Below are 288,358 nucleotides of genomic sequence, written 5' to 3'. Positions count from 1 at the left end.
ATATCCATTTTTATTATGTAGTAAATGGTAATTCCCACCCTAACTTCTCGAACAACGTTTCCAAAACAGTGTATTTCTTTTTCAACTTTTTAAACTCAATATCAGTATATATACACCATGTTTTCTTAATAGCCAATACAAAACATACTTACCAAAATAAAGTTCACAAAAAAGAGAAAAAAACAGAATTTAAGTCTTGTATACGATTATCATTATAAAATAGATTTTTAATTCCAAGATATTATATTAATGGTTCTGGTGGTATACCTCGCAAGAATCAAACACATATAACATCTTTATCTTTCCAATAACATACCCAGTGCGTTCCATTATTTTCAGAATTATCTAAAGTTACAACACCACACTCTCTATCTTTAGGTATTTTAAGCAATTCATCAGAATCATCACTCATAAACACGCCTCCAAAATGCTTTATCATTAGTTCTATATAGAAGTGGGTTAATGGATTTTTTTTTTTTTTACCTCTGACTTTTCTACCATGGTTTGCTTCCATTACTAAGTTGTGTCTTTTTTGTTCTAATTTTTGTTCATTCTTGTTCACTTCATTTACAGCTTTCGTAACACCTGCTGCTCCTCCTACTAAAGAACCAAGAGCTCCTACTGCTGCAAGAATAGCTGATATCAAAATTATAAAACCACCAATATATTATTTTGGAGAATTTTTAATCTTTTTCATTTGTGTTCTATTTAGATTCATTCCTTTACCTTCTTTGATTTTATTGGCATTATCGTTGTTTCTTTGTTAAAATATGATCAATTTTTTAAAGTAATTAATTCGTTATGAGGAATAAAAAACGTGGCTCTTTTAATCGAACACCTTCTAAACTTCCTTCTGCCATGCCTGAATGCAGATTTTAAACCCATGCCTAAATTTACTTTAGTTTCCATCGCTAACGCAGTTTTTAAAGGTAGTAATTTCTCAGTAATTCATGATGCATCTGTAGCAAAAGCTGTTTCCCATGCTTTATTTTCTAATTTTTTGTTTGCAATGTGTCTGGAAGCTGTATCTTTTAGTATCTCCGCAATATATAACTTTTTTTTTTTTTTTTAATTTTATTTTTACAGGCCTCATTCAATGAATTTATACCTTTACTTCCTCTTTCTAATCTTTTTTGTAGCTTACTTTACGGACCGCCGTACGAAAATCCAGCAGTATGGAGCCGAAACGAAAGTGTGTTAATTAAATCATTTACTATTTCGTTTCCATATTTCAGGTTATACCAAAATCTTGGTAGTAAAATGTGTTCAATATCTTTATCACATTACCTATATCTTTTGAATCATTAGGAATAAATTGTAAGAGTTTAGAATTGTTGATGTTCATTATACCTACTTTGTCTTTGTAAAAATTATTACCATATGTATTCTTTAGGTAATTTATTTTCTATACATCTTTATTCTCTCTCCAGACTTTGGTGTTTTCTTTTTTGTGGTGTTGGTGTAAGATTTCGTTTTATAAGCTGATCCCAAAGAGGTTTGATGATTTCATTGTATTTTTTACTTCTACTGGATTTTGGTTTTCTTTCATTTGGATTATTGTTTTGAAATATAGTATAAGAATCGGTCACTATTTGTGTATCTTTTTTTTAGATAATCATCATCATAGTTTGTTGGATTACTTTTTGTTAACAATTCCCATAAGCTTTCTGTTGCTGTATAATGTCTATTGTTAATTATCAAATCATTACCAGTTATAACTTCTGCATCCCTATCATGTCTATTGTTTTTCCTTCCTCTTTATATGCTTGAATTCAGAAAAACTTATCTCTCATTATGTAATATTTCGTCGCAATCTTAACAAAATGTTTTCTTTAGCAATTTGATCTATTCCTTCTACTTTATGTTTAATTTGTGTTCTCCTATTTTATCTCTTGTCTGAATCACGTTCCTCTATAAAACTGTCACAACTTATCTTTTTATACTATGAAGTTCAAGATTTCTTGATAAATTCAGATCCATTGGGGCAATATTATTTAGAGCTGAAACAAGTCCGCCTATTATATTCTTCTTTTGTTCTGCTACTTCTTTAATCTCACTTCCTAAAGTGTGAATAGCATTTATTACAGTTTGTTCTTGCTTCTTGTATTTATCATATATTCCTACTCTTTCTTTTTTTCAGTTTTTAAAACCTTTAAGAAAAAACTCGTTCATCTTACAGTTCCTCTCAATTTCTTTCTCATTCATTTATTATAAAGAAAATCTTTAAACACTAGTGATTGGTGTTAATGCTGAGTATTATGTATGTGCGTTTGATGTTGATGTTTGTATGCTAGACGTCCTTATTTTTTATCCGGTAAGTTGCCGGGTAAAATTCAAGCCCAGTAAAGTCGCAGAGTCTGTTTCTTTTGTTAAATATTTGTGCAGACCTATTAAATTGCCAGGGTTTGTTAAATTGTTATAAGTCTTAACCTTGTTCCTGTACTTTCCATTTATTCCTCTTATGATATGAATAACTCTAAAATCATAATCATCTTTCCAGCAAGTAAAGCATACTTCCTTAAACATATCATGAGACATACCTCCTCCTACAAACTCATTATACACATGTTTAAGATTAGTATCATTTTGACAAAATATGCATAAGAAATTAACATTATCTCTTACTAATTGTTCTGGTAGTTTTGATTGTGCTAGATAAAAACAGTCTAAATGCTTATGCCTTTCTCTTGTGAAATAATCTCTAATGTTCTTCTGATTCTATAAGATAAAATCATTAAACACAGCAATAGAATAATCTTTACATTCATCAATTGGAATAATAGAATCGTTACTGGATAAAAATGTTGCTATTTCATCTTTAAATTTTAATTCTGCTTCTTCAAAGTCTTTCTGCAGTTGTTAGTATTTAGGTTGATTCGTGCTTTTTGAATTTATATAAAAGTAATTATTAGCTAATCAACCTGGCTGCAAAAGGAAATTAAATAAGAGAGTCAGATGGTCCTATAATAAGACATCGCATATCATCAGATAACACTGCTCTGCATTTTGGAAGAAAAAGAAAGTTACGATGATTTTTGATTGAATGGCGCTTTCTTATAATTTTGGGGCGCTGATTACGAATATAACATCAATTTCCCCCATCACGTCACGTTTTCCTGGAAATGGGGAGGTATGTTTATATCAATGCGTACAAACTACATTATAATATAGAATACATAATATATATTTTTCATGTACATACAGTGGTTTCAAAATGACAAAAGTAAGTAAATACACACAAATGCAAACAAATACCATAGTTTACTCAAATACGTACAGTCAGAAACAATATAAGTATAGATTGCAGGTACAAGAAATAATAGCTGCAACCTATATTTAATATTGTTTCTGACAGTAGAATTGATCATACAAAAGCATACTACGTATGGAACAATTTCCGTCGTTTTGCTATTTTTTTTCAGGGATTACAACGCCTGTATTCTCCCTTTTAAGTAACCAGCAGTAGTCAGCCATCATATGAATGGTCCAACCACCTCAATACCTCTTTCCAATATACTTTAAATCCTGGTGAAAGCGTTGAACATGTTCTTCAGTATGGACACCAAGATTATGTGGGAAATTTTCTAAATGTGAATGTAAAAAAGTGTAGTGTGACACTCATTACACCCAAGATTTCTTAGACCTTGCAGCAACTCTTCTACAATATGTTCGTAATCAGAACTTCTTATATTACCCAGGAAGTTCTTCACAACATTCCTGAAGCTTTGCCATTCATCCTTCTCCATTGGGGTCATGGTATTCTCAAAAAGTGGGTCGTTGAGAAGTTTTCTTATCTGTGGACCAGTAAATATACCAGCTGAGAGTTTTTCGGTGCTCATAAATGAAATGAAATGAAATCTTTGAGTTTTACGCCCCACGGTTATGCCAGTTAGGCTAAAGGAGACGGTGATTATGAGAAATGAATGATATGGTGGAATGAAGAAAGTGGGAGGAAACGGGAGAACCCGAGAAAACCCACGAGCACGGTGTTTGTCCATCACAAAGCCCACACAGCGCGAGCTGGGATCGAAGCAGGGACCCCAAGCACCGGATGTGAACGCTCTACCACTGAGCCACCGCGCCCCCAATTCGATGCTCATAGTACTAAATACCTTGCATATGTACTTAAAACATTTACCGTCCTTATTTAGAGCACAAACTGTCATTATGGGGGGCCGCGGTAGCTCAGTAGTAGAGCGTTCACCTCTGGTGTATGGTGTACCGGGTTCAAACCCTGCTTCCAAGTGAACCTTGTGGTGGACAAACACTGTGTGCGTGGGTTTCCTCGGGGTTCTCCCGTTTCCTCCCACTTTCTTCATTCCACCATTTCATTTATTTCTCATCATCATCGTCTCCTTTAGCCTGGCCGACATAGCCTTGTGACCGTTAAGAAAAAGTGTCATGATGCCTAACTTTATATGCAGGGAAGTAAAATTTTAGAACGCTCCACGAGTCGTTCATGTTCAACATTCTTGACTCCAGGTGATAAGAGATTTTCGGCATGGCCATTCTTTCCTAACCCAATGTTCGCTGCATGGCCCTGCATGACTGTTCCATTTGCAGAAATAACAAGGATGTGTGATGTAGCCTGATAGAAGTCCCAGCAGGAGGCCTATAATTTTAAAATTGCCACGCAGAAGCATTGGCAAACACTTAACACATGAATAGAATGAGCAACAGGAATAGATCCAAGGATATTGCCATTGTAAAGGAAGACGTCTTTCAAACTTAAATCCGATAAATTGATAAAAGATTTCCAGTCAGAAGCATTGTAAGTTACACCAAACCATTCTGTATATCCTAGTATGTCACGGTAATAAAGCATAGATCCATGTTCAGCAAAAAATAAATAAATAAAATAAAATAAAATTAAAAATTAAAAAAATAAAATAAAATACAAATAAATGATCACATGTTCTCTTTGTCTATACCAAGAAAAAGTAGTCCCGGGTAAAAGTAGTTTTTCGCTTTGCGACTTGAGCCTAGAAGTTCAGCACTTTCTTCCCATAGATACAAATCACGGGTCAAGTAATTTAGTTCTTGCTGGTTAAATATTTGTGGTTTATCACTGTCACTTTGTATAAAATCATAACTTTCTAAATGTGTCATCCGGTTTTTCTTCAGTGTCAAATAATTTATCAGCTCTACTAAAAGAGCATGGGAAAGTTCTGCGGCAGTAACTCACTTTACACAAAAAAACATTACTACTGCGAATACTTTTATCATCCCGTTACCTCATCTAATTGTAAAAATATCAAGACGTCGTAAAACTCTCCCATAGTAAAATTAATGTCAATCTTCTAGCAATTACTAGAATATATTAATGTTTTCTAGTAGTTTTTCCCATAGACATAAGCAATTTTTCCATTAAACCTTGATTTTTAAATATGTCGAATTCTCAAAAAAAAAAAAAAAAAAAAAAAAGACATGATAGAAAGAAAAAGTCTATTTACATATTTGAAATCAGTGCAGTTATACAATATTATTCATTTAAAAACATCAGAATGCATGCAAAGCAGTGTAACAATTCCCCATTTCTCTTTTTAACTGATTTTTTAAAATCATTTCTTCTACATTCCAATTAATCATTGTAGGCTTACATATTATTATATAGAAAATGTTTTAAGTGTTTCTTTAATTTTGTTCACAGTTCACAGTACTACTCATCCATATTTCCATTTAATGTTATTATCATCTCCAATTGTTGTTTAAAGAAGTTAATACAATTAATACTTATACATTCATCTTTATTCTTGCTGATGTTAAATTTTGCTGATAAATCTGTTATTACTGCACTTCCTGTGGCTAAAGACATGCTATAATTTAATAGACTGTGACAGGTATAAATACCTTCTCAGCATTAGTAATGAGCTATTATATACAATAAGTATATTGTTGTATCAGACAAGGGAAAGCATACAACGAATTTTTCTTTTCATTTATACAAGTGAAAGATGCAAAAATAATAGAGAGAATTTTATGTTGTTTTTACATATAAAATCATTTTTCAAAAAGAGATAATGTGTAAAAGTACAGGGTGCGGCACGTAAAACCGGCCCGTCGTAATATTCTGGTATATTGTGTTTTTGGCAACACTTAAATAATCGACCTTCCTACCAAGAGATGGCGTGTCGAGGTCGGGTCGACTTACGTGACCTGCAGCAGTCACGTGCAGCCGCAGCCAGTAAAACTTGTCGAAAGCAGTTGAGAAAAAGGCCTCGTTGTGTTAAGCCGGGTGAGTGTCAGTGTGTGATAATGCCGTATTCGATACCCGAGCGTGTTGCCATTATTGAAGGGTTCATTCTCACTGGATCTTTTGTGAAAACAAAGAATTTGTTTCGGGAGAAATTTCCAGGACGTTCTGTGCCAGCAAAAAGCACCATTCAGGAATTGATTGAAAAATGGCGGCGTACAGGATCGGTTCAAAATGCTCCCAGGAACAGACGACCATCTGTCTGCACACCTGAATTAAAGATGCAGGTGGAGGAGATAATGACAAGAAGTCCTCGAAAGTCAACCAGGAGATTGAGTCAACAGGTTCATGCGAGTGAGAGAAGTTGCAGACGTGTTTTAAGGGGACTGAAGTTAAAACCGTACCGGATAAGTGTTGTGCAAGAACTGAAGGAGCCTGACCTGCAGAAGAGGGTGCATTTCTGTTCATGGCTGTTGAGCAATGTTGCCAGTGGTTTCTTGGGTCCACTAATGCTCATCATGAGTGACGAGGCGTGGTTCCACCTGTCTGGGTACGTAAATTCCCAAAACAACCGGTATTGGTCGACAGAAAATCCACACGCAATTTACCAGGTACCCTTGCATGATGAGAAGATTGGTGTTTGGTGTGCCATTTCCGCCACACGCGTTATTGGGCCCATATTCTTTGAGACGACAGTGAACAGTGACGTGTATATGGGAATCCTGGAGGAGTTTTATACACACTTGACCGAAGAGGAGCGTCAGTTATGTTACTTTCAGCAGGACGGTACAACATGCCACACATCAGCTGCATCATTGTCCCTTGTGCATGAGATGTTTACACCAGAGAGGACAATCAGCAAAGGCTTGTGGCCTCCTCGGTCACCAGACTTGTCCACGTGTGACTTTTACTTATGGGGACTGTTAAAGGGAAGAGTATACGAAACAAATCCACACACAATTGAAGAACTCAAGACCAGGATCCAGGATGTCACCAATAGCATTATAACACAAGAACTGACAAGGGTATATATGAATCTCCTCAATCGTGCTCACATGTGTGTTGAAGTGGGCGGAGGACACTTTCAGCACCTGCTGTGAAGGCTGCTGTGAAGGTGAGTAGTCATATTCAATACATTACATTTCATTTATGTGTTGTAGTTAATCATATTCAATACATTACATTTCATTTTATGTGTTCACTTTACGGGCCGGTTTTACGTGCCGCACCCTGTATATGTATAAAGATATTAATGTAAAAACGTTATTGCAAATAATACTACAACTATCCTTTCAGTCGATATTTCAAGGACAACCGTTAAAAAAATCACTTGTCCCCAAAACATTACTTTCTCAAGTTTAAGCTATATAGCAAAGAAGATCTTCCCATTTCAGCAATATCATACATGTTGTCTCTCACTAGACAAATTTGTTGTACCTTGCTCCAGAGTCATTGATGCTTGTTCTTACAATTATGTCATAGTTTTACAAAATGAAAACTTTAGGTAATGTAAGATATTTGAAGGGAAGGAAAGTAAAATTCAGTATTGCCTTCGCAATATAATATCAGAGCGTTTACAGGAAGAACTAACACTACTTCGCGAGCAATCCCGTACGCATATCTCACCGTAGGATCAGCATAAAGACAACGTGGCCAAGGGAAATGGGAAATATATCAAAATACCATTTCCGTCAACACCAGACACCGGAAGATGAAGAGGACAAACGAAAACTAATCCGAATTAACAAAAAGATAACTCTAACCAACCCATAAGAAATAAAACTAAATGTGGTGCAGATATTATAAGACTTTAATATTATTATTGTTATTTTAGGTAACACACTGAACATGCGTAATCAGATTGTAATTTCCAAACAACTGATTATTATCAACGCTTTAGCTCAAACAAAATGGAACCCAAAGCACAAGAAACTTGACTTTGGTGATTAAGAATGCGCAATATGGTGCAATGAACCTTCTTTTACCTAACTCCAAACATTCGATTTTAGATATGGCGGATACCAGAAGAAGCTTATGCTCCGCGCTATCTCCACTAAACCGTGAAATATGGCTGTGGTTCTGTGATGCTGTGACTAGGAATTTCCTGGGTTTTCCGAGTGCTTTGCTATTGCGCTCACAAAATGTTATTGCCAATGATTAGTAAACATCTTAGGTGGCAAGATGCATCCTATCATTTAGATGCTATCTCCGGAGCAATGGCCGAATTTCCCAAAGTGATAATGCGCAATTTCTCACATTTAGAGTTGTTGAGGCGTACTTACGTGACAAACGGTATGAACTATAAAGCTTCCCTTGGCCAGCCCAATTTTCAGACCTCAACACTGCCGGTTACATGTGATTGGTTCTGGAGTTCATATTCCGAAGGAGATATTCTCCATTTTTGCTGACGGAACTGACCTTTCTGCTGAATGAAAAATGGTATATTTCCCGGAAACCATGTGTTTCTTATGCATTCATCCCACGACAAATCAAAGCTGTTCTGCGGCTAACGGTAATCTATGTTCTATTCGTGTAAATTGCATTTTCTTCAGGCGATTCCATTATCTTCAAACGTTTTATGAATGATTACAATATTTTCCTTTCTGTACGTTTCATTCATTCCGGAGAAAATATATAGTGAGACTTCATATTAAACTAATTTTCTCCGAAATTTTAATGAAATGTATATAAAAGAAAATACTGTAATTTCATTCATTCATGAAAATCAGCTGGTTAGATAATTAATTAAAATATCATGTGAACTTCTTGCCTTCCAAAAACGTGTTGCTATATTAACATTTCTCTTAAGTAAAATGCCTTTAAATCCAAACAATGATCTTATGTATTCAGTTCATGTAAAGACCTGTCAGGTGACTTGCAATTTTAATGTTAAGTCAACAGCAGTAGCAGACTTTGACATGACATACGCTGGACCGAATAATGGCTCGTTTCTACTTCTCCCGCGTGAAGTGGATCATTTCCTGACACTGGAGCAGATGTGTCAAATCAACTAATTCGATCACCTCCTACTACAATGGTGAGTCAAGTCTTGCAATATTCTGGTACTTAATATGCTTGTATTTGTTCAAAGCATAATTAAAGCAAGTTATCAGTCAGAGTATAGGATATCGTGTTGTACTGAATGCACTACCTTCCTGCTTGTTCCCCTATTGCACATTGATACCACGTCTTGTCCTTAGAAGCAAAGAATTCACTGTTCGTTTCCATCTCCTGGTAGTTAGTGAAGCATGGTGATTTGAAGAAGTGGACCTTGGACCGAAACATCTAATAATCCAAAGGAATAAGATGAGGACTATGAGGACGATATACCAGGTGTAGCATCAACTCAATGCCATTAAATTCCTGCATTTTTGTTTCGTGTTTCGAAGGTGAAGGGTTTTGCGTTATCCTGTTGCAGCATGGCGCACTTTCGAATAACCAGTCTAGAACGTTTTTAGTGTAGTGCAGCATATATGCACTCGACTGTTATCAGCAATGCTCGGCATTGATAGTGCGACCATTAGGAACGAACTTCAAGCGAATTACTCCCTCATAGTTCCACTATACACAGAGCAGGATTTATGCTCGAAACAGCTCAGTTTGACGATCGGTTCTGGAAGTTAGCTTTTGTTCAGTCACTTTTTGTACTGTCACAAAAACACCCACTATTCAGTCGCATGTGACAATCCATTTCAGAAAACACATATCACGTTGATTTCGGCACACGTCCACTCCGCTCTGGGTCAGAGCTGGGCTCAACTTATGTGTCATAATGCTGCATCTTTTGATGGTTTTCCCGAGAGTGTGAAGGTTGCGCACTATATCGGACTTGGACATGCTGAGTTGGTTTGACAGTGGTAGTTTGCTGGTGGCTGGATTTTTCGTTAAAGGCGTGTTGTATTACCTCAGAATCTGTTACCCTGGGGCAGCTGCAACTTTGCTGGTCTTCGACAGTTTTGCAACTTGCACGATTTTCTGGAACTAACGAGTTGCCATGCTATGGTTCAGTAGACATTCCCATTTCGCAAGACAAATGTTTTGTTTTGCTGCCAGATTATTGTGTCCGAGTTCGAACTCATTCAATGACAGTTCGTGTATCTGACATAGTTGAGAACTCATAGGTACTGCCACTAAAAACTGACTAAAGGTACTGACGGAGTGGCGGCCTTCGTGTTAAATAGTCCGCTTGCCACAGTACATTTTGGGCCAGTTTAATCTTGTTCGTGCGGTAGACCATAGTGCATGCACGTACTTATTATTTTGATTGTGAAAATAGTGCAAGACTTTTGACTATCCCTTGTAGGTGACTGGAGGTACAGAATTAACGTTGCATACAAAGAAAATGTTGTGACAAGAATTGCAGAGTGAGTAAAAGACTAGAGATTGACATGATGTGGCTTATGGATAGGCAAAGCATTTGATTGTAACCATAAAATTAAACATGTTATACTCTACATAAATCGCCATCCTCTATAGAAAGAAATGTTAGAATTATTTTACATTAGAATAAAAAATAACTGTATTAGACGTGTAACTATTTAAAGAAAGTAGTTCGGGAGTATTGGCAAAGTTTCTAGTAGCTCTTAAGATGGCTGACATGTATTTGTGCGTACATTACAAACTAATGTGAGGTTTTGTGTTTTAATGTATATCTTTCAAGTGTGATATTTATTGTTTTAGTCGGTAAAGTACAAAACTAAAATATTTATTTTATATTCAATCTATGAATAATTTAGTGCAAATGTATGCCAGCAGATTGGAATACAAACAGTTCAGGTTTAAATAATGAATTGTTGTGTACAACTTCTTACGCCATTTTTAATGCGAAGTAATTGAATTATCACTAGAACGTTTTAGGACATCTCTAAGTACATTTTATCGACCTCCGAAATGGATAGGATAGCCTTTTATTGTCATATAACTTATCTACAGTAGCACTATTGGGAGTAAACTTCAAATTTTGAATTCTTACGCGAGAAATGTTGTCAATACTGTACATTGTTTTACTAGTTTTTTTATGTGAGTATTGTACTGGGTTCGAAAATCATCTCTTTCTTCCGAAATACACAAGAGAAATTCCACATTTTTTAACATTACGTATACGTATACAACATTACTGAAGAAAAGCTTTATCTGTTACGTGCCAACAAAGCTTTTATTGCTCTCTACTGAGGTCCTAGAAAAGAGCTGTTACTGAGTAGATATTAAATATGATAATGTGCAACTGTAGGTGAAACCTGATACTGGTGTAAATAACATTGAATCTAGTAAACTAAGATTCGCATTGCGCGCATACTTTAATGAATTAAAATTTTAAATTCTTTATCTTAATGAGTTTAACTGATCTCCCAGGCTGTATTTCGACTGTCTTGGTACAGCCTTCTGCCAGTCTATATTGTAAAGTTTTGTTCCCCTATAGGTATAGGTAGAGCGTTAATAAAAGGTGTGTCCGGAATCGATCTCCCACTACCAATTTTATTATAAAATTTCTCTATAAAGTATTTTCACAAAATACTGTACAAATTAATCTCTGAAATATCAAAGGTTAGTTATAGGTAGTCTTTGACCGTAAGGTCGAAAACTGGATCTCTGTAGAGCCCCGTGCAGGCTAAGCAGAGTGGAATTAGGTGCCCAAAGCTCCGAAGCAAGTGAGTGGGTAGGTTAGTTGGCCAACAGAGCCCCGAAGTAGGCTAAGCGGCTGAGGTTGGGATTCCCAGTCAGAGCCTCGTAGGAGGCTAAGCCAGGACATAGGATAGGTGTAGTCCCGTAGCAGACTAGAGGCCTGGCCTTAGGTTACTCCTAAAGTCCCGTAGCCGACTAGAGGAGGGTCACCAGAAATCTGGTAGTGAATTGCCTTTGCCCATCCAATTTATAGGGTTCCTTGGGTGGCAGTGGCGCTGTTGCTCCGATATCGTCTTCTGCTCCGTGGGAGGAGCTAGAATCCGTCCTCTGCAAGTGATTGTAAATCCATCTGGTGACATAATGGACTGGTCAATTTGAAAGGTATGCTCCAATGAGCGGGAAGCAAAGACTTTAGCATCCTCTGTATCGGAAAAGTTATCAACTTCTTGATTTTCGTCACGTCGTGTATCTTGCTTGTCTTCTAAGCGGCTAAAAATGTCTGCAGGAAGTTGCTGACTTTTAATGTCTTGCATTTGAAAATTGTAATCCGCCAAGAATATTTTATAGCGGCTAAATTTCCCTACTTTGTCCGACTGGATGTTGAGTGATGCTAAGCATTTAGCATCTATAAGTAATTTAAATTTTCTATTGAATAAGAAATATCGGAATTTTCGCAGGACATATATCAGTGCATATAGCTCCTCTTGCCATGTTGAGGCCTTTCCCTCGGTTTTGGTAAAACAACGACTACAATAGGAAACAACACGCTCCTGATTAGTTTTATTATCATAACATGCCAATATGCCGCCTGCGGAGGTTAATGATGCATGTGAATATGCTCGGATTTCCAACGATGGATCAAAATGGAACAAAGATGGAGCTTGTATAATATCCGTCTTAAGTTTTTCAAATAGTTCAATAGTTTCGTCATGCTGAGTTGCCCATTTAAATTTTGAATTCTTGTCCAAAAGAATTTGAAAGGGTTCCACCTTTTCCGTAAAATTTTTGATATGGGCCCTCAAATAAGAACAGAGTCCTTGGAAACTTTTCAAGGTTCTTTTAGAAGTTGGTCTCTTAAAATTTGGTATTTTATTGGCAATTTTGGGTTCAATTTTGATCTCATTGCCGCTAACTGTAAATCCTAAAACATCCAATTCCGAGTATAATAGATGGGTCTTATTCGGGTTCGCTCTAAAATCATGTTTTCTTAGTCTTTTAAAGAGCAATTCCAAGTCTGATAATTGTTTCCAATTTTTTCTCCCTATTTCAAGGTCATCTGCAAAAACAGTCATGCGAGGTTCCAAAAGCTTGTGTACTGCTATAATCAGGACTGCCGCCGACGTGGTGTGCCCCATTACTCAGCGTTGGAATTTATATGCCTTCCTAGTATGATTAAGTTCAAAAGTCATGTAGTTTTTACTTTTAGGATGCAATAATAGTTGAAAATAACTAGACTTTATGTCGATAGTTGAGATGTAAAATTTGCCTCTAAGTACATGTAAAATGTCTTCTGTGGACTGGAATGGAATGCTCAAATACTGTGTAAATTTATTGCAAGCCTGTAGATTCAGAACTAGGCGGAACTCTGAACTATTTGGTTTCTTCACTATCAGAAGTGGCGAGGAATAGGAACTGTCACTAGTCTCTTTAATAATATTGGCCTCTAAAAGTTGTTTAATTTGCAAATCAATTTGCGGTCTTACTGCCAATGGAATAGGTGGTGGTCTCTGGTGGAAAGAGGCTCCTTTATCTATCCTTATCTTATGTACATAACAGCGAAAGTAGTCAATGTCAGTGGTGTATAAGAAAAGACACCCCTGTATCTAAAAAGTAGATCGTGTACAGCCTTTTTCTGTTGATTCGTTAAATTTGGATTGATGTCGAAATAAGTTAATATCGAAAAGCGATTTAGTCTCGTCCAGCCTATTTTGAATTTCCTGTTCAGTTGTGTAGAATGTTTCATCATTTTGCTCGTCAGTTTGGTAATCATGCTGTATATCTACTTCTTGAATATTTTCTTCACCATGCGCAATGGGTGTTTTTTTCTAAGGTTACCGGTCTGTTAGTCGGATTTGATATTAATAGCGTGAAATTATTCTTAGGTACTTTGGTAGGCAACGTTTATAGTCCATACTTGTCCAATAAGTTTTCTAATGGAGAAATAAAAAAATATCCGCTATCCGCTTGCCGATTCTTGACATTAATTGGTAGAAAGAAATGTGACCTGTCTGGTATGGTAACCTTTCGAGTAGTAAATACGTCAGCCGATTTATGCTGCTTTATTGTATGCATAGCGCTAGCAGACAATTTTTCTTGAGTGTCAACTTCAATTGAATACGGCGGAGACCGTGGTTTCCTGTATATCGATAACATGTTATTTTGCAAGTCAATTCTGACCTTAAACGATTTAGAATATCTTTACCAAATAAAGGCAAAAAATCTCCATGCTCTAAAATTCGAAAATAATGAGAAAAATCGTTGAGCCAATCCTGAACTTAATTAAAGATATATAACGTAAATTTACAATGGAATTCTCAATTCCTCGTAGATTAGTGCTAAAAGGAATCAACTTTGTGTTTGGAGGAAGCCAATTTTTGGGCCATAAACTCAATGAGCTGCCTGTATCAATGATAACAGAATACTTTTCTTTGTTAATTGTTACATTAATTAATAATTTATGTTCCTGTTATTTTAATGTTCTCTCTTCTATCTGATAACGGAGCCACCGTATAATGTGATGTACTTCCAAGTTTTTGTTGTTCATTAAGTTCCTGACTTTCGGCCCTCAGAACATGTTCTTGAGTGGGTTTGTCCTGGGGCCCCTCTAGGCGTTTCCCTGCTGGTTGTTCTTATAGCAGGTACGGAAAGAATGACCTTTTTTATAGCATGTGCCGCATACTGTAATTGTTTCCGGCCTAGGATTACTAGTATTATTTTTATTATTATTATTAGAATTGTTTTTCTTTCCGTTTTTCTGCTGTTTTTGATTATCATTATTTGTATTTTTCGATCTGTAATTGTTACGGCCACCTCTCCTAAATTGTGAGTTCTTTATAGCATTTTGAGCTACCAGAAGAGAGTTCAGCCATTTGATTTACTAATTTAGTGAACTCTAATGAATTATTTGTACTAGACAAGTACTAGACGTGCTAGGCGCGAGAGGTTCGGGAGGGGATTTGGATTGGTAGTTTGGGAGGGGGGATTTGAAGGTAACTGATTTTGTGGTGCATCCTGTAGCTGTGGTGCTGTAGGTGTAGGAAAGATTGGGTTCGGATGTTGGTAGTGATTCCAATTAGGCATTGGGTTACATAATGGATAAGTCAGTTGTTGTTGATGCACAGGGAAGGAAGCGCCAGCGACTGCTGATGTGTTTAAATTGCTGACTGGTGAATTATGATCACAGAGTGAATATATTGCCTGTTGTAATTCCACGTAATCACGCTTCTTCATTAGGTCATTTGCTTTCTCCAGATCATGTAAATGTGTTTGTAAGGCCTGAACAGTTGTAAATGTTTCTAATGCAATCTTTTGTAAAAAGTTTTTCTTTAGCCCTAGTGATAAATAATTTGTTTTCTGTTCTTCAGTGGCTTGAGGCAAAACTTGCCGAATAACTCTCAGTTTCCTAAGAAAATTGCATCTATTGGCTCATTTTCGCCCTGTTGGACATGAAAAATTTCAAATTCCGCCCGATATGCCGGTAATTTTGGTATACTCAAGTCAACTAATTTATCCTTTAATTGTTCGTAATTAAGTGCATCTAACCGGTTCTGGGCCTTTAACTGTAGTACTAAATCCAGCGCCATGTCTTGTAAATACATTGGTAACAGTTCTTTCTTTTTCTCAGCATTCTAAGAATGCAATAACGCAAGATGGTCATAAAGCGTAAAAAATCTATCTGGTCCTCCGTAACGTGTCCCGAATATTTAGTGAAGTGTGGTATATTGAAAGAAGGGCGCGAACTCTGATCCATATTTGCACCGTCCTCCGGAAAAGTGTTCTTTCCTAATCTAGTATGAGGCATGCACCAAGTAAAGTCAAGTACGATTTAGTAATTTCACTAATTGTACACTGAAGAAAATCACATACATTAAAAAAAGAGTTCACTTTCAAGTTAATAAAAATACTGTCCGGTAAGGGAGTATCCAGATCAATGCTGAGCTGGTCAGAGCCTCTAGCATGTAAAGTTTTGTTCCCTATAGGTATAGGTAGAGTATTAATAAAAAGAGTGTCCGGAATCGATCTCCCACTACCAATTTTATTATAAAATTTCTCTATAAAGTATTTCCACAAAATACTGTACAAATTAATCTCTCTAATATCAGAGGTTAGTTATAGGTGGTCTTTGACCGTAAGGTCGCAAACAGGATCTCTGCAGAGCCCTGTGCAGGCTAAGCGGAGTGGAATTAGGTGCCCAAAGCTCCGAAGCGAGCAGTGGGTAGGTTAGTTGGCCAACAGAGCCCCGAAGTAGGCTAAGCGGCTGAGGTTGGGATTCCTCAGCCTCGCAGCAGGCTAAGCCAGGACATAGGATAGGCGTAGTCCCATAGCAGACTAGAGGCCTGGGGTTAGGTTACTCCGAAAGTCCCGTAGCTGACTAGAGGAGGGTCATCAGAAAACTGGTACTGAATTTCCTTTGTCCATCCAATTTATAGGGTTCTTTGGGTGGCGGTGGCGCTCTGTTCCGATGTCGTCTTCTGCTCCGTGGGACGAGCTAGAAGCCGTCGTCTGCAAGCGATTGTAGATCCATCTGGTGTGAAGTCTTCTTGCCGAACCACGTGTTGTTTGTTTACAACATACAGATGTACATTATACATGTTTTTTTTTTTTAAAAAAAAAAAGCTTTTTCACATGCTGAAATAAAGCTCCTTCTTGAACAGAATAGCGTGGTTTAAACACCGATCAGTAAATTTTTACAGATCATCGAAGAATGAAGAGAAACTCTACACTCTAATAAAACTTTACAAAAATGTGAAAAAGAAATAAATTACACTATGAACCTATTGACTAATGTATTGTTGCCAACTTTGTTCATGCTTTATAGAGGTACCAATGTTGACATTTCGTAATTCTGGCATGTTGCATGAAGTTGTTCTGACATGTATAATTGCATCATGATAGAGTGTTGCTAAATTCTTATTGTAAACTGTTCCAATTCTTTAGAAGTGATTCTATTACTAGACTTTAAAAAGTTAGTGAGTTACAGTTTAAGGTAGTAAAAAAATAAATCAAATTTTTCAAAGAAATATTTAGAAAGCATTGATGGAAAACTTTTGAATTAAAATTATCAGACTCTTTTGAAAAACTGTTAAATAAATTTTTAAAAAGCTTTTTAATGAGTGGAGAACATATTTAAACTAAAAAAAATAATCAAAAAATTTCAAACGCAAACTTTTAAACGAAGGTGTTCAAAAAATTAAAACAGTGATCAACGGAATTTAGAAAAAATAAAATGATCAGCTAATCAAGTTGTACCAAGGATAACTTTCCTCTAAGCTTAGACTATGATTTGTCCTTAAAGTTCAAAAGTGTCAAATTGTTAATTGCATATCAATCGCTTCTAGAACTAACTATCTTTTATCAAGTTATAAAATCTTCTATCAGTGATAGACTATGAGTTCTAACCACATCCCAAAGGGTTTACAAATTTTCAAACTAAGAAATTTTAAAACAGTGGTAAAAAATTAAAACATACGAAAAAATTTCGAATAATTTAAATTGCAATTTGAAAGTGATTACCCAATGAAATTGCACCAAGGATAGCTTTCTACTAATGACCTTAGATTACGAATTTTGACAAGTTGAAAATATGAAATAGTTGTTCTTGCATATCAATCTGTGTTAAAAATTAATTATCAAGCTTTCACAAATGAGGTTAGACTATGAGTCGTAACAACAATCCCAAGGCTCCGGATTTCAAACTATTAAAAAAAACTGTAGTTGAGAAATTTTCCTAACTACAATAAAACTTTTTAATAGATTTGAAAGGGATAACCAATTAGATTGCACTGAGAATCACTTTTCACTAATGACCTTGGACTGCAAGTTTTAACTAAGTTTCAAAGTGTGAAATTACTATTGTTGCACATCAATTAACTTTAGTAATTACCTATCATATTTCAAGTCCTAAATTTTACACGAATGGCCTTCAACTGCAAACCTGAGATTCAAAGTATGAAATTATTGATGTTACTGTAATTAACTATTAAGTTTCAAGTACAAAATTTGGAGTTAGATGTAGGAAGCAAGTAATCAGATTTCACCCATGACAGATATATCCTGTACTCATCCATATTATCGTATGATATAATAAAGTTTCTCATCTTTTATGTCAAAATTCTCCAAATTTAAAATTTGGCAATATTTTATCCATGCAAAGAATCAGCATGATCATCCAAGTTTGTTTATATATATATATATATTCTGGAGAATATTTGTCAAATTTTGTTTCTTGACAATCCCTCAATTTAAGGGTGTCAATGTTCCCCTTTCAAAGTTTAGAAAGAGTGTTTCAAGATACTCATATCCATTGAAACAATATAAGACCCTATATACATTCATATAATCGTACGTTACAATAAAACTACACGATAGAAAATAAATTAGATCACAGACCTCCCAAATGTCAATATTTAACAATTTAACTCATAGAGGGAAACAGCAAGGATCATCAAAATGTACACAATTATATAACCATATTAATAGAGACCATTTACGAACTTTTAGTTTTGACAGTTTCAAGAATAAGGGTTTACCATGTACACCTCCCAAAATTTAAAAAGGGAACATCATCATACCCTTGTCGTATGAAAGAAAATTGACCCCTATACTCATTTATATAAATATATAACGTATCAAAGCCTCATCAAAGAGGATAAAATAGGTCGAAAACCTACGAAATATGAATTTTTGACGTTTACCCATAAAAGGGAACGACATGGACAAGTCAGACTTATAGATGTACATATCGTGGTAGTTTACTTCTAAAATTTAAGGAATAGTCTTATATACCCCTTCCAAAATTTTGTGGATGTGCCAAAGTGCCTGTGCTAAAATTTAATGTACCTCTGGATTATTGGCTATGGACCAGGGAGCATGGATTTTGGGGCAAAGGTCACCAAAATTGTTTGCTCATTCCGCTAACAGTACGCAGCGGAATACTACAGCATAATATATATAATTATCGCTTTTTATATTTTAATCTTCAAATTTTTCGACAGAATGTCTGGTAATGTTGATTCTAGGTATTTGGAAGTGTTCACTTTATCGAAAATATTACTTGATATTTTAACATATCCATAATTCCTATATTACGATCACGAGAAATCATGTATTTTTAGTGTCCTTTGATTTTATTTCTTAACCCGTGTCTTTGCGGGCATCTAAGAAAACCTCTGCATTTCTGCATATTATGTTGTAAGATTGACATCATAAGCTTAAGCCATAACCAGGTGAGAGCCATACAGCTTTCAACTCTGGTTCTTATCTTTAATCTTCCATATAGCCTATTCCGTAACAAAATTGAATAATAATACTTTTCGTTATAGATCGGGAGCAACTCTGTTCTCTTTGTTATTTCCATGGTATTTTCGGCGCAAAAGGAATTCTAAGAGAAATCTATCATTTTTAGTGTATATGGATTGAATAGTTTATTATGAAATTCCATTGTGTCTTCCAGATTTTCTACATCTAAGTTCAATTTAGGATCCTTCATTCTGATATGAAAAGGTAGAAATGCGGATTTGACCAATATAAAAGAGATTTTATGATTTTTTTAACGGTTTTAATAAAATGTTTATACTTATAGGAGCATTTAAATAGACTAAAATTCTATCAAGAAAGATAGCGACTATGTAAGTGAATAAGTTAATAGGTATATTTTACTTTTTTCTGATATTTGTAAAGTTTTTAATTTAAGTGATTCATTTTATTCCTCAAATTAATAAATAGACTCTATGATGTTTAACCATATTACTCTGTTTAAGAGAAATAGATATTTCAGCGTGTGAAAGAGCTTTTGGTTTCAACACTCAGTATGTAGACTGTAGCTGAACGAGTGAAATATCGTTTATAAAATCAATTCAAGTGCATTCAAGTAAGCAATAAATTTAAGTGTATATAATAATATATGATACAACCCGCATTGAAGTTTAAATTAGTTTCAATGTTATTTATTTTCAGAAAGCAGGGTTAACGTAAGGAGGTGCTTAGTAGGACTGTTCTGCTATGTTTTAGTCTACGTCCATTTTGCCAATTTTTCTTAAAGCTTTGTTCTCATTACATTTTAAATTTTGTAAATGACATCTGATATCGAATTGTTCCATTGTCTTTTTTCTGCTCTTTTGACACCTTCCTATTAGTTGTGTCTATTATACTGTACAAGGTGTACGGAAACAACACTAAAACCTCTCTAATAGGAGATTGAGAAAAGTTAGGAAGCATATGTTGTGTCAAAAGTGCTCACTTTCCAACACTACTTTCAAACATATGAGTTCCTTTCTAATTTGAAGAACTACGTGCGTATGACTTTACTCTATAGAATACTGTATTTGATTATTTTTCTTCATTGAACTTTTGGTAGAATACAACCACGGTGGTGAACTTCGTGCCATATCTGTCTACCAACTGGGTGACTCAGACTCGATTTCAGGAGGGAAAGAATACAGAACAATACACACAAAACAGAACATTTCTCGTTCCCATACAGAACAGCTCACTCAGCTGGGGAAAGCCGGGAGACTGGAGGAGCGTGATGCTGACTATATCACATCTTAAGAAAGAATTGAATTTTTCCTGATGACGTGGTTGTACTAAGACTTCTTGGGCTATCAGCCAAGTATAGGTATTGACATCCGATGTTTCGAATGCATACATTGCATTCGTTTTTAGGGATTGTAATGAAGAAATCGAAGATGTGGACATGTACATATTGTGAGTATGTAGGGATGGAGTTAATAAATGGTGGCGTGTGATTGTCTAAGTGATGCTGCCTCTTTATTGGCTGTAGTTGCGGCTACGAGAAGTGGCTTTGTTGAATGTTTTTGTTCCTGAAAAGGGCCAACCAAATGAAGTGGTTTGAACATGAAGCTTTCGATGCGGCGGTTCTTAAGCACGGTACGTTGATGATACTTTTGCTATCTGGCCACATGGTCCTGGATTTTCTGGAATTTCTCAACTGTCGTCGCTCTCAAATCAAATTCACCAAATTCGCAGAATGGATGCCTCGCCTTTCTTGATATTCTTGTTCGCCGTAAACCTGACGAACATTAGGACACAACCTATGTAGGAAGCCGACATATACGGATATTTATCGTAACGCAGGCAGCTTCTTTCGTAAGTCACGTCTTATAGTGCTACACCTTGTCCCATAGAACAGTCTCCGTAAATGACCAGGAAAGTTTACAAGAGGAATTCAACCATTTTCGTTCGACGCTACAAGAAAATGGCTACAGTGTTACAGATATCAGCATGGCCATAAAAAGGGCCGTTACTACCCAATACAAAGGGATAAAAAAAAAGTTAAGAGTGAGGATTATCTCTCTTCTGTCGTATTGCCTTTCATTCGCAGCACCTGTGGCAAACTCAACAGCATACTTGCCAGGCATGGTGTAAGAGTTATTCATAAACCTCCAGCGAATATCAGATCATTACTCAAAACAGTGAAACCCGTGGTGTATACCGTATACCATCTGAATGTGGCAGATCATATATAGGACAAACTGGACTTACAATAGAATAACCATGCAAGCAACACAACAGCTACATAAGTAACCCAAAAAGTCAGGAATAGCGGAGCATAGCCTGAGCTTGGAGAATTTATTTTACAAATACCACCATAATAACCGTGTAGCAATTTTTTGGGACAGAATAGTAAAGGAAGCCATAGGTGTCTCACGGGAAAGGAATAGTCTCAAAAGAGACAATGGATTTTAACTCTACCCTATCTGGTTGATTCTTTCCAGGGATAAAAAACAGACATTCAACAAAGCCATTTCTCGTAACCACAAACATGCCCACATCACCGGTCTCTTCATTACAATCCCTGAAAATGAATGCAATGTCTGCATTCGACACGTTGGATGTCAATACATTCAATATGTCTCATCTTATATGTGCTGATCTTGTATATGGAAACTTACCTCCATCCAGCAGTTGGGTCTCATATGACTAATCAGGGGTGGGCGCCCATTATCTTTTGCCTTCACTTTTGGCAAAATACCAAAGGGTTGCGTAATTTTAGAGGGACTGCCCTTGCGCCGTTTATGCACCACTTCAAATTTTGCATGAATGAAATCTGCGACAAATAATAATGAGTGATTCGTTTTTATCCTACTTCGATCCGAAATTTAAGTGGCAATTTCCGAAATTTTCCGATAAATTTCCGGCTGGTCATAGCGCCGAAAGGATCCATTTCTACACCCAAGTAGATATTTACTTTTTGTCTTATGTTGGTATCAGTAATCACAACCCGTATGTTTTTGATGTTGTTTCCGAACACCCTATATATTTAATTTAATTCAGGTTTATTAACAACTCTCTTTGAATTGTTTATGTTATTCTTTTTTAAGGAATTTGTCATAAACTTTTATCATTCTAGATCCCAGAAAAAAGCCTAGTATGGATACTGCACACTCGTTAAATAGAATCATTGGAACATTAGATCCGAGGTTTGCCCTTAGCCAGGAAGACTTTACATCTCAGGGAAAGAAAAGTTCAGCAAATGACATGCACGATATCTGTGGTGAAGGAGCTAATAAGCATGAGGGTGGAGATGGTATTCACTATGAAGGATTCATGAGCGAGACATGTGACCATCCACAACAAACTGATAACTTAGTCACTATTGTACTAAATGCTGTAGGTATGAGTGATGCGAAGCTGAAAAAGTTGGACAGTGCTTTGCAAAGTTTTAGTGACTACAGTGGCACTTTAACTGTTGTTATAGCTTCTAGTAGCAATCAAACTGAACAAATAGCCAAAAAATATAAGAACATTCAATTGGTAACATTTGGGAAAGAAAAAGTACACTCTGGAAAGGTATTAAATAAAATTATAAGAAATGTAAAAACACCTTATACATTGATTTCAAGGGAGATAATTTATTTCAATTCGTACTCAAATCTAGGCAGACAAATTGAAATAATTAATTCTATGCCATTGGTTGGAATAGTAGGAGGAGCATTTAGAAATCTTAGTGGCTACTGGAAAGTAGGTTGTTTTCAGACTGAAATAAAAAACTATTTTCTTAAATATTTTGAAGGCTATCGCTATTCAGTACACGGATGTATGTTTTGTGATTATTTAGAGGGACCATTCGTTGCAAAGACATCGGTGTTGTATGATATTCCTTTCAGTGAAGAACTACCGTCAGAAGTAGTTTTAGATGATTGGTTTCTTCAAGTGAAGCAAGCCGACGTTTTAACTCTGAATTGTCCAGATATTATGTATTTTACGTGGGGCGTACCACAGTCAGTACGAACTCGAAGAGAAGCATGGGTGGTGTTGGCTCGCCAGTGGGAAATTAGTCGAATATATCTTCCTCCAAATACGTTGCATTTTTTCTCATGCAAGGAATTAGGACTTACATGTAAACCAAGTTCGTGGGCCAAAGCGTATTTGTTACCTTCTTGTTGTTTGGTACAAATTGCCAGAGCTTTCAAAGCGCTTGACATGTTTGCTAAAGAGAAATACCTCCGCTACGAGATAGAAGCAGGATCTGTGCTTGGTGCTGTGAAACTTAGAAATTTCATGCCGTGGGATCTAGACGGTGACATCACTTTCGAGAGTAAAGATTATGTTACATTTTACAAAGCACAAAATCGATTCCGAAACAAAGGATTTAAGCTAGATTCTTTCGAAGAACCTAATAATAAAAGTTTCGGATATTTTTTGTTTCATACACCAGATGTATATTTTGAAATGTGGGGTTTCGACAAGTTTAGTACGATGTTCCTACCTGATGAGCTCCATCGAAATCCAACCAAAGTTAATATTCATGGTGTATGGGTAAATGCACAAAGTAATCCTGGTCTTTATGCTCGTAATCGGTATGGTCCTAACTATTTAAAACATGCACAATCTTGGATACATCTTGGTATGAAAACTAGCTGGGAGCAATATAAATCAGGCAGGTGGTTACCTTGCCCTAAGAAATATCACCATGCTTGCCTTGACCATTATTCTACAGATGGAAATACTGACTTTATACAGCAGTTTTTGCATTAAGGTAGTGATTGTAATGTCAGGATAATGTGAAAAGTGGATATTGATACAATGTCATCCTTATGTTTGTAAAGGCTAATTCAATATTCTGTTTAGTACAATATAAGATCTTCCTCTTATTTGTGTATGCGTTATTTGTATATATGTATACTTACATTCTATTTTCTATTGTATGTGTAAAAACAGTGTTTATCTATTGAATATAAGGTGGATTGTGATATGTATGTGTGTATATATAAATATACCAAAACAACTTTGTATCTTTTTAATGAGATACCACTTATCTTTCTCTGTTCATTTTTGCTTAAAATAATCCAAAAGGTTGTCAATAACTAGTTTAATATACTACTATTGTACTAATTCAGTTTTTCTATGATAATCATAATCTCTATTTCCACCATATTTAAAGCGTATTGCTTCAGTTATCTTCCTTTCTTGTGAATGTGATGTTGACGTTATCCGTTTATTTTAATTTTGAGCTATTACTCCTAGGATTATTCATTACTCATAAGCAAACACCTAATTATTTATAATGTATTTACGAAGTTCAAATTGGTCGTACTTTCCTTCAACAATGACGAAGATGCAGACCCACAATTGATAGCAAGCAAGGTATGAACACGTCTGGAGACGTAGTAGATTTTGCAAAAGAGAGAAAGAGTCTTAAATTACGAGACAGCAAAATCTAGCTTTGTCACTGCTGTTATCCACCAATTGTTGCATTATTCACAATCCAAATCTTGCAGGTACATTAGCCATAACTTTGTTGTCTGAAATTCACTAACTAATAAAAGTTTCTAAGTTTTAGAAATGTATTCCTAATTAGAGAAGATCATCTTCTATATTAAAAAAAAGTCATAGATCGTGCAATATTTCCACAACTCAAACACTAGGCGCGGGTATACGCCGTGATCGGACGTTACGTAGAAGGCCAAACTGGCTCAAGAGGTAGTGTGGCAAGCGGACCATTTAACATGCAGGCTGCCATTCTCGTCAGTATCTTCTGACAGCTTTTAGTGGCAGTGACGATGAGTACTCAGCAACGTTTGAGACGTGAACTGTTACTGTATGAGTACAAAACTCAGGCATGACTTTGCGGAAAGGGGAAAACCCAAAACATTTGTCATGGGAATGGGGAAAATGCAATAAATCACAGCACAGCAAATCGTTGTTTCCAAAAATGTCGTGCATGTTGCAAATATGTCTATCAACAAAGTTGCAGCCGCCCTGGTATAACCTATCAGGAGCTGCCGCACTATGTCTGTCCTGAAACTGATTGTCATATGCAACAAAGAGGGCTTTTCTTTTTCTTCTTTCTTTTGAAATCCGAATTTGCAAAAACAGTGGTTGAGCAAGAGCCAACTTCCATCTCCGGTCGTCAGGAAGAGTCATTTCGCACATAAAGTTCTGCTTTATGTGTGGTGGAACTACAATGGAGTAATTTATTTCGAATTCGTTCCTAATGGTCATACCATCCATGCCAACCTTATTGCGAACAGTCGGAGCGGATGTATTCTGCACTACGCCAAAAATATCCTTTGTTGGCGGAACAAGATAGTACACAAATACACTCGGCTCGAAAAGCACAACAAAAATTCAAGAACTTGATGGCATCGAACTGATGCCACATGCGGCATATAATCCTGACCAAGTCCCTTCAGATTACTACCTGTTTCGGTCCATGGAACACTTTCTGAAGTTACGATGCAACAGCAACCAGCAGAAAGTAGAAACAGCACTGACTGACTTCTTTGCCTATAAAGACGAGACGTTGTATCGACGTGGATTCGAGGAACTGGCAGAAAAGTGGCCGCAGACAGTCCAACACGAAAGGCTATACTTTGAATGTTAATTTGTGTTCATTGTACTCTAACTAGGGATGTACTAGAACCTGAACTCACAAAGTGGGGGTGATGTATATATATTTCCTGAAAGCTTGAGTCAAGGTAAGATCAAAACCGGTTACCAAAATTGGGGAGGTCTCAAGCATTTCGCTTGAGGGCAGAACCGTACTCATTTTTATTAAAATCTTTAAGCGAGACCATAAAGTCTCGAAAAATCTGAAACGGTGAGATAAATAAGAAAACAGAAAAACATGTCTTTCTTGATTTCAAAAGTACAACAAGATAAATCAGTCTCGACTGTACGATAAGCCTGTGTAAAATAGCGGTGGGTCAAAATATCAACACAATCGTCATTGCAAAGTCTATGGCCACTCATATGAATCTGAAACAGTGAGATAGGTGTAGAAACAAAACCACGAATATGTCTTTATTTCAAAAGTATAATGATTCAAAGTTAAAAAAAAAAAGAAAAAAAAACTTTTCAGTCTCTCTCGCAGGGTCAGGGTCCCAGACGGGGTCCAACTCAAAATGTTGAAACGGGTTCAAGTTGAGTCTCGTATGAAAGCTTATGTTAAGTGAAAGAAGAGAAAACAAGTCTCGACTCTTGATGATAGGCCTGTGCAAAATGACGGTGGGTCAAAATGTCAACACAAGCGTCATTAAAAAGTCTATGGCCACTCCTATTAGGCCTACAATGTACCAAAGGAAAAAATAAATGTCCCAGTTTCAACCGCAGGATCCCAGACGGAGTCCAACTTAAAGTTTCAAATGCCAATGGGGGTAAATAAGCACATCATGCAAAAGCTCGTGTTAAATGATACAGAATTGGACATTGGACTAGTCTCGACTGTCGATAAGCATTGTAAAATGGCAGCGAGACATTTCATTTGACACATTCTAGTTTTTTTTTTTTTTTTTTTTTGGTTTGTTTTGTTTTAACACATGTCTCATCGTTTCAGATTAATTGGAATGGCTATAGACTTTTTCATCAAGAGTTGAGACTTGTTTACTCTTCTTTCACTTAACATAAGCTTTCATACTATTGATTAATAAAAATGAAAGAATGTTATAGTATCGGTAGTGTTGAGTATCCACCGCTGTCAATTCAAAAATACTGGTTCTTATCTCTTCTCTGTGGAAGTAAGTAAAAGAACCGGGAGGAATACTTAAGTAAGCAAACTTTATTAACACTGAGAGAGATTATTTGAAAATGCAAAACCACAATAAAATTACATTGAAATAAAGTAAATTTCGTAATCACAAAATATTATACACAAGAGACCTTACTTAGCCCAGATTCTTTTCCAACTAAGATTTTACAAACAGAAAAGGTCTTACATGAATATAAGGTGTCCTCTCACCCACATGACTGAATTTTCCTCTCGTCTTTGGCTGCTTCCGTCCTTCCTTTTTGCCAGCCTGTATCCTCCTTATATCCTCCGTCTTTATCACACTTTAATTATATTTCTAATAATTACGAAGTCTCTCTTGTCCCTTAGGCAAGGTTGTTTTCTCAAAAAAAAAATTAATAGTTCTTCTTCTTAGCACATATTAAATTTTCTTATCCATTTTTTTCTTGTAAAATCTGTTTCCCAACACATTCCCCCCACTGTATCAGTACATAACTCGAACAACACATTTTTGTGTGTGTCGGTCTTATCCTTTTTCTTGCAAAAATCTGTCCTGGCAGTGAGCCACTTAACACTGTCACAGAATGTATTAGATTCAAAATAATGTGAATCATGTTTTTTAAAAAAAATAATAAAAAAAGGAAGTCGTAAATGAATAAACAAGAATAGGAATCACAAATCACAGTCACAGCATCTCACTGTATCACAGTATATCGATGTTCTACAGTACAACGCAAATTCCATGAACACAAGAATATGGCATGACCCAATCCTCCAGTCCGCTGAAGGAAGGGGGATAGACTGTCGCCCATTGGGTGTGAAAATTTCCGGGTGCTCGTCACCTGGACTTCCTCATCTGTAATACAATCCGCCGGCACTATACTTAACTTGAACCCCTTTCCCATTTCAACATTTTGAATTGGACCCCGTCTGGGACCCTGGAACATTTTTTTTTACTTTGAATCATTATACTTTTGAAATAATGGCATATCCGTGATTTTGTTTCTACACCAACCTCACCATTTCAGATTCATATGAGTGGCCATAGACTTTGCAATGACGATTGTGTTGATATTTTGACCCACCGCTATTTTTCACAGGCTTATCGTAGAGAGTCGCGACTTGATTTATCTTCTTTTATTTAACATCAACTTTCATACGATATGCAGGTTGAGCCCCCTTTCCATTTAAAAATTTTGAGTTGGGTCCCGTCTGGGACCCTGAGGGTGACCTTGGGAAAATTTATTTTACTTTGATACGTTGTACTTTTGAAATGATGAAAGACATGTTTTTCTGTTTTCATATTTATCTCACCGTTTCAGATTTTTCGGGGCTTTATGGACACGCTTAAAGATTTTAATAAAAAGGAGTAAGGTGCTACCTTCAAGCGAAATGCTTGAGACCTCCCCAATTTTGGTAACCGGTTTTTATCTTACCTTGACCCAAGCTTTCAGCAAATGTATACATCACCCCCACTTTGTGGGTTCAGGTTCAAGTATCCCTATGCTCAAAGAAAAAAAAAGTGCGTATACTGTAACGCGATTTTTCGCAATTATTCCATCTTCCTTACGTTTATGGGTAAATTTCAGTTATTAGTAAGAGGAGATAATAGAAAGCAATCCATCTAAGGAGATATTTCAAAAAAATATAATAATAAAATAATAAGTGAATAGAAGGAAACATGTAAAATAAATAATTAGATTATTACATAAAAATGAAAAAAATAATAATAAAATTATAAGAAAAGAATTATGTTCGTTTTTGTGTATACTGGCAAAAATGTTTTCGAGGAATTTTTGCAGTAGCAGAGCACGATTGCAGGGGAATAACACTATTGGTAGGGGGAGAGTTGAATCAAGGAACTGGAAAGTGGAGTAAAATATTGCATTTATTATCTTAAATCTAGGGTGTAAATTGTCTGCCGAATATAAATTAGCTTCTGTAACCAAGATGTTGTACGGAAATATAGAAACAAAGAGGAAAACTGTTGTCTTAAGTTTGGAAGTGACATGCTCTATAGCCATGAGCATTTACTTGTTAAGAAAGAGACAGGCAACAAAAGGCAGTCTCTGTTGTCAAAGGGGTAGAGTGGCGGACTGGTAGTTCTTATACTGTTTTGAGACCAGATCGAATTCCATCCCATCCTGTTTTTTTAAACATTATAGAAAGTGTATAATTTTTATGTTAATAAGTACCAAAACAATATAATAAGGATATAACTTTTTTGTTTCCTCTGATGACGTATTTATTCACAATTAGTGTACTATTAGTAATAGCGATTGTTTTCAGCTTATGCTGTTGTATAGCTTCTTCTGTCATCCTCTTTTCTTAGAAAAAGAACAATTTTGTCTCCAATAAAGTGTAAAAATATATATATAGACAGAAACAGACATCTTAGTACCAAACGTGATTTATCGTGATGAAATGAACAAGTTTCTCGTTATTAAAAAAAGCTATAGAAAATCATTGGTCTTTCTTCAGGTTTTCAGCATGCTAAATATATATATTCTTTACGAGAATATATATATTCTCGTATAACACTATACTTTATAAGGCAAGATGTGCGATCATATCCACAAATTTAGCTAGTGAGTGAAAGATGTTTTGTGCACAAATATTTTACAGATTTAGGTGCAAGAAACACCAATACGCCATGGTCTCGCTTATCTGACTTTCTTCATCCCACATCCGTATTATCCGACATATCATTCCAGGTAAAAAATAGCATCAATCAGCAAGAAGAACTGCAACTTGTGGTCTTACAAGGTACATTCACCAAGTGTCCCCTCGGGATTCGTCTAAAATTGATTTAAATGCAAAGTTCTCGGCGGCCGAAAGTGTATTGTACTAATTATAGTGGCCCACACGGGTAATTTGCATATTTATGGGCCTTCATATATCCGGAATTCATACACTACTATAACACTTGGTCACAAAATTGCTTTTAGTTTCTTTAGATGTACCTGAACATGAATGTTGACATATGCAAAACAAATTGGATCAAGCACTGCTTCTCTGACACGTGTTATCCGCAGCAGCCACAATCTTGGATCCGCGATATTGGATTCAACTTTCGGTTTTTCAAATGGAAATAGGTGTATGTGATACATCAAATTCATACAAAATTTTCTCGAAAATTCATTGGTGTAATGAGTTTTATGGTAGCTTGTACCATTTGCAAGATATTGCATGTTAAATGTGAAGCACTTCACAAATTCAACCATTAAAAAGTTGTGCAAGGCACCATATGTATATGTGACCTTTTACGTGATTTATTGTTGACGGAATGTTTTCTAAACGTACATACATACAGACACACAGACGTAAATAGGATATGGTATATCTTCAAAATCTGGTCGTATCTAGATTTACATTAGGCATTTTGTTCGTAATACAATATTCCTTGTTATAGTATAATATGGAAGTAATAACAATCACTCACAGAAGTGTAAAATTATGACACCAATGTTGTAGAGAGTTCGTTTATACCTACAGTACTTTTCCAGTTAGAAATTGTTTTGATTTGTCAACATCAAAACCGTAAGCGTAACTAATATTACTCTGCCATGTCTATTCAGGAAGTGCCTAGAGGGATTTAACATGTAATATCTCGCAAATGGTACAAGCTACCGTAAAACTCACTACACCAATGAATTTCATAGAAAATTTTATATGAATTTGATGTATCACATGCACCTATTTCCATTTGAAAAACCGAAAGTTAAATCCAATATAGCGGATACAAGATGGCGGCCGGTGTGGATAACACGCGTCAGAGAAGCAGCACTTGATCCAATTTGTCTTTGCATATGTCAACATTCATGTTCAGTTACATCTAAAAAAGAAACTAAAAGAAATTTTGTGACCGATCGTTATAGTAGTGTATGATTGAAGGGCAGGCACGTATCTAGGTTTTCTTTCCGGAGGGGCCCAACACGAATCCTCGTAAGCACGTAATTCTAATCAATCGCTCTTTCAGAAAAAGTGTTGGTACAGTTAGTATTCCGGGGTCACTGCTGGCACTAAAATGTAGCAATGAACTTATTATATTATAGGCTTCAGACCTATGCTAAATTTTTTCCGCTCGTTACGCTCGCGGTATCGCTAGATTTGTCTTTCTATCAGCAGCATTTAACTGTTAATAATGAATGTAATTATTTAACTGTTAATAACGAATGTAACGAAACTAATTATTGTAAACTTGGAGCACATTAAAATATTACAGTATAGTTCTTGGTGGTTCGATAAGCCTATTGATACCTCCAAACATGGAGTTATCATGGTAAGGAAGTTTCGTACACCCTGTATAATGTAGTATAACAATGTCAGATAAGATGTAGAAGTTATAGTGGTATAATATTGAGATTTATTTCGCTTACACAATATTAAAGGTAGGATTAGGTTAAGGGAGTGTTTAGAATAGGTTAGGATTTATTTTGCATTTATTATATATATTTTGTTTATTTCTGCCTTCATTTCTTACATTTCTTAAAAATTTTAAGATATTTCTCTTCATTTTCATCAGTAGAACGCCTTTCCTATCTCAGATCATCTTAAAAGCTCTCCCAGAAATTTTCTTCAAATTTTAATTTAAAATATCATTCATAAAAGTTCTTTAAATTTCAGCCATCTTGATAGAAAGTAGTCCAAATTACTCGATTTTAAGTTCATCATCTTCAATCTTGTCTAGTGTGACGTCAGTAGCACAGATTTACGAAATTATCTATAATTGGTCGCTTTCCTTTGAAGTATGTTGTCATTTGCTATTCGTATTATTAAGTCACATTGTTATTGTGTTGAATGGTGTCAGTTCCAGAAGAGCAGTAAGTATATACTGCCCGTCGATTCTTCAAAGAACATAAAGTGGTAAAAACATTGTTACAAAATAGAGTTATGCTAAATTAGTTTGGAAGTTATTTAAATATAAATTTTGCGGTATACAATTTTGCAATCTGGACGGAACGGAACGAACAGTAAAATTTTGATGAGGCAGCTTCTCTTTTGATTTTGCCAGCATGGCGAATGCTGATAGAAATTGGAGTGTTGAAGTTAAGAAATTTAATTATTTTTTAGAACGATCACGTTTATCAGTAGATAAACCGTTCAAATCGTATAATATAATTTATGCTGCGTTTTGTGAAGTCTTTCTTGGAATGATTGAAAGCTAAATCTGCAAATATGAAGATGAAAGTTCAGACCAGTGTGCAAAATGTCATATGCTGATTCCGGACAGTACGTCAAATTTCAAGGAGTGTAATTTCTTCCATCTGGATAACTGTAAGTAGTGTTTTGATTTTTGGATTTCAAGTGAAACAGAGTGTCAGGAAACTCGAAACCTGTTGTGGAAATATTTATTTTTTTAACCTTTAAATTCATCGAGTAGACACAGTGTCACAATGGTATGTCTCATGAAATACAGCAGTGTAAAAACATGCATTCGTAATCCTTTTGTTCCTAAAGGATCTACCTACTTACTTAGACAATATGTGACGGCTTGAGTTTATTTAGAAAAGAGGGAAATAGAATAAATTATGGATATAACGTAAGGATCGATTCCTTTTAACGTAATTTCGTTCAAGAACGACCATCCTGTAACATAACAAAATTAAAAATCGGCCAAATCTAAGATATGCAGTCGTAATTGTTTTCCTATTTTTTATGATTTAATTGTTTGGCTACTTACAAGTAAACCTTACATTTGGGTGAATCGAGTTGCTGACTGAGACACATATGAGAAAGTAGTACTAAATGTGGTCAGTATTTCAGTGAAGTTGTAGGTGCGAAGCTCCAGGGGTTTAGGAGATACAGCTACCAGAACATCACATGGAAGTACAGAATAGTCTTCATACAGTTGGAGGTAAAAGCTCTGTAGAACCTCTTGTAACGACAAAAGGTGAATAACAAATATATGGGTACATATTAGGACTAGGGGGAAGTCATATAGTAAGGGTATACCTGACGGCGGCCATCTTGAAATCCGCCATTTTGAATTAAGGTTAAGTTTTTAAAATAGGAATAGGGTCATGTGATATATGATTTAAGGCGCAAATTTAATCAGAAGAACAATGGTGACGTTAATTTTGATTTACGCGCAATTGGTAAAAAGTTACAGGGAAATTAAATATTGTTGCAGCATATGTATTAGTCCTTTACCCCACCTTGTAAATTTTGTGTTAATGATAATAATTAAATAAAAAGCAGGTGGATAAATATTAGGTCTATGGTAAGAGTTGTCTTGATGGCGGCCATGTTCAAATCCACCATTTTGAATCAGACAAACGTTTTAAACAAAACACATAACATTGACACCTTATAAATAGCAAATTTTTACCATAAATCCAACGGTATAACCATTTTTGCGTTATCATTAACCAGAATTTGTTATTGCATAAACAAGTTGCTAATTTAAGGAAAAATGACCAAAGTGGAATTGAGTCATAATTGAACTTGGGTCTTTCTTCTAGAAATGTCCTCAATTAGTATAATCAATATGTAGTTCAGAAAAGAGTGCATGACTTGCACAAATGCTCTGCTCACAGTGAGCACATCTGACAAAGGCAATCGAGCTACACTTGACACATTTGTCGTTAACAATTCCGTCAAAGCAGTAGTCGTAAGGAGCGATCCATTTAAGTTTGTGCTGGTTAATGATAAAGCAAAAATGGTTATACCGTTGGAGTTATGGTAAAATTTTGCTATTTATAAGGTGTCACTGTTATGCGTTTTGTTTAAAACGTTTGTCTCATTCAAAATGGTGAATTTGAACATGGCCGCCATCAAGGCAACTCTTACCATAGACCTAATATTTATCCACCTGCTTTTTATTTTCCTTTTTAGATCATGAAATCTTATCATAAAATAATTGGATAGCATTCATTCCGAACCATCTTATCTACTCAATGGGAGTAGTACACGGTATAGAAACAGACATAGAAATGTCAGACATATTAAATAATATTAAATGTGACTTGACAGTTACGTCTGCTAGACGAATATTCAAAAGAACTTCAACAGGTGAATTAGAACCCACTTCCACAGTTATATTGACATTCGACTCACAGCAACTCCCGAATGATATCAAGTTATATTACATCAAGCGTTCGTTTCACACATATATACCGGCTATTAGACAATGTATCTCAGGTTGTAATAAATTCGGGCATCGTAAGAGTAATTGTATATCAAATAAAAGTTTATGTATTAAATGTGGTGCTCCACATTCGTCAGAAACTTGTAACAACCCTCCTCACTGACCAAAAATTTTATACTTGCGTTTCCCCACCACCAAAATATGTAAGGGAGGACACTTTAATATGAAAATATAAGTAGGTCTATAATGAAAATTTTCAAACAAACAATAAATCTGAATGCATGCCTGTTTTTCAAAAACGTAGTTTAGTTGTAAAGGTATCAGGTGTTTAACTTTGTCGGCTGTTTCTTTGTGACGAGATGGAGACCTTTATTCTCTAGGTACCAGTTGCGTGCAAAATTGGTAAAATTTCTTAAACAGTTGACGAATCTACAAACAGGTTTGCGGATAAGCACTTGCTTTTATATGTAACATATGTGGACGAAGAAAATAACCATTGTTGTTGTTTTTATAAATTAGTGCCTGTAGAAAATGCCAATGCAAAATTCGTTGAAGAGAAAATTATTCAAGCGTTTTCCGAAGATGGCATATTTTTAATCTTAAAGAAAAGCTTGTTAGATTTGGTTCGGACGGGGATGTAGTGTTTACTGGGAGAAACAAGTTGTTGCTGCCCAAATTAGAAGAAATGTCGACCAGTGTCTAATTAGTGTACACTACATGGCACATCGAATGGATCTTGTATCTGAAAGAGTTTTTGATGATGTGAATGCTGTTCACAACTTTGAATATTTGTTAGGCGAACTTCATACAGCTGCAAAACTCAAAAGTATCGCGACAGTCACAGATGCCGCAGGACTGCTAAAAATCAAAAGATTGTTTCACATACGTTGGATTTCAAATGAGGAGCATGTATTATTTGCAGTCTTTACATATTTTTCTTGTATAATGCTATTCCTACTTTTGGAGTATGAAAATGCTGACCATTTCAACAGAGATAGTTTTAAACTGTGGTATTTAACCCCCCCCCCCGTAAAACTGTTGGAGAAAAAGAACATTCTATTGCTAGGTTTTCTTCTGGATATTGCGTCCATTCTGTCTAATATTAGTAAAACGATGCAAAAGGAACCAGTTTCGTACAATGAAATAGAGCAAGAATTGAATGTTTAATCCAAGCTCTGAGAGAAATGCATATGAAAGATGATGTCTACCAAAGTCTTTGTATTAGTGCACTGCAGACAAGCGTCTGATACAGGGAGTGATGATAGTGAGTTTGATCAAATAAGGGGACAGGTAATCCAGGGTTTAGTAGAAGAAGTGGAAAGAAGGTTTCCTTCTAATGATGTCCTAAAGTGCTTTTCAGTGTTCGTAATAACATGAGTAAGATCGTTTATACGGTAACGTAGACGTATATAAAGAAGCTCAATTGTTTGGATTAAATCCTGATACTGCAGTGTTAGAATGGCTTGGTTTGATTTAGTTTAACGTCCCACGGTTATGCCTGCTAGGCTAAAGGAGACGTGGACCTACTGATTATAATTGAATCCGACCAATTTGGTCGTTCCATTGTACACCACCGGGAATCGAACCAGGGACCACGTTAACCGAAGTCAAGCGTGCTAGCCACTAGACCAAACGGGGGTTCTACAGTGTCAGAATGGAGAGAGTACAAGTCAAGTTCTAAGTCGGTAAATGATTTTCAAGTTCTTAAAGACTTAACGCGGAAAGTTCGTTCTGTGCCATTATCAACTGCTGCCTGTGAACGTGGAGTCAGTGTTGTTTATATTAAAAGTTTCGAAAGAACCCGTATGTTGGCGAGTACCTTTCAATCTTTATTAACAATTAAACTCAGTGAATCTCCTTTAAAATTATGGGATGCTGTTACTGCTGTTATACGTGGACTTCTTCTGGCCATCACATGTTCACCTCTCGTTACAAACGGAAAGAAAATGAAGTTTAATCTTAATTTTTTTTTCTCTAAGGTAAGATACTTTATTGCAAACTATATTTTAGGTCTATAAATACAGTAACACAATCATTCATTACTCGTATTATTGTGGCTCTCTCCGCTGGTCTACTGGCTAGCATTCGCGCACCATCTTCGGTGCACGGGGTCCCGGGTTCGATTCCCAGAGAAAGTGCCTTACAAAATTTGAACGATTACCGTGGTTCGGATTCCACCTTAAACTGTAAGTCCACATCTCATAGCTTCGCTGCTGAAAAGGGACACTAAATTTAAATAAGCAAATCAATCGTATTGTTGTATTTGTGCTTTCATTTTATAAGGTTTAACGTCCTACGAATATTCAGTAAAACTAAGGAAGACGGTCATGATGAGATAGATAATAATGGTGGATTAAGATAGTGGAAGGAGGCGGGAGGACCCCGAGAAAACCCACACACAATTGTTTGTATACCACAAGCAGAATTTGGCGCGAGCTAGGATCCAGCCAGGGATTCCACGCACGTGAGGTGAGCGCTCAACCACTGAAGTAGCACGGCTTTTTGTTGTCTATCAAGTATTTGTATTAAAATCATATCTGTTATTTATAATAATATATTCTTGCTAATAATACAATATAAATACATAGTATTATTTAGACTTACATAAGTGACCGGATATCTGAGCGACCAAACTGAAATACTAAATACTTCGCGAAGAAACAGGAATTTCATAAATAATAAAAACTATGCTCTGACTACTGCTCGTGGGGATCTATGGCTGGCCAGGTGAAGCGCTTCAAGTTAGTAGTTCTAATGCTTGGTTACGACATCGGTTTTCAGGGACTATTATTTCTGGCTTATAGATCTCTACCGCATTTTCGTGAATGCAGTCTTCAATATGATGGTAAACACAAGGGTACTGTGGTCCCACGGGACTCTAACCTTGGACCATACGCACCGAAGTGTATATTAAATGTAGTAGATATGTTATCAATTTTGGTTAAATGAATAAATAACATTAAAGTATTTTTAAATAATAATGTTCACTAGTTTGGACATTAATTATTATTATTATTATTAGTAATAATAATAATAATAATAATAATAATAATAATAATAATAATAATAATAATAATCCATTAAAATTTCAACCTTTTGGAGTTTCCACGAAGCATTAGTGTGGATCGCTGAACTTCTTCCCCCCACCATTTTCAAATGATTTCGCACCCTGGTATCAATTGTAATGGAAATCATTCAGCAGATTTTAAAGAGTGTCCGAAGAGAATAAGACAAGGGAAACTTATGGAAATAATGGCGAAAGAAAAGATTTCTTTTAATAAAGCGAATGCAATTTTAAAAAAAAAGAATTCTAACAATATGAACTCCAACTCAGTTCATACTATTGCCAATCTCCGTACAACAGAGGGGCATCACTTGAATACGAATCACTCTACTTATGCATCCTTGTTTAATATAGAACATATGCCTCCGTTGGTAACTCCTGTGTCGAATAAAATAACCTCAAGAGCTCATGTTAATAGTGACCTTCCTAGCTCACCACCGGAGAAGAGGCGTAAAAGTCAAGGAGATTTGTATACACGGAATTCTTCTCAATCGACTTCTCAACTAGTAAACCACTAGGGTAAACCACATAATAAAAATATTAAATTTAACTCTATCTCTTCAACAATTGACGAGTTTATCATGAATAAAATACCCTCAAATGAAAAAGACAAGACATACAAAAAAGTTGATTACTCTCTTCCTTATAAAGATAATTCATTCACGTTTCGGAGAAAAGTGGCTTCTCAGACTCCTGAATGTTCTGGAATACAAAACTTCTCCTTGGATGATTCAAAGGGGACAGATAGAATAAATCCTCATAAATTAGAACATCCGGAGACAACTCTTCAATTCTCCGGAAAGGATATAGAGTTTACATTAGCATCAATATTACCTCCTCATATCATACATAAGTTAAAAGAAGGGATGAGAAAGATAATTCTTTCATCAATGAAACTAAACGAGGGAGACAGTACACATATTCCTCCTGATACTGTTCTCAATAACCTATATTCTTTACTACAGATTCAAAAATAAATAAATAAATAAATAAATGGATATAAGAAGGAAAGATAGACTCATCTTTATTCAATGGAACTCCCAAAGTATTTACGGTAAATTATATCATTTAATAAATTTAATAAGTATTTTCTCTCCTGATGTTATATTATTACAGGAAACACGGTGTACTCCTAAAATACCTTTACGAATTAAAGGCTATCAATGTATAAATCAAATACGTCATGACTCACATGGAGGAATTGCTATATGAGTTAAAAATAACTTAAATTTTTAAACTATTAATGTGCAATTTCAAAATTTACACTCGCATATTCAATATCTTAGTATCAAAATTTGCAATTTAAAAATTCCTAATCTTTACATTCCACCAAAAATTTATGTTGATATGTCTTTCTGGAAGCAATTGCTTGCTTACAATTTTGATTATATAGGTGGCGATTTCAACATCCATTCAGTAGTTTGGGAATCTAATAAAACCACTACAGGAGGTAGAGAATTTCTTTCTCAATTGTTGAATTCATCATATATTTTTCTCAACAATGGATCACCCACTAGATTACAATTTAATACGTTTTCAGCACCAGATCTTACATTAACGAAAAATGTTTATTATATGGAAACTAAATGGCAAACTTATTATCATACATGCTCTAGCGATCATTTTCCTATTGTTTTCTATTCTCATTTCATCTCAGATGGAGTAGTTAAGGGAAATTTTGATCAAGCATATACCACTGGTTTCAAATCTAAATTACAAAAAATATCTATAAATGTATCTTGGACAGATTATCAAAACAAAATACAAATGCATTTTCACAAAATAATAACCCAGATAATATATTTAAAATTATAAAGAAAACAGTATCTGATTTACGTAAGGAGAATCATAATGAATCTTTTGGAAAGAATAACGCTAAGGAAAAATATAGACCTCGTCCTATCTGGTGGAATAACATTTGTCAAAAGTATGTAAATAAGACAATAATATTATTCAAACAATTCGTATCAACACGTACTCCCGAATCATTTTTTGAATATCAAAGACAAAAAGCTCAAACCAAAAAATCATATATAATACGAAAAGATCTAGTTGGCAAGAATTTTGCAATAACATATCGGACCGTACTTCACCTTATAAAATATGGCATTTTTGGAAAAAATTTCAACTATATCAAGGACGACAGGACACTCAAATCCATTTGAAAAATTTAGATTGGATACCATCTTTTCACAATAAATTAATTCCATGCACTGGTAATAATGATCGTAGCCTGTTTACTCAATATTTAATATCGAACAACAATGAAGTTCTTGATAAAAATTTTACCATAGCAGAATTAGAAGTGGTACTAAAAACATCCACAAAAATACCATGCCTGGTATAGACGGAATCGCATACTCGCACTATAAAAATCTTCCTCACTTAGGATTACAAAATATATTAGAGTACTATAATTATATATGGAATACTGGATATATCCCTTCAAGCTGGAAAAAAATTTTGATTCTACCTATACTAAAGAATTCTAAAGATCCAGTTTCTTCTAATAATTTTCGACCAATTGCACTACTATCGTGCGCTTATAAAATTTTTGAGAATCTAATTCTTAATAGATTGAATTGGTTCCTAGAACATGCACAAATTTTTTCTCCACTAATCACAGGTTTCAGAAAGAACTTCTCTACGTATGATGCATTAACGAATTTAATACTAGATATTTATAAAATCTTTTTAACAAGAGGAGCGCTTCTGACTATTTCTTTTGATATTACTGGTGCATATCATCATGTGAATTTAGATATTTTAATAGAAAAGATGCATAAATTGAAAATTCCTAGTAAAATCATCAGAATTATTCATAATACTCTAATAAATAGACAGGTGTTCATCAAAGTCAGAAATACCTATTCAGAGTCAAGAAATACCTCATTAGGTCTCCTTCAAGGGAGTAAATTAAGCCCACTACTATTTAATATTTATATATAGGATCTAATAAATAAAAACTGGCAGAATAGTAAAATTACTAGTTATGCTGATGACATATTGTTAACTTCATTTTCTAAAAACATCGAAAGTTCTATTCCACAGGTGGAAAATCATTTACAAGAAATAAATAACTGGATGATCAAAATGGACTGGAATTAAATTAAAAAAAAAAAACTAAGTTTATCATATTCTCTAGAAAAAAAACATTAAGAATTATCAATTAACATTTCAACATAATAAACTATATTGTGAACAATATGTTCCTTATTTAGGAATTAGAATGGATCAAAAATTAAATTGGAAAATTCAATTTCAATATTTAGTACAAGAGCAATTCAAATATCAAAATCTACTTAAGTGTCTTTCATCGAAAAGGTGGGGAATTAATCCTTTTACCTTATTGAAAATTCTACAACATGGTTATAGATCTAAGATCTCTTACGGTAGTTTATTGTATAATAGATCTGGTACATATTATCAGGAATTAGATCAAGCTATATATAATATCATTAAAATTATTTTTTCTCAGCCATCATTCTGCCCTAAACTAGCTATTTTAAAGGAAGTAGAATGTATTCCTTTACCAATACTATTCTCCAAATCAGCTTCAATGTTTTTAATAAAAATCTTTGGTAAGTCTAATTCTCCTATTCCAAAACAGCTACAACAGATTGAATTACTATTACAAAAAAGGAATACACCATATACCAAGAATTTCCCTTGGATAGTACAAGCTTATCTCAATTTTAAAAAAAAATTCACAATGATATATAAAGTACCTTCATTACCCTGCTTTGTTTGGAGTTTTAATACAAATACGACACAAATAACAGTTTTAAATCCTCCCTATATGCCAATTTCTAACAAGGATTTAAAGGAAAAAATATACCAAAATATTTGGAAAGATTTCAAACAACGTTTTGATGAAGAAACAGTTTTCATCTATACAGACGCTTCGAAGTATAAAGATATTAATGTTGGAGCTGCAGTTTACATCCCTAAGAAAAAAGTCTCCCTTCAATATAAACTACCTAAAGAAGTCTTTATTTTTGAAGGAGAAGCATTCGCTATTAGACAGGCCTTACTATATATTAAAAAACATGAAATCAAAAAATCTGTGATATGTTCTGATTCCTTGAGTGTGCTTATGAAGTTACAACATATCAATTGGGATAAAACAATGACATGGATACTTTTAAATATTAAACATCTATATCTAAATATGACTGAAAATAATTATCGAATCCATTTCTCTTTTATAAAGGCACATGTAAATATAGAAGAAAACAGTAATATGATTGATAATTTGGCTAAACAATCATGTATATCAGGAACACCAACAAATATCAAAATTTCTCCATGTAACCTTTTTCTCAAAGTTAAAGAATTTCATGATAAAGAATTACTTAAATGGTATGATGCTGAAAAAACCCTACCAGGAAAATTTTATTGGTCTATATCTTCATCATTACAAGAACAACTCAAGACTCATAAAATCTTGGACCCGTCAAGATATCATCTTTTATTATCGACTTCTTTTAGGAACTACTTTAACTCCTTTAAAATTATTCCAAATTAAGAAAAAACCAACCTATCACTGCTGGTGTGACAGAGGCATTGGAACTATGAATCATATTCTCTTCGAATGTGAACTTTTTGAATCGTTTAGAACTCAATTTTTAAATCAACTTTATAATCATTTAGGATGTGCTCCTTTTTCATATAAATATATCTTAGCAACAAATCAACGAATACCAATCAAGGCTTTAATACAATTTCTTAAAAAAAAACCGGAATTTTAATTTAAAAAAAAAGTGTAGATATATTCAAGAATAATGATTACTGCAATTTTTACTGAAGAAATTATCTAACTCATTACAATAGTCTTTGTAGCATTTATGGCACAAACTGGTTATTTCCTGGTGCCTTTCTTTTTCAACACTATTAAGAGTGAAGAAGACAAGACAAGACAAGACATTTCAGTCACACCTACCTAACAACGTTTCTTTGATAATTTCGTAACATTGTAATATTTCTTTGTATTATTGATTAGCATAATGAGGTTATTTAAACATTTTTCTTTGCACCGACGTGTCATCTACACCTTAAGGTTGAATGAAAATACATTAGCTCTCACCGGGAATGAAATACAGGACGAATGCACTTGAACTATTTGGTTACAACAAGGCACATTTAAAAAGAAGTTTCAGTTTTGTTAGGACAGTTGTAATTAGGTGTAACATTTAAAGATATATTTAAGAAAGGGTACGGACCAAACGCACCGAACATTCTCGCTCGAATTTCTTACACTAACTCATGTTAGGGTGCAGCAATTATTGAAACATTTATTTAGGAAATTGCGAATAAAATAATGTGCTTTGAGAAACCTTGCTAGAAGAAACTTTAGACCCAAAAGTAAAGTACTCATTGGTCATATTTCTGTTAGAAATAATTTAAGCCATATATTAGATTTATTAAGGATATAATTGTTTGTGAACTAGAAGCAAAAGCGTCTGAGTAATTTCTGAAAAAATCATGAAAAAAGTCACCCCACAAGAATAAAGTATCCCTTGTGGATCTTTTCAGACCAAACGAGCTATGCTATATTATTAGTGTTTTCTTAAAACATTTATTTATGAAATACGGACACAATCGCCTGAGTCGTTCTTGAAAAAATCGCAGGGTAAAACTTAATGTCAAAACTAATATACTACGTCTAGATTTTCAGGATGAGGGAATAATACCATATAGCTAGGTTATTTATGTAACATTTATTTATGAAATATGAATAACAAAACATCTCCTCAGTTGTTTTGGGGAAGGTCATCGGGAAAACCCTACCCCCAAAGGTAAACTATTCTACCTGTAAGTTTGAGGATAAACGATTTATGCCATATTGTACATTATTTATAAAATCTGGACCAAGTAGCTCGAGTAATTTTTAAGCAAATCGTCGGGAAAAAATTCACTGTCAAAATAAACTCTCTCTCTCTCTCTCTCTCTTTTTTTTTTCCAGAACAAGCTAGTTATACCATATTGTAGGATTACTACAAAAAATATTTTTACTGATATTAGAACAAATTTGTCTCAGTTATTAGTGAGAAAATTGTCAAAAAAATTCATCCCTTGAGAAAACCACTCCTTCTGTATGTTATCTGGATTAACGATTTATGCTGTATGTTAGTTTATTAATGAACATTTCTTTACGTAATATGAACAGAGTTGCTTGAGGCATTAATGGGAAAATCATCGGGGGAAAGCTCACCCTAAGAGTAAACTACTCCTCCTGAATGTTTAATGATGAACGAGTTGTCATATTGTTAGGTTATTAATGATACGTTTATTTATGAAATGTGGTTGAGAAAATTGTGCAAAAAGAACGAATACCATACAGCAAATTACACCATATGTATTTTTTTTTCAGAAAAATGATTCATACTACGGTGAAGAGTTGTCAATAAAATATATGTTTATAAAAATAAATAAAATCGTCACAGTTTTTTTATTTAGAAAATCGAATTATTTTAAATTTTCATCCTTCAGAAAACTACCTATACTTTTAGGTGTCCAAGGATATAAAATTCGAAACGATAGTATGTTATTAAATCGTTATGTCTGGCTTCCACTTGAGTGCCTGTAAAAGTGTGACGAACTGACAACGAATAGATGGGCAGACACTGAAACATCATTTCTTCGATATGTAGGGCCATGTAACTTGAATTCATTGAAATCTCGTATTCGATTTTTATAACTATCACCACACTTTCTTCTTTCGTCGCTCGAATGTGAAAACGAATAGGCCTACACCGACACGTAAAGTGATAATTTGTAATCCGAAAAGTGTCTGTTACATCATTTTATTAGGTTTTCACGCTACTGTGTAATTTTTTTTTTTAAAAAACGATGTAATTATAATTAATATCCACAGTGGCGAAGGGTCGTAAGAGGCACTGAGGCCCAGCCTACCCATTTGCTTTCAAAAATTATAATTTATAATTAATTCATTTTCCTTGCACAGAATGTATGATTGTTTTCTAAGTTAATATATATATATATATATATATATATATATATTGTTCAATAAAGAAATCGTTGTTAGCCACACTGCTGGGAGGCTCACCGAGCAGTGTCTCAGGTGGCAATACAACTACCGCCATTCTACTCAGAAAATCAGGTCCGTCAACTTGGAGTGCGGAATCGGCAAATCACATATTAAACATGTTCATAATTTTGTACACATTTTGTACAATTTTGTATATCTTTTAGAAAAAATGTATACACCCCTGTGTTTCCAGGAATTTGCGATCAAAATTCCGCTCTCGAAGTTGACGTTTGAGTATGTAATCACCAGATGCAAGATTTACGTAGCTAAAAATAATCTAGATATTTTGTACAATTTTGTACACCATTCAAATCATTTTATACACCCCTGTGTTACCAGAAAATTAGCTCCGAAATTTCGAACTGAGCCATCAACTTGGAGTGCTTAATCATCATATCGAAGATTTAAGTACACAAAAATAATTTACGAATTTTGTACACGTTTGTACAGCTTTTAAAATTTTTTCTACACCCTTGTATTTCGAGAAAATTTTACTTAAAATCACAGATTCTACCATAAGCAAACCATTAAGTTGGAGTACCGATTAGCAATATATGACATTTAATTAGCGGATATGATTGTATATGTGGTGCAAAATTTTGTATACCTTCCGTAGAATTTTCTACTTTCAAATAATTTTCTAATTTCCCTGTGTTTTAAGAAAAATAGCTCCAAAATTTCGAACTGAACCATCAACTTGGAGTGCGGAATCATCATATAGAAGATTTAAGTAGACAAAAATAATTTACGAATTTGATGCAATTTTGTACACTTTTTTTAATGTGTACAAACCTATATCTCCAGAAATTTGCTCTTAAACTCTCAGATTCTACCATAAGCAAACCATCAAGTCAGATTGCCGATTAACAATATGACATATAATTACCGAATATGCCGAGGTAAAATTTAGTACATCTTCCGCAGAATTTTGTACACATTCAAATAATTTTGTATACCCCTGCGTTTCCAGAAAATTAGGTCTAAAGTTTCGAACTGAACCATCAACTTGGAGTGTGGAATCATCATATCGAAGATCTAAGTACACAAGAATAATCTACGAATTTTGTACACTTTTGTACACATTTTTAGAAAATTTGTACACCGCTTTCTTCGAGAAAATTGCCCATAAACGTACGAATTCTACCATAAGCAAACCATTAAGTTGGAGTGCCGATTGCCAATATCAGACATATAATTAGAGGATATGATAATGTATGTGCCGTAAAATTTTGTACACCATACAAACCATTTTGTACACCCTGTCTCTTCAGAAAATAAGCTCCAACATTTCGTACTCCACCATTAACTTGGAGTGCAGAATCATCATATCGAAGATTTAAGTACAAAAAAATAATCTATTAATTTTGTACACCTTTGTACACCTTTAAAAATTTTTCTACACCCTTGTATTTCGAGAAAATTTTACTTAAAATTACAGATTCTACCATAAGCAAACCATTAAGTTGGAGTGCCGATTAGCAAAATATGACATATAATTAGCGGATATGATTGTATATGTGCTGCAAAATTTTGTATACCTTCCTTGGATTTTTGTACACTTTCAAATAATTTTCTACATCCCTGTTTTTTAAGAAAAATAGCACCAAAATTTCAAACTCAACCATCAACTTGGAGTGCGGAATCATCATATCGAAGATTTAAGTACACAAAAATAATTTACGAATTTTATACAATTTTGTACACCTTTTTTTTTTTTTTTTTTTTTTTTTTTAAGTGTGCAATCTTATATTTTCAGAAATTTGCTCTTAAACTCTCAGATTCTACCAGAAGCAAACCATCAAGTCAGATTGCCGATTAGCAATATATGACATATAATTACCGAATATGCCGAGGTAAAATTTAGTACACCTTCCGTAGAATTTTGTACACATTCAAATAATTTTGTATACCCCTGCGTTTCCAGAAAATTAGGTCTAAAGTTTCGAACTCAACTATCAACTTGGAGTGCGGAATCATCATATCGAAGATCTAAGCACACAAGAATAATCTACGAATTTTGTACACTTTTGTACACCTTTTTAAAAATTTTGTACACCGCTTTCTTCGAGAAAATTGCCCATAAACGTACGGATTCTACCATAAGCAAAACATCAACTTGGAGTGCCGAATGCCAATATCAGACATATAATTATTGTTGTAAAAAAACGTTTTTTTTCTGTGAAGTTTTTTTTCAATAAAAAAACGTTCTTTTTCATGTTTTTTTTCAAATATCTGTTTTTTGTGTCAACTATTATTTATTGATTTATGTTGCAGATTATTGAAATAATCAATAGAACTTGAGTCGAAGCCCTCGTAACTTACACATCTTTTGTTTCTTTGTATCTATACGAGCAAAATTGTGTGATTATTCCTTTCGGCCCCAGGCCATTTTTGGCGTTTTCCTTCCAGTTAGTGACTTATTGCTCAAAAACTATTCATTCGATTGATATGGTTAAGGCCTTCTTTTTAGAAAATAGAAGTGGCTATTTTTTGGTGTAAGTTGCATTGCATTGTTGCCAACGGGTGGGAAATTACTGAGGGAAATGTAGGGGTGAACATTTACAAAAAATTCCCTAACCGAATTTCAAAATTTTTTGTATCTAGCACCACTGCTGCTAGATGGGTTCAAGTCACCTAAAGAAATCTTTGGTGTGTTGACAAGGTAGTGGGAAATCCTGAAGTCGCTGGCTTCCATTCAAAGAGGGAAAGAAAAAGTTCTGTCATACACATTAAATTTTGACACTTTTTACACCTCAGAAGCAAAAATCAAATATGCCGGGGCTACAGCTTCTCTAATTATCCTATTGAAACATTTTATGGTGAGTTTGTAGGGCAAAGAGGAAGCTTTCAGGTAGTGATACGTTTGTTTCAATGTAGCCAGTAAGAGGCTAATAATAGAGGGGAAAAGGAAATTTTCCGAATTTTTCACTTAATAGCGAGAATTAATTGTTTTGGCTGAAAACGCTGCCATTAGACAGACGAAAACTATCTGAAAATAAACCGTAGTACTCCCAAGAATATATCCTACAAGTATCATGGCGATATATAACAAAGTAAGCATGAAATTTTAAAAAAAATCTCATTCTATCTCAGAAATTCACCCTTTTCTTACCATTTCCTGAAAATGGTTTATTATAAACCTCAACGTAGTTCCCCTAATTATCCTAGTGAAACTTTTTGTGGTGCGCTGTGTAGGTTAAGGACGAGGCTGTTAGACACTGCAGGCACGTAGCCAGGATTTCGCAATAGGGGGGGTCCGTGACGAAATACTGTGGTTATCACACCAGGGGTTAGATCATTCTACACTATTTTATTGGTAACATACATTCGTTCATTTAGCCAGGATTTCGTAATGGAAGGGGGGGGGGGGTGCGTGACATGAAAAACTGGTTACAACACCAGAGGATCGATCAACCTAAACTATTTTACTGACAACATATCCATATTGGTTTGTTAGGACAATAAAATGAGGATATGTTAGTAAGTATTTTAATTAAGAAACTATGAAGAAATCTTGCGTAAAAGAATAGAAAAAAGTATTGAAAAAAGACATAGTCTTCCGAGGTCATTCGAACTCGGTTCTTCTCGTCTTCTTCTTATTTCTTTTATCTTAGTTTAATACCGTCAAGGATAGCAACAGAATCTCTTTCGGGAGTAAAGACATCCTATAAAATGGATTAGTGGTGCCGCGAAATTCAAAATGGTTCATATTATTGGTAATTTTGGACATTGCTTAATTTCTACCTGAGAGGCTATCTGACCGAACCGGTTTATCAATCGTCATTCGTAGTCCATAGGGTCACTGGCGCAAATCTCGGGGGGATGAGGGGAACATGTCCCCTCCAATCTTAGAACTGGGGAGGACTTTTCCCCCTAACAATCCGATGTGAAATGCGTTTTTTGGCGCAGAAATGTGATGATTTGTGTCCGATTGCCACAAAGGAAGGTAAGATGAAATTGATGCCCCCACTCCAGAATAAGCCTCAAATCTTTCCGCCTCACAATTTTGAAGACAACTCTGCTCCCCTGATCCTCCACAGCATTGTTTTTCAACTTCATAAATATTTTGAACATCCTTAAGAAAAATTATGATAACTGTTCTACCCGTCCCTCCCAGTGTTGAAGACAGATTTGCGACGCTGCATAGAGTTAACATGGAGCTAGATGGAATTCGGAATGTTCCGTTACAATAATATCCAGTTTCAACTTGACCCCCCCCCCCCCGTTTCCTCCACACAAAGCTCCTCAGAAGAAAGGGTAACTAAACGCTTATTGTAGCTTTATATTTTTGAGGCTGATTTATCTCTTTCTCGTTTCTTTCTGTTTCATCTTTCCTTAATATTTTTCATTTCTAGATCCGAAGGGGGGGGTCCGGACCCCCCGGACCCACCCCTTGGCTACGTGCTTGGACACTGGTACGTTTGTTCGAATGTAGCCAACACGAAGGAAATAATAGAAATAAAAAGGGATTTTTTTCAAAATTTGCCCCTAAAATCTGGAATTAAAATTTTCTGTAGCTGGCAACACTACTATCATACACACACAAACTATCTTAAATTAAACATTGGTACACCACTAATATATCCTACAGGTATTATGGCGATATTTAAGGAATAAAGTTTCTAATTACCAAAAATATATTACGGTAAACAGAAAAGTAGGGAAAAACTAGAAAAATCAAGGGTAAGAACCTAAATACGAATTTTACGTGCGCCCCTTAATTACCCCATTGTAACGATCTGTACTTGCGTTTGACAATTAAGGACAAATGTTCGATTGGCGTAAGTTGACTTGCATTCGGACGTATAGGTACGGATTTATAAACAAAAATTTCTAATTTTTTGCCCAAATATAGGAGAATTTTAATTTCCCTAATTGGCAGCACTGCGCGCAGGCCCATCCAATTGATGTCAACAGTTAGGTATCCATCCGAGGTATCTACCTGGTAAGTCTTAAAGATGTCTTTCTACAACGAAGGAAGCTACAGGGAGAAAAGAAATAAAGGAAATTCGAAATTAGAAAATTCTCGATTTTTTGACTGGGGTGAAATTTGAGAAGGAAATTCGACACCAGAAGAAAGAGAAATTAATATGATAAACTATAGTCCAGCCATATTTTGCAAGAAAAACATCCCGATATCTTAGTGTCTACACAGGAGCGGATTAAAGAAGTGACACACCCGTGTGTGCCACTTTGGCCACCTGGGCCACCGAGTATACATCTGATTACATTTTTTTTTTACTACTAACTCGTGTTGTTGTTGTAGTTATAGTCTCGACTAATAATAATATCGTTGTTGTAAACAATAACTTTATAAGGAAAATTTTCTCTCCTTTTTACATCTTAGTTCCGACACTGTTGGTGAGAAATATATGGGTGTTTCAAAATAAATTTTGGGGTTTTAAGTCTTCGTAGTACTTATTACATTTTACGTACAGTTATAAGCAATGCATCAAGTAAAAACACCTGAAACATTCTTTGCTATAAGTGTTCAATGTGAGATTCATTCGTCACACGGTACACATCTAGTCGATAGGCGAGAAAGGCCCATAAACTTTCCGCCATATGGCACAAAACACATTCAATTTAGGGGAGTCTCGTTTCAAGTGTACCATCTCCTGAGGATTTGCTGACGGCCAGATGCAAACATTATGAGTGCTCACATTAGCTCTTAGGTGAAACGTCGATTTATCACTGAAGACGACACGATCCAGAAAATCTTCATTGTTATGCAGGAATATTTCACTTGCGAAATTGGCACGTAAACCGTAGTCTGTAGGCTTTAGACCTGTAGCAACTGCAAACGATAAAAACGTAGTTGCAATCGTCTCCTTAATATTCTTCACACAGACGGTTGCACTGTACAGATTCAGTCTTTATTAAAACATCTTTGCTACTTTCTGTTTCTAACGGCAAACAGAAGAAACAATGCATGTACATGCGTGCGTACGAAACTGTTTGAGTTGCTCTTTCATTTGATATAATATTTATAATTGTAAGTTAATTGTAATAGATACTACCAAGTTTCAAAACCCTAATATTAATTTTGAAACACCCTGCATTACTTCAAATTGAGTCACTCTATATTCATGTCTTTTATATACATATCATCAGGGCGGGTTCTAGTCAATTTGTCGCCTCGTGCAATGGCATAATTTGCCGCCTACCCCTTTCTCTAGAATGAACAAATCTTAAAAGTCATGATTTTAAGTAGCCCCTATGCTACTCCAGCATGAATAACAAAGGTGAGGGTAAGTACAGTCGCACTCAGAAAGGCTTAAATACTTACTAAAAATGCAATCCTGTTGTGTCTGTTTTTTTCTTTAAATATTAATCTAGCAAACACACCTGCAGAGGAAAGATGGTAATCCATTTTATAGAATTCACTATCGAGCTTCAATATCAATGTATCAGTTTGCAATTCCAGTGCAACTAGCTCTTTTATCTTTATTTCTTGATTTTTCTTCTACATCTTCTAACATTTAAAAAAAAAATTGTTCCTACCTTCAATGATAAGAGACTTGTTTCTGACGAAAACAAGACTAGTTTCATATCAAAACTGTGATAACTTACTAAATGGAACAGATATTCACTACTATTCGAGAATTGAATTCTCGCATTTGACAATAATCAAGCAATTTGTGCTCGGATCTATTCGACCATTTGCTTTAGTATTGTCCATGTGGTCTTAAACTAATGCAACTTAAACATAATTTATGAATGTAGTATTCAAATAGAAGGTCAACTTAGTAAATGTAACTACCATCATCATGAATAGGGATGCATTCGAGTCGAGTCGAGTCGAGATTTAAGCCTGTCTCGACTCGTCTCGAGAAAATGATGTCTCGACTCGTGTCTCGACTCGAAAATATGTTTCTGTCTCGACTCGTGTCTCGACTCGACAGTCTCTGTCTCGACTCGACTCGAATTCGAGTCGAGACGTCTCGAAATTCGAGTCGAGACAAAATGTACGAGTTAAAATATACGCACACATCAGCCAGATCATCATGACTACCTACCTAATTGTCAGTATGTCGACTTTTGGCATGGATAAAAACGGCGACACGTCTTGGCATACACGCAATGATCCTTGATAGGTCGCTGGAGAGAGCTGGCACCACATGTGCTCACTCAGGTCACCTAATTCCCGTAAATTCCGGGAAGGGGGGCGATGTGTTCTGACGTCACGTTCAATCACATCCCACAAGGGACATCACTCAAATGTCCGGCTCCAATTTCAATGAAACTTTTTTTGCTGATAGAAGGCATGTATGCATCATTACTTGTGATGACAAATTTTTGCCATGGTGCATGTTTTCTATTTTTTTAAAAATAACTTTTAAGAGTTGTTATGTGGTTATTAGCGATTACTACAGAAGTCCCTTACTACCCTTTGTAAACGGAGCGTTAATGAAGAAAAGTGAAGAAAACACGCATGTGGATACATATAAGTCCTGGGGGGAAGTCGTATGGTAGATATGACCTTGATGGCAGCCATCTTGAAACCCGCCATTTTGAATTAATGTCAAGTTTTCAAAATGGGAATAGGGTAATATGATACATAATTTCGGGCTAGACTTTAATTAGAAAAATAATGGTAAGGTTAGTTTTAAGATACACTCATTTGGGGGAAAGTTACAGGCATATTAATTGTTTTTACTTACTGTGTGCGTAAGTCCCTTCTTACTTTCGTCTCAAGACCTGTAAATCGATCGCAACGGCAGAGCCCGGTTTCGCACTAGTGTTTAGAAATCTTTAAACTCACTTGAGGCAATATTTGTGGATTATTGTATTGTATTTTGCCTTTAATTAAATTTGAACCCACTTCATGATCTTGTGTAAAGTATCACTAAAAGAGAATTTCTGTTTTTATGGAGAACGTAAGCATGGCAATTATAAAAGGTGAGTAAGGTGCGTATGTATTTATAAGAAAGTTTATTTTACGAGTCTTTTGTGGTTCCGCCAACCTATTCTTTAGTTTTTTTTTTTTCAAAATACTCATATCTTATAAATAAAAGAGCTATTATAAAATCTCTTACCACTATTCTTTAATACTTATAAAATTTTATTTATTGTAAAAGCACTGGCGAGATATTTCTTATCGCCCACTAAAATTATGGTGGAGCTCCTTCGTGGCTAACGGTTAGCATACTTGCCTTTGGCGTGGGAAACCTGGGCTTGATTCCCGGTGGGAGTTCATGTGGTTCGAATTCCACGTTAATCAGTAGGTCCACGTCTCACATAGCCTCGCTGCTGAACGGGACGTTAAACTCAGAATCAATTCAACTCAAAATTATGGTTTTGACTTGATTATGATGTCATTAGTTTAAACGCCCAACTGCCCAGTAATTATAAATATTGACTACATTATAAAATTGTAATTTGTGATGACTAAAATATCAGAAATTAAAGATTATTCTTTGGGTTTGGAACATTTTGAAAAACGTGAAAAACTGGTACTGCACCGATACAACACACCTTTTGGATTTGTCATAACATGTCTTACATAGCTTTGGTTCGATTCTCAACACGGACTGCAACTTCCCGTTAAATTGTGCATCCGAAAGGCACTCTTTGTTAAACCTCGCTTATCACCGCTCATCTTAATAATATATATAACTTCACCGCGAAGCAAATGTTGCATTTCTCTCTTTCATCCTAACACAAAACAAAACTAACCACAGCTGTGACACGAAGGAGCTATTTTGAAAAGAAACAAGCTGTGCTTCATAGAGATGTGTACCAAATGATAGAAGTATAAAGTATTGTTTTCTTTCCTGTTTATTGATATCAGTTGGTGTTCTTAATGAGTTTACTCATTAGTTTAGAAAGAGTATATATGGAATTTGGACATATGTTGTACGTATTCTCCTGAGAAATTGATGAGACCAGAAAAGTTATAAGGACAGATGGAATAGGTTTAAGCGCATCTACGTGACTTTATCAAATATTTATTCTCCATAATGGTACCACGCGGAAAACTTGGTATAGGCCTACTTTTATCTTTGCCTCCCTCTGTTAGCTGTTTCGTATCATATATATCGGATGGTTTTGATATTTCTTCTGATCATTAAAACAACAATGGTACCTGTGTGCGTGCAGAAATGCAAAAGCACAAGGTAACTTCCTATTTGTTTTGGAAACAACAAACCCATTTCATGTGTGCGAGAGAAATTGAGCACAGCGAGATCGGGTGTTACTCACGGTCAGTTCGCAGCAGGAGTCCATGGTAAAAGATTTGGCTATCTCGAAAACACTCGCAAAACCTTACAAATACAAAAGACTGCGCTTTAAAGAAAGTTTAGACACAGATGTTTCAATTTTCTTTTAGCATCTTTCTTCAGCAAAAGAGTCGGTTCATTGTATTCGAAAAAGGGAAGGGAGAAAGGGTGATTTTACTATTGAACTAGTGATCTAGTACGTACTTTGGGTAAATAGGCACATTCTAGTGATTTTTTTGCATTTTTTTTCTGATGCAGACAAATGAGAAGGAAATGGTTCTTAAAATAAAAGGAAGAAGTATATTGCAGTTCAAAACAAATGTAGAAACCTTAAATTATTTTTTCTTTTCCCTCTGACTGAATGAAACCCCTGCTGTGTAACGACCTTAGGTAAACAACGGCTATCTTTGGTCCGCTACCTCCTTTTGTTACCCGACATGAGATGGGTTACTTTTTTTTTCTGGAAGAAAGTGAAGAAATAATTATCCAGTACATTTACGTTTTGTCAGGCACACAGGCGCAGTCTGTACTTGTTTCCTAACGAATTTTAGCAACATAACATAAATGAAACATATGTACCAAAAAATAGAGGCAGTACAAACGGAAATTTTCATCTGTGACACATTTGATGAGAAATATAGTTAGATGTCACGTGCAAGCACTCTAAACATGTCCTATCCTGTAATTCTATTCGTATGTTTATGTAGGTGAGACTGAGAAATCAAGAAACAATAATAACTGGTTTTCTTCCAGGGGAAAAATCTAAATGTGAAGGGGTGTTACACTGGGACTTTAATTGCGTCCTTTGTACAAGATTAACAAGTAATAGGATTTTTTTAATTTATTTTAGTTCTTGGGGAGAGGAAGATGGAAGCGAACCCTCGTAAGGACCTCTGCAAGGAAACATAAATACTATCCGCCTCTGTTTGTTACATTACACAAAATAGTTTTTTTTATATATATATATTGAGTTTTAGTCAGGGTTTTCATTCTGCAGGAGAGGGGGGGATAGTAATACCTGACGAACATTTTCTATTCTCAGAGTGTTGCAATGATAGCATTTCCTCCATTATAACTTGGCCAAGCTAGTTGCATTATATGTAAGGATTAAGTTAGCCTAAAAAGCTTAAATTTCTATGGCTGTTTTACTCTGTACCCCTGTTTCTCATTTTCGGTCTACGGGACTCTGTGTCCGGAAATTTTCGATGGCTTCCAAGTCGGAAAATAAGTGTATCAAAGGCATATATATTATATCTATGGTTATATGAGGCATGGATCTACAGTTTAAAGTGGGATACCGGTAACAACTTCATGAGCTTCCACCGTAAATCGAACCAGAGTCTCCCGCGATCAAGGCGTATGTGTTAACCATACAGCCACGAGGAAATTCACATAAGCACACACACATATATATTGTTGAGTTGATTTTGACTTTACCGTCTCTTTCAGCAGCGAATATATATGAAATGTAGACCTACTGATTAACGTGGAATCCGAACTACATGAGCTCGCGCCGGGAATTGAACCCGAGTCTTCCACGGCAAAGACGCGTACACTAGCCGCGGAGTTCACACACACACACAGAATCAGAGTCCTCACACATCAAGGGTGAGAGCTGTGCCACTGAGTCACAGCGGCCACGGGGCTAGGTCGAGTCCACTTTACGTTCATAGTTTCTCAGTACATAAATGTTACGATTATGAAATAGATTTTCCTTAATGAGCTGCATAAAAACAAAAGCTTTCGAAATGCATTAAACAATTAGCTCGATTTGAGTGTGAACTTAAAGTTATATCAGAGTGTAAATACGGATACGCACCAAAGCTCGAAAACTTAATACACTATTTCTCCTATATAGTCAGCATGTATCAAGCAATCGTTCAGCTTTCATTTGAGAGGATGGAAATCGAAGGCCCCTGAACAACTATGTTACTAATGTGCGGAATGTATTTATCTTACAGTGAACTGCTTTGATGCCAAGTGGCCTAACTCCAAAATTGAAATTTTCCAGGAGTGAAAGTTGAAGTTCAATATCTCATGAACAATCCATATTTCTTTTATGTTGGGAACCAAAACCATAACTACTGTATGTAGTTCATTGTTTTATAACTTAGTGTTTACAAAAATCCTTTAAAAAAAATACCTATTCATAGAAGTGAATGGTACTTATCTGTACTAGTTCTTGGCATCCAAGCAGTCCATTTATTGTAATACTAGCTTAATATACCCATTTTTCGCATGGGGGCTGTATTTGGAAGTCAACACCTGTGGAAGTATCACCATTCATTTCAGTGACCGCGAAAACTATGGATTTGACACTAGTATCAATCAATATGGGCTATTTATACATGTCTCGGTATTCCTCACCCGCTGACACCCGGCCCGCATACAATAGTAGCTGAATTTGCAAGTCATCGCTGATGGAAGTGTCACCATTGATCTCAGCGACCGTGAAAACTATGGATTTGACACTAATGTCGATCAATTTGGATTACTTTTACTACATGTCTCGCTAAACGCCCCCCTGAGACCCCCTGGTTCCAATTTTGACAAAAACGCTTCGCCTTAGACTGGGACCTGGACCAAGGTATCCGTGACCAAAATTTGGTAACTCTCGGTCAACTTGTCTGGTCCCCAGGTCGGTCCCAGTAAACGTCCCCCCCGAGACCCCCTGGTTCGAAATTTAAAAAAAAATGCTTCGTCTTGATCTGGGGCCTGGACTAAGGTACCCGTGACCAAATTTTGGGAACTCTCGGTCCACTCGTCTGGTCCCCAGGTCGCACACAGACAGACAGACAAACACACAAACAAACTCTTTATTTTATTTATATTAGATAAGATATACTATGTAAAATAGTCTCGTATCATAATATGTGATGTACAACAAATGTTACATTATATATTATCCGTAGCTGGTGATATGCTGCAACATATTAAAGCCTCAGAATAGTTGGGCAAGCGAATAATCCAGAAGTTACGTAACCCTATTGCGTTCATGGGAACGAAAACACAATAATTATAACTATGCTAAATTACTATAGACTACCAACTGCTCATTCAGAGAATTTATTTAGTTCACTTTATCGCAATAGTTTTATACAAACTAGATAATCAATTATTATTATTATTATTATTATTATTATTATTATTATTATTATTATTATATTTGCAGTACAACCAAATAAAACGACATTAACTATTAGTTCTATTAACTGAATTAAGCTGAAAATTAAATCTTGATCTTTAAAGATTAACTATTAATTTTATGCGTTCTGTACCTTTCTGAAGGAATAAAAGCTGGAATTGGTTTCAAGGTTGTTTCTGAGTGAATACTTTCTTCAAAATAATATTAAAAATTATAGAAAGATTTTCGAGACATTCGAGTCGAGTCGAGATTTTTAAGAGCCGTCTCGACTCGACTCGTGTCTCGACTCGAAAATTCGAGTCGAGAAATACGTTTGTCTCGACTCGTCTCGAATTTTACAAAGTGTGTCTCGACTCGAATCTCGACTCGAATTCGAGTCGAGTCGAGTCGAGATTCGAGACATGTCTCGACTCGAGAGCATCCCTAATCATGAAGTCTGTTTGCAACAAGAAATATTTAATTTAAATAATATACTTATGACAGATTTTGCCGGACCATCCAAGCTTGCCGCTCCACGCAAATGCACGTGTTGTATATATGGTTGAGCCGGCTCTGCATATCATATATATCTAGTCGACACATTATTTATATATGACATTTAGAAAAATACTATTAGGCAAATTAGTATTCGCTTTTACATTTAGACAAGTTATTGGATACTGTTCGTGACATTATTTTTGTACTTATTGAAGGCCTGTTTTCACGAAAAAAACAAAATTTCATTTCTACTTTTATTTCTTAGTTGATATTGATGAAAACTGCTGAACCCGAATTGTTAATAGGTATGGTATTCATGTAAATTGTAAAATATTTGTAGCGTATCAGTATCTAGCGTATGATTTATGTTGCATTTTACGGTAATTACACCTACATAGAAATATTTCATACTTACATAGACGTAAGATGCATTACAAATATCTATTTGAAAAAAAATTAGAAAAAAAAACGAGAGGCAATGTTTTTTTTTTCTAGAAAAACGTAAATTTCTGAAAAAATACGAACCGTTTTTTTCTATTTACAACACTACATATAATTAGAGGATATGATAATATATGTGCCGTAAAATTTTGTACACCTTCCGTAGAATTTTGTACACCATACAACCCATTTTGTACACCCTGTGTTTTCAGAAAATAAGCTCCAACATCTCGAACTCTATCATTAACTTGAGTGCGGAATCATCATATCGAAGATTTAAGTAGACAAAAATAATCTACAAATTTTGTAAACTTTTGTACATCTTTTAAAAGAATTTGTATACCCCTGTATTTTGAGAAAATTGAACTTAAACTTACAGATTCTACCATAAGCAAACCGTTAAGTTGGAGTGCCGATTAGCAATATATGACATACAACTAACGGATATGATTGTATATGTGCAGTAAAATTTTGTACACCTTCCGTAGAATATTGTTCACCATTCAAACTATTTTGTACACCCCTATGTTTCCAGAAAATTAGCTCCAAAATTTCAAACTCAACCATCAACCTGGAGTGCGGAATCATCATGTCGAATACTTAAGTAGACGAAAATAATGTAGGAATTTTGTACACTTGTGTATACTTTTTAAAATTTTTTGTACATCTCTGTATTTCGAAAAAATTGCGCTTTAAACTTACGGTTTCTGCCATAAGCAAACCATCATCTTGGGTGCGAACTATCAATATCAGACATATAATTAGTGGATATGATTGCACATATTCTCTAGAATTTTGTTCACCATTCAAATAATTTGTACACCCTGTGTTTCCAGAAAATTAACTTCAGCATTTCGAACTCAACCATCAAATTTCAGTGCGGAATCTTCATGTCGAAGATTTAAGTAGACGAAAATAATCTACATTTTTGTACACTTTTGTACAACTTTTAAAAAAATGTTGTTCCTAGGAAATTGGCCTACGTTCCATAAACAAACCATCAATTTACGTGTGTAAAGTTAGGCCCCACCTCTCCCAAATTACACCAAATTTCGCACATCGTTAGTGCTCTTAATTGCACGTTAGTGCACTAAGATAACGTTAGTGCTATGAGAGTTTACGAGTTATTGAAGATTTTTGGTGGGAGACAACTTCATTTGAAGTTAGCTCCCACCCATCTTTAAGCAGACAAATTTTCACCAAAGTTATCACATCGTTAGTACATTATTAGTAAACTAAAACTCAAAAAGCACTAACGTTAGTGTTACCATATTTTGAGATTTATTAACGATTATTGGTGGGGGTCCAACTTGAGAAATATCAAATTCCATACAAATTGACGTAGAAACATGGGATTAACTTCAGTCGTTAGTGTAATTAAACGCACTAAACACTGACGTTAGTGATATAATTTGGGGTTTATTCAAGATTTTTGGTGGAGGCCGATTTCAGAAATATCAAATTCCATATAAACTGTTGGTGTTGTCTAGAAGCTCTTGTTATGCAATAACAAGTGGCACTAATTTTTCGTTCATGCTTGAAGCGGAGAGGCAAGGTCACTCTGACCCCCAAAGATATGTTAGTCGTTGCAACTAAAATGACGAAGCACTAAAGTTAGGGTTTGCTGCACTAAGAAGCACTAGCGATGCAGTAACGATTGCACTAGAAGAGACCATTAGTGCTTTTGAATTTTGCGGAAATATGACGCAATGAAAATTTAACCATACATTTTCTTATGAGAGTTTCGTGACATGTAATTGGCTATAACTACACTAATAATGAAGCACTAACGAAACTGTTAGTATTTTGTAGAAGCAATAAAGAATGGCACCAATTTTTCGTTAGTGCTTGAAGTGGGGAAGCAAGTTCACGCTGGTGCCGAAAGGTTTTTACGTGTAGTACCTACATTAATCAAACTAAGGTTAGGTGTCGGTGCACTAAGAAGCACTAAAAATGCACTAACGAATGACACTGTTTTCGTTAGTTTCTTGGTGTTTCTCGGGCAGCGTGATCTTGGCCCTCCGTAAGGTTTTTCTTTGTAGCACCTACACTCATGGAGCACTAACGCCAATCGTTGATGCACTAAGAATCACTAGTGATGCACTAACGATTGACACTAAATATATCGTTAGTGCTTCAGGTGTAGGGTCAAGTTCATGGATGTCCTTAGTGTTTCGTTAGTGTAGGTAGCCACTTCAAGCTAACGAAAAAATTAGTGCATTGCTACTGCTTCTTAGTGCACCAACAACTAATGTTAGGGCTTCATTAGTGTAGATGCTACAATTAAGAACCCTTTCGGGGCCAGGGTGAACTAGAAGCCCCCACTTCAACCACTAACAAAAATACTGTCATTCGTTAGTGCATCGTTAGTGCTTCTTAGTGCACAACCCCTAAATTTAGTGCTTCATTAGTGTAGGTGCTACAAGTAAGAAATCTTTGGGGACCTGCGTGAGCATGCCCCCACTTCAAGCGCTAAAGGAAAAGATAATGCCGTTCGTTAGGGTATCATTAGTGCTTCTAGAAAATATTCATAGTTTCGTGAATGTTTCACTATTAATATAGTAATGGCCAATTACGTCACTAAACTCCCATAAGAAATTCATGAGGAATTATTCGTTGCGTGAAAGCACAAACGGTGTACTCTAGTGCAATAATTAGTGCATCGTTACTACTTCTTAGTGCAACAATCTCTAATGTTAGTGCTTCATTACTTTAGGTGCTATAAGTAAAATATTTTGGGGGTCAGTGTGAACTTGCCTCCACTTCAAGCACTAATGAAAAAATAGCGCCATTCGTTAGTGCATAGATAGAGCTTCTAGAAGAAACCAACAGTTTGTATGGAATTTGAAATTTTTGAAATTGTCCCCTCTCTAAAAATCTTGAATTAATCACAAAATATGGTAACAAACTTTAGTGTTCAATGCGTTTAAGTGAACTAACAATGCACTTACGATTGCCGTTAACCCCATGTATCTACGTCAATTAGTATGAAATTTGATATTTCTGAAGTTGGACCCCAACCAAAAATCTTGAATAAGTCACAAAATATGGCAATACTAACGTTAGTGCTTCGCGTATATTAGTGCACTAAGAATGCACTGATGGTCTGGTAAGTTTGGTGAAAATCTGTCTGCATAAAGACGGGCGGCGAGCAAACTTCATATGGAATTAGACCACCACCAAAAATGTTCAATAACTCGTAACCTCTGATAGCACTAACATTAGTTCTTAGTGCACTAATGTGCACTAACGACGCACTTCCAATTGGGCGAAGTTTGAAGTAATTTGGGAGAGATGGAGAGCCAACATCAGACACGTAATTTGATGGTTTGTTCATGGTAGATTGCGTAAGTTTAAGGCCAATTTTCTCGAAATATAGGGAGGTACAATTTATTTTAAAAGTTGTGCAAAACAGTACAAAACTCATAAATTACTTTTGTCTACTTAAGTCTTCGAAATGATGATTCTGCACTCCAAATTGATGGCTGAGTTCGAAATTTTGGAGCTAATATTCTCGAAGCACAAGAGTGTACAAAATTGTTTGAAGGGTAAACAAAATTATTTAAATGGTGCACAAAATTCTACGGGACATGTACAGTAAGGGGCACTTCTGGATGGTACAGCCATATGGAGATTTACGGCAAAAGTGCTCCTCCAAATGAGTCCGAAGCATTTGCCGGGAAGTTTTGTAACCAAATTAGCCTTAAAGGAAGGCGGATGGCATAATCGCCAGGCACTGAAAATTCCTGTACACTTGGGCGAAATTCCCACTACCGTCTAAAGCATCATTTCTTCAAAATGATATGAATCTCAGACATGTAGTTCTTATGTCAAACATATTACTTGAAGATAAAATGCAACAAAAATTAAAATCTAATCCCGTTGCTGTTGGAATGAACACTCTTTCAGTCGTTTGATCTGAAATGACTTTGCAGAGCCTGAATAAATATTCTGTCACTTCAGGAGGGTAGGTTCATTGGTATAGCTGTTTTATGATTTGAAGTTTTGCTCTCAAGCCATCTTATGTTATAGAGAACGAGAGATGCAAATATGATGAAAGAGAGAGACAGTCACATGTGCAAATTTAGAATTTGAGACAAAATGATCGGATAGCATCCATATTTTGTCGAAAATTATGATTTTGTAAGAAGACATGTAAAAGCTAACCCGAACCTGAGAGCATGCCACTACCAATTGTTGAATTTAATTAGAGAACTCAGTTGAGAGCATCAGATGATTACGGAGGATGAAAAACATCTTCAGATATGGGAAACAAAGAATGAAAAATTTTCAATCGCCCTGAATGGGATTCGATCCATGAACGCAAGGTTACCAACCAACGACTGTACTCACACAACCACGGAACCACACAGAACGATAGGCAATCATACGCCAGAGGAAACGTTTGTTACTTACAAAATTTTTATTTGTAAGAGTAAAAGCTAGGGAAATTCCACGTCCCCAGTTTTTCTTTCCCTGGTTTTAACTTAATTACTGCTGTCCCAGCCTGGGAAGAATATTTTCCATCTGTCTAGAAACTTTCCTAATATTTTTCATACATTTTTAGCAACACCAAACATTTATCCATGGCTGTTCTGCATAATTATACTTACTCAAAACAATTACTTCCCATTCTATTAATTCCAGTGCCAAGTAAACACAAATACTGGATATGAAATTCTATATCTTCCGAATAGTCTTGTAGAAAATATCCAAATTCAAGTTTTCCATTTGGAAGAGCGGGGAGCATACACGCGGCGTTTAAAGAACCAGGTTGCGCCCATGAGATTTTTGGGAGGAAGGGACATAAATCGCACGTTTAATTATACCATAATTTTACTTTTAAAAACGCCAAATGCGAAGGAGAACGAATTGTTTCTCTTTTGCTTGAAAGAATAAAATTATGGCTCATGTGGAAGTGAACAAAGACTGATGATGTTTAGGAAAAATGAATACTACCAAGCAGTGGCACAGCCAGGAGGTCTGCAACCTCCGGCATTTGTATAAGTTTTTAAAAATAAGGCCTAAGAGTAGAAACATACAAAGAGACCTTGCGATCGTGGTCGAGATTTCAGTTGCGGTCGCACCCTCGATACTGGCACAAACACATGTATTCAAGTGGGTATGCGCATGCAGAAGATATACGGTACATTGCGACGTAGAGGTCGATCGCGGGGGTGAATTAGTGGTCGCGATGATAAACAACCGAGTTCGTTTTTACATCGATGTTCAGCGGAAGCGTAGCTGTGGCTCGTGTTCTCTTTTGTTCTCCCTGAAGCACTGCACAGAATAAACTCTTCATTTTTTTAGAATTTCATCTGCAGAGGATTCCGTATGTCTATGCTCGAGAAGTTTTGCTGCACTATTAAATTTGATTATGAAAGACATATTAATAGAACTAGTAAGGTATGTTCCAGCAATATGGGATAAGAAACACAAACATCCTAATAGACACGTTTTAAATAGAGAATGGAAGAGAAATAGCAACTGAAATGTGAATATCAGATAAGTTATTCATATTTGTTTGAAAATTATACTGTAGCTTATTATTATATAAGGCAGCGGCTGTTACAGGATGGGAGCTTTTGGGCTGAAGTCCGTAAATTGTGGAATTTCTAAAGAAAAAAGAAGATATGCTAATCATATCTATGCTTAAAAGCTCCACTCTCCTCTCCAATTCCGAGATTATTAAAAAAAGGGTTTCTTCTAAATTCGTTACTGATATAATGTAAAAAATACCTGTAAAGACAGGCACATATCCACAGGGATGAAATGTCGGATAATGGAATTGTAGTGACGAAACTTCATTTGCTGAAGTTAATAACGCCTCCAAATCGAAACCTGAAAACATATCTGTTTCTCTTATTTATTTTACTGGGAAATGATTTCTCGCCTGAGTGCTGTATGAGGTCATTTCTTCACAGAAAATTGAAAAAATGTGAAAGTTTTTGATTTGTTGGTAGAGATGGGACTCAAATATTTTTTCGAAACAAGAGACAATTCTTTAGCATTTCTCATGTCTCGTCTCGCATCCATCCTTCTTTATAAACTGCTTGGTCCTTTCAATTTCAAAATGTTGTTTTGCAGTGATTTTTGTGCAATAATTTCAGACGCATTACACAATTGTTTCTCCTGAAACTGAGGACCTACAGCGAGGGAGTGGCCTCCGCGCTATGCACGCCCTTAATCTATCTAGACCTATACATCGAGGTAGCGACCAGTACTTAAACCTTGACCTCGATCGCGAGGTCTCTTAGGTATGTCTTTACCCTAAGATTGCGGTTTTATTCAAAATTTTTCCGGTGGTACACACCCGGACTCCTGCCAAATGAAAGTTTAGCCAGTGACCCCCCGAAATCAGACCCTGGTTACGCCTTTGCTACCAAGTGATGTACTCTCCTATGTAGGGTAACATGCAAATCAGTGTGGAATTAATTAGAGGAGAGGAGAAATCTCGCTAACAATTCAGGCACTCTTTCTAATGGGGAGAGGGGAAAATGATAAATGTGGGAGAAATTTCGCACAAGCGCCTGGAGGGATAGTCATCCCTGGCCCAGAAGGGGTTGCAATTCTTAAGTTGCCAAGAGGTAGCGAAGAGTCTATGTTGTTCCCCCTCTAAAAAATCAGCAAACAAAACATTGATTACTACTGTGTTAGTGTAGTTTTATTTGGAAGGACCGGCTGCTAAAAACAACTGCCAAATAATCAAAAATAAAGCATAGCTAATATTACAATAATGTCCAAAACATGTGATATTTGTGAAACATAAGAAAGAGAGAATTAGACCTGCACATAATAGTGTCCCTCGGTTAAAAATTTAAACAAAAAAATGCTTTCCGTTAGGTTTCTTAATGTGTGGTTAGTGTATTGGATTTCTATGTATAGGGTCTCGGGTTCGAGTCCATGCAAACATTGTTTTTTTTAGCAACATTTATGCTAAGCATTCCGCAAGTTCTCTTGAGACTTATATGTAGACCCTGGCAGTTTGAGCCGAATTTATTTTCAAATGTGAGACTTCTTATTACATGTTTTTCTTTTCCTTGCAATATTGCAAATTTGATTTCAAATCTTATTACGTTAATTCTACTCATTGCTCTACGCCAGATTATGATGAAATTTTGCACAGCGACGACAGTCGAGTGGAACTATAATATTCCATTCTTACTGTGATACGTTTAAATATAGTGCAAATATAAATATAGTGTACTAAGAAAAAAGTTTGTTAGCTCGTACGATACACCACAGACCCCTGGAGGAATTTCATACAAATTTAGCCTACGTATATATTACCAACAAAAATTTACTGTAGGAGTAAGACAATAAAAGCTTCACTGGGAGCAGGGAATATCCAGCGGAAGGTTGTGGGGTGTGTGGACCTCAAACTTCGTAAAAACATTTATAAGATTTGAGGTAAGGTTTTGTTGCACTTTCTGTCCTGAGAATAGTTCCGATACAAATGGATTAAAAATCCACACATACCGAGGGAGAACGTTTATAACTAACACCTCAAAAAGTCAAATTGGCATTGAATTAATATTATAATTAATAGTAAGAATCTGTGAAGCAACGACATTTGAGTAGCTTAGGCCTGCCTGCGGAATTAGCATAAATATAGGAGTAAAGTGGGACCATGGTTTCCCACAGCGGTAGCAACGGGCGAAGTTGTATCCACTCTGGATTTTCAAAACAATTTCGTTTCTTTCTAGATACGTGTCAGAATACATTAGATTTACTTACATACTATAGTATTGAACGTATTTACTGTAGTTATGCAATGTACGTAAATTCGTTTCTTTCTAGATACGTGTCAGAATACATTAGATTTACTTACATAGTATAGTATTGAACGTATTTACTGTAGTTATGCAATGTACGTAAATAATAGCTGTTTTACATTAAGTATTGCGGGGCCGCTATGACACAATGATAGAGCGATCACCTCTTATAAGTGGGGTCCCTAGTTGGATCGCATCTCGTGCCAAATGGTTTCTGTAGTAGACAAACAGGATGAAGTGGGTTTTCTTAGGGTTATTCTATTTCCTCGTACAATTTGATTCCACCATTTCATTATTTTGATCATCACTGTCTCCCTTAGCCTACTCGGCAAACTCCTGGGATGTAAACCTGCGAGATTTCATTTTACATTATGTATTATGTGATTCAAGGTCTGTGTATTCGCAACGTCACGTTTCTCAAAAATCACTTTCAGTGACCATACTTCCTAATTCATGCCTCCATTGAGTTTCATATGACAAAAATGTGCATCACAGTAAAACCAAGTGAAATTTAACCACTCAATTGCAAAAAAGGATAAAATAATAGAAAGAAACTTGAACGCGGGACTGCTGCGTGCAAAACAAGGAGTTTCCTAACATCCATTACGACACTCCGCGACACATTTAATTTATATTCGTTATAATTTGATAAAAATAGCGCAAATTTTCCCACAAACATCACACGACTTGTTGCCTTCAAATCGCAATTCACGTGGAAACGTATAATATTTTTCTCACGAACATGAACAATCTCAGGAACGTCTGACGATTAGAAAAAAACAGAAAATTTCAAACTCAGAATACAACCTAGAACCTTCGGAACTTGAGACAGCCACTCTAACCACACGACTACGAAACAACTACTTCGTAGCGTCCTTATTCAATTATTTCCAGTAATTATTTCCAACCACAAAATTACCATTACACGTAACAAACAGTGACAGATCATTTTGTTTATTGGGCACTTACATTCATAACATTTAATACAATTACCTTGTTAGGAATTTTGTTAGCTATTTTATAATACTATGCACGCGTTCTGTTAAACACTGAATTCTGCTGCAAGAGGAAAAAACTAAACAGTAGTAAAGAAACAGAATTGTCATCAATCACAATATACAAATCACAATGAAAAAGCTTCGTAAGTTCATAATGTAGCAACGAAGTCTCTCGCAACTCAACACGTGTATAGGTAGTAGTTAAACCACATTACTCTTGTTCGGCAAACTCGGGTTCGAATCCAGAGTAGTCTAACTTGATTTTTTTCCTCAACAAAAATACAACATTCTTGAAATAGCTACAACGTGATACAGAAATCCGTCAGTTCCATGCAGAAAAATAACAATGCAGGATTCAAAAGTGTCCTTTTCAACAACGATAGTGCGCAAGCCGAGTTCAATTATTAAGCATTTCAGACATCTCATCAACATATCTAAGCGAGCTATTACTGGCCTCCCGTGATCTCACCAATAAAGTGAATATGTCATAAAATGAGCAGAGGCAAACAGTACCTTCACGTCATTTATTTGTCCATATTTTCTTTGCAGAAAAGTTGTTGGACAGTTGGCTGTAAGCAATATTACTCTTATAGTTTAAAATAATTTGATCAGTCCATCATTGTAGTAAATTTGCGTTGCGATCGTGTAAAGGGTGGTGGTGCATTTTGTATTAACAAATTGGTTTCCAACATTCGTCAATGTTCGCATTAAGCAAATATGTAACTACAGTAAATGAAATATACTGTATATTGGCTGAACTTTGACAGGTACTCATGGTTAGATATACCGCTCTGCCACAAACCATCATGTTCTATTGGACCCCTAGCATCGTGGACTATCGCAAGACATGTCCGTTTTCACTGCAAGTACCTCCGACGCAGTACAAGCATGGGAATTCTGTCCCACTCCTTCCCACAGGAATTCCATAGATCATCCACGGTGCGCAGACGGCTACGTTGAAGACGTCGTTTCAACAGCCCAAATGTGCATAAAATCCACTGGGCTTGTCATAGAAATGTCTCCAAACTGAATGACACAAATTCCTGAGTTCTCTGCTATTTTGTGATAAAATGTAATAATGTTCTGGTGGTATGACTCGAAGTCTTGTTTATATGGCTCATCACCTGGTTCGCGTCCATTCCATACAATTGTGGGATGACCCTCCGGTAGATAAATGTCCGAATGGAGTCTTGGAAGTATCTGGCATTCACTTCACGTGTTTGTTCACCTTTCATATCAACTTATCCTCACATTCGAATCCCGTAACGACCGCAAAGAAAAGAAGAAAACTTTCCCTGCGCGGACGAACAATTCCAATGCACCCTTTGCCGTCCTTATCACAGCATGTGATCGCCCAAGTGTGGCCATCAGCAGTGAGATGGACAAAAGACTCATCCATTGTGATGCCTTTCTTCCATTTGGAATCCGTCAGGTTCTTGTTCATACAGTTTCATGCAGTTCGCCATCTGTTCGGCAATGTAACGCGGTAGAAGGTGGTATATATGGGCCTTCCGCACACACTTCAACCGGAGTGGCTTGGGAATTGTTTTGTTCACAGTTGACGGTGCGAGGTGAAATTCTTGACACATATCACGTTGAGTTAGGGAAATCTCTTGGCACGCTAATCGACTGATCCCGCTTAACACTATGGGTGTCACTCTGCTTGCAGCCCTTCTCTTGGTGCTTTTCAGTGGTGAATGGCTCTCAAAGAATTCCTGTTGTGTGTAACGAGCCACAATAGCTTTCGCAGTAGTCTCCCCGAGTGTTAACCCCATTCTTCCGACTCATACAATACGTATGCTTGAAATAATGGAAAAGGGCAATAACATAACCCTCCCAATATCGCTTGCTTTTCGTCGGAATTTGGTGACACTCATCACCAACAATCACGCACCTACAAAGTCAAACACAGCAATGCTCTCACCAGGAGACATATCGTTCCAGTATAAAACGCCAGGTGGCAGCACCACATCACAAATTGTTGGATGTAAAGTAAACAATTTTCTGTATATAAAATAAGAGTAATGTTATGCATTCACAACGATGTCATTAGACTTGCAGTGCTTTGTGAATTTGTGTATCCTATATATTTCCATGGATTCCACAAAGAAAAGTGTAAGCTAACGTGAAATGCTTTGGGTTCCATCTCATTTTGCTCCACAATAAAACTACTAATTGGTTTAGTGGATGCCGGTGGCAACAGCCGAGTGGTGTTGGGCGTATAATAATAATAATAATAATAATAATAATAATAATAATAATAATAATAATAATAATAATAATAATAATAATACCTTAACAGATTTTAGTGTATAATAATTGATAATATATAGTGTATACCATACCATACTGTATAATAATTGAATAATTGTCTATTCAAGACATTAAATAGTTCATTGGAGCAGTAGAGAAATATGACAAGGAAATAATTTGTTGTGGTTGTTACTTTTATTATTATACATTCCGATATCAATATAGTTATTTCCATCAGTCATCTTTATTCTCTGAACAACCTAACTGGCACTATTTAACAAATGCGACGTGAAATAAAAAAAAAGAACTTTATTAAAAATAGAAACTGGGACGTTCCATGTAAAATCAACCAATGAAATGGCAATTTTCTAACCTGACGATCTTAGATTTTTGTAAAAATTGATGCACAGCTTTATTGCAGTGCGAGGTGAAAAAATCCCAAATATTACCTCTCTCCTAAAACTGTCCCCATACAGTGTGTTTAAAAATGACGAAAAACGGCATTTTTCAGTTAACAGTGATTATTAAAAATTGTCACAAGAGACGTGGAACAAACACCATTGGAAACCTTACAGGTTACTCTACAAGTTGTACTATATTTTAAAAAAACTGTAAAATAAAAATAACACTTCAAAAATTCAAATTAAGATTTGAATTTTAAATTTGGCAATAAAATGTCCCTCTGGATTGGTTCAAAATTGTCCAGATTGTAGTCTCATATGTTTATTAAAACACCACAAAGTTACATTTTCAGCACTCAATGGGATCCGATTCAAAATTCAACATAAACCAAGCATTGCACAATATTGACCATGTGAATATCTGGGTTCAGATCGATAGCCATTTGCCTCGAGCTATTTACCTGCAACATCAAAGGAATTTATATTCAATTTCATTTTTTTCTTGATGTATTCATTTAAATTTACACAATTATCCACCTTTTGAGTTATTTAGAGAGGTATTACGTTTCCAAACAGTACTTAATACAGATCATTATTCTTGTTAGTCAGTATGGATGTTTCTAAATTTATGTTGGCTACATTGCGACATGTACAAAATATACAGTGCCCAAAATACAACTTTGCGGATGATTAGTACACATATGAGACTACAATCTGAACAATTTTGAACAAATTCAGAGGGACATTTCTATGCCAAATTCAAATATTAATTGAATTTTTGAAGTGTTATTTTTTAATTTACAGGTTTTTCAATATAGTACAACTTGTAGAGTAATCTTCAAACTTTCCAAAGGTGTTTGTTTCCCGTCTCTAGTGCACAAATTAACCATTTTATAACAATGTTAATAATCACTGTAACTGAAAAAATGCAATTTTTCGACATTTTTGAATACCCTGTATAGAGATGTCCATGAAGTTAGCAGGCCACCTATGGCAGGCCAGAACTTCGACTTCACACATCGTTAGTGCTCGTTAGTGCCGCAAACCCCATCGTTAGTGCTACAAAAATAAAGTCTCAATTTTAATAGTTACTATTGGCTTGCTAACTTCATACCAGCAGGCCAACATATCAAAATCACACCATAAGTGAAACTACCGGTTAGAGCAGCGTTAGTGCTCGTTAGTGCTATAAACATTAACGTTAATGCTTCTATGTATACAGTTTTTAGGATAACAAAATGTCCGTTTTATGAAGCTGGCATGAACATAGCAGGCCACCTATAGCAGGCCAGAATATCGAATTCACACATCGTTAGTGCTTCGCTACTGCTCGTTAGTGGCACAAACCCTATCGTTAGTGCTACAAAAATAAGGTCTCAATTTTTACAGTCACTATTGGCTTGCTAACTTCATGCCACTGAACCTGGTTAGCCAGAATTTCGACTTCACATATCGTAACTGCTTCGTTAGCGCTCGTTAGTGCCGCTAACCCCATCGTTAGTGCTACGAAAGTAACGTCTCAATTTTAATAGTTACTATTGACCTGCTAACTTCATGCCAATGAACTTGGCAGGCCACCTATGGCAGGCCAGAACTTCGATTTCACACATCGTCAGTACGTCGTTAGTGCTCGTTAGTGCCGCAAACCCATCGTTAGTGCTATGTAAATAATGTCTCAATTTTAATAGTTACTATTGGTCTGCTAACTTCATGGCAATGAACTTGGCAGGCCACGTATGGCAAGTAATAATTTCGATTTCACACATTCTTAGTGTTTCGTTAGTGCCTGTTGGTGCCGCAAACCCCATCGTTAAGCAGCATAGACCGCATATATGTCCTAAATGTGTTGCAAAACCCCTAAAATTAAATTATTTGTTGTTATATTATTTTATTAAATTTTTACTAATTTTATCCTATTTTATGGTAAAATTTATGGTGATTTTATACAATTTATGATTTTATGACAATTTTATACTGTTTTTGGTTATTTTTCTCAAATTTTTGCCATTTTTATAGTGATTTCCAGTGTTGTCATGCAACAAAAAATCATTGTAAAATATTTTTGATAATATACTTTGATATCTAACTTGGTAACCCTTGATAAAACACACACACACAAATACTTGAGAATACAAAGTTAACTTATCATCCTTCCTAAGCCTATAAAGAAACTTGTTCCTTCCTTTTTGTCCTTCCCTCAAGCGGTGAAGAGCAGGTGAATGAACTTGTATAAACTACCTGGAAAGGGTGAGAGGAAGGTGACACAGGTGCATGAAAGAATGCTAGGAATTCCTTTGTTCAAGCAGTAGAGGATGGACGTACATAGCGTTCTGCAACTAGGTCCAAATTGAGACATCTGGCGCCAAGACAAGGTCATTTGGTAATAGGTCTTTGTTTACAGGAATGTTGTTTATTCTTGAGTACACATGTACATATGTGCGAACAATGGATGGCGCAAATAATTGTATAGTAATAAATTAGGGTCATTGACCTGCCTACTTCCTTTATCCTTTGTTGACACAGAAGTGGTTGGAGAGACTATGCGACTGGATGCATGTATGCAAGAGAAACTTGTTTAGGAAGCTCAGCTTTATGTTAATTTTTTCTATTCAGGACAGGAAAGTGGTTGGAATGACTATGTGACTGGATGCATGTACACAAGGGTTGAATGTTATAAATTCAAAAAAGTAGGTGGAATTTCTGATAATAGGGTGGAAAGGTAAAATATTTAAATCATTGTAGGGAGTGTGGGATTGCCTCTTAACAGCTAGTTGGAAGAACAAAGTAACCTTGTGTGGTAGCATTGGTTATTGATATTTTTATTAATAGGTAGATAAATTATTCATATTATGTCTAGAGAAAATATTAGTAGAATAGAGAAAGAAAATGTAATCAATTATCTTAATTTGTGTTAATTTTTGATTAAATTTGCATGAATTATAAGCAGTTTTTGGATCTTAGGAGATAGGGGAATATAGCCGGTAAGAGGTAGTTATTTCTGTTCTAACTTGTTTGAGCTTTGAGGCCGAAGGTGGAGCTTGTTAACTTGTATAGAAAGACTAGGAAATCAAAAATCAGAGTTGGAGAATGGATTTAAAACTTTTTATTCCACCCAAAAACTTGTAGAACCAATAATAAACGGAAAGAGGAGAGACTAGGCAAGAACGAGGAACGAATGATAATTTGATTCCCATTGCTTGAAAGAGGTAATTTACGGCTTAAAGATCCCTTTTTAATTAGCCTGTCCCCTGTCAACCAGCTTGTTTCATGCTCCTGCCACTCGAGGTTAGGGAAGATCGACCCTTCTTTACCTGAATTTATTTTTATTGCAGAGGCTAATATACTTGTTACGTGCCTTTAGGTTTATTACGGGTGCAATAAAGTCTTTACCTGACCAGTCTTCCTTCTTTCTTTTGCAGGTAAACAAGATTTCTTTAAAATATGTCTGCATAAATTAGATAAACGACTTTATTATTCATGAATATTAATTAGCTGGAAATGAAAGGGTTAGAAAGAATGATTCTTCGTATTTAGCATTTATTTACTCGTATATTATATGTATAGTATAGACTAGTACATATTTTTATATCCATATAGCAAATATTGTGAGAGGAAACGGACACAACTCAAGGAAAAGTATCTTATGCATTTATAGGATCTTTTCACTGAATGAGATCTGATTTATCGAACTTTTAGCGATGTTTAGGTGTACGAAACACAGTTGAATCACAAATTACGTATGTATATAAGTACTTTTTGTTAATGAAAGTATGTATACGTGTTCTTGTTGATATGTGTACAGGAATATATGTGCATGCATATTATGTTTTGTACGCATATAAGTGTTTTATCGTCATCTTAAATATAATATGTGGTTTCATGACCTCTTCTTTGGTGGTATGTTAGGTTTCATAATTTCCTCCTTTGGTTTGTATTATAGACTTACATATATTATGACTCTTTATGCATACAACCTTAGCTTCAACGTAGTGTAGGGTTGCATAACTTCTTCTTTGGTGGTATGATAGGTTGCATAACTTCCATCTTTTGATTTGTATTGTAGACTTATATATACTGACTCTTTATGCATGTAAGTGTTTTAATCAAGCCTTTAACGCAATGTTGGGTTCCATAACTTCTACTATTGGTATAATGGTGGATGCATAGCTTCTATCTTATCGGTTGTACTGTAGACATATATTGCGAGTCATTATACATGCCTGCGTGCCTTGACTTGATTGTTAGGCCTTTTGTTATGATTCTCATGCTGGCTTGCATAACCTTAACTTTTGATTGTATTGTATTGTTATATATTGTGGTGCTTGACGTATATAACTGATTTATCCATGTCTTAAATGTATTGTTGAGATATATATTGTGAGTTTTACGTATGTAAGTGTTTGATAGTGATGTTCTAGTTGTATCTTACGCACATATGATATCAGTTTTTAATTGAAGATTTAATTGAAATCTAATTTTCAAGTAATATATTTCTATGTGCTTGTAGAAGATATTATGACGTCAACAGGGTTTGCAACACATGCTGATTATCGTCGGGTGTCATATAACCTTATATGAATCATATATGTTCCTTTTTATCTTATTTAGAATACCATATTAATTTATAAGATACCAATATTTTGTATAAAGATTTGAGCGCCACATAAAGTATTATTAAGCCATGTAAAAGTGATCGGTAAATACTTGATATGACGCAGTATATCTATTCTACCTTTATCTCATACAGAATACACATACTTCTTAATATAATACCAATTATTGAACGTCATTTGAAATAAAACATGTAATTGAATTTGTGTTATTTGTTTACTAGTATTCTTGTTCTACAGTGGCACGCAATGTTATTGTTTATAGATATTATTTACATATATTTAGGTGATTGATATATTTATAAGTACTCAATATAATAAAGAATTATGTATTTGCAATTATGATATTTTCAATTGTATATTTTCTATAATTGTTGTTTATTTGCGTATTTATAATATTGATATTCTCAATTGCATATTTTCAATATTGATGTTTTTATTCATATACTTATATTATTTTCAATGACAATATTTACAATATACTACTTACATATTTATAATATTTACAGATTTACATTATTTACAATATGCTATTTATATATTTATATTATTTACAATATTTAGATATTTACATTATTTACAATAACAAAATACTATTTACATATATACATGTAGAAAAGTGTCAATTGACGAGTGGTGTGAAAATATTTATGAAATTTGTCTCTGTCTGAGAATATCATGACAATGTCACTATGTTAGAACACATTTAACATAACAGATATACAAACATTTATCGAACACTCATACCAATAATACCAATCATTCGACACGGCTAATACTTCGATACCCGTACGGTAATGTTCTAAAGTTGGTCAAACTGTGAGCATCAAGTCGACGTCTTTTATTGTTAATCTTTTGATGTGTCTTAGTTTCAGACCTGAACACAATGACAAAGCTCGGATCCTTCCTGGATTGTTTAACTGTTTTTTGTCAACTTTATCGCGAACTAGATTATAAAAATGATCAAAATTAATTTCTTGGCGCGTACGATGATTTAAATTTATTCCTTTAATTTTAAATACGTAATCTACTTTGTCCGTCCCAACCTCTTTTAAACGGTACGCGTAATTCTTTGGCCCTAATCCTATAAACGCAGTAATTTCCCACCTTTCGGGAACTTCGTTAGTTAGTTCACCCAGGTAGGAACCCAAAGAAAGCGGAGGTTTCTCATTACGTGGCTGTACAAAGATAATACTATCGGTGTCGCAGTACAGCACACGGTCAGGCCCTACTGTTGTCAATAATTCATAAAGTTTCAGACGGGCCCACGAGGTGATGAACGAGGCAAGCACAACATTTGAAAACTTCCATGGTTTGTTTTTGTTCTCAATGTTATTATACGATACAATGAGATGCCGGGCTCCAATGGGTAATACAGTTTGCACCTCCTATTTTGGTGCCCATAGATAAGTCAAAAATTTTTCCGGAGTATCGACAATCACCGATTGCGATAAATCCGTTCGCTTCCCCATTTTCATGACAATGAATTGAGGAATATTTTAGAAATATATCGCAATCCCGGTTTCTTCCTTATATTATCATAATTTAATTTAATGCCTTCATGGACATAATAATCTGCAATATATTTCTTTTTGTCTTCTTCGCTTTTGCAAGAAGCAGGAAATTCCGAAGATTCCTGCTTCATTTGAAGAAAGAAATTTACATAGTTTTCAGACAGACCTTCTGATCCCACTTCTTCAGGGTCCATGAGTTCGAATTCCCATATTTCAATTATTTGGATAGACCGCATTTGAAAACCCAAGAATGGATAGACCGCATTTGAAAACGTACTCAACTTTCCCAAAATTTTGCAGGTACTGGCAACGTAATTGGGAAAGCTATGTGGTCTATACTGCAACCCGTTGTGTTTCAGGTATAATCTCCATTTGCATTTTATTATTTTTTTTAGTTTCTACATTTTCTCTTTCAAAACTGCGTTTAGAATTTTACTTTTGCACTTTTATTTTTTAGTTAACATATTTTGTTTGTTAACTTGTAGTTTTGATTTTCTGCATTTTCGTTTCCAGTTTTGTATTATTGTTTTTAAACTTTTTTTGTTTTTGAAACCCAACATTTTGTTTAAAAAATTAACTTGTGTGTTTGTTTTAATTTTTAGGCTTCATAATTGTATTTACCTTGTATTTTTTCAATTTCTTTTTGTATTTAATTTGCAACATTGTTTTTAAATGTTTACTTTCTCCTTTTTTCGTTTTCAGTTTTGCTCTTTTTAAGTTGTAATTTTTACATTTTACATTTGTATTTTAGTTTGCAACATTGTGTTTTGAATTTTTACTTTCTACTCTTCTCGTTTTCACTTTTGCACTTTTTAAGTTGTACTTTTTACATTTTACTTTTTGCATTTTAGTTTGCAACATTGTGTTTTAAACTTTTACTTTCTGCAATTTCAGTTTTATATTATTGTTTCTTAACTTAAACTTTTAAATTCACTTTTGTATTTTAGTTTGCAATATTTTTTAAAAATTATTTACTTTCTGCATTTTCATTTTCAATATGACATTATTGTTTCTTACCTTCTCCCTTTAAATTCACTTTGTATTTTAGTTTGCAACACCATGTTTAAAATTTTTTTTTGCGATTTCATTTTCAGTTTTACATTATTGTTTCTTATCATATACTTTTATATTTTACTTTTCAATTTTTTAGTTTTATGAACTTACATTCAAAATATTAAGTTTCATGTAATGAAATAAGTTAACAGATCAGAACTGTTTTGTTAACAACTAAACTTTCTACTAGGATCACACATATTAGTATTTTCGAAACATTTTTTATTGGCTCATACGAAGTTTTCGAATAATAATGAGAGAATACAAAAGCAGAGCTTGAACAAGCGAACTATTCACAAGTTCACAGCGTAGCTGTTCTAGGGTGTATAATATACAAGCTATCCATCAAAATACTTTTTATAAGATCCTAATCAAAGATTGTTCAGAGTTTCAATATGAAGCGAATTATTTACAAGTTCACAGCGTAGTTGATCTAGGGAGTATAGTATACAAACGCTCCGTCAAAATACAAGTTATGATTCGTTCAGTGGTGCAAGATATTTCAAAAGTTATGTAATGATCATTAAATTAGTTTGTGTTTGTTATAATGTAAAATAATTAAAACTGTCCGTAATATTACTAATACTAATTTAGAAAAAATCACAAAAATTTAAAGTACCTGAGCGCGAGATTACAAACTAAATGCATCTGGGTACGAGATTACCATTTACGCCCATATAAGGCGTACGAAAATCGGCGCGGCCTTCCTTTAGATGAAGTACTACAGCAGTGAAGACGTTCCTGATTGAACTCTACGTGTTGTAATTGTAAACATGCAATAGTTAGATAAAAATACTTAACATTGACATGTACAATCTTATAATCTAGTTCGCGATAAAGTTGACAAAAAATAGTTAAACAATCCAGGGAGGATTGTTCGAAAGCCGGGGTTTGTCATTGTGTCCATATCTGAAAATAAGACACATCATAAGATTAACAATAAAAAACGTCGACTTGATCATAACAGTTTGACCAACTTTAAAACATTACCGTACGGGTATCAAAGCATTAGCCGTGTCAAATGATTGGTATTATTGGTATGAGTGTTCGATAAATGTTTGTATATATGTTATGTTCGATGAGTTCTAACAAAGTGACATAGTCATGATATTCTCAGAGACAAATTTCATAAATATTTTCACACCACTCGTCAATTGACACTTCCCTACATGCATATATGTAAATAGTATATTGTTATTGTAAATATTGTAAATATCATAAATATATAAATAGCATATTGTAAATAATGTAAATCTGTAAATATTGTAAATATTATAAATATATAAATAGCATATTGTAAATAATGTAAGTATTGTAAATATAAATATTTAATTAGTATATTGTAAATATTGTTATTGTATATAAAATAAACCTATGAATAAAACATCAATATTGAAAATATACAACTGAAAATATCAATATTGTAAATACGCAAATAAACAACAATTATAGGAAATATACAATTGAAAACATCATAATTGGAAATATATAATTCTTTATTATATTGAACACTTATAAATATATCAATCACCTAAATATATGTAAATAATATCTATAAACAATAACATTGCGTGCCACTGTAGAACAAGAATACTAGTAAACAAATAACACAAATTCAATTACATGTTTTATTTCAAATGACGTTCAATAATTGGTATTACATTAAGAAGTTTGTGTATTCTGTATGAGATAAAGGAAGAATAGATATACTGGATCATATCAAATATTTACCGATCACTTTTACATGGCTTAATAATACTTTATGTGGCTCTCAAAACCTTTATACAAAATATTGGTATCTTATAAATAAATATGGTATTCTAAATAAGATAAAAAGCAATACATATGATTCATATAAGGTTATATGACACCCGACGATAAATCAGCATGTGCTGCAAACCCTGTTGACGTCAATATCTTCTACAAGTACATAGAAATAAATTACTTGAAAATTAAACTTCAATTAAAAATTGATATCATATGTGCTTAAAATACAACTAGAACGTAACTAACAAACACTTAATACGTAAAACTCACAATATATATCTCAACAATACATTTGAGACATGGAGAAATCAGTTACATACGTCAAGCATCACAATATATAACCATACAATACAAACATAAGTTAAAGTTATGCAAGCCAGCATTAGAATCATAACAAAAGGCCTAACAATCAAGTCAAGGCACGCAGGCATGTATGATGACTCGCAATATATATTTACAGTACAACCGATAAGGTAGAAGTTATACATCGACCGTTATACCAATAGTAGAAGTTATGGAACCCAACATTGCGTTAAAGGCTTGATTAAAACACTTACATGCATAAAGAGTCAGTATATATAAGTCTACAATACAAATCAAAAGATGGAAGTTATGAAACCCATCATACCACCAAAGATGAAGTTATGCAACCCTACACTACGTTGAAGCTAAGGTCGTATGCATAAAATGTCATAATATATGTAAGTCTATAATACAAACCAAAGGAGGAAATTATGAAACCTAACATACCACCAAAGAAGAGGTCATGAAACCACATATTATATTTAAGATGACGATAAAACACTTATATGCGTACAAAACATAATATGCATGCACATATATTCCTGTACACATATCAACAAGAACACGTATACATACTTTCATTAACAAAAAGTACTTATATACATACGTAATTTGTGATTCAACTGTGTTTCGTACACCCAAACATCAACAAAATTACGATAAAGTCTGTATCATTCAGTGAAAAGACCCTATAAATGCATAAGATACTCTTCTTAGAGTTGTGTCCGCTTCCTCTCACAATAGCTGCCATATGGGTGTAAAATATATACTAGTCTATTCTATACATATAATATACGAGTAAATAAACGCTAAATACGAAGAATCATTCTTTCTATCCCTTTTAATTACCAGCTAATTAATATTCATGAATAATTAAGTCGTTAATCTAATTTATGCAGAAATATTTTTTAAAAAATCTTGTTTGCCTGCAAAAGAAAGAAGGAAGACTCTGGTCAGCTAAAGACTTTATTGCACCCGTAATAAACCTAAAGGCACGTAACAAGTTTATTAGCCCCTGCAATAAAAATAAACTCAGATAAAGAAGGGTCGATCTTCCCTAACCTCGTATGTCAGGATCATAAAACAAGCTTGTTGACAGGGGACAGGCTAATTAAAAAGGGATCTTCAAGCCTAAAGGACCTCTTTCAAGCAATGTGAATCAAATAATCATTCGTTCTTCGTTCTTGCCTAGTCCCTCCTCTTTCCTTTTATTATTGGTTCCTACTAGTTACTGGGTGGATTAAAAAATTGTAAAACCATTCTCCAACTCTGGTGTTTAATTTGCTAGAGTCTTTCTTTACAAGTAAACAAGCTCCACCTTCGGCCTCAAAGCTCAAACAAGTTAGAAAAGGAATAACTACCTCTTACCAGGCTATATTCCCCTATCTCCTAAGATCCAAAAACTGCTTATAATTCATGCAAATTTAAACATAAATTAATACAACATAATGAATTAAATTTTCTTCCTCTATTATACCAATATGTCCTCTAGACATAATATGAATAATTTATCTACCTATCAATAAAAATATCAATTACCAATGCTACCACACAAGGTTACTTTGTTCTTCCAACTAGCTGTTAAGAGGCAATCCCACACTCCCTACAATGATTTAAATATTTTACCTTTCCACCCTATTATCAGAAATTCCACCTACTTTCTTGAATTTATAACATTCAACCCTTGTGTACGTGCATCCTGTCACGTATTCATTCCAACCACTTTCCTGTCCTGAATAGAAAAAATTAACCTATAAAGCTGAGCTCCCTAAACAAGTTTCTCTTGCGTACATGCATCCAGTCGCATAGTCTCTCCAACCACTTCTCTGTCAACAAAGGATAATGGAAGCCGGCAGGTCATCGACCCTAATTTATTACTACACAATTATTTGTGCCACCATTGTTCGCACATGTGTACTCAAGGATAAACAACATTCCTGCAAACAAAGACCTATTACCAAATGACCTTGTCTTGGCGCCAGATGTCTCAATTTGGACCTAATTGCAGAACGCTATGTACGTCCATCCTCTACTGCTTGAACAAAGGAATTCCTAGCATTCTTTCATGCACCTGTGTCACCTTCCTCTCACCCTTTCCAGGTAGTTTATACAAGTTCATTCACCTGCTCTTCACCGCTTGAGGGAAGGACAAAAAGAAGGAACAAATTTCTTTAGAGGCTTAGAAAGGATGGTAAATTAACTTTGTATTCTCAACCATTTGTGCGCTTTCATCAAGGGTTACCAACTTAGGTATCAAAGTATATTATCAAAAATATTTTACAATATTTTTTGTTGGATGACAACACTGAAAGTCACTATAAAAATGGCAAAAAATTGAGGAAAATAACCAAAAATATTATAAATTTGTCACAAAATCATCATAAATTGTATAAAATCACCATAAATTTTACCATAAAATAGGATAAAATTAGTAAAAATTTAATAAAATAATATAACAACAAATATTTAATTTTAGGGGGTTGGCAACACATTTAGGACATATATGTGGTCTATGCTACTTAACGATGCGGGTTTGCGGCACCAACGAGCACTAACGAAACACTAAGAATGTGTGAAATCGAACTTATTACTTGCCATACGTGGCCTGCCAAGTTCATTGCCATGAAGTTAGCAGACCAATAGTAACTTAAAATTGAGATATTTTTTTTCGTAGCCCTAAGGATGGGGTTTACGGCACTAACTAGCACTAACGACGTGTGAAATCGAAGTTTTGGCCTGCCATAGGTGGCCTGCCAAGTTCATTGGCATGAAGTTAGCAGGCCGATAGTGGCAGTTAAAAATTGAGACTTTATTTTTGTAGCACTAAAGATGGAATTTGCGGAACTAACGAGGACTATCGAAGCACTAACGATGTGTGAAGTCGAAATTCTGGAATGCCAGGTTTATTGACATTGTCAGAATTCTAATAGTGACTATTAAAAATTGAGACGTTATTTTTGTAGCACTAAAGATAGGGTTTGTGACGCTAGCGAGCACTAACGAAGCACTAACGATCTGTGAAGTCGAAATTCTTGCTAGCAATAGGTGGCCTGCCAAGCTCATTGCCATGAATTTAGCAGGCCGATAGTGGCTGAAAAAATTGAGACGTTATTTTTGTTGCGCTAACGATAGGGTTTGCTGCACTAACGAGCACTAACTAACTACTAACGATGTGTGAAATCGAAGTTCTGATCTGCAATAGGTGGCCTGCCAAGTTCATTGCCATAAAGTTAGCAGGGCGATAGTGGCTGTTAAAAATTGAAACTTTATTTTTTTAGTACTAACGATGGAATTTGGGGAAGTAACCAGCACTAACGAAGAACTTGCGATGTGTGAATTGGAAGATCTGGCCTGCCATAGGTGGTCTGCCAAGTCGTTGGCATGAATTTAGCAGGCCAATAGTGACTGTTAAAAATTGAGACGTTATTTTTTTAGCACTAGCGATAGGGTTTGGGGCACTAACGAGCACTGATGAGGTACTAACGATGTGTGAAGTCGAAGTTCTGGCCTGCCATGGATGATCTGCCAAGTTTATTGGCATGAAGTTAGCAGGTCAATAGTAACTATTAAAATTGTGACGTTACTTTCGTAGCACTAACGATGGGGTTAGCGGCACTAACGAGCACTAACGAAGCAGTAACGATGTGTGAAGTCGAAATTCTGGCCTGCCAGTTTCAGTGGCATCAAGTTAGCAATCCAATAATGACTGTTAAAAATTGATACGTTATTTTTGCAGCACTAACGATAGGGTTTATGGCACTAACAAGCACTAACGAAGCACTAACGATGTGTGAATTCGAAATTCTGGCCTGCGATAGGTGGCCTGCTAAGTTCGTACCAGGTTCATAAAACGGACATTTTGTTATCCTAAAAACTGTATACATAGAACACTAACGTTAATGTTTATAGCACTAACGAGCACTAACACTGCTCTAACCGGCAATTTCATTTATGGTATGATTTTGAAATATTGGCCTGCTGGCAGGAATTTAGCAGGCCAATAGTAACTACTAAAATTCAGACGTTTTTTCTGTAGCACTAACGATCGGGTTTGCGGCACTAACGAAGCACTAGCAATGTGTGATTTGCCGTATGTGGTCTGCCGTATGTGGTCTACCAAGTTCATTAGCATGAAGTTAACAGGCCAATAGTGACTAGTGATAATTGAGGCGTTATTTTTGTAGCACTAACGATGAGGTCTGCCGCACGAACGAGCACTAAGGAAGCACTAACGATCTGTGAAGTTGAAATTCTGGCCTGCTAAGTTCATGCTAGCTTCATAAAACTGACCCATTTTGTTGCCCTAAAACTGTATATATAGAAGCACTAACGTTAATGTTTATAGCATTAACGAGCACTAACGTTTCCCTAACCGGTAGTTTAAGTTATGGTGTGATTTTGATATGTTGGCCTGCTGGCATGAAGTTAGCAGGCCAATAATAAGTATTAAAATTGAGACATTATTTTTGTAGCACTACCGAGCACTAACGAAGCACTAACGATGTTTGGAGTCGAAGTTCTGGCCTCCCATAGGTGGCCTGCTAACTTTATGGACATTGTATAGAGACACTTTCACGGTTGAGAGGTAATATTTCGTATTTTTTCATCTCCCACTTTAATAAAACTGTACACCAATTTTTACACAAATCTGAGATTGTCAAGTCTGATGACTTGTTGACTTCACATGGAATGTCCCAACTACAATATTATGTCATTTTCTGTACATTTGTATAAATAAATATCACATGGTATGCATATTGAAAGAAATGTTTTAATTTCTACGAAATACGTACTTGTTTTCAGTTATTTTTCCTTTGTTTTCAGTTTGGGTACAGACGTCGGGAGATTGAATGTTTATTTTCTACAGATGAAAAGATTAACAAAGATGTTTGATACGTACCTTACTTAGTAATGTGTTTACCACCCATTGTTGCCGAAAACGTCTTGTAGTTGCTGACGCATGCTGCCAACTAGCCTGCTGCATATTTCGGGACGACGTCGCAGCGATTCCCAAAGGTCAAACACATGTTCTACCAATGCTGCCTTTGTTTGTCTTTGACCTGGATCCCAATCCCTAACTATTATGACCCAAAGGTTTTCAATGGGGTCGAGGTCAGGTGATTTTGATGGCCACTGCAAAACTTCGATTTCTGGATGTTGTAATAACCAACTGCTAGTCTGATGTGCAGTATTCACACTGAAGTTGCCATGAACACGAAATATGGGTACTTCTCAGGGATATATTACCCTAAAACTACGAAGTAAATGTGTTTCCAGGATTAATGTGTATTCCTCGGCATTCACCCTTGGAGATGTCGCGATCAATTTTCCGACTCCACATGCATTCATCCAAACCCAAACAGACACCAATATTTTTCCTTGTCTATGGTGTTGTAAAACATTTCCAGGGGATAGTCTTGTGTTGCCTGGTCGCAAGACGAAAAGCGAACCTCTTTCCTCCTTGCAGAATACTTTTCCTCACTCCAAAGAAATTTTTTCCAGTAATCCAGGTGGTTTCCTACGTGTTAATGGACGAATTCTAATCTTGCCCGCTGACGATCATCCATTGACATCTGCACCAAAAGAGAAAATTTACTATTAGTGAAGCTGGTCTCATTTGCATTGAATGCTGAGATGCTCTATTACAGGACCCGAAATTGTATGAGAACATGGACATTTATAGTTGTTGTCGTGAAACAAGTGTTCACTCTCCTCATGGTAGTCGTTTTGTATCTTTAAAATTTCAGTCTTGTAACATTCTACTAGAAAGCACGGTCTATTACTATTGAACGGCAGTGCTTCCTTCAATGGATACGGTTTTCAGAATTAAAACTTAGCGCCCGAAAGGCAAGACGAAGTGGATCGAAGTCAATGAAAGTGTGCAGAGATATTGCAGGCATAAAATGAGGGAATTTGACGTTTCGTACATTTCTGGAAAAAACGGTTAGGTGAGGCACAGAGCTCTTCAAACTTTTGATCACGAAATATCAAAAGTGCTAATAACACTACCCCAGAACTAAACTTATGTCCTGAATTTCTGGCCCAGGACTTTAGAAAATACATAAAAGATAATAACTCCCTTTCTTATGATCAAAATGTCACATGCTTTCCTGGAAATATGCAGAATAAGGAAACACTTATTTCCAAAAAATATTTCAACAACAAATAAGAAATAAGGAAGTTATAATTAAAAAAGTAATTTTCAAAACTTTGATGGCCAAATTCTAAGTTCCATATTCGTAAACTGGTAAACGAGCAGCGAAATCTCCAAAGGAAGAAGTATTTTATGATCTATTAGATAACAATGATAGTTATTAAAGATTTTGCACGTAAACATAGGATTAAATAGAAATAAGACAAAATATGTTAAACGATAAGCCATTTTCTCTCATTGGTTTCCATATACATGTCTACCAACTTCGGCGGTGTTAAGTTGCTGTCGTAGTGCAGTCGGTTAACGCGTGTTCGTTGGAGGTTAAACTCTTCCCACGATCGTCGGTTCAAATCCCGTGATCGCCAATACCCTTTTTCTTTCCTTCTTTTTAGAAAAGCTTGATTCTGTCAATTCGGCAAACAATAATGTTTTGTTCTAACAATGTTTCCTATTATTATTCTCTTCATTCAAGTTTTTTAATATTTCCACATAAGTAAAAATTATATATTTAAAAAATGTTACAATGATCAAGAATTTTATAAAAATCGTGGGTCTTCTAGGTTCATCCGTTTTCTCCATTTTTGCATTCCATCATTATAATGCATCTCATTATCACCGTCTTCCTTAGCCTCAGAGTATAATATTGGGTCATTAAACATAAAAAATACAATATATAATTAAATAACTATAATATATTTCTCATTATATGAATGTGAACACTAAAGCGCAGGTGTTTAAGGCATAATGCTTGTAGTTTTACGGACGGAGGTTCGAGTCCTGTTAAAGTGAAATTTTCGTTCCTTTATTTAATGCAGCAGTTCTCTACGCCTTACGAAATGTTCATTGACAAACGCTAAAAAAGCTGAAGTATCGGAGGTGATAGAATTTGTAGTGAAACTGAACACATGGTTGTTTCATGATGCCAATCCTTAACCAAACGAGTCTGAAAACTTTGAACACTTTCCATTGCTTTCTGGGAACGTCTGTAATACAATCGTCTCAAGCAGAATGTGGGCAATTACTATTATTTTTTCTAAAAAAAAAACTTTTCTTTACGCTGTTAGGGACTTCATTTTGTAAATTAGAAATATATTTGTTAATTTTTTCATATAAACTATATAATAAATTTCATACTTTTAGCTGCTGGCGCTCATGAAATTAAAAGAAAATACTCCCGTCTTCACCTAAGTCGCAACATTTCTAAAATTGTTAGTCAATAATTAAATGGAAAGTGTTCGAAATGCGATATGTGTCAGGAATTCACTACTTGTTCATTTAATTCAACGTTTCCGACGGTTACTGATATTTAAAGGTTGCCTAGGACTAAGTACCTAATTTAATAGTGTCACCACAAGACGACATTGTAAGCTGTTTCATCTGGCCTCGTGCAAATGCCGTCTCGTCTACAAAATTATATCACTGTCTCATCCCGAAGTCTTGTTATTTATATTTATATATATTTATCAAGACGATACACGAGTAATTTTTGTCTCGTGCAATCACTAGTGTTGCCACGTGACGAGACAAAACAGTTTAAAATCTCCACTCGTCTCGTTTCGTGAAAATGTTGTCTCGTCTCGAAAAGTATATGACTGTCTCGTCTCGAAATATCAATACTTAATTAAATGTGCTATAGAACTTTTACCTCAATAAATTTATACAGAGAAAATTATATATTTACTAGGGAAGTATATGAAACAAGTAGATAGAAGAAAAAGTTCTATAATACATTTTATTAAGTAGTGCTATCACTAGACGAGACATTCATATAATTTTCGAGACGATACGTATTGTGAAGGTTGATTAATAAATTCCCTACATTAGTGCTTTTAAGAAATAGAATATACTAAAATCTTACTTTGTGCACAATAAGCACACAGAAAACACTTACGAAACCTTTGCAAACAAAAATGAAGAGTAGTAATAATGTTGAAACATGACATTTTTTTCATATTTTGATATCGTGATGAATCTTAAACATAGAAGTTTAATTGTTTCTTACATACAAAAACAGCAAGAAGTTATAATAGTAAAGAAACTTCTCAGTACGATATTCGAACAGCTTACAATCACATTACTGATTGACTCTACAATCTCACGTTAATCAATTTTGCTATCGATTTCTTATACGCAATCTACCTGTTCTACTAGAAGACATGATTTTCATTACTATAGTGTTGCAATTCGTCCCTTTTGATAGACAATTTCCATTGTTTGCTTTATTTATATGGAGTCTGAAGATATAGGAAATGTTAGAAATATTTGATTAAATGTTTTATTTGTGGATATGAATTCACCTTGTTCGCACTGTCAGTAACATAGAGGTCTCCGTCCCACGTTGAATTACAAAATTCTTCCTCGGTCTAGAAAAATACTCTTTACAATAAAGTTGATAGTTTTAGTAATATTGGCGAAATTAAAGTTTTTTGCTTCTAATTTCACTGTTTTAAAATAATATTGAATATAAACATTACAAATGTGTTTGTCATTAACCTTTCCTCCTGTGAAACCTTTCAAACTTTCGAACATGTAAAGGAAATGTAGTTATTTTTAAACAACGTTATATTTGAGCACTCTTCCTCCCCTTAGGATACGCTTATAAATCAAAGTTAAATGAGGAAAACCAAAGCCGGCTTAAGCCACAAATTAATTTTAAACGGTTTAACTATTTTGTAAATTTGGCTTTTTTATAAGTAGATAATGAGAATTTAAAATCTTGTGGAAACTGATCTTTTTCTTCACAAAATCAAAAATTTCGAAGGCGATGTGGCTATATCAACTTGCTCATATACAGATTTTGATCTCTCTCTCTTAAATAGATTCTAAGATATATTTTGATATTGTGATCAGTGTTGTGAGGTAGATTTCCGAAACTTCCGGTTCTCATATAGATATAAAAGTTGAAATAAAAATTGTTTTGTTGGGACGTTTCATTGATTCCGAAAGACAGATTCTCGATACCTCTTAGCATTTTTGCTCTTTGGTTAGCAATTTCTAAACCGGAAGTACTAGTAAATCTTTACAACTTTCCATTTGGGTAGAATAATAATGATAAAATGACCTTTTACTTGAGATATTAAATCGAAAGCCCGCTTTTCGCTTCTATTGCCGCGTTTGTTCTATGACGATCAACAATGTAACTCAAAGCTCTATTTCTAGTAGTTTTGGTTTGAATAGAGGTTGACACAGAGGTGCTACCTATACTTAAAACGCGGAATCAGTTATAAAAATATCGTTTCTCAATATCTTAATATTTTTGTTATGACAAGCATCTAGAGACGGACATTGACTTTCGATATTTAAGCGTAGCATAGTGCTAATATCCCTGCAGGAGCCAACTCATAACTATGTTCATTTCAGACGGTTCTGCCATTTTCCTGTGATGAAGACGTAGACAACTTTAGAGTTTATTTTTATATAATGAGAAAAATATTATAGTTATCTAATTATATATTTTATTTTTCTTTAGGTTTAATTTCCTACGATTATACTCTTAGACTAAAGGCGACGGCGATAAGGAGATGCATGATAATGATGGAATGCACACAAATGGAGAAAACGGATGAACCCTAGAAGACCCATGATTTTTATAAAATTCTTGATCATTGTAACATTCTTTAAAGACATAATTTTGAATTATTTGAAAATAATTAAAAAAAACTTGAATGAAGATAATAATACTAAGAAAATTATTAGAACAAAACATTATTGTTTAACGAATTGAAAGGATCTAGCTTTTCTTTAAAAAAGAAAGAAAGAAGTTACAGTAGGGTCCCCATCATGATCCTGCCGCCTATAGTCGGACAATTTGTCCATGCCGACCAGATGCCGCGGTCGGATTGCCGGCGCCGAACACCGGCGTCTTTCCGCCCGATTTTCGACCGCGACGAGCAAAAAGAGATTCGTTCACCAAAAGAAAACAAAGAGAGTTAGAAGGTAATTTGTTGCTTTAAAATACGAATTAGGGCTTATATTTCCCTCGTAAAAAGCTCTCTCGTTACAGTCGGCAGACAGTCGGACGACGACTGCAAAAAGAGATTTCTTAAAAAATTTCTTAAAAAACGACGTCGGCGAAAGATTCAAGAACGCGTACCAACGGCAAAGAGTCGAATTTTGGAAAATGAATTGAGCCTGTATCTTCTTTAATGATGAAGTAAAAATTGAAACTGTCCGAAGGTTTTTTTTGTGGGTGGGCACTAATTCCATAAAACATGTCTTGTGAAAACGGAGTCGGCAGAAGTCGTCATACAGCGGACGGAACGACATAGGCAAATGATAGTTGTAAAGACGTCGAAACGTTGAAGGCGTACCGACAAGTAAAGGAGCCGAAAGAAGGTCGGCAAACAGCGGATGGACCGACCTTGAAAACATGCTCGGACAGGCGCCGAGCCGCCAGTGCCGCTGAAGAGCCTGATTGCAGAAATCGTAGTCTGGTTGCGCTGCCTTTATGTTCGGTTCGCGTTCTTCATTTGTCACATGGTGATGCAGTGTGGGTTGAGGATTCAAAAAAAGTTCGTTAAGGTTGAGTTTACAAGTGGGAAAAAATGTTTATAAATATAAATATATTCGTTTAAAGTATATATCCTGCTGCATCAGTTCCCGAAGTAGCAGGACGCTCATAGTTTTATGGATTATTCATTGAGTATGACGTGAGAGAGCAATATACATTTGGTGAGTTAATTTACTATTATGCATATACATTTCAAATTGTCATAAATTTTATATGTTGTGTTACATATGTTAATTGGTAGATTCGGTTATAGTATGTTCCCGCGCACTGGCGTCTGTGGCATGTAAAATTTGGGGGGAAGGTATCAAAGAAAGTGATTTAAATGGTACTACCTATCCCAACCTGTGTATTAACTTCGATTTTATTTGTTACCTTTCTGCTTACCTTCACGGACCCCCTAAGGTATATCAAGAACTCGATTACAATTGTAGGGTCCGCACTGGTTCAGTGATAGAACGTTCACCTCTGGAGCTTGGAGTCCCGGATTCGATCCCAGCCATCGCCATGTGAACTTTGTGGTGGGCAAACAGCGTCTGCGTGGGTTTCGTCGGGGTTCTCCCGTTTATTTACACTTTCTTCATTCCACCATTTCATTCATTACTCATTATCACCATCTTCTTTAGCCTATCCGGCATAACCGTTGGACAAAAAACTTAAGGATTTCACTTAATTTTTTATTTTAAAAAACGAAGGACAGTTAAGAAACTGTAGTACACGGTTTTCTTCTTGAAATTGCAAAAGTTTACATGCCTTAGTTTGTAAGGTAAGTGGCTTTTAACTCAACGGCAATGTATTTCTACACAGTGTACGAGAGCTGTATTTTATCTTTAGAACTGAAGCGTTATTAGTATGAAACCATAAAACAAGTGATATCGAAATATGTATGATTACCAAAGCCCACATGTTTTCACTAACCTCGCTTACGCGTATACCCACCGTCGCTGACGCACTTGTTCCCTTCGAACACACCCCCGCGCGGGCCCACCAGTGTTGCCCTGCTTGACTCAGTTATATAGAATTCGTGGTTTTTAGTGGCCAACTAGCACCAGGGGCGGATCCAGGGGTAGCGATCGGGGCGATTGTCCCCCTTCCAAATGAGGAAACTTTCTTATTTTATATATAAATAAAACCCATTCCAGAGTTTGGAGTACTCAAAAGTAGCTCTAAGTAGTAGTATTACAATCTCCCTCCCTCCCCCCAGAAATCCGTCCTGGATCCGCCCCTGACTAGCACAGGTTGGTTTGTGTTTTTTGCACTGTAGTTTTTATGCCCCTAACCTAATGTAAAGTAATCGAACGTAACTTAATCTAATCCAACCAAATAGAACCGATCGGAGTACGTTTTGGTACTTTTTTTTTTCGATTTTCAAATTGGTTCTACGATACAACAGTAAATCCCTAAATTTAGGTTAGGTTATATTGGATAATTTTAGATTAAGTGCTCTGACGTACTGCTAGAGGTGACAGCTTGATTTTGTCTTTTGTGAATAGTTGTTGCATAATAGAATGAGAAAGTGACCCGCAACCTTTTCTTATGGCAAAAATACTTAATAAAGCGAGGTGGTATACAGGCTGCACTCTTATAATACAATCAAAGGAACGCTATTTCCAAACAGAAATCCTACTCCACGGGAAAATGTCAGCGCGGTGAGTGGTACACTGAGAAAATTAATCGATAACCAACTGGAGGTTAAAGGAGGCTGCTAGAAGCAGTTAATAATTTTATCTATGCCAGGTGTGATATTTTCATGTCGCCCAGTGGAAATATTTTAGAAGCAATAAGAAGGAAATTGGTGAAATAATTAAAATTTTTCATCAATTATTCCGGGTGGTGCGCCGAAAATAAACCTGAACGAACACAAGTTCGGATTTATACATGTTTTAAGCCTAAATAACAAAAAGCAAGATAATTATCTTAGAGAAGCGTGGACAATTTCTCATAATGCTTGTGCCATGAAAAGGTTTGTGTTCCTTTAGTATTCACTAGTATTTAGTGTCTCTTTAGTAACCTAATAAGATCCACTAGATTATATACTGCAGGACTTGTTTCACAGGTGAGCGAAAACTTCCAATTTAAAAAAAAATACAGGAGAAATGAGGTAGTTGTTAAACGCTCTTGTGTACAGGTTTACTTGTGGCGCAATATTAAAAAAAAAAATGAAAATTTATAATCCTTTAACCAGTTTCTTTTTTATTGTTCCCTAGACGGTTTCCAATGGGCGGAATATATTTTACTTGGCATAAATAAAATTCAAGGGGACCTCTAGAAGTAATTGTTGAAAAATTATAATTCTTTTACGATTTGCATATAAATAAGGCTTCCAGATGTCTAGCATAAAAACAGCGCAAAAAAGCACAAACAATCTGTGCTGGGTGGCCACTAAATAGCACGAATGCTATCGAAACGAGTCAGATAGGGCGAAGCTGGTGGGCCCACGCGGGAATACGTCCGAAGGGAGCAGGCACGTCAGCGATAGTGTGTATGTGCAGAAGTGAGGGTAGTGGAAGGAAGTGCGTTTTGAGAATAATACAAGTTTCAACAACATTTGTTGTTGTTTCATACTAGTAACTCTCCACTTGTAAACAAAATACAGGTTTTGCACACTGAGCAGAAATATGATGCCGGTGTACACAGTGCAGAAATAAGCCGCCCGTGGAAAATAACATCTAATAGAGCCATTTTTCATATGCACTCATTTGTTTTATTTGTCGTAAAGCACTTGTAATGATTTAACATTAGTAAACCTAAGATACAGTTGTATTACGTTGTATGTAATTAAGTTACCTGTAGAAATTCGTTCCTTATAAACATGTCTTTTCATGGAAAGTATTGAATTTTACCTGTAAATCTTCCAAAATGTAGTGCACCAAAACTACACCTGCACCAGACTGTCTTATTTTGATTTTTTGCGAACCGCGCTGGCTCAGTGGGAGGGTTCATCTCTGGTGCATGGGATTCCTGGTTCAAACCCTGCTCCTGTCAAGTGAACTTTGTGGTGAACAAACACCGTGTGCGTGGGTTTTCTCGGGATTCTCCCGTTCCCTCCCACTTTCTTCATTCCACCATTTTCATTCATCTCTCATCATCACCGTCTCCTTTAGCGTAACCGGCATAAACGTGGGACGTAAAACTCAAAAATTTCATTTTCATTTTCCGAGTGTTAACCCTTTCTCCTGACACTGTTTCACGATGTGTAGGTACAAAAACTTGGACATCGGAAGTTTGAAAAAAATTAAACAATTTAACATTAACATCTGTAGAAAACCATTAGCGACTACTATTAAAACTTTTTTGAGGAGAAAAGCTCATCATGAGCCAGGGTTTGAAAAAACCCGGGCTTTTTTGAAAAAGCCAAACCCACCTGGGCCCATATGGGTTTTTCGTTTATTTTCGGGTTTAATTGGGTTTAATCGGTTTTTTTCGAAATGTTTCAATGTCTTTGGGGTAAAAGTGTTAAAATGTGATTTATATTTCAATATTGTCATTGTCACAACTTGCAACAATTTTCTACTCACTGCCGTTTTGAAAAAATGGCCGCCATTTTGATTTTTTTTACATTGGACCGCCGAGAAAATCTACACAGCAAATTTAGCATATCTTGTGCTTCTACCGTCAAAATTTCTACTTAAAAGACTGAAAATTGCGCTTCGTATCGTAGATACTCGCTCATTTGACAAAATGGCAGCCATTTTGATATTTTACGTTGGTATGCCGCCAAAATCCAAACAGGAAATTTAGAGTGTCTCGTGCTTGCACTCTGAAAATTTTAACTTAAAAGTCGGAAAGTTGAGTTGATTTTGTGTTTAACGTCCCTTTCAGCAGCGAGGCTATATAAGACGGGACCTACTGATTAAAGTGGAATCCGAACCACGTGAGCTCCCTCCGGGAAGCAAACCCGGGTCACCCAAGCCGAAGACGCGTACACTAACCGCTTAGCCATAAAGGAGCTCGGCAGACAAACGAACAAATGTAAATCAAGTCATCCAGAAGCCTGACTGACGTTCGCCAAATATGGATACCAAAAGGGATCTATTAATTTAAAACAAAGATACAATTCATGTTGTATGAAATAAATAAATGTTTCAAAATGTCTTACATGAAATTAACATCTTCCAGCGTAAACAAACCTGCCATATTTTCTCCATGAGAATACGGGACACCTCAGATCTCCCCTCCCATCAACTTTCCAACACAATGAATTGAACTATAGTCTGGTTATGAACAAAAGTATAATAGGCCGTGGTGGCTCAGTGGTAGAGCGTTCACCTCTGGTGCTTAGGGTCCCGGGTTCGATCCCAGCCTCCGCCAAGTGAACTTTATGGTGGACAAACACCGTGAGCGTGTGTTTTCTCGGGGTTCTCCCGTTTCCTCCCACTTTCTTCATTCCAGCATTTCATTCATTTCTCATTATCACCGTCTCCTTTAGCCTAACCGGCATAACCGTGGGACGTAAAACTCAAAGATTTCATTTCATTTATTTTCTGATTTCACTCAAGGTAAATGAACAGTTATGCACCTCGCTGCCCACTAGCTCCGAAGAATGTAAAAATGTCTCACTCAGTTGACGATCTCTGGTCTAGGGCTTAGAGCGTTGGACTCATGTATGTATAGTCCCGGGTTCAATCCCCTGATGGAGCACCCCAAATTTTCGCAATCTACCCAGCGTCGTGATGTACACTGGGATCATTTAAATAAAAGACTTATCGGCCATTTGGTCTAGAATTTCCCTTGTACACCTGTTGGAGGCAGGTAACACAATGGGTTGACTACATATTCGTCACTCAGGTAGACGTAGTTCCTGCAATCTCTAACATATAGCGTTGAAGCCGGTTCATTGCAACAAGGTCTATTACACTGTGTAGTTTGGTTTGGTTTTGGTGTGATGAAGTATATATTCGATTGTAATAAATATACGTGATGTGCCATCGCTGTACACATTGAAGAGTATATTTTACAAAGCATTATATTTGTTTTATTTTAGATTCTTCATTTATTTCTGGAAGCAAGGGAAAATGTTGCTCAAGAAAGACAGAAGTGTTGCAATGGAAGAAGACCCACAGAGAGCAGTAGCGTAGCCAGGATGTGTGTTTGGAGGGAGGGGGGGCAAGTGCTGTTATAGGTACATATAGAAAAATACCAAACAAAAAATACTTTTCTGATTTTACATACTGTATGAAGGCTATCTGTGTTAAAACTCAATGTTATGAAATGCTACAAATTTTTCTTGAAAAAAAAAAAAAAAAATAGTAGTACCTCCGAAGGTATATTACATATAACTTCTATTTAATGATAAGGTTCATTACATAGGCTAATATATATAAGTTAATACGATGTGCATTGTATTTTGTTAATACAATTTGGTGTGTTTTTAGTGCTAATATAGACCAGAAAAAATTGTGATCTTCCCTTCATTTATTCTCTTAAAGAATTCCTTTAAAACAAAGGATCTTTGCAAAGTATTATGTTAAAACATTTCATTTTTGATGTAAATGACTTCATTAACCTTTTTTTCTCTATATAATGGGTATGCACTACGAGTATACTGTACATGTGGCTGTTTCACTTACGATATAAATTATTTTCTCACATTTTTCTGTTTCATTGTATACAATTAATGTATAAATCGTATAGAAACGAATTAAATGAACAATTAGTTACCTACTTAATTGTTATTTTAACTTAATATGATTTCCACTTTTAAAGTGTATGTAAATAAATATTTAAGGCATAGAGTGAGAACTGATAGCTTAGTCGTTAGAACTTGTGTTTGGTGCATTTCAGTGTTTGGTTTCTACGAATATAGTAATGGGTGTAAGTAGGGGTAAAAGTGTGGAGAATGCGGGTGGACGCCGTCCCCTCGCTTCCAGGATATATCCGTGGCGCCCCCCCCCACTTTCTAACTTAATTACAATGTGCAAAGATAGGTACAGGTAAATTCATGCGGCTCCCTACCTTTTCAAATCCACTTTTACCCCTGGGTGCAAGTAAAGCTGTACCCTGGCCAAGGGTGCCGATTTCTCTGTAAATTTGGGGGAGGGGGCATCTACATGCAATAGGCATACATAGGGATTTAAAGACAAATTGTATTCAAATTATACTAAATATGGTATATTCATAAATACAATGCGAGGAAGATCACTTGAGCTTTGGGGGGGGGGGGAAAGGTCCTCCAGGATCGGCGCCCTTGACCCTGGTTTCAACAATACATACATGATGCATTAGTATCGGGGATTTTAAATTATTGCCCCACACTTTCGACCATAGCCGGACAAGCAGACAAGTGATCGCTCCGGCCACTTTTTTTTTTTTTAATACCAAAGTTACAACAAATGCAGAGACATTTTTGTTTTCAGTGTAGTATAAGAAAATGAATGCATTCAGAGACGCAGGCGTGGAATTGCTAGTGAAAAATGTTGTGGCCAGTATTTGAAGCTTGATTCATACACATAATCCCTAACGGCTGAGCTATACGGATAACATATTTTGCAGTATCATTATATTTTAATTAGCTTATTTGACTCTGTGAATAATTTTTCGAGTTAATTTTATATTCACCATCTATTTGCAGTAAATTGAACAGAATATCAAAAACTCTGCAGTATGGAAATGGAAAGTAGAATTCACATTAAGGGCGGTGGGATACTGTCATGACTCTTTATAACATTGTTCTGCTTTTATTTCAATTGTTTCATATTGTTCACAATATGTAAAAACTCACGGAGCTCCTGTTCTACTGTGTTTTACAGGACTATAAAAGCTTTATATTTTACAGGACTATGAAGTGCTTTATGTTTTTCAGGGTTAAAATTTTGTATTGATTTTAAGGTTAAGATTTTTTGTCGAACCCAGAAATGTGTCCCAGTATAAACCGTTGAACCACTTAAGTTTGACGTGAAACAAATCCATTCCACAAAGCTAAATTCTTTCCCTTTTATAAAACTATACATTTTTCGTCTTTCTTCAAATGATACAGAAAGGTGGTAACATAATTTTATGGATTATTAAATAGACCCACTACTGTACTTTTAGAAATCTGTTATGTTGCAGCCGAAATAATTTTTCAAATTTCAATTAGCAAATTACTATAGGAAATTAAGGAATTACCATTTCGCATTGCATTGATAATCCTTTTCTATACTATTATTAATTAATATTTCCAATTATTCATTCTGAATCATTCTAAACAATGCTTTTACCTTTCTGTATAAGACACCGTCCTCAGATTCATATTGAAAATAGTACGTCACTTTATGTGGTTTTATAAACTAGAGAAAAATTTAGCTTTGTACATAAACGTTTATTTCACTTCGCTACGTTAAGTGGTTCAAAAATTATAAAGCGAGAACAATTCTGAATTGGGCATAAAATTTTAACCTTCAGAAAGGTTAAACACAATTTTAACCCTGGAAACTTTGTCAATATATGGACAACAAAGCAAAAGAGGTTATAACAAATTGAGTCATGGTTACTTCAACTAATAAAGGAGGTTATATTAGACGAGATACTCGGTTACTAGAATTAACTTACCCTATTACATTAACCGAGTAAACGGGTTATTTCAATTAACTGAACAGTTTAAATTAACCGATCTACTCGGTTAAATATTTGCCCTACCCAGGGGTGCCCACAAGGGGGGGGGGCTATGACGCAAACTGCGTCATTGAAATATTTGGGGGGGTTAAAATCTATATAAATATGTTTGAGAGGGTATAAAAATTAATCGAAAATATTTTTTTTCATGGAAGAACACCTACGGATAGGCAATTGAGGGGGGGTGCGTCATGGACATGAGGGGGGGTGGGCACCACTGGCCCTACCTTATTACATTAATCGAGTAAATATGGTATCTTAACTAATTTATTAATTTGTTATATTAACCGATCTACTTGGTTATACTTTTGTCCTACCGTATTACTTTAACCCAGTAAATGGGTTACTTTCAGTAATTGAATATGTTATATTAACCAAAATACTCGGTTACTGCAGTTGATGCACCCTGTTTCATTAACCGAGCAGTCGGTTATTCCAACATACTAACTAGGTTACCGGTTACAGGCTATGATTGATAGTGGTAACTACGTGATCGGTTAGCGTATCCCTGTGAGTTATTACACTGTAACATAGCAATATTAACCTGTAACGAAAGGTTGCTATCACCTTCTCTCGTTAACCTTTTTGGCTTGGCTGCTTGGACACACGTCTCTGTTTTCCATATATTGAAAAACTAACTTGGTTACTGTCCACCTTTTTCTTGTTTACTAGTAACTTTTTTTTTTTTTTTTTGCGTGTAGGCTCGGTTTGAATCTCTCCGCCACCATATACCTTTTATTACAGTATTTTTATTTATAATTTTTACTTCATTAATTTTTATTTAAATCTCATTTTCCATTGGGAGTGTGACCCCTGTACTTTAAAAAATTTAGAAAATCATTGACCTTTAAAATTATTTTTCCAATAGTTGATGGGAAAACGACAACCTGAAAAGACCGTATTCCGACGGATTGCTGCGGCTTTTTTTTTTTTTTTTTTTTCGAAGAAAGCGTTTGAAACTAGCAAATTTCGATTGCATAGAACAGTGTTGTTCCTAGTAGTCGTGATAGTGAAAAATGTGCTTTTAGGGGGAAAATGTACAGACTGTTATAAGTTTTTCACATTAGGCCCACAGACATGTTAATTGAATTATTCTTAACGTTCATTATTAGCTGCTCAGTTGTTATTTTTAGGTCGCTTTTAAGCATTTGTAAGTCGTTCACAGATACTTTCCCTCTATATAGCACTTAAATCGTACTGAGAATTGTAGAAATGTACTGCGTATGTACCGAGTGCAACATTACTGGTGGGAATCCGCCATGATTTTCATTGCAGTGCTACGCATCTTTTCTGCTGTCTGTCGACTGGTTGGAAACGCAACTTTCCACCGGGGGCGCCGGCGCATTTTATGCGCCTTTCCGGTTGTTTGCCGACTGCTCGAAAGGACCTCTTTTCGATGTCAGCTTCTCAATTCTCCCACAGCCGGCATCCGACCTCTTGCCGCAGTCGAAAGGTAGCCCTTTGCCGACTGGATATCAACCCTTCAGGAAGGAAAAACTTTCACCACCAACTTTTTACAGTGGCTTTGCCTAAGTTTGCCTCCGTGCTATGATTTCTCATGAAGGGCACAATTGCTCGTTCTGAAAGTATGTAATACTTCCATGTCCCATTCAATTTCTTCTTTTTTGGCTGAGAGTACTGCAAAAAAGCAAAAAGGAACAAAATTTTTTACTGGGACATACAAAAAAAATGCAAGTATTTTATACTTCAAGAACTTGCAAGGGAGCTCCTTGTCGAGAAATCATAGCATGGAGGAAGACTAAGGCAAGACTAATGTAAAAGCTGATGAAAATTTTGCCTTCCTGAAACGTTGATTTCCAATCGGCAAAGGGCCACTTTTCGACGGCGGCAAGAAGTCGGATGCGATGTGGGAGAATCGGAAAGCCGACGTCGAAAAGTTGCCTTGCCGAGCAGTCGGCAAACAGCCGGAAATGAGCATTAAATGCGCCGGCGCCGCCATCGGAAAGTTGCCTTGCCGAGCAGTCGGCAAACAGCCGTAAAGGTGCAGTAAATGCGCCGGCGCCGCCGTCGAAAAGAGGCCGGCATAAGGAGTCGGCAGTGGGTCGGAAAGAGGTCTTTCCGACTGTTTTGCCGACTCTGGCGGTCGGCAACAGTCGGCAAGGGGCATTTTTTTTTTTTTTTACGATTTTCGACCGCTTGCCGCCTCGGCAAAAGGTCGGCAATTTTGAACAAGTAGATCGTCGTGCCGCCGCGGACGGGTGCCGGCTGCCTACCGGCGGCCTGCCACCGTCGACGGCGGCAATCCCTCTTGCCGACCGCGGCATCCTGATGGGGGTATGGGATTTGAACTGACGATCGTGGAGAAAGTTCAGCGCACAACGAACACGCCTTAACCAGCTACTATACCAAAGCAACTTAATATACAATCACTTGGCACTTGGTAGTAACACTCACTCAATTATAAGGAAACCACTGAGACAAAATGTCTTATCGTTTCGCGTATTTTATGTCTTATTTCTATTTAATCCTTTGTTTACGTGTAAAATCTTTAATACCTATGATTGTTAGAGCTGTGCTGTATGTATAGCAACTAACATTATGAAAGATTTAGGCTATATTTCTAATAGAACATAAAATCGCTCTTTCTTTGCAAATTTCGCTGCGCGTTTACCACATTACGAATATGGAACTTAGAATTTAGTGATCAAAGTTTCAGATATTTGTTTGTTTAATTAGAACTTGCTTATTTCTTAATTTTATATTGAAATATTTTTTGGAAGTATGTGTTTCCTTCTTCAGCATATTTCCAAGAAAACATGTGACAATTTTGATCATAAGAAAGAAAGTTATTCTTATTTATGTAATTTCTAAAGACATGCAACAGAAATTCTGGAGAGAAGTGCACCTACAGGACATGAGGAATTACAACAAGACTATGTGAACGGACAATACGTAAAAATTAACGAAGGCAGTTTTTTATATTCAGCGGTCCCTGCACCCAAAGGTCTTAAATTTGACGTCCACAAGGCAAGAAGTGAACCGAAGTGAATAAAATTGTGCACAGACATTGTATACGAAAATTAGGGAATACCTGTATGGTTTTTCTGAAAAAAAAAAAAAACTCTTGGGTTTGGCATAGATCACTCCAAACAGTTGAGGAAGGAATATCGACTGTAGTACGTCAAAAGAGAACTGCAACTAAACATTGAAAGGAAAATACGCAACAAATAAAAGAATACGTATTTTGTTAGTTTGTGCGCAATAACCGTGTAGGAGCCAAGCCCTCCCTGGAAAGATATTACTGCAGGAGCACATTAATTCCACTTGATGTAAAAAGCAAAAAGAAAATAGGAAAACAATATACTTTCCGCGGACTAGAATCCTGACCCTGTATTCAGAAGTACAGTACGCTAACCACTCATCTAAGAAACCTAAAGAAAAGAGTTCCTTTGTTTAAATTTATAACCGAGGGACACTGTTATGTGCAGATATAATTCTCTCTCTCTCTCTCTCTCTCTCTCTGTCTCTTTTATGTTTCACAAATATATCTTTCGAACATTTTTTGGATATTTGCTGTATTATTTTTCGGTAGTAGTTTTTAGCAGACGGTTTTTCCAAATAAAACTTAACTGATACAGTAGTAACCAATGTTTTGTTTGGTGGTTTCCTAGTTTTCGAGAGGAGGAAGAACCTAGACTCTTGGCTAGCTCTTTGCAACTTAAGAATTGGACCTCTTCTAGGCGAAGGGTGACTATCCCTTCAAGTGCTTGGGCGAAATTTCTCCCATATTTATCATTCTCCTCCTCCCCACCAGAAAAAGAATGCCTTCATTGTTAGCAGGATTTCTCCCCTCTTCTAATGAATTTCACATTGATTTACATGTCACACACATAGGAGAGTACATCACTGTGTCAGTTGCGTAACCAAGATTTGATTTCGTGGGGTCGCTGACTAAACGTTCATTTTGGGGAATCCGGGGTCGAGACCCAGAATTTTTTGAATAAAACCACAATTTTCCGTCTTATTTTAACAACTTTTACAAATGTCGGAGGGTCCAGACCTCCTCGCTACGCCTTTCCTTGGTAGCATCCATTGTTCCTAAACGTCATCAGGCTATGTTCACTTCCATCTTCAGTCATAATTTTATTCTTTTAAGTCAAAGAGAATACATTCGTTCTCCTTCGCATTTGGCGTTCTTAAAGGTACAATTATGGTATAATTAAACGTGCGATTTTTTCATTTTGAATGTAAATTTATGTCCCTTCCTCCCAAAAAACAAATCTCATTGCCGCTCCTTAAACGCCGCGTGTGTGCTCCCCCTGTTCCATATAGAAAAATTGAATTTGGATATTTTCTGCAAGACTATTGGCGAGGTATAGAATTTCATGTCCAGTATTTCTGTTTACTTGTCACTGGAATTAATAGAATTGGAAGTAATTGTTTTGTGTAAGTATAATTATGCAGAACATCCATGGATAAAGGTTTTGTGTTGGTAAAAATTAATGAAAAATGTTAGGAAAGTTTCTAGATTGATGGAAAATATTCTTTCCAGGCTGGGACAACAGTAGCTAAGTTAGTGCCAGGGAAAGAAAGACCAGAGACGGGTAATTTTCCAAGCTTTCTCCCTTATAATTAAACGTTTTATAAGTAACAAAAGTTTTGTATCTGACGTATCGTTCTGTGTGGCCTCGTGGTTGAGTGAGTAGAGTCGTTGCTTGGTAATCTTGACGTTCTATGATCGAATCCCATCCAGAGTGGAGAATTTTTTTCATTCTTTGTTTCCCATACCTTAAAATGTTTCTGCCCCTCCGTAATCATCTGATGCTCTCAACTGAGTTCTCCACTTGAATTGAACAATGAGGGGGCGTGATGGCTCAGTGCAGAGCGTTAATCTCCGATGCTTGGTGTCCCTGGTTTGATCCCAGCTCGCGTCGTGTGGACTTTGTGGTGGACAAACACCGTGCTTGTGGGTTTTCTCGGGGTTCTCCCGTTTCCTCCCACTCTCTTCATTCCACAATTTCGTTCATTTCTCATCATCGCCGTCTTCTTTAATCTAACCGGCATAACCGTGGGACGTAAAACAAAGATTTCATTGCATTTCATTGAATTCAACAATTGGTTGTGGGATGCTATCGGGTTAGGGTGAGCTTTTACATGTCTACTAACAAAATCAAAATTTTCGACAAAGTATTGATGGTATCCGATCATTTTGACTCAAATTCTAAATTTGAACATGTGGCTGTGTCTCTCTTTCATCATATTTGCATCTCTCGTTCTCCAATGTCATCAACTATGACATAAGAGCTTGGGAGGAAAAACTTCAAATCATAAAAGCGCTATACCAATGGGCTCACTCTCACTAAACATTTAATTAAATGTATGTGTCTCCACACTGAATGGGACGGGATTCTATCTTCCCACCCTCCTGAAGTGACGGAATATTTAATCAGGCTCTGCAAAATCATTTCAGTTCAAACGACTTAAAGAGTGCTCATTTCAACAGCAACAGGATTGAGTTTTCATTTTTTCTTGCACTTTATCTTTACGAATAGGACAAATATCAAGTAATTTGTTTGCCATAAGAATTACACGTCAGAGATTAATCTCATTTTGGAGAAATGTTGCTGTAAACGGTAGTGGGAACTTTGCAAAAGTGTATGGAAATTTTCAGTGCCAGGCGATTATGCCACCGCCTTCCTTTAAAGCTAATTCGGTTGCAAAATTTCCTTGCAAATACTTCGGACTCAACTGGAGGAGCAATTTTCCCGTAAATCTCCATATGAGTATACCATCCAGAAGTGTCCCTTACTGTACAATCATATCCGCAAAGTATATGTCTGATATTGATAATCGGCACTCCAAGTTGATGGTTTGCTTGTGGCAGAATTAGGGATGCGCTCGAGTCGAGACATGTCTCGAATCTCGACTCGACTCGACTCGAATTCGAGTCGAGATTCGAGTCGAGACACACTTTGTAAAATTCGAGACGAGTCGAGACAAACGTATTTCTCGACTCGAATTTTCGAGTCGAGACAGCTCTTAAAAATCTCGACTCGACTCGAATGTCTCGAAAATCTTTCTATAATTTTTAATATTATTTTGAAGAAAGTATTCACTCAGAAACAGCCTTGAAACCAATTCCAGCTTTTATTCCTTCAGAAAGGTACAGAACGCATAAAATTAATAGTTAATCTTTAAAGATCAAGATTTAATTTTCAGCTCAATTCAGTTAATTAGAACTAATAGTTAATGTCGTTGTATTTGGTTGTACTGCAAATATAATGATAATAATAATAATAATTGATTATCTAGTTTGTATAAAACTATTATCCGTAGTCTAAATCTAGTTTGTATAAAACTATTGCGATAAAGTGAACTTCATAAATTCTCTGAATGAGCAGTTGGTAGTCTATAGTAATTTAGCATAGTTATAATTATTGTGTTTTCGTTCCCATGAACGCAATAGGGTTACGTAACTTCTGGATTATTCGCTTGCCCAACTATTCTGAGGCTTTAATATGTTGCAGCATATCACGAGCTACGGATAATATATAATGTAACATTTGTTGTACATCACATATTATGATGCGAGACTATTTTACATAGTACATCTTATCTAATATAAATAAAATAAAGAGTTTGTTTGTGTGTTTGTCTGTCTGTCTGTGCGACCTGGGGACCAGACGAGTGGACCGAGAGTTCCCAAAATTTGGTCACGGGTACCTTAGTCCAGGCCCCAGATCAAGACGAAGAGTTTTTTTTTTAAAATTTCGAACCAGGAGGGTCTCGGGGGGGACGTTTACTGGGACCGACCTGGGGACCAGACAAGTTGACCGAGAGTTACCAAATTTTGGTCACGGATACCTTGGTCCAAGTCCCAGTCTAAGGCGGAGCGTTTTTGTCAAAATTGGAACCAGGGGGTCTCAGGGGGGCGTTTAGCGAGACATGTAGTAAAAGTAATCCAAATTGATCGACATTAGTGTCAAATCCATAGTTTTCACGGTCGCTGAGATCAATGGTGACACTTCCATCAGCGATGACTTGCAAATTCAGCTACTACTGTATGCGGGCCGGGTTTCAGCGGGTGAGGAATACCGAGACATGTATAAATAGCCCATATTGATTGATACTAGTGTCAAATCCATAGTTTTCGCGGTCACTGAAATGAATGGTGATACTTCCACAGGTGTTGACTTCCAAATACAGACCCCATGCGAAGAATGGGTATATTAAGCTAGTATTACAATAAATGGACTGCTTGGATGCCAAGAACTAGTACAGATAAGTACCATCCACTTCTATGAATAGGTATTTTTTAAAAGGATTTTTGTAAACACTAAATTATAAAACAATGAACTACATACAGTAGTTATGGTTTTGGTTCCCAACATAAAAGAAATATGGATTGTTCATGAGATATTGAATTTCAACTTTCACTCCTGGAAAATTTCAATTTTGGAGTTTGACCACTTGGCATCAAAGCAGTTCACTGTAAGATAAATACATTCCGCACATTAGTAACATAGTTGTTCAGGGGCCTTCGATTTCCATCCTCTCAAATGAAAGCTGAACGATTGCTTGATACATACTGACTATATAGGAGAAATAGTGTATTAAGTTTTCGAGCTTTGGTGCGTATCCGTATTTACACTCTGATATAACTTTAAGTTCACACTCAAATCGAGCTTATTGTTTAATGCATTTCGAAAGCTTTTGTTTTTATGCAGCTCATTAAGGAAAATCTATTTCATAATCGTAACATTTATGTACTAAGAAACTATGAACGTAAAGTGGACTCGACCTAGCCCCGTGGCCGCTGTGACTCAGTGGCACAGCTCTCACCCTTGATGTGTGAGGACTCTGATTCTGTGTGTGTGTGTGAACTCCGCGGCTAGTGTATGCGTCTTTGCCGTGGAAGACTCGGGTTCAATTCCCGGCACGAGCTCATGTAGTTCGGATTCCACGTTAATCAGTAGGTCTACATTTCATATATCCTCGCTGCTGAAAGAGACGGTAAAGTCAAAATCAACTCAACAATATATATGTGTGTGTGCTTATGTGAATTTCCTTGTGGCTGTATGGTTAACACATACGCCTTGATCGCGGGAGACTCTGGTTCGATTTACGGTGGAAGCTCATGAAGTTGTTACCGGTATCCCACTTTAAACTGTAGATCCATACCTCATATAACCATAGATATAATATATATGCCTTTGATACACTTATTTTCCGACTTGGGAAGCCATCGAAAATTTCCGGACACAGAGTCCCGTAGACCGAAAATGAGAAACATGGGTACAGAGTAAAACAGCCATAGAAATTTAAGCTTTTTAGGCTAACTTAATCCTTACATATAATGTATAGCTTGGCCAAGTTATAATGGAGGAAATGCTATCATTGCAACACTCTGAGAATAGAAAATGTTCGTCAGGTATTACTATCCCCCCCTCTCCTGCAGAATGAAAACCCTGACTAAAACTCAATATATATATATATATATAACTATTTTGTGTAATGTAACAAACAGTGGCGGATAGTATTCATGTTTCCTTGCAGAGGTCCTTACGAGGGTTCGCTTCCATCTTCCTCTCCCCAAGAACTAAAATAAATTAAAAAATTGCTATTACTTGTTAATATTGTACAAAGGACGCAATTAAAGTCCCAGTGTAACACCCCTTCACATTTAGATTTTTCCCCTGGAAGAAAACCAGTTATTATTGTTTCTTGATTTCTCAGTCTCACCTACATAAACATACGAATAGAATTACAGGATAGGACATGTTTAGAGTGCTTGCACGTGACATCTAACTATATTTCTCATCAAATGTATCACAGATGAAATTTTCCGTTTGTACAGCCTCTATTTTCTGGTACATATGTTTCATTTATGTTATGTTGCTAAAATTCGTTAGGAAACAAGTACAGACTGCGCCTGTGTGCCTGACAAAACGTAAATGTACTGGATAATTATTTCTTCACTTTCTTCCAGAAAAAAAGTAACCCATCTCATGTCGGCTAACAAAAGGAGGTAGCGGACCAAAGATAGCCGTTGTTTACGTAAGGTCGTTACACAGCAGGGGTTTCATTCAGTCAGAGGGAAAAGAAAAAATAATTTAAGGTTTCTACATTTGTTTTGAACTGCAATATACTTCTTCCTTTTATTTTAAGAACCATTTCCTTCACTTTTGTCTGCATCAGAAAAAAATGCAAAAAAATCACTAGAATGTGCCTATTTACCCAAAGTACGTACTAGATCACTAGTTCAATACTAAAATCACTAAATCTAGTACGAAATCATAAATGTGGCATCCCTGGGTTGGAGCGAAAATAATGGTTGGAGTAAAAACTAGTCCGTATTTCTACTGCGTTCTGTTGTTGAATTCACAGAAATGTTCAAAAATAAATTCAAGAAGTAAAACACGATCCTACAAAAGACTGTTTACTTGCTCACTGGTTTTAGTATTGTGAACTGAAACTCAAGTGCGCAGTCATGTTGAATACTTCTGTCCCTTTCTACTTTACAACTTGAGGTGGGATGACGGTCAGGATAGATCTAGTGATATACCGCTAAAGGAAGTGCTTCAGTACAGAGTCGGAAGCGGTATGTATTGTTTATACTACTTACAACGTTACCCCCCACATAAAATATAAATTCACCCTTTCTCCCTTCCCTTTTTCGAATACAATGAACCGACTCTTTTGCTGAAGAAAGATGCTAAAAGAAAATTGAAACATCTGTGTCTAAACTTTCTTTGAAGCGCAGTCTTTTGTATTTGTAAGGTTTTGCGAGTGTTTTCGAGATAGCCAAATCTTTTACCATGGACTCCTGCTGCGAACTGACCGTGAGTAAACACCCGATCTCGCTGTGTTCAATTTCTCTCGCACACGTGAAATGGGTTTGTTGTTTCCAAAACAAATAGGAAGTTACCTTGTGCTTTTGCATTTCTGCACGCACACAGGTACCATTGTTGTTTTAATGATCAGAAGAAATATCAAAACCATCCGATATATATGATACAAAACAGCTAACAGAGGGAGGCAAAGATAAAAGTAGGCCTATACCAAGTTTTCCGCGTGGTACCATTATGAAGAATAAATATTTGATAAAGTCACGTAGATGCGCTTAAACCTATTCCATCTGTCCTTATAATTTTTCTGGTCTCATCAATTTCTCAGGAGAATACGTACAACATATGTCCAAATTCCATATATACTCTTTCTAAACTAATGAGTAAACTCATTAAGAATACCAACTGATATCAATAAACAGGAAAGAAAACAATACTTTATACTTCTATCATTTGGTACACATCTCTATGAAGCACAGCTTGTTTCTTTTCGAAATAGCTCCTTCGTGTCACAGCTGTGGTTAGTTTTGTTTTGTGTTAGGATGAAAGAGAGAAATGCAACATTTGCTTCGCGGTGAAGTTATATACAGTATATTATTAAGAGGAGCGGTGATAAGCGAGGTTTAACAAAGAGTGCCTTTCGGATGCACAATTTAACGGGTAGTTGCAGTCCGTGTTGAGAATCGAACCAAAGCTATGTAAGACATGTTAATATTGAGCTCTTTTGTGGTAAAAGTGAACTTCAGAAACACACAAAAGACTTGAAACATCAAGCTAATGTAAAGCAATTGAAAAATAGACTACCTATCGTTGCATCTTTTCTGTGGTAAGAAACATGCAGGACTTTTTTTTCGAATATAACATTCCCTCCCACACCATATAAGACAATATAATGTTTTTTTAAAAGAAAGTGCACATAATATTTTTAAATTTTGTTTGTGATCCTATCATGCATAATTATAAATAATGCCTTTCATACTACGAGAATGAGTTCAACTATAAGTCATGGCCCCTCTAAAGCGGGGCCGCGGTGGCTCAGTGGTAGATCGTTCAACTCTGGTGCTTGGGGACCCTGGTTCGATCCCAGCTCGCACCAAGTGAACTTTGTGGTCGACAAACACCGTGTGCGTGTGTTTCCTCGGGGTTCTTCCGTTCCTCCTACTTTCTTCATTCCACGATTTCACTAATTTCTCATCATCACCCCTCTCCTTTAGCCTAACCGGCATAAACGTGGGACGTAAAACTCAAACATTTCACTTCATTTTTTCCCTCGAAAGCGATATCTTTCAAAATTATTTATTGTTAGATATTGTAAATTTACGGTATCTATTTTAGTGGACGGGAAATTTTGCATCTAATCGGATAATTTCATGGCTTCTAACAGGAATTCGCAGTTACGAAATTTGCATCACTGTCTTTTGAAAGGATGCCTAGAAAAAATACTACTAGAAAATAACTGAAAACACAAAATGGATTTGATAGCCAAATTCACGTCATCTTGGTGCGTCATCATTTTTCTTTAAATATTTGTATTTAGTATTAGATTAGAGTTTAGTGTCCCTTTCAGCATCAAAGCTATATAAGACGTGAACTTACAAATTAACGTGGGTTCAGAATCACAGGAGTTCCCATCGGAAATCGAACCTAGGTCTCGCGCAGCAAAGACGCGTACGCTAATCATATGGACAAGGGTGTTTGATATTTAATAATGTGTACATAAAGTTGTGAAATTGCGCTTGTATAATGGAATGCAATTCCTTCTACTAACATAAACCTTCACAATACTTAGCTGGACAAAGTATCTTTAAAAAGAAAATGTCACTCTTTATGTTTCAGTTCCTGGTTCGACTGAAGGATGGAACAAATTGCAATGAGCATTTTTGGATCCTACTTTGTGTAGTTGATTCATCATAAACTTGGTGTTTGATACGGATATGAACTATTACACTTATTTGGTGTTTATTTCTAAATAATAAGTCCTAATACAATTTCATAAAGTTGTAATTCTTCTTTAGTTTGTATCACTTTACACAATGACAAATCCAAAAGGTGTGTTGTATCGGTGCAGTACCAGTTTTTCACGTTTTTCAAAATGTTCCAAAACCCAAAGAATAATCTTTAATTTCTGATATTTTAGTCGTCACAAATTACAATTTTATAATGTAGTCAGTGTTTATAATTACTGGGCAGTTGGGCGTTTAAACTAATGACATCATAATAAAGTCAAAACCATAATTTTGAGTTGAATTGATTCTGAGTTTAACGTCCCGTTCAGCAGCGAGGCTATGTGTGACGTGGACCTACTGATTAACGTGGAATCCGAACCACATGAACTCCCACCGGGAATCAAGCCCAGGTTTCCCACGCCAAAGGCAAATATGCTAACCGTAAGCCACGAAGGAGCTCCATCATAATTTTAGTGGGCGATAAGAAATATCTCGCCAGTGCTTTTACAATAAATAAAATTTTATAAGTATTAAAGAATAGTGGTAAGAGATTTTATAATAGCTCTTTTATTTATGAGATATGAGTATTTTGAAAAAAAAAAACAACTAAAGAATAGGTTGGCGGAACCACAAAAGACTCGTAAAATAAACTTTCTTATAAATACATACGCACCTTACTCACCTTTTATAATTGCTATGCTTACGTTCTCCATAAAAACAGAAATTCTCTTTTAGTGATACTTTACACAAGATCATGAAGTGGGTTCAAATTTAATTAAAGGCAAAATACAATACAATAATCCACAAATATTGCCTCAAGTGAGTTTAAAGATTTCTAAACACTAGTGCGAAACCGGGCTCTGCCGTTGCGATCGATTTACAGGTCTTGAGACGAAAGTAAGAAGGGACTTGCGCACACAGTAAGTAAAAACAATTAATATGCCTGTAACAATTAATATGCCTGTAGTTTTAATATCTTAAAACTAACCTCACCATTATTTTTCTAATTAAATTCTAGCCCGAAATTATGTATCATATTACCCTATTCCCATTTTGAAAACTTGACCTTAATTCAAAATGGCGGATTTCAAGATGGCTGCCATCAAGTTCATATCTACCATACGACTTCCCCCCAGGACTTATATGTATCCACATGGTTTTTCTTCACTTTTCTTCATTAACGCTCCGTTTACAAAGGGTAGTAAGGGACTTCTATAGTAATCTCTAATAACCACATCACTCTTAAAAGTTATTTAAAAAAATATAGAAAACATGCACCATGGCAAAATTTTGTCATCACAAATAATGATGCATACATGCCTTCTATCAGCAAAAAAAGTTTCATTGAAATTGGAGCCGGACATTTGAGTGATGTCCCTTGTGGGATGTGATTGAACGTGACGTCACCCCCCTTCCCGGAACACATCGCCCCCCTTCCCGGAATTTACGGGAATTAGGTGACCTGAGTGAGCACATGTGGTTCCAGCTCTCTCCAGCGACCTATCAAGGATCATTGCGTGTATGCCAAGACGTGTCGCCGTTTTTATCCATGCCAAAAGTCGACATACTGACAATTAGGTAGGTAGTCATGATGGTCTGGCTGATGTGTGCGTATATTTTTACTCGTACATTTTGTCTCGACTCGAATTCGAGTCGAGTCGAGACAGACTCTGTCGAGTCGAGACTCGAGTCGAGACAGAAACATATTTTCGAGTCGAGATACGAGTCGAGACAACATTTTCTCGAGACGAGTCGAGACAGGCTTAAATCTCGACTCGACTCGACTCGAATGCATCCCTAGGCAGAATCTGCAATTTTAAGGCAAATTTTGTGGATATACAGGGGTGTACGAAATTTTTTGAAACGTTTACACAAATGTTCAAAATTTGTAGATTATTTTTATCTAATTAAGTCTTTGCTATGAAGATTCCGCACTCCAAGTTCATGGTTGAGTTCGAAATTTTGGATCTAATTTTCTTGAAACAGAGGGGTGTACAAAATTATTTGAATGACGTACAAAATTCTACGGAAGGTGTACTAAATTTTACGGCATATATACAATCATATCCGCTAATTATGTCATATAGTGCTAATCGGCACTCCAAGTTGATGGCTTGCTTATGGTAAAATCGGTAAGTTTAATGGCAATTGTATTGAAATATAAGTGTGTAGAAAATTTCTTAAAAGGTGTACAAAAGTGTACAAAATGCGTACATATTTCTGTCTACTTAAATCTTCGATATGATGATTCCGCACTCCAAGTTGATGGTTGAGTTCGAAATTTTGGAGCTAATTTTATGAAAAAACAGGGGTGTACAAAATGATTTTAATGGTGTACAAAATTCTACGGATGGTGTGCAAAATTTTACAGCAGATATAAAATCATATTCTTAAATTATATGTCATATATTGCTAATCAGCACTTTAACTTAATGGTTTGCTTGTGGTAGAATCTGTAAGTTTGTGCAGTTTTTCAAAATACATTGGTCTACAAAATTTTTAAAAGGTGTACAAAAGTGCACAAAATTCGCAGATTATTTTTAGCTACTTAAACCTTTGATGTGAAGAGTCGGCACTCCAACTTGATTGTTGATTTCGAAATTTTTGAGCTAATTTTCTGGAAACACAGGGGCATACAAAATTATTTGAATGTGTACAAATTTCTACGGGAGGTGCACAAAATTTTACCGTACAAATATTATCATATCTTCTAATAATATATCTGATATTGGCAATCGGCTCTCCGGGGGTCGCGGTGGCTCAGTGGTAGGGCGTTCACCTCTGGTGCTTGGGGTCCCAGGTTCGATCCCAGCCCCCACCAAGTGAACTTTGTGGTGGACAAACACCGCGTGCGTGGGTTTTCTCGGGGTTCTCCCGTTTCCTCCCACTTTCTTCATTCCACCATTTCATTCATTACTCATCATCACCGTCTCCTTTAGCCTAACCGGCATAATCGTGGTACGTAAAACTCAAAGATTTCATTTCATTTTGCTTACTTTTGCCGACTTTAACGCAACGCAAAAGCTGGAATAAGCAATAGGTGTTACGCCTATTATTACCGCAAACTAATGCCTTTTTATTTCGTTACATTGACGCAAAACTGTACAAAATTAGCCTCGTTGAGTTCATTAGAACTGAGTAGAGACTGTGTGTTTTTGAGATATTGTGAGTGACATTTTTTTCTTACATTTGCAAAAGTGATTGAGAGAAAATGTCAGTAAGTAGAGAATATGAACATAATATTATTCCTATTAAAGAATCTTCTATGTCAGTGGTCTTTTGAAAATTAATGTGTCATTAAGAAACGAAGACATTGAAGAATCTATGTCAGTGGTCTTTTGAAATATGTTATTAAGGAACCAAAACCAACTCCTGTGTTGAAAATAGAGCAGACAGAGGGCAAGAGAGTTCTACCAGCATTGGGATATATATATATATATATATATATATATATATATATATATATATATATATATATTGTTGAAATGAGCAGGGTACGAAAAAATATTTAAGTATGATTGTGTTTTTAAAGGGAATTAAGAAACACACTATATGACTTGATTGAATGCTTGTCATGTGTTTTGAACAATATAACTAATGACGAAATTTTACAAGCAGAGTTTGTTTCAGTACAAGTTGACTAAATAACATATATTTCTTGTGAAGATAAGATAATATGATAGTCCATCTTCCGCACCCAATCACGCCCAGTTAAAACAGTTAAATTGCATTACGGCGAATTAAGATCAGCTATGAGTCACATGCATGTATTTCATCATGAAAATTGAGATCCGGATCGAACAAGTGCTGTTACTACAATTACGTTAAATTTATGTGAATTTGTCTTCTTGTGTTCCTGTAGTAAAATAATCGTGTCTAATCTGTTTCATTTTATTATTATTATTATTAGTAGTAGTAGTAGTAGTAGTAGCAGTTTGTGAAACATGGTCGCTTACTCTGAGGGAAGAACATGGACTGAAAGTATTTGAGAACAGGATCCTGAGAAGAATATTCGGACCCAAGAGGAACGAGAATGGGGAATGGCGGAAGCTTCATAACGAGGAACTACATAGTTTATACGGTTTACCCAACATTGTTAGGGTCGTTAAGTCTAGGAGGCTTAGGTGGGCAGGTCATGTAGCTAGAATGGAAGAAAGTAGAAACGCTTTCAAAGTCTTGACTGGTAGACCCATAGGAAAACGACCATTAGGAAGACCTAGGCGCAGATGGGAGGACAATATTAAGATGGATCTCGCAGAGATAAGAATACAAAGTAGAAACTGGATGCAATTAGCTAAGGATAGAAGTCAGTGGAGAGCTTTTGTGAACGCGGCACTGAACCTCCGGGTTCCATAGGCCATAGAGTTAGTTAGTTAGTTTAGTTAGTTAGTAGTAGTAGCAGTAGTAGTAGTAGTAGTAGTAGTAGCAGTAGTAGTAGTAGTAGTAGTAGTAGTAGTAGCAGTAGTAGTAGTAGTAAAACAACATTGGGCCTACCCTCTTGAAACTATCACCCTTCGCCACTGAATATCCATGGCATCTTTTGGAAGCATTCATGTTCCTCACAAATAGACCTGTATAATTTAGTTTTGTTTAAAGAAAGCATTCTTTATTCCTTACACAGACTTATGATTGCATTTCTTGCACTTGTGGATATTAAAAGAGAGAGAGAGAGAGTCAGTACTCTAAAAGGAAACACACAGACAAACAATAGAACAGTAATTCAACATCGGCTTTTTTTCATGGCAACGAGCTATTCTACTTCATTCGTTGTAGTTAACAACGTGTTTGCACACGATACCTACAAAATCGGCGGAAGCCCTGATAATATCGGTGTCGGTTAGTGATGGGCAAAACGATTCATTTCGGAGAATCGATTCATTTACTTTGATTCACTAAAATGATTCGATCATTTAATTCGTTCATATGAATTGGTCGTCCGCGCATTCATTTTTGGCAAGTGAATTGGTTGGGATGATTCGCTCATTGAATCAGTTAGGTTTCCGCGCATCTCTTTTGCGCGAATGAATTATTCGATCATATGAATTGAGTGGGAATTATTCGATCATATGAATCGCTTGGGCTACTGCACTTCTTTTCTGCGCAACTTCATAAATTCCTTGTGAGAAAATGCAATCTCGTGAATCATCTTTGCCACATGACACGGACTGCGTTGCATTGGAGTGAGTGGAGTGGCTCGCGAACTCTTAAGCTTCCGTCCAGTTATGAAGTTTCAATAATATGCTGTTGCTTTATTCCCATTGTTGTTATTTTTGCATCCTGCTTTCATATTAGAGCTTGAGACAAACACTAAAAGTGTTGCAATCTCCACGTTTTTTCTGCCAACTTCAGTTTTTCGAGGAAATATTTTGTTGAAATATACTCCGTAAGGTTTTCGCGGAATATGAGCAGTTATAACAATTTATTTTCAACTTCTTATTGTCGTACGTATTAATATGGGGAAAAATATAGAGCTCTGTATAGGCGACATTCATGCTTTTGGTTTTCAATACAGAAAGCATTATACAATGAATCTGTAGTGTTATATTCATTTCTAGTGGGTATTATTTGCCCAGGTCATAAACTTTCTAAAGTACACATCATGTTAATCGATTTCTTTTGTTGCTGTAAGTTAGAGTTATACCCTGTAGGGTAAAGCAGATGTGGATGATTAAATAAAGTAAACTGTTATCTTGCAGTCCATTCTATTCTATCCTAGGGATCACCGTGGCTCACTGATAAAACTCTTGCCTCCTTTGCGCGGGGTCCCTGGTTTTATCCACTGCTAAGTAAGTTTGTGGTGTACATCATCATGTCCATGGGTTTTATCGGGTACTTCCCTTTCCTTCCACACTCTCATTCCAACTATTCTTCCATCGTCATTTACTTGCCTTAATCATTCGTTTTCCTTAGGCTAATGACATAAACAAGGAACGTTAAACTGCAAGATTTCTATTTTATTCTATTATATTCTAAAATATGTTCTATTTTATTCTTGACTAGAAAAGATACTGATCTTCGAGGTAGAGAAAAAGAGGAAGTTTACACATGAACATATATTTAATACTATTGTGATAATTTTAAAAGATTTAACTCGGAGAGACATTGAATAAACGCAAAATGAAATGAAATGTTAAACTTTTACGTTCCATGATTATCATCGTGAGACTAAAGGAAACGATAATGATGAGAATGAATGAAATGGTGAAATGAAGGAAGTGAGCGAAAACAAGAGAACACTGAGAAAAGCCACACATATGGTGTTTGTCCACCATAAATCCCATTTGGCGCAAATAGAAAACCAGGGACCCCATCCATCAGAAGTGAACGCTCTACTACTTCAATAAGCAAGAGATGAACATATATTTGTTAAAATACTGGTAACCCCAATTGAACCCAATCTGAGAAATGCCCCGGGAGAAACTTCTTGGCCTGGCGGATTTTCTCCCCGGCCACCTCTGTTATCATCAGTGTTTGTCTACATTTCTAAGAGAAAACCGTTGGTTTGTTAAATTTCAGTTGAGTTGATTTTCAGTTTAACGTCCGGTTCAGCAGCGAGGCTATATGAGGCTGGACCTACTGATTAACATGGAATCCGAACCATATGAGCTTCCGCCGGGAATCGATCCCGGGTCTCCCACATCTTGTTTACATGGAAGCTCAAAAAACTATTTGTGTCTTCATGTATGTTTCAGTAGAAGTAAAGCGAAAAGTAAGTACCACTAAGCGTTGTTCCATGTGGGCAAGTGTTTTTACTGAAAGATGTTATACACTGTCTTCCCAGAAAGTAATCTTTATTCGTCTTTCTACATATACCTTTTTAAAATCAATTATGTACAGTACAAATAATTTACAGTGTACTTTTTCTGTGTAAGTACTGTATTTACATTGAATATAATATAGTACTTTGAGTTGATTATAAAACACTAAAATTGAGGCAGTATATGGAAAAAGGGCATATACGCAAAAATACCATTTCGAGAAAATCGCTATCAAAGTTTTCATTGTTAAATACGTAAATGCATAGTGCTTATTTCACTGGGTACCTACGATAAAAATCAACTTTGGAATTTAATGTATGGAATTATAGACATTTATTCTTGCTGTGTTGAAAAAATATTTTAGAATGATGTAATCTAAAAAAATACGTTATATGCCTTTTTTTTCATAGATACAAATGTAATAACCAAATTACTTACATTATTCAATGTTTATTACCAAATTTGCATACAATAAACATGGCATCAAATTGCAAATGCTTCCAGAAGGTGAAGTCTAACGATTAAATAATTTTTCCAGCCACTCTTTGTCTTCGTCCTTCAGAAATCTGTATAGATCTCTTGCCTCTTTGATTTTTAGGCGGTTGAGCTCTGGATAAGGCATGCTTTTAAGGTCAAGATGTACACGGTCTCGCGGTGCCCTCTGATTCCAAAAAAAGAATGGCTTATACACAGGGAGGTAATTTTCGGAACAAAGCATAGAGCCAGATTGGTTCACCTTTATTATGACATATTTCATAATCGTAAATGTGTGGTGGTTGGAGACAATTTTGGATAGGAACAAATGGCTTAATCCGTTCTCCCATTCTTTCAATAGATCTGTATCCATTAGAACTTGAAACGGACTGGGATTGCGTCTGCAGCAGACCATCGCAGTAAGATATGGTTTCGCTGTTCCTATGACTTCCTTTTTGCTGATGTGCTTCCTAATAAGTCTAAAATTGCGATCGCATTGTGAAAATGAGTGTCCACGCACTGGAAATACTTGTATTATTTCAAGACCATTGGTCTTGGCAAACCACGCTAAGAATTTGAGAATGGTGAGGTTCCGATTTTGACCTCCACCTGCATCACAAAATACAATCGTCTTGACATTGTAGTATTCTTGAAGTTTCTTCACTAAACAGTCATACAAAAAAGAAGCCACTGAATTAGCATTCTTCTTACCATCAGTTTCCATGAAACAATAACAGTACGATGTATCATCATTGAAAACATGAACATTGAAACAATAGAGCCACAGTAGTCGTTTGTAAAACAGCGTGTTTACGTTTAGGCGTAGAAAAGGAAAATTTTGAGCATAATCAAATTCCATCACTAAATAAGACATATCCTGTTTTGCCTTCTGCACATAATGATTCCTTATTTATTTTCGTCTTGCTGTCTTGCGTTTATGAAGTGCATATGATAATGCACATTCAGCACCGGAATTGTCTTTCAACGTCAGTTCACATCCATACAGTAATCACAAGTGTCGGTTTTGGGTCTAACAAAGGCATATGAAAATTCAGTGGAAAAGTAGGGGAAATACGTTTTGTAGTTCATACGCAGATTAGTGCCAGATTTCTCTTTGTAATACTCGCGGAAAAGCTCATAAAGTTTCTTTATCGATAGATTAGGATTCTCAAAGTATTTTAGATTAGTCTTATGCGAGCAATAATGACTGCAGTCACTGGATATAGTATTCAAATGTTCTGCCATTAGCTCCAACACATTGTTTTGCAGTTTGTGAGGCCTATTCGCGTGAGACTCCCTTACTTCCCTGAAGTCTGTATTTGCCAGTAGTTTACTTTGAATAACACGCAGCCGCTTCACGGACACTAGTAACAGTTTTAGTATGAACTGCTGACATACCGGCATTTTCCCGTTAACACACAACGAATACGACCAAGTGTGCAAATGTTCCTTCTTGGGATTCGCAGTACTCTTTCCAGACGACGTTTTGCTTCGTTCCATACAGTTAGCTAAAAATGAGTCCTGGCATGATTTCTACTGTTGATTGTAAAATCCTGCAAATATTTCGTTTTGTGTATCCACAGAAAACTGTTCCCAACATGATTTAAGACAACAGTTAGAACAGTACCTGCAATTTTTGCTGCTGATACGTTTCCCTCCAGCATTGACATACTCTTCGCCTCGAAGATGCTTACGCTTAATATCTTCTTTCTTCTTGTTTCTTCGGTGAATATATATTTTCTTACTCTTCTTTTTGCTTTCCGCAAAACTAGAAACATTGCTGTTACTGGCGTTCATGTTTAGGTTTAAGATATATTCACCACGAAACACAATGGACTGCAGTACGAATCTATTACCGCCAAAATACAGCTCTGCACACGACACAAAAACAGGAGTACCAACCTCAATTTTTTTAAATATCTTGATGGAAATTTCAGCACATATTCTTGAAAGACTGGAGAATTCGATAAAATGATCTCCGGATAAAGGGCATATAGCAATATATGCCCTTTTTTCATATACTACCTCAATTGACCTTTTTGGCTACTGCAGTTGAAAGTGATGAAAATAATTGTATCCAATGCACGTACAGTATCTTAATAAAATTAATAAATGCTCATCAAGAGTATGTTGATATTAACTACGAAATCGTATTACATCTAATTGAGCAACACTGCCAGTACTTCACGACAAGAAGCAAGCAACAAGAAAGTTTATTCTGAAAGTAATCTAACAATGCGGCTTCCTTTCTTCCTAGGAAACAACCCTACCACAGAGAAAGAAAAAAATCGCACGCATCTACAAAAGCAGGAAGAAAAGGTGCGCGTATGGTATTCTTTCTTTTTCACTCCCCGTGAACAGCAAGCGCATTTGCAGAAGCAACCTCACCAATTGTCTCACACAAGCTGGCAGTTTGTGATTCTCAATTCATTTCGATCACGGCAAACAATTCAGTGAAGTACAAATGATTCATTAGAAGAATCGATTCATTTGTGAAGAGAATCTTAATTCATTTGATTCACGCCATGATTCGTTCATAATGATCGAATCGTTCATGATCGACACAACACTAGTGTCGGTGATGAGCGAAGTAATCGACACACAATATATTCTGCACTGTGTTTCTGAAAATCTTCTCCATATATAAAAACAAATAAAAGTAATAATAATCGGGAAAATTATTTTTTTAAAACAAAGACTCGAAAACTGTTCTGAAGAGGTATGGAGGATGTATGCCTAAACATGTTCAGATTTAACAGTGCCGTTTTAGATTTCGTAAACATATTAATTTCGTTTCGATGAGAATTGGCGCGGAGGTACATTACAAACTTTATTAGTTTTAATTTTTGTTGAAAGACAAAATATATATTCTAATCAACGGAAATTGGTTATTTAAATTTCCTATATTCTATTCGATTCGGAAACCGTACATTTCAGATTTCGCACATTTTATATTTTATTTAATAAAGAGTATTAGCTACTCCAAGACAGACTGTAAATAATAATAATAATAATAATAATAATAATAATAATAATAATAATAATAATAATAATAATAATAATAATAATAATAACCTGTGCTGAAGTTGTTTGTAGGACAAAATAATAATGTTATACAATTGTAATAGAAAAAATGGAATCAACAAAATTCCAAAGACAAGAAACGAAACAAGAATACACACCTTGTCACTCACTCTCTTCACCTAAACCACTAGCCGGCCGACATTATCGGTCGCAAGTGTATCCAATCATAAGAAAACATTGCCCCCGACAAAACCGGTGTCGGCGATATCGCCGACAATATCCGGCGCTTGGTCGACAGAATCTGCCGTGTCGGAGGATCGCCCGATAATGTCGGTGGCGTGTTCAAGCTACGATTTGAGTACATTGAAGTCGATTCCACCGCCGACATTATCGACACTTGCACCGATATTATCGTTGCCGTGTGCAAACGCATTTTTTTGTTTTTACAATCTCTGTTTTGGAGTAGCTAATTCCCTGTAATAAATAAAGTATAAAATGTAAGAATCTGAAGAGTACTGGTTTCCCTCTAAATAGCTATTATCAAATATAAAATATAGGAAATTTTGAATTTTAGATAACAATTTCCCTTGATTATTTTCTACTCTCTTTTTATTTTCGTTCTCTCTCTCTCTCTCTCTCTCTTTCATTATATCTTTTTAATCCAATAATGCATTTAAATTTTATTACATTCTGAAAATTAATTTAAGCGTAATTTTCAAAGTTTGAACTCTGTAAATATAAGCATATGGAAAAAATCCTGATTATTATTACTCCGTTTATTTTCATTAGAATTGTGTGCAGATTACTTTTCCCGGTCCCCTCAATAAACAATGACTGAATAGAATATTTGTTGACAAGTTAAAGTAGAATTCCTATTATTTTGAAACGAAACCAGCACAATCAAGCACTCTTTGCAAAGCTCCCAAGGACAAGTGACTCATTTGGCATTTTCTAGGTTGTGACCTCGACAACAGGGATGTGACTCCAGGCTTCACTTGTCGCAGATCTTTTTTCTCACTTCCAAAACTATCCCCCCTCCATTTTTTTTTAAATTGTGGAATGGCAATTGAAAACAAAGACCAAAGCTATGTATCCAAGCTTTCCCTCTCCCCTTTGTACTGGGATTGACCCCCTGATAGAGTTCTACAGTTTAGCTACGGTGACTGGGTGAAAGGTAGTGTATTATTGCATTCTTACCTTTCTAGTTTTACTTAGAATTTTAGAGATGGCAAGAACTTTTCCATACGATATTTTAACCCTTGTTGAACTTGCGGAATGTAGACCTTGCATAAATGAAATGAAATGAAATTTTTGAGTTTTACGTCCCACGCTTATGCCGGTTAGGCTAAAGGATACGGTGATTATGAGAAATGAATGAAATGGTGGAATGAAGAAAGTGGGAGGACCCCGAAAAAACCCACGAACACGGTGTTTGTCCACCACAAAGTTCACTTGGCGGGGGCTGGGATCTAACTCAGGACCCCAAGCACCAGAGGTGAACGCTCTACCAGTGATGTAGACCTTGCATATGGGATAAGACAAAAGACTCTTTCAAGGACATAATTGAAAAGCGAAAAGCATGGCGAGGAGTTTATGCAAACCTTGCCGAGGATTTTGAGTTCATGGATAAAAAGAAACGAGAAACGACATATACATATGGGGCAATGTAAAACAAAATTACTAATTCAAATTTTATCACTTAATCTACTATGACATTAGTGTTAATTGCATGGAAAACAAAATAATATACATGCATACGATATGTAACAGTGTTTCAACAAAAATTAAAACTAATATAGTTTGCAATTTACCGCAGCATCAACTCTCATCGAAACGAAAATAATATGTTTACGAAATCTAAAATGGCACTGTTAAATCTGAACATGTTTAGGCATATTTTTCTAAATTTTGTACGTCCTCCATACCTCTTCAGAACAGTTTTTGTAATCCTTGTTTTAAAAAATAATTTCCCCGATTATTATTACTTTTATTTGTTTTTATATATAAAAGATTTTTAGAAACAGTGCAGGATATATTGTGTATCGATTACTTCGCTCATCACCGACACGGATATTCTGCGTAGTATTCAAACTGCGTGGGAACAAAAAATTCAGCTCAAAACCTGTTTGGATCCTATGCAGTTTGGATTCTATGCAGTTTTGGTCCTACACCGTTGCCCTGATCATGCGCTCAAAAAAATATTTTTTTTTTATCTCTTTGATTTGTTTAACTTGTTCAGCTATCAATTAGGGTTATATTCATTGACTCCGCACGACCGAAACTGCGTATAATCCAAACTGCGTGCGATCCAAACTGCGTAGGATCAAATCTGCGTAGGATCCAAACTGCGTACGATGCAAACTGCGTAGGATCCACACTGCATACGACCAGGGGCGTCCCTAAGGGGGGAAAAATGGGAGCCTCCCCTCCCAAAGTCACCGACTTCTGATCGAGTTGGCATTTCCTTAGTTACCCAGTTGTTGTGAATTATCAATTCTTTTACTGACTTGGCAGCAGCGGCGAAGGGTGATAGTTTCAAGAGGGTAGGCCCAATGTTCTTTTACTACTACTACTACTACTACTACTACTACTACTACTACTACTACTACTACTGCTACTACTACTACTACTACTACTACTACTACTACTACTACTACTACTACTACTACTACTACTACTACTACTACTACTAATAATAATAATAATAATAATAATAATAATAAAATGAAACAGATTAGACACGATTATTTTACTACAGGAACACAACAAGACAAATTCACGTAAATTTAACGTAATTGTAGTAAAAGCACTTATTCGATCCGGATCTCAATTTTCATAATGAAATTCACGTATGTGACTCATAGCTGATCTTAATTCGCCGTAATGCAATTTAACTGTTTTAACTGGGCGTGATTGGGTGGGGAAGATGGACTATCATATTATCTTATCTTCACAAGAAACATATGTTATTTAGTCTACTTGTACTGAAATAAACCCTGCTTGTAAAATTTCGTCTTTAATTATATTGTTCAAAACACATGACAAGCATTCCACAAGTCACTTAATTCCCCTTTAAAAGCAGAATCGTACTTAAATATTTTTTCATACGTTGCTCTTTATATGTCAACAACCATAAATATTTTTTGTACCAATGCATGCAGAACTCTCTTGCCCTCTGTGCTATTTTCAACACGCGTTGGTCTTCGTTCGTAAATAGCACATTAATTTTCAAAAGACCACTGATATACCGATAGAAGATTCTTTAATAGAAATTATATTATGTTCATATTCTCCACTGACATTTTCTCTCATTCACTTTTGCGAATGTAAGAAAAAATGTCACTCACAATGTCTCAAAAACGCACACTCTCTACTCGATTCTAATGAGCTCAACGAGTCTGATTTCGTACACGCTTGCGCCAACGTAAAGGAATAAAGGGGCGTTAGTTTGCAATAATAGGTGTAGGATATTTTGAATTGCTTGTTCTAGCTTTTGCGTTGCGTTCGAGTCCGCAAAATTAACCAAAGATGGTACGGAATGGGGCACTGCGTTCTCTTGGTCTTTATTTGTTTGACAAATCGAATCGAAATCGAAGGTCTCGAGAGCAACGCTTTATGTAGAAACGAAAGACGATAAACGCTGAGGGCGGTCTCTTTCGCAGGTTATTACCGATACGTTCTCTCGCGGTATTTTCTGAATTGCTTGGCGCTAGTTCTACTGCCGCCTGAGACACTGTTCGGTGAGCCTCCCAGCAGTGGTGCTAACCACGATTTCTTTAACAATATTTTTTTCAACTTACAAATCTATCGTACATTCTGTGTAAAGAAAATGAATTAATTATAAGTTATAATTTCTGAAAATAAATGAGTAGGCTGGGCCTCAGGACCTCTTACGACCCTTCGCCACTGCTTGGCAGTTGGCACAATTGAAGATTCATGTAATTATTCTAGGTTTTTGGCTTGGTGGGGTTTTGTCCCAAATTAACCAACTTCTGAACTAGTTGGCAAATTAAAATGCCTAGTTAGCAGTTATTACTTAAAAGACTGTCGTCACGTTCAATTGACTTTCTTGGTTCAGCATTTGTTAGTTACCCGTTGCTGTGAACTATAAACTCTTTTACGGACTTGACAGTTGGCACAGTTGAAGATTCATGTAATTAGACTAGTTTTGGCTACGTGGGGCTTCGTCGCCAAATCCAAAATTTGCTCAGCCTACGGTATCGCACCTCATAAATCTATAAACATATCGAACTTCCAAGTTTTTATTCCCATTTCAATTACGGTACCTAAAACATGAGATTTTATTTTTCAAAAAAGTCTATTTAATTTCCATTCATTTGCGACATCATCATTTACGGAACCTGAGAAAATACTTGTTCAAGTGCGTCAGATGCGACGCTTGATGGCTATCTGCAAAATATAACTAAAATAGACGAGTCATTTGGGAATTGAAGTGTTACGTTCAATTCGATTCTTATTCGATTCTTTATGAATCCAGCTGCGTTGGATCCTTATAGTATGGACTAAATGGTTATTTATACTCTACGATTATTAAAATATCAAACTTAAACTTACTCTAACATAAAATTTATACTGGTTTACTTTTCAAGTATAAACGTTACGTGGGAAACAACTGACTAGAGTGTTAGTTGTTTCATTTTGTTTGCAGTAGAAACAATTTTAATGGGTTCAACACTATTGTGCAGTACCTACAGCATGCTTTTGAACCTGTGCATCAATGCGTTTGAACCCATTTATGCTAAAGAAAAGGCCAAAAGTATAGGCGGTATATATAAACCTTATAACTCGCTGTTGTCAACTCTCCCTTGTCATGTGCCACCTCCTTCCCCTCCTGTTGCAGGAGCAAGCAGACGACAGCCGTTTACCTAGCCACAGCTCAAAGCCTGCGTTCTGCTGTAACCAATCTTCAACACGCGCGTGAAACATAAAACCTTGACAGTGACTGAGCAATACAAATGTAAATGTGGCAAATGCGTAGGTTGCTAGTTGGCTGTTGCTCTCTCCACCCACTTTTTGTTGCGCGAGCAACCCGCCTATATTTTTGGCGTTTGCTTTAATCTCCCCGCGTCACAACCGCAGGTCATTGCCAAAAAATAGGATTATTTCTCCCTTAGAGCCGGTCCTTACATGACAATATGCATTCTACCAGATTAGATATTGACGGTGTTAAAAGCATTAGTCATGTAATGTCAATGACCTTAGTTATAGGACTAGGTGATTTTGAATTCTATTTCCGGGAATATCATACAAAGATTGTCGTTCTTGTGTTTCGGTCTGGGAATATCATACAAAGATTGTCGTTCTTGTGTTTTGGTAAAGAAAAACACTTTTATGTAAATATAGAGCAATCGATGCGCTGTAAGTGGTATTCAGAAAGTTCATAAAATTCATTCAATTAAACTTATAAATTGCCATAAAAATTGCAATTTTTCCAATTTTCGACACACCAGTATGGCAAAAAGAAAAATAATGCAATCTTGATTCTTTTGTATTATTTGCGTCGTTGTGTGTTCTAAAAAATATAAAAAATTCATTTCTTCGGGAAGAGTGCGATCATACCTAAACAAATCTGTATGTGATGGGTAGTCTTCTATATGACACCATTATAGCCATTTAAAAATGATATTTTTAAAATTATTTCCAAACGGCTGAATCATTTTTCAAAAGATTATTTTTCCCTGTTGACTTACAGGACCCCTGATAAGAAAAGGCTGTAATTTGATGAAAATATGGAAGTCGATTTTCCTAAAGGGGGTCCTTGATACCATGAACTCTTCTTAATTTCAAACTTTTTTCCCCGCACCATAAAGTGCGATATATCATTTAAACCATGTAAACTATTGCGGAATATTGTGTAATGATTTGGGTATGTTTTAACGTTGATAAATGCATTTAATTGTGTTCGTACTTTATGGTCACTTTATCAATTTATAGGTCATACTATGAAATATGTAACAGTAAAACAATATTTGATATATGTGGCATAGTCGCTAACGCTCTCGACTTTGGTGCGAGCGGTCCTGGGTTTGCTTCTCGGAGGGGAAACTTATAACCAATTCATCGTCTCTGTTTGGGTGGACATTTATTTGTAATCGTTCAGTGTTCGGGTCGCTGTGTCGGCTGCCATTTATTTGTAACCAACTGAAATTCGGTGTTCGTGGTTCGTTTTCCTGCCAATGAGTATTCTCCTGGAGACCTGGACTTACCTGGGTAGGACGTTGAAGGACCTCTCCAAGAAGGGATTACAAATTGTTTCAAAATCGCTCATCGGCCTCAATGATGAGATGAGCATTAGGTGCCGAGAGGTTCGGGTGTCTCGTCTCGAAAACCTCACGGACGATCAGACGGTCATCCAGACCATAAGGCACACAAATATCATTCACACGCACGACGAAAACACACTGCATTAAATAACACTAAACTTATTTATTAGAATACTATAAAGGAAAAAAATAACGAAGAGATATCATCACAACATTTAACACAAAATATGTATAATAATCTTCATTACTAAAATCACATTTTGCCTTTTTAATGCACTGTAGCTCCTTTTATTACTTTGATTTATATATGAGATTATAATTGAGATTTAACTATAAATGCTTTCCTCACACCATTGACGCACTTGGAGAATTAGCACTGTGGAAAAAGTTGCCAGGATAATCCTACGTAGCAATCTAGTTGCTGCTCCAAACAATCCTGAAGAATTGAGATGAGTCTTCAGGAAAATAAGTTTCCAAAGCTGAATGCTAATGTTGGAGAGTGCGTTTATAAAAAACATGTACGCACAAGGTATGTGAACCTGGGACTTCACTAATTAGAGCTAGCCGTAAGAAAACGTCCTTCACCGGCAAATAGCATGTGCCGCTTAACACAAAATCATGCTTGATTCCCGACGCAACGTGCGTGGTGGCTGCACACAATTCCGGAGTCAAACTCCTGGAGCGCAAAGGTTCGAGATACGAGCTGGAATGGTTGACTGAAGAGTGCTGGCAGCTCATTCTAAAAATTACTCAGTTAAATCACCTGCATGCACATGTAAACAAAATACGGAAAAACATTTATGTTAAATTTAGTCCACTGGCCACGATCCACAAGACACAGCGATAACTCGGGCATGAGAAAGTGCTGATAACGAACTGGAAAAGCGATGAGGCTGGTCCCATTCCGGTGCTCAAACATCTGGTCAGCTAGTATTTCCATAAATGATTAAAGAAAGCCATAAGATTAAGATTAATAAGATCATTTCATAAAATTAATTCAGTTCCAAATAACTGCAGAATATATACTGTGCATATTAATAAGTCAGGGAGAAACACTGAAAAGGTTCGTCGCTCACTGAAATGTTCTCGCCAAAAAGCAATGTTTTAAATATATATATGAAAAACAATAAAAGACTTCTTTGTCCAGTTGCGTAGGAAGGAAGCAATTGCCACCGAAGAAAGAACTTATTTGCGTCGCAAAACAAAGTATAAATCGAAAAAATAATCACTGTCTTTACGAAATATACAGAGCGTCCACAAAAAATATCTCTATAACTTGGTGGCGGTTATAGATTGGTGCTCGGTAAGCGGACCAACCTGGTAAGTACACAGTAGATAGGTTGAGAACTCTTGGCCGTTTAATGGGATTCGAATAAAATTAGGTTTTTCACCAAAAATTTAAAATTACGTAGTTGACAACAATGTGATATGGTGTGAGACTTACGTGCATAAACGATAAATGGTTTTTCACCTGTGGAAGGCTATTTCAAATAGTTAAAAAAAACTTGTTCACTCACTACAACATGATGAGGTTCCTGTATGAGCAATGCCCAATGCAAATGTTCCATAAAGTAATAAGATCCTCTTGGGCGATAGGTGCAGCTGGGTTTCCTTATCTTCCGTTTCTTCACATGTTGAAACCATGCTACCTTCCTGTGTTGAATATCCTCCATGGTTCTCCAGTTTTTCGAAGGTCTGAATCAAGGAAGTTGACTCACTAGTCCAAACAGTCCTGAAAATAAATGGTCACTACGCCATGAACTGACCAAAACCATAGGTGGGGAAAATGTATAATATTACAAATACTTACGCAAAATATGCCATCGACACCTGCGATGCAAAACTAGAAACATGAAAAGGCTTGCAACAATAAGCTCTTACAAAAATGTTTCTATACATAACTGAAATATAAACACTTTCATACTCAGTAAAATACACGTATGTTCCCTGGAACATAACGTACGTCTTCCACCTAGGAAAAGATGTGTAAACACACAAAATACAAATGCGCTCGTGGCATCGTAAAATATGTCTCTGCAAGACAAAATACATAAGACCTAAAACATGGGATACAAACAAAATATAGTCAACGACATTACAACTGTCTGGTCGGCCTGAAACATCAAAATTAAATTCCCTACAAAACAGCTGTAACAAGCTTCCTTAGGCATCTTCGCTACAAAATATTCAAAACGGTTTTATTGACATATTAAAATTCAAACTTATCGAGAATATGAAACAATTGCCAGAAAGTAATTTATGGCTTCTTACGTAAAACGTTATGGCTTCTTGTTTTGGAAAGAAAAGAAAATAAGTTTATTTTTCGGGATCTATATCGAATTAAAATAGTTTCTAGGACATACTGTAACTAAGATACAATTTTCTAAAAATTAATATGAAAAACATTACAATGTATTACCATACCAACACACATCATTTAATTACGATTCATAAACATTAAGATATTCACCAGAGTATTACTAGACGATGAAATATACTGAAAAAATCTAACCTAAGAATATACATGTTTGGTTACGGGTTACTATAAAGGAAGAAAAATGAAAAACTATATTTTGCGATTGATGGCGAAAATAGTTAGCTACGGAATATCCAATGGATTAGCCACATCCATTTTGCAAGAGATCCGCAATTCTAGGAAATATTGTCTCCCTAAAAATATATTTATTCCCATGAAATATCATACCCGAAGAAGTTTCCCTACGGTCGTTCAGCGGTCTAAAGGAGACGAAAACACTTTAATCAGAAATTACAAGAAAATATAGTAATTAAACATATTTCCACATACATATCAGTATGGGAGAAAAACGACCGTTCATCATCATAGTATCTATTCGTTAGTTCCTTCTCAAATAAAAAGATTTGTTTGGAGAATATGCTATTCACATGACATTCCTGCACATACTATTAACCAACAAGGAAATGTCTGTTTCAGTCGTTTAAGGCTTAGGCTACTTTCCTCTCTAAACTTTTCTCTTTGAACGAAATATATCATGTCACATCCTGGAAATTCAAGTAAGGTATAATCGGGTAAATGACGTGACTGAGATTCAACAAAAGTACAATAAACACTTCAAAATGAAAACGATTCATATTCTACGCATGAGATTACACACTAGATTTCAATTACAAATATACAAATATATATTAATAACAACTAAAATTTTCTTATCCTGAGCATCTCGATAATCCTCCTTTTTTAAATTCTAAAAAGAAAATCAAACATTAATTATGAATCATATCTACGATAACATGTTTAAGAATTTAGAAAGTGGGAAGGGATCCTAAAAAGAATTTTAAAGACATTTAATAAAAATATATTATAACACAAAAATATTTTCCCACTAGCTAGGAAAACGGAGCTGTGCCACTAGCTCAAAATCGCTTTTAGATAAATGCAATTTCCATACGTATTTAGAATGCGTTTTTACTAAAAATCCTAAATTCAAACATCTGAAATAAAAAGTTACTATATTAAACTAAAGGTAAATTATTAATAAGGTTTGCAACATTGGTATATACTTGAGGTATGAAGTACGACACTGAGCAGACAGAAAAAAAGAAAAAGAATCAATCAGCTGTGTGTCGCTTGTTATTCGTCGGCATAAACAGGTGGTTGAAAATCCAGCGGCTATCTTACCAAGATAAAAAAGAAAGAAAAACATAATAACTGCTCTTCGCTGAACAGCTACAAGCTAAAAGCAAGAAAGAAGTTTAAAAGAAATGCATAGCTCTTTTCCCTTTCCCGTGAGTCATCGAAACTAGAAGCAAAACAAAGATTAAAAGAAATACGTCGCATCCCTGGAAGAAAAATTTGTATCAACATACAAAGTCTTGGATACTTTTTTAAATGAAGTGAACCTCACGTAACATTTGTTTTAACTTCTCTCTGCATAACTTCTTCGCAATTGTAGTCCACCGGTAAGATTGGATGCGATCAATGGAATACACGTAGGTTCCCAATATGTTGAATTGAAATAATAATGTAAATAAAGAGATAACAAACGGGTGGTTGACAAGTCGTTGACCTGTAAGAGATTTGAATTATTCTCATCGCACTTGTTCTTTTCGGATTTAGACAAATTGATTTCTCCGCTGGGAAAAAAGAAATTGGTTCTTGAGTTTCATTAACAGGTGACAAATTAAGGTAATGAAAAAGATCTTCTGGTAGTTGGCGACGTGCCAAGGCCATCCAAATTTCACGGGTTTCTGGCGTAGGTTCCCATAGTTTTGTCCTATCTATGGAATGAAGTCCTAAATATTCACCTGTGGAAGGGTCAACAAGTTCAACAACACGGCCATTAATAACCTTTAACACATAAAAGGGGCCTTCGGTGCAAATCAAAAAATTTCGAGATTGTATCCTTGTTTTATCCGTCGTCGCTGTTGTTGGGTGTCGTTCCATCATGTGTTCCTTTTTTCAATGATGGTTTTTCGTCGGTGATCCGCCATTAGTAGTTTATTCGACCAACTAATCCCGTCTTCCTTATCGAAATCTTCAGATACCTGTAAACGAAAATGCTTAAAAATGGGACGAGAAAAATAGGAGACGAGAAAAATGGGAAATATTAAGATACAAACTTGCAGGTGAAACACCAAGACTTTCAACGATGGAATAGGTTTGTAATAGAACTGCTTGCGTCAGGTTTTTGGCCCATTTGTTATGTGACTGGTAACATAATAACCTAAGGGTAGATAGAAGAATTTTATTAGTGTTCTCTGATGTTACTCATGGGGTGATAAGATGTATTATGGACTTTAATATTGTACTCCTGCATTTTAGATAAAAAAAACTTTTTGCTATGAAACACTGCAGCGTTGTCTGTCAGCACCGCTTCCACGATACCTAAATGAAGCATGTATAAATCAAACAAACACTTGATAACTGAAGTAGCAGCGGCGTTCTACAAAGGGTAAGCGGTTCAATATTGAGTAAACACATCAACAGTAACCAGTGTGAAGCGCACACCATGTTTTCCTGATGGGTATGGACCTAAAAAATCAAGGACTAATAAAGCTCTAGGTGCCGAATAAGGATTAGTGGACAAAGAACGAGATGGTGGATGATGAGCGGATTTAAATTGCATACACCTCACACAATGTTTTAAATGTTTCTTCACATCTGATCTCATTTTACTCCAATAAAATGATTTTGAAATGATCAGAAGCGTTTTATCTACTCCCGGTGATCTAAATCATTATGGTAAGCAATAAGAACATTTTTCACTAATGACCTGGGAATGCAAATTTTATATGTGTCTGGGAATGAAAATCCCTGTACAAAAGAATACCGTTATCGAGTTTGAAAATTTTTTCCCAATTGCGTGAATTCCTTGGGAGCTCTTCTATTTCCTCGCCTGTCAAAAAAAAGAAACAATGTGGAAGTAATCAGGATCTTCCTTTTGTGCGTTCTGTAACTTTTCAACTGAAATGTTTTTGATTTTGTCTTGAATAGCCTGTAAAAGATGAACACGTATAGTTGGTGATTCTTTGGAAGGAAATAGACGTGAAAGCACGTCTGCACAAAGGTTCTCGTAGCCTTTCTGGAAACGTATTTCGTAATCCAGCTGTTGTAATTCCAGAGACCATCTTAAAAGACGAGTGTAACAAGGCTTGGCCTTATCTAACCAACTAAGAATTTTATGATCTGTAATAAAAATAACATGGTGACCAATTAGTAATTGATGCCATTTTCGGACCACAAAAATAATTGCAAGACATTCCAGTTCACTAACACTATAGCAAGATTCAGCAGGTGTTAGAGTTCGACTAGCGAATTGGATTTCTTTTTTCTGTCCATCACTATACTGATATAAGACTGCACTGACTTCCAGGCGGGATTCATCTGATTCTAAATAATAAGGTAAATTCAAATCAGGGTGAGAGAACATCTTTACAAATATCGTCTTTAATTTGTCGAAAAGATTGTTCGTTTTCTTCAAGCCATTGTCACCGTTTTCCGTTTTCGAGAAGCTGAAAAAGAGGTTGCATTTTTTTCTAAGAAATGAGGAATAAAATTTCGTGACCAATTAAAGAGACCAATTACAGATTGTAAAGATTAGTGTCAATTAATAATATTAGTGTCGAATTAATAGTATTTGGAGTAGCTGAAACGATTATTTTCAGCGAAGCCCAAGTTCAGCCGAATGAACCTGGAAACAAAGGAGCATAGGGAGGGGGATCCAGTTTAGCTCGGTCTACGACCTCGCACCTCATGAGTCTACAACCATACCCAATTTTAAATTCCTCTCCCCATTTCAATCATGATATTTTATGTCTCAAGGAAACGTCCATTTAAATAACATGGAGTTTTTTCTCTTCCCCATTAGACTCCCTAAAAACTAAAAATATTCACTTTTCGGAAGTTACCTGTGGGTTAGTCCCAGACAGCTACAATCGTGGCAAAACTGACCATTGGGGATCATTTTTTAAATTCTTAATTCCTCAGTTCTCAAGATCTTTCTCTGCCTTCGTAATCATCTGATGCTCTAAAAAGAATTCCCCACCTTAGTTCCACAACTGCCTAATGTGATCCTCGCAGTTCGAAACCTTCCCTTCTTCTGTTTCACAAAATCACAATTTTCGTCATAATATGAGTGCTGTCCGATCATTTTCCCCAATTCTAAATCTGTGTATATAAATCATCCCCCTCTGTCTCCATACTTGAATCTCTCTCTCTCTCCTTGTCTCTCAATGTCGCCCAGGAACTCATATGGCTAGAGATCAAACCTTCGACTCTTGAAACCAAATGTAAGCTCTCTAGCAATGTGCTATCGTAACTCTATAGGTTTTTTGCTAAAAGCAGTGTCTTTTAGCTTTTATTCGGTTGAGGGGGGGGGGAGATTCTCCGTCGACATAAGATTTTCACTTTTTTATTAGTGTATTACTATACATTTGATCAAATAATACGTATTTATGAAGCTAACGGGAGGGGGAATAACACCCTTCTGTCCTGCCCAAATGACGCCCCTCTAACATTTGCTTGCAATTACTGAAAAGAAATGAAATGAATCATTGAATAACACTCATTTCTGTCAGTAGATATTTTAGAGCTCTATGCGTGCATTACAGACTTTAGGAAGCACAAAACCTACTGCCGTTATTGGCAATTTCCATAGATTTCTTAGGGATCATCTTATTAGCTTGCATTCTTTCAAGAAGGAAAACAATGAAACTAAAGATCTTTACGAAGCTCTGGGAACATTGTGTGATTTTTTAAAAGAAAATTAGGATGTTAAAAATATTTCAGAACATACGAATGGAAAAAACTGTTTTAAATCTATAACGCTGTAAATTTGATTCCTGTTTCTTTTTCAGCTGAATGGAAAGAGTGCACTACGTTACACACACAGCTTTAGACAGGAAGAGGTGGAGGAGGGAGCAGTTGGATTGAATACCAGAAACAACTAATCGATTGAGACATGTATTTCTGGATGTATAAAAATGGGGCAAAAGTTTGTTATTAATTTTGACTTATGCCGCGAGTTTGTTATTAATTTGTAATTATCCTCCAGTTGAGTCTGAAGCATTTGCCTGGAAATATTGCAACCGAATTAACTTTAAGGGAAGGTGGGTGGTGTAATCGCCAGGCATTGAAAATTCCTATGCACTTGGACGAAGTTCCCACTACCATTTACAGCATCATTTGTCCAAAACGAAATTAGTCTCAGACGTGTAGTTCTCATGGTAAACATATTACTTAATATTTGTCCTATTCGTAAATATAAAGTACAAGAAAAAATAAAAACTCAATCCTGTTGCTGTTGGAATGAACACTCTTTTAGTCGTTTGATCTGAAATGACTTTGCAGAGCCTGAATAAATATTCTGTCACTTCAGGAGGGTAGGAAGAGCGAATTCCCTCTTCTTCAGTGTCAAAACACATACATTTAATTAAATGCTTAGTGAGAGTGAGCCCATTGGTATAGCGCTCTCATGATTTGAAGCTTTCCTCCCATGCCATCTTATGTCATAGGTGACGGCATTGAAGAACGAGAGATGCAAATATGGTGAAAGAGAGATACAGCTACATATTCAAATTTAGAATTTGAGACAAAATGATCGCATTGCATCAATATTTTGTCGAAAATTTTGATTTTTTAAGAAGACGTGCAAAAGCTCACCCGAACGTGAGAGCATCCCAATACCAATTGTTGAATTCAGTGAACTGATATGAAATTTTGAAGTTTTACGTCCCATGTTTATGCCGGTTAGGCAAAAGGTTACGGTGATGATGAGAAATGAAAGGAATGGTATAATGAAGAAAGGGGGAGAACCCCGAGAAAACCCACAAGCACTTTATTTGTCCACCACAGAGTCCTCAGGACGCGAGCTTGTATCTATACAGTGTCCCCAAGCACCGGAGGTCAACGCTCTACCACTGAGCCACCGCGTCCCTTCATTGTTGAATACAAGTGGAGAACAGTTGAGAGCAAGAGATGATTACGGAGGGAGAGAAACATCTTAAGATATGGGAAACAACGAATGAAAAAAATCAACAGCCGTGGATGTGATTCGATCCATGAATCTCAAGAATACCAAACAACGACTCTACTCACTCAACCGCGAGGCCACACAGAACGATAGGCAGTCATACGTCAGATACAAAAATTTTTGTTACTTATAAAAATTTTATTTGTAAGGGAAAAAGTTTGGTAAATTTCCCGTCTGTAGTTTTTCTTTCCTTGGCACTAACTTAGTTACTTTTGTCGCAGCCTGGGAAGAATATTTTCCATCAGTCTAATAACTATCCTAACATTTTTTATACATTTTTTGCAACAGAAAACATTTATCAATGGCTGCGCTGTAGAATTATACTTACACAAAACAACTACTTCCAATCCTATTAATTCCAGTGCCAAGTAAACAGAAATCCTGGATATGAAATTCTATATCTCGTGACTAGTCTTGCAGTAAATATCCATACTCAATTTTTCTGTTATTAACAGGGGAAGCACTCACACGGCGTTTAGGGAACAGGTTGCACCCATGAGATTTGTTTTTGGGAGGAAGGGATATAAATTTACACTCAAAATGGCAAAATTACACGTTTAATTATACAATAATTGTATTTTTAAGAACGCCAAATGCGAAGGAGAACGAATGTAATTTCTTTAGCTTGAAAGAATAAAGATATGGCTGAACATGGAAGTGAACATAGCCTGATGATGTTTAGGAACAATGGATGCTACCAAGCAATGGGGTAGCCAGGAGACCTGAACCCTCCGACATTTGTAATAGTTGTTAAAATAAGATTGTATTTTTATTCAAATATTTTCCGGAGGTGGATCCCGGATTTCCCCAAATGAACGTTTAGTCAGCGACCCTGCGAAATCAAATCCTGGTTACGCCCCTGCCTCTAAGTGATGTACTCTCCTATGTGTGTGACATGTAAATTAATGTGGAATTCATTAGAAGAGGATAGAAATCTCGTTAACAATTAGGCACTCCTTTTCTGGTGGGAAGGAGCATAAAGATAAATGTGAGAGAAATTTCGCCCAAGCACCCGTCGCCTAGGAGGGGTTGGAATTCTTAAGTTGTCAAGAGTCTAAGTTCCTCCTCCTGTAGAAAATCAGTAAAGAAAATTTTGGTTACTACTATATCAGTTAACTTTTATTTGGAAGGACCCGTGCTACAAACTACTGCCAAAAAATAAGACATAGCTAATATCCAAAAATGTCCGGAAAATATATTTGTGAAACGTAGAAAAGTGAGAGAGAGAGAGAGAGAGAGAATTATATCTGCACACAACAGTGTCCGTCGGTTATAAATTTAAAAAAAGGAATGCTTTCCGTTAGCTTTCTTAGATGAGTGGTTAGATTACTGGACTTCTGAATAGTGGGTGATTAGTTCCAGTCCGCGGAAAGTACATTGTTTTTTCTTTTTTCTTTTTGCTTTCTACATCAAGTGGAATTAACGTGCTCCTGCAGTAATATGTTTTTTTTTCGGAGAAGGCTTGGCCCCTACACGGATACTCCGCACAAACTAACCAAATACGTATTCTTTTATTTGCTGTGTATTTTCCTTACAATGTTTCGTTGCAGTTCTCTCTTGACGTACTACAGTCGATATTCCGTCCTCAACTGTTTGGAGTGATCTATGCCCCACCCAACCGTTTTTCCAGAAAAAACAATACAGGTATTCCCTTACCTTACGTGTACAATGTCTGTACACAATTTTATTCACTTCGGTTCACTTCTTGCCTTGTAGACGTCAAATTTAAAACCTTTGGGTTGAGGCACTTTCCCCTTAAAACACTTTCCCCGCAGAATATAAAAATTATCGTTATTTTCGTTAATTTTTTGCGATTTGTCCGTTCACATAGTCTTGTTGTAATTCCTCATGTCTTGTAGGTACACTTCTGTCCAGAATTTGTTGCATGTCTTTAGAAATTACATAAATAAGAATAACTCTTTCTTATGATCAAAATTGTCATATGTTTTCTTGGAAATATGCAGAAGAAGGAAACACATTCTTCCAAAAAATATTTCAATACAAAATCAAGAAGTAAGCAAGTTATAATTAAAAAAGAAATCTCCGAAACTTTGATCACTAAATTCTAAGTTCTATATTAGTAATGTGGCAAAGGAAATTTGCAAAGAAAGAGTGATATTATGTTCTATTAGAAATATAGTCTAAATCTTTCATAATGTTAGTTGCTATACATATAGCAAAGCTCTAACAATCATAGGTATTAAAGATTTTACACCTAAACAAAGGATTAAATAGAAATGACACAAAATATGCGAAACGATAAGGCATTTTTTCTCAGTGGATTCCTTATAATTGATGGGTGTTACTACCAAGTACCAAGTGAGTGTATATTAAGCTGCTTTGGTATAGTAGCTGGTTAAGGCGTGATCGTTGGACGTTGAACTTTTTCCACGATCGTGACTTCAAATCCCATACGCTACTGTAACATTTTTCTTTCTTTCTTTCCTTTTCTTTTTTCAAGAAAAGCTAGATCCTTTCAATTTCTTAAACAATAATTTGTTCTAATAATATTTCTTAGTATTATTATCTTCATTCAAGTCGTTTCAAAAATATTTTCAAATAATTCAAAATTATGTCTTTAAAGAATGTTACAATAATCAAGAATTTCATAAATATCGTGGGTCTTCTAGTGTTCATCCGTTTTCTCTATTTGTGCATTCCATCATTATCATGCATCTTCTCATCGCCGTCTCCTTTAGTATAAGAGTATAATCGTGGGACTTTAAACCTAAAGAAGAAATAAAATATATAATTAAGTAACTAACATTTTTCTCATTATATTAAAATAAACTCTAAAGTTGTCTACCTCATCATCACAGAAAATGGCAGAACCGTCTGAAATGAACATAGTTATGAGTTGGCTCCTGCAGGGATATTAGAGGTCAAACTATGCTATGCTTAAATATCGAAAGTCTGTGTTCATCTCTCGATACATGTCATAATGAAAATACTAAGATATCGAGAAGCGATATTTTTATAACCAATTCCGCGTTTTAAGTATAGGTTCCACCTCTGTGTCAACCTCTATTCAAACCAAAACTGCTAGCAATAAAAAGTTTTCAGTTACATTGTCTATCGTCATAGAACAAACGCGGCAATAGAAGCGAAAAGCGGGCTTTCGATTTAATATATCGACTAAAAGAGTCATCTCATCATTATTACTCTACTCAAACAGGAAATGGTAAAGATTTACTAGTACCTCCGATTTAGATATTGCTAACCACAGGACAAAAATGCTAAGAGACATCGAGAATCGGTCTTTCGGAATCAGGGAAACGTCCCAACAAAACAATAATTTTTATTTCAACTTTTAAATCTATATGGCAACCAGAAATTTCGGAAATCTACCTCACAACACTGATCACAATATCATAATATATCACACAATCCATTTAAGATAGACCGATCAAAATCTATATATGAGCAAGTTGATACTAGCCCATGACCTTCGAAAATTTTGATTTTGTGAAGAAAAGATCAAATTCTACAAAATTTTAAATTCCCATTATCTACTTATAAAATAGACAAATTTACAAAATAGTTAAACCCTGTAAAATTAATTTGTGGCTTAAGCCGGTTTTTTTCATTTAACTTTAATTTATAAGTGTATCCTAAAGGGAGGAAGAGTGCTCAAATATACAGGTATCAGCAAAATTTATGATGCGTCTTTTAAAGCTAACACTGTTTAAAAATAACTACATTTCCTTCACATGTTCGAAAGTTTGAAAGGTTTCTAAAGCAGTAAAGGATAATGTCAAAGACATTTGTAATGTTTATATTCAATGTTATTTTAAAATAATGAAATTAGAAGCAAAAAGCTTTAATTTGGCCAATATTATGAAAATTATCGACTTTGTTGAAAAGAGTTTCTAGACTGAGGAAGAATACTGTAATTCAACGTGGGACGGAGACCTCTATGTTACTGACAGTCCGAACAATGTGAATTCGTATCCACAAATAAAATATTTAATCAAATATTTCTTATATTTTCTATATTTACAGACACCATATAAATAAAGCAAGCAATGGAAATTATCTATCAAAAGGGACGTCTTGGAACATTATAGTCTGTCTACTAGAAAATCAGTCTTCTAGTAGAACAGGTAGATCGTGTGTAAGAAATCGATAGCAAAATTGATTAACGAGAAATTGTAGAGTCAATCAGTAATGTGATTGTAAGCTGTTCGAATATCGTACTGAGAAAGTTATTTACTATTATAAGTTCTTGCTGTTTTGTATGTCAGAAACAATTAAACTTCTATGTTTAAGACTCATCACGATATCAAAATATGAAAAATGTCACGTTTCAACTTTATTACTACTCTTCATTTTTTGTTTGCAAAGGTTTCGTAAGTGTTGTCTGTGTGCACAGATAGCTTATTGTGCATAAAGAAAGCTTTTTTAGTAAATTTTATTTCTTGAAAGCACTAATGTAGGGAATTTATTAATCAACCTTCACAATACGTATCGTCTCGAAAATTATATGAATGTCTCCCTCGTGGTAGCACCACTTAATTATAGAACTGCATTATAGAACTTTTCCTTCTATCTACTTGTTTCATATACTTCCCTAGTAAATATATAATTTTCTTTGTAAACATTTATTGAGGTAAAATTTCTGTAACACATTTAATTAAGTAGTGATATTTCGAGACGAGAGTCATATACCTTTTGAAACAAGATTTTCAAGGAACGAGACGATTATAGATTTTAAACTGCTTCGTCTCATCATATGGCAACACTGGTGATTCCACGAGATAAAAATTACTCTTGTATCGTATCTATAAATATATATAAATATAAATAACGAGACTTCGAGCCGAGACAGTGATATAATTTTGTAGACGAGAAGGCATTTGCACGAGGCCAGACGAAACAGCTTACAGTCTCGTCTTGTGGTGACACTATTAAATTAGGTAACTTAGTCGTAGGCAACCTTTAAATATCAGTGACCGTCGGAAACGTTTATTTAAATGAACAAGTAGTGAATTCCTGACACATATCGCATTTGGAACACTTTCCATTTAGTTATTAACTAACAATTTTAGAAATGTTGCGACTAAGGTGAAGACGGGAGTTATTTCTTTTAATTTCATGAGCGCCAGCAGCTAAAAGTATGAAATTTAGTATATAGTTTATATGAAAAATTAACAAATATATTTTTAATTTACAAAATGAAATCCCTAACAGCGTAAAGAAAATTTTTTAGAAAAAAATAATAGTAATTGTCCACATTCTACTTGAGTCGAATGTATTACAAACGTTCTCAGCAAGCAATGGAAAATGTTCAAAACTTTCAGATACTTGTTTGGTTAAGGACTGGCATCATGAAACAACCATGTGTTGAGTTTTACTTACAAATTCTATCACCTCGTATACTTCAGCTGGTTTTGCGCTTGACAATGAACATTTCGTAAGGCGTAGAAAACTGCTGCATTAAATAAAGAAAACGAAAATTTTCTTTAACAGGACTTGAACCTCCGTCCGTGAGATTACAAGCATTATGCCTTAAACACATGCGCTATTTTGCTCACCTGCTAATTCACATTCACGAATTCACATAAACCGTGAAGTATTGGAGAGTTCCTTTACCTTGTGGAAAATCATTGATAATATGAGTAATTTAATTTCGCTGGTGCCAATAGTTTGATTGAATGGGATATGTATTCATACACAATGAAATTTCCTAATGAGTAAATTCTTTCCTTTCTATATTTATTTCCATTCTTTTTCTAAATACATATTTTTGTTCTTTGAATTTACCGTATGGCTTAAGAATATCGAATGTTAATCATCATAGAAGCAGAACCTCTGGTGAAATGTAGTCTACTTAAAAGGTATAAATTTTTAAATGATTAAGCATGAATCCATGATATACAGTATATTCTGACGTTACCCCTCTGTCATTTTCTGCGAAGAGGAAAGCGAAATGTCTTTTTCCCTACGAATCACAAAGTAAAATTTCACACGTCTTGACTCGCCTCATACAGCTCCACTGTTGCAAGGAGATACTAATACATGAAAGTAAAATACAAGTAATTTATTCCTGTCTATATCTCCCATACGACAAACGTTTGGAAAACAAAACAAATACGGTGAAACTGCTCCAAGCAATACGAACACGACTGAAACAGAAATATCACTCGATTGACCTTGAGAGTAGATATACACCGCTCAAGGGCACATATAAACATGAGTGCACCAAACGTTTCTCTGGTATATTCAGTATTACTATTAACCAATCTATAAAAGGAGTGACATTTTTCATGTACATATAATATTTTTGGTTTTGCTTTATTAATTTGCGCGCCACAGGCGGTTTGATATAGATTTAGTAGGTGCTGCATACATTCCAAATCTGCTTCTCTGCTGCCAATAGTATCATCCATCTATGATTGCACTGCTAGACTGTTATTATACACAGAAATATCAGGGAGTATGCAGTGTGCTACATATAAAAGTGATACTAAAGATAAATTGAATAAAATACTAAACATTGCATGTCCCCTTGTAGAATACCATTATAAACTGAGATGGGAGTATCTAAACCAACATTTAGCTTCAACGTTGTAATTCGTTTCGAATATACCCCTTTGGTAAAAGAAATGAAAATATTACCAATTCCGTATTTAGTTAAAACTTGGAAGAGATAATTGTGATTACTTCAGTCAAAGGGCTTGGAATAATTCGAGGATAAAACTGCTATAGTTCCATGAAAAGAAATAAAATCTCTGAGATTTGATAAATGAAATCTTTGAGTTTTATGTCCCACGATTATGCCGGCTATGCTAAAGGAGACGGTGATGATCAGAAATGAATGAAACGATTGAACGAAATTGGGAGGAAACGGGAAAGATCCTAGGAAGCTCCTGCGCACTGTGTTTGTCCACCAAATATTTCATTGGTGCGAGCTGGGATCGAACCACAGACCCCGTGTAGCAGAGGTGAACGTTCTACTGAGCCACCGCGGCCCTGAGATTTGACAAGGATTTATAAATCGGGTTATTTTTTCAAAGATTATATTGGTAAGGATTTAACAGCTTTTCAAGAAATGTTTTCACTCTGATCGTGAAACAAGTAGTTAATAGTTTTATGTCCGTGCAAAGGATACTTATAGGCCGAAAGCTGGTAAAAATAGCTCCTATTAAATATTTGAAGATTGAAACAGTAATGCCCGTTCTGAGAGACTGTCCTAAAACAAGATGTCTGCGGTATTCATTCAAAATGACGGCGAGGAAGGGAGTTAAAATAACCATAAATGTAACACAGGATTCTAATGGTAAAGAATCAATGCCTGTGGATTTTCTAAGCTTTTTTAATCGTATGAACAATTTGACATCTTCTATTGTAAACTGACCTGAAAGACACCCTCGATCATGATCCAATAAAAGAGTTGGAATATATTCTAGAATAAAAAAACAGTACAGTAAGTAGTAAGTGGAGCACATAATTATTTATGAGTAAAAAATGTCATGACTTTTATACCCTGGACATCTTTACCCTTATTATTATAGGTTAATTTTTGCCGAAGGCCGTTACCGATTTCCTCCACACTACATGTCTGTACTACTAGAAGACATTATTTTCATTATTATCGTATTCCAGTTCGTCCCCTTTGATACCTAATTTTCACTGTTTGCTTTATTTAGATTTAGTCTAAAGATATAAGAAATGTTAGAAATATTTGTTTAAATGTTTCATTTCTGTGATGATGATGTAAACAACTTTAGAGTTCATGTTCATATAATGAGAAAAATATTAGTTATCTAATTATATATTTTATGTCCCAACATTATATGCTGAGGCTAAGGGAGACGGTGATAATGTGATGCATGATAATGATGGAATGGATAATTGGATGAAACTCATGAACCCTAGAAGACCCACGATTTTTATAAAATTCTTGATCATTATAACATTTTTAAATATATAATTTTGAATTACGTGGAAATACTTTTAAAAAACTTTAATGAAGAGAACAATATTAAGAAACATTATTGTTTAACGAATTGACAGAATCAAACTTTTCTAAGAAAGAAGGAAAGAAAAAAAGGTACTGGAGGGCATGGTATTTGAACCGACGATCGTGGAAAGGGTTTAACCTCTAACGAACACGCGTTAACCGACTGTCTTACGAAAGTAACTTAACCGCGACTCAGTTGGTAGACACATATGTGGAAACCACTGAGAGAAGATGCCTTCTTGTTTTACATATTTTGTCTTATTTCTATTTAATCCTTAGTTTAGGTATAAAATCTTTAATACCTATGACTGTTGGAGCTGTGGTATATATATATATATATATATATATATATATATATATATATATATATATATATATATATATATATATATATAAAGAACTAACATTATGAACGATTTACGTCAAATTTCTAATAGAGCATAAAATCCCTCTTTCTTTGCAAATTTCGCTGCGCGTTTACTACGTTTACGAATATGGAACTTAGAATTTGGCCATCAAACCTTCGGCGACTACTTTTTTTAAAATTATAACTTGGTTATTTCTTATTTTTTATTTAAATATTTTTGGAAATTAGTGTTTCCTTGTTCTGCACATTCCCAAAGAAACATGTGACAGTTTTGATCATAAGAAAAAGTTATTATCATTTATGTAATTTCTAAAATCATGCGACAGAAATTCTGGACATAAGTGTAGTTCTGACGTAGTGCTATTAGCACTTTTGACATTTCGTGATCAAAAGTTTGGAGTGCTCTGTGGCTCACGCAACCGTTTTTTCCAGGAATGTACGAAATAGGTATTCCCTCATTTTACGCCTACAATATCTCTAAACACTTTCATCGACTTGATTCCACATCGTCTGGCCTTTCGGCCATCAATTTTCAATTCTGAAAACCGTGACCATTGAAGAAAGCAGTGCTGTTCAAAAGCAATAGACCGTGTTTTCTAGTAGAAAATTACAAGACTGAAATTGTAAAGATACAAAACGACTACCATGAGGAGAGTGCACACTTGTTTCACAGCAACAACTATAAATGTCCACGTTCTCATACACTTTCGGGTCCTGTAAAACAGCATCTCAACATTCAATGCAAATGAGACCAGCTTCACTAATAATAAATTTTCTCTTTTGGTGCAGATGTCAATGGATGATCGTCACCGGGCAAGATAGAATTCGTCCAGCAACACGTAAGAAACTACCATTATTACTGGAACAATTTTGTTTGTAGTGAGGAAAAAGTATGCTGTAAAGAGGAAAGAGGTTCGGTTTTCGCAGGCAACACAAGATTATCCCCTGGACATGTTTTACAACAACATAAACAAGGAAGAACATCCGTGTCTGTTTGGGTTTGGATGAAGGAAAATGGAGTTGGAGAATTGATCGTGACGAGTCCAAGTATGAAGCCAAGGAATACACATCAATCCTTAAAACACATTTACTTCATAGTTTTAAGTCAATATATCCCCAAGAAGAAATACCCACATTTCGTGTTCATGACAACTTCAATGTGCATATTACACATCACACTAGCAATTGGTTATTGCAACATCCAGAAATCGAAGATTTGCAGTGGCCATCAAAAGCACATGACCATGGACCCCATTCAAAATTTTTATCATAATTGTTATAGATTAGGATCCAGGTCAAAGACAAACAAAGGCAACATTGGTAGAACATGTGTTTGACCTTTGGGAATCGCTGCGACGTCGTCCCGAAATATGCAGCAGGCTAGTTGGCAGCAGGCGTCAGCGACTACAAAACGTTTTGGACAACGAAGGGTGATAGACATATTACTAAGTAGGGTACGTATGAAACATTGTTGTTAATCTTTTCATCTGTAGAAAGTAAACATTCAATCTCCCGAAGTCTGTACACAAACTGAAAACAAAGGAGAATCAACTGAAAACAAGTACATATTTCGTAGAAATTAAAACATTTCTTTCAATATGCATAGCATGTGATATTTATACAAATGTACAGAAAATTACACAATATTGTAATTTCTATTTTTAATATAGTTTTTTTTATTTCACGTCACATTTGTTAAATGCTGCCAGTTAGGTTGATCAGAGAATAAAGCTGGTTGATGGAAATAACTATATTGATATGGGAATGTATAATAATAAAAATAACAACCACAACAAATTATTTCCCTGTCAGCTATTTCTACTGCTCCAATGAACTATTTAATGTCTTGAATGGACAATTATCTAATTATTATACAGTATGTTATGGTATACAGTATATATTATCAATTATTATACAGTAGAAACTCTTAAGGTAATATTAGTATTTCTATTATACGCTCGAGACCACTCGGCTGTTGTCACCGGCATGCACTAAACCAATCAGTAGTTTTATACTGAAGTAGCTGAGATGGAACCCAAAACATTTCACGTCAGTTTATTTTGTGGAATCCATGGAAATATATAGGATACGCGAATTCACACAGCATTGCAAGTCTAATTACATCGTTGTGAATGCTCTTATTTTATATACAGAAAATTGTTTACTTTAGATCCAACAATTTGTGATGTGCTGCCACCTGGCGTTTTGTGCTGGCACTATGTGTCTTCTGGTGGGAGAAGTGATGTGTTTGACCTTGTAGATGCGTGATTGTGGTGAGTGTTACGAAGTGGCGACGAAAAACAAGCGGTGTTGGGAGGATTATGTTATTGCCCTTTTCCATGTTTTCGTGCATACGTATTGTGAAAATGAGTCGGGAGAATGGAGTTATCGCTCGGGGAGACTACCGCGAAAGGTATTGTGGCTCGTTACACACAACAGGAACCCCTTGCGAAACATTCACCCATAGAAAGCACCAAGAGAAGGGCTGCAAGCAGAGTGACACCCATAGTGTTAAGCGGGATCAGTCGACTAGCGTGCCAAGAGAATTCCCTAACTCAACGTGATATGTGTCAATAATTTCACCTCGCACCGTCAACTGTGAACAAAACAATTCCCAAGCCACTCCGGTTGAAGTGTGTGCGGAAGGCCCATGTATACCACCTTCTACCGCGTTACCTTGCCGAACGGATGACGAACTGCATGAAACTGTATGAAGAACTTGACGGATTCCAAATGGAAGAAAGGCATCACAATGGATGAGTCTTTTTTCCATCTCACTGCTGATGGTAACACTTGGGCGGTCACATCATGTGATAAGGACGGCAAAGGGTGCATTGGAATTGTTCGTCCGCGCAGGGAAAGTTTTCTTCTTTTCTTTGCGGTCGTTACGGGATTCGGATTTGAGGATAAGTTGATATGAAAGGTGGACAAACACGTGAAGTGAATGCCAGATACTTCCAAGACTCCATTCGGTTACCTATCTACCGGAGAGTCATCCCATAATTACATGGAATGGATGCGAACCAGGAGATGAGCCATATAAACAAGACTTCAAGTCATCACAAAATAGCAGAGGACTCAGGAATTCGTGTCATTCAGTTTGGAGACATTTCTATGAAGAGCCCAATAAATTTTATGCACATTTGAGCTGTTGAAACAACGTCTTCAACATAGCCGTGTGCGCACCCTGGATGATCTATGGAATTCATGTGGGAAGGAGTGGGACAGAATTCCCATGCTTGTACTGCGTCGGAGGTACTTGCAGTGAAACCGGAGATGTCTTGCGGTAGTCCACAATGCTAGGGGTCCAATAGAACATGATGGTTTGTGGCAGAGCAGTATATCTAAGCATGAGTATCTGTCAAAGTGCAGCCAATATACAGTATATTTCATTTACTGTAGTTACATACTTGCTTAATGCGAACATTGACGAATGTTGTAAACCAATTTGTTAATAGAAAACGCACCACTACCCCTTACACGTTCGCAACGCAAATTTACTATAATGATGGACTGATCAAATTATTTTGAACTATATTGGTAATATTGCTTACAGCCAACTGTCCAATAACTTTTCTAGAAAGAAAACGTGGACAAATAAATGACGTGAAAATACTGTTTGCCTCTGCTCATTTTATGACATTTTCACTTTATTGGTGAGATCAAGGGAGGCCAGTAATAGCTCACTCAGATATGTTGATTTCTGAAATGCCTGGTAATTGAAGTCGGCTTCCACACTATCGTTGTTGAATAGGACACTTTTGAATCCTGCATTGTTATTTTTCTGCACGGAACTGACGGATTTGTGCATTTTCTTGCAGCTATTTTCAAGAATGATGTATTTTTCTTGAGAAAAAATTCAAGCTACACTACTCTGGATTCGAACCCGAGTTCGCCGAACAGGAGTCACGTGGTTTAACTACTACACTCTATAAGTGTTGAGTTGCGAGAGGGTTCGTTGCTATGTTATGAATTTACGAAGCTTTTCCACTGTGATTTGTAGCCTATATTGTGATTGATGACAATTCTGTTTCCTTACTACTGTTTAGTTTTTTCCTCTTGCAACAGAATTCAAAGTGTTTTAACAGAACGCGTGCATAATATGATAAAATAACTAACATAAAATTTTTAACAAGGTGATTGTATTACATGTTATGAATGTAAGTACCCAATAAATAAAATGATCCCTCACTGTTTGTTACTTGTAATAGATAATTTTGTGGTTGGAAATAATTACTGGAAATAATTGAATAAGGACGCTACGAAGTAGCTGTTTCGTAGTCGTGTGGTTAGAGTGGCTGTCTCAAGTTCCGAAGGTTCTAGGTTTGATTCTGGGTGTGGACGCGTCTGTTTTTATTTCCTAATGGTGAGACGTTGCTGACATTGTTCATGTTCGTCAGAAAAAAAATATGTTTCCACGTGAATTGCGATTTGGAGACAAAGAGTCGTGTGATGTTTGTAGGAAAGTAGTAAGCTATTTTTTTATCAAATTATAGCGAATATAAATTAAATATGTCGCGGAGTGTAGTAATGGCGTATTAAAAACTATGTTTTCCACGCAGCAGTCCCTCGTTCAAGTTTCTTTCTATTATTTTATCCTTTCGTCAATTGAATGGTGAAATTTAACTTAATTTTACTGTGATGCACATTTCTGTCACATGAAACTCAATGGAGACATGAATTAGGAAGTACGGTCACTGAAAGTGACTTTTGAGAAACGTGACGTAACCTAAGTTGCGAATACACAGACCTTGAATCACATAATACATAATGTAAAATGAAATCTCCCAGGTTTACGTGCCAGGATTATGCCAAGTAGGCTAAGGGAGACAGTGATGATGAAAATAATGAAATGGTGGATTCAAATTGTGCGAGGAAATAGGATAACCCTAAGAAGACCCATCAACTAGACTACATCCTGTTTGTCTATTACAGAAACCACTTGGCGCGAGATGCGATCGAACTAGGGATCCCACTTATAAGAGGTGATCGCTCTATCATTGTGTCATAGCGGCCCCGCAATACTTAATGTAAAACAAATATTATTTACGTACATTGCATAACTACAGTAAATACGTTCAATGCTATAGTTTGTAAGTAAATCTAATGTATTTTGACACGTATCTAGAAAGAAACGAAATTGTTTTGCAAATCCAGAGTGGGGGCAACTTCGACCCCTTGCCCCGCTGCGGGAAGACATGGTCCCACTTTTCCCCCTTTATTTATCTTAATTCCTTGGACAGACCTAAGCTATTTAAGTAACGTTGCTTCACAGATTCTTATTATTGATTATAATATTAATTCAATAGCAGTTTGGCACTTGAGGTATTTGTTACAAACGTACTCCCTCGGAATGTGTGGATTTTTAATCCATTTGTATCGGAACTATTCTCAGGAGAGAAAGTGCAACAGAACCTTACCTCAATTCTTATAAATATTTTTACGAAGTTTGAGGTCCACACACCCCGAACCCTTCCCCTGATTATCTCCTGCTCCCAGTGATGCTTTTAGTGTCTTATCCCTACAGTAAATTTTTCTGTTGGTAATATAGACGTATGCTAAATTTGTATGAAATTCCTCCAGCGGTATGTGGTGTATCATACTAACTAACAAACTTTCTTCTGAGTTACCTTTCCGTACTATATTTCAACGTATCACAGTAAGAAAGAAATATTATAGTACCACCCGACTGTCGTCGCTGTGCAAAATTTCATCATAATCTGACGTAGAATAATTAGTGGAATTAACGTTGTAAAATTTGAAATCAAATTTACAATACTGAAAGTAAAAAAAAAAAAAAAACGTAATAAGAAGTCTCATATTTGAAAATTAATTCGGCTCAAACTGCCAGGGTCTCAACAGAACTTGTGGAATGCTTAGCATATATGTTGCTAAAAAACAATGTTTGCATGGACTCGAACCCGAGACCCTATACGTAGAAATCCAATAAACTTACCAGTTATGTAAGAAACCTAACGGACTCTTGGGTAGCTCTTGGCAACTTAAGAATTGCAGCCCACTCCTGGGCCAGGGACGACCATCCCTCCAACTCTTGTGCGAAATTTCTCTCACATTTATCATTTCCCTCTCCCCAAGAGAAAGAGTGCCTAAATTGTTAGCGAAATTTCTCCCCTCCTGTAATGAATTCCACACTGATTTGCATGTTACATACATAGGAGAGTACATCACTTGGTAGCAAAGGATTTGATTTCGGGGGGTCGCTGGCTAAACGTTCATTTGGGAGGAGTCGTGGGTCAACCCCCGGAAAAATTTTTAATTAAACCGTAATCTTAGCTTAAAGAAATACCTAAGAGACCTCACGATCGATGTAGAGGTTTAAGGACTGGTCGCTACCTCGATATGTACGTCTAGATGGATGAAGGGCGCACATAGCGAGTAAGTCGCTCCCTCGCTGTGAGTCCTCAGTTTGAGGAGAAACATTACTGTATCGAGTCCGAAATTATTGAACAAAAATTACTGCAAAACAGCATTTTGAAATTGAAAGGACCAAGCAGTTTATAAAGAAGGATGGATACGAGACGAGACATGAGAAATGCTAAAGACTCGTGTCTTGTTTCGAAAAAATATTTGAGTCTCATCTCTTGTCCATCTCTATCCATAAATCAAAAACATTTACATTTTTTCAATTTTCTGTGAAGAAATGCCCTTATTCAGCACTCAGACGAGAAATCATTTCCCAGTAAAATAAATAAAAAAAAGCAGCTATGTCTTCAGGTTTCGATTTGGAGGCGTTATTAACTTCAGCGAATGAAGTTTCGTCACTACAATTCCATAATCCGACATTTCCTCCGTATGGTATGTTCCTGTCTTTACAGGTATTGCTTTACCTTATAGCAGTAACGAATTTAGAAGAAACTTTTTTTTTATTAATCTCGGAATTGGGGAGAGAAGTGGAGCTTTTAAGCATATATATTATTAACAGTAGCTTTTTTTTTTTCTTTAGAAATTCCACAAATTACGGACTTAAGACCGAAAGCCCCCTCCCCGTAACAGCCGCTGCCTTATATAATAATAAGCTACAGCATAATTCTCAAATAAATAGGAATAACTTATCTGACATTCACATTTCAATTGCTACTTCTCTTCCATTCTCTATTTAAAAGGTATCTCTTAGGATGTTGTTTGTGTTTCTTATCTCATATTGCTGGAACATACCTTACTAATTCTATTAATATGTCTTTCATAATTAAATTTAATAGTGCAGCAAAACCTCTCGAGCATACACATACAGAATCCTCTGCAGACGAAATTCTAAACAAATGAAGACTTTATTCCGTGCAGTATTTCAGGGAGAACCAAAGTGAACACGAGCCACAGCTATGCTTCCGCTGAACATCGATGTAAAAATGAACTCGGTTGTTTATCATCGCGACCACTAATTCACCCTCGCGGTCGACCTCTACGTCGCAATCTAGCGTATATCTTCTGCATGCTCATACCTACTTGAATTCATGTGTTTGTGCCAGTAACGAGGGTGCGACCGCGACTTAAATCTCGACCTCTATCGCGAGGTCTCTTTTTATGTTTCTACTCTTAGGCCTTATTTTAACAACTTACCCACTTGAATTCATGTGTTTGTGCCAGTATCGAGGGTGCGACCGCGACTTAAATCTCGACCTCTATCGCGAGGTCTCTTCGTATGTTTCTACTCTTAGGCCTTATTTTAACAACTTATACAAATGTCGGTGGTTCCAGACCTCCTGGCTGTGCCACTGCTTGTTAGTATTCCTTGTTCCTAAACATCATCAGTCTCTGTTCACTTTAACCTTGAGCCATAATTTTATTCTTTCAAGCAAAAGAGAAAACATTCGTTCTCCTTCGCATTTGGCGTTCTTAAAAGTAAAATTATGGTACAATTAAACGTGCGATTTTGCCATTTTGAATGTATATTTATGTCCCTTCCTCCCTAAAACAAATCTCATGGGCTCAACCTGGTCCCTAAACGCCGCGAATATGCTTCCCCCTGTTCCAAATAGAAAACTTGAATTTGGATATTTTCTACAAGACTATTCGCGAGATATAGAATTTCACCAGTGCTTGAAGTGGGGGCAAGTTCACCCTGACCCCCAAAATATTTTACTTATAGCACCTACAGTAATGAAGCACTAACGTTAGATATTGTTGCACTAAGAAGTAGTAACGATGCACTAATGATTGCACTAGAATAGATCGTTTGTGCTTTTAATGTTAGCGGAAATTTGACGCAACGAATAATTCTTCATGAATTTCTTATGGGAGTTTTGTGTAGCAATTGGCCATTACTATATTAATAGTGAAACATTGACGAAACTATGAATATTTTCTAGAAGCACTAATGATACACTAACAAACGGCATTATTTTTTTCTTTATCGCTTGAAGTGGAGGCATGCTCACGCTGACCCCCAAAACTTTTTACTTGTAGCACCTACACTAATGAAGCACTAACTTTAGGGGTTGTGTACTAAGAAGCACTAACAATACACTAACAAATGGCAATATTTTTGTTAGCACTTGAAGTTAGAGCTTCTAGTTCACGCTGGCCCCCAAAGGGTTTTTAATTGTAGCATCTTCACTAATGAAGCACTAACGTTAGTCGTTGGTGCACTAAGAAGCAGTAGCAATGCACTAATTTTTTCGTTAGTGCTTGAAGTGGCTACCTACACTAACGAAACACTAAGGACATCCATGAACTTGACCCTACACATGAAGCACTAACTGCATATTTAATGTCAGTCGTTAGTGCATCATTAGTGATTCTTAGTACATCAACGATTGGCGTTAGTGCTCCATTAGTGTAGGTGCTACAAATAAAAACCTTTCGGAGGGCTAAGTTCACGCTGCCTCAGAAACATCAAGTACTAACTAAAACATAGTGTCATTCGTTAGTGCATTGTTAGTGCTTCTTAGTGCACCGAAACCTAACCTTAGCTTGATTAATGTAGGTACTACACGTAGAAACCTTTTGGGACCAGCGTGAACTTGCTGCCCCACTTCAAACACTAACGAAAAATTGGTGCCATTCGTTAGTGATACTACAAAATACTAACAGTTTTGTTGGTGCTTCATTATTAGTGTAGTTATGGCCAATTACATATCACAAGACACTCATAAGAAAATGTATGGTTAAATTTTTATTGCGTCATATTTCCGCAAAATTCAAATCACTAATAGTTTCTTCTAGTGCAATCGTTATTGCATCGCTAGTGCTTCTTAGTGCAGCAAACCCTAACTTTAGTGCTTTATTATTTCAGTTGCAACAACTAACATATATTTGGGGGTCAGAGTGACCTTGCCTCTCCACTTCAAGCAGTAACAAAAAATTAGTGCCATTTCTTAGTGCATAACAAGAGCTTCTAGAAAACACTAATAGTTTATATAGAAATTGATATTTCTGAAATCGGCCTCCACCAAAAATCTTGAATAAACCCCAAATTATTATATCACTAACGTTAGTGTTTAGTGCGTTTAATTACACTAACGACGCACTAACGACTGAAGTTAATCCCATGTTTCTACGTCAATTTGTATGGAATTTGATATTTCTCAAGTTGGACCCCCACCAATAATCGTAAATAAATCTCAAAATATGGCAACACTAACGTTAGTGCTTCTTGAGTTTTAGTTTACTAATAATGTACTAACGATATGGTAAGTTTGGTGAAAATTTGTCTGCTTAAAGATGGGTTTGAGCTAACGTGTTGTTGTCTCCCACCAAAAATCTTCAATAACTCATAAACTCTCATAGCACTAACGTTGGTTCTTAGTGCACTAACGTGCAATTACGATGCACTAACGATGTGCGACGTTTGTGTAATTTGGGAGAGGTGAGGCCCAACTTCACACACGTAAATTTATGGTTTCTTTATGGAACGTAGCGTAAGTTTAAGGCCAATTTCCTAGAAACAACATTTTTTTAAAGTTGTACAAAATGTACAAAAAAAAGTAGGTTATTTTTGTCTACTTAGATCTTCGACATGATTCCGCACTGAAATTTGATAGTTGAGTTCGAAATGCTGGAGTTAATTTTCTGGAAACACAGGGATGTACAAATTATTTGAATGGTGAACAAAATTCTAGAGGATATGCGCAATCATATCCACTAATTATGTGTCTGATATTGATAATTCGAACTCCAAGAAGATGGTTTTCTTATGGCAGAATCGGTAAGAAAGACAGAGATGGATAGAAATTTTTAAAAGGTATACAAAAGTGTACAAAATTCCTACATTACTTTTGTCTACTTAAGTATTCGACATGATGATTCCGCACTCCAATTTGATGGTTGAGTTCGAAATTTCGGAGCTAATTTCTGGAAACACAGGGGTATATAAAATGATTTGAATGGTGTAAAAAATTCTACGGAAGGTGTACAAAATTTTACTGCACATATGCAATCATATCCGTTAGTTATGTGTCATGTATTGCTAATCGTCACTCCAACTTAATGGTTTGCTTATGGTAGAATCAGTAAGTTTAAGTTCAATTTTCTTAAAATACAGGGATGTACAAATTCTTCTAAAAGATGTACAAAAGTGTACAAAATTCATAGATTATTCTTATCTACTTAAATCTTTGATATGATGATTCCGCACTCCAAGTTAGTGGTAGAGTTCGAAATGCTGGAGCTTATTTTCTGAAAACACAGGGTGTACAAAATGGTTTGAATGGTGTACAAAATTCTACAGAAGGTGTACAAAATTTTACTTCACATATATTATCATATTCTCTAATTATATGTCTGATATTGGCAGTCGGCACTTCAAGTTGATGTGTTACTTATGGTAGAACCCGTACGTTTAGGGCAATTTTCTCGAATAAAGCAGTGTACAAAATTTTTTAAAAGGTGTACAAAAGTGTACGAAACTTGTAGATTATTTTTGTGTACTTAAATTTTCGATGTGATGATTTCGCACTCCAAGTTAATGGTTGAGTTCGAAACTTTAGACCTAATTTTCTGGAAACGCAGGGGTATACAAAATTATTTGAACGTGTATAAAATTCTACGGAAGGTGTACTAACTTTTATGGCGGCATATCCAGTAATTATATGTCATATATTGCTAATCGGCAATCTGACTTGATGATTTGCTTTTGGTAGAATCTGTGAGTTTAAGAGCAAGTTTCTGGAAATATAGGATTGTAATATATTTTTTTTTAAAGGTGTAAAAAGGGTACAAAATTCGTAAATTATTTTTGTCTACTTAAATCTTCGATATGATGATCCGCACTCCAAGTTGATGATTGAGTTCGAAATCTTCGAGCTAGTTTTCTTAAAACACAGGGTTGTAGAAAATTATTTGAAAGTATACACAATTCTACGGAAGGTATACAATATTTTGCACCACATATACAATCATATCCGCTAATTATATGTCATATATTGGTAATCGGCACTCCAACTTAATGGTTTGCTTACGGTAGAATCTGTAACTTTAAGTTCAATTTTCTCGCAATGCAATTTTTTAAAAGGTGTACAAAAGCGTACAAAATTCGTAGATTTTTTTTCTCCTTAAATCTTCGACATGATAATTCTGCACTCCAAGTTGATAGTTGAGTTCGTAACTTTGGACCTACTTTTCTGGTAGCACAGGGGTGTACAAAATTCTACGGGATTTGTACATAATTTAACGGAACATATATTATTATATCCTCTATTTATATGTATGATATTGGCAATCGGCACTCCAAGTTGATGGTTTGCTTATGCTAGAATCCGTAAATTGAAGGACTTTTCGAAATACAGGGGTGTACAAATATGTTTAAAAGGTGTTCAAAAGTGTACAAAATTCGTAGATTATTTTGGCTAACTTCGATATGAAGATTCGGCACTCCAATTTGATCGTTGATTTCGAAAATTTGACGACAATTTTCTCGAAACGCAGGGGTGTACATAATTATTTTTAAAGTGTACAAAATTGTACAAAATTCCTAGATCATTTTTAGCTACCTAAATCTCGGATCTGGTGATTCCACTCAAACGTCAACTTGGAGTGTGGAATTTTGATCGCAAATTTCTGGAAACACAGGGGTGTAGAGATTTTTTCTAAAAGATGTACAAAATTGTACAAAATGTGTATAAAATTATGAACATGTTTAATATGTGATTTGCTGATTCCGCACACCAAGTTGACGGACCTGATTTTCTGAGTAGCTTGGCGGTAGTTCTATTGCCACCTGAGACACTCTTCGGTGAGCCTCCCACCAGTGTTGCTAACCACGATTTCTTTATTGAACAATATATATTTTTTTTCAACTTAGAAAACAATCATACATTCTGTGCAAGGAAAATGAATTAATTATAAATTATAATTTTTGAAAGCAAATGGGTAGGCTGGGCCTCAGGGCCTCTTACGACCCTTCGCCACTGTGGATATTAACTATAATCATACCGTTTTTCTAAATTATAAAGTAGCGTGAAAAACTGATAATAAAATGATGTCACAGGCATAAGTTTTTTTTTCTAGCGTGACAACACATTAAATATAACAAATTAAATTTTTGGGATTACAAATTATCATTTTACGTGTCGGAGTAGGCCTATTCGTTTTCACATTCGAGCGACGAAAGAAGAAAGTGTGGTGATAGTTATAAAAATCGCATACGAGACTTTAATGAATTCAAGTTACATGGTTTTACATATCGAAGAAATGATTTTTCGATGTCTGTCCATCTATTCGTTGCGGGTTCGTCACGCTTTTACAGGCACTCAAGTAGAGGCCATACTGTTCAACGTATCTGGACCAAATTCTACACATAACGTTTTAATAACATACTATCGTTTCGAATTTTATATTCTTCGACACCTAAAAGTAAGGGTAGTTTACTGAAGGATGAAAATTTAAAATAATTCAATTTTCTAAAAAAAAAAATGACGATTTTATTTATTTTTATAAATATATATTTTATTGACAACTCTTCACCGTAGTATGAATCATTTTTCTAAAAATAATACATATAGTCTAATTTGCTGTATGGTATGCGTTCTTTTTGCACAATTTTCTCAACCACATTTCATAAATAAACGTATCATTAATAACCTAACAATATGACAACTCGTTCGTCATGTAAGCATTCAGAACGAGTAGTTTACTCTTAGGGTGAGCTTTCCCCCGATGATTTTCCCATTAACGCCTCAGGCAATTTTGTTCATATTTCGTAAAGAAATGTTTCATTAATAAACTAACATGCAGCATAAATCGTTAATCCCGATAACATACAGAAGGAGTGGTTTCCTCAAGGGTTGAATTTTTTGACAATTTTCTCACTAATAACTGAGACAAATTTGTTCTAATTTTAGTAAAAATATTTTCTGTAGTAATCTTACAATATGGTATAACTCGCTTGTTCTGAAAAGAAAAATCCAAAAGAGATATTTTACTTCACAGTGAAATTTTTCCCGACGATTTGCTTAAAAATTACTCTAGCTACTTGGTCCAGATTTTATAAATAATTTACAATATGGCATAAATCGTTTATCCTCAAGATTACAGGTAGAATGGTTTATCTTTGGGGGTAAGTTTTTCCCGATGACCTTCCCCCAAACAACTGAGATGTTTGTTATTAATATTTCATAAATAAATAACCTAACTATATGGTATAATTCCCTCATCCTGAAAATCTACAAGTGATATATTAGTTTTGACAGTAAGTTTTACCATGCGATTTTCTCAAGAACGACTCAGGGGATTGTGTTCGTATTTCATAAATAAATGAAGCGCTTGGAGGATAAAGGTGTTATGTTACATTTTTTGAAACGTTGCATTCTGGCGGTTGATGCACGTGTTATATGTTAATCATGCCACGTAACACCTTATTTAGTGAGTCCTCGTCTGGGTGCAGGTATTTAGAAAGGATGAAGGCGGTATTTTAAAGTACAAAGTTGTGAAAGTCAATGTTCCCATCATATTGAATTTGTTACAGAACACCCTTATCCTCCAAGCGCTACAAATGTTTTATGAAAACACTAATAATATAGAATAGTCGTTTGTCCTGAAAAGATCCACAAGGGATAGTTTATTCTTGGGGGTGACTCTTTTCATGATTTTCTTAGAAATTACTCAGACGCTTTTGCTTACAGTTCACAAACAATTATATCCTTAATAAATCTAATATATGGCTTAAATTATTTCTAACGGAAATATGACCAATGGGTACTTTACTTTTGGGCATATAGTTTCTTCTAGCAAAGTTTTTCAAAATACATGATTTTATTCGCAATTTCCTAAATAAATGTTTCAATAATAGCTGCAGCCTAACATGAGTCAGTGTAAGAAATTCGAGCGAGAAAGTTCAGTGCGTTTGGCCCGTACCCTTTCTTAAATATATTTTTAAATGTTACACCTAATTACAATTTTCCTAACAAAATTGAAATTTCTTTTTAAATGTGCCTTGTTGTGGCCAAATATTTTAAGTGCATTGGTCCTGGATTTGATTCCCGGTGAGAGCTAGTGTATTTTCATTCAACCTTAAGATGTAGATGACACGTCGGTGCGAAGAAAAATGTTTAAATAACCTAACCAAGCTAATCAATAATACAAAATAGTAATACAATATTACGAAATTATCGAAGAAACTTTGTTAATATTAGGTAAGTGCGACAGAAATGTTCAAACGATGATTGTTAATTCCAAAGGTAAAAACGTTAAAAAAAATACAATGCCAGGTTAATCAGCGGCCTCTAGGAAACATCAATGTTGAGTATTTGGTAAATATTAAACGCCCACTTGCAAATCGACAAATAAAACTTCTTGCCGCAGAAATTATTGACAAGAATACAAAAGCTTCTTTCACGCGTAAATTGTAGCAAGAGAAACGATGGAATTGCTTGATAAAGAATCAGCTCATTTGCCGAAACTTACTGTTATGAGGAAAGCTAAATCGGAAGAACTTGCAAGAAGAAAGCTAGCGCAAGACCCAGTAAGGGCTTTACATCTACTGCAATATAGCGAACCATACGGACAATCAATTCGAAAACTGATTTTAGATCCGTTTTATGTATTTTGTTGGACTTCAGATCAATTAAACGTATACAATAAATTCTGTAAACGAAGTATTTCACGTATAACTATTGATGCTACAGGTAGTGTAATTAAAAAAATGACTAGACCAGAACAAAATTTATCTTCAAATATATTTTTGTATGTAGGAGTCATATCAATGCCAATACCAGAAGAAGGACAAATTCCAGTATTTCAACTGCTTTCTGAGAAACCCAACACTAATACCATCGCATATTGGCTTAGCAAATGGATTTCTTCTGGTGTTACTGGACCAAGGGAAATAGTTTGATATGTCACTTCCTCTGTTAAGTGCTGCCTCAAGAATTTTTGCGAGAGTTAGTGACTTTATAACGTACTTAAATATATGTTCCAAAATTCTTACGAGCGATGATGATAATCAATCTAATGCTAGCCGAAGTGCTATATTCGAATGGACGTAGCACATCTGGTAAAAATTATGAGCAGGTGGAAATAATTTACACACACGCCTTTTAAAGTGAAAGACTTTTACATGAGATGCATGTGTTTATTGGTCATCACTTCTTCACTGGAAGACGCAGGTCATATTCTGGAAAATATTTTCATAACAGCTCTATCTGAAACTGAGAGTTTGTCTTTATCTAAAAACGCAAACACACCGAGCGAAAGTAGCAAGAAATTTCTGAAGTGTTCGATTGCTAGAACTGAGAATATATCTATTTCAGAATCCATAAGACATTTTTTTAAAGCGACCTCAAGCAAGTTCAAGCGAAGACCTGGAGACCAACGATTTCCCCACATGTCAAAATATAGAGGGTTGGGTACAAACCAAATTGAATAATGCTGAAAGTAGAATCTCGCTACTCGACGATGGAGACAGAGACAGTATTATGTAAGCACCACAATTAGTCCCAAAAATAAAATCATTATGTTCAGAACTTCCACTTTGGAGTGGTGTTATGTCACCTATATTTGGTGTCTCAAGTACGCGTGCCTCAAGTGCTGCTGTTGAAAGTTATTTTAACGAGCTAAAAGTAAGGACTCTTCGAAAAAGAGTGGATACATCAGTAAATGTATTCGTCCGATTGCACTTGGACACAATAGAAGGAAGTATGCGAATCACTGTTGGTCAGAGCAATTGACCGGAAAGCTCAGACAGTGAAGACGTGTTTTATTTATTTATTTTTTACGGAAGAAAACATTTCAAACATTGACATATCAACAGATGATAATATAGGCAATGATAGGAATGAAGTTGAGTGTTCTGTCTGCCGCGGAAAACAAGGAGTTTTAAATACATGTGCGGTTTGTGATGCAATTGTACATGAAGGTGGAAATTGTTCCAAAGTGGTTGAAATGAACGGACATACTTATGTTGTATGTAGACATCATCTCAAAGGGAACACACAAAATCGAGGCAATATCAACAGTTCTAACGATCTTGCTAGCGAATGCTTCAAAGCAGATAATGGGATGTCAGCAAATGAGAACTGGAGAGGAAAAGGAAATAACTTATCACCAAAAAAGCGTTTTAGACGCACTTATTTTTCTCCTTGTCCAGAGTGGGAAACGTTGGATGAAACTTTCCAAGAAAGGCTCAAATAGGCATACTGAAGAATGGATGTTATTCGGAACTCAAACCAGTTAAAATAGGGAAGGATATTTACACTCTAAAGAATACATGTTCCTATGATTCTTTTGTGCAAATTTTGGCAAGTACTTATTGTGATAGCAATGAGTATAGGAGTCGTATTGAAGAAGATTTAATTTCATCGAGTATTTTTACGTTAGTAAAATACATAGTTACAAAGGGAATTGACAAGCAGACATATCGTTTACGTTCCGAAAATTTACTGTTAGGTTTCAAATCCAATGTACTGAAAGGTTCATTGAAACAAATACATTGAAAGGTTCATTGTGCGTCCACTGCAAAAGATATAATCAAGAAGTATTTTTCACAGGCACCAAGTTTTAGCGAGAAGAAAGTGTGTACGTCTCCATTTTGCAGCAATGTAACATACAAGAGTTTATCCACTGTAAATATAGTTTCTCATGAGATAATAGCTCGTGGTACAGAGAATCTTGCCCAAATTGTTCGAGATGCAATCTATCAGGATTGTTCGAGATGCAATCAGGAGAAATAAAGTTCCTTGAAAAATTGAGACAATCAACATTGGTTTCAGATTCCTACAAAATTTATGACCCCTCCATTTCAGAACATGTCTTTTGCAGCGGAATTGTAACTTTTTCGGTTGAAATGGGTTGTCACATAATAATAGAAATAGTAGGAAGTGAAGCAACACAGAAAGGAAAAACAGGAGTTTACAAAACAGCAATAGAAGAGCCGTTTTACATTCTGTTTTGAGACATGCCAAAGTTTATATTAGTGGAAGAGAGGAAATATTATTTGCGGTGTGTAATCGGCTTCATCCCTCCACCAAGCAATAAGGGAATCGGACATTACGTTGCTTATTGTAGGCGGAATGAGGGTACTTGGGAGCTTTATGATGATTTGGGTGAAAGAGTAAAGACGTCATCCTCAGGAAGCAAAATTTTCCCTCATATTGTACGGGTCTCCTTGTAACATAAATTTTGTTGTGTATATATGATATTTTGTAAACCACTGGTATTTCAACATAAAGAAAACCCAGTTATACAAAAGTTAAAAAAAACTGATCCGCAAACCCAATTTTTCTGCTATTGGTGTATTTTCGTATGTCGATTTGGGGTTTAGACGAAACGTGATTTTTGTTGTTCGATTAGATGTATCGCGAGATATGGCACAAAACACGAATGTGCGCAGGATGCACTTAAATGAAAACTGACGTTTGAGACTCCACTGAACGGGTTACCTATGTAACACTTCAATTTGATTATTTAAAAAAAAAAAAAAAATCAGGATCATCTTTATCACTTACCTGTTCTGTAATGGTGTGAATTTAAAGTGGTCTAAAAATTCCAACGTGGAACACTGCAAATATTAATCGAAGGCTTCTTCGCTATTTCAGGTATCCAAATACAGCAACGAGCCTTTCGTAACATTACGAACGAATGCATTCACTAGTCACGTTTTTAGAGTATTTCTCATGAGTTTGTCGGAATTATAAATCTACTACAGTGTTAAAGTGATATTTTCTTTCCTGCTTTGCTTTTATTTCAGATACAAAATTAGCTTTAGCTGTTAAAAGCATATGTGTAACTCCTTAGTATACCTGTCTGTTTAATTCGCATCTTGCAACAATATTGATGTATACAAATTAATGTTTTGTGTCACATTTTGCGAGATCAGAAAGAAATTAGTTGAGTGATCAGCGTATAGTTCCTTTATCAATGGAGGTCATTGCTTTAATTGGTTTAATTATTTGAGGTTACTGGATTTGTGTTGTGATAAGCATAAAGAATTTCTAAAGTTAGAGCGACTCTCTCATTTCGTTATCACTCAGCTCATTAAATAATGTGATCAATTAATGTAGAAATCCTAGCTATTTCTTTTATAATTACGTGCTATACACACACACACACACACACACATATATATATATATATATATATATATATATATATATATATATATATATATATATATATATATATATATATATATATATATATATATACAAAAATTAGGCATTGGAACCAGAATACTATTTTCTCAGTAATTATCTGATAAGCTGAATGTAATGCCTCACTTCCTCGATGAAAACAGCTGTTTTCTTAATGGGTATTTTACTGTACATAAGAATCAAATTTACCCAAGAGCTACAGTTGTTTGTATTTATTTTTATTGTATTCTTTTTCCGGCTTATATACTATATTATAAGATTCCAAATCATAAATTGTAGTGTTTGTGGAAATAACGCATAGCTTTCAGGGCCAAACCTTAATTCTTTAATTCAGTAATCAAAAGTTGCGTTTATGTACATGAACATTTTTTGTATTTCTATGTATTCTTTTTGTGTATAGATATACTATTTTGTGCATACAAAAATTATGTTTAGGTATGATAGAGACATTATGTTCCTGTAGTGATATGTGTGCGTGTATTTTTATTTTGTGAATTTTAATCATCAATGTGAATAAGAAAGTTTGCTAGAGTTTCAAATAGTTTTAATACATTTGATAATTAGGTTTATATATGAAGTGATAAAAATAGTGCCTATATTAGAAGGTTTAGAAGATTTGTTGCATCTCACGAATGTGTATGCTTTTAAAATTTATCAATTATTTAAGGAAACAATGAACGTAGAAACATTTTGGAATCTTACTCGATGGTACCTTGTCGGACTTTAAAAAAATAGGGTAAAAAATATGTTCTACTTTAAATGTACTTTGTCTGTAATATATAGGCAGATAATTCAATAATACTTTACAATAATTTCTTTATATTTTGTATCCATTATATGCAAGTATGGCACCTTTAAATTTATGTTAAGGTAGTGGAAACATATCTGAAAAAGCCTATGGGCCTATGTAATTAAAAAATCTATATGTTTGAAAAATCTATATGTAATAATAAAAAATTAAGAAATTTCCAAATGTTTCTTTTAGCTATTTTTCACTTACCTTGAGTGAAAGAAAATGCTTAAATTTGAGGGAAACTTATTATGACATAGCACTTAAAATTTTGCTATGATAAACAAATACGTCTGCCAAAGTATCGATCGATATACCGATACTAATTTGTATATGGGATTTCTGAAAGTGGCTATCAAATTCTACCAATACATCGAATGTTATCAAAATTTTAATTGTTTTCTTCATCCACGCTGAACAAACTGAAAATAGTAATGACACTCTTCTTCTCTTGTAACAATTAATTATTTTTTTTTCATTAGATCTTATTTTCATACTATCTGCAATGATTAGTGTGTGTGCGTGTGTAATGTTCGCTGACGTTCACATTAACCACTCCTTAACATTCATATACCTAGGTTTGAACGTATGAATTGAAGCATTAATGTGAAGAGTGATACTTTATCGAAGCACTAATGATTAGTGCTCGTTTCGGCGATATCGCTTTTAAGGAAGGGGTACTAGTAAGTTGCTCCCTAAATAAATATAACTGACTTCCTGTCAAACTGTGAATACATTATCAGGAAGTTTACTCAATATCACTAGCGAAAACACGTCATTTTATACAATTAAAAATCTAAGGTGAACATAAGATTAATAACAGAATTTTTTCCAGTTGATAAACTCGGAAACAAAGATTAAAGATATATTCAGAAGTAATGAAATCCTAATGTGAATAGTTGGATTTCATTGAATCATTAACGATTAATGGGGGTCTAGCGTGAAGTTTTCACCCCAAAAATGTAATGAAATTCTTAAAAAAAAGAACTACAGAACTAATATTCTGGTTGTGTTAGTATATGTAATGTAGGGCCGCAGACGGCTTAATTTTCCTATACTAGATAAAAATGTATTCCACTCAGATTCTTGTATTTAGAATCTTTCGGGAGAAAGACAGCACAATAAAGATTCTTCGACTTTCACATGAATTTCAAACAATACATCATGTTAAAAGCATGAGGTTGATAAAACGCCAGCATAAAATAAATCAATAGCTACTACTAAAAAGCCAATGGTCCGAAACTTACAGTACTAAATTTGTAACATATCACAAACTATAGACTGCACACTGTCAAATATATATCACTTGGAAGTGATCAAACAAAAAGAAACAATTGATTACGTGAAACCGTCACTAACAATATTTTCACCATCCCTTAGACCAGAGTTCGCAAATTATTTTAGGTTTGAGAGCTACTTTTCCTTTCAGAAACTACTGGCTGTCAACTTATTGTAATATAGACTAGCAAAAATGACAACGATATATATATATATATATATATATATATATATATATATATATATATATATATATATATATATATATATATATATATATATATGAAAGGCCAATTCCATAACATTGACAAGGAGTATTTAAATATTTTCTTTTTAGGAAAGAATACAGAGTCTATCCAAAAGTCCTGCAAAAAAGTAAAAAGCTGTAACTTTGTAACCATTTGTTGTATTTGTACAAAACTTTTAGTGGACTTGTAAGAAAGTCTGAAGTTTGGTTTCCAAACATTTTTTCAACGCCAAACCTCCAGCTGAGCACAATTTACGTCCAAACATTGCTGAAGTCTTTTCGGGAATCCAAGAATGGCATTTCATCCGTAATACTCCCAATCACATCACGTATCTTCTTCCGGAGGTCCTGAACATCTTTTTGTTTTTGCTTGTAATCTTCTGTATCATTTTCTTACGAACGATATTGTGTAGCGTTGCCATTGGCAGTCGCAGCTCCAAGGATCTGCGTTTCAACGATTTCTTTGGACTTGTGCAACACGCTTTCCTGCACGGACTGAATCATATCAACACTGGTTGTTGGTCTTCCGCTACGAGGCAAGTCAAAGACACTTCCGGTAGCTAGGAACTTAACGTACCATCTCTTGATACTTGAACCTGTAGGTAGTTGTTTCTGATATTTTTATCGGAATTTTCTTCTCACCAAAACACTAGATTTTAACTCACAAAACCACGCCACACACTGCGCTTTCTCTGGAGTAGACGCCATTTTTGTCACGTTATTTACGGTTATAACATCAACGTTTACATCCGCTCATTGTTGCCAACAAAAATTTTAACATTTCCACTAAACTTTACAAACAAAATACAAAATTGTAAATAGTACCTTCAAGGTTACAGCTTTTTACTTTCTTGCAGGACTTTTGAAAGACTCTGTATAATTACTTATTTTTCATTGTCTCCAAAACGTCCATTTAATGTCAGACATTAGGGATTAGTTCATCAAAATAGGTTGAAGAACTAATCTTGGGAGTTGGTGCACTAAGAAGCACTAACGATTACACTATAAGTAGACATCACTGCTTTTGAATTTGGCAGGAGTTTGAACCAGCGAAAAAATTCAGATGTTATTTCTTATTGGAGTTTCATTACATATAATTGGTCATATATACACTTATACACTAATAATGAAGCACTAACGAAGCTATTACTGTTTTCTGCAAGCACTAATGATACACTATCGATTGCACTAGGTTTCATTGTTAGTGTTTTCGGAGAGCTAACTTAACGTTAGCCTTCCCAAAGTTTATAGCTTCTAGCGTCCAAACTATTAAGACACTAATGTTGAGAGATGGTGCTGTAAGAAGCACAGATGAAGCACTAACGATTGCAGTAGAAGAGATCATTAGTGCTTTTGAATTTGGCGGGAATTTTACCCCATGAAAAGTTCACGCTGTATTTCTTATGGGAGCTTCGTGATATATAATCGCCCATATATACACTAATAGTGAAGCACTAACAAAGCTATTATTGTTTTCTAAACGCACTAACGATACACTACCGATTACGTGAAGGTGGCCATCCAAAGTTTTTTGCTTCTATAGTCCAAACTATTGAAGCACTAATGTTGGGAGTTGGTGTTCTAAGAAGCACTAAGAAAAACTAACAATTGCACGAGAAGATATTATTAGTGCTTTTGAATTTGGCTGGAATTTGACCTAATGAAAAATTCCCCATGTATTCCTTATAGGTCTTTCATGACATGTAATTGGATATAGAAACACTAATAGTGAAACACAAACGAAACTATTAGTGTTTTCTGGATGCAATAACAATGCACTAACGATTGCACTACGTTTAATGGTTAGTGCTTTCTGGGGGGGCTAATGTGAAATTGCCTTCCAAATGTGTTTTGCATTTAACGTCCAAACTATTGAAGCACTAATGTTGGGAGTTGGTGTTCTAAGAAGCACTAAGGAAGCATTAACTATTGCACTAGAAGTGATAAATCAGCGCTTCTGAATTTGGCGGGAATTTTACACAATAAAGAATTCCTCATGTATTTCTTATGGGCATTTCTTGACAGACAATTGGCCATAGTCACACTAATAATGAAGCACTAACGAAACTATTAGTCTTTTATAGAAGCACTAACGATGCACTAACGATTGCACTATTTCTAATTGTTAGTGCTTTCTGGGGGGCTACTGTGAAATTGCCCCACTCCAATGTGTTTTGCTTCTAGCGTCAAAATTATTGAAGCACTAATGTTGGGAGTTGCTGTTCTATGAAGCAGTAAGGAAGTATTAACGATTTCAGTACAAGAGATCATTAGCGCTTTTGAATTTGGCGAAAATTTGACCCAATAAAAAATCCCTCATGTATTACTTATGGGCGTTTCGTGATTTTTAATTAGGCACATCTACACTAATAGTGAAGCACTAACGAAACTGTTAGTGTTTTCTGGAAGCACTAATGATTATAAGAATTTTAATTGTTAGTGCTTTCTGGGGAGGGGGCTAACGTGAAGTTGCCCCTTAATGTTGTTTGCTTCTACGTCCAAAGTATTGAAGCACCAATGTTTCGATTTAGTGTTCTAAGAAGCACTAACGATTCCGCTAGAAGAGATCATTAGTGCTTTCGAATTTGGCGGGAATTTGACCCAATGAATAATTTCTCATGTATTCCTTATGGGAGTTTCGCGACATATAACTGTGCGTATCTACACTACTAGTGAAGCACTAACGAAACTATTAGTGTTTCCTGGAAGCACTAACGATGCACTAGGTTTAATCGTTAGTGCTTTCTTTGTGGTGGGCTAAAGTGAAATTGACCCCCCACTTTTTCCTTTTAACGTCCAAACTATTGAAGCACAAATGTTGGGAGTTGGTGTTCTAAGAAGCACTAAGGAAGCACTAACGATTGCACTAGAAGAGATCATTAGCGCGTTTGAATTTGGCGCGAATTTGACCTAATAAAATATTCCCCATGTATTCCTTATGGGCGTTTCGTGATATGTAATTGACCATAGGCACACTAATAGTGAAGCACTAACGAAACTATTTTTTTGGGGAAGCACTAACGATTACAATAGGTTTAATGGTTAGTGCTTTCTGCGGGGGGCTAATGTGAAATTGCTCCAACCCCCAATATTTTTTTTGCCTTTAGCGTCCAAACTCTTGAAGCACTAATGTAGGAGTTGGTGTTCTAAGAAGCACTAACGAAGCAGTAACGATGCACTAGAAGAGATCATTAGCGCTTTTGAATTTGGCGGGAATTTGACCCAATAAAAAACTCCCCAAGTATTCATTATGGGCGATTCGTGATATGTAATTGGCCATACCCACACTAATAGTGAAGCACTAACGAGCTATTAGTGTTTTCTGGAAGCACTAACGATTACACTAGGTTCAATCGTTAGTGCATTCTAGGGGCACTAATTTGAAGTTGCTCCCCCATTTTTTTTTTTTTTTTTGCTTTTAGCGTCCAAATTATTGAAGCACTAATGTTGGGAGTTGATGTTTTCTAGAAGCACTAACGATTGCACTAGAAGAGATCATTAGAGTTTTGAATTTAGCGGGAATTTGACCCAATAAAATATTCCCCATGTATTCCTTATGAGCGTTTCGTGACCTGTAATTGGCCATACTCACACTAATAGTGAAGCACTAACGAAACTATTAGTGTTTTCTGGAAGCACTAGCGATTGCACTAGGTTTAATCGTTAGTGCTTTCTGAGGGGGTAACGAGAAGTTGCCCCTCACCAAGTTTTTTGTTTCTAGCGTCCAAATTATTGAAGCACTAATCTTGGGAATTGGTGTAAGAAGCACTGACGAAACATCAACGATTGCACTAGAAGTCACTATTAGCACTTTTGAATTTGGCGGGAATTTTACCAATAAAGATTCCTTATGTATTCCTTATGGGCGTTTCGTGACATGTAATTGACCATAGTCACACTAATAGCCACTAACGATACTATTAGTGTGTTCAGGAAGCACTAACGATGCACTAACGACTGCACTAGGTTTAATAGTTAGTGCTTTCTGGGGGGCTAATGTGAAATGGCACCCCCTCCAATGTCTTTTGTTTCTAGCGTCCAAGCTATTGAAGCACTAATGTTGGGAGTTGGTGTTCTAAGAAGCACTAACAATTGCACTAGAAGAGATCATTAGAGGCTTTGAATTTGGCGGAAATTTGACCGAATAAAATATTCCCCATGTAGATGGATGCGCACGAATCTAATCGAGTAGAGATTTAAGCCTGTCTCGACTCGTCCAGAGAAAATGTTGTCTCAACTCGTGTATCAACTCGAAAATGTTTCTGTCTCGACTCGTGTCTCGACTCGACTCGTGTCTCGACTCGACTCGTGTCTCGACTCGACTCGAATTCGAGTCGAGACAAAATATACGAGTTAAAATATTCGCACACATCAGCCAGACCATTATGACTACCTACCTAATTGTCAGTATGTCGACTTTTGGCACGGATAACAACGGCGACACGTCTTGGCATGCATACAATGATCCTTGGTAGGTCGCTGGAGAGAGTTGACACCACATATGCACATACAGGTCACCTAATTCCCGTAAATTCCGGGGAGGGAGCGATGCGCCCTGACGTCACGTTCAATCACATCTCAGATGTGTTCGATTGGGTTCAGATCTGGCGAGTTGGGGGACCAGCCCATCATTGGAACTCGCTCCTGCGTTCCTCGAACCACTGCATCACACTCCTGGCCTTGGGACACAGTGCATTATCCTGTCGAAAAATGAGACTACCGTTGGGAAACATGGTCGTCATGAAGGGGTGTACGTACTCTGCAAGCAGTGTGCGATACGTCTTGGCTGTCATGGTGCCTTGCTCGAGTTCCACTAGACACATGGATGCTCACGTGAATGTTCCTCAGATAATAATTAAGCCCAGCTAGCTTGTCTCCGTCCCGCAATACCGGTGTCAAGGAGCTGTTCCCTTGGAATACGACGGAATTGCACTCTCCCATCGTTATGATGAAGAAGGTATTGGTATTCATCAGACAATGCAACGCTCTGCCACTATGCCAAAATCCAGTGGCGATGGTCACGTATTCATTTCAGTCGTAGTTGCCATTTTCGTTTTGTTAAATTTCGCAAACGAATGGGTCGTCGGATGCGGAGGCCATTGTTAGGAGTGTTCGGTGCATTGTGTGTTCAGACCAGTGGCGAAGCATACGATGAGGCTCTGAGGCCGGATCTACCCTGTTTTCTACTGTATATTTTCTTTATCTTTGATTTTTTATAAAAATAAAGACAACACTTAAAAATTTCGTTTTTTCGGTATAAGAAATAGTAGGTTGGAAACACTTGGAGACCCGTCTGAGCCTCACCAGCTCGCTAGACAGGCTTACAGACTACGCTGCTCAGGGAGCGAAGCTATTATCGCTGGGGTTTGCACGCATTGTTGGGAAGGTGCGAAGGCTCGCTTCTGGGAGTTTAGTTATAGCGTTGAAAGCATCTTTCAATGCTGATACGTTATTAAATGATTTTTCTAACATTAAGTAAGAAGCTTCTGTGTAGAATTAAGTATTTGTATTAGTGATAACTTGTTCCTTCTGAGCATTAACATTTCTATTGAAGTTATTATTAAGTGATGCATAAACTAAATGCAGTATTGTACTTACTTCAAAGTGGAAGATGCAAGTAACAAACGGTTATCCAAGAAATTTGACAGCTAACTGTAAGAATGTACTTTCTTTTTCTCTCCCTTTATTTTCAAATATGAAGGAAATGAAAACAGCAAGTGAGGATGAAATTCCCCCCTGCAAATCACAGACAGAAGAATATATAAACTGCACTATAAATATTTGCAGTGGAGCTAAATGGGAATAATTAGATTATCGGGCCTACCCTACTTGTGGGATAACGTTTCACCACTGGTTCAGACTAGTGTTGTGAAGGCATAGGAAAAAAAAGGGAAATTTTGGGTAAAAAACCCTGTTTTTTACGGTTTTCCCCAACTTGGAAAAAAAAACGGAAAATTTGGGTAAAATTCAAATTTTTTGAATATTTTATTATATTATGCTCTCAAAATTAAAACTATTTTGTGTTTACTAGTTTAGAGTTAAGATAATTGAGTACTTATGTTTCCTGTATTAGAATAGGGAAATTTTGTGCACAACTCATCCAAACACTTCAAAGTTAGCACCGTGATAGAATGGAGTTATGTCTACAAAAGAAACTAAAATATAATCCTAGTTAGCTTAATTAGTATAGACGCATTAAAATTATCTTTAGCAATCTTATGAAGTTGCCTCTTGATGGTAGGGACGTGTTAAAATAACGGGGCCAGAATAATTTCAGTTAATATGTTAAGTCAGACATATATTTTGTAGAGATTCTTCCTTGTTCGAAAATTTCCGGAAATTTTGAATCCATTAGAAACAATAATTTGTTCGGAAATATTGGTAGAAACAGCAAAATATAGTTTAAACCTATTTATTGACCTGATGCTAGTCATCTTACTTGCTGTAACATGTCTGCAGCATATACAGTAGGAAGTCGAAAATCCGAACTAATTGGGACCACAGGTAGTTCGGATTTTCAAATTGTTCGAATTTTCGAAAATGACCAAGAAAATGCCATTTAGGCTTACATATACTGTACGGTATGTTCTTCTATCGATACAGTGGTTATTCAGTACATACAGTAATTACAATACCGTACGTAAGGCTATTTACATTTAATGTTTCTGAAGAACCTGCTCGTACACTAAATAACACTGATCTTGTAAGTCACACTTAAAACTTATAGGGCTAAGAGAAAATAAAAACTAAAAATATGTATGACAAACAATTACGTATGAATGAACTTTTGTAAAACACTAACTTCACACAACGTCGACGGACACACTATTGTTTGTTTATCGCTAGCGTTATATTAAGACAAAATGTAAAAAGCTTCTAGGGACTGCGTTCGGATTATCTACGTTCTACTGTATATACAATGTATTTCGCTAACGGAAAAATACTTAAAGCAACGGGTTTTAATTCTACTTTTTATTTTTCTGATTTCTAGTAAAATCCCTCTTTATTCTTTGTATATTTTTCGAATAACTCAAAGAGAGAGGTGATCTTATTTACATATACACACATATACCGCACAAGTGAATAAATTTGAGCAGCGAGAAATATATTAAAGGGTATGTGAAACTTCCATTCGTTATCATTACAGACTAGCAGAATACCCGTTTTTCGCACGGGGAGAATACGTTCCGTTTTGGACACAAAGAGCACCAAAACTGTCACCAAGGAATTTATGGAGTCCCAATACTATGGATTCGACATTAATATCGGCAACTTTCAATTATCTTTACATGTCATCACCCACCCTTAGAGTACTAATGGGACTGAATTTGGATTTAACCGGCCGGAAGTGTCACTGTTCATCTCAGCAACTCCAAAAACTATCGATTCGACACTAATAACGGTCATTTTCAATAATTTTTATACATCTTCTCGCTCTTCGAAATTGTGGGGCCGAATTTGGATTTAAAAGGCATCGGAAGTATCACTGTTCATTTCTGTGACCCCGAAAACTATGGACTCGACACTAATATCTGTCATTTTCCCCTCTTCCCTTCCCTCAAGTTCCACCTTCAAAGTGAATAATAGAAACCATCCCGGACCACATCTACACACGTGTATATTAAAAATTTTACCGAGATCGGTAAAATTTCCAAAAATTTTGAACCCATTAATAAAAAAGTAATTTGTTTGGAAATATTAGCAAAACCCGGAAAATATAATTTAAAAACTATTTCTTCGTCTGATGCTAGTAGTCTTACTTGCTGTAAAGTGTTTGCAGCATTATACAATGTATTTTGCTAACAGGGAAAATACTTAAAGCAACAGGTTTTAGTTTTACTTTTTTAGTTTCCGGATTTCTGGTAAAATCCTCCCTCTTAATTATTTGTATGTTTTTCGAATAACTCAAAAAGAGATATGATCTTATTTACACATACACACATATACCGCACAAGTGAATAAATTTGACCAGCATATTAAATGGTTGAATATGTGAAACTTCCGTTCGCTATTATTACAGATTAGCCGAATAGCTTGCACGGGGAGAATACTTTTCATTTTGGACATAAAGGGCACCAAAACTGTCAGCAATGAATTTATCGAGCCCCAAAACTATGAATTCGACGCTAATGTCGGTAATTTTCAATTACATTTACCTGTCCCCGTCCCCCCTTAGGAGTACTAATAGGACTGAATTTGTGGATTTAAACGGCATCTTCTGTTCATCTCAGGAACCCCGAAAAGTATGGATTCGACTGCTATTTTCGATCATTTATCTATATATTTATATCTATCTATATATAGTGTTTTTTAATAATAAAGGTACCGGTACGCTTAACCTCACGTTCACAATGGTTAAAAAATTGGAAAGTTGATTGCATACCTTTCAGGGTAATAATAATAATAATAATAATAATAATAATAATAATAATAATAATAATAATAATAATAATAATAATAATAATAAGCACAATACATAGCACAATTAGCTCCCAATGTTCAGACTTCAAATCCTACACTTTTGAGTAGAATTGCATTTTCATAAAAGATAATTGAAATATAAGCACGTACGCAGGAATTTATTTCGGAAGGTAAAATGAAATGATATATTTAAGTTTTTCTTCCCACGTTCATACCGGTTCGGCTGAAGAAGACGGTGATAATGAGAAATGAAGGAAATGGTGGAATGAAGAAAGTGGAAGGAAACGGGAGAACCGCGAGAAAATCCACGAGCACAGTGTTTGTCCACCACAAAGTCCACACAGCGCGAGCTGGAATCGAACCAGGGACCCCAAGCACCGGAGGTGAACTCTACCACTGAGCCAACGCTCCCCTATTTATTTCGGAAGGGTCAAAGGTATTTCTGAGGGGTTCAAGTTCAATTTGAGGATAAATTACGGTATATTAAAATTTGTAAACTTGCCCCGAGAATTAGACTAAATTTGCACAAAAATCAGGATTTCGGGAGGTCCGGCCCCCAAATTCTACCCCCTGTGTACTACCCTGTTGAAATATCTACGTTTTATAGCCTATTCCAGACAGCAACGTGAATTATGAAAATACAGCACAATATTTTAAAACATGGTTCATAGAATAAGAAGAAAATAGGTACTCACATGGTCCTTGGCAATTTTAAAAAAGCGACTACATTTTTTGTCATATCTGGAGATAACTACTCGACGTTCCTCTAAAAATTGCACTTTTATATGTACATTTAAGATTCAATTAAAATTTTCATAATTCCAAAATATTTACAGCTTTCTTGTTTGCCACCCACACAACAAATCATACGACCAACTAAATGAAAAATACTTCATTGCTGAAAATCCATCCCACGACGTTTAATGGGCTCAAAACCGAAGCCGCCTGAAAAATGTTAAGATTCACAGGATCTCTTGAGCCGCTGTGGTCGGAACTACAATCTTTTCCACCTGTAATTGAGCACAAGCTCGAGAGCGCGAAAGTTGCTTCTCAATACGAAAAAAATTTAGACAGAAAGCTTGGTTTACTAAATTGCTTTTCTCAACGTGTCCGCAAGTAACAAAAGTGAGCGGACTTCGATATCTAAAGAAGTTTCTGCCAAAGCATACAAAGAAACAATAGCACAATAGTTTCGAATACATCTGTGTGGTCCGTCGGTAGGCTACACATCCAGTAAGAAGCTCAATCCTAAATTGTAAAATTGGTGGGAGCAAAGGATAGTTTGGACTACACCCGTGGCCAAAACAAAAGACTCGTAGCCGGCTTTTATAGATAATTAAATGGAAATTTTCTAGTGTTTACTGAATGCCCATGTTGTGTATGCATATATATATATATATATATATATATATATATATATATATATATATATATATATATATATATATATATATATATATATATATGTATGTGTGTGTGTGTGTGTATGTGTGTATGTGTATGAAAGATAGAGAGAGAGAGTCTGACTTTTGCTCACTATCCACTTTTGCCTTATTGCTTTATTTATCTCAGGAATTCAACCCTCAACTTTCCATTTCGAATGGCCATTGAATTAGCGACAGACAAATTTGTGAGACGTCAGTCTTTTCAGAAAAAAATCTGGTCGGTTCAGAGCCTTTATGGTTTATATTACCGTACGAAAAAGGAATGAACAAAGGAAAACGCGAGGACGTACCAGCGAGGGAAAGATACCTGAATATTATTAACTGGCTTCAAGAAGAAACAAAGATTCGCAGCTCTTTCTCCAGAAAGAAAAAAGGAAAACGAAAACAAACAAAAACCTGTGATTTTCAATAAACCTATACATTTACTATTTGATAATTTTTAAAGTATCTTGTCAACCCATTTTTAAGACACAAAAGAAAATAATCCGCTACCATTAAAAGGTGTCGGTATGCCGTAGCTTTGCGTACCGCCAGAAAAATCGATATATATATATATATATATCCTCTCCCTTCAGCCAAATTGCGGGGTTGAATTTTGATTTAAACAGCCAGAAGTGTCGCTGTTCATCTCCGCGACCCCGAAAACTCTCGATTTGACGTTAGTTAGGTCATTTTCAATAATTTTTATATACCCCTCCGAAGTTGTGGGGCTGAATTTTGATTTAAACAACATCGGAAGTGTCATTGTTCATTTCAGCGACCTCGAAAATTATGGATTCGACACTAATATCTCTCATTTCCCCTCTCCCCTTCCCTCAAGTTACACCTTCAAAGTGAAGTATAAAAACCATCTCGAACCTCATCTGTTGAACATTTAAGCGAGAACGATCTGATGATTCAAGACTTATTAAGTTAGAAACATAGTCACTTTCATTTTGATTGTAATAGATAATCTGTCGCACTAGAAAACATGTATTTGTTTACATACAGGATTTTGTACATAAAGTTAATATCAGTGTCTATATTAAAATAATAAATAATAGTAATTATATGTTTTAGTGCATGATTATTAGTGAAATTTGCGTACTGCTCTTTCTCTTAAGAAGTAATTTGGTTAAAATTAACAAAATATTACCAGACCAAAGAGCATATTGAGAACTCAGTTTCATTCAAGAGACCTATTTCTTGCAACAGAACACTTCATGTTGATAGACTTTTATGTAACTGTATGTAACTGTAACTGCAAGTTCTTTTAATTAATGCACATCCACGAATAAACCACACAACAGAAATAAGTGCAGACTATTAATTTTCAACTAGCTGAAGCTGCGCTCAATGCACAGAGCATCATTCACATATAAGCATGAATCTCCTTGTCATTTACCATATCTGTACATGTCCCTTTGCAGATACAAGTGAAGGACGCCTTCATAAAAATGGGCAAGGGGTATCATAAAGGGGAAATTTTTTCGATTATTTTTTTAATATCTCGCACCGTTTGCAAGATTTGAGCCCACTTGTGGTTGGAATTCCTAATTCATATATGACCAGTGTTTTCTTTCTTTTTGCATGCATTATGTAATAAGTACAGAGCGGATTTTAAGGTGCAGCACCTTTTCTAAAAAGATAGTTGTTATAAGAATCAAAAACGAACTGAAATGAACGCACTTTGTTGCACCTTTTTAGTGAATTTTGCACCTTTTTTGGTAGATTCATAAAAATTTCCCCCCTTTTTTTACTTTTTTTAAACTTCAGCACCTTTATTCTCCATTTTTTCTCTTTTTTAAAAAATGGACAGGACAATCAGTTTATTTTCAATCAAGTTTACACATAACATTCCATAAATTTAGACGCAGTCTAGACGGACTTGCTAGGGATAAATTTGAACTGAATTTGCGAAACAGTCCGGACATAGAAACCTTTGCAATGTTAACTGAACTTCCTTTTTTTTTTTTTAAGCCTCCACTTTCCCCTGCCTTCGCCATTTCATATGGTCTTATTAAATGGCAGACGCTACTGCCTCTTACTTGTAATTCTCTCTCTACTACTTTTTTAAAATTTTTTTCGTATGATTTCTCTCCTCTTTTTATGATTGGCCTCAGTTAGGGTGAGGCGAGGCTTACCTTTTATTGGCATGATACCTAAAACAAAATTTAAATCATGCCCTATTCTTTCTTTTTTCTTATTGTTTTTATTTCCTTTTTTAAAAAATTGAAAAGATACACAAAGACACATACACACACACACATATACATACATAGATATACATGAGCAGGAAACACCTCGCATAAAATGTAAAGGTATGAGCTGAAAAGAGAAAAGAAATAATTATTAAATAATTTAAACAAGTATTACCAGGTTTTTTTTTCTTTAAAGTTATCTCCCCTGTATGAATTTATTTCTTGGTGTTATTTGTACCTATCTTTCCCACTAAAAGAGAAAGTTCTTTGAAACGAAATCGGACTTCCAGATTTCCAATTTTTCGTTAGTTGTTAGTTCTGGAAATCTACATTAGAACTGTTTTGGTCTGTCTGAATGTCCCTCACCAGCTTTGTAAAGTCTTCTTATTTTCTCTCTTCTAAAACACTTGTTATATTTTAAAATCCTGCCACCACTAGCAAAACACTAAACAAGGCACTATACACTAACACAAATAAGAACGTGAAGGTTTAAGTTCTGGAATTGTCATCAGAACTTAGTTTTTTTTCTGTTTGATTAGTTCTATTTTCTTCTAATTCCTTATTTCTTTATATTTACAATGTAGGGTATCAGTCTTGCTAATTTCTTCTTCTTTCATAGTTTCTTTCCTTCCACAAGTTTCTTGATACATGTCTTGCAAGAAATTGTAATTTTCCTAATTTCATGTTATCGCTTATTAAAGTTTGTATATTATCCCTTTTTAATTGGTCTCTTATTTCTCTTATTTTGTTATTTGTTATGTAATTATTGCAATTCCAGAAGACATGTTCTGGTGTTTGTACTTCATTACATGTACATTTATCGTCATTAATTATATTGAGTCTTCTCAGATGAGATTTATACGGTCCATGTCCAGAGATGTATTCTATTAATTCACTGCTTATTGTTCCCATTTCTTCTCTTATTTTTAAGTTTGGGATAATGGTTCTTGTTCTTTGTCCCTTTATCGAATCCCTCCATTCATCTTCCCACTTCCTTTTAATCAATTTGTTAATATCGTCTTCGGTGCTTGGCAATTCTCCCGTAATTTCTAATATCTTCGTTCTCTTATTATTCTTTAGCCACGTCTTAATACATCTTCTTAAAATCTGAAGATGTATGGGTTCTTCATTGGCCAAAAGTTGTATTGCTTCTGCAGAGATAGTTTTTATCATGCCATGAGTTCTAATTAGCATTAATCGCTGCACTCTTATTAATTTTTGCCTTAAGGTTTTGTTTAGAAACAGTCTATTGAAAGAAAACGAAAAAAAAACTAAAAAAAAATAAAAAAATGTAGTAGTTGACGAAGAAGAACTGCATGTAGTGTAGAGGAGTCGCTAAAATTAATTTTTAACGAGGGCGATTACGAAACATCACCTACTAATTGAAATCATGATTATTTTCCAATAAAGTAAAATTCAATAAACTTTCTTGTTATGGTTCGTCCCTCAATGCATACTCATCTCATGGTTAATTATCCCATATCGGACTTCCGAAGAAACTCATCGAAACAACTTATTGACCGTGCCAATAGCGACTACTCTCAGTCATGACTCCGTTTTCCTTCATTCAGAAATAGAAAAGAAAAAGAAGGAAGTAGAAGGGTAAAAGAAGGAGGTAGGAAAAGGGAGGAAAAAGAAAAAAAAAACAAATAGAGTATTTTAATAAGAAATAGATTACTGGATAATTCCCGGGAATATAGTAAGAAGTCGGGAGAGTCGTTGAAAGATGAATCATGTTAAGCGTTATTAACTACTAATCAATTTTAGAATGCTTCGGAATAGACACATGTTCCTCCATACCACCCCGACCTAGCTCCAGGCACCACGTTCGTGAGGTTGCCCAGACCTAGACCAGGAAAGGAGAAAATCGAAATTATTCTTTGTAAAGTTATTCCAAACGATGATTGATAACCACCCAGTATCTCTATTATCGACCACACATATGAATTAGCCAAATAAATTTATGTATCGTATCAATAAGGGTTTCAACTTCCTGGAAGAAAGATGTCGTATTTAGGCTCATCCTGCTATTTTCGTCTCACTCCTAGAGCCGATTTAAACCGTTAGTAGCGGTCCTTCATGACCTAGGTTATTTACCTTAACACATATATTAAAAACATGACACATATATTATAGACGTTAATATGACAAATGATATTACTAAAATTACTTAAATTAAATCTATCATGCATTCACTCGCTCACTCACTCAGGACAGTGTATATATGTTTAAAGGAAACCAACTAACTACAAAGGTACAAATAGTTTATTACATTGATAGTGAAAAAATATAATTATAAAAAAAATATTAAAAGCGCAAGTTCTTGGTTATATATCAATAGAATACATAGGGTTATACTTTAGTAAGTCTTTATACATTTGATCATATTGATAAATGGAAAGAAAAGAAAAAAAATTAATTACATATATTATATCTTAGGCATGCTAAAGCGAAATTATGATTTGCGACATACGCAAAGAAGACACTTATTTTACTTTAAAAAAATGGACAAAGAAAAAGAAAAGGAAAAAAAACTTTTGAGTGTAATAGAACTTATGAGTCTCTACTTCACATTGAGCAATAAAATATTAATAATTCCGAGCGTTCAAATCACAAATCGCGCACTACTCGTAGCGTCCAAAATATTTCGCTCCATTTAACTTAGTTTGTGTATATATATATATATCTATCTATCTATCTATCTATCTATCTATATATATATATATATATATATATATATATATATATATATATATATATATAACTATTGGTTTATAAAAACCATTCATCAACTATATTTAGTTTGTGACTATTAGCAGTTTATATCTGCACTAGCATACTGCGACATTTATACCCATCTAGGGATTTTGAAAATCACTTTCCGCCAGAGGATGCTTCTCCTCTTAGTCAGTCCATTTACAAATTTATTAATCAGATAATTTTAAGTTACTTGTTCATCACTGGGACACGTCATGAGACCTTTCATTTATCCAGGATCACTTTTGTGTATGTATATATAGTTCGGATTAGAGGTGATCTTCCACAGGTGTAAGGAGTATAATGATATAAATTAAGGAAAAACACTGGTCAAGTCATAGGATACATATGCAGGTGAGAGGGATTAAAGGTACACTTTCCACAATGGTTTTAGGTTGGTAGCTCAGGAATAATATTCATTATGATGTGGGTTACATTTAGACCTGCCGTTACTTCTTAATACATGCCATTAAATAATGATTACATAGGTTATGATTTACATCTATTCAGAAGAAAGGAAAATTATTTGAGTGCACGGCGGTATTCTTGACAAAAATCTATATTATTATATTCGTCGGAAACTTACTTGTAAACTATAGCAACCAATACACGTTTGGGGGGACAGACACGAGCGCTCTTACATATATATCCATATAATACATTTAATATCATACTTTTACTATAACATCATATTCACATACTAAGCACATGTACATTTCGACGTATTCATTTATCTATCTATCTATCTATATATATATATATATATATATATATATATATATATATATATATTTATATTTAATAAATGCGTACACATTTAAAGTAATAACCCCAACAATAATTTCAGAAAAGGTTGCAAACATTGTACAACGAAAACAAATGACTTCCGACATTACATATGAAAAAAGAATTGATTTTTTTTCCTTACCTAATACCGCGCGTCTATAAATTTCAACTTTCATATAGTCAATGCGTGCATGAATCGTAAAAAAAAAAACTTTGTGAGGCAGGCACGTAACACAGAACATTTCTAAAGATATAAATAGATAAACCAAAATACAATTTCTGGGCCCAGGTTAACTACAAGATAAACGAAAACCAAAACGGAAGGAAAGTGACCGATGGATTAAAAAAAACTTAGAGGGACGACGGTGAAAGAACGTAATTGGAGTTGAGTTGATTTTGAATTTTACGTCCCGTTCAGCAGCAAGGCTATATGAGACGTGGACCTACTGATTAACGTGGAATCCGAACCACATGAACTCCCACCGGGAATCGAACCCGGGTCTCCCACGCCAAAGGCGCGTATGCAAGAACGTAATTGGAGTGTCGTCAAATATAAAGTCGTTATTCATTTTGGCAATAGGTCAAAATGTGATGGAGAACCCAATCACTATCTACTCTATCCATGAATTGTGTCTTGCAACGTCCCAGCTGGTAATTTCAAATCAGAGTTGTACGTTAAATAAATTGTAAGCGACAAGTTCAAAATCGGGGGGGGGGGAAGGTTGAAAATTTCAAAAAAAAAACTCTAGAGAAGAAGTAGAAGAAGTATAGGTAAAGAGAGAGGAGACAGAACACTACAACTACGAAAGATAAGTGGTCGAATTTACGTATACAACATACTATAACCAAATATTCTCTTTTGTGCCAAAAAGGGTTGGTTTACTTAAATACGTAAACTCAAAACTTATCTCCAAACACACAACTAGTCTGTGCCCGCAAGGGAATTTTCAGAAAGGCGAAAGCTTTAAGGAAATTCCCCTCCTCGCTGTATCCGGTTGAGTCCTTGGAGATCCCCGAAATCCATCGGAAGGTTAGAGAAGGCGTTAAGTTAGAATTTCAAAAAAGAAAAAAAAATCATCCGACCTCTCGGAAAGTAAAAGAATCCAGAATAGTAATGAAATTAGAGGGAAAAAATAGCTAAGATGTCCCTAATTAGTAATTTACCAAAATAAAAAAATATTAAATAAACTGAATTTTGGATCGGTGATTTCAATTACCAAAACATCACCGATAGCTACCCTGCGCAGACATGCCACAGTCTGGGATGTCGTTAATTTCCCTCATCTAATTAAACTAAGAAAAGAAATGAAAATACTTAAGGGGACTAGGGGTCGACATCCGGGTACGCGAAAATAAATTTCAATAACTAATTATTTTGATTTTGTAACCCTGTCAGAGCTGTCGCCTCCATGAATATTGTAAGCTAGCCCGAGTAGGTAACGTGAAGAAAGAAAAAAAATCTCACGGAGCAGGATATTCTATTTTAAGACCGACCCAAATAAATAAAAAATATAATTCACTACAGCCCCGTTGAGTAACAACTATTGTCTTTCAGTAATTGATTATTAAATATGTCCAGTCAGCGATTATATGATGCTACAAATATTATTAAACGAGATTATTATGAACGAATACGACTGCAATAACAAATTAAGCTATTAAGCACTAACATAGTCCGGCAATATCTCACCCACATGTTCGCAGGATGCTCCGGTGTAGGGGCCAGAACCCGAGATGTTGCTAGCTATACATGATCCTAAAATATATATCTATATCTATCTATCTATCTATCTATCTATCTATCTATCTATCTATCTATCTATATATATATATATATATATATATATATATATATATATATATATATATTCTTTTACCGAAACGTGAGTAATCATAAACTGGGCTTATATATATATATATATGTATATCTATGTATATGGGTGTCCTCTCATTCATTTCGTTTCACAATATATTCATACTATCATTTTATTCATTTATTACGACGTCGTATTTCATAACCACCCTATTTCTTTAACTACACCCAGACTATATGCACACTTCGTCATATACTTCTAAATCTATAAATCATTGCCAACGTTTCATGTTCCGGCCACCACACAAAACATCCCTCGAACTCAAGACTCCCTTACCACGCAAACAATACTATGTTATACTTCGTAGCTTCATGTAAAAAAATATGTATGTATGTTCACAGAAAGTAGAGTTCTCCGCGATATTATTCAATTTTATAAAATTCTGACAACAATGAAATTATTGTGCAGCCACAGAGGAAAAAAATGAACATTTAATATAATTTCAAAGCGAAAAACTAGCATCATATCGCCCGACTTTTGTTAAGAATTTACGTATTGTTTATTTACTTAAATATTTCGATTTCTAGACTAAGTAGAATGTTGTAATTTTCAGAAAATGTTAATTTTGGATCACTTAACCTAACTGTATATGGATTTGGGCTGGGAATTATATGTACTAGGTTTTATTTCGAAAAGAAAGGTCAATTCCATGGAAACTAAATCACTAAGAACATCGACATAAGGATGACGGTTAGTACTGAATTTTGACACTAAGGGCTAGCGACGATATGATCAACCCTTGAACCACTGAATGTGACCTTGTACACGGAATTTTGATACTATGACACTCTCATTTTCTGATATTACTATAGATTGATATGTTGCGTTTAGCTATTGATCGAATACGAATGATACACTGTCCATACTTCATTATTTCACACACTCTTTCATCACTTAACTACAATTGCTACTACTGATACTACATTACAAACACATACATGCCACATCCATAACTACAAACTACATTAATACATGTTATAATACATATTAATCATTACTATTTACTCACATAAACAACATTCAGATTTTACCATTCTCCTTAAAATCGGCTCTATCGGTTTACGAAAGGAAAGGGAAAGAAAGGAACAGGGCCAATTGGCCCTTGTATTCCCTAAATCACATTCTTAATTCAACCTGTTTAGTTAATACCCAAACTATTTATTGAAAAAAATATATGGGCCCCTTTCCTGAAGGGAAAAGAACCTTATGATAACTATACGTTCAACCCATCCCTGCTGGAAGCTGTACCCCCAAGTTGGGAGTAAACAGGAGCCCTCTTGAAACTTTACACGTGCATTATGATCACTATCCTAACTACAACGAAATTAAATACCGCCATGTTACTACTAGATAAGTACAAAAAAGAAATCACATTCACTACATACACGAACACAAACGGCAGTGGGGCAGGCCTTACGTAACTCTAAAAGGAATAATTTTCAGGATAAAAATATTTTAAGGGAGAAAACACTACTCTTCCGAAACTGTTTATGGATCTTTAAGAACAACTAACAAACTGATGCACTTCACATGGTAGAACCTGTCCATCACTAATTATATCTGCAAAACATGGCGTCACTGAATTACACTTCCTATTTCAATTCTTCAGTCCGGTTTTTTACTATGAAATTTAGTAAATTAATGCTCCGTAGCTTCCTGAATGGTATTTATTCAATTATCAAACTAGATTTACCTTGTTAATGCAGCTTTTCTAACTAATTTCTACCCTTTTCTGAGCTGGGAAGATCTGGGTCTGCTGTCTTCAGCAAAATTCTAGGCAGGGAATGGGAATAATCGCGCTCTAACATCATAGCGTGGGTGAATCCTCCAATCAAAACAAAGCATTTTTGGCGGTGGGGCTTTGAAACGAATAAATTTTGGTAAAATCTGGATTGAACTAGATATCAGGACATAGATATCTAAAAGAGAGGTGAAGGGTGGTCCAGAAAATTCTGCCGAATTTTAGATTGGTTATTTATTCGAAAATTTCCGTCCAATGGTGGACCTATATTTTCAGATAGCACTGACACCGTAAGACTTGTAATAATCCATTTACATATCCATATACAAGACTTATAACTAATTTAATATATAAATAAAGATATCGATTCCCAAAACTATAATTCCTAATGAAGTTTTACAGTTTTCCATGTTAATTTGAAATAGAATAACAAACAAAATTACGAATTATATGAACAGCCAGAAATTTTTTGTTAAACATCAAGTACAGTCGGTGCAAAAAAATTTCGGGCACCCTCCTATTAAAAACATCATCACAATAGACTGTAATGGTATATTACAGTTCCCCGGCGTCGTGAAAAAAATTTGTTTGAATAACAAAATTTTGTTGAATAGAATTAACATGTATTAATACTAATAAACTAACTACTCACTCATACTCTCATGCACTCAAATGAGACAGTGTAACATTCACTTTGGATATTGAGATAGAAGTTCCCGTTTTTTGTCTTCGGTACAGTTGAAAAGCTTAAGATTCTGGAAATTGTGAGTTCCGATACTTTCACCTTTTAGATTGTGTAATACAGCGCAATTTTTCAATAATTTTACTGCTAAAAACGTTCACAAAGGAACAGGACGGACATGAGTTCCAGCTGAGATATTGAAAGAGACAACTCATAGGGTTTCACCCGTCGACTGGCATATCTGATGACATTAGGATCTAGTTTCTCGACTATCACTCCCTTCATTTGTTAAAATTCTATTTCCGCCATTTGTTTGTATTTGCGAAGGGGCAGAATTCTGAGATCTATTTGGACTATTATTATTAACATTACTGCCTTGACCATTACCGTTTTCTCTTCGGTACGCCCCGTTAAAGTTCCTTCTATTATCGTCCCTATTCGGGTTCGATTCCCCCATTGTGCGGTCATAGGGGCGATAACCCCGGCGATTGTTAAACATCGGTCGGTTACGGTACAGACGTCGACCATTATATTGATTGCTTTCCGAGCCACACCTACTCGGACAACGAGATCCAGCTTGGGTGTAACTCAGAAAGTCCGTTTGGCAACTAGCCGTTGCCTTGCTTTTCACGGGTTTCACAATTTTTGCTTGCCGGGCGAAATACCTCTTTGGTGGGCCTCCAGTTTCTTTCCCACACAGGGTAGCTAGGCGCGACGTAACTTCTCGCACCGTTTGGCACAAATGGGAAGCAATGGCCCGCGACTCATCTGGTGGAAGAGCTTTCACTATAATGTCTACTAGTTCGGCTTCCGATGGATTTTCAGCGATCTGGTAGTACAATTCTATAATCTTCCAAGCATAGTCCAAAAGGGACCCATACTTGGCTCGATCATACCTTAAAGATTGAAGGTTGCGTTTTTGAAGCCTTTCTATATGCTCATTACAGTATTCTTCCTTGAAAAGGATCAGAAAATCGCCAAATGTATGGATTCTGTATTTAATAGAGGCAAACCATGCGCCTGATGCTGCAATTAAAAGTTTCTCAACTATTTGCAAACGTTCTCTATCAGTCAGCCAATACATTTCCAAACACTGCTGCAATCTACGCAGGAAAACACGAGGCAGTCCATTGGTTATATTCCCATCAAACGTGGGAAAGCGTTCGATGTCCCTCAGCGAAACCTTGGAACCCATACTAACATAAGCAGGGGAATAGTTAGTGGGAATTAACATATTATTCTGCACAATCGGAGTAGTCACCGGATTTACCACCGATGACGTCGTAGCGGTGTTATAATTACCCATGTAAGTAAAAGGGATTCTGTTGGTCGTATTGACTATGTTGGGCTCCATCCCCGGACCAACCGCACCCGTGAACAACGACTCAGGATGGTACCCATCTCCTCTTCCCGGCAACACGCTATATGATTGTATACCCTAATGTAAGGAGGGAGCACTCACGCTAGTGACCGTAGTCGTCACAACACTCGACTGATTCGGCACACTATTGCAATTAAACCACGACTTTAGTTCTGACCAATGCATGGGGTAGTGCGTCGCAATATCCCGTGCATCAACTGACATTGAATTTTCTTTTCCTGCGCTACAGGTAGTTGTTATAGCAGGTAATATTTCCGGGGAATCGCTACCGGGGAAAGGATAGGCTACCTCTGATTTTTCGCGACTTGGTTTCGTTATTTCTTTTTGAATATTCACTATTTCGTCCTGAATTTTCAACATTTTTTGGTCAGTTACTTCCCGTTTGGTTTCCAGTGATAAATTTGACAAAGTTGACTTTAAATTATCAATTTCGGCCTGCTGTGTTTCTAGTTTTTTGTTGACTTTATGTAATTTGGTATCTATTTGTTCAAATTCGGAATTTACATGATCAAATTTACCCTCAGTCTCCTGTTGAAGTTGCTTTATAGATTGCTGAGCCTCGCATCTGACCAAATCAATTTCAGTAGACATTTGCTCCCTCAATGTGGTTATTGAGGAAGCAAAGTCCGAACATATGTTGTCGATTTTCTGGGTTAGTACCTCGAATCGAGATTCGGTTTCTCGGTTCGAGGTGTCAAATTTCTCATTTATTTCGCGTCTCATTTGTTGATTATCCCGATCTATTTTGTGTAACATTTGTTGTAATGAAAGGAGGAGAGTGTCATTATTAGATGACACAGTCTTCCTTTGCTCTTCTTTGGTTTTATCACCATTCAGGTTTTCCGGTAAATCACCAATTGAATCCCCATTTCTTTCAGCATGCTCGAGGTCAGATATCTCCACTGGAGAGATTTGGTCTCGGTTCTTCGGGGTACTATACCCTCGCTCCCCGTCTGAATCGGGATGTTCAACTTCTTTCTCAGAGGATAGAATCATGGGTTCACGCGACTGGTGGAGCTTCCCCTCACATTCTTTACAGTATTTGATTATCTCACCAGCCCGGACCTTCTCTGCATTTTCAGCAGTATCCTCTAAATTTGTACAATTGAAATGAATCCATTTTAGCCCGCAATCGTGACACCTCACTAGCCTACGAGAGACGCGAGCTCTTTTCGCATTACTGTCTAACGTACATTGTGTACATGAGACTTCCACGTTCTCGTGTGATACGACAACTTCTTGATTGGTTGCCATAGCTTCCGTACAAAAAGGACACAATATAAACACACATGCAACTATATACTTACAGACTAACAAAACTTACTATCCAGATACTGTTCATAGATTAAAGGACTCCTATCTGATTCCCTTCTTGGGTCAACTTCCAGCATTTTCAAATTTTAGAATTCAAACTTTGACAGATTCCTTCATTTCCCCCTTTCTATAGAGAAAGACAAAGATAGCAGAACAGCCAATGACTATAATTATTTAATCTCACTGCGATCATTTTAATTATTCACCTTTTTGTGGCCAAGTCAATATGTGCTCGATCCTAAACAGTGCTTAATAAATAATTTCAGATCCGTTACCAGGGAAAACAATTGTTTCCATGGTAACTGTCCTAAGTCAACGGTCGCCAATTGAAAGAAAACGAAAAAAACCAAAACAAAAAACAAAAAAAATGTAGTAGTTGACGAAGAAGAACTGCATGTAGTGTAGAGGAGTCGCTAAAATTAATTTTTAACGAGGGCGATTACGAAACATCACCTACTAATTGAAATCATGATTATTTTCCAATAAAGTAAAATTCAATAAACTTTCTTGTTATGGTTCGTCCCTCAATGCATACTCATCTCATGGTTAATTATCCCATGTCGGACTTCCGAAGAAACTCATCGAAACAACTTATTGACCGTGCCAATAGCGACTACTCTCAGTCATGACTCCGTTTTCTCTCATTCAGAAATAGAAAAGAAAAAGAAGGAAGTAGAAGGGAAAAAGAAAAAGGTAAAAAAGGGAGGAAAAAAAACAAATAGAGTATTTTAATAAGAAATAGATTACTGGATAACTCCCGGGAATATAGTAAGAAGTCGGGAGAGTCGTTGAAAGATGAATCATGTTAAGCGTTATTAACGACTAATCAATTTTAGAATGCTTCGGAATAGACACATGTTCCTCCATACCACCCCGACCTAGCTCTAGGCACCACGTTCGTGGGGTTGCCCAGACCTAGACCAGAAAAGGAGAAAATCGAAATTATTCTTTGTAAAGTTATTCCAAACGATTATTGATAACCATCCAGTATCTCTATTATCGACCACACATATGAATTAGCCAAATAAATTTATGTATCGTATCAATAAGGGTTTCAACTTCCTGGAAGAAAGATGTCGTATTTAGGCTCATCCTGCTATTTTCGTCTCACTCCTAGAGCCGATTTAAACCGTTAGTAGCGGTCCTTCATGACCTAGGTTATTTACCTTAACACATATATTAAAAACATGACACATATATTATAGACGTTAATATGACAAATGATATTACTAAAATTACTTAAATTAAATCTATCATGCATTCACTCGCTCACTCACTCAGGACAGTGTATATATGTTTAAAGGAAACCAACTAACTACAAAGGTACAAATAGTTTATTACATTGATAGTGAAAAAAAATTAATTATAAAAAAATATTAAAAGCACAAGTTCTTGGTTATATATCAATAGAATACATAGGGTTATACTTTAGTAAGTCTTTATACATTTGATCATACTGATAAATGGAAAGAAAAGAAAAAAAATTAATTATATATATTATATCTTAGGCATGTTAAAGCGAAATTATGATTTGCGACATACGCAAAGAAGACACTTATTTTACTTTAAAAAAATGGACAAAGAAAAAGAAAAGGAAAAAAACTTTTGAGTGTAATAGAACTTATGAGTCTCTACTTCACATTGAGCAATAAAATATTAATAATTCCGAGCGTTCAAATCACAAATCGCGCACTACTCGTAGCGTCCAAAATATTTCGCTCCATTTTACTTAGTTTGTATATCTATATCTATATATCTATATATCTATCTACCTATATATATATATATATATATATATATATATATATATATATATAACTATTGGTTTATAAAAACCATTCATCAACTATATTTAGTTTGTGATTATTAGCAGTTTATATCTGCACTAGCATACTGCGACATTTATACCCATCTAGGGATTTTGAAAATCACTTTCCGCCAGAGGATGCTTCTCCTCTTAGTCCATTTACAAATTTATTAATCAGATAATTTTAAGTTACTTGTTCATCACTGGGACACGTCATGAGACCTTTCATTTATCCAGGATCACTTTTGTGTATGTATATATAGTTCGGATTTGAGATGATCTTCCACAGGTGTAACGAATGTAATGATTTAAATTAAGGAAAAACACTGGTCAAGTCATAGGATACATATGCAGGTGAGAGGGATTAAAGGTACACTTTCCACAATGGTTTTAGGTTGGTAGCTCAGGAATAATATTCATTATGATGTGGGTTACATTTAGACCTGCCGTTACTTCTTAATACATGCCATTAAATAATGATTACATAGGTTATGATTTACATCTATTCAGAAGAAAGGAAAATTATTTGAGTGCACGGCGGTATTCTTGACAAAAATCTATATTATTATATTCATCGGAAACTTACTTGTAAACTATAGCAACCAATACACGTTTGGGGGGACAGACACGAGCGCTCTTACATATATACATTTAATATCATACTTTTACTATAACATCATATTCACATACTAAGCACATGTACATTTCGACGTATTCATTTATCTCTATATATATATATTTATATTTAATAAATGCGCACACATTTAAAGTAATAACCCCAACAATAATTTCAGAAAAGGTTGCAAACATTGTACAACAAAAACAAATGACTTCCGACATTACATATGAAGAAAGAATTGATTTTTTTTCCTTACCTAATACCGCGCGTCTATAAATTTCAACTTTCATATAGTCAATGCGTGCATGAATCGTAAAAAAAGAACATTGTGAGGCAGGCACGTAACACAGAACATTCCTAAAGATATAAATAGATAAACCAAAATACAATTTCTGGGCCCAGGTTAACTACAAGATAAACGAAAACCAAAACGGAAGGAAAGTGACCGATGGATTAAAAAAAAACTTAGAGGGACGACGGTGAAAGAACGTAATTGGAGTGTCGTCAAATATAAAGTCGTTATTCATTTTGTCAATAGGTCAAAATGTGATGGAGAACCCAATCACTATCTACTCTATCCATGAATTGTGTCTTGCAACGTCTCAGCTGGTAATTTCAGATCAGAGTTGTACGTTAACTAAATTGTAAGCGACAAGTTCAAAATCGGGGGGGGAGGTTGAAAATTTCAAAAAAAAACTCTAGAGAAGAAGTAGAAGAAGTATAGGTAAAGAGAGAGGAGACAGAACACTACAACTACGAAAGATAAGTGGTCGAATTTACGTATACAACATACTATAACCAAATATTCTCTTTTGTGCCAAAAAGGGTTGGTTTACTTAAATACGTAAACTCAAAAGTTATCTCCAAACACACAACTAGTCTGTGCCCGCAAGGGAATTTTCAGAAAGACGAAAGCTTTAAGGAAATTCCCCTCCTAGCTGTATCCGGTTGAGTCCTTGGAGATCCCGTAAATCCACCGGAAGGTTAGAGAAGGCGTTAATTTAGAATTTCAAAAAGGAAAAAAAAATCATCCGACCTCTCGGAAAGTAAAAGAATCCAGAATAGTAATGAAATTAGAGGGAAAAAATAGCTAAGATGTCCCTAATTAGTAATTTACCAAAATAAAAAAATATTAAATAAACTGAATTTTGGATAGGTGATTTCAATTACCAAAACATCACCGATAGCTACCCTGCGCAGACATGCCACAGTCTGGGATGTCGTTAATTTCCCTCATCTAATTAAACTAAGAAAAGAAATGAAAATACTTAAGGGGACTAGGGGTCGACATCCGGGTACGCGAAAATAAATTTCAATAACTAATTGTTTTGATTTTGTAACCCTGTCAGAGCTGTTGCTTCCATGAATATTGTAAGCTAGCCCGAGTAGGTAACGTGAAGAAAGAAAAAAATCTCACGGAGCAGGATATTCTATTTTAAGACCGACCCAAAAAAAATAAAAAAAATATAATTCACTACAGCCCCGTTGAGTAACAACTATTGTCTTTCCATAATTGATTATTAAATATGTCCAGTCAGCGATTATATGATGCTACAAATATTATTAAACGAGATTATTATGAACGAATACGACTGCAATAACAAATCAAGCTATTAAGCACTAACATAGTCCGGCAATATCTCACCCACATGTTCGCAGGATGCTCCGGTGTAGGGGCCAGAACCCGAGATGTTGCTAGCTATACATGATCCTTAAATATATATATATATATATTCTTTTACCGAAACGTGAGTAATCATAAACTGGGCTTATATATATCTATATGTATATCTATGTATATGGGTGTCCTCTCATTCATTTCGTTTCACAATATATTCATACTATCATTTTATTCATTTATTACGACGTCGTATTTCATAACCACCCTATTTCTTTAACTACACCCAGACTATATGCACACTTCGTCATATACTTCTAAATCTATAAATCATTGCCAACGTTTCATGTTCCGGCCACCACACAAAACATCCCTCGAACTCAAGACTCCCTTACCACGCAAACAATACTATGTTATACTTCGTAGCTTCATGTAAAAAAATATGTATGTATGTTCACAGAAAGTAGAGTTCTCCGCGATATTATTCAATTTTATAAAATTCTGACAACAATGAAATTATTGTGCAGCCACAGAGGAAAAAAATGAACATTTAATATAATTTCAAAGCGAAAAACTAGCATCATATCGCCCGACTTTTGTTAAGAATTTACGTATTGTTTATTTACTTAAATATTTCGATTTCTAGACTAAGTAGAATGTTGTAATTTTCAGAAAATGTTAATTTTGGATCACTTAACCTAACTGTATATGGATTTGGGCTGGGAATTATATGTACTAGGTTTTATTTCGAAAAGAAAGGTCAATTCCATGGAAACTAAATCACTAAGAACATCGACATAAGGATGACGGTTAGTACTGAATTTTGACACTAAGGGCTAGCGACGATATGATCAACCCTTGAACCACTGAATGTGACCTTGTACACGGAATTTTGATACTATGACACTCTCATTTTCTGATATTACTATAGATTGATATGTTGCGTTTAGCTATTGATCGAATACGAATGATACACTGTCCATACTTCATTATTTCACACACTCTTTCATCACTTAACTACAATTGCTACTACTGATACTACATTACAAACACATACATGCCACATCTATAACTACAAACTACATTAATACATGTTATAATACATATTAATCATTACTATTTACTCACATAAACAACATTCAGATTTTACCATTCTCCTTAAAATCGGCTCTATCGGTTTACGAAAGGAAAGGGAAAGAAAGGAACAGGGCCAATTGGCCCTTGTATTCCCTAAATCACATTCTTAATTCAACCTGTTTAGTTAATACCCAAACTATTTATTGAAAAAATATATGGGCCCCTTTCCTGAAGGGAAAAGAACCTTATGATAACTATACGTTCAACCCATCCCTGCTGGAAGCTGTACCCCCAAGTTGGGAGTAAACAGGAGCCCTCTTGAAACTTTACACGTGCATTATGATCACTATCCTAACTACAACGAAATTAAATACCGCCATGTTACTACTAGATAAGTACAAAAAAGAAATCACATTCACTACATACACGAACACAAACGGCAGTGGGGCAGGCCTTACGTAACTCTAAAAGGAATAATTTTCAGGATAAAAATATTTTAAGGGAGAAAACACTACTCTTCCGAAACTGTTTATGGATCTTTAAGAACAACTAACAAACTGATGCACTTCACATGGTAGAACCTGTCCATCACTAATTATATCTGCAAAACATGGCGTCACTGAATTACACTTCCTATTTCAGTTTTTCAGTCCGGTTTTTTACTATGAAATTTAGTAAATTAATGCTCCGTAGCTTCCTGAATGGTATTTATTCAATTATCAAACTAGATTTACCTTGTTAATGCAGCTTTTCTAACTAATTTCTACCCTTTTCTGAGCTGGGAAGATCTGGGTCTGCTGTCTTCAGCAAAATTCTAGGCAGGGAATGGGAATAATCGCGCTCTAACATCATAGCGTGGGTGAATCCTCCAATCAAAACAAAGCATTTTTGGCGGTGGGGCTTTGAAACGAATAAATTTTGGTAAAATCTGGATTGAACTAGATATCAGAAGGACATAGATATCTAAAAGAGAGGTGAAGGGTGGTCCAGAAAATTCTGCCGAATTTTAGATTGGTTATTTATTCGAAAATTTCCGTCCAATGGTGGACCTATATTTTCAGATAGCACTGACACCGTAAGACTTGTAATAATCCATTTACATATCCATATACAAGACTTATAACTAATTTAATATATAAATAAAGATATCGATTCCCAAAACTATAATTCCTAATGAAGTTTTACAGTTTTCCATGTTAATTTGAAATAGAATAACAAACAAAATTACGAATTATATGAACAACCAGAAATTTTTTGTTAAACATCAAGTACAGTCGGTGCAAAAAACTTCGGGCACCCTCCTATTAAAAACATCATCACAATAGACTGTAATGGTATATTACACTATGACCCTAGATTCCTGCACAATATTGTGCAATAGCCATTAGAATAGCTTTGTTATACAATTTAAAAATTTTTCTGTCAATTTTAAAATCTTTTATAGCGAATGTTAATAGTTTGTTGGCTTTCTTTTCGTCTTCTCTGTTGTTTCAGTTATATGTTTTTCGTAGTTTAGCCGTTTGTCTACCCATACTGAACTTCGTGTCCATGTGCTTACAAGTAGTGCTCTCAACGGGTCGGGTTGAAGACCGACCCGACCCGACAAGTGACCCGAATTGACTGACCCGACTGGATGACCCGACCCGACCCGTCTGACCCGAACCGTGATCCGACTTGATTGACATAACCCGACCCGAGCTGACCCGGTTGACCCGACCGGACAACCCGACCCAAACTGACCCGATTGACCCGACCCGACAACGCAACCCGAGCTGACCCGAATGACCCGACCCGTGTTGACCCGACCTGACCCGATCCGTTTGAGAGCACTATGGTCACGACACTGGGTGAACGCCAAAATGCACTCCCATTGGGAATTAAACCCGGACCACGTGTACCGAAGTCTTACACGTTAACCACTAGCTAGATCAAGCGGGGGATTTCTATATGCATCTTAATGAATATTTGGCACTTTTTAGGTTTTATTATTTTTTTTATAACATACGAATGTCCGACGTGGGAGAAATTTTTTTTCTTGCTTTAGTTCTATGTGACGAAATTTTTCTTCAAGGTCAGTGTTCTCGCCTGCTTAGACGACAGGGAGTCTTCTCGGAAGGCAGTAGCAAGAGTCTCTTGGCGGAGACAAAAGGAAATCATTTAACTGCAATGGCAAGAGTTGAGGAAACAGGAGAACACCTATGATTTTTTCCAACCCTTCAACTTTTATTCCAAAATAGGTTCTTATGATTCCGGGACCCGTGCCACTTTGATTTTTCTTTCTCGGTAATTAAAACGTATTTTACAGTATATATAGTTGCACGTAAGAAGATACATAATATGAATTTTGTAATTTAAAATTTAAAACTACAGTATGATATTTAATTATAAAGTACTAATTTTATTTCATCATTTTCAGCCCAACAAATGAAATTCAAACAATTTGCTCCCTGGGTCTTGGTCATCAATACTGCGTCTTATTCTTTGTTTTGCAGTCAAGTCTTGGTCCTGCATTTCGTAGTCTTAATGGTCTTTCATGCTATACAAGAGCCAAGAATGCTCGCCTTATCGGTACAAATAAAGACCAAGTGTAATTTTGATTATGGTCTTTTGTACTATACGGAAAGCAAGAAAATATGCTCATCGCTACTTGGTGATCACCAAAACAAAGCCAAAAGCAAGCTTGCTATGCAATTCGTCTTGCATATCCAATCTTTATCTTGTTCTTGTATCGATGTCCTTGGGCTTGGTGAAATAAAATGAAATATTCAGTTTAAGGTCCCTCGATTCTGCACCGAGGCTAAGGGATAAGGTGACCATGAGAAATGAATGAAATGGTGGAATGAAGAAAGTGGGAGGAAACAGGAGAACCCCGAGAAAACCCACTACACGGCGTTTCTCCACCACAAAACATACTTAGCACAAGCTGGGATCGAAGCATGGACACCATGCACAAGAGATGAATTCTCTACCACTGAGCCACCGCGGCCCTGCTTGGGCTTGGTCGTCCATATCCAATCTTTCTTTTGGCCTTGCTTAAACAACTTCTAGTTTTATTCTAAATCCAGACTCCATATTGGCGTAGATATTAATATTACAGTCGATTTGTAAAATCAATCTTCCACATTTACAAATTAAAGTACACACAAGTACAGAAATAAGCATTTACCATAAAAACACTAGCTGCAAGTGTTAAAATAGATTTATGGCTTCTATAAAATCAATTGAAAATTGCTATTTTTAATTAGGCAGCTAGTGAAAAACAGCAGCTTTCGACTCCAGCCGAGTTTAAGCTCAACCTAAACTCAGTTGACCAAAGTGAACTTACCGACTGACCCGACCCGATAACCCGACCCGAATAACCCGAACCGACAACCCGACCCAAGCTGACCCGATTGACTCGACTCGACAACCCGACCCGAGTTGACCTGACCCGACCCGTTCGAGAGCACTACTTACAAGATATGTACCACTGGTTTCCGTTGAAGTTTCTCCACATACAAGGATCTCCTGAGCTCCACTCGTCTGAGACTAACATTCGAAAACAGAAATTTGCATAATTAGGTATAACCAGTTCCTGAAGATCCACTAGTATGTAACGGTTTCTCAGGCCACAATATTGTTAAATGGAAGTTTTCTTTTTTAAAATAGTGAGTTCGTTTTAACCACAATTTTATTACAAGAGTGTTAAATGTTGTACAAGTTTGGGATTAAATAAAATTTTTGCAATCAGTGTCAAATGTTTAAAGCCAAGATTTTAACAATATTTGCTGATGTAATGAATAAAGAATGTTCATGTAACTGTATACTATAGCACTTAATAAAGATATCCTATTAGCACCTTTTTTGCACCTTTTTGAATGATTTTTCAGACCCTTTTATTAACTTTTTCCTACCATATTTTTGCACCTTAAAATCCGGTCCCTAGTAATAACTAAATAAATCACACACACAATTAATTATGTCAGTGATATATGGAGTTCATTAGAAAAAAAAAACTCTCCAAACAATGAAGATCCATTTTAGACTGCAGAAATGGTAATTCTTCGTTTTCTTATCATTTGACCATGAAACAGGTTCAGGAAAGAAATCGTAAAAAGCGGATTTTTTACCAACAGGTTCAACATTTCCGGACACACTTGTACTTTGGCCAGCATTAAACTCTGATGTTAGTTCCGACGCAGTTTGCTGTCTGTCCAGTTTTACCAGTCTGCCCGGCCTACGACGTCCGACACATGTAATGAGGTGGGGGGCGCCCAATACCTCGACGTTTGGACGTCTTTTCCCCTTGGTATCGCAACTTGTTGAAGACACTCACCACAGCACTCCTCGAACTCTTGACAAGTCCTGCAGTTTCCGAAATTCTCGTGCCGAGTGTTTCTGAGTGAGTACTTTCTTCAAAATAATATTCAAGATTATAGAAAAATTTTCGAGACATTCGAGTAGAGTCGAGATTTTTACGAGCTGTCTCGACTCGAAAATTCGAGTCGAGAAATACGTTTGTCTCGACTCGTCTCGAATTTTACGAAGTGTGTCTCGACTAGAAGGGTCCAAACTATTGAAGCACCAACGATTGCACCAGAAGAGATCATTACAGCTTTTGCATTTGCCGGGAATTTGACCCAATAAAAAATTCCCCATGTATTCCTTATGGGCATTTCGTGACATGTAATTGGCCATAGCCACACGAATAGTGAAGAACTAACGAAACTATTCGTGTTTTCTGGAAGCACTAACGATTACATTAGGTTTAATCGTTAGTGCTTTCCCGAGAGGCTAATGTGAAGTTGCTCCCCTCCAAAGTTTTTTGCTTCTAGCGTCCAAACTATTGAAGCATTAATGTTGGGAGTTGGTGTTCTAAGAAACACTAACGAAGCACCAACGATTGCACTAGAAGAGATCATTACAGCTTTTGCATTTGCCGGGAATTTGACCCAATAAAAAATTCCCCATGTTTTCCTTACGGGCCTTTCGTGACATGTAATTGGCCATAGCCATACGAATAGTGAAGCACTAACGAAACGATTCGTGTTTTCTGGAAGCACTAACGATGCACTAATGATTGCACTTGTTTTAATCGTTAGTGCTTTCTGTGGGGGTAACCTGAAATTTTCCCCCAATGTGTTTTGCGTTTAGCGTCCAAACTATTGAAGCACTAATGTTGGGAGTTGGTGTTCTAAGAAGCACTAAGGAAGCATTAACGATTGCACTAGAAGAGATCATTAGCGCTTTTGAATTTGGTGAGAATTTGACCCAATAATAAATTCCTCGTGTATTCCTTATGGGCGTTTCGTTACATGTAATTAACCATAGTCACACTAATAGTAAAGCACTAACGAAACTATTAGTGTTTTCTGGAATCATTAACAATGCACTAACGATTACACTAGGTTTAATCGTTAGTGTTTTCTGGGAGGCTAATGTGAAATTGTAACCCCCTCGCAATGTGTTTTGCTTCTAGGTTCCAAACTGTTCAAGCACTAATATTGGGAGTTGGTGTTCTAAGAAGCACTAAGGCAGCATTAACGATTGCGCTAGAAGAGATCATTAGCGCTTTGAATTGGCAGGGAATTTGACACAATTAAAAATTCCCCATGTATTCCTTATGGGCGATTCCAGACAGGTAATTGGCGATAGCCATACTAATAGTGAAGCACTAACGAAACTATTCGTGTTTCCTGGAAGCACTAACTATTACACTAGGTTTAATCGTTAGTGTTTTCTGGCGGGCGGGGGCGCTAGCGTCCAAACTATGAAGCACTAATGTTGGGAGTTGGTGTTCTACGAAGCACTAACGAAGCACTTACAATTGCACTAGAAGAGATCATTAGAGCTTTTGAATTTGGCACGAATGTGACCGAAAAAACTCCTCATTTATTCATTATGGGCGTTTCGTGACATGTAATTGGCCATAGCCATAGTGAAGCAGAAACGAAACTATTAGTGTTTTCTGAAAGCACTAACGATTACACTAGGTTTAATTTATAGTGCTATCTGGGCGGGAGGGGTAACGTGAAGTTCGCCCCCTCCAAATTTCTTTGCTTCTAGCGTCCAAACTGTTGATGCACTAATGTTGAGAGTTTGTGTTCTAAGAAGCACTAAAGAAGCAATTAACGATTGCACTAGAAGAGATCATTAGCGCTTTTGCATTTGCCGGGAATTTGACCCAATAAAATTCCCCATGTATTCCTTATGGTCGTTTCGTGATATGTAATTAGCAATATCCACACTACTAGTTAAGCACTAACGAAACTATTAGTGTTTTCTGGAAGCACTAATGATGCACTAACGATTGCACTAGGTTCAATCGCTAGTGCTTTCTGAGGGGGCTATCGTGAAAATGCCCCCCCCATAAAGTGTTTTGCTGTTAGTGCCCACAGTATTGAATCACTAATGTTGGGAGTTGGTGTTTTAAGAAGCACTAAGGAAACATTAAAGATTGCACTAGAAGAGGACATTAGCGCATTTTAATTTGGCCGGAATTTGACCTAATAAAAAATTCCCCATGTATTCCTTATGGGTGTTTCGTGACATGTAATTGGCCATAGTCACAGAAACACTAACAAAACTATTAGTGATTTTGGAAGCACTAACGATTGCATTAGGTTTAATCGTTTATGCTTTCTGGAGGGCTAATGTGAAATTGACTCCCCAATGTGTTTTGCTGTTAGCGTCCGGTATTGAAGCACTAATTTTGAGAGTTGGTGTTCTAAGAAGCACTAAGGAAGCATTATCGATTGCACTAGAAGAGATCATTGGCGCTTTTGAATTTGGCGGGAATTTGACCCAATAAAAAATCCCCCTTGTATTCCTTATTGGTGTTTCGTGACATGTAATTGGCCATAGCCACACTAATAGTGAAGCACTAACGAAACTCTTCGCGTTTTCTGGAAACACTAACGATGCACTATCGATTGCATTAGGTTTAATCGTTAGTATTTTTGGGGGGCTAATGTAAATTTCCCCCCCCCCCCAAAGTTTTTTGTTTCTAGCGTCCAAACTATTGAAGCACTAATGTTGGGAATTGGTGTTCTAAAAAGCACTAGGGGAGCATTACCGATTGCACTAGGAGAGATCATTGGCGCTTTTGAATTTGGCGGGAATTTGCCCCAATAATAAATTCCTCATGTATTCCTTATGGGCGTTTCGTGACATGTAATTGGCCATAGCCACACTAATAGTGCTTTCTGGGGGGAGGGGGCTAACGTGAAGTTGGCCTCCCAAACTTTTTTGCTTCTAGCGTCCAAACTATTGAAGCACTAATGTTGGGAGTTAGTGTTCTATGAAGTACTAACGAAGCACTAACGATTGCACTAGAAGATATCATTAGTGCTCCTATGGAGGGCCAAGTTCTCGGAGGTTGCTAGTGGATCATAAATTTGTATTTGTGATTGCCATATAGTTTCCTATTCTTAATAAAATTTATAGAATTCGTTAATTGCTTGTAGTATTTTGACACATACTGTACTTTGCATCTACCTCGAATCTCAAAAATAAAATACAACTTTACAGAACAAAAAGTTTGAAACAGCTGGAAATTAGTTGAAAGTCAGCGACGTTTAACTAATCTCCAATTTTTTCAAAAGTTTATTTTCTTCTGTAAAGTTGTATGGTTTTTAGATACGAGGTAGCTGCAAAGTACCACCCATTTGAAACTTGTTGCTATATTTCCGTATATTTGAATGTGATTTGGTATTCAGCTGTTAATTAGATTGGTTACACAAATCTCCCAGTAATGAATGATTATAGGAGATAATGAGTAATTTTTAGGGTTGTGTTGGACTTCCCGTAAGCCACCTTCTGTATTTTGGTCTGCAATTGTTACAGTAGTTATTTATCAATATAGATTGGTGAGTTGTCTATGAACTGTGGTTCCCTAAGAAGCGTGGTAGCGTCGCTACAATACGCGGAATAACTTGTACTGTTTCGTTGGTTTTGGCTTTTGTCATATTGTTTGGAGATATTTCAATGGGGGGGGTTTGCTTCCTCTTGCAACCGTTTTCTTACAGAAAAGAAAATGTATTCCTTAATTTTCTCTAGTATATTTATATGCTTTTTTCTGCAAATTTTTCGTATCCTGTTGGAGAGTTCGAGCTTTTCTGTAAATACTTCGAAACGGGCTTAGGCCCCTTCATCCGTTTTTCCGCAGAAACGAAGAAATACAGGTCACTTTATTTTATGTCTAGTATCTGCCTGCAAACTTTCGTTGAAATTGGCGTGTAATACCTTGCGGATATTCCATGTAAGAGAAACTTCAAAAAGGACAGAAACATGTCTTTATTATTTAGATTAAAAGTCTGCATACCAATTTTCATATGTCTAACTTTAAGGGATATCAAGATATCTTCATCTCATTACAATAACTGTAAGTCGCTTCCTCTATTTGCTCCTCATTTTTGCCCTAGTAGGGAATATATATATATATATATATATATATATATATATATATATATATATATATATATATATATATATATATATATATATATATATATATATATATATATATATATATAAACACTGAACTACATCTAATTATTTTAAATGGAAGTCCAACTAGCAAATTTCATTTCTCTACTCTTAAGGGATTTCGAAAAATGACCACCTATAATTTAACAATTGCTACCCCTATCCTCTTTTTCTTCCCGTCTTTTTCCTTTGTAGGCTGAAAAGGTTGAAAGGCGTCCTAAATTATTTTAAATGAAAAGTACATATACCAAATTTCATACCTCTAACCTTAATAGATTTTGAGACATGCTCATCTTGTAATAACAACTGTGCTCAAACCTTTTTCTTCCTTTTTAGGAAAAATATCGAAAAAACGCTCAAGCATGTGTCTATTTTTTTTTTAAAAATGGTAAGTTCACAAACCAAATTACATATCTGTACCCATCAGAAATTCTGAGATATGGATATTTGAGTGTAAGAATTGCTATTTCAATTTTTTACTCCCTTCCGCATAGAATTTCTAAAAATCCTTTTTCAGTGGTACCTTACGTTACAAATCGTTTGCACTGTCAATATTGCAAATTTTTAGGTTAAGTGGTTTGGACTTGGCGTTGGTCAGTCTCTCACTTACTCACGCAGGACTTCTTCTATACAGGGTGTTTCATAACAACAACAACTACGTTTGGGAAGTGATTCCTGACACTAAGATAAGATAAAAAGTATAGACCAAGCTAGGTATCGTCATCCGCACAAAAAAAAAAAAAAAAAAAAAAAAAACGGTTCGCATATACTGTAACTTCCACATTTTCATTAATAACTCAGTTTTCTTACTATAAAACCGCTTCCATGTGCTTTCCTTAACAAAGCAGTGTAGTAATGAATCATTACTTATGATTTTTGAGAAGAAATAAAGCAAAATAAGAAAATTATAAGCAAAAAATCTTTATTGTTATGAAACCCTAGTCTGTCAAATAATTACGTGAAGAATATCCCGAGGGAAATCACAGGGAAATTTACTCTACACAGTGCACAGGTATTAGGAGCACTTACAAATACGTAAAATTGAAGGAACAAAAAATAATGTATTTTTGAGATGAACATACAATTCACACTTCACGCGAAGTTTGTAACGATCTGAAAACCGATCGTTTCAAATCTTATTTGTTTTGGTTCACATTGTGATTATTGATTGTTTTATTTTATTCTAAATACTTGTTCATTTAATTTTTAGCTTATTGTTACTAATTTTAAAATGTTATTATGAATTTTCAACTCAACTTTTATTAAAACGAGTCGATAAATTATAGTTTTCTGGGATACTAAATGAATCACTGGGCGGAAAGTGCTTTAAATTCTGTATACATGCATTTTTATCTTCTTCTAAATTTGATCAATTGAAAGATATACACTGAATGTCTACGAAACCAGTGAAAGTTAATAAATGTAAGAAACGAATTAATTTGACGTTTTTTAAACAATTTGAGGTGTTGTCTAAGTTTAATACCATATTGTATTGACAATCATATTCTTTTGTGCTGCAAATTGATATATATGGTAAGATGTGTTCAAGAAATATCAATCAATATAATATGAATTGCTAAGAGCCTAACCCCGCCTACTTCCTTATCCCAGATGATTCCCAATGTAAAATTATTAAGTTTGATTTGTAGGCAATAATTATTTTATTAAATAATATGAATTTTACGGAATTTAGAAAGCTAATATTACAGCCTATGTACTAACACGAGATGGATGTTACGGATGTTTTATATGTATTCTTAGCCATTGTGTATAAAGCTTCGCAGTCATGTGGAAATACGTCGTTGCCTCGAAATAATATATGTACTGGCTGTAGGAAGTAAAAGGGTGCTAAGAAACTGGTGTATTCTATAATCCGGATCGTTTGAAAACAGACAGCTGTAACATAGCTCTTGTATCCTGATATTTGAAATAAACATTAAATTTTTGGAACCGAGATTTGGAATCTGTATGACTATAATTATGATTGTTAAAGGCTGTGAATCTACTTCCACGCATGATATCCGGACCTGCTCGACTGGTTATAATTGAAAAGGAAGTCCGAAATACAAATTGTATAAAACTTAAGGTTTTCTTATGGCAACGAATGGTTGGTACTACAGAAAGAAAATTGGAAGTACTAGTGAGTGTTTTAGAAAATAAATTTTTACAGCTACAAGTTCCAATATGGGAAATCAATCAACATCTTCAGTTGAAATTACTGAAAAAGACAGAAAATGGCTATTTAAACTCCAAGTGTAAACCTGCGCTTGGAGCGATTCTATTTGTAATATTACAACGCGTTAGTGCGTAACATGCCTCCGTGGCCAAGCGGGTTTAGCAATGCTGCTGAAATTCTAGAATCGAAGGGTGGCAGTTTGTCTGAGTGCGGAAAGTTTTCTTTTTCTTTTTTTTTCAATATAGTGAAATCTTTTTTAAAATATAAATGTCTACTTTGAAGTGCTTGAGAAAGCAAGAACGAACCAGATGAACCATCATTTGTCAAAGCTCAGTCACATTTATTCACTATGTTCATAATTTAGGCTGTATACGAAGACACTACGTTAATATCATATCCGTTATAATGAAAACAGATTTGTGATCTGAATACAAACCTTAAACCATACGTCCAAAATGAAAATTATTCATATTCTTGATACATATTGCAACATACAGGTGTATATGTAAAGAGAGAGTGCGAGAGAGATATAAAATACTGTATATATGCTTGTATTTTTAATTAAAATAGTTAGTGCAAATCATAATCTGGATTGTTATAAAGCAATTTAAATAATCATATAGAAAATGTATACTGCTTAAAATTGAATTAAATTGCAATTCCAGAATCTGTAACATCTTACATTTCTTATTTACAGTAATTAGGGCCTACATCGAATGTTAACTTATTGTATAGTTTATAGCATGAGTATCAGCTGATATGTAAGACAAAATTATCTATAAATTGAATTTAATTAGGAAATTGGTATAGTTGCTATAAGAACAAGTTTATAAATATGAAGTGTATAATAATGGTTGTATTTGAAACAGAGTTTGCGTAATGGAGTAAATATTTACACCACCAGCTTTGTAAATACTGTGCAGTTTAAATTGTCAATCTCATCATTTTACTTATTTCGCTTCAATGTTTATGGAATTTAGTATAGCATTATGAAACATTCAACAATTGATCTGGTAGTGAAAAATATTTAATAAGATTACTGCACATTACAGTTGATTCTGAGCTCGCTCCCAGTTTTGCGAGCACTTGGTAATATTTTATTATTATATTAGATAAAATATTATGTGGAAGAGCTATACATTAAATAAGAGAATGAAATGAAATATTTAACATCCCAATATTACGCCCTTTAGGCGGGAAGGTTCTAAAATGCTGGTCCGCACATAGAGGTGAATTTGGGTTAGTAACCATTTTGGTTCTTTTCTTTATCAAATCTCGATACACAGTTTATATAGTAATGTCAAGTGAGCGATAGCGAGTGAAGGCAGGTTAGTAACCAGGTTGGTTGCTTTCTTTATCACGACTCAATTGATATACGGAAGAGTGTTCTAAAACTCTGCCTCTTTAGGCTAAGGGAGAAGATGATTAAAGTAAGAATAATGATATAAGAATTGGTGGAATGAGAAAGTGGGAAGAAACGGAAATGCTTTGAAAAAACTCACGGACATGATGTTGTCCACCACAAGCTTACTTGGACGGAATAAAACCAGAGACCGCACGCACCAAAGGTAAGCGCTCTACCAGTGAACTATCACGCCCCATAAATTAGATAAGAAAGATAAGTAGTAGGCTCTATATAAATGAATATTGTATGTAAGAAACTTATTGTCCATAAAGATTCTTTCTCTTCAAGCTTTTGTAATTAATGTTGCAAATCGTCCGATGCTTTGCAATGTGTGTTAAAGAAATAAATGCATGTTTTTGGGGATAGTATCGTCTGCCCCTTGCTGCTATTGGTGGTATAAAAGTAGTGTTGAGTTGATTTTGAGTTTATTGTCCTTTATGTTATGTGAATATAGACAAAACCAATTTTTTTTATTGATGTCAATTTCAGGATCACTCAGTAGTACGTTTTTAGTGGAGGAGTGTTACGTGAATATAGATATTTTGACAAAGTCACAAATATTTTGACAAAGGTATACATTTTTGTTACATAAATACTTTCTGTTTTTCCGTTTACTGCTAGTGTTTGTTTCTAAAAGTGATTTGTATTCTTGTTGTATCCGTGAATACACTTTCAAGACTTTTTTTTTTATGTTTAATAAGACACTGAAAAATTTTGGTCTAGTCTATATTCACGTAACATTCCTCCACTTAAAAACATATTACTGAGTGATCCTGAAATGGACACCAATAATTCATTTTGGTCTAGTCTGTATTCACGTAACACTTTCAACAGCAAAGCTATATGAGACGTGGGCATACTAATTAACGGGGAATCCGAACCACATAAGCTCACATCGGGAATGACCCCCGGGTCTTCCACGCCAAAGGCGCGTATTGCCTTTCACATAAAAAAAATGCATGTTTTGCTACGGGATAGGCTAGTATCTTTTTCCCCTTACTATGAGAATGAAATCCGTACACGTTCCTTTCTATCACCTCGCGATTTAATTAAATTTGTGAAGATTTTAAAGGCTCAATCCCTAACCAAATGGATAAATGCATGATCTCTCTCTTTGCTGTTCACACAAGACACCATAAAAATATCGCAAAACTTAATAAAAAGAGAAAGAAGAATGCAAGAAACAGTTATACGCTAAAGGTGCTATACCATCTCATTAAATGTATTAACTCAATGCAGAGCCCTTTCTTTGTAGAGCAGTTGGTAACTCTAATTATTAACAAGCATTCACTTCTTCGGGTTGAGTTCAGGCTGGAAGAGTATTAACATTCAAAGGCGTTATGGCAATTCTACCGTCACTTTCAACTTTATGTCTCATATAACCTCGATGCAGGAAAGGGACGGAACAACATACTTATTCATTTATTAACACATAATTACGAATTCATCAAAGTCAATACACATAATTGCAACTTTCTTACAACATTCAAATCTCCCCTTAATTGAAGGATGATTTCATCTTTTTTTTAAAGTAAGCATTCCATTATCCACTTCACTTTTTGCTTCATCTAAATAACTACTTCGTTTTTCTTATGTACGTTTGCTATGTATGATCCAGTTAATTGATGATGTCCACTGAAGATTTGTCCACTGGGAAATTCATCAATTTTCGTGTTTCGCAGATTTATCCATTTTCATGTTTGGGGGATTTGTCAATTGGGGATTTGTCGATCGGGAGACTTGTCCGTGATCTCAATGATAGTTGAGAATTTGTCCATTTTCGCCCTTGGGGAATTTGTTAATTGGTGGCTTTATCCGATGCGAATTTTGTTCATTGGGTAATGTCCTGCTCTCATGTAAATTGACACTTATATACAGAGGAAAGATGAACACCTACGAAGGAAGCCCAGAATTATTAAACTTTACATAAAATAATTTTAATCCCTGCATGGACACTAGTGTGCGTCTTATTTCTAATCGAGTTCAAGCAACAAGAATGAGTCATTAAAGGCAAAAAGTTACCTTTAATAACCCTAGGTAAGTAATTTGATATATATTCTGTTCATTTCCTCTCAATATACATCCGTTGTCTTTGAAACAGAAAAAGGAAAGGAAAAACCGGAACAAATGAACATTTAAATTCTTTTTTAAAGTTGCATTGTATATTACGAAAGCAAAAATACTGTGAAACTGTAGATATAAGATGTTTTAGTATTTCCATTTAAAAATGACAAAGGACTCGTTTGTTTCTCTCCTATTGTTTCTCTTACTAAGATACACGGAAACTCCCGGGACTGACTTGAAGAAAAGATAAATAATAGTTTCACAGCTATTTTCTTTGTATCTCTTTCTCCTTTCGCTTACAAACAACAGCCTTGCATAGTATTTCAACTTCTCATACATTTCTCTTATTCAAATATGGGCGGATTTATCATTAAGTACAAGCACAGAGTTCACAATTTTTTGTTAGCTAACATACTGTGACTGCGAAGCAGTTGTAACATTTGCAGAAATAAATAAAGTAAAATAAAAATAAAAAATATATATAAATAAAGGGGAAAAGAAGTTACTTTGACGAAACTTTCACTTCGCATAATGTTAAAGGCTTTTCCTTGTTAAATATTAGTTTTGATGTCACTTACTTCCTGCATTTTTTTCTTTCTTTCTTTGCAGAAGGTGTGATTTGCACTGGAATTCTGCCGCATGGATAGTTCAAATATTTGAACATCAATAAGTATTAAACCATCTGGAATTCGGAATGCTGCTAACCATTAATTCATCCGTTAATTATATATGAAACTAACTAACTAACTCTATGCCCTATGGAACCCGGAGGTTCAATGCCGCGTTTACAAAAGCTCTCCACTGACTTCTATCCTTAGCTAACTGCATCCAGTTTCTACTTTGTATTCCATTCTAGCTACATAACCCGCCCACCTAAGCCTCCTAGACTTGACGACCCTAACAATGTTGGGTAAACCATATAAATTATGTACTTCCTCGTTATGAAGTTTCCGCAATTCCCCATACCCGTTCCTCTTGGGTCCGAATATTCGTCTCAGGACCTTGTTCTCAAATACTTTTAGTATATGTTCTTCCCTCAGAGTAAGTGACCATGTTTCGCAGCCATACAAAACAACAGGCATGATTATCGTTTTGTATATTTTAAGCTTCAAATTTCTCGACAGAATTCGCGACGACAAGAGATTTTGAACCGAATAGTAACACGAATTCCCTGCTTTTAGTCGACATTTAATTTCTCCGTGAATATGACTTTCCTCTGTTAATATTGATCCTAGATATTTGAAATTATCCACTTTATCAAAAGTGTTATTTAATATTTTAACGCATCCATAATTTGCTATATTCCGGTCCCGACGCACTTCCATGTATTTAGTTTTCTCTGCATTTACTTCTAAACCCATGTGCCTCCAAGCGTTTAATAAGATCTCTGCATTTCTTTCTATTGTCCTCCTATCATCACTTATTAAATTTACATCATCAGCATATACCATAACCTGCTGAATACCGTTCAACTCTAGGCCCTGGTTGCTATCTTGTATTTTTCTTATAGCGTATTCCAGAACGAAGTTCCTAGACATCTACTTCTTTCTACATCTACAACGCATCTCCTTCTTTCAAGCCATTTTCGATGTGAAAGCTCGTGGACAAAAATTTTCCTACCCGGACTTTACTTTGGGATTCATTTACACGTATCTTAATTAATCTAATTAGCTTTCTCGGTATTCCAAGTTTTGTAAGAACGTTGTATAATGTTTCTCTCCTAACCTACGCCTTTCTAAAATCAATAAATAGTTGATGTACCGGGGTGTTGTATTCCCACTTTTTTTCGAGTATTTGGCGAATGGTAAATATTTGATCGATAGTTGTTCGATTTCGTCTAAATCCGCACTGATAATCTCCAATAATTCCATCTGCGTATGGGGTCAGCCTTGCTAATAGAATATTTGAAAGGATTTTATAGGATGTTGACAGAAGAGAGATGCCTCGATAATTATTACAGTCAGTTTTGTCCCCTTTCTTGTGAATTGGAACAATGATTGATTCTTTCCATTCATGTGGCAGTTCTTCCTTGTTCCAGATAAGGAGAATGAGTTTGTGTATCTTGTTCCACAATTTTTCGTCTCCAGCTAAAATTAACTCAGCCGGAATTTCATCTACACCCGGAGATTTGTGTTTCTTTAATTTCTTTATAGCGGTTTCTACTTCTATTCTGTTGGGTTCTGGAATATACGGTTCTGCGGTGTGTATCTCCTTTTCTCCACGCACACTAGTTTTTGGTTGCGTGTTAAGCAAATCTTCAAAGAAATCTTTCCATCTATTTAAGATGCTATCCGTGTCAGTGAGAACTGTACTGTCAGATTTCTTTAATATATAAGCACGAGGTTGATAGCCTTTCTTAAATTCGTTGATTCCCTTATACATGTTTCGGATGTTTTTATTTTTACTATTCTCTTCAAGTTCCTTAATTTTAGCTTTCGGAAAATTGCGTTTCTTTGTTCTAAAAGTTTGGGAAGTTTCCCGCCTGATATCTGCGAAATTTTGTGTAGTTATTTCATTTGGATTTTGTAGCCAGCGTAATTTTGCCTGTTTTCTCTTCTCTGCTAATTTTATGCATTCCTGGTCGAACCATGGTTTGTTCCTACGTATTTCCGCGTGTCCCAATTTTTCTTTTGCTGAAATTTTAATGCTATCTCTAATTTCAATTATCCTCAACGCTAGTGCACTCCGAATCTTCTAAAGCCGAGAATCTATTCGAAACTTCAATCTGGTATTTCTCTCTTACCTGGCTCTCTTCTAATTTCTTTAAATTGAATCTCTCCGTTTTCGGACAATGAATATTACCTTTATTGAACGATAACCTCTCTCGTATTATCGCTGCTACCAGGTAGTGGTCAGTGTCACAATCAGCCCCTCTAAACGACCGGACATCAATTATGCTAGATTGCTTTCTTCTATCTACTAAAACGTGATCAGTTTGATTATGTGTTTTCTCGTCTGGTGATGTTCAAGTGTGTTTATGAATGTCGCGATGTGGGAATTTTGTACTCTTCACGATTAGGTTTTTGGATGTTGCGAAGTTCACGAGTCTAACACCGTTGTCATTACTTTCCTTATGCAGACTTTCGTTCCCTATAATCGGTTTGAAAATATCCTCTCGTCCTACCTTCGCATTGAAATCTCCTAATAGAATTTTCATATGGTATCGCGGGAGTTAGTCAATATCCGTTCCACTTCTTTGTAAAAACTGTCTTTTATATCGTCATCCTTATCTTCAGTTGGGACATGTACATTTAAAACTATAATATCACACCACCGTCCCTTAAGAATAATAAAAGGAAGTCTGTCAGTAACAAATTCAACCCGTTTAATTGCTGGTAATATGCGTTTATGTACGAAAAACCCTGTTCCTAACTGGTGATTTTTATTTCCTTCCCCGTAAAAGAACGTAAAATTTCCGGAATTCACAGATCCATTTCCTTCCCACCTAACTTCCTGAACTCCTACTACGTCCATCCTGTATGTCTCTAACTCACTCGTTACGGATTTTAACGCGCCTGTCCTATAAAGACTCCTAATATTCCATGTTCCAAATCTCATGTCCATTTTCTTTTGCTGAGGTCGTGCCAAGCTATCAGTCCTTGTCCGAGGCTTTTGTGAATACTTCTGAGCAAGTGTTTTTTTTTTTTTTTTTTTTTTTTTTTTTTACAGGATGAGATTGTTAGCCTTATCCAAACCCGCAAGCTGGAGGACCACTCCTAGTCGGCTGTCCGCGACTGCTTATTCAGTATATTCGCAGCTAACCTCTATATCTAGAGGCCTTCTCCTCGATCCGCAACCTGAGGACTCACCATGACAGGAACCCACGTTACACGGATTAAATATGAAATATATGTTTAATTTCGTATGAATTACTATAATTAATTTGCAAATGTTTGACAAGAGCCAGTTTACTGTATTTACGTCCCAGGATAGGGGTATAGCCAGCAGGTTTAGGTAGGAGGAGCCTCGCGTTTTTAAAAGGGGGCCAATTACAATGTGAAAACAAAATAAAATTGTTTGCATCTAGTGTTTTTGATTTCTGAAAAGCCGGAAAATTTTTGGTCTCCTTCCGAAAAACTAAAAACACCGTTTTAGCTTATTATTATTATTATTATTATTATTATTATTATTATTATTATTATTATTATTATTATTATATGACTTTACTTTAGAATTTTAAATGTAACTTAGTAGTTTTTATTTTTTTACTTTTAATTTTTGACACTTCTTTGTTTTAATAATTGACGTACACTACACTGTTAGTATTTTTATTATTAATAATTTATGTTATAGATGTAATCATAATTTTATCACTAGTACTATATATTCATTGCTAAAATAATGTAGAATAAGACAAAGTGCTGTATTTGTGCTGTTCTCAGCACGTAAAAATAAAGTTTATTATTATTATTATTATTATTATTATTATTATTATTATTATTATTATTATTATTATTATGCTTTTTCTCCATAAACTACTGCCCCGGACCAGACATTATACCTTTGTGCATAACTATTTCAATTTAAGCACTTGTACACAGAACCTATCTATAGAGGTAACCAAGAAAGTTCTATCGCTTTCTCACCCACAACCTTCGAACATCGATATGTCACCTGGGGCTAAAGACGTACCTTGAAGATCAAAAATAGTCTCCATCAGCATCGACGACCTTCTCTCAACGTTCTGAGAGACCATGGATTCCATCGCGGTAGAACTGCGTGGGCCGTGAAGCGAAGAAAGTATCAAGTGCATTTTGCACCTCTACTGACGTCCACTGGCGTCCTATAAAGTGATTGTCCAACGAATTGAACAGGTGATAATTGGGCGTGCAATGCCCGGGAAGTATGGCGAATGCAATAATGTTTCCCATCTAAGGCATAGAATGGAGTCCCAGGTCATCCTAGCCACGTAGGGCTTAGCGTTGTCCTGTGACAGGAGAACCTCTTTGCGATTCAGAAGTTTTAAGTTTTTCTTGAACACGGCTCAACTGCTAACAGTACACAGTTGTATTGATGCTCTGATCAACTGGTAGCAGTTCCCGATGCATGACGCCGCGAATAGTCCACCAAACACACATGAGGACCTTCTTCTGGTGCATTCTGGTTTCGGCTGTATGGAACCGGTTCATGGGATGATAACCAATGATAACGGCGCCCTGGAGCTTCGCACAGAAGCGACTTCTCATCACATGTCAATACCCTGTCCAGAAATAGCCTCTTTCTCAGACGAAACAGTAAAGAAACACAGGATCAGCTCGCGTTGCCTTCTGGCCTTAAGTCAAATCATGTGGGATCCGTCGACCCATCCGTGTTTCTCCAGTTGGTGGAGGTGCTGCCGAATGGTTTCTCCACTCAGACTGAATTGTAGTCCCAGTTCCTCACATATCTGGCCACTGTTCGCCTCAATTGCTGCCTGAAGATGTTAGTTTTCTACATGTTTTGGTCGTCACGACACGTGGTGCGTCTTCGAGTGTTTCGTCTCCGTCCTTAAACTTGTTAAGCCACCGCTACACTGTTTACGTAGTCACGACACCCTTACCAAAGGTCTGGCGTATCTTCCGCCCCACTGCAGCGACGTTTGACCCCACTTGGACCTCGTACAGCGTACACGCCCTTATATCGCTCTGTGGAGGTTCCATGTTCACTCTTCCTTACGCAAGTTCACGGTGTAACTGAACTGCCACAACCAGGTAGTATGTTGGATCTGCCCACACCAACTAACCTTCGCCTTATCTCCATTCGCATTCAACTCACGGTGTGATGGCCAATGGATCACAGATCTCCACAAAAGGGACAGAACATTCTTGGTTACCTTTATTCATAAAACTGATTTTCTTTGAATTTGCACTTAAGGGGATCTTATACCTTTTACCACTGATTTCTCAGTCTCATAAGATAACATGTAAATTTTACTTCATGAATATCTAACGAAATATTAAGATTTCCTGACAAAAATATTTATTTATTATTCGTCAATCAAAAAACATTAATATTTTATTAACACCAATATCTCATTTCCTGTTTTACACCAAGTAGCATTAAAAAGAGCGAATGAAATCCAACTGAAAAATATTAAAAATAAAAAGTTATTTTTCACCAAATTTTCCATCTGATAAAAAAATGATGTTTTAAACACTAGTTATAGCATATAAAAAGTATAATGTACTCACTAATTAGTTTAGTAGCATTGTTTAATGGTACTATTTATAGCACGTTGTTAAAACGTTTGTCTTCAAATTGTCAAATATAAAGCGCAGTAAATTATGTAATCTGTTGTCACAAAAAATATACCATATTATTTTCCGATCGGTATAAGGAAGAGGTAACATACCGGTACTATTTTTCGATCGGTATGGTAAAATAGTATTTTCCCATACAGTGAAAAAAACGAATATAGTTGACTCAACTAAATCGTAGGGTTGAAACATATAGTTGAATTTTTTACTTCAACCAACTTTAATAAAGGAAAATCAACTAACGACTCAAAGTTCAAAAGACCATACGATATAGTTAAATATAATATAGTTGAATATACCTAAATATAGTAATTTCAACCCTATTATGGTAAAAACAAAATCAACATATCTGCCGTATTTGTTGATAGTACGGCGGGGAGTTTGTTTATAGAAGTTGCAGATAACATTTTAAAACAAAATTCATTTTGAAAACAACCCTAGTTTTCAGAGGTACGTTTAATTTATTTCCTATGACCCTCTTTCATAGTTTTGAAACTTTTAAGTCATAATGATAACCCGTTTAAAAGTTCGTTCTTCAGTTATTTCCTCAATATTGAAAATTAATACTAATCAATTGATAACTAATTATATCCTTTGCAGTAAGAATGCACTTTGAGCAGAACAAGTCATTTTGCTTATCTTTCAGTTTCTCCCACAATCTTCTAAATATAACATCTTAACCCTTTTTGGACTACCGGGACTTTTAAGTCCCATTTTCTTTGCTCATATATTATTTCTCCTGTGTGCGTTATAGTGTCGAAGCCTATTCGCCTGACGGGACTCTTGAGTCCCCTTTCCCCTCGGCATTGTTGAGCAACAATAGAAGCAAAATTTACTTTTATATACTCTAATGTACCATCAATTTACTATAATTTACCATATCAAATTATAGTAAGGAAAATATAATTCAGTCGGAAAAGGGTTAAGTATTACTTCACAAAACATAGCTGAGCGAGCGAAGGGGGTTAGAAGCACCGCAGGGCTCGTTTTGGTATTGGTTCCTACGAATGTTCTGCTCCAAGTGCACTACAAAATACGTTCCGTGAAAAGTTCCGAACAAGGTACTTCAACTTTTACGAAGGAACAAGGTACAAACTATAACTTAAGTACTGGTCAGGTTTTGGAACACCAGTCGAAATAGCTGTTCAAAAATTATAATTCTTTCACTAATTCCCTTCTTATTGCCCTCCAAAATATTTAATCTAGGAGACATCACATTACCTCATTTAGCATAAATAAAATTTTCTAGGAATGCTCAAACTACATACATGAGCAATAAAATGTCACTCATAATAGCTCAAAAACACACACTCTCTACTCAATTCTAATGAACAATACAAAGGGTCCGGTTTGCGTCAACATAACGGAATAAAGGGGAATTAGTTTATGGTAATATGCGTAGTTGCTTCTTCCAGCTTTTGCGTTGCGTTAGTCCGCAAAATTAAGCAAACGGAATGGGGTCCCATCTTCTCCTGCTCTTTATTTGTTTGACATATCGAATCGTAGTCGAAGATTTCGAGAGAAACGCTGTATCATATGTAAAAACGAAAATCGATAAGCGCTGAGGCCGGTCTCTTTCGCAGGTTATTACGAACACGTTCTCTCGCGGGATTTTCTAAGTAGCTTGCCTGTAGTTCTACTTCCGTCTGAGACACTGCTCGGTGAGCCTCCCAGCAGTGGTGCTAACTACGATTTCATTGTCGAACAATAAAATATTTTTTCTACTTAGAAAATTATACAGTCTGTGCAAAAAAGAAAAATAAATTATTTATAAATAATAATTTCAGAAAGTAAATGGGTAGGCCGGGCCTCTTACCACCCTTCGCCACTGATTACAGAAGGTGCCATAACGGCATTTACCTTGTAGGAGTGAGGGAAATCTCACTCAGAACGACCAGCCGGAGCAGAGTATGTTGTCACCTTCGGCCTACTCAGGTTGTTATCTTCGCAAAACAGTTCAGCAAACTCCGGAGAGCAGGTCAATATCACCGGGTGGAGGACTGAATTTGGTTAGCAAGTATTTACCTTGCAGGATGAATAACGTGTTGCTTAGTTACACTTTTGACTAATGTTCCAAAGTGAGCTGATCCGGTGACTTTAATCAGATTGGTGTAATATACTGAAATGTCCTGGATGGGACATAGTCCAGCGAATGATGCATACATGCATGTATCTGATCGATCTTACTTCACTCACTTCTTTTTTTAGCTGATGCCACAGTGATATCCTTCTTGTGACTTATTTCTAGGTTAACTGCGTTTGTTGCCATTTTGCTAAGTGCCGTTTATACTACATACAGACAGCAATCGCTCGAATCAAATAAGTATACTTTAAAAAAAATGTGTTTGTATGGAGATATAAGTTTCGCATAGTTTGACGTATGGAAAACTTCTTCAAAGGATAATGTGTTATTTTCTCATGTAGCTGAATGCCTACTATATACATCTTTAGTGCATATTTACGTTTTAAAACTATTTATTCGTACAGTTTGTAAAGTAATACCTATTATAGAATAACTATACTTAAAAAAATAAAAATGCAGAGCTCCCTCGTGGCTGAACTGTTAGCGTACCCGTCTTTGGTGTGGGAGACCCGGGTTCGACTCTGAGATCCAGTCACGTAATTTTTACTCTTTAAAATTTAAAAATACACTCCTTGATTTCTCAAAATACGGAAAATAGTTGCGTAAATGGTTCTAAAAATAATCATATCTGGAACACTTCTTGCTTTGCGTAACTGATCACGGAAATACATGACTTTGACGACCGGTAGGCATTTAGTGTAATACCAAAAGAAATTTACAAAAAATATCTGTCCAAAATTATCAGTACTAATCATTACTCAAATTTGTTTCAACGAATTTTAACGTGTTTCATTACAGAGTATACAATCACGAGTGGGAGAAATATGTGAAATATTTTCTGGAGAGGCAAAACAGGCCTATTTTGTTCCACCTGTAACAGAAGGTCCGTATCGAAGGGCGAGCTAGTGGATCGATTCCGCAACGTATTAAAATTACTGAGGAAGGCGGAAGATGAATGCTTACCGACGAGGAATGTTGCAGAACTAGAAACGCTATCAAATACTACAGGTAAATATTGATTGTATTCAGACAGTTAATACTGTACTACTGTGCTAATGATATTTTATAAAAAGAAATCTTTGAAACATCTCATCATGATATCTGTTAGGCATGGGAGACGATAATTAAAGTAACTGAATAATGATGAAATAATTGGTGAAATGAGAAAGTGGGAGGAAACGGGAGTCTCCGAGAAAATCAACGAGCACGATGTTTTGCGCCGCAAATATGCTTGACTAGGGATCGAACCAGGGACCCCACGTACCAGAAGTAAGCGCTCTACCACTGAGCCATTGTGACCTTTTGCTAGAAAGCGTACATGCGTTGATACAAATAGGAGTTAGGGGCCGCGGCGGCTCAGTGGTTGAGCGTTCATCTCTGGTGCGTGGGGTCACGGGTTCGATCCCAGCCCCCGCCAAGTGAACTTTGTGGTCAACAAATACCGTGTGCGTAGGTTTCATCGGGGTTCTCCCGTTTCCTCCCACTTTCTTCATTCCACCATTTCATTCATTACTCACCATCACCGTCTCCTTAACGTGGGACGTAAAACTCAAAGATTTCACTTCACAAATGGGAGTTAGTATCATCCCCATAGGGAGTTAGTACCATCCAATGGGAGATAAAAATATTTAATGCCCACTGAAGTACGCATCGCTGTAGCCTTTATAATGTTATGTATTAAGTTAATGTTAATAGTAATGGGTTCCATCAATAAGGAGATGGAATTAGAGAGCCTTCATGCAGAAACAGTCTTGAACGAACAAGTTAAGTATGCAGAAGGTATTATTAACTTATTTTCATTAGCACGCAGTTAAGGAGTGATAAAGGACTTATGCACAAGGTAAACATCAGAAAGTAATATGTCTGTAAGTTTTTACAGAATCTGAAAACTAACGTCTTGATTGTTTTCCTGATGAAATTCTAGCCTGAAATATATATCACATTACCCTATTCCATTTTAAAAACATAATCTGAATTCAAGATGGTGGATTTCAAAATCCTCACATTCAAGATCACTCCTACCATACGACGTCCCTAGGTCGAATGTGTATCTACAAAGTTGTTTCTCAGTTTTTATCATTAGCATGCAGTTTATAAGTGGACTTACGCTTGAATATTTGTGTTATTACTGGAGTAACAGTTGTACAAAGTGAAGATGATGGAGACCCTCTGGATGAGGATGGAAGAATATAATACGGTTTACATCTATTAGTTTTTTGTATCATATGTAATCACAGTAGTCGACTTTTTTTCCCTCTTAGAACCAACTAGCGAACATGTTACGTGGTTGAAACGTTATAAGTTTTAATATTCTTATTCTAAATCAAGGTTGTGTATATTGCTTCTCGGTGGGACACAAATTGAGTGACTTATTATAGCTTCTTCTAACCTACTTCCGTTTTACCTGAATTTTCTTAATCACGAGTTTAATGGTGTGAATTCACTGCCGCTTCTTAATTTTTTCCTCCGTTAAATATGTTTACACTCCGACATCTGATAGGCTAAAGTCGCTGCTGTCAAAATAGCCGACACTGTTAAATCAAGAAAATAAACAAAGGTAATTGTCGATGTCTAAACTTCAGTCGATGTACTTCAGTCTAAACAAAGCCATACATTATTATATAGGGTGTCTGCAAAGTCTCTCTCACAAACCAAACATTTGTCACTCGTAGTTACTGAGGAAGAAAACGTGTTATAATTGCACTTTGACAAGCTCCTGTAGAGCAATCCACGTAATGCCATTTGATGCCTTTTTCACTTACGTTTTAATATTTGACACGTGAAATATGTATACAGTTAATTATTACCAACTGTTGTAATTAGAGACTGTAGGAAAATATTCAAGCGGTACTATATTTCTTTATTGTGCTTCCTTATAGCTTGCTAAATCTTGTTGTAAAGTACAGTGTAAAATTTTCATTAATTCGCTGCAAACTTTGACATAAAGTGTTCTTCCACTTTAATTGTTTCACCAACAATCGAATAAACTTTGTCCACAAACTATAAAGTAAATTTTCATTTATTTTCTTTAAACAAAATCTATTTCCTTTTCAGAAAAATAGCTTCAGAATTGCTGGGGAAAGCAATATGCCATGCGTATTGGTAATTTCTTTCGACAGCTACTTTAGAAATTTAGCCTTTTTATTATTATTATTATTATTATTATTAACAGTGTCACGGGTAGTTATTCTATTTAATTTTACTTCTTGCGCTTATACGATCAGTCTGAATTTTCTTTGAAAGAGAGCATTTAGATTTTACTCAAATACAGCATTCTTTAATAACAATATGACATGATTTCGTGTGATATTGCACTGTATTTAGGAATTATACATCAGTAGTTTATTGTTAATAATTTCATTGACAGGAACTGTTGGCTTGATGAAAATCTTTCTATTACCGATTGTGTGTCCACTTCGAGGAAGAATTGCTGGAAGAGGAAAACGTTCATGCAAACCATATGTTGTCGAGTCATAGGAAGAATTTTTGATTCACTGAAGGTGATTCTCCCTTTTTTTTTTTTTATGCTTCTGAAATACAAAACCCCTAGATTTCTGTCTGTGAACATCACTATCTGAAGCATATGCCTCTAAATAATACAAAGAAAATAAAGGTTTCGTTAATATTATTAGAATGTATGTCATTTCCATGGGTTGCTCTTGCCCTTTCCGCTTGTAGCAGTAGTTTCCTTCTCACTGCTAACCAGAAATGGTAAACGAAAACTCTTTTTAAGGCACAAGAAGAGTTGATTATAATGTAATTCTAATATAGTTTGTTTTGCCATAATCTTTGCTATTTTTGTTCCAGCGTACACATTAAATTAATTACTTCAGCTTTTGACAAAATCTGGTCACAGGATGTACTCATTGAAAACAACAACAAATTTACTTAGGATTATTTCAATTGTTCGATACTTTTATACAACGTGCAACACCAGCGTATCTAAACTTTTTTCAAAGCAAGCACTTAGTTCGTGTCCTCTCTTTTGTTGGAGGACTATGTTACATGTGTTATTTGTTGACACAGGAGGTCTCATGTATGCTTTTTGACAAAGTTCCATTTAAGATTTTTTTTAACATTTTACAAAGTATTATAGCGTCCAATTTCCTGTATGCCCTTTTTATGTAGTCCCTGATGCTTATACCAAACCGGAGCGCAGGTCAGGGACGACGTCAGAAACGCTTGATGGGGTGGGCGGAAAGAGGCAGACCTAGTTGCTGGGTGGGCAGACAATGAAAATGAGAACTGGGCAATGTAGACATTTTTTGACAATAATTTTCAATTTTTATACTTTTTAGTTAGCTAAGGCTCAGACCGAAATAGGGTAGGAACAATGATGTGAAAAACAGCTATCTTGGCCTTGTAGAAGGTACAATTCCGGCATTCGCCTGGTGGGACTGAAGAAATGCAGGATTTAAGATGGGCTGTTGGAGTTCATGGCTATATGCTCGAACTACCGAATTCCGCGTGGCAGATACACTACCTCCACTTCCAGTATTTTTTAACAATAATAATGGTGTGTGTACTGTGTAGTCGATGAAGTTCAAGACGGCTTTACCTCCTCTCCCTCCAAGAATGCACATGGATGCATAGAAATAAAAGAAAGTTCAAACAACATAGACTAACAGATAATACTCTACCTTTCGTTAATAACTAGGGCAACCCAAAATCATAACAGCAATTTACACATACGGTTTGTACCTTGAACATGGTTGTGATTGTCTAAAGGTCCAGAAGAAACTAATTTTAAGAGCATACAAAAGCATAACTTTAGAAAATAATGCATACAGTATAATTTAAAATATTTAGCACAATTCTTGGAAAATTCAGTTTAACTGCAAGTTTAACATATTGTAGGGTCTATTAATATTTTTTGAAACCAATATTTACAATGCAAAATTATTGAGAACAACAATGCAACAATGAAAACCTTATTTTTATTTCTGTAAACTTTCGGTGTAGTTCTTTGATGTGGAGAAAAATAAAAAGGAAAAGAGGAAAACTTCCTTCAACAATGAATACTACACAAGAACTCCACACTATATTGTTAAGTATACATCTTGAACTTTAGCACTTTCTGTACTTTTTGGTGGCATCTTTTACTTCCTTTTTCTGTATACATGCACCTCTAAGTAGAGGTCTGCACAGGCTCGGGCCGAACCCGCGGGCTGGTCTTGGCAAGGTGACCAGAATTTTCACTTGCGAAAACGGGACGCATACGAATCGGCTACGGGGGACGGGGGGATTATCTGACGTCCAGATTGCATTTTGGGACTCAACAGTGTTCTCAATTTACGAAATACACAAGTAAGAGTGATAACACACCCTTTCTAACTTTAAATGTACCACACAACAAATAATGGTTCCCGATTGCAAGTTCTACCCAATAATCCTTTTAACTAGTTGAACACTCAGAATTCGCACTCAATTCCCACTTGAACCACGAACACTCAATTCCCATTTGAAAATTCAGAAGTTCTAGACACGACTGAACTTTGGCAACGAGGGTTGGTACGGAAGAGAGTAGAATTTCCATTGACGATTTATATTTTGAATAATAATTACGGGACACCTAGGTCATTTTTACTTAAAAACGGGACATTTAGGCGTCCCGCTCGAGAATCAGAAAAAAACGGGATAACGGTTGGAAAAAAGGGACTGTCCCGGGTAAAACCTTGGGTCTTGGGCATACAAAGCATATATCACTTCGGGCCTGGACCGGGTTCAGGCTGAAATTTTAAATATACAACCATTTTTCTCGGGCCTTTTAGGGCCTAACTTTGTAAATATACTGTACACAGTGTACAGCGATATTTATTGGACCATTCTTCCTGGAAAACTTTTAAAGCGCAACTGTAAAATAAAACCTCTAATTGCTGTAAATAAAAATACAATTTTGGGTTAATTATTAAGTTTCTGTAATTCGGGCTTATTCCTGGCTCATTTGATTATCATACGAGCTCGGGTCGGGCATGGACCTAAATGCTAAAACATATTTCGAATTCGGTTCGGGCCTTAGTGCGTTTGCACACGGCAACGATAATATCGGTGGGAGCACCGATAATGTCGGCGGTGAAATCTACTTCAATATATTCAAATCGTAGCTTGCACACGCCACCGATATTATCGGCCGATCCTCCGACACGCAGATGCTGTCGGATATATCGCCGACACCGATTTTGTCGGGGGCAATGTTTTCTTATGATTGGATGCACACGCCACCGATAATGTCGGCCGGCCAGCGGGTTAGATGAAGAGAGTGAGTGACAAGGCGTTGTGTATTTTTGTTTTGTTTCTTGTCTTTGGAGGTTTGTTGTTTCCATTTTTTCTATTACAATTGCATATTATTATTATTATTATTATCTTGTCCTATAAACAACTTCGGAACAGCTTATTATTTTTTACAGTCTCTGTTTTGGAGTAGCTAATTCCCTTTATAAAATAAATATAAAATGTGGGAAGACTGAAGAGTACTTTTTACCCTCCAAATAGAATATAGGAAATTTAGATAACCAATTTCTTGATTATTTTCTACTCCTTTTTTATTTTTGTTCTTTCTCTCTCTCTCACACACACACACAATCTTTGATGGTATATTTTTTTTTTTATCTATTAATGCTTTTAAATTTTAATACATTCTGGAAAGTAACTTAAGCGTAATTTTCAAAGTTTGATACACTGTGAACATAAGCATATGGAAAAAATCCTGGTTATTATTAATTTCTTTTATTTTCATCAGAATTGTGTGCAGATCACTTTTCCCGGTTCCACCCAATAAGCAATGATTGAATAGAATATTTGCTGACAAGTCAAAGTAGAATTATTATTATTTTGAAACGAAACCAGCACAATTAAACACTCTTTCCAAAGCTCCAAGGACAAGTTACTCATTTGGCATTTTCTTGATTATGATCTCAACAATAGGGATGTGACTTCATGCTTCACTTGTTGCAGATTTTTTCTCTCATTTCCAAAACTATCCAAAATCCCCCCTTTTAAAAAATAATTTGTGGAATGGCAATTGAAAACAAAGATCAAAGCTATGTATCCAAGTTTTCCCTCTCCTCTTTCTACCGGGATCGACCCCTGATAGAGTTCTGCAGTTTAGCTACAGTGACTGAATGAAAAGGTTGTGTATTATTGCATTCGTATCTTTCTAGTTTTGCTTAGATTTTTGAGATGGCAGAAATTTTTCCATTCGATATTTTAACCCTTATTGAACTTGTGGAATGTAGACCTTGCATATGGGATAAGATAACAGACTCTTCCAAGGACAGAATTGAAAAGCAAAAAGCATAGCGAAAAGTTTATGCAAGCCTTGCCCAGGATTTTGAATTCATGGACAAAAAGAAACGAGAAACGACAGGTACAGATATGTATGCAACAGCCCAAATCTGTCTGCAACGTTGGGGGGGGGGGGGTAAGATCGTTCCCATATTATATATATATAGCGATGTTCAAACTATTTCTGTAGTTGAGAAACAATGCTGTGGAGGATCAGGGGAGCAGAGTTGTCTTCAACATTGGGAGGCGGGCAGATTTGAGGCTTATTCTGAGTGGACATTAATTTCATCTCACTTTCCTTTCTGGCTATCGGACACAATAAAATTTCTCTCCCAAAAAACACATTTCAAAGCGGATTATTGGGGGGACAATCTCCCCAGTTCCAAGATTCCTCCCTGTTTCGCCTTACATCCTTAAGCCATATTAGAAAACATGTTAATAAGCATCTTATCTTAAGGCGAAACAGGAAGTCCTGTTTCGCCTTAACGTATTATGCAACACGAAGCAAAATTTCTCAAAGGGGAATTTTCTGCTCACATTAGGAATTTCTACAAACGAAGAAACGCGAACTAGAAGATACTCAGTATATTTTCAGAATGACATATATAAATAAATCTAATTTACACTGCACATTATTATCGCAAATGTCCAAACACCTGAAAGCTTATGATTCTAAATGAACATAATGTGAGATTGCATTTACATATGGTATCAATTTCACCTTCTTGTAGTCTTGTCTTTAATACTTGAATCTTCCTATTCAAACGCTTCCATTTAAGCTTCTTCTTCGCAACATTCCCAACTTCAAGTAGACGCATTTACGACTTATTTTCACGTTGTTCTTGTTTCAGAAGATTTACAAAAGAAAATATGTCCAGATGGTCCCTTGACGCAGCCCTCTGTAGCTTGGAGTGCCATCCTTCTGCATGATTTGTTATCCGTTCCTCGTCATTATCGAAGTGGTTCCATAATATGCTGCAAAAATAAAAACGGACATAAATAGGGAAATACAATAAAATGAATGAATGAATGAAAATAATAAACTCCTGTTTTATTCTACTCTGCACCAAAAATCAATTGGTAGATCAAGAAATTTCTAAAGTGTCATTCAAGCGTGTTATACTCCTAATCTAAAGATTCAGCAAATAACAATTAAGTATAACCATTAATATAATCAAAAACCATATAACTACTTCTTCATATACAATTCAAATAAACAATAGGTGACAAAATAACTAAAATCTAATTAAAAATCAACCAGAAGAACTTAAATACTTGCACTTACGGTGGGAAGAGGGCATTATTATCATCTAACCAAGTGTCCACCAGGTAATCGAGAAACTCTTGTTCCTTTGGAAGGTTCATAGCATCCTCTTGTAGTTGCAGAAATACAACGTCTAACTGAGAAATTGGCACTAGTGGTAGCGCTGCTGCTTTTTCGAATCCATTTCCTCAGCTCAGAATTCTCCCGATACACGGTCGATAAATCCAAAGTTTGTACTTTCCTCCACAAAGCTTGAGCAAAATGGAAGAAACAGCCTCTGATGGTTGCATTGGGAAACACACGAGTTGCTGCATTAATTGCAGCTCTTTCGAAATATATCGCTATTTCATCTGGCTTTAGCTGTAAAGCATTCTTCTGAGCTTGTTCCTTCAGGATTTGCAATAGTCTAACATAAACAGCCTCTTCTTTACTGGGAAGCAAACAGAATATAAGCGGGAACGACTGTCCAAGATGCTTTCCATTTAAAGTATACAGTTGAGAAAATAGCCTACGAACGATCTTGAATGTCCCGCCCATTGTTATTTTATCACAGCGACACAATATCTCAAGGTTCTCCACTGTACCAAACACCTGCAATGCAAACAAGGCATTCAACTTACTACAATTCTCTTAATATCACGTAAGATAATGTAATTCAGTACTCAAACAGTTAAGAGCCTTCCTACCAACGAAATATAATAAACTTTTCATAATCAAATAAACAGCATCTAAATTATTTTAAATATTTAAACAATGTTTTGTTTGCCACTATACTTGCAGTAGTTGCTGATAACTTCTGAAACAGTATTCACAAGTTTCACAAAAATCATTAAAGAGTATTGACTTATGGCAAGGCACCCCAAATGCGAAAATCAACTTTTAAGTTATCAAATTATAGCATTTTCTTATCAGAGGTCCTGTAACTCAACAAGAAAAATGATATTTTAAAAATGTTGCAGCCATTTGAATATTATTGATTTAAATTCAGTCTTCTAATTCTGTTTTATGGGAGATTTCCCCATCACCTACATAAATTTTTAGATATGATTGCACACTCCCAAACCAATGAATTTTTATGCCGTTTACACCACTCTGAGTCAAATAGCAAATATTAAGAATTCAAGATGTCATTTTCTTTCTTTCTTTTTGCCACATTAGTATGAAGAAAATTGAGAATCAAAACACACTTTTTAATGAGGCCCATGGAGTTAACTGTTCAAATACGTTTTTTTAAAAATTGATTCCTCAGCATCTATACACGCTTATTTATGTATTCCTGGCCGTTTAGTAGACCACTTGATGATGTAGATAATATTCGAAATTCAAGATGGCGCCATTTTTATTTCAGTTCAGTAGTTCACTGGAGTGTTAAATGGTCCTTTCCGTCTAAAAATCAAAATTTGATATTTCAAGAAACTACACTCTTTTCATATTGGACGTTCTGTAACCCAACTACTTTGTTTTCAATGTTTCAGTCGTTCGGAAACTGTTCTATGGAAGACTATCTGTAACTTACTGATCTTTTTCAGGCTGATGAATCATTCCCTGAATAACGAACTTTTAAATTTTTTGTGGATAACTATGGTGCCAATAATAATTGTTCAAATCGAAGATACCAAACCGACAGTCAAATCCAATACCAACAGAAATTTCGACAATCATTATTTGCGTCATAGTATGTTCTCAAAAACAAAATGCATTATCTAGGAGGGTGGAATCACACTGAAAAAAAGCTAAGTCACGGATAGTAATTCACAGTTATAAGAGAAACTGATATTTTTTAAAATAATTTCCAAATGGCTGAAACCATAATAATAATAATAATAATAATAATAATAATAATAATAATAATAATAATAATAATAATAATAATAATAATAATAATAATAATAATAATAATAATAATAACTTGAGTTACTTAATCCCCAATGTGAAAACAGTGCAGTTCCTTGAAAACCGAGTCTGAGTTTTTCAGAATAGAAAGAAAGAAAAGAAAGAAAACGATATATAGACTTACTTGTCTTATAGTATGGTCTAAACAATATAAAATATTCATTGGTTCGAGAGTGTGCGATCATACATAAAAAAATAAAAATATGTGATAGGAATTTCCCCGTATGACAACATTAGAAGATAAATTTAAATTAAAAAAAAACATCCAAATGGCCGCAACATTTTACAAATTATTTTTTTGTTGAATTAGTCTGAATTTAAAAAAAACTGCTGTAATTTGATTAAAGCTTAAAATTATACTGAAGGTTGTTCTTTAAATTTTAAATGTCGCATACCTCAGAAAAAGTACCCCATTGTTAACAAGTTAGCAATAATGTAATATCTCTCCAACACATGTTACTTCTTCAAGCTCTTGTATTTCAGTTGAATGCTTACCAAAATACGATTGTATTCAAATCCCTCATCAACCATTACAAATTGCCTTCCATCCACAGTCTTGCTCCAAACTCCTTCCAAATTTACTTCGCTCATTGTTTGCGGCAATGCTGGACGAGCTGAAGCCCTCATGTTGTACAGAGTAGTCTTTACAACATCAAAAGTTGGGAAAACAGAAGCAGTATCTACGTCCAAATTTCCCTGAGCAAGTTCTTCTCTGTAACGCAAAGTTAATAAATAAATAAATCAGATAAAATACAATCATTTGTATAATATAGATTAAGAAGCGGTTTGCATACGTTAAATAGAACCACTTGCGTTGTCAGCTTTTAAATATTAGATAGGGCATGCTTCATTTCACATGCACAAGTTTTTTGTTGTTTTTCTAATCGCACACTATGGTTTGATTCGATTCAATTTGATAGAAGAAATTTAATTATTTGTTGTTACTCTTGCAGTAAAAAGAAAGTAATTCATAAGCATGCAAAAGCAAGTGCATAGGGGTGAACCCAGAAGGGTTGGGCGATATCTCTCCTAGACCCCCCAAATAAAAAAAGACGTTCAAAATATTTGATGATAATACGAGGAAAAGCAACACTCTAAGAAAACGATATGGTCTGAAATTAAAGGGTACGGAACACAGCACTAAACTTTCTCGCTACAATTTCTTAAAGTAAATCGTGTTAGGCTGAATATATTAAACATTTATTTGGGAAATAAGAATAAAATAATGTATTTGTGGGTAACTTTATTTGAAGAAAATTTAGTCCGGAAGTAAACAAACCCCTTAGGGAGTATATTTTCAATGTGAGTAACTTATGCCATATGTTAGAGTAATTTATCAAATAATAGTTTATGAAATATGGACAAAATCGCCTGAGTCGTTTTTGAGGAAGATCGTCAAAACCAGCAGTAATATCTCTGGCCCTACCGGTAAAATACCATCAGTTGACACTTAGACGTGACATAGAAAATTATTGGTGGGACCCCCTCTAACGACAATCATGAATAGAATGTGCACTGCAATTATTCCATTTTTCATACAATTAATATATAAAAATATCAGAACATACCTATATATTTATTTGATGGGTGTTATTGGTTCCTCAGCAGACCTTTTCTTCATCTTGTCCACTACTGTCCTCGCTTCGATATATGCAGTTTGAGGTTCGTGATTATGCATACCAGCACCAGGATTCTTCTTTATGGTACTCACGATCATTTTGTGAAGTTGAGATTCACGTGGGCCCCAAGGATTTTGATCGTGTGGTTGTCGTTCGATCGATTGAGTCGTAATGTACTGTGTCAGTATGGTTTGGACAGTTCTGCACTGCATTTTCAAGTCCTTCGCAATCAAACTCCACGGGCGACAAGGATTGTGGAGCCATTTGTCGACGACTCGTTGACGGCGATCTCTTTCATTCATTGCTGTATCTGTACCCTGCAACATAAAATAATGAACGGTATATCAATTTCTAAGTTAATGTAAATGCTATCAATACATGTAAAACATAAACATGTATAGTGCGTAATAAAGGAACTACATCAATTTAAAAATGGCAGATTTAATAAGGTACATGCCTTATTCTTTTGTTTTGTTTTGTTTTGTTCATTGAGTACAATGTGTGGATTCACTGATTTTACATACCGTCCTACTTTGTATATTTTCTGCACATTTTGGTGACATTTTAAATTTTTAATTTTTTTCTGAGTATGCTATTCCTTTTATTTTGCACGATTACTGATTTTGGATTAATCTTTTCAGTTTTAAAACTCCGAAGAATATAACACTACACATAAGGTTCTGATCCTTATCACTTTGATATTTGTTCCAGGGCTCGTAATTGTACGTCAAATGAAATGTTGTCCTTTTCACACCGCAGCTATATGAAATCTGGATTTACAGTCTAACGTGTGATGCAATCATATGAGTTTCTGTCTTTAATCAGAAAATACAGTAGGATTATAGAAAAGAAAACATACTGTATATTATAATTTTTTCGTAGTCAGAAATATTCTTTTGGATTTTGCTGGAAATAATCGACCTGTTTTTGAAAAATATGAAAATTACAACATATCTTTGTATGTACCAAATTTCACAGAAGTAAATCCCCACGTTAAGCGGGTTTGCATATCCAGGCTCCTAGCTATGAAAACTTACGATCACTCCAACCCCAATCATTTCACAGATTGAACCTGTTGTATATAAGTTATTAGGACGTAAAATTGAATATAGTTTATACGAAAAAAAAAAAAAAAACTTTTATGCATTGCAAGACCTGTAACGCCCAAATATTCACCACAAACTTATAGTCGTATCGGCATAAACAAAAAAAGTGTGGAGCAGGAAAACACTTTACACAAAAGTCTAAAGAAGCTCAGTGAAGACGTACGAGCTGGTCGAGCGGTTTGGGTCAATAGTCTATCAATCAAAAGTTTGTGTTCAAACCATGTAGGGAGTATTCGTTTTGTTTTCTTTTTCTTAAAAGTGTGTTCCTATTTTCATCAGAGGGCTAAGAATATTTCTTTGAATAAATCTTTGGCAACTACTTTTCTCTCAAATTCGATTAGAAGGGAACATTATATGAATTGCAAATCTAAAATCCAAAACTGAAAACAAAATATTAAGTATGTTCAATATTTCATTATTATCCTTTGGTTTGTAATGAAAAACTAATTATAAGCATTGATGATTTCAGAAGATTCTCCCCGGGTAATGGCCAATATATGAATGAGAGAAAACTGATAGAACATGATTAGTCCAATTTGAGCATGATCGAAGATATGGCCACGAAGGGGAAAATTTATGTCGACAGGGTCTCAAATTCTCCCACGGGTCATGCCCTGAAATCACAACTGTTTAAAAGGGTTCCTTAACAAATACGTAAATGGAATATTACATTTATTTCTCGTTCTACGTTTTGAAATGACAAAATCATAATTTTAAAGAGAATTAGAATACGATAAGCATAAAGATTTATAGAACTAATGAAGTAAATAGTATTAAGTAAGTTATCGATTTCTAATCGGATTAAAACTAGAATATTCGTTTGCATCGCACTTTAAAGTAAATCCTCTCTATATATAATTCTTACTGGAAAGCATGTTTAACTCCAATTACTTAATCAATATTTTTAATAATGTATTTTTATTGTAATATTTTTAGTATTCAATGTAGTATACACTTCATTTCCCAAAGCAAAATCTCGCAAATGAATAGTGGGCTAGTGTGTATTATCAAACAAATTGTCATTTAGTTTACGTAAATACTGCATCGCCTGATTTGAAACTTCGTACTATAACTAATAATAATAATAATAATAATAATAATAATAAAATCATAACCATATCTTATAAGAATTTTAGTCTTAATAAATGAATTCAACGTGGTCTCTATTCGAAGTTTTATTTATTCGAATCCGATAGGAATACAAAGAGATACTTCGAGAACAGGTAAACGAAAAATATTACTTTGGTGGGACTGGAATTAACCTTTAAGAGTCCTTTATAATTTACAGACAAATGCCTTAGACACTTTGTTTCTTTTCTTTAAGTTAACTGATTCACTTAACGTATCTGAGTTAGTTGTCTCTTTTTTTCTACTCGGTTATATACGTTTTACAATCATTTCCTTTAAGCTTGAACGACTGGAACACGAATACAGAAGCATCTAGAAACAGTTAAAATTCCAAAGTTCCCGCACCGGGAGTCGAACCCGGGACTCCGTACTCCAAATGCACACGTGTTAGCCACTAGACCAGCGGAATCAACTTATTCCTCCAAATCATATGTAAATTTCAACGTGTCGTGATTGAAATACTTTGCCAACCTCGGTACGTGAGTCAAACTCTTTAGCATCTTTTTAAAAGAGCAGTTTATAATTTATTGTTATCGAAGCAAATTGAATTGACACAGAGACAGAAGAGCCAATAGAGAAGCTGTGATTGTTAAAATTTATTTTCCTAAAACACTCACTAGTACTTCCTATAGGAACAACCATACGAAAACCTTAACTTTTATACAATTTGTATTTCGGACTTCCATTCCAATTATAACCAGTCGAGCAGGTCCGGATATCATGCGTGGAAGTAGATTCACAGCATTTAATAATCATAACCATAGTCATACAGATTCCAAATCTGGGTGCCAAAAATTAATGTTTATTTCAAGTACCAGGATACAAAAACAATATTACAGCTATCTGTTTTAAACGATCCGGATTATAGGATTCACCAGTTTCTTAGCACCATTTTTACTTCCTACAGCAAGTACCTTGATTATTTCATTTGCTATAAAGAATTCGACGTATATACTTCAATTATTTATAATATTTAACTCATTCATTACTTTAAAACAGCTACGTATTGGTACATGACTGCTGAGCTTTGTATAACAATGGCTAAGAATACGTATTTAAAAACATCCATCTCGTAGTTTAAACATAAGCTGTAATATTAGCCTTCTATATTCAAGAAAATCCATGTTATTTAATAAAATAGTTATTTCATACAAACTATAACTTAATAATTTTGCATTGGGAATCATCTGGGATACGGAAGTAGGCGGGGTTAGGCTCTTAGCAATTCATATTATATTGATTGATATTTCTTGAACACATCTTACCATATATATCAATTTGCAGCACAAAAGAATATGATTGTCAATACAATATGGTATTAAACTTAGACAACACCTCAAATTGTTTAAAAAACGTCAAATTAATTCGTTTCTTACATTTATTAACTTTCACTGGTTTCGTAGACATTCAGTGTATCTTTTTCAATCGATCAATAATTTAGAAAAAGATAAAAATGCATATATACAGAATTTAAAGCACTTTCCGCCCAGTGATTCATTTAGTATCCCAGAAAACTATAAGTTATCGACTCATTTTAATAAAATTTGTTTTGTAAATTAATAGTAACGTATTAAAATTAATAACATTAAGCTTAAAATTAAATAAACAAGTATTTAGAATAAAATAAAACAATCAATAATCACAATGTGAAACAAAACAAACAAGATTTGAAACGATCGATTTTCAGATCGTTACAATTCCCCGGCTTCACCGAAAAAAATTTATGATCTTTATAGACCAACATAAAATTTTCACGTTCCCCCTGTTATTCATAGTTATCTTACATTTATCCCTTTTTTGGTCTCTCAAGACTGAATAAACTAAAAGAAATTACAAACTAAACAACAATTTGAAAACAGTAACATTAATAACATAGAATTCACTTTTTTTAATTTTTTTGATATCTTACGTTACCTTTCAATTTATTTCGTTTCTTCCCCTTATATTGTCTTCCTTTTAATTGCTTAGACTTCTTTCTGCTATATTTCCTGATACTGTTTTCTTGTGACTTCTTTACTTTCCTCTTCCGATGTTTCCACTGTCTTCTTTCATCTAGATTTTTCCCTTTTATCCACTTGTACTTCCTTGTCTCTTCTTTGAACTTCTTTTGATTTCTGAGTTTTCTTCTTTTCCTTTTTCTACGCTTCAGATTTCTGATTATGATTTCTGTCAGTGTCTTTCTTCTTTTTCTGCTTCTTCTCTCGTTTTCCTTTATTTTGTTCTTACTTTTTCTCCAGCTCCTATTCTTACATATTATCATATTACTTCTTTTCTCCAATTGTTGTATTGTGCTTTGCTTTTGGTATTGCTTTACCTTCTTATAAGGTCTTCCGACTAGTCCATTTGATGTTTTCGTACTTATACATGATACAGTTTTAACATCCGTACTTTCATCATATACTGTCATATCTACAATTACATGTGTTGTCCATTGGGCAGTGTTCGTCAGACCGTCACAAGATTGATCCTTTTGTCCACTCACTGCTTCACTCAGTTGGTTCAATCTGATGTCTACAGTTGGTATCTCAGTTCTCAAATCATCCTTCAACTCTTGTCTGCAGTTAATAAGTTCCTGTTCAGTCTCAATCATTCTTTTATTCATCCGCTCTTCTAACTTCTGCCAATGAAGTTCAAAATTCTTATTCTGATCCTCGAATTTCTTGTCCAAATTGTTATTCATACGAGTCATCTCCTGCCACAGTTTTGTCAAAATTGATTCAGATCCTGCATTACTACTTTCAGCAACTTCTTCTTCTTCTTCAGATGCTTCATCAACCTCTACTATTGACTGACCATTTTTACTGGTACATCGATTACAACACCAAGTGTTTAATAATTCTTCTAACTTGGTTGATTCTACCTTTTCACAGGACAGATGAAAATAATTGCGGCAAGTATTACACACTATACTGTTATCAGTATCCTGTCCAGTTACTTCCACACCGTCACAACACAGATAAATTAAATTGTCTCTGCTTTTAGCAGTTTTATCACCTTTATTCTTCCTTACCATATTATTCAATAATGTTCAGCCTACTTCCGAAGTCCCAAAATCTTCTAAAAAATTTTATTTTCTCTGGTATCCACTATCCTCAACGCTGATATCTTTTCAGATCATTGTCGTTATCTTCTGACTCTGGATCTGCTACGAGAAGCGACATCTGTCTTCAAAATCCTGTAACACGTTCGCCATTTTCTATGTAGCTGTAAAAATTTATTTTCCTAAAACACTCACTAGTACTTCCTATAGGAACAACCATACGAAAACCTTAACTTTTATACAATTTGTATTTCGGACTTCCATTCCAATTATAACCAGTCGAGCAGGTCCGGATATCATGCGTGGAAGTAGATTCACAGCATTTAATAATCATAACCATAGTCATACAGATTCCAAATCTGGGTGCCAAAAATTAATGTTTATTTCAAGTACCAGGATACAAAAACAATATTACAGCTATCTGTTTTAAACGATCCGGATTATAGGATTCACCAGTTTCTTAGCACCATTTTTACTTCCTACAGCAAGTACCTTGATTATTTCATTTGCTATAAAGAATTCGACGTATATACTTCAATTATTTATAATATTTAACTCATTCATTACTTTAAAACAGCTACGTATTGGTACATGACTGCTGAGCTTTGTATAACAATGGCTAAGAATACGTATTTAAAAACATCCATCTCGTAGTTTAAACATAAGCTGTAATATTAGCCTTCTATATTCAAGAAAATCCATGTTATTTAATAAAATAGTTATTTCATACAAACTATAACTTAATAATTTTGCATTGGGAATCATCTGGGATACGGAAGTAGGCGGGGTTAGGCTCTTAGCAATTCATATTATATTGATTGATATTTCTTGAACACATCTTACCATATATATCAATTTGCAGCACAAAAGAATATGATTGTCAATACAATATGGTATTAAACTTAGACAACACCTCAAATTGTTTAAAAAAACGTCAAATTAATTCGTTTCTTACATTTATTAACTTTCACTGGTTTCGTAGACATTCAGTGTATCTTTTTCAATCGATCAATAATTTAGAAAAAAGATAAAAATGCATATATACAGAATTTAAAGCACTTTCCGCCCAGTGATTCATTTAGTATCCCAGAAAACTATAAGTTATCGACTCATTTTAATAAAATTTGTTTTGTAAATTAATAGTAACGTATTAAAATTAATAACATTAAGCTTAAAATTAAATAAACAAGTATTTAGAATAAAATAAAACAATCAATAATCACAATGTGAAACAAAACAAACAAGATTTGAAACGATCGATTTTCAGATCGTTACAAAGCTTGCCATAAAGATATAAAACAACATTTATTACATATTGTAACATGTATGTACTTTCGTGTAGCACTATATTATATTTGTGTATGTAATGTGTGCGTGTGTGTGTGTGTGTGTTCAAGCGACCGTCTGTTTCTTGAGTGTATGTGTTTTTTTTTTTACTTTCTAACTTTTTTTGCTATTGTTAACTATATTCTTTGATCTTTCAATTTTGTATCATGTTTAGGTGTTAGATAAGGCTTTATATAGCCTTAACCTCAACATGTAAAATAAGTCGAAATAAATAAATAAATAAATAAATAAGAGCGAATGAAATGTATTTTGTAATGTATGAAGTTTATAGCTATTTCACCCTGATGTAATATATCTCTTGATTTTTTAATGTTTACCGTATTCGTTAGTTTGAGGAATGGTATATGTTATTGATACAGGCTCTATTACTTATTCGTCCGTAAATATTACATAAATTATCACAATTATTCATGATCTTCCATGGAAATTCACTGGTGCATGCGCAGTAGAAACAGAAGAATGCAGTTTACTGATATTAGTCCGAATACAAATTTCTAACAGGCTGTCAGAATTCCTTAATGGAAGCCCCAACCTGAAAACGCTCAGCTTCCTTCTGGTTAAGCATGAAAGCGAAAGCTACTGGCAGAAATGAATTGTGAAATAAATAAAGCACCACTTAGAATGACTTTAAAATTTAGCTTGACAATTTTATAATGACCGTTTAAAAAAATAATACTGCACTAGAAGGGTATGCTAAAGACTTGCTGGAAATAAATATAAATACCTGAGATTATTATTATTATTATTATTATTATTATTATTATTATTATTATTATTATTATTATTATTATTATTATTATTATTATTATTATTATTGTTGTTGTTGTTAATGGTCTCCCACTTCTTCGCCGAGATGTGAAATATTCACCACCTTCTTCATATCATTAAATCAATTTCTTCACTTTTTTCTTGTCCCAGCCCATACCCCTAGCTATCTGAATGGCAGTTTGTTCCATAGTTACTCGATCTATGATCTCCCCTCGCATAGTAACAGATAGTTCTCTACAGCCTTTAGAGCAAGACATTTTGACAGCCTGTAGAAATTTGCATTGTGATTCGTATTAGAAATGGCAGTAAAGTGGATCTTTCTGTTTCAACTGTGCATCATCAGCATCATTATATCAGAAGTATTCCGCAATTACTAGCGGGTCACTTACCGCGGCTGAGAAACTGCCATGCTCCACGATCTTCTGTTAACTTTTCCACCTTAACATACGATTTTTCTGTTTTGATATCGCCAATAGCCTAATTCTGTTATATATAGTCTAATTCGTCCCGTCCTTCTCTTTCATTCCACCATATCCTCTATCACATCCCTCATGATACAGTTCCTTCTTAACTAATATCCCAATCAGTTTCTCTTCCTCTTCTTAGTAATATTTTTCTCCTTCCATTTCTAACACCCTCTCATTCGTTTTCCTCTCGACCCAGCTATATCTCTGCATTCTTCTCCACGCACATATTTCGAAAGCCTTCAATTGTTTCTCATCATTTTTGCGTAATGTCCATGTTTCTGCCCTATAAATACAGTAAAATACAGTACACGAAACCTTTTATGAGCCTTTTTTTCAATTCTAATCAAGGTCTCACAAAATAGTATTTTTTTCATCCTAAAGGCTTCTTTCGTCATTTCTATTCTTACTTTTATTTCATGTCCGCATGTCATATCATCACTAATAATACTACTTAGATATCGAAAACTAGTCATTTGTTATTTTCTCCCGCTCCTACTTATATATTTGACACCGATCGCTTCGTTCCAATCACCATGGATTTTGTCTTTCTAACATTTATTTTCATCCCATATTCTTCAGAAGCCTTTCTCAAGTTTTCAACATCTTATTAATTTTCTTTTTAGATTCTGCAACAACAACCATATCAACCCCAAACCGTATACTCCTCATCATTTTATCTCCTACCGAAATTCCATATTCATTATCTAGACTCGTTTTCGCTATCCCTTCTACATAGCTATTTAATAATGTCGGCGAAATACATGATCTCCGTTCAACTCATCTTCCAATTACACTGTCTGTCTACTGTGCATGCACCAGCAAATTTCCATGAAAGATCATGAATAATTTACTTAATATTTATAGAGGAATACGTATTAGAACCTATATGAATAACATATATCATTCCTCAAAGTAGCGAATACGGTAAAAATAAGAACATCATTAGACATATTACATCCGGGCGAAATAGGCATAAACTTCAGACACTTCAAAATACACTTCATTCGCCCTTACCGCTGATCTAGTGGCTAGCACGTGTGCGTTTGGAGTACGGGGTCCCGGGTTCGATTCCCGGTGGGGAAACTGTTCTTTTGATTGTCCTAAATGTTTTTGTATTCGTGTTCCTCTCGTTCAAGTTTAAAGGAAATGATTGTAAAACGTGTATAACCGAGTAGAAAATAGAGACAACTTACTCAGATACGTTAAGTGAATCAGTTAACTTAAAGAAAAGAAACAAAGTGTCTAAGACATTTGTCTGTAAATTGTAAAGGACTCTTAAAGGTTAGTTCCAATCCCACCAAAGTAACATTTTTCGTTTACTTGTTCTCGAAGTATCTCTTTGTATTTCTATCGGATTCGAATAAATAAAACTTCGAATAGAGACCACGTTGAATTCATTTATTAAGACTGAAATTCTTATAAGATATGGTTATGATTTTATTATTATTATTATTATTATTATTATTATTATTATTATTATTATTATTATTATTATTATTAGTTATAGTACGAAGTTTCAAATCAGGCGATGCAGTATTTACGTAAACTAAATGACAATTTGTTTGATAATACACACTAGCCCACTATTCATTTGCGAGATTTTGCTTTGGGAAATGAAGTGTATACTACATTGAATACTAAAAATATTACAATAAAAATACATTATTAAAAATATTGATTAAGTAATTGGAGTTAAACATGCTTTCCAGTAAGAATTATATATAGAGAGGATTTACTTTAAAGTGCGATGCAAACGAATATTCTAGTTTTAATCCGATTAGAAATCGATAACTTACTTAATACTATTTACTTCATTAGTTCTATAAATCTTTATGCTTATCGTATTCTAATTCTCTTTAAAATTATGATTTTGTCATTTCAAAACGTAGAACGAGAAATAAATATAATATTCCATTTACGTATTTGTTAAGGAACCCTTTTAAACAGTTGTGACTTCAGGGCATGACCCGTGGAAGAATTTGAGACCCTGTCGACATAAATTTTCCCCTTCGTGGCCATATCTTCGATCATGCTCAAATTGGACTAATCATATTCTATCAGTTTTCTCTCATTCATATATTGGCCATTACCCGGGGAGAATCTTCTGAAATCATCAATGCTTATATTTAGTTTTTCATTACAAACCAAAGGATAATGAAATATTGAACATACTTAATATTTTGTTTTCAGTTTTGGATTTTAGATTTGCAATTCATATAATGTTCCCTTCTAATCGAATTTGAGAGAAAAGTAATTGCCAAAGATTTATTTAAAGAAATGTTCTCAATCCTCTGATGAAAATAGGAACACACTTTTAAGAAAAAAAAAAACGAATACTTCCTACAGAGTTTGAACACATAAATTTTTGATTAAAAGACTATTGACCCAACTTGCTCGACCAGTTTTTATCTATTTATTTTTTTATTTTTTTATTCTTTTATTTTTAATTTTTTTATTTGTTTTTTTTTATTTTAATTTATTTTTGTTTTTTATTTTATTCTTTATTTTTTAATTTTTTCATTTTAATTTTTAATTTTTTAGTTTTTTAAATTTTTAAATTTTCAATTTTTTTATTTTTTATTTTTTCAATTTTTTTGACCAGTTCGTACGTCTTCACTAAGCTTCTTTAGACTTTTGTGTAAAGTCGTTTCCTGCTCCACACTTTATTTTTTTTTATTTATGCCGATACGACTATAAGTTTGTGGTGAATTTTTCTGCGTTACAGGTCTTGTTCAATCCATAAAAGTCTTTTTCATATAAACTACATTCAATTTTACGTCCTAATAACTTATATACAACAGGTTGAATCTGTGAAATGATTGGGGTTTTAGTGATCGTAAATGTTTTCATAGTTAGGAGCCTGGATATGCAAACCCGCTTAACGTGGGGATTTACTTTTGTGAAATTTGGTACCCTCAATTCAATTGTTGTAAAATTGTTCTAACAGGAAGTAGACCTCTTTCCTTCAATGGGCATTTGGAAATGTTGCTTGACCTGAACATTAAAAGAATAAATAAGAAATAAAAGAAATAGGTAAAGTAGCCACAAATAGACATGGATGTAGTGGCTATTTTTTGTTTAATGTACTCTGAATACTTGACTCAGCTCTTAATCTTCTTGGTCGGAGTTGTTTATCTTATACACATTCACGATCGTGTGTTTTCTATGTCTTGTACTTACGAAGGACGCTTATGTTGTCATTGAATAACAAGGCACTTGATAAATTGCAAGTTGCCACTCTTAACCTACGTTGTTGACATATTTTACCACATATGGTCTTACATTTTAAATATTATAATGCAGTGCAGTGTGACCACCCAGCAAAAGTATTTCGTACTAACCTATGCAGGAAAAAAAAGAAGTACTAGATCTGGGGAAAAAGTACTAAAATTTTATCTGCTCCCGTTTCACCCTATTTATGGTGTTTTACGATATTAATATCCTATTAGGTTTCCGGCAGCTCCCTCTCCCCTATGCGTGGGAGAGTGGCTCCCACATTAGAACTTCCAACTTGAAATTTTTACAGTCAAAATTCGATACAAACCGTGCAAACCACTTACACTCAATTTTGACTTTACACCTCCAAACTAAAAGTCTTGATGGAAACCTTGCTTTCTTGTTACTGGCAACATATCCCTTTCAAGATGGTAAATAATGCTACATGGTTCATTTTCATCCCCCTTCATTCTAACACTAGCCCCAAAAGCATTTAATGCGATTCATAAAGAAGCACTAGGTCTATCATCCCGTTTCCCGAGCCCTATGGATTATCAAGCGAGCAACAACTGACCACTGTCAGAATTTGTTCTCGTTGGAGAAGGCAACCGGACGGCACCTACAGTATGTCCCACTTCCGCTCTTGTAAATATGAATGCTAAAAAAAAAAAAAAAAAAAAAAAAAAAAAAAAAAAAAAAAAAAAAAAAAAAGACAGAAAAAGTGTTACCAGGAATAGTGAAATGTTCGTACTTTGCCAAATTTTCCTGAGATTCCTTTTTCTCTCCCAAATGCATTTATGAGAAAGGAAGAGGAGGAGAGAAAAAAGTGGGAGCTGTCTAAATGGTAGCCCCTCACCATGACCAATTCAATCACAAATTGTCGCAATCGTTTGTACGTCGTTTGTACAGGAATGTGCAGGCAAAATTTTCGTTTGTACACAATTAGGGGCACCGACAGAACGAAAACAAAGTGTGGGCTGTCTAAGTGGTAGCCCCGCCCCCCCCCCCACCATGTCCAATTCAATCACAAATTGTCGTAATCGTTTGTACAGAAATGTGCAGTCGAAATTTTCGTTTGTACACAATTAAGGGAGCTGCCAGAACGAAAACAAAGTATGGGGCTGTCTAAATGGTAGCCCTCTCACCATGTTCAATTCAACCACAAACTGTCGCACTTGTTTGTACGTCTTTGTACATAAATGTGCAGCTGAAATTTTCGTTTGCACATAAATGGGGCGCCGCCAAATCGATAACAAACTATGGGCTGCCTAATTGGTAGCACCTCCCCACGTCCGGTTCAAAAGAAAATTATCTCAATTGTTTGTACATCGTTTGTACAGTAATGCACAGGCGAAAGTTTTATTTCTACGCTATCAGGTGCGTTGATATAAGGAAAAGAAGAGCTGTCTAGGTGCTAGCCCCACCATGTTCGATTGCACCACAAATTGTCGCGATCGTTTATACATCGTGTGTGCAGAAATATGCAGGTAAAATTTTCGTTTGTACTAAATAATATACGGATGTGAGTATTTTTAATATTTGATCTAGAATTGAAGAAAAGAAATGGGGATTGTAATTATTGTAATTATGTATATATCTCGGGATTGCTCAAAGTTAAAGATATGAAAGTTGTTATTACGACTTCTCATTTCAAATGTTAAACCAGTGTATCGTGTTTTAACGTTTTTTGATACTTAACCTAGAAAGTAAGAAAGGGGGTGGGGCTAAAGCTATGTACTACAGTTTTGGCTGTTTAGCGATCGACGTTAACCGGTTTGAAAAACGGTTGCTGAGATTGAAAATGGTACCTATTACACTAGTAGACAAAAAAAAAATCTTTTTCTCTGGCACACGGAAGAAAATAATTGATTCTAATAGAACTTTTCACGTAGAATTTGAATCTGCAATCAGTTTTTCTCCATCACCCTCAGTTTTCCCGTGACAGAGGGATTTTCGGGAAATATCCCCTCAATTTTTTTTTTTTTACCATTTTCATACCTGTAGCTCGGGTACCTTAGGTGTATAAACGCACAAATTATATAGTATGTTAGCTTGATTTATACTTAGTAGGTCCTCTAAGTTTCATAAGAATGGCACTATTCTTTCTAGAGAAATAAACACATTTATATAAAAAAAATATGCTATGTGTACTGTTCGTTTTACCATATTCATTAGTGCAGATGAAATCACATATAACTTCCACGAAAATTACAATATAAACACGATTTATATCTCATTGGATGTGAAATAAATCATATTTTCAATGATGCATACACCCTGTCACCATTTTATATCTACTTAATAAATAATACAAAAGAAGTGAGTGGTATCTTCTTAATAAATGAACACTTACTTACCTCAACTAATATGTTTTAGTTGTCGTCTTCCTTCTGTGTTTGGCTTCTGGAACATCTCTTTTGAGTGTCCAACAGTAATCAGCTAGCATTTTTCAACTCCACTGTCACTGGTATCTCTTCTCCTTGGAGGAAATGTCCTGATGAAAACGTTCCCCATACTCATCACTAACAGCACCAAGGTTTTTAGGAAAGAAATGCAGGTGGGAATCTAGAAAGTCAACTTTAAGGGACATGTTGCAGCCCATTTCTTTGAATGATTGCAGGAAATCACTCACAATTTCACGGTAATTTGGGGCTTTCTTGTTTCCTAAAAATTCTCTATTAAACATTTAAATGAACACCAAGCTGCTTTCTCAAGCAGAGTTAAGAGATCCTCAAAGTTTTGGTCACGAATCAAACATCTTATTTGGGGGTCTACAAAAATCCCTAGCGTCACTAACCCGAGGAAATTTTTCCTTGCGGTAACAAGATCCTGCATTACTTTTGTTCATTGCCTTAACAAAGTTTTTGAAGAGCCCCAACTTTATGTGAAGAGGAGGTAGAATTATCTAATCAGGGCTCACCAGTGAGGAATAAACAACATTCTTCTGTCCAGGAGTTAATACATGCTTTGGCCATTCTTTCTTGATGTAATTTTCCGCTTTGTTCCTGCTGCCCCATTCGCAGAGGAAACAACAATATTTCGTATAACCAAACTGCAAACACATTAACAGAGAAATGACTTTTAAATCACAGCAAACGGTCCACTTGTATTTCTTATACTGAATTCTTTCTAACACTGTTTCGATGTTTTCATAGGTTTCCTTCATATTATTGCTTAAGCCAAAGGCACTGAAGGAAATTTGTTGCTATTGTACAAAAGAACAGCCTTAAAACTAGTTTTGGAAGAGTCAATAAACAATCTCCACTCTGTACTTATATGTGCATGTCTAAGTGTATCCATCACAGCACAGACATTATTACAATACACTAAATCATTTTCTTGAGAATAATAGTTTTGAAACTCTGTATGAAGGTTTCGAAAAATACAGACTTTAGTATCACGATGGAGCAGATACCAGCCTTTAAGTCTAGAAGCAAGAAGTTCTGTCTGTATCTTGGAGAGTTTTAAATCCCGTAGAGGTCATTTAGTTCATCCGGAGTTATCAGATGGGGATCCAATGTAGTTGTGCTTCCTACATAAGTAGGATCATTTTCTTCATTTGGAACTTCAGTAGTTGCCTCAAGTACGTAACCCTCATTTACCGTAAGATGAGGAGGAGGTACTGGTATAGGTAATTCTGCACTGAGTGGAACTGGCCTAATTGCTGATGGTAAATTAGGGTACTGTACTGTGTGGTTAGATTTACTGGTTATTTCTTTTATCTGTGTCATACAAAAGTAGCAGTCTGAAGAATGATCTTTTGTTTCCCTCCGGATCATCGGTACTGCGAAGTTCATGTTTCGTTCACCATTTGCCCACCCAGTCAGACGTTTCACGCTAATACAACAAATGTAGTGAGGAGCGAAATTCTTATCTTGGTCTCCTACACAGCAACCACATTATAACTGATAACACTTCCTTACAAGTGGAGTAAAATATCGACGTTGCGATTTAAATGTCAGCTCCCCACATACATAACAGAAATTGTCCGGTTGATTTAAACACTTCCTCGGCATCTTGTATCCTGTAAGGTATCACACACACATACACACAGGAATCTACACTCCATCAAATTCCCACAAAATCTCTCTAGAAATTCCCTCATACAAAAATGGTGACATGGTGTACACATCATTGAAAATGTTTTATTGCAAGTCCAATGGAGTATAAACCGTGGTATATTGTAATTTTCGTGGAAATTATATGTGTTGAAGACCGACCCGACCTCACCCGTAACCCGAATTGACTGACCGACCCGAGCTGACTCGATTGGCCCGACCCAAAGTGACCCGAGTGAACCGACCCGAGGTGACCTAACCCGACAACCGACCCGAGTGACCTGACCTTACAATCTAACTAGTTTGAGAGAGCTAGAACCTTACAAAACTGCCACCAGAAAAAAATGCTGACCAATTCTTATGCATAAACCATTGTTTCGGCTTTTTTTATTTGTAGTATAATTATCCTCCTCCTCCTCCTCAGTATTCTGCCATTAATGACAGGCCAGTTTCCATGAACTAGGTAAGAAGCTTCCATTTTTGCAATTTCCCGCTAATATCTGTCTCGCAACCCAACATAAAGTACCACCCTCCTTATTACAATCTATCAATTGCAACTTTCTTAAACACTCTCGCTCTCCTGATATCACCCCCTTTACTACATCTCTCAGAATGCAATCCCTTAGCAAGATCGAAACTTGTGATCCGTCCATTTTTTCGCTACCTTATATCGTCTAATATTGCTCTCGTTTCTTGCATTTTTTCAGCATTTCCTAATTCGTTTTCCTCTCTACCCTGCTAACCTTCTTTATTTTACTCCACATCCAAATTTCCAAGGTTAAAATTTAGGCAATCAACTTCGAAAGTCAAAATAAAATTTGACTCAGTTCTGAAGACTAAAAGAATAAAAGTTCTGAAGACAACATTATTTTCTAGTAAGGAATGTATATAGAACTTCTTTTAATATTTTTTGCTGTGTAACAAACAAAAATTTCATCACGTTAACATTCCGATTTTTCTATTTAAAAACAGCGTTGCTGTCTGATAGAATCATCAGGAACTAATTGCACTGAAATATCATTCTATAGGGAATTACCTTTTATTTTTTTGTTGATTAATTTATCTAGAAGATATTTGCAATTTATATAAAATTAGCAAGTATTTTATTGCGGAGAAAGTCAAAACACTATCGCAGCAATAATAATAATAATAATAATAATAATAATAATAATAATAATAATAATAATAATAATAATAATAATAATAATAATAATAATAATAATAATAATCTGAAGGTGACCAAGAAAGTTCTGTCTCTTTGTGGAGGTCTGTGTTCAATTGGCCCTCACACCGTGAGTTGAATGCGAATGGATATAAGGCGAAGGTCAGTTGTTGGACGAGACGAGACGAGACAGAATTTTCATGAAGGAGTACGAGATATATACATCCTCACGGCATTGTCAAGGCTCTATATTTGTATTTTACATTTATTATTGCAACCGGGTGTTTCTGACTGCCGTATACGGTAGCCCGATCATCACCCCTGTTCTTCGCGCGCACAGTCATTCGAAGAACTGAAAACGTACTCTGTACACAAACAGTTTATGGTTGTGAATTTGGAAAGCCTGGTACTTCTGCTTGTCAAGGTCAAAAAGTGGGAGAAAAAAGGATGTGTAGAATGTAAAGAGATTGCAACAGTGACTGATGCTTGTAAGAAACATATTCATTTGTAGTTCGTGCACATTCCGCCTGTAGCGCTACTGTGGCACAAAGTATATTGTAACTGTATAACTCTTATACACCGCTTGTAGGACTATTGGCGTATGTGACGACCGAAACTATGTTGTCAGCTCTGACTGCGATAAGGCACTGCCGTGCTGCTTTTGCTTTTCTTTTTTCTCCTTTGTCATTTGTGAGACGCCAAACATGTTTTTGCTTGTTGCACGCGCTGAACGGGTTCCAGCGAGCGAAGTATTTAAGAAGTTGACTACATATTCTTGTTTGCGATAGTTTTAAATTGGTTAACTGTTGAAAAATATACGAAAATAAACCTGTACTTGTAAAGGTATATTAGTCGAGGACGTAGGTACTGACAGTGTTGATTACAGATTTTTTCGAAGAAGAATTTAATTACAGTAGAGGTGAAAAGGAGACGTCCATTTAGACAGCCCCCTTCCCTTATCAGACTCAATCGGAAATGGTCTCAATCGTTTGTACACAAATGTGCAGGCGAAGTTTTCGTTTGTACACAATTAGGGGCGCCGTCAGAACGAAAACAAAGTGGGGGCTGTCTAAATGCTGGCCCCCCACCAACATGTCCTATTCAAGCACAAATTGTCGCAATTGTTTCTACATCATTCGTACAGAAATGTGAAAGCGAAATTTTCGTTTGTACACAATTAGGGGCGCCGCCAGAACGAAAACAAATTGGGGACTGTCCAAATGGTAGCCCCCCCAATGTCCAATTCAATCACAAATTTTATTGTATTGTACTGTATTGTATTTATTTACTCCATTTGAAATCAAGATACATTTGGTATTTGGAGGGTTCAGACAGTCCTCTTTCTTACAGTAAATACACTTAGAAAAAGAAATATGTTATTACTATTTAATATACATTATTGTAAAGATAATCTGCTACGCTGTAATATACTTTATCCACCAGGAATCTCTTGAGTTTCTTTTTAAAAACATTTATATTTTCTTCATTTTTTATTTCTCTGGGCAGCTTATTGTAAATTTGTACTCCCATATGGCTTGGGCCTTCCTGTACTAATGTTAGTTTTGTAAAATATTGTCTTCTTTCATTTTGTTGTCTGGTATTATATACGTGATTTATTTGGGTTCCATCTTTCAGTTTAGCTGCATAGATTGCAGTTTCATATACATAAATAGATGGTAGGGTAAGGATGTGGTGCTGTTTAAATTTTTCTTTGCATGATGTTCTCATGTGTAGACCAAATATTATCCGTATTGCTTGCTTCTGTTTCATGAAGACTGCTTTGCTGCTTGAAGATTTGCCCCAGAAAATGATGCCGTAATTTAGTATAGGGTGTATAAGCCCGTAGTATACTTGGATCAAAGCTTTAATATTTAACGTTTCTTTTAGTATCCTGAGTGCATAAAGTCTGGAATTTAATTTTACTATTATTTCTTTAACGTGGGTTTCTCAAGTTAGATTTTCATTTATATGTAATCCTAAAAATTTAATTTCATGGGTGAAATCTAGTTTTAGATTGGTCAATTTATTTTTGGTTTCTTTAATTTTCGTGTTTTGTTTTGTGTGAAAAAGTAGGTATTTTGTTTTTGTGTTGCTTATGCATAAGCAGTTACTTTCGAACCATTTTTTGGCTTGATCCAATACTCTACATGTGTTGTTCCTAGTTCACTTACGGTTTTACCCTCTACAATTACGCTTGTGTCATCTGCATATAAAATTACTTCAAAATTCTTCAATATACCAGGAAAATCATTTATATACAGTAGAAATAGGATTGGACCTAATATTGAGCCCTGAGGCACGCCGCTGCGGACTTGTCTTGGGTTTGATAAATATGTTTTTACATTCCCATTTTGTATGTGGGAGACTTGTCACAATCGTTTCTACATCGTTTGTACAGAAATGTGAAGGCGAAATTTTCGTTTTACACAATTAGAGGCGCCGCCAGAACGAAAACAAAGTGGGGGCTGTCTACGTGGTAGCCCCCCACCATGTCCAATTCAATCACAAATTGTCGCAATCGTTTGTACATGGTTTGTACAGAAATGTGAAGGCGAAATTATCGTTTGTACACAATTATGGACGCCAGCAGAACGAAAACAACGCGGAGGGCTGTCTAAATGGTAGCCCCCACCATGTCCAATTCAATCACAAATTGTCGCAATCGTTTCCACATCGTTTGTACAGAAATGTGAATTCGAAATTTTCCTTTGTACACAATTACGGGCGCCGCCAGAACGAAAACAAAGTGGGGTCTGTCTAAATGGTAGCCCCCCACCATGTCGAATTCAATCACAAATGGTTGCAATCGTTTCTACATTGCTTGAACAGAAATTTACAGGCCAAATTTTCGTTTGTACACAATTAGGGGCGCCGCCAGAACGAAAACAACTGGAGGCTGTCTACGTGATAGTCCCCCACTATGTCCAATTCAAGCAAAAATTGTCGCAATCGTTTGTACATCGTTTGTACACAAATCTGCAAGCAAAAGTTTCGTTTTTAGACAGTTACGAGCGTCGCCAGAACGAAAACAATGTGGGGGACTGTCTAAATGTTAGCCCCCGACACCATGTCCAATTCAACCACAAATTATCGCAATCGTTTCTACACCTTTTGTACAAAATGTGCAAGCAAAATTTTTGTTTGTACACAATTATTGGCGCCGCCAGAACGAAAACAATGTGGGGGCTATCTAAGTGGTAGCCCCCAACCATGTCCAATTCAATCACAAATTGTCGCATTCGTTTCTACATCGTTTGTACAGAAATGTGCAGGCGAGATCCTCGTTTGTACACAATTAGGGGCGCCGCCAGAACGAAAACAATGTGGGGGCTGTGTAAGTGGTAGCCCCCCATTTCCAATTTAATCACAAATTATCGCAATTGTTTCTACATCGTTTGTACAGAAATGCGCAAGCCAAATTTTCGTTTGTACAATATTAGCGGCGCCGTCAAAACAAACACAAAGTGGGGGCTGTCTAAATGGTAGCCCCCCACCATGCCCAATTCAAGCAAAAATTGTCGCAATCGTTCCTACATCGTTTGTGACGCACATGTGCAGGTGAAATTTATGTTTGTACATAATTAGGAGCGCCGTCAAAACTGAAACAAATTGGGGGCTGTCTAAGTGATAGCCCCCCCCCAAATGTCCAATTCAATCACAAATTGTCGCAACCGTTTCCACATCGTTTCTATAGAAATGTGAAGGCTAAATTTTCCTTTGTACATAATTAAGGGCGCCGCCAGAACGAAAACAAAGTGGGGTCTGTGTAAGAGATAGCCCTCCCCATCATGTCCAATTCAATCACAAATTATCGCAATCGTTTCTACACCTTTTGTACAGAAATGTACCGGCAAAATTTTTGTTTGTACACAATTAGGGGCGCCGCCAGAACGAAAACAAAGTTGGGGCTGTCTAAATGGTAGCTCCTCCACCATGTCCAATTCAATCACAAATTGTCGCAATCGTTCCTACATCGTTTGTACAGAAATGTGCATGAGAGATTCTCGTTTGTACACAATTAATGGCGCCGCCAGAACGAAAACAAAGTGGGGGGCTGTCTAAATGGTAGACCGTCCACCATGTCCAATTCAATCACAAATTGTCGCAATCGTTCCTACATCGTTTGTACAGAAATGTGCAGGCAAGATTTTCGTTTGTACACAATTAATGGCGCCGCCAGAACGAAAACAAAGTGGGAGGCTGTCTAAATGGTAGACCCTCCACCATGTCCAATTCAATCACAAATTGTCGCATTCGTTCCTACATCGTTTGTACAGAAATGTGCAGCTGAAATTTTCGTTTGCACATAAATGTGGCCTCGCCAAAACGATAACAAACTATGGGTTCTCTAATTGATAGCTCATCCACCATGTCGATTTCTACCACAAACTGTCGCACTTGTTTGTACGGTTTTGTACAGAAATTTGCAGGCGAAATTTTCGTTTGTATATAATTACGGGCGCGCCAAAACGATAACAAAATATAGGCTGCCGCCTAATTGGTAGCACCTCCCCACGTCCGATTCAAAAGAAAATTATCTCAATTCTTTGTACATCGTTTGAGCAGTAATGCGCAGGCGAAAGATTTTTTTTACGCTATCAGGTGCGTGGACAGAACGAAAAAAAGGGGAGTTGTCTAAGTGCAAGCCCCACCATGTTCGATTGAAGCACAAATTGTCGCGATCGTTTATACATCGTTTGTGCAGAAATCTGCAGGTAAAATTTTCGTTTGTATTAAATAATATACGGATGTGAGTATTTTTAATATCTGCGATCAACGTTAACCGGTTTGAATAACGGTTACTGAGTTTGAAAATGGTACCTATTACACTAGTCGAAAAAAATTCTTTTCCTCTGGCATACGGAAGAAAATATCTGATTCTAATACAACTTTTCACGTAGAATTAGAATCTGCAATCAGTTTTTCTCCATCTCTCTCAGTTTTCCCGTGACAGAGATGTTTTCGGAAAATTTCCCCTCAAATTTCTTTTCTTTTTCTTTTTTCTTTTTTTAAAAACCATTTTCATACTTGTAGCTTGGGTACATTAGGTATATAAACGCACAAATTATATTGTATGTTAGCTTGATTTATATTTAGTAAGCCCTCTAAGTTTCATAAGAATAGCATTATTCTATCTGGAGAAATAAACACATTTATATAAAAAAAATATGAAAAAATAGTGCAGATAAAATCACATATAACTTCCACGAAAATTACAATATAATCACGGTTTATATCTTATTGGATTTGAAATAAAACATATTTTCAATGATGTATACACCCTGTCACCATTTTATATCTACTTAATAAATAATACAAAAGAAGTGAGTGGTATCTTCTTAATAAATGGACACTTACTTACCTCAACTAATATGTTTTAGTTGTCGACTTTCTTCTGTGTTTGGTTTCTGGAACATCTCTTTTAAGTGTCCAACAGTAATCAGCTAGCATTTTTGAACTCCACTGTCACTGGTATCTCTTCTCCATGGAGGAAATGTCCTGATGAAAATGTTCCCCATACTCATCACTAACAGCACCAAGGTTTTCAGGAAAGAAATGCAGGTGGGAGTCTAGAAAGTGAACTTTAAGGGACATGTTGCAACCCATTTCATTGAATGATTGCCGGAAATCATTCACAATTTCACGGTAATTTGGGGCTTTCTTGTTTCCTAAAAAATTCTCTGTTAAACATTTAAATGGACACGAAGCTGCTTTCTCAATCAGAGTTAAGAGATCCTCAAATTTTTGGTCACGAATCAAACATCTTATTTGGGGGTCTAAAAAAATCCCTAGCGTCACTAACCCGAGGATTTTTTTTCCTTGAGGTAACAAGATCCTGCATTACTTTTGTCCATTGTCCTAACAAAGTTTTTTAAGAGGCCCAACTTTATGTGAAGAGGAGGTAGAATTATCTAATCAGGGCTCACCAGTGAGGAATAAACAACATTCTTCTGTCCAGGAGTTAATACATGCTTTGGCCATTCTTTCTTGATGTAATGTTCCGCTTTGTTCCTGCTGTCCCATTCGCAGAGGAAACAACAATATTTCTTATAACAGAGCTGCAAACCCATTAACAAAGAAATGACTTGTAAATCACAGCAAACGGTCCACTTGTGTTTCTCATACTAAATTTTTTCTAACACTATTTCGATGTTTTCATAGGTTTCCTTCATATTAATTGCATAAGCCAAAGGCACTGAAGGAAATTTGTTGCCATTGTGCAAAAGGACAGCCTTAAAACTAGTTTTCGAAGAGTCAATAAACAATCTCCACTCTGTACTTATATGTGCATGTCTAAGTGTATCCATCACAGCACGGACATTATTACAATACACTAAATCATTGTCTTGAGAATAATAGTTTTGAAACTCTGTATGAAGGTTTGGAAAAATACACACTTTAGTGTCACGATGGAGCAAATTCTAGCCTTAAGTTTAGAATCAAGAAGTTCTGGCTGTGTCTTGGAGAGTTTTAAATCCCGTACGTGGTCATTTAGTTCACCCGGAGTTATCATATGGGGATCCAATGTAGATATGCTTCCTGCATAAGTAGGATCATCTTTATTTGGAACTTCAATAGCTGCCTCAAGTACGTAATCCTCATTTACCGTAAGATGAGGAGGAGGTACTGGTACAGGTAATTCTGCACTGTGTGGAACTGGCCTAATTGCTGATGGTAAATTAGGGTACTGTACTGTGTGATTAGATTTACTGGTTATTTCTTTTATCTGTGTCATACAAAAGTAGCAGTCTGAAGAATGATCTTTTGGTTCCCTCCAGATCATCGGTACTGCGAAGTTCATGTTTCGTCCACCATTTGCCCACCTAGTCAGACGTTTCACGCAAGTACAACAAATGTAGTGAGGAACCCAGTTCTTATCCTGGTCTCCTACACAGCAACCAAAATATAACTGATAACACTTCCTCACAAGTGAAGTAAAACATCGACGTTGTGATTTAAATATCAGCTCCCCACATACATAACAGAAATTGTCCGGTTTATTTACACACTTCCTCGACATCTTGTATCCTGTAAGGCAGCGTTTCCCAACCTTTTTCAACTTGCGGCACACTAAGGTGTAACTTGAATTCTCGCGGCACATTCATATATATAATATGAAATATCGTGATATTTTTTTTCTGTGATTAGGCCTACTGATCTTCTCACAGAGAAGAAAGCTCGATGACTGGTTTTCCTTTGTGGTAAATCATTATGCTTATTGTTCATTCTAATTTAAAAGTAGTAAACAATTGCAGTAAAATATAGGACTGTTTTTTTAAATCCAATTTATTTTTCAAAAAATGTATCCAACTTTTCACTAAAAGGGAAGATCACTAAATAACGAACTAATAAACAAATCTCTTGTACTTTTAAAACATAAATATAGGTAATTTTTACGCATGTTTGCTTTGTCAAAAGGATTCAATGATATTTTAAAAATTCAAGTTACGAAATGAACTGCAACAACAATGAAGCAATGCTGGTCATGACAATGATAACAAATACTTTTCTCAACATTAAAAATGTACAGAAAAGTAACACAGTATGAAACTTTTGTAGATTCATAGTAGAGGTTCATAGTAATGTGAAATACAAATATACATTTTTCCCTATGTCTTGCAATTTGATTTCTATACAATTAACAAGTTTGTTTCGATTTCCTCGCGGCACACCAGCGACCTATTGGCGGCACACCAGTGTGCCGCGGCACACCGGTTGGGAAACGCTGCTGTAAGGTATCACACACACACACACACACACACAGGAATCTACACTCCATCAAATTCCCACAAAATCTCTCTAGAAATTCCCTCATACAAAAATGGTGACATGGTGTACACATCATTGAAAATGTTTTATTGGAAGTCCAATGGAGTATAAACCGTGGTATATTGTAATTTTCGTGGAAATTATATGTGTTGAAGACCGACCCGACCCCACCCGTAACCCGATTTGACTGACCCGACCCGACAACCCGACCCGAGCTGACCCGATTGGCCCGACCCAAAGCTACCCGAGTGAACCGACCCGAGGTGACCTAACCCGACAACCGACCCGAGTGACCTGACCTTACAATCTAACCAGTTTGAGAGAGCTAGAACCTTACAAAACTGCCACCAGAAAAAAAAATGCTGACCAATTCTTATGCATAAACCATTGTTTCGGCTTTTTTTTTATTTGTAGTATAATTATCATCCTCCTCCTCCTCCTCCTCAGTGTTCTGCCATTAATGACAGGCCAGTTTCCATGAACTAGGTAAGAAGCTTCCATTTTTGCGATTTTCCGCTAATATCTGTCTCGCAACCAAACATGAAATACCACCCTCCTTATTACAATCTATCAATTTCAACCTTCTTACACACTCTTGCTCTCCTGATATCACCCCCTTTACTACATATCTCAGAATGCAATCCCTTAGCAGGATCGAAACTTGTGATCCGTCCATTTTTTCGCGTCTAATATTGCTCTCGTTTCTTGCATTTTTTCAGCATTTCCTAATTCGTTGTCCTCTCTACCCTGCTAACCCTCTTTATTTTATTCCACATCCAAATTTCCAAGGTTAAAATTTAGGCAATCAACTTCGAAAGTCAAAATAAAATTTGACTCAGTTCTGAAGACAAGTCCTGAAGACTAAAAGAATAAAAGTTCTGAAGACAACAATATTTTCTAGTAAGGAATGTATATAGATCTTCTTTTAATATTTTTTGCTGTGTAGCAAACAAAAATTTCATCACGTTAACATTCCGATTTTTCTATTTAAAAACAGCGTTGCTGTCTGATAGAATCATAAGGAACTAATTGCGCTGAAATATCATTCTGTAGGGAATTACCTTTTTTTTTTTTGTTGATTAATTTATCTAGAAGATATTTGCAACGTTATATAAAATTAGCAAGTATTTTATTGCGGAGAAAGTTTAATCACTAACGCAGCAATAATAATAATAATAATAATAATAATAATAATAATAATAATAATAATAATAATAATAATAATAATAATAATAATAATAATCTGAAGGTGACCAAGAAAGTTCTGTCTCTTTGTGGAGGTCTGTATTCAATTGGCTCTCACACCGTGAGTTGAATGCGAATGGATATAAGGCGAAGGTCAGTTGTTGGACGAGACGAGACGAGACAGAATTTTCATGAAGGAGTACGAGATGAGACAGAGCTCTTTCAATAGAAACATATGCACTTTTCGAGACGAGACTACCTTCACGACACATTTTCGAGACGAGAATGCCCCAAACCTGGTCTCGTGAGCAACACTAGTAAGTATATCCAACATACTACTTGGTTGTGGCTGTTCAGATACACCGTAAACGTGCGTAAGGACTGAGTGAACATGGGGCCTTCACAGAGCGTCATAAGGGCTTATTTGCTGTACGAGTTCAAATTGCTGCTCCGCGGGGCGGAAGATATGACAGGCCTTTGGTGAGTGTGTCGTGACTACGCGGAGAGTGCAATGGTATGACGGTTTAAGGACGGTGACGAAACACTCGAAGACGCACCACGTGCCGGAAGACAAACATATGTTCAAAATAAAGATCTTCAGGCAGCAATTGAGACGAAGACAGACATGTGAGGAACTGGTACTACATTTCAGTGTGAGTGGAGAAACCATTCGGCACCACCACCATCAACTTGGGAAGCACTGCAAGTTGGGTTGATGGTTCCTATATTATTTGACTTGGAGCCAGAAAGCAACGCGAGCAGACACCTGTGTTTCTTTGGTGTCTCGTCTGAGGAAGGAGCAATTTCTGGACAGGGTGTTGACATGTGATGGGAAGTGGGTCCTGTGCCAAGCTCCACGGCGCCGTCATTGTTGGTTAGCATCCCATGAACCGGTTCAAAAACAGCCCAAGCCAGCACTACACCAGAATAAGGTTCTCCTGTGCATTTTGTGGACTGCTCGAGGCATCGTCCATCGGGAAATTTACCAGCTGGTCAGATAATCAATGCAACTGTGTACTGTCACTGTGTACTGTCTGAATCCAGCAGTTCTGAATCGCAAAGGGGTCCTCCTGTTACAAGGCAACGCTAAGCCCCACGTGGCTAAAATGACCCAGTACACCATTCTACGCCTTGGATGGAAAACACTATTGGATCCGCCATACTCCACGGACATTGTACCGTCCGATTATCACCTGTTCCATTCCTTGGACAATCACCTTGGAGAACGCCAATTCAAATCGCTAGTAGAGGTTCAATATGCACTTGATACCTTCTTCACTTCACGTCCCACCAAGTTTGACTGCGATGGAATCCATAGCCTTCCAGAACGTCGGCAGAAGGTCGTCGAGGCTGATGGAGACGATTTTTGATATTCCAGGTACGTCTTAGGTTACATATCAATGTTCGAAGGTGTTGGTGAAAAGGCGGCGGAACTTTCTTGGGCACTCTTAAAGTTATAATAATAATAATAATAATAATAATAATAATAATAATAATAATAATAATAATAATAATAATAATAATAATAATAATAATAATAATAATAATAATAATAATGTGTCCTACCCAAAGGCAGATGTTTCACCCGAAGGTCCATGGGTATTGATTCCAGCTCGTACCAAGTAAGTTTTCTGGTGGACAAACACCGTGTGCATGGGTTTTCTCGGTGTTCTCCCATTTCCTCCCACTTTCTTCATTCAACCACTTCAATTATTTCTCATCATCACTGTCTCTCTTAGCGTTGGTGCGTAACGTGGGACGTTAACTAGATATTTCCTTTCAATTTCACTTAATGTGACATTTAACTTGACATAAAAACGCAGAAAGGAAAAAAGTCAGTAGTAATATTAATTACAATTACAATGCCAGTTAGTTAATATAGGGTTAAATTATAATTTTATTACTATTTCACCTTCAATTAGTCACAATTATCATTCATTCACCAACTTCGAATTGAATTCTACAACAGAGCTCCTTATAGTATTCCGTATAGAAAATAAGTGAAGAATGTGACGACCCGACCCGTGTGGCCCGACACGAGCTAACCCGACTGACCCGACCCGTAACCCGATCCGTTTGAGAGCACTATCAGAGGGGTACAATTTACAGTACAATTTATTTTGTATGGTTTAGCATACTTTAAGACTACCATACTTTTTGAAAACAGAAAAAACGGGACATCTTACAAATTAGTAGTAAATATTGCATTTTGTATTAATTTTATCTTTCGAATTTTACTACAGTATCGCACTAGTTATACAACTTAAAATAATGTATTAATATAGTCCATACTTAATCAACAGTGCTAAAAATTATTATAGAAGCTAGAAGCTGTTATACAATATAAACGCAATCAGTGAACATACAATATTTAGGCAAAAATTATATTTTCAATATTATTACACATACCACCTTTACATGTTCTACATGTCTATAAAGAAAAAATCCAGATTTATGAAGTTGTTTCCAGATTTCAATAGACTGATTTATTTTTGTTAACCTAAAATGCGAACTAAAAGAAAGCAATTCGGGCTGGTCTGCAACGTCACAAGAATTTGTTGCCACGTCGGGGTATACATTCTTACTTTTAGTGATAAGAGTGCTACTTAGGAGGATTTAAACATTGCATGTTATATCCGGTAAAGCAGCGATTGGAATAATAATAAAGATTAGAATGAAATTGTTCCTATAGTATTGTCGGAATTGAAAGCAAGAGGAATAAGTCGATTTTATTATCTTTTCAGAAATTTTGATATGTAATTAATAATAATAATAATGAAAAAACAGGACAAGAAGGAAAATTTCTGCACACCGGGACAAATTTTAAGAAACCGGGGCGTATGGTAGCCTTACATACTTATTTGCATGCGGAGTGTCAGTACGGAGCCACTACGTAGCAGAGATGAAACAAAACCTCGTAAATAGGTTGGCAACTCAGGAAAACAAAATTACCGGCACACCCTCAAAATTCTCTGTACAAATGAGAAACGGAAGACTGTATTGATCGTTATTGTATTTACCAGCAATTGCCACTTGTTTAAAATTATCGAAACAGATGAATAATACTGGATATTAACCTTTATGTAACAATAGTTGATTCATAAAATGAAATTTACTCTATAAACTTACACTGCAAACAAAGGAAATTGCTTTAAAAAGTCATTTTCTACTCTCAATAAATGTAAAATTCTTTTACAATAAAATATAAGTGTTATCAAATTTCTTATGTTAAATAAACAAAAAAAACTGCCATACATTAAAAAAAATATCGATAATGTATAATACAATGGAAATTTGTGTTTGTAAAGGCCCAGTTTAAAAATTTTGATGTTCAATGTTATATTCTGGATTGCAGATTCCAAAATACCGGTCAGAAGGGGGCTAATAAGAAGTTTGTACCGGAAACCGGTCTTAATCAAAATCACAACAAATACCGGCCAGTTAGCAACTCTACTCGTAAATCAGAATGCTGAATGCACCAAAATACTTCACCATGCATTCTATAGTTTCTGCAAAATGAGCTTAATGAGGATGATCAAATAAAACAAAATACTGTGTTATAATTTTCCCTTTAACAGTCTACTTTGTGAATTTGTTATATCTTCCACTTATCAATTTCCTGTACGAGATGAGAATAACGGTTTCTGCGCAAGATAGAAAGAAAAAAATAAATTTTTCTCATAAGGATTCAGCTCACGTAAGAAATAATGAATAAGTTTAATAACAAGGGTCGAGTTTAATAAACTAACTCAGCAATAATGATTGTAAGTATAAACATAAAAAAAAAAAAAACATTTAATTCCATCATCGTTAGAATAAGATCAACATAGTGAATCACACGATAGTGTGAACATACCAAACCACACAATAGTGTGAACAAAGTCCTGTTAGAAAAATACTCCATAAATGTGACACTTTTTTTAATGTTTCTACCATTTATACAGTCCCCCACATTGTTTTCGTTCTGGCGGCGCCCCTACTAGTGTACAAACGAAAATTTTGCCTGCACATTTCTGTGCAAATGATATACAAGCGATTGATATAATTTGTGATTGAATTGGATATGGTGGGGGCTACCATTTAGACAGCCCCACTTTGTTTTCGTTCTGGCGGCGCCATTAATTGTGTATAAACGAAAATTGTGCCTGCATATTTCTGTACAAACAATGTACAAACGATTACGACAATTTGTGATTGAATTGGACATGATGAACGGGGTACCATTTAGACAGACCCCACATTAATTTCCTTCTGGCGTCGCCTTTAATTGTGTACAAAAGAAAATTTCGCCTGCACATTTCTGTAAAAACGACGTACAAACGATTGCGACAATTTGTGATTGAATTGGACATGGTCGGGGGCCAGAGTTGGCGTGGGTCAATGAAAACTTGACCCACGACCCACTGACCCACCATCTATCGTGACCCACTGACCCACCACCCACCATGACCCACTCTGACCCACCATGACCCACTGCGACCCACCACCCACCATTAACCACTCTCATCCACTGTGACCTACTCTCACTCACCAAAATCTCGTCATCAACTCTTACACATAATCCACGGCCTCTTTTACTGACTAAAGAGTTTACACTTGTAATAAAACAAGACTCTGAAATTCTCACTAATCGGAGTTTAAATTTTTACGGTCAATCGCTCAAGCACCACTCTGTTACAATAAAAGTGGATCTGACCTTTACGATATAAAATGGTAAAGTGTTTGTTAATAAGGAAATTGAAGCACTTCAAGGTAGGGGGAAATTAGTGTGTGCCTAAAATATACTTGCACGAAGAGAGCATTCTTGCGAGTGTTAATTTCTTAACACATTCCAAAAGAAACTTCTATTCGCAGAAAAATACTTCTGTACAATACGGAAAAGGTTATGATTTCTCAGTTCACAGTATTTTTCTCTAAAGACTTTAAAAATCAGTTTTGCATAGCGTATAAAGGTGCTCGGGTACTGTCTGTAAGAACATCCCCATAAAGTATGCTCATAATTGTAATTTGTGTAATCACTAAAACACCACGTTAAATTTGTTACAAATATGTATAATTGCAATTATTATTAATATTTATTCATAGTAGTTTACTTTCTAGTTTATGAAAAGGAAAGAAGAGACTTATTAAAAATTAGGTACGAAGTTGAAAAAAACACTAGGGATGGGTACGAGCGAGTTTTCTTTGAAACTCGACTCCACTCGAAACATACATCTTTCAGCTCGACTCGAGAACTCGACGACTAGAAAACTCTCCTCCAACTCGACTCGAATTTGTTTCGAGTCGAGTCGAGCCAAAACGAGCCAAATCCTGTGTGTAGTTCTAAATACTCTCTTCAAGTATCATATATAGACAATATAATTATTATCAATGATACTACTATAACACATTATTATTATTATTATTATTATTATTATTATTATTATTATTATTATTATTATTATTATTATTATTATTATTATTATTATAACATCATGTAAGAATATGAAGTGGTTTGTATCTGAATACTAAAAACTAGTTGACTGCCAATCTCGGTAGTCGTGAAGTCTAAGAGGCAAGGACTTCGTTCACAAGGTTCCGGGTTTATATTTCGGAGGAGGGTGATGGTAGGCATGGGGTCATATGTTCATAGGACCCACCAAATTAATTGTCCTAAGACATAAAGTACATTCCCAGGGAAAGTGCATTCCTTGGCATCTCTAGCAGAAGCTGGTAGACCTCGGATCAGCTTAATTTCCTGCGTAATGATTGAAAACAGTATAGTATTACACAATGAAAATTCTCTTCGGTGCTAGCGATTCCGGGTTTGCTTCCCGCTGGGGGAACTCGGTCGAAAATGTGTAAAAAGCTTTTTTAGGCCAATGATTCTGAATTAGGTTTTTCTCATTTACACCAGCTCAATACCGGTGTGGTACCTAATATATAGGTCCCAGGCCGCTTCCTTCCTTCCCCAATCCTTTCTTCCTTCCCTTTACCCGGAGACCGTGCTCGTCGAGGCATGTGATCCCTCAAACGTGACGGGCTAAATGGCCATAGGTGGCGACAGCCCAGAAATTTAAGATCCATCCACAATGAAAATTATAGCACCTTTTCTGTTCCTAGCTATTCACTCTCCCTTATACTAATAGCTTAGATAGCAGAATACACTTAAGATAAAAAAAAAACGTTTTATTGTTTAAAGAGACCTAATGTCATGTGGACTCTTGTTCTGCGCTCCCCTCCCTACTTCCACAACACGCATTGATTGAAATTTCATCGAGAAGCATTCAAAAGGCTGATAGGTCTAGATCATGACAAATCTGTTAGACGAGATTTATTTGCGTAAGGCAAGTGGAAGTTACCTTCTGATTTCAGAACTATAATTTGTGATGCTTTTGATCTTTACTTAATTTATAACTTCAATAGTATCTCCCTCGAAAAAACTGGGGATGCGAAGAGTCACTCAGGGCAACCACTATTTCGGGGCAAAATTTGGGAAACTTAAATGAAATAAACTTCTAGTGTCCTTTTGTGTCATATACAATATTTTTTCCACATATTATTCTAGATATTCTTACATACTAGGTCCTGAAAAAGATTAGCTCACTCATTCCATGTGATCTATTGAAATATTCAATATTTTAATGTTCCTGGCAAACGCTACGTATTATTACCACAAAAATATTATAGGCATGTCCTTTGGACAAATCATCTAGGTGGACCGCAGTGGCTCTGTGGTAGAGCGTTCACCTCTGGTGCATGGGGTCCTTGGATCGATCCCAGCTCGTGCCAAGTGAACTTTTGGTGGACAAACACTGTGTGCGTGAGTTTTCTCGGTGTTCTCCCGTTTCCTCCCACTTTCTTCATTCCACGATTTCTTTCATTTCTCATCAACACCGTCTTCTTTAGCCTAGTTGGCATAATCGAGGAACGTAAAACTTAAATATTTTATTTCATTTTCTTTCAAATCAGCTAGGCCGCTACTTACACAAGCTTGTAAGTATTTTCTTTCCGCATCTTTCTGTTGACTTTTTGTGGCCCAATCCTCTCACTATCTAGAAGTTTGGAGGTTTTACCGCTTCAAACAAACGTACAGGACACAAAAAAGAAAGAACATTTTGTCCGATTTGCCGACGGTAGATAATACGAAACATATGAGTAAATACATTGTTCCAAACAGCATGCTGTAAATCATAACCAGTCGGTCTCCAGAGAAAATTTTTTCCCTCTCAACCGTAAAAGACTCAGGAACACAGATAAAGTATAACCGCTATTTGCAGATGCGGATATAACAGGTTGCCAGATCTACATATTTATTTTTAGATCTAGGGATTTTTCGTCACAATACGGAAAACCAGATTTTTTAAAAGTGTGGTCTGTAGATTTTCTGTAGTGTAGGAGAATATACTCAAAAATATTGTATGGCACATAGTTTTTTTTTTCAGTGAGGTCAATGAACTATACAAGGCCTATATTTTACTCCTTGAAGGTATCTTACTAAGGAGAAAATGCGAGGACTGATAATTGTCAAAAGAATGTTTCGCTGTCTTCACCTTCCTTTTCCCCCTTCCGTTTTAGGTTTCCTCTATCCTACAAGAGGTCTGTCATAAATAGAAAATAATGACCATAGAACATACAAACTCGACCTTTGTTTCACCTTATGTAGATGTCAACTGTTGAACTTGCCGCTATTCCAATACTATCACATTGCTGCACGAAGCATTGTTGTTAGCACGAGTCTCCTATAGGTTTCTCTATTATTATTGCATTCACGTAATTTCTTGATGAATGCATTTACTACCTATGTATGCGTTTGTATCTATAATTGAGTATTGTATATAGGTCTAAAGTGAAAATTAATTGTTACGTTAAGGAAACTTTAACTGGGAACAGTGGTCATTTTTGCTACCTCTTTCCTGCCAAATGGCGACTATGCTTGCCCTCTATGTGTGAGGTCCCTGCTCTATTCTCGTCAAGTTTGCTTGCTTCGGTTTGAGCAGGCGGTAGAAGTAAGTTATTATTCTTTTCCGGTTGATATTCTGTATGAGCGAAAAGCTCTCAAAGTTAAGGAAACGATTTAGAGTACCAGAGTCATACAGAAAGGGAGCGCTAGGGACCGATGGCGCAATGGCGGATCTAGGCAGGGGTCAGGGGCGCCTAGGCCCCGTTTTTTGAGTGACAAAAATAATTTAAGCTATTATTTATATAACTTTTAAAGTTTATAATAAACAAGGTATACTCATCATAATCTTGGTTCCGACTGCGCCTCCCCCCCAAGTTTTTACCTCCTAGATCCACCTCTACCATGGCCTCACTAACTTGAACCAACGGAAACCACTAATCACTGCTTCTATCCATTAATTCTTCAAGATACACTGAGAAAAATCCGTTATCCGGATAGCGGTATATTGTACAAATACACAGAATCCTCTTGCTTACTACAGAAATCAGTATGGAGCATACGTTATCCATATGCTACATACGCACTCCCCTTAGATGTTACATCATGCCGTTGCAGGATGTTTGACATCTAACAGTTTTTCCGTATATCACATGCATATATTTATGTTACATTCCTCAGTTATATATTATATACGTCCATTTGTATGTGAGATCCTGACCGCCTATATTGTTTCATACGAAAAGTACGTATAGATGGAACACTTATACGGAAAGTATTATAAAACATCCGTTTTCAGTTATAAGTCTGGTGTAAGTTAAGTTCAAAAACTACAGGAATTACGCATGTAACCTACCTTTTTAAGTACGCTATCTACATTTTTTTCTTAGTGTAGCTCACAAGAAATTTATCGAGTTGGAAATTTACACCTGATTGTACAAGAACTTAGTTTTGTAATAGTCTTCCTCATATCCGAACTAAGAAGTTTTTTAAACTAGGGCCCAGATACAAGATCCATTGATCCAGATATACAGTCTCTTCAATAAAAGCGACATCTGACTTCTAGTGAACAAACAAACTCGATCCATTTGATCATCTGTGCCGATCGAATCATCGGTGCCGACTCTAATGGTGCAATTGGTTTAAATGGGTCGGCTCACGACTCGTTCATCAGAGAGCCGATCTCAGAAAAAACGTTTGCATGTCATGTCTACTGAGCCGATGGCTCACCTCAAGCGAGCCGGCTCGAGCTGATGGTTCACCAGAGTCGAACCAAATCGAGCTGATGGCTCATCCCAACCGAGCCAGCTCGAGCCATCGGCTCACTTGAGCCAAGTTGGTGGCTCACCACAACCAAGTCGGCTAGAGCCTTCGTTCAATTGAGTAGAGTCGATGGCTCATCCCAACCAAACCGGCTTAAGCTATCGGTTCAATTGAGCCGTGCCGATGGATCATCCCAACCGAGCTGGATCGAGCTGTTCTCTCAGTTGAACCGAGCTGAGCCCCTTGACATGACTGCCTGGGTTGAGCTTCTGCTTGGGCTCAAAAATTCGACCGTACAAGTCTCAGCCTTGATAGCAAGATCTACACAGTATACATACTTTATTGGTGCTCACAACATTTGAGGCTGTCTCGTTATAAAAATATATTGTCTCGTTATCGAGACGGGACGAGACGAGACGCGAACAATGTCCCCTCTCGTGAGCAACATTAAAAATAATCTACTTTACTACTTATATTTCTCACGGCTTTCGCTTTCCAGTCTAGTCAGGTCATGATTTCAAAACGAGCTAAAACGAGATGAACGAGCGAGCCATGAATCAAACTCGACTCGACTCGAAACTTGACCTCAAAACAGTGACTCGACTAGAGAAAATTACCTTTGACTCGACTCGTGCCCATCGCTTAAAAAAACACAAATAAGCCATTAGTAATACAAGTATACATTTTCCATAACTCGTAATTTGCCATCTTAAAACAAATCTGAAATCGGGTTTATTTCCTGTTGGCCTCCAGGACTTTTTCGTGGTAAAATCATCCGCAGCGGAATGATGTCCATCCTTCAGCCAGGAAATAACTAGCTCGTCTACTTTGAACTTGTCTAGCGGTGGGCCATTGACATTGATGAACAACAAGTTAGACAATGTTTGAGCACTTAGTCTATTTCTAATGTTATTCATCTATAAATTCATAAGGGGAAATCCCCGTTCGCAATCAGTCTTGGAAATTTGTAAAACTCGACAATCTGCTTGCTAGACTTAAATCTGATAACAATTTTTCTTGGTCAGTTTTGAAATACTCCGCAAGAAGTATCACCTCTCTATCGCCATACAACTTCTTTCTCATATCGACCATGTCAGTTGGCAATTTCGACTCATGGAGGACAGAAACTTCACCTACCACATCTTCGATAGGAAATCTTGTGCATAAATTATCAATTAAAACCTGTTAAACTGATGATTTCTTATTCGTTTATAAATTTAGTTTTTTTAATTACACATGAAAGTTTGATGTCATTACCAAGTTCCCTCCCCCTTAGAAGGCAAAAGGAAACGAGGTTTCAGAGAAGTGTTCAGAGGTGTCTGAGAATTTCCCCCTTCTTCCCCTTCAATTACCAGACTGCTGTTTGTTATGGGCCAAATTACGATGAATTCCAATTAAATTATCATAGTATAATTATTTCCTTGTTGAATTATAGATACTTTTGAGTGGAAAAAGGGATGACATTTGAAAGTCCCAAATCAAGGTAAGTAGACTAACTTAAAGGAAAAGAAGTGTAAAATTTTCCATATAATTATGCATTCAATCCAAACTAAAATTTCCGTGTACTTAAGCTTACAATATAAATTTTATGTCTATTTTTCTCACAACTTTATGGGTTGATTGCCCTGTGCTGCAAGCGCCCCATATAATAAACATTAGCTTCAGCAATTATTATAGTAGAAAGCAATGGGTATATGAAGCGAAGTACTGTATTTTTTGTTTCCGATTATTTTATTAACTAATATCGATCATTTTTTATTATTTTTACAAACCAACTCACTTCCAATTTTCCAAATATAGAAAGTCCCCCCCCCATAAAGGAGAATTTAAAAAAATTCTAGGACACATTCTGTTTATTTTTAATAAAGAGTTAATACACTGAACTTCAGCTTCGTAAGTTTAACGGCTTGCGAGATACTCATTTTTTCCGCAAAAATTCGGATCCTCACTACCTCTTTGGGATGTGTATTATAATGAAAGCAATATAGCATCCCAGTTTGGATTAAGGCCTAACTATATACCAAAAGTCATTTCATTTAACTTTGTAATTTGGCCGTTATGATCAGGCACACATAGTTACATTCATTTTTTTCCTATAACAATTTATACATTACTGTGATTCAAAAATGTATTTTTTTAGTAGTTAGCTTCTCTAAAAACTGACAGGCCTCGAAAGCTAAGTAGTAGTATAAGTCCTATTGCTATTATTACAATTACAAATATCAAATCCAAAAGTGCCTGAAGTTCTTTTTTCACTTAGATATAGCCTACTCACCTTAGGTAAGTACACGGAAACAAATGGAAAAAGAAGGAAAATGAAGGTCTTGAAACTACAACGAAGACATATTTATCAGTCTTCAGAAGATACTGTCTACAATGCAGTAAGCAGAGTGAATCGGTAGGTCAGACTGAGTCAGTGGGTCGCAGTGGGTCATGGTGTGTGGTGGGTCGCAGTGGGTCACGGTGGGGGTGGGTCACAATGGGTCACGGTGGGGGTGGGTGGTGGGTCACAGTGGGTCGCGGTGGGTGGTGGGTCGTAGTGGGTCATGCTGGGTGGTGGGTCACGGTGGGTGGTGGGTCACATGCTGTTGACCCACGACCCACAGACAGACCCAGAAAACTTGACCCACTTGACCCACTCCATCTCTGTCGAGGGCTACCACTTACACAACCCCCACTTTGTTTTCGTTCTGGCGGCGCCCCTAATTGTGTACAAACAAACATTTCGCCTGCCCGTTTCTGTACAAACGAAGTACAAACGATTGCTACAATTTGTGGACATGGTGGAGGGGGCATGGTGGAGGGGGCATGGTGGTTGAATTGGACATGGTGGAGGGGGCTACCACTTAGACAGCCCTCACTTTGTTTTCGTTCTGGCGGCGTCCCTACCTGTGTACAAACAAACATTTCGCCTGCACACTTCTGCACAAACGACGTACAAAAGATTGCGACAATTTGTGATTGAATTGGACATGGTCGGGAGCTACCACATAGAGAGCCATCATTTTTTTTCGTTCTGGCGGCGCCCCTAATTATGTACAAACGAAAATTTTGCCTGCATATTTCTGTACAAACGAAGTACAAACGATTGCGACAGTTTGTGATTGAATTGGACATGTTGATGGGAAGCTACCACTTAGACAGCCCCCCATTTTTTTTTAATTTTGGAGGCGCGATCCATTGTGTACAAATGAAAATTTAGCCTGCACATTTCAGTACAAACGACGTACAAATCATTGAGACAATTTGTGATTGAATTGTACATGGTCGGGGGCTACCAGTTAGACAGTCCCCACTTTGTTTTCGTTCTGGCGGCGCCCCTAATTGTGTACAAATAAACATTTCGCCTGCACATTTCTGTACAAACGAAGTACAAACGACTGCGAAAATTTGTGCTTGAAATGGACATGGTGGGGGGGCTACCACTTAGACAGCCCCCATTTTTTTCTGTTCTGGCGGCGTCCCTAATTGTGTATAAAGGAAAATTTTGCCTGCACATTTATGTACAAACGAAGTACAAATGAATGCGATATTTGTGATTGAATAGGACATGTTGGTGGGGGACCACCAGTTAGACAGTCCCCCACTTTGTTTTCGTTCTGGCGGCGCCCCTAATTGTGTACAAACATACATTTCGCCTGCACATTTCTGTACGAACGAAGTACAAACGATTGCGACAATTTGTGATTCAATTGGACATGATGGGGGCCTACCACTTAGACAGCCCCCACTTTGTTTTCGTTCTGGTGGCGCGCCTAATTTTGTTCAAACAAACATTTCGCCTGCACATTTCTGTACAAACTATGCACAAACGAATGCGACAACTTGTGATTGAATTGGACATGGTGGGGGGGGGCTACCACTTAGATAGCCCCCATTTTTTTTGTTTTTTTTTTGTTCTGGCGGAGCCCCTAATTGTGTACAAACGAAAATTTCAACTGTAAATTTCTGTACAAACGAAGTACAAACGATCGCGACAAGTTGTGATTGAATAGGATATGTTGGTGAGGGGCTACCACTTAGACAGCCCCCAAATTTTTTTCGTTCTGGTGGCGCCCCTAATTGTGTGCGATCATACATTTTGCCTGCACATTTCTGTACAAACGATGTAGAAACGATTGCGACAATTTGTGATTGAATTGGACATGGTTGGGGGCTACCACTTAGACAGCCCCCACTTTGTTTTCGTTCTGGCGGCGTCACTAATTTTGTCCAGATAAACATTTCGCCTGCACATTTCTGTACAAACGATGTAGAAACGTTTGCGAAAAATTCTGCATAAATTGGACATGGTTGGTGGCTACCTCTTAGACAGCCCCCAATTTGTTTTCGTTCTGGTGGCGCCCCTAATAGTGTACAAACGAAAATTTGGCCTGCAAATTTCTGTACAAACGGTGTACAAACGATTGGAATAATTTGTGATTGAATTGGACATGGTGGAGGCTTCTATTAAGACAGTCCCCACTTTTTTTCGTTCTGGCAGCGTCCCTAATCGTGTGCAAACGAAAATTTTGCCTCACATTTCTCTACAAACGATGTAGAAACGATTGCGACAAGTTGTGATTGAATAGGATATGTTGGTGGGGGGCTACCACTTAGACAGCCCCCAAATTTTTTCGTTCTGGCGGCGCCCCTAATTGTCTACAAACGAAAATTTTACTTGCACATTTCTGTAGAAACGACGTACATAGGATTGCGACAATTTGTGATTGAATTAGGCATGGTAGGGGGCTTCCATGTAGACAGCCCTCCCACTTTGTTTTCGTTCTGGCGGCGCCCCTACTTGTGTACAAATAAACATTTCGCCTTCACATTTCTGTACAAACGAAGTATAAACGATTGCGATAATTTGTGCTTGAATTGGACATAGTGGGGGGCTACTACTTAGACAGCCCTCATTTTTTCTGTTCTGGCGGCGCCCCTAATTGTGTACAAACGAAAATTTCACCTGCACATTTCTGTACAAACGAATTACAAACGATTGCGATCATTTGGAATTGAATAGGACATGTTAGTGGGGGGCTACCAGTTAGACAGTCCTCCACTTTGTTTTCGTTCTGGCGGCGCCCCTAATTGTGTACAAACATACATTTCGCCTGCACATTTCTGTACAAACGAAGTACAAACGATTGCGATAATTCGTGATTCAATTGGACATGATGGGGGCCTACCACTTAGACAGCCCCCACTTTGTTTTCGTTCTGGTGGCGCCCCTAATTTTGTTCAAACAAACATTTCGCCTGCACATTTCTGTACAAACTATGCACAAACGAATGCGACAACTTGTGATTGAATTGGACATGGTGGGAGGGGGGGCTACCACTTAGACAGCCCCCTTTTTTTTGTTCTGGCGGAGCCCCTAATTGTGTACAAACGAAAATTTCGCCTGTAAATTTCTGTACAAACGAAGTACAAACGATCGCGACAAGTTGTGATTGAATAGGATATGTTGGTGGGGGGCTACCACTTAGACAGCCCCCAAATTTTTTTCGTTCTGGTGGCGCCCCTAATTGTGTGCGAACATACATTTCGCCTGCACATTTCTGTACAAAGGATGTAGAAACGATTGCGACAATTTGTGATTGAATTGGACATGGTTGAGGGCTACCACTTAGACAGCCCCCACTTTGTTTTCGTTCTGGCGGCGCCCCTAATAGTGTACAAACGAAAATTTGGCCTGCATATTTCTGTACAAACAGTGTACAAACGATTGCGGCAATTTGTGATTCAATTGGACATGGTGGGGGCTACCATTTAGGGGAACTCCGTCGAGAGGAATCACTCTACTTATTTATTGCAAAAAGCAAAATTTAAAAATTCGCATTTGTCCAAAGTTATCGTGTGAAGTAACAGCCGTTCGTATGTACGTACTAATATCTGTAAGTTCCACTACGCGATCCCAATTAATACTTCATATACCTGCGCCAAACACACACACTCTAGCATATGTACACACGAAAGTATACCTGGTAGTATCCATGCGCTTACGCCGGAAACTAGAAACAAAAACTCTCACACACAGGAAGAGGGAGGGAGAGAGAGAGAGAGAGAGAGAGAATATCTTGTTGTACCTTTATACTGAATGCACCATTACTCACAAAATCAGTTAAAAAAGAAAAAGGAAAAAAGTTGTAAATGAAACTTTCAAAGATTGGTACCACTGCTGCGTGTCACACATGAGATTGTTCCATAATGATTGATTCGTAATATGATGTATATGGGTTTCTTAATGGTAGTATAACAAAATGCCTTCAAATTGACCACTAAATAAAAAGTGAAATTTATTTCTCAAATTTTAAAAATCGAAGTCGGTGGGCATCATGGGAACAGTCTACAATAACAATATATGCAAATAAATATTAATATACTTCACGTTTTCCAGTGGGTGCAAGAAAGCTTCGAATAGTGTTTGTTGTCATAAGCATTAGCTGATGTAAATATATATATATAGCGAGAGAGAGAGATAAATAGGGTGGTAAGAAAGAAACTACGTATTTGAACAAACTTCGGGAACTGATTCCCGACACCGAAACTAGCAAATAGTCCTCTGAAACCTTGGTCATTGAGGGATAGTTTCGGCGATATAAAGTGCCGAAAGCGTGCCGGCGATATAAGGAAATAACTTCAGAGGGCTGTAATTCGAAAACAACGCAACGTAGAGAGTGCGGTTTAGAACATGACACTCGAAGTCATACCTGCGCGATTGAAAAATATATGTTTCAAACCTCCGCAAGATCTGTGGGAGGGATTTCTCAAAGGAACATAAAAATTACTTGCTATAGGGAGTCTATAAGTTCCTTTGGGGAATACCTAGCACACATCTTGCAGAGGTTTGAAACATATATTTTTTTTAATCGAGAAGGTATCACTTCGAATGTCATGTTCTATACCGCACTCTAAGTTGTGTTGTTTTGTAATTACAGCCCTCTGAAGTTCATTTTCTCACGATTTCGGCACCTTATATCGCCGAAACTATCAATCACTGACCAAGTTCCAGAGGACTTTTTTGCTAGTCTCGGAGTCGGGAATCAGCTCCCGAAATTTGTTCAAATAATTTCTTACAACCCTGTATAATATAATGGTTCAATCCATCTTTGGTTCAAGGGGAGAACTATAGAGGTTATAGGCCCGCTTGACCCCCAAGGTATACACTCGATAAAATGGGGTTCAATCCTACTTTCTTTACACTGGATAAAGCGGCAAACTATGGTTTAGCCCCTCTCTTGATCATATCCTTGATCCCCCTCCATATATACACTAAAAACACTCTAGTCTACTACGGTTTGTGGCTTCGACGTTTTTATCCACCATATTGGATCTGCAATCTTGAATTCAAGAATTTTGACCTCAGATTCGTAACCAACGACCCAAAATACCCTAGTAAAAAGCTATTTGTGGCTACATTCAGGAGTTTCGTATTTTTGATCCGCCATATTGATCCTCCATCTTGAATTCTAGAACTCTCACCTCAGATTCGTAATCAGCGATACGTGAAACCCATTATATCGGCGGTGAGACCAAAACCTTAGGTATTTCAACACATACGCGCAACTATAAACTACAGTAATATGGAACATCCGTAAGGTAATTCGCGGGGGGGATATGTGGGGGGCAAAGGGCGGTGTCAAGTGGGGTAGTTTGATAGTCTAACATGTGGTTGTTTGGGGTCCTTGTTGAGTTGATTAAAACAATAAATTGTTTTACATGCTGAAATCAGTTCTTCCCCCCCAGCTACTTGGAGGCGGTTTTTTGGGGGGAAGGAGTGGATTTCGGTCTTTTTGCCCATTGAGACTTTTGATCCACATGTTAAGAACTATCAACCAGCGAAGTTTCAACAACATTAGCCGAAAGCCACTTTCCATAAGAAAAGTGCGGGGTCCTTTATAAACATATTCTTCAAACGACAATGATACCTGCGGGTAGAATTTTATTCAACGGTGGTTTCTTTATTTTTCATGACAATTCTGCCCGTTGCCATCGTGTTAGAGTTATAAAAGACTATATGCTGTCCTTACATCATGTTACCCAACTTACTTGGCCTGGTAATTCGCCCGACTTAAACTCAATTGAATATTTATGAAGTGTTTTGGAGGATAAGGTTCGTGCAAGACATCCTACAAAAAGAGCTGAGTTAACTCAATCAATAAACGACGTCTGGCAACACTGCATTTCAATAGAGACACTACAAACTTAGTAAACTTCATGCCACAACGACGTTATTACTAAGCGTGGACATCCAATCAAGTATTAGCTTCATCCAAAATCAATTGAGTACGCTTCCTTAACTTCACTTACTTGCACTTCACTTAACAATTGACGTCATATTTTGTTGAGTATCATCAATTTTTGTAAAGATACGTAACTTTTGCGAGTAGATTTGGATTCCATATAAAATTTTCTTTAATTTGATGTATATACCATTGTATGTTTGTGCATATTTAGACAGAAACTTCTTTTAAATTCTTATATAGTAAGTGCGTAAAATTCCAAATAGTTGCTATTAATTTTTCTATGATTGTATATTCGTATATTATCTGATAAACATTTTTGAAGATTATAGGTTAAAAAAAGTAGTAAATATGTCATTTCTGGTTGATTTTGAGAGGCTATACCAACTGACAATACACTAACTTATGAATGTAGTTTCAGTTGTTGACGCTATTCGGAAAAAAATGTTAAAGAAATGAGTAATTGTATTCATGGGTGGCGATTAGGGGGGCCAGTTGCGCAGCACTTTTTTGAAGTGACCCATTGATGTATATAGTTTCATTTGGAAATGTAAAGTTATTGTATATATTAATGGTTCATAGAAAAGAATGATGCCATATAATTGCCGTTGCGTGAGATGTATTGGTTATTTCTCTTCTGGTGGTGTTAAGAAAGCTACAGGATGTTTTAATTGCTACAGAAAATGGTCCAAAATTTAACCTATTGGAGTGCAATAATTCCAGCGTACTTTCATTTCTTCGTACAATGTTAGTCAGCCGCTTTGAAACTAATTGAGATAACACTTCGAAAAAAAAAATCTTTCACAAGTTATTCTTTAATTGCATAAAAATTGACAGTTCCTAAAATGAATTATCTTTTTTCCAATAGCAAGGAATATTGATAAAATAAAACAGAGTAATAAAGGAACAATTTCTACATTTCCCATTGTTTTACAATGTAATATACGAGTGAAGTGGCGTGTTTAGGGGTGTACTAGTGTATATGCAATTAAATTTAGTGAATTCAACATAATTCTAGGTTTCAGAATTATTTTGAATAACTGGAGTGTACAATGATTCTAAGTATTGTTGAGTTCAGATGTATTCCAAGAAAGTGAAGACTGCACTAATGGCAACGAACATGTTTCGGGAAGCTCCAAAAGTATCTTTTTTTTAGATGTCGTAGCATTGCTCATAGTATTTACTGTCTTTCTAAGAGTAATAACATACATTTAATAGCATATGTGGAATTAAAAATATCTTTTCATTAATTTTCGGTTACAATGTAACTTTTGCAAAACAAGCCTCATTATTCATTACTATGATTAATATTATCCTTCTATTTATTTGATTTGCAAATTTGTTATTAAATAATCCGATCACACAGAATTTTAACATGTTCTTGAGCAGGAAATCAAACCAAATCTTACACTTCTTACACTTGGCTAGTGCCTATTTCAGTTGCTCTTGTCAATTTACTTAATAAAATATGAAATACGATATACAGTATTTTAACTGAAAAAGATAATATCCTATTAGTTATACAACCTTTCGTCAAACAAAGAGTTAGCATCAACCTGGTAAACTAACATTGATATACAAATATTCACATCATGTCTTACCCCCCCCCACTTTTAACGTCCAATCGCCGCCACTGCTTGTATTCAAGTATAATTGTTGTAGGGTAAATAGTTTTGGACAACTACAAAGTGTTGTTTAATTAACTTGCGCTTTTGTTGGAAACTTTACCTGAGTTACATTACTATAAACTAACCTTATATTGTAATTCATTAGTAACCGTTCCTATTGAATTACTAATCATTAATAATTCCAATAAAGAAATGAATGTTATTATTATACGTGTTAATGCGAAGGTAGAAACAATCCTATTTGGAATAACAATATATTACATTATCTTAAATGACATTCCTGAAAGATTTAAAAGAAACTTATCTACAAGGACGTTCCAGTGAAGAAATTCTTGTAACCATTGAATTGTGATAAGAAAAATATTGTAAGAAAGGAAAGCTTTAGTGATGGTTGGTTTCAAGGTACTGGGAGAAAATACACTGATATATCTTCATTTTCTTTTTCTCTCTTTTTTTTATTTCCCAAGAAAGTATCTTGTAAAAATTGAGCTTCCAGAATGGTCTAAGAAATGTCTTCCATTCAATATGGTGGTTAATGGACCAGTTAATAGCACAATATTACTTTTCATGAAACTATTATGTTTTCCTTCTGTAAGGAATTTCAATGTATATGAAATGCAATTGCATAAAGGCAAATTATATTACAACCAGAGAAATATTCTAATGAATAAAAGTGGTTTCCTGAAATTCTCTAATTTCATTCTTACTTTTTCAAGAGTTTCTTTTCAAAGTGTATCTGATCAGAGTATATCCATTTACTTCCCAAGGTTAAATAACAACTTGGAATGATCTCCTTCAGCACTTCCGTGTTTTGTTTTCTGTTTCCGGCAACCTTCCTTGTGATTATTTTCAGTCAGGAAATATTGTTTACTGCTTCATCCTTCGTTTCTCCAGCTCCCTAGGTAACACTCCTTCACCAACAAATGAAAATAAGATGTTCACGTATTTTGTATAGCACCATTTATTGAGTTCTTGTTAAAATTGGACATAAAATTCATACTTCTTCCCTTCTTTCATTACGAATAAATATTAATGTAATTTTGAGTGAACATAGAAAAGACTCATGAAAGTGTTTGGGTAGACTATTCAGAAAATAAGTATACATGTTATTATTATTATTATTATTATTATTATTATTAATAATAATAATAATAATAATAATAATAATAATAATAATAATAATAATAATAATAATAATAATAATAATAATGAACTTTTAGAAAGAAACAGTATTTTAAAATTTCCAATCATTGGCTGATAGGCATACAGATTGACAAAATTGCTTTTTCTAGTGCAGCTTCACTGCATAAAATAATACGGAGTTTGAAACATATTTTTGACACTTTTAGAAACTACTTTTGAATAGTGGTTAACGTACCAAAAGAGTGTCAAAGTATATGTAAACTTTTGTTATATTTAATGAGTGTAAGTCAAAAACGAGTTTTGATCACCGAAGTAGACCAGGAGCACTTTCTACACTTGAATAGAACCACAGGGGGTCTAATTAAATTGGTACTCTGTGTATTTTCTTGTCAGGTGCGGTCGGACAGGTCTTTAGGAGGAGAAAGATTTATTGCCTGACCGTTAGGTGGTCAGACTGGTTCCATGTAAGGTTGACCGTTAGGAGGGATGGTGTAGTTTCTAGAAAGGTTGTTAAAATGTGCATACTCTTGGGAAAATCAAAATGTCATTTTATTTTATTTAAGTCAATAATATTATTTTATTTCATTCGTTCTTATGCATAGCATACTCATTGTTAATTATTTTATTTAATTCGTTCGTATGCTAAAGCATACTCCGTAGAACAGCTATGCTGTGATCATACTACGGAAAAATAAATTTAATCTCGAACCCAGATTATTTATCGAAACTTTTCTTTATTTATTTAATTACATAATATTATATATAATAATATTCATTGCTAAATCTGATTGTGATCATATTATTTTTCACAAATCGTATGTTATACATATTCAAGAGAAACTTTGTTTCGAAGTACTAAGAGATGGGAGGGAATAAACATTATTCCTGCGGGACATTTTAATTCGATCATTTGCTTAGCAAATTCAGAACACTCTTTGAGTGTAAACATATTAAAAATTTGTTTTGTATGATACGCTATGCTGGTCCATACACAGAGAATGGTTTCGTGCGTCTTTCGCTGTTGAACTCAAGAGACAAACTGAGCTTTTCGCTCGCTTTTTGGAAACCGGTTGGGTGAGAGTGAAAGATGGTTTTGTCGGGTAATGAACTTGCAGGTAAGTTTTAAAACATGAAGACAAATTCAAAAGAAGAACGACGCCGCGCCGAGTAGACATCACAGAATGCCGACAGAATAATAAAAACAAGTTTGGTGCCGTGGTAGGTGAACACAAAATATTGTCGGCGGAGAATACAAAGATGATTGAGGTTGCGATAGATGAACATGTTGAAACATGCCCCTATGGTAATTGGCAAAAGAAAAGAAGTTTGGCGCCACGAATGGTAAACATGCGGGTATGAAAATACTTTAAATATGGACTATAGCGGGAAATATATATATATAGAGAGAGACATGATGTATCTCTTTGAGAAAGAGGAACCCTGCGAAGTTAACACTGAAGCAATATCTGATGCTGAAACAGAAATATGCGAATCATCGTCAGATGAAAAATATGATTTTGATGCAATAGAATCACTAGTGCTAACAGTTTCACCAACCCAACCGTCGTCTCCAGTTGTATTATCAAGAACTTCGCGATTTTTGGATTTAGATTGTTGTTGTTGTAATAGTCAAAAATTGCACCGTTAAAGAAGGCTATTGAAAAATGGGATTTCAATGATACATTAATATGCGACGGATGTAGAGAAGGATCATATCATGATTTTCCTAATGATTGTATGAATGTGCACCCAAAGTCATTGGAAACCCGTGCCTGGAGCATTATAGCAAGTCCTAGGGATGAATAAGATGTGTTTTACCTGTATGCAAACACGCATATTATTGGAATATTAACAAGAGAAAAATTCTATGAAACGTATGCGGAATTATTAAGTAATACAGACTATGTTCCGGAATTACTGGACATTTTCATAAGAAAAGACACACGGAAATCAGACATTTCAGACTAAAAAAACGTATTCTAATAGTGCTAGTGTTTCATGTGTGTTATGTAGTGGTGAAAATATTAATGTTAATTGTGTATTAAAAACTATAAAAGGATACTTACGTAATAATATTCCAATTGAATCCATGAAATGCAAGTTAAATCTTCCTCATGATTGTACTCATTTTCATAATACTGGAACACTTGCAGCGAAGTACTTATCTCCTGATAAAACTCTTAGTGAACTTTTTGACGTTTTTGAACCAGAACATAGTGAAATCTCATTTATATGGTTTATGCGTAAAACTTGTGATGTTTTAAAAAATACAGAATTTGTTGGACAGATTATATCGTTTTCCAATCATCACACAAATGAAATTTCACGATGCGTAAACCTGTATACTATCTATATTCAAGGTTTTAAAATGTCTGATAACGAATTTATCATTCGTGAGTTTTGTTTAACTGCATTCGATGATATAGTTAATTTTCATTGCCTGGTAAAATCACCAATAGAATATAATTTATTATCACTAGGTTGTCAAAAACAAATTGATTGTTTAACATTAAATTTACACGGTTTAAAATGGAATAGCAAAACTGGATATATTGTATCATGCATACGGAACCTTGTATATCAATTATGTGCAAAGAATTGAACCTTTTATGGTAAAGGTTTAGAGCAATGTCTGGATTAAGAGAATATGTGCATTAGATAATGTCATTGATTTAGAAACAAAACATTGTCCTTCATTAAGTGAATTATGTGCAAACACATTTACTTATTATTGTACTTTTTACACAAATAATATACAGAAATCAGGATGTGCATATCACAATGCACAGCAGTTGAATTATTGGTGGAAATATGAAAGATCAATAGCATTAACTAATGCATCATCAAGATTGTAATGTTTTTCTTAGGAATTGTAAATAAAATGCAGGGATGTAAGTTTTAAAAATATTGAAAAATTAATATATATATATATATATATATATATATATATATATATATGATTTTAAAAAAAATAAAAAATTGTAAACATATAAAAAAAATAAAAGAAAATTATTTGTGTTTTCTTTTTTGAGAAAACTGTTTACATAATAAACGATATCATTTTTTTCAAATTTTTCTTGTTAAACATTTTAAAACATTTTTTAAATGAATGAGTGCGAATAATATGATGCACAAATAAAACAAAATATCCGCACAACAGAATTATCATGTTGATATAGATGATTATTGGTAAAATATATTTTAGTATTTTTTATAAAAAGTTTTTTATTTCCCTGCGAATGTGCATAGTAAGACTATCAAAGTAATAACCATGTTTTTCTTCTCATCGATGTACACTGCAACCCAATGCGATTCACTCGAATTAGATGTATCGAGATTAATCACAAGTGCAGCAAGAGGCTCTACCATTACAGGAAGTCTGTCAATAGGGTAAATCCCAGCAACGCTTGCACCAGTCACTTTATCAGTTAGTAACACTTTTAACAATTCGTCACTATAAATGATGAAGATTATTTTTATTCGTAGTAGGTATGTAACTATCACTGTTATTCACATGTAACACATAAACATACACTTTCACATAATCACTATACAGATATGCTTCATGAACGATGTTTATTATGTGCACAACTATGAACGTGAAAACTTAAAGCAGTATACTTTGGACAGTTTATTTCTTTTAACTTTGTAACATCTCTTTGAAGAATTAGAAGAAAACACTTTCCAGTTATTCCGTATGTGTATATGGTTGTAGTATTTGAACATTATTTTTGAAGTATTTTCTTAAGATGTGAATATTCTACATCGCCTTTGTGCCAGGTAATGCCATACACATTTTCAGCTAGATACTTGTTTGTAGTTATGATCGGTTTAGCTAACTTATTGAAAGAAATGGTGGTTTAAAAATCCAATTTTGAAGATAGGGAACGTCAGGATTTACAATGGCTAGCTCCTTTACAATTAACTAATTATCGTGATAGGAAGAGAAGTGTACAACAACGCTCATCGTACTCAACTGAATAAATTAGAATGTGTTATCAGTATAAATATTTCTATCTTTGTCTACTTGTGGTAAGGAATCAATTTGTGGATACACAATGCATGTAACAGGTTGAGTTAAAGTTTCTGAAAAGGATACTTTTAAATTTAGAGGGGAATCGCGTACCGTATCCCATGTGTTGTAATGTAAAGTTCCTGTTGGAGATGAAATAAAAGCATACAGAGCATATCCATTTGGATATTCAGTATGTGAATAATTTTGATAATATATACCAGTACCTGAAATCAAAGTATAGTAACTCAGAAGATATAAAACATTTTTAAAATCTTGGGTGAGGGAATTGGGAGGAAATGATTTTGAGCCGAATTGTAATTGCAGTCTGTTAACGTTAAAGTTTCGATATCTATGGGGATTAAGATGTGATTTCCCATTGAAGTTAATGTTGGAGATGAAACCACTAACTATGCCTTTAGAAACATTACCCAAGAAGAGATTATCAATGCTGTAAGCCTTTACTTGTGCAGGTATCGTATAAGATCTTGTTTCCACTCTTGTCAGCGGTAACTTGGCCGTTTCCGAAACCATTCGCGTATTTAATTGCATAGCTAAATCTGTAACTACATCAATGGGGCGTACATGAAGAATAACTTCCTCAAGTGCAACTTTATAATTTGTATTTTCAGGAGACATTAAGCAAAAGTTATCTTTACTGCGGTGTAATTTTACACGTAAACTTACTTTATTGGGAAGCATATGATTTAAACTTAGAATATAAGTATGAAGACGTTCGTACATTTCAAAAGATTTACAATATTTCACCTTATTAGCACGTTTTTGAAAACCAGCATTTGTATTATCTAATTTATTAAAATGTTTTGCAGTGTCTTTATGCCGCATGGCACATGTTAAATGAATGGATGTTGTTTCTGAAGCATCACAAGAATAATATAATAATGTTTCAATGTATGCACGATAAGGATAAGATCCTGATGAAGAACTAATTAATTTATCATTTAACGAAATATCAATTTGACTAAATAATGAATGTAAGAAATTATTTACCAGTGCAACAGTATCATCTTGAGTTAAAGTTGTAGCATCAGCTTTAGTAATTTTACAACGTACATGATGATATAGATATGCAGGATGAATAAATTACCCTGTTTCTCTAGGAATAAGACATTCAATAGGTCCTTCTGAGGTTCATGTAGAAATAGGACGATATTCAGTATTTGTAGTTGCTTCAATAGCTATTTGTGTCATTGGTATAGAAAAGAAATCAAATTCATTGTCACAACATTCGGAACTATTTGAATTAGCAGAGCAATTATGAAAATATATCGTTTATATGATTACGTTTTGTTGGAGGTCCAAAGTCTACAATTGCAGGAGCCTTTCTCTTCCGTGACCGTCTCTTGCCTTTACCAGTTAGCAACTGCCCGACTTTATTAATGGCTTTTGTCTTCAAACTATCACAAGCTTCTTTTGCACGCGCACGAACAGATCCTTTAAATTGCTGATTTTCTAGCACATCACCTGCAACTTGTATACCGGTTTGTAATGCCTGCCTTCTTACAGTTTTTGTACTTGTTTAAGAAATGGTAAAGCAAAACGAAATAATCCTTTAAAGAAACTATCTATCTCATATCCCCTTTGATATACAGGTCCTGAAAAATATGGCATTCCACGTCCACGATGATAAGTAACACGTCTTGTTCTTTTCTTAAACTTACTAACTAACGCTATGGCCTATGGAGCCCCGAAGTTTAATGCCGCGTTCACAAAAGTTCTCCACTGACTTCTATCCTTAGCTAATTGGATCCAGTTTCTACTTTGTATTCCAATCTCTGCGAGATCCATCTTAATATTGTCCTCCCATCTGCGCCTAGGTGTTCCTCTTGTCGTTCTCCGATGAGTCTTCCAGTCAAGACTTAGAAAGCGTTTCTACTTTCTTTCATTCTAGCTACGTGACCTGACCACCTAAGCGTCCTAGACTTGACGACCCTAAAAATTTTGGTTAAACCGTATAAGTTATGTAGTTCCTCGTTATGAAGTTTCCACCATTCTCCATTCCCGTTCCTCTTGGGTCCGAATATTCTCCTTAGGATCTTGTTCTCAAATACTTTCAGTCTATGTTCTTCCCTCAGAGTAAGCGACCATGTTTCGCAAACATACAGAACAACAGGCATGATTATCGTTTTGTATATTTTAAAATGATACTTTCCTCGACAGAATTCACGACGACAAGAGATTTTGAACCGAATAGTAACACGAATTCCCTGTTTTTAGTCGACATTTAATTTCTTCGTGAATATGATTTTCGTCTGTTAATATCGATCCTAAATATTTGAAAGTATCCACTTTATCAAAAGTATTATTTAATATTTTAACGCATCACAATTTGCCGTACTACGGTCCCGACGCACTTCCATGTATTTAGTTTTCTCTGCATTTACTTCTAAACCCATGTCCCTGCAAGCGTTTAATAAGATCTCTGCATTTCTTTCTATTGTTCCCCTGTCTTCCCCTATTAACTTTACATCATCAGCATATGCCATAACCTGGTGAATACCGTTCAACTCTAGGCCCTTGTTGCTATCTTTGATATTCCTTATGGCGTATTCCAGAACAAAGTTAAATAATAATGGCGACAACGCATCTCCTTGTTTCAGGCCATTTTCGACATGAAAGGTCGTGGACAAAAATTTTCCTAGTCGGACTTTACTTTCCTACCCCTCATTTAAACATATCTTAATTAGTCTAATTAGCTTTCTCGGTATTCCAAGTTCTGTAAGAACGTTGTATAATGCTTCTTTCCTAACCGAGTCGTAAGCCTTTCTAAAATCAATAAATAATTGATGTACCGCAATATTGTATTCCCACTTTTTTCGAGTATTTGGCGAATGGTAAACATTTGTCGATAGTTGATCGATTTCGTCCTAATCCGCACTGATAATCACCAATAATTTCATCTACGTATGGTGTCAATCTTGCTAATAGAATATTCGAAAGGATTTTATACAATGTTGACAGAAGACAAATGCCTCGATAATTATTACAGTCAGTTTTGTCAATTTTCTTGTAAATTAGAACAATGAATGATTCTTTCCACCCTTGTGCCAATTCTTCCTTGTTCCATATAAGGAGAATGAGTTTGTGTATCTTGTTCCACAATTTTTCGCCTCCAGCTAAAATTAACTCAGCTGGAATTTCATCTACACCTGGATTTTTGTGTTTTAATTTTTATAGCGGTTTCTACTTTTATTCTGTTGGGTTCTGGAATATGCGGTTCTACGGTGTGTATATCCTTTTCTCCACGCACATTAGTTTTTGGCTGCGTGTTCAGCAAATCGTCAAAGAAATATTTCCGTCTATTTAAGAGGCTATTCGTTTCAGGGAGAACTGTTTCGTCAGCTTTCTTTAATATATAAGCACGAGTTCATAGCCTTTCTTAAATTCGCTGATCTCCTTATACATGTCACGAATATTTTTATTTTTACTATTATCTTCGATTTCATTAATTTTAGCTTTCAAAAAATCGCGTCTCTTTGTTCTAAAAGTTATGGAAGTTTCCCCCCTGATGTCTGCAAAATTTTGTGTAGTTATTTCATTCGGATTTTGTAGATAGCGTAATTTTGCCTGTTTTCTCTTCTCTGCTAGATTAAGGCATTCCTGGTCGAACCATGGTTTGTAACTACGTATTTCCGCGTGTCCCAATTTTTATATAGCTGAACTTTTAATGCTATCTCTAATTTCAATCCAAGTATCCTGAACACTAGTGCACTCTGAGTCTTCTAAAACCGAGAATCTGTTCGAAACTTCAATCTGGTATTTCTCTCCTACCTGGCTCTCTTCTAATTTCTTTATATTAAATCTCTCCGTTTTCGGACATTGAATATTAATTTTATTGAACGATAATCTCCCTCGTATTATCGCTATTACAATGTAGTGATCAGTATCACAGTCAGCCCCTCTACACGACCGGACATCAATTATGATAGATTGTTTTCTTCTATCTACTAAAACGTGATAAATTTGATTGTGTGTTTTTCCGTCTGGTGATGTCCAAGTGTATTTATGAACGTCGCGATGTGGGAATTCTTCACGATTAGGTTTTTGGATGTTGCAAAGTTCACGAGTCTAACACCTTTGTCATTAATTTCCTCGATCTGCAACCTGAGGACGCGCCATGCCGTGGTGGCAAGAAAGCACGTTACACGGAAAAACATCTTTACTAGTATTATCATTTAGCAGATGCAAGAGAGCGTTTAAAATATAGTATTACGGTCAGTGTCCAGAACGAAATGGCAAATTTTGCCCTGCATGATCTTTTAATAGTATTTGAATTGTGTTAAAGAAAATTTTACAAATGGCATATAATGAATATCTTCAATGATAATTGTTTGTACTTTCCGTATTTAATACCAGAGATTGTTGTTATACGTAATAATGGTGCTTTTGTATCACTTAAAAATTGATATTCGATAATATCTGTATAAATAAAAATTTGATGTGGATATCCAATATCTGCGTATGGTTGTTTGAATCCATGAGATTCTTTAACAAGATCTGATTTTTCAGAAAAAGCTAATTGTAAAGCTAATGTAGACTGCAATGTAACAGATTCTACATGTTCATCACATTCAACATGTACAACATTTGAAAAATTATATCTTATAAACCTTGATATTGTGTTTAATTGTTCTAGTAAATGATGAATGGATGGATAATATCCAACAATAATTTTAATTTTCATAGGGACAACATTTTCAAATTTGTACCATATAACACTTTCACCTTCGGTAACATTATAACATGTTAATAGAATATGTACTTCACTTAATCATACATGCCAGTCGGATTCTGATAAACAAATATTATTTTTAATTGAGTAATAAAATGTGTTGGACTATTTGTACAATATACATGTGCACTAGCATTTGAAACTAATGCAATGTAAAAGCTATCAATACTTTCAGAAATCATTTTCGTTTAAAGTGTAGTGTTAGGTTTGAAGTTCCAAAACGAATTGGTAATTTTAACCCGTATTCATCTTTTAAGTTTACTTCTATCGTATCAAACTATTTTTTCATCCTTAACCTAATGTGGTGTGTGAAACATGACCGTGTTGTACATTATATACACTACGTTTTCGAACTAATGGTCCTATATTTTTTACTACTTTACAATATCAACGCACACATTAATTGTATTGCAAATATTATAATTTAAATCACATGAAAGTTTTGCACGAGTTAACAATAAATCAAGATTTCTAACTTTTGCGTATCCTACATTTTTAATATCAAGTGTATTTTCATTAATAAATCCAAAAATATGTTGTAATCCTGGTGCAATACCAATCATACATTGATGTTCGAATTTTAAAGAATGTTTAATGACAATTTGATTTTTATTTTGTAAATAATCTAACATAGGAATATTTTCAGAAATCAACTGTATAATAGATTCAATTAATGAATAATATCCCGGTGTTATTGGAACATGATGACGTTCAATTTTATAATCGAAAACAGTAGTAATTATAATTTCTTCATTTTCACCAACATTATAAAAACAACACGGAATATTAATTTCTGTTAATGGAACAGCCCATTCCCCATCACTTAGATCAATACGTTGTGCTAATTTATCTCGAAATAATGATACAGTATTATTATGAAAAAGATTGCTACTTGCATTTGAAGGAAGAGTAATGTAAAAGTCGTGTGTAAAGTTCGAATTAATTTTGCAGACTAAATAGAATCTGATCTAATGCATGAATTCATACTTGATAGATACTTCCACCCATTTTTACGTTCCAATATTTTTCAATTAGATACATTTTCTTTGAATTTATAATTACTTTTTGTAATTCTTGTGCATACAATTATCCTTTAATTGCTTCACCATCCCAATCTTTTAATTTATAAGTGACCGGTTCTGATTTAATACATTTATCAACAAAAAATATTTCTTTTGACGATTTAGGAAAATATCTATTTTCTAATATATGTTTATACTCACTAACACGGACATAATCACCCGGACTAAATTTCAAACTTATTTGCTTTTTATTCATTTTATTTTCGTATAATGATTCCCTCACTTGATTCATATTGGAATCATTTACTTGTGCATGTGCCATTTTACTACTTGAATGATATGAATGATTATAATTATTTACAATTTGATCTAATACTTTAGTATAAAGATAAGAATTATTTGCAGTAAAATAACGATACAATCTTTTTAATGTATGTATAAAACGTTCTGGTAACGCGCATTTAATTTCGGAATAATCACAATAATGATTAATTTCATAATCTTTAAACAATTGTTTTACATGACGATTATAAAATATATAATGTTTTATTTGATGCACTGACATAATACTTTTTACGTTCAAAAACTTTACGAGCTGGTGCATGTAATGTATATGCATCTTGAGAATACCCATTTCATAATTTTCTTTTTAGATAAATTTGTTTTGTGTTGTAATGTTTGTATACTTGATAAGAATCAGGATTTGAATAATCACAATATATTTTTGATAATTTTGTAATTTTTACGTAATATATTCTTTCCTATGTTTAAATAAATTAGCTACTACTGCAGGATTAGGTGATTTTCTTATTTTATGACTACGTAGTCTTTTACAACAACTACTACTACTATTCACTTTTCATGCTGGTGTGCTAATAAATGTATCAATAAATTCTTTAGGAACACTAAGATCTTCTAATACATTTTTAAATTCGTGAATAGCTAGAGGATTTTTAGAATATTTTCATGTACGAACAACATCATTCAGTAAATCTATATTTGAACCGGGTATTGTTTTTCCATGAATACGTACTATACGAGACTTATCTCAATGAATTTTATCAGAACTTGTCAACCGTTTTAATAATAGATCTGTTTTCCTATGAAGTGTTTTCGGTACTGATTGTAAAATGTATGATACAAATGGTAAAATAGAAATATTGGTATCGTGTTTGAAAGTTGATGAGGATGAGGATTTTTCTTCTTTTTGAATGACATGTAAAGTAATAGGTTTATGTGAAGATGTACTATACTGTAAATAACGATGCAAAGCTTGTTGATAAATTTCCACTTTTGTTGTACACTGAGATCACGACGTTTTATTCATGTTTTCACCTAAATGTGACTGATATGAATCTACGGATTTAAGATTCGATCGAATTTCATGTACGGCACTTTCAGGAACTGAAATCGTTTTATATAATTTTGACATACTTAGCAACTAAAATACTACTTCCTACTGCTACAAGAAGTGGTCCCAAAGTTAAGAGATAGAGGACGTAAGATGTTTTTGTGTCTATGTAAACAGAATTTAAAGGGAATTTTCTTTTGTGTTTTAGCTACTTGAGAAATTGTTCTTATAAAATCCCATGAAGCATTTTGTAAAATTTCTTTCGTTTTGTATTGTTGCATTTGCACAGAGCATGGAGCGTGTTGTAGTGTTGTTTCACCTTCAATATTTTGATGCAGACTAAACAAAAATTTCTGTATGCATGTTTTTTTACGTTAGTGTACACATGCATGATTTCATTGGGAAAAATATATTTTTTCGTATTCGCAATGCATCGTTTGTTTTCTGTGTCAAGTCAAATAATAAGTAAGTGTGAGGCTCACGTGTTACTTCTTCGACCACATTCACGATATCTTTACTATACCGAGGCGTAATTTGCCTTGCTAAATATTGTATTTGTAATTTGTGACGTTAATTTTTAAATACTATAATATAATGTGCATTTAAACTAATATCGCGTGCGTTTTCCTTTTGGAAATAAATTTTGAATAATAAATATTACAGTTAACTTTTTGTGATATACATACTTTGAAAATAAATTAGCAACATCACCATTAGTTTCTGACAATAAATCAACAAGTGTTAATAATGAATTTTATTTAATTTCAAAATTATTAATGTAAAGTATTCCCTCTAGAGAACGTATTTTTGCATTTGCATCTAATTTTGGTATTACTGCACCATAACATAAAACACGCACTCACTGGGTTGTAAGAATATTAAAGCTTGAAATGACTAGTTTAAACAATGAGTATGCTATCCATATGATACAATAAATAAGATGACTTTGCACAGCAAACGAAATGGTAAAAATAAATTAAGAATAAATTAGAAAATAAATTTACCATAAATTAGGAATAAATAATTTAAAGGGTTCACAGCACGAAAAGGGATGTTCATACAAGTCACATTCACTCATTCGTAAGCATATAACCGTAAGGTACACTTGGACGTCTACGGACAGGTTCATCGTGAGTTACGTTATGTTTGTCAATGCGTTTTTGTTTTTATCGACGTCATGTGTATTTGTCTTTCTACAGCTAAAGATTCGGATCCCTAGTCTACGCACGATGCTATTTGGATTCTCTATTACGATGGACTCTAATTGTGCAGATACTAATTTATAGAAACTCTCAAAGTTAATTTTCTGAGGTCCTATCATTTAAAGTAATCCCTCAAATTTTGAATATATGCCGAACATTCCCATGGGTATTTGTTAGCCTCATAGCGCAATTTCTGACGCCTAAACTGGTAAAGTTTGTAGACTCCCAGTCTTCTGGAATTTCGTTTGCCACATCACCCAAATAGTTTCCGAGAGGTAACAAGCGTTGCTCATCTTCGTCTGATGCTGTCAGCGTCACAGTAGATTGCTCTGCCAGGTCCTACAGTCGTCAGTAGTTCGTACAGTCTAAGTTTAGCCCACGAAGTAATAAATTCGGCTAGGATTACCTTGGAAAAGCCTAACGGTACGTTTTCTTTTTCAATGTCTCTGTACATGATAATCAGATGATCATCATCAATTGGGACCACACTTTGAATTTCATATCTTGCCGTTTTTAAATACCTAAGAAACGTGACCTCATCACAACGATTACACTTTGTGACATGTCTGTGCGGTGCCCACACTTTCCATACAATGAATTGACGTATAGTTTCGCACATGCCTTAATCTCGGGTTCATCCTAATGTTGTCAGAATTTAATCGTATGCCTTCATGGGCATATTATTGTTCAATATATTTCTGTTTGTCTTCTTCAGTAGTACAGTAAGCGGGGAAACCAAAGGCTTCCTGCTTCATCTGAAGGAAGGAATTCGCTTAAGTCCCGAACAGCCAGCCTGAATTCAGCTCTTCAGGATCCGAGAGTTAAAATTCCCATATCTCATATATATCGATTATTTTGTAACCTTTTTGAAGAGCAAGGTGTAACTCTGGAGTACAAAATGTTCCTGTGAGAGCACACTCAGCATCACTGTGAGTACAATCGTTAGTGTTTTCTTCTTCCATGCATGTGCGGCAAATACCGAAGAGTAATAGACTCCCGCAACGTATGGTAAGATAGGAAAATAGAGGCCTTTTGGAGGCAATAAAACTGCCTCCAACTGTAAATACTTCGCTCATATGGAAAGTCCGGCCCCGTATGAACCTCATGTTATTTAATCGGCATAGGTCTACGTGCCATCACTCATGGGTATATATTTGTTTCATTGGCATAGCCAGTTCCTCATCACTCGCACAATTGACGTAGGAGCGAAAGACTTCCGTGCGACCACCGTTGTAACAGTTCTTAGGAATAAGAAAGTTAGGCAGTTAGTACAACCTTCTTGAACAAACTTTTGTACTTAGTTATCCGGCTTTACTTTATTGTTCCAAGAACATTCTTATATTTCGTATATGTTTACACCAATACTTTTGAGGTACCTACGGCGCCGCATGGTTTGCTCATATCGTTTCTCTATCGTATTGTTCGAGTGTTGAGCAGCGTGCAGAATGGCGTGAAGATTAAAAGGGAAACAAAGCCTAAAACATAAAAAAGCACCCATGAAACTGCAGCGTTAAGCTCTTCGTGCCATCCATCGACCTTGTATTTACCGATATACATATCCCCACCTCTTCTAGCATGCTCGACTGCTATCCCTAATTGGTCTTCCATATACATAGCTTTAGTTCCATACTTGGTCTTATGATGAAAACCCAACGCAGGAATTACAGGAATAGTATTCTCCGGTAAGTTCAAGGTATGATTGTTAGCATCGCAAGACTTGCAATGGTGGATGAAGTGATGAAACATTGCAAACCCTCCGTTTTCCTTTCGATTATATCGCTAAATTTAATGACCGGTTCTGTTAGAATTCTAATGTAATTTTCACAATTAGCCAGCATTTCCTTCTGCAGGTTAAACTCCTCGCCACTTACCGCATATTCTTGGTGCCAGGCTTCCAGTTGTCTTTCTTCCGTGCTGCACGTCAGGGTCATAGTACTCAAGCGGAGTATAAGGACCGACATATTTTGATTATTTTCTGTATTACAAAACTATGGGAAATCTCGCTTTTTAAATTTTGACTAAGGCCTAAAGTTATCGGCAATTTGGATCATTTGACGCCAAGGAAAAGGAAAGAATCACGGAAGAAGATACGATTACCTACGCCGATTTTAAAAATTTTCTGATCCTGGATAAGAACACTAAGAATAATATGCTGGTCTTCTATAAGAGTTCTAAGGCAGAAGAGGTAATCGTAGGAACTACTGTTATGGGCGATCGCTACTGTCTTCTGAAAGAGAGGATGCTAGGCTAACACGTGGTTAATAAAGGCCGTCATTGTCTTAAAAGAAAACGAAAAATTTCCAACATTATCACCGCACGTTTTACAAGGCTCATCGATAACTTTCCTTATACAGGCGTGACAAACATGGTGACAACAAACCAGTACAATATCGTGTTCCCTTTCACCGCACTCATTCGGTGCCTTCAACATTGTCTCTACATCATAGGTGATCTACATAAACATTTTCGTATGAACAGCCCGCTGTCTCCGAAAAAAAGATGTGTGGTTTGTATCAACATATGCACGGCACGATGAACAGAAATGTTCAGTACACACGTGATCAGACTTTCGCCCCCTCTAATTAAAGATGACACCTCAATGGATGCAGACCTTTACATTATCGCATAAAGATCTAGGCGCTTTAATACGCTTCACGTAATTCTCAAAATATACACCCTCAGCAAAGTCTCTATTGCATGTATTGCATTTAATTTTGTTAGCAGTATAATCGCGTTCATGCATGTGCTCTCAAAAAGTACAACGAGTTTCACACTTGCGTGTACGGTATCTCCCTTCATAAGCTTCCAAACAATAATAACAATACTTCCTAGCCTTGAGGAAAGTTCTAATGTTACGAATAGGTTCGAAATGACCAAGAGTGTTACCTCTTTAATAGTGGATAAGGATCTTATTTTCTGCAGGTTCTCCTGGGTAACGAACTATATATTCCCGATTATTCTTTTCATGATCCTCATAAATCACGATTTAATACTCTCCTTTCAAATATGATTGGAAAGCATCAACATCTGAAAAGTCACAGTCTCCCTTAGTTTCAACGTTATCCCATGCCATCTCGCAGAAAACTTCTGCTTTAAGTAGCCGTGTTTTCTGGTCTCTTGTTCTTAAATGACACAAACTTTGAGCACTTAACGTATGTTTGGTAATCCAATATACAATGGCTATGGGAAGGCAGTAAATATTCTTATTTTCAATGCGAATTAAATGCTTTCCCAAATAGTCCTTGTATTTTGAATATTTGCCAACAGCATTCCTTGTATAATTTCTTCCCTGCCCATGCATGCTGTCGGCTATCTGAAATCGAAACGGCACTTCTTGCTCCAAGAGGAACATCTCATTTGAGTTTAGTACACGTTCGATTGAAATGAGGACTGTTCTAGCAGACAAATTGCCTTTTCTTCTCCACGGGACATACACTGTTTTATTGTTGGTACTGTTGCTACTACCTATGTATAGCCCAATGTAGTTCGAGGGCGTGCATTGGAGGTAACATGCTCCAACGCAAAATCAATTAAACTTTCCATATAGGCATCAAGGCTATTAATATTCCGTTCATCCACAGGTCTAACGGCAATTTCATGGGCCGTAAGATGAAACAAAACCGTTGCTTTCTCTTACAACTTCGAAGTTATTATTTCTTGGATTTTTCCCGTCATTATTATTATCACTCTTACTATCACTTGTACCACCATTATTAGTACTACTAGTAGTACCATTTGTACTATTATTGTTGATGTCATGTCCAACCATTGCTCGAACACTAGCATATGACGAGCCAGGTCGAGTAGAGAAAAACGTTTTGTCCCCATAGTCATGATTATCATGTACACAGTGTTGATGGGGCATTGTATACAAGATGTTCTCCCTGGACTTGTTGCGTGGATATAATCACAGCGTTTTTCTCATCTTGAATGAAACTCCTCATTTCTTCAACTGGTATTTCATCGATCTAAGAAAGCTAAATTGTTATCGGTTATTTGATGTATATTATTATTTTGAGTGAAATTTCTTGAGTGGTCACGACCATGGTATTTTCAGATGGGATTAAGCACGGTTCCGAAACAAAGCGCGTTCGAAAATCAAATAAGTTCGATAACTGTATTTTCTATTATATCCACGTGACCTTCTCCACAAGATAATAAATACATAAATTTCTGCTGAGCGTGATCATATCTTTCTTTAGTACGAAAAATCCCATATACAGACAAATCTAGTACATCAGCATGTTATACACAGTGCTGGAGAATTAGTGTATCATTACCTCCAAAAGCACGAAGGGAGCGTAGTAGTGCATCTCACCCCCGATGTCTCAGACGCTGCATCTCCATGATTAATTTACAGGTACTGAAGATTCTCGGGTAATCGTTTAGACCGCGCACCAATTCTTGCAGGTAGATTTAGTCGACAATATTAATTTCCTCCCTTGGGCAGAAGAAATCCATCTGAAACAAATAAAACAAACAGCTATTTTGAGTTATCAAGTTCACTTTAATATATCGCATTAATAAAAAAGGGAAAGACCAATCAATTATTTTAAGCTGTAGTTAAAATATGCAAAGAGAAAGCAATAAATTATTTTCAAGCTATAGTTAAATAATGATATGTAAAAATCAGCTTAGTTTATGGAAAGGAATAATTAAATATTTATTTTTTATCTAGTTGTAAACTATTATTTTTAAAGAAATGGATATAAAATAGTCTCTCTCTGTTCATTAATATTGGCTAAGAACAAATGAAGAACAATTAGAATAAGTATAATTTTTTTAAAAAATCAATAAATATAAGAATAATTATCAGAGTAACATTTGTTACAAATCGAAACAATTAAAAATAAAAAGTTCATCGAGAGCGCTCGCTTTTGAACATGCTACCTTGAGTGAAGAAATTCGGTTCTATAACCAGTAGACCACGAGATGAATTTAGTCAAATACCAACGTCTTTCCCCTTTTTCTCCCCATTCATTCATTCTTGTTCATTTTTCATGTGTAAAGTCTTCATTTTTTCCGTCATTGTCGGCTCTAAGGTACATTACGAAGAATTTCTAAAAATACCTGACATCTTTTCATAAGTAGTGAGATATTTTCGTATAATAAGACGCTACCTTGTTCAAAAAGTAACTGTTCCCATTCGCCATCGTTTCAGATATCTAGAAATACATACATAAAAATGTGTACGTCCGTAATAATATTAACAGTTTCGTCCTTCGATCTTTCTTGGTTAAGTTACTCACAAGATGAGACAAAAACAGTCTTCAAACAACAATTTGTTGCTTAAGTTGCCCACAACACGAGAGAAACATGTAGTGGTCAAATAATATTGAGTTTGGTTTGGCTATGAGACGAGACTACACGAGACAAACACATGTACTCTTCAAACAAGAATTTTGTTAGGGATGAAACAATTAATTAACAAATAAATATTCACAAAATTCAGGGGTAAAACTTGCCCACTAGCACCCTCAATCAATCTTCAAAAAGCAAATATCTCCCTTTCGTGGGGGCACGCTGGTTCAGGAGTAGTTTTCCCCCGGTTTGAAACCACAATGACTCAGTGCTAGAGAGTTTACCCGGTGCTGGAATTTCTTGGTTCAATCCTTGGGAAAATAAGTTTGTTGTGGACAAATGTATGTAAATTTCCTAGGGTTCCCCCGCTCGCTGTCAATACAAATATATATCAAGACAATAATAATAATAATGTAAAAAAACTTACTTGAACTTGATATCTCTTGATGAAAACAGAAAAAGCAGAAGAGAAACACGTTAAAAACACAAGTTTTTTAGACTTTACGATAACCACACTGTAACAGTAAACTTACTTTTAGAAATTGTAGGCGCAATGAATTTATATAATATATTTATGATTAACATGAGAGGAGGTGGGATATAACATACATAGATTTTCATCGTTCTTTCCTTTGTAAAGTCTGTTGGGTAGTAAGAGTGAAAAGAAGGGGTAATCTGTTTCCAGAAATCTTCTCGGATCTATAATGATCAATTCACAATTTA

At 35.7% G+C, this 288,358-nt stretch overlaps 1 protein-coding gene and 1 long non-coding RNA gene across 7 annotated transcripts in view; both read left to right on the top strand.

Annotated features, from left to right (window-relative positions):
- The window catches only part of LOC145690593 (uncharacterized), a 516,851-nt gene extending 492,418 nt beyond the window's left edge, over positions 1-24,433 (top strand). For all 6 annotated transcript variants that reach the window (XM_081765636.1, XM_081765633.1, XM_081765635.1 and 3 more), the window contains exon 4: positions 22,407-24,433. In XM_081765636.1, coding sequence (XP_081621762.1) covers positions 22,407-24,034 — 1,628 coding nt within the window. In that variant the 3' untranslated portion in view covers positions 24,035-24,433. The remainder of the gene's footprint in view (positions 1-22,406) is intronic.
- A 64,390-nt stretch (positions 24,434-88,823) lies between these two features.
- Positions 88,824-216,138, top strand: LOC145690594 (uncharacterized). The gene is made up of 3 exons (XR_014132247.1): positions 88,824-88,993; positions 213,345-213,554; positions 215,914-216,138. It is a non-coding gene; the product is annotated as an uncharacterized LOC145690594 (long non-coding RNA).
- Positions 216,139-288,358: the final 72,220 nt, after the last annotated feature.

This window comes from Thermobia domestica, chromosome 7 (genome assembly GCF_964235325.1).
Source record: "Thermobia domestica chromosome 7, izTheDome1.hap1.1, whole genome shotgun sequence".
NCBI lineage: Eukaryota > Metazoa > Arthropoda > Insecta > Zygentoma > Lepismatidae > Thermobia > Thermobia domestica.
Note: the sequence above shows the minus strand (reverse complement) of the source record. Positions and strands in the feature narration are given on the sequence as shown.